At 35.3% G+C, this 219173-nt stretch overlaps 3 protein-coding genes and 1 pseudogene across 11 annotated transcripts; 3 read left to right on the forward strand and 1 right to left on the reverse strand.

The window, feature by feature from the left end:
- The first annotated feature begins 630 nt into the window (after positions 1-630).
- On the forward strand, positions 631-97615 carry LOC119257835 (A disintegrin and metallopeptidase domain 3-like). 2 transcript variants are annotated; one of them, XM_037526108.2, is made up of 21 exons: positions 632-754; positions 1282-1364; positions 7653-7708; positions 14805-14883; positions 20262-20338; positions 20859-21033; positions 26578-26643; positions 30002-30073; positions 31140-31306; positions 35309-35390; positions 45155-45291; positions 49554-49740; positions 54542-54640; positions 59350-59545; positions 60333-60426; positions 63102-63291; positions 70101-70178; positions 84888-85002; positions 93490-93655; positions 95511-95560; positions 97431-97615. In XM_037526108.2, exons 1-20 carry the CDS (start codon positions 697-699, stop codon positions 95548-95550), a joined length of 2217 nt encoding a protein of 738 aa, XP_037382005.1. In that variant the 5' UTR covers positions 632-696; the 3' UTR covers positions 95551-95560; positions 97431-97615. The 2 variants fall into 2 exon arrangements, with proteins under 2 accessions (XP_054556877.1, XP_037382005.1); XM_054700902.1 differs by lacking the exons at positions 84888-85002; positions 95511-95560; positions 97431-97615 and having other exon boundaries at positions 631-754; positions 93490-93545.
- Positions 97616-102502: 4887 nt separating this feature from the next.
- On the forward strand, positions 102503-149582 carry LOC119257836 (disintegrin and metalloproteinase domain-containing protein 18-like). 3 transcript variants are annotated; one of them, XM_037526109.2, is made up of 20 exons: positions 102503-102647; positions 103205-103281; positions 104705-104760; positions 107212-107290; positions 107906-107982; positions 110721-110898; positions 116505-116570; positions 117812-117883; positions 118071-118237; positions 118811-118892; positions 122439-122575; positions 130107-130290; positions 132890-132985; positions 135969-136167; positions 137416-137521; positions 141567-141756; positions 142980-143060; positions 144724-144838; positions 145958-146117; positions 149418-149582. In XM_037526109.2, exons 1-20 carry the CDS (start codon positions 102593-102595, stop codon positions 149437-149439), a joined length of 2199 nt encoding a protein of 732 aa, XP_037382006.1. In that variant the 5' UTR covers positions 102503-102592; the 3' UTR covers positions 149440-149582. The 3 variants fall into 3 exon arrangements, with proteins under 3 accessions (XP_037382006.1, XP_037382008.1, XP_037382007.1); XM_037526111.2 differs by lacking the exon at positions 132890-132985; XM_037526110.2 differs by lacking the exon at positions 117812-117883.
- A 3342-nt stretch (positions 149583-152924) lies between these two features.
- ADAM2 (ADAM metallopeptidase domain 2) lies at positions 152925-204051 on the reverse strand. Of its 6 annotated transcripts, XM_037526112.2 has the most exons (21): positions 203928-204051; positions 202721-202797; positions 201617-201672; positions 200243-200321; positions 196136-196212; positions 195557-195725; positions 192011-192061; positions 187482-187553; positions 186927-187093; positions 185563-185644; positions 180304-180440; positions 176965-177145; positions 174431-174529; positions 174127-174319; positions 169544-169649; positions 165404-165587; positions 164139-164216; positions 163793-163925; positions 155162-155321; positions 153862-153934; positions 152925-153276 (listed from the first exon to the last, which is right to left on the reverse strand). In XM_037526112.2, exons 1-20 carry the CDS (start codon positions 203980-203982, stop codon positions 153901-153903), a joined length of 2190 nt encoding a protein of 729 aa, XP_037382009.1. In that variant the 5' UTR covers positions 203983-204051; the 3' UTR covers positions 152925-153276; positions 153862-153900. The 6 variants fall into 6 exon arrangements, with proteins under 6 accessions (XP_037382009.1, XP_054556878.1, XP_037382012.1 ...); XM_054700903.1 differs by lacking the exon at positions 174431-174529; XM_037526115.2 differs by lacking the exons at positions 200243-200321; positions 202721-202797; positions 203928-204051 and adding an exon at positions 196528-196733 and having other exon boundaries at positions 201617-201656.
- Positions 204052-208847: 4796 nt separating this feature from the next.
- LOC119258226 (26S proteasome non-ATPase regulatory subunit 11-like) lies at positions 208848-210723 on the forward strand (annotated as a pseudogene).
- Positions 210724-219173: the final 8450 nt, after the last annotated feature.

A 219173-nucleotide genomic window follows, 5' to 3' on the forward strand; every position in this document is an offset into this window, starting at 1 on the left:
TTTTTTTTTTTGTTTTGCAATGTTTCTGTATGTGTGCATGTGTATTTGCTTTAACCTAAAAGTTAAAATAGGAAATCCAGAGTAGTATGGTTAAAAATAGGGAACTGCCTGCTACTAAACATATTGTGAATTCCTATTTCCTGATTTCCAATTCAGTCCTTGTACTTGAAAACTGTAACATGGACTACTATTACCACGAACTTCACCAGCAAATGGCCTATTTCCTGCGGAGAAAATGCACTTTATAACCATTATGTTGCCCCTGAATGCATTTAAAATGTTAAGCTTTTGAAAAACAGCGCTGATGCTGGCAAGCTTCCATGTGTTTTCTGTGTGCAGCGAGTCATGTAAGGGCGCCCCTGAACTTCAAACCTGGTCTGCATCCACGAAGTTACTGCCGTCCCCACAGCACCTTGCACCCAACACTGATGTCCAGCTCCCTCTGAGGCTCAGGCAGCTCACCCGGCCCTTTGCTCTCCCCTCCTTCTCGTCTCCCTGTTCCTTTCCCTCTTCTCTCCTTCCCCTCTCCCCCTTCTTCCCAACCTCCTCCCCCATCCCTCTCTCCACCCTTCGCCACCCCTCCGCTCAGCTCGCTCCCCCCAACCAGGACCTACAGGTAGGGCCGGAAGCACGAGCTCTAGCAGTTCCGCAGCCGTTCAGCAGTCAACCGAAATCACCTGGCCAGCCGCCCACACAATGCTGCCTCTCTTGCTGATCCTCTCAGTCCTGGGCCGGCTAACTTCTGCAAACTACAGTAAGTGAAACTCCCTTTTCCATAGGAGGTTTTCCTGTCACAGCGTCCCTGGGCGTGAGGCCATCACCTTTTTCAGACCAGAAATCCAGGACAAACTGGGAAGAGTGCAGAGGAGCAATGTCAAAACCTGCCTAGTTTCAGCAGCCAGCTGGACCTGCTGGTTGTTGGGCCGAGAAGGACGGGAGTTGCCCTGGCTTACCTGACCTGCGCCTAAGGAACAGGGAGCCCCCACCTGGGGAGGTGGGAAATGACAAAGTCTGGAGGAGGTCTGGGCACCAACACCCTTCTTCATTGCTCTGGGCTGAGGTCAAGTCCCAAATTGTCTAGATAGTGGTAAGGTCATGCTCCCACTTCTAGAGGAATCTCTTCCTAGAATCCTGATAAGTATGATTGTGTTGCTGTGTATCGTTGGGGTGGCGGCGCCTTGGAAGTTCAAAGAGTGACGAGCAGGAAAGGGCAAATAAGTTGTGAATGGGGATGCTGCTGTATAACCTGGGGAATGTTCACACCTATTTTCCTTGCTGCAGATTCTGAAACATCACTTCTACAAATAACAATACCACAGAAGATTCAGACCAACAGGACTGATGGCGATGAATCAGAAATGCATGTAATTATGAAATCAGGTTTCTAAAAATATTTTTTTATTTTTCTTGAACTATATCAATCAATTCATGCATATCCCTTGTGAAATTTTGTGTTCTAATTACTGTGTCTAAGAACCATTTGGTTTGAATGAGAGCGAGTGTATTGATTTTTTTTTCATTTCTCAAGTAATTTAAGAACACCATGAAAGTATTTAAAAACCTACACTAAGAAAAAAACACTGCAAATTACTACCACACAAAATGAATATAGTCCTTTGGACTTTTTTTCTAGAAAATAATTACCTTATACCATGATTTTATTTTTATTTATTTATTTTTTAAATAAATAAATCTTTATTTTTTTAATTTATTTTATTTTTTTTGTAGAGGCATGTTTTTATTTATTTATTTGTTTGTTTGTTTTGTTTATACATGCACTGGGTACAGTCAGAAGCGCGGGAGGGTGAGAGAATTCACCAGAGCCAGAACGGGGAGCAGAGCAGGCAGAAGGACCAAAGTACACTGCTGAGGGGAGCAGCGGGCGGCAGGAGAGGTCTGCGTGCCATGTGGGACCCTCCTCAGGTGGCCGGGGAGCAGCCGGGGATCAAACCTGCGCCGCGGAGGCTGCAGGCAGCTTCGCAACCCAGCGCTCAACCGCTGCGCCGCCAGGGAGGCCCAATAAATCTTTATTTTTTAAAATAAATTTTATTTTTATATTCCCCATACAATTGTAACCCCCTTATTTTGACCCTAAGCCCTCCCCTCCCCACCCCCCATAGAGTGTCTCTGGTTCATAGTTTTTTGTTGATTTTGATTTTCACTTTCTTATAGTTATTCATTTTCCTGGTCCCTTATTTAAGTTTTCTAGATTCCTGCTATGAGTGAGACCATCTGGTGTTTTTCTTTTTCTTTCTGGCTTATTTTGCTGAGCATGATCCCTTCCAGCGCCATCCATGTTGCTGCAAATTGCATGAGTTTATCTTTTTTGAATGCTGAGTAATATTCCATGGTGTATATGGACCACATCTTCTTGATCCAGTCATCTATTTTTGGGCATTTGGGTTGTTTCCAAAGCTTAGCTATTGTAAATAATGCTGCTATAAACATAGGGGTGCAGGTGCTCTTTGGAATTGATGTTTCTGTGTCCTTTGGGTAAATACCTAGGAGTGGAATTGCTGGATCATATGGAAGCTCTATGTTTAGTAGGTCCAGAAATCTCCACACAGCTCTCCATAGTTATACCATGATTTTTTAAATGATAATATATAAAAGATAATATGCAAAGAATCCCTTCATGCTTATATTTGCATACATGCATATGTAAATCTTTGTGAAAATGACAGTAATGATATTTTTAATCTGATTAAAACAGTACAGCAGGTACAGTAATCTCTCCTTGGTGATTTCACTTCCCATGGTTTCAGTAACAGTGAACCGTGATTCAAAAATATTGTATATAAGATGTTGTTTTCACAGAGAGAGAGCACATTTACATAACTTCTATTATATTTTGTTAGAATTCTTCTATTTTATTAGTAGTTGCTAATCTCTTAATCATGAATGTAACATCAAATGGTTTATCAAATTTTAGACATTTAGTTTAGTAATTCTTTTTTTTTTGTATAAAGGATTGTTAACCTAAAATCTCAGGAGGCCACTAAACGCAACACACATTTATTTGGTATGAAATAATTGCAATTCAGGGAAACCAGATATATACAGAAATACAAATAGTGTCCCATATTGGGGCAAAGTTTAAGGCTTTTTTTAGAGAGAGATAGTCAGGTGAAATAACCACAGGGCAAATTCATCAGATGGAAGAATCATAGGTAGGTAAAAAGTTCACTTTTATGAGTACTTTCAAACAAGATAATTCCATCTTGTTGGCTTCTTGGAATTATGGCAATGGAAGTGCCATTGTGAGTAAGGCAATTCCCCTAGTCAGGGTTACCCTGGCTTGATTTTATTTTCATTTATTTAAAAAAAATTTTTAAAAATATTTATGTATGCATACAAGAACTGGGGTATGGGCCAGAGGTGTGGGGGGTGAGAGGATTCACCAGAGACAGAGTGGGGAACAGAACAGGCAGACTGACTGAAATACACTGCTGAGGGGAACAGCAGGCGAGACAGGAGAGGTCTGCTGTGCCATGTGGGTCACATCCCTGGCTGGGGAATTGAACTTGTGCTGCAGTGGCTGCGGATAGCTTTATAGTGCTGTGTCTTAACATCTCCCACCCGCACCACTAGGGAGGCCCTGTCTTGATTTTAGAATGACTCCACTTATGTTAAGGTTGCACTTTTATTGAGATTTTTTCTCTGAAAGAATTGTTGGTCAATGAATGAAAAGTATTATTGATCAATTATTGGATTGAATTTCTTCATGTGTTCAGTTTTTGAGTAAGGAAATATCTCCAAGTAAGGAGATATCCTTACTTGGAAGGCTTATGGGTCATGTCCCATGTATGTGTGTTGGACTGAGTGGGGTGGGGCTTCTTCAACAAGAGCACCAGAGAATAGGAGGGTTTATTGTCAGATTCCTTTAAGGGCAAGCATCATCTGAGGTTTCTTAAAGTCTCTGATGTGAAGTCACAGAAGTGTTTAGTAATATGTCAAAATGCTAATCAATGATTATAAGAGTTGTGTGCTTATAAAATTGAGTTTTGCAAAGAAGACAAAGTTTTACAACAATGAAATTTCCTTAACAAACAAAAAATTCCAAATTCCAAATTGGAAAATAGACCTGGACCAACAGGCAACACCCAAAGGCAACAGCTAAAGAGATCAGAGATCCATGGGCTATCAGCATTTTTGTATGGTCTGTGCCCAAATTTTTTCTCCATTTCTATTTTGCCAGAAGTATTTTCCTGCCAAGTACAATAAAAGGTATTTACAAGAGAACAAGCTCCACCTTTTCAAGGTAGGATGTAGTCAACAATCAATTCTACTGTATAGTACAATATACATATAAGGGAGTCAAAGTGAAACCAGAACACCTGCGACCTCAGCAATGGTGGTCTCTCACCCTGCTCTTCTACTACTGGTAGACTCTGGCTGTGGCTCCTCAGAACCCAGCAGCTTCCTTTTTATACTTGGTGCCTAGATTGTAGAATGGACCAGTCAGGTGCAGGCTATAAGCTGACTGGTGCTAAATGGTCCAATTAGCTATAGGATTAAAAATGGTCCAATCAGATTTATAGCTGGGTTAGGGGCTGAAAGAGAATATAAGGCAGAACCAGAGGGAACTGAGAAACTTTGTTCTATCTTCTGAAGAAAGAAGAAAAAAGGACCAGCAACATCCAGCAGCTGACCTCCAAGGAAGGAAGAGAAGCTGAAGACCTTTACATGTAGAGACTGGACTGCAGTTTGCCTCTGACATTGCCTGAAAGGAACACCAAAGATCCCAGGTGTCTCAAAAAGCTGTTTGTTGTTGGCGTTGGCCAACAAGTCACAAAGAACTGTTAACACTTAGTGTCACTGACACTGCCTCTGGGTCACCAGTAGTGAACATCACTTCACTACAGGCTGGTACTGTCCAGTATAGACCTAAAGCCTTGAAAATCTTTCTTGAATCTAAAAGCCATTTCCTACTTCTAATTCTACTACTAGTGCTACACTTGATGTATGTGAATCATAAATAAAAATTAGACTAATTTCTAATTAGTTACCAATATTTAAAATAAATCAATAAAGTCATCATTCTTACTAATTACCTGATGTCTTTATCAGTGTTTTCTATGTTCATAAAATACCTTTTAAAATGTTCTAGGATAGTTTTCTGATAACTGTCAAGTCATAAACTGACTTGGGTTAGAATTTTCAGTTTACTGAAAAATTGTATTTAAATAGAGCAAAAATTATTACATGGGGTTAGATGAACTTATAAGAATGCTAAAATAATTTATTGATTTTTAAAATATACATAGAAACAGAAATTTAGTTTCATTTTAAATTTTTGTCATGAGTCACATACAAATACAGTCGTGGGATGATTTTGGGGTGAGTATGCCTTCATATATTCCTTTTTATATAAGACAAAAAACTACAGATTAAAACATGAAAAAAAATCAGAATAATTTTGGGAGATACCAAAATTTTCCAATTGCTGTAAAATTTTTCAATTGCTGAAAACTGAATTAAGAAGTAGATTCAATGGAATAGAAAATGAAGGTAAAATAACCAGAAATTGTACTGTCAAACGTTGATTGGAGAAGAACATTAAGCAGATATTTTGGTGAGATAGACAAGGCAAATGAACAAATTAGAAATATCTAATATTAAAAATGAGAAATAGATGAAGGTATAAATAAAAATATTAAAAAATATATGAGTACAAATTGTTGCTTAAAGTAAATTCATAAAAATATCACAAATCTGACATAAGATTAAATAAACAACTCTTTATGTAAGAGAAGGGAAAGAGGGCCTCCCTGGTGGCACAGGGGGTTAGGCACTGTACTATGGAACAATCCACAGCCTCTGCAGCATGAGTTCGATCCCCAGCCAGGGAGATACCCACATGGCTAAGCAGACCTCTCCTGACTTACCCCCTGCTCCCCTCAGCAGTGTATTTCAGTCAAATCCTCCTGTTCTGTTCCCCACTCTGTCTCTGGTGAATCCTCTCACCCCTCCACACCTCTGGCCTGTACCCCAGTTCTTGTGTTCATAAATAAATAAATCTTTTAAAAAAAGAGAGAATGGAAAGAAGCAGGACTATGAAGAAAGTGACTGCAGTCGGAATGATGAGGGACTTATTAAATGTGGACTGTCCCTGAAAATTGGTAACTTTGTGTGAGATGGCCTTTTGTAAGTAGAGCAGTGGATAAAGAGGATAAGGAGATGCAGAATGGAGGTAGTGCTTATGTCATTGAGGGGATACTGCCTTAAATCTTAAATGTGGAATTAGAGATAAATTTAAATTTATTTGTGCTAGTAACTGCATAGTACAAAAAGTTAAAATCAGTTTTCTTCAGAAATTACTCAACTTCTTTAATGTAATGATTTTAAATTAAAATTTCATTATGCTACTTAACAAACACTATTGAGTATGGCTTTTAGTTTTGAAATTGATTTAGACTTTTGATTTTACTTATATTTAATTGTGACTAACTCGGTCGTACAATCCAACACGGAAGAAATATAGTCGTCTACTTCTTTATGAATATGCAATTTTGAGACATTTGTAATGAAATCTATGTTTATATTAAAGAGCACATGGATTTTTTTTAAAAGATTTATTTATTCATGCATACAAAAACTGGGGTACAGCCAGAGGTGTGTGTGTGTGGGGGGAGCACGAGAGGATTCACCAGAGACAGAGTGGGAGAGTGGGGAACCGAGCAGGCAGATCTACTGAAATACGCTGCTCCGAGCAGCTGGCTTTAGGAGAGGTCTGCTGCGCCATGTGGGTAACTCCCTGGATCAAACTCGTGCTACAGTGGCTGCGGATAGAGTCACAGATTGCGTCTTGACCCCTTGTGCCACCAGGGAGGCCCAAGAGCACATAGATTTTTTAAAAATGTGAGGGAGTGTAGGGTCCACGGGCAAACAGAGTTTTCTCAGTTTCGCAGTATTTTTTGCAGTGATCTTCCAGCCAGTTGGTCTAATAAACAATAACATGTAGACTTGATATGCAGTCCCCATGTGTGGAGAGCAGTAAATAATGTAACTTTAATATATAGTTTGCATGATCGGTAACATGCTTGCCTAAAGTAGGCCAAAACTTCCCTCTGCTGGCTTTGTCTGTAAATCACATAAAAGCTAATAGGGCTCCTGGGGAGGGGCTACTCGCAGGCCATATGCAGCCAGTTCCTGGCCTCTCACTGGGCATGGGGCCACTGCTGTGTTTGGACGTTGCTGCTGTTGCTACTGCCATAGCGGGCCACCCGGGGGCACTGGGCAGGGCTGTTCCACCAGGTCAGCCGGACAGATATTGCTGTTGCTACCTGTGTATTTCCTGTACCTGTAAGAAAGACTTGTTCCGGTCTCCCCACACACGGGCTTTCTGACTTGGTTTCTTGTCTGCCACCGTGGAGACCCCCACAATCTTGTAGCTGAGGCTGGACAGAGAGGCTGGACAGAGAGGCTGGAGCAGGTAACAGTCATAACAGTGATAGAGCATGAGAACTTTGGTGGAGGGTGGGCAGGGCATGTGCAAATGTTGAGTTGTGAAGCTAAGTTGTATGCCCAAAAGTATATAGAATTGTAAACAAACCGTGAATCAATAAAATGTAATTCCAAAAAAATTATGATTGTCTTTTAAGAATTTGACATTTCTAATAATTTCTTTCTCTTTGAATATTTTGTTGCAGGTTACGTATGCCATCAAATTTGACAGAAAAATATATACTATCCATCTTGAAAAACAGTAAGTGACCTTTTTTTGGTACACTTATTTTTAGTTCTTAAACTTTTGCACTCACTGCTCTTAATTGAGCCAAAATAAAAGCATGAAGATCATATTTATTTAAAATATTATATCTTCCTTGTGAGGCAGACTACAATTTCAGTCTTCATCTTGAGATTTTAAATTTAGTATTTAAGCCAAATCCTAATTATGCAAATATTTTATATATGCCTGATAAATGAAATTATTCTATGTACCTTTTAAGAATAAAACACAATTATAACAAATAGGAAAATAATTTTATTTGTCCATGTTTAATTTTGTTTTTCCTGTCATTTTACGTATTTATATGATTTTAAGCATTTTACTAATTACACTAGCTGTTTCTTCTCATTTTGCTATAGTATATATTTTTAGTTTCTTAAATTTTGTTTCTTATTTTTACTCTGTAAGGAAACCAATGTTAATAACCACGTGATTACCTTTGTATCATATTTTATTCTAAATTTCATCTTTCCCTAAAAAATACAGAAATCTACCCCCCAAATTGACAGAAACAGAAATAGTGTTTTGTGACTGGCAGCTATTATTTAATAATGGTATTTATTTTTTGCTTTATGCCAATATATTTACTAATCCTATGACAGATATAACAACCCATAGGATGTAATATTGATAAGTAATATAGCTATTTCCAGAGATTGTCACTATAGTGCTTTATAATAAACATCCTCAAATATATATATATATATATATAATACATATTAGAATATTTTTAGAGTTGATAACAGTGTATGGAGCTCTGTATCAAAAGTATGAGTAATTATAATAATCATAGTCATAATAATAGTAAGTACATTTATTGAGTGCACACTATTTGCCCTGTGTATTTCTAAGCAATTTGCATGAACTAATTGATTTAATTTTGTAACAATCTCTAAGATAGACATTGTTTATTAACCACAATTATACTATGTTATGATTTTTGAGACATATTACCCATTACTTTGTAAAAAGACAATAGCAATTTAGATTTCTAAATGCTTCATGTACTAAATTATTTTTTCTCATTTGAAGGTCAGTTTCTTTTTCCCTAAACAATTTGTCTGAATGTTTACTGGCTATTTGCATTTTCCCATATGAGGTTTGTCTGTTCATATGGTTTCCCATATCTATTTATTATTCATCTAATGCACTTTGAAATTTTAGGTTCACAGCAAATTTGAATGGAAGGTGTAGAGATTTCCCACATTCTCCCTGTCCCCACAATGTACATGTCCTCCATTATCTACATATCCTACCAGAATCATGTATTTGTTAAAATTGATTATCACACATTGGCACATCATTGTCAATCACCTAAATAAAGTTCACAGTTTATATTAGCCCAATATTTTGATTGGCTTTTCTGAATGATTAAAAATATAAAAAGAAAATTCTGAGAATGATATTTACTATTAATTTCTTACCATGAATGACACATATGTAATAATTTTACCTACATATTTTAAGAATCGTGAAATCTGTTATCCCATGGCCATATCTATTCAATTCCCTCACTTACCAGTGCTAATCACAAATACAGTAACACATATTCCTTGGCCATATTTTTATTTTTATTCGTCTATAGGCCTAGAGATCAATAACAAATCATAACATTGTGTTATTTTATACAAACATCATGGTACATTATGCATATTCTGTTATATAGTTTATCTTAATATTATGGACCACATTGGCTCAAATTCTTTTCCATTTCCTCTATTTTATTTTCTTCCATATAATTCTGAGTTTCTGTCATTAAAAACTGAGCTGTAAATTATCCCTAAATTCCCCATGCCACAGTACTTTGATTTGAGTATGTAAGGTTACCTTTATGGGTGTGTGATCTCTCAGTAACACATGGTTAAAAGGATCTGTCCCTGGTTCAGTGCTTAGCTGTTGCTGTCCTCAGATTCTTAACAAGTTTGAACAAGAATGCTCACAATTTTTGGTTTATCTTGGGCTATGCAGTCTGTGGCTATGTGACTACTTTTAATCAATGAAATGTTAGCCCACCTGATTCAAAATGAGATTTAAAAAGCTTGTATATTTTTCTGTTCTCCTTGTTTTTCTGCCATCCTCATAAGGATTTGTTTAGCTAGCTTACAGGAAGACACTGACAGGTGTAGCACAGATAAGATGCCCAAATCATCGTTAGATCTGCCAAAATTCAGCTGTGCTCCAGAAAATTGAGCAAGCCTGGCCAGAAATAACACAACTACCATGCTTATCTAAATATGACCCAGGAGTGTGAATGATAGGAATTAATTATTATTTTATATGTGGTTTTGATTAAGTGGTAGTTTGCTATGCAGTGCTTGACATAATATTATTTTTAATAGTATTAATTTTTATTTAGGTAATGTTGGTCCACAACTCTGTGTATGGTTTAGGAGTATAGGTTCACATCTCTTCAAATGTATATTACCACCTCACATATACCACCATAGTATCAATAATCATGCACCATAGTACTTTGGATCCCTTAGCCGCTGTGAGGCTCAGGCCCCTCTGGTATTTGCCCCATGGTAGCCTCAACTGTGCCATGTTATTATTAAAGTTTGTTTAGACTTATTTTTGTCTGCTTTTTGCTTTATTTATTTATATTCCACATATGAGTGAAATCACCCAATATTTGGCTGTTTCTAATTTATTTCATTTAGCATAATCTCTAATCCATGTTGTCACAAATGACAAGAGTTCATCCTCTTTATAGCTGAATTGTATCTCATTGTGTGTACATATCAAATTGTCATTATCCACTCACCTGTCATTGGGCACTTAAATTGTTTCCATAAATGGGCTATTATAAATAATGCTGTAATGAACATAGGGTGCACATAACTTTTCAAATTAGTGTTTTTGTGTTCTTTAGATAGATATCTAGGAGGGAAATTGCTGGAGCATAAGGTAGATACATTTTTAATGTGTTGAGAACCAGCATATTGCTTTCAATAGTGTTTGGACCAATCTACATTCTCATGGCATTTTGCTTCGTGTAAAATACAATTTTAACAGTGTTTTGTCTTCAAATCCATGAGCAAGGAATATATTTTAATTTTTGTGTATCTATTATTTCTTTTAATAATGTCTTACAGTTTTTGTTTCACAGGTCTATAGTTTTTTTAAAGTTTACTCCTAGATATGTAATTCTTTGTAAATGACATATTTTTCCTGATTTCTTTCAAGTTAGTTATTTGCGTATAAGAATGCAACAGATTTTTGTTATTGATTTTGTAGCCTACCACTTCATTGTGCTGATATATTATTTCTAACAGTTTTTAGTGCAGTTTTTAGTGACTTTTGTGCATTTTATTAATAATTGGCAAATAGGGCTTCCCCGATGGTGCAGCAGTTGAGTGCTAGGCTGTGAAGCTGCCTACACCCTCTGTAGCACCGGTTTGATCCCCGGATGCCGGCGAGTGTCCCACATGGCACACAGACCTCTCCTGCCACACCCGCTGCTCCCCTCAGCAGTGTGTTTCATCAGTCTGTCTGTTCTGTTCCCCGCTCTGGCTCTGGTGAATTCTCTCACGCTCCCGAGCTTCTGACTGTCCCAATGCTTGTGTAAATAAATAAATAAATCTTTAGAAAAAAAAAATAATTGGCAAATAATGATAGTCTGACTTCTTTTTCAGTTTGGATTACTTTTATATTTTTCTTACCTAATTACTCTAGCTCAGATTTCCAATACAATGATGAATACTAGTGGTGAAAGTAATCATTATTTTTCTTACATCTGAGTTTTAGAAACAGAAAGGAAAATACTTCAGTTTCTCACAATTGATTATGCTTGGTCTTTATTGTGCTGAGGTATGTTCCTTCTCTTTCCTATATTTTGAAGGTATTTATCACAAATGGTTGTTGAAGTTATCAAATACTTTCCCTGCTTCATTGATATGATCATGACTTTTTTCTTTCCTTTTGTTGATGTGGTAAATTAACTTCATAGATCTGCAGATATTGAAGGATCCTTTATTCCGTGTATAAATCCCACCTGGTCATGATGTATGAATCTTTGAATGTATTGTTGAATTTGGTTGCTAAGATTTGGTTGAGAATTTTACAGCTATGTTCATCAGAGCTATTGGCTGGCAGTTTTACTAGTTTGTAATGTCCTTTTTTCCTTGTGATATCAGAGTAATGTTGGTCTAATATGTTTGGAATCATTTTCTGATGTTCAGTTTTTTCTAAGATTTTAAGCAGTGGAGGTATAATTCATATTTGAAGAATTGATAGTACTCACTTGTGAAATATTTAGTCTGGGTTTTGGTTTTTGGATAACTTTTGATTACGGTTTCAATTTCCTTGCTTGTAATTCATCTATTGAGATTTTTTATTTCCTTTTGATTCAGTCTTGGAAGGATGTGGGCTACTAAATGTTCTTTTATTCTAATTTATCTAATTAACTCACATGTAAATGTTAATACTAGTTTCTTGAATTATGCTCTGCATTTTTGAGATGTCAAAAATCTGCATTCCTAAATGCAAATAACTGGAAGAGAAGGAAATCAAGAAAGTGATCATATTTATAGTAACATCAAAAATTACAAATTCATAAAAATAAAACTAAAAAGGACATGAAAGACCTTTTCAATGAGAACTATAAGTCATTACTACAAGAAATAGAAGCATAAGGAAATGGAAAGATCTTCCATGCTCATGGTTTGGAAGAATAAAGAGTGTTGAAATGACCATCTTACCCAAAGCAATATATAGATTCAATGCAGTCCCTATCAAAGTTTCAATGGAATTCTTCAAAGAAATAGAGAAAATATTACTGAAACTTGTCTGGAACAACAAAAGACACCAAATAGTTAAAGCAATCTTGACAAAAATAAAAGTGGAATGAAGAGATCAGTCCCAGAGTCTAGACTCTAAACCAGATTATGTTTCCTGCATCCTAAATGTATGTTACATTGTTCTTACAAGTATTTGAAAATTTTCTTTTTATATCTAAGATGTAAATCCAAGTTTCACTTTCACTGTGAAACAACTATAATGCATTTTCTAAATGTTATCAGAGTTGGTTTTATTAGTTAACACTGCTGCATTTTTATTTTTCCTTTTCTTGCAATTTTATGTGGAATAAGGTATTGTATAGTTATAATAATTTTGGATTATTTTGTTAGATCAACTATGTACACTACATGCTTTCTGAATCTGGACATAGCTTCAAGTTGGTCTTTTGTCATATTGAATGACATATTGTCAGTGTGTACAATTTGTGCATCTTATTGTTTTTCCATAAATATTTGAGTTTATTATAGTCCATCTTCACTGAATTTTCTATATGTTTTGTGTGTGTTCATGCATGCATGCTTGTGTGTGTGTGTGTGTGTGTGTGTGTGATGTGATGTATTAATTTTCCCTGGTGCCATAAGTCTCTTTTAATTTTTCTTTATAGTTTAAAATTCTTATACATATATTTGTTCTATGGGAAATCTTTGTTTCATTCTGGGCTTTACTATTTTGCCCTCTATATCGTTTTTTTTTCCTATAATAATTTCCAAGTCTTTACTTTTGCTGTTTAGTTATCATTATATATTCTCTTTATAGACTACCATCTAATTTCTTTAGTAATCAAATTACCCTTGGCACATTTATCCAGTTATTTAATTTCAACATCATGTAATTCAGTTTGATAATATACTTTTTACTTTAAATTAGCTCCTTTGAAAGTTTAACTTTTCTTGAAATGATGATTATTTTCTTTAATCAGTATTACTCCATAGGGAACTAAATTTTAAGTGCTGCCTTCTCCCTTTTCGTTGTTCATTTTCTTTATATTGGATATTGTTTTTCTTTGACAGTCTATTGTATTTTTATGCTTACCTAGTTAAGCCAGACTGTTTTGTTGTTTCCTATAAAAGCAACAACATAGATAAACTTGAAAGCCCAGAGTAATAAACTTGCAAATTAAATTTTCTCATTTTAATTGTTCTTGATGTTTTTCTTTAATTTTTCAGTTTCTAATTTGTTTTTCTTGGGAACTGTGTCTGGATTCCCTATTCCACCATCTCCATTGACTTGCGTATGGTAATTAAAACATATCTCTGCCCTTGTGCTAGAATTCACTTTCCAGGCATTTGTACCTAAATCAGCCCATACCATTCAGTGCTTTTCCTTGAATATATGCAGATATGAACTTATGAATATCAGATTTTCTCTGGGAAGCTCTCCAATCTTGATTTTTGAATTTAAGAAAAAGATAAGTTATCCAGAAAAAGAGAAAATAAAGCAGATGTGTAAACAGATGTCATAGTTAAAGAGAGTGAATGATATATTTCCTCTTTGATTCTAACCTTGAAATGTCTTTGGTATTTGGAATCCTTGAGTTATTATAGCCTTCCTATAATAAATGATGGTGTCAAATATTCCATAAAAATCACTATCTCTTCCATAATAATTTTATGCTTTCATAACCTATTCATAACAGGTTTGTATATGAAAATCATTTAACTTATGAAATTTAAGTAAAACACTAATATCCTGTCCCCTCCCCACAAAAATACTTTAAGAAGTGTGGTATTCTTCTACAATATTTTCCTTTCTTTCTCTACAAGAAAGACACATTCTAGGGAGGGTTCATGCCTTTTCCCAACTCCACATGAAGGCTGAGTACAGCTGAACTTAGGGTAAACTTGTTAATAACATTCATTGTGTTTTATGGCACAACAGAAATTCATGAAAACTAATGAAAAACCATATATTTTCTTCTTGTTTCTATGAATCCAGGACTCCTTATTAGCCAATTTAACTAACATATTTGTGCATGAGATTAATGACTGAATCTCAAGGGAAATGTTTCTGTGAAAATCAGGAAATCTTGATTTGTACCAGATATAGGTCTGTATCATGACAGCATTCATACCAATATCTGGTTATACTGGCTATTTGTTCTTCTATACACAATATACTATCAGGAAACAAAGATAATGGAAGGATGACTCTATTTAATTTTGGGGTGTTTAAACTTGGAAAATTTAAAGTAAATTTTGCTTAATTTAATGATTATGGAAGTTAATTTTATTCATTATATTATTACAATAACATCTTTTTTTGGTTGAATTAGGTCATTTTTAGACTCTCATTTTCTTGTGTATTTATACAACAAATCAGGAATATTATATACACAGTCTCCATTTGTGAAGGTAAGTCTTGGAGATTTACATGTTTTTTAATGTGGCTAAGGTATTGGTGGGAAGAAAAAAATTCTTTATACTCTACAGAACTATCAAATACTAAGAACACATAGTGGATAGAACAGCTCTTTTTAAAATTTTTACACAGGAATCATTTATCAAAAAAAGTCATTTAAACTAACTAGAAGTATTAGTAGGATTTTGAGATGAAAGGAAAAATAGTTTTCAAAAGAAATAAGTTGTTAAACACACTGATAAGTTTTTTTTTAAGATTTATTTATTTATGCGTACAAGAACTGGGGTACAGGCCAGAGGGGTGTGTGTGTGTGTGTGTGTGTGTGTGTGTGTGTGTGTGGATTCACCAGAGACAGAGTGGGGAACAGAACAGGCAGAATGACTGAAATACACTTCTGAGGGGAGCAGTGGGTCAGTCAAGAGAGATCTGCTGTGCCATGTAGGTAGCTCCCCTGCCAGGGATCGGACTCGTGCTGCAGTGGCTGCAGACAGCCTTGTAGGTTGCGTCCCAATCCCCTGCACCATCAGGGAGGCCCCACACTGAGAAGTTTTAATATATCATGTGATATATTAAATATTATTTCTGTTACAGGTACTATTTTAACTCTAGCATCACTTTCAGGTTCACTCTTAAGATTTCCATTTTTCTGTTTACTTTATTACCCATCTGTTCTTCCTGAATGGTTTTTATTCCAGTCCTTAGAATAATTTATGGTGTTTTAAATGCCCAGTCTGGTAATTCTAAAATCTTCAGTATCTGGTTCTGATACTTGCTCTGTCTCTTCAACTTGTGTGTATGCCTTTTGAAATACCTAACACAATTTTTTTTTTCTTGATAACTAGACATAATGTACTGGGTAAATGGAACTGCTTTAAGCTTGCCTTTAGCAACACGGTAACAGTATATAGGATTGGGAGACGTGTTCTTTAGTGTTGTAATTCTCAGTTTTTAATTAAACTTATGCCTCTGGACTATGAACTTCACATGTACTTCTCAGCTTTTATTTAAATCCCGCCAAAGGGATGTGGGACAGAATGGACTAGAATGGGCTATAGTTAGTATTTTCCTCCTCTAGAGAGGTTCTGATCATAGTTTAGCAAGTTAGTTTCTAATCATGCAGCTTCCCGAAAGCCGAGGTGTCTTAGATTTTTCAAAATAGTTCTTTGCTCTCTACCCTGATGGGAGCTTGAGTAGATTCCCCCAGCCCCCAATATTTAATGTAGCCTCCTGGTCAAACTCCTGGAGGTAAATTTCACAAAATTGTGAGAACCCATGAAGTGTACCTTGGAGTTTTTAATTTTCAAATATATCCACTCTGTTCTTCTAATATTTTATTAGTTTATTAGTTAAAATCAAACTTTCCTACTCTGGCATGTTTTCTGCAACACTTTTCACTACTGATTCTCCACTCAGCTGTGCCTCCCTATGTCCCTCTTCTGCTGCTTCATTATTGGGGGTTGTGGTATGCCTATATGGTAGTTGTTTCCTTCTGCCATATTTCACGCATTGCATTTAGCATAATCCCCTCGAGTTCCATCCATGTTATTGCAAATGGCAAGAGTTAATCTATTTTTATAATTGTGTAATATTCATTTAAGTATATATACCATGCCTTAAAATACCCATTTGCTTATTTTCACTTAGGTTATTTTCATAATTTGGGTATTGTTAATAGTGCTGCAATGAACATAGGAGTGCATATATCACTTTGAATTAGAGTTTGTGCATTCTTTGGGTAGACCTATGCTAGATCTATTTTCAATACTTTGAGAATCACCTGTGCTATTTTCCATGGGGCTTGAAAAGTCAATATTCATACCGATAGTGTTGTGCAAGCTTCTGTTCTTCTCCACTTGCTTACCAACACTTGTTCTGGTCTTTTTGATATGGGTCATTCTTGCAGGTGTTTCATTGTAATTGTGACTTGCATTTCCCTGATGATAAGTGATGATGAACATTTTTTTCATGGGCTATCTATGTGTCTTCCTTGGAGAAATGTCTATTTAGATCTTCTGCCCATTTTTTTTTTTTTGGTGGGTTGTTACTTTTCGATGAGTTGTTTGTAGATGTGGGATATTATGCTCTTGTCAGATGTTATGATGTACAATATTTTCTTCCATCTGATAAGGTGTCTTTGTTTTACTGTAGTTTCTTTTGCTCTGTATAAGCTTTTTAGTCTGATGTAGTTTCATCTGTTTTGCTTGATTTTTTTTTTTGTTTGCTGTAGGAGTTAAGTCGCTAAATATATCACTAAAGTCATTGCCTATGTTTTCTTCTGTGTGTTCTATGGTGTTAACCCTTATATCCAAATTCTTTATTCATTTTCATCTGATTTTTGTAGGTAGTGTGAAATAGTGGTCTATTTTTATTCTTTTATATGTGGCTATTCAGTTTACCCAACATAGCTTTTTAAGAAACATATTTCTCCAGTGTATACTTCCACTCCTCTGTTGTAGATTAAATCTCTATGTATATTTTAATTGATTTATTAGCTCTTAATTATATTCCATTGGTCTCCCTATTTTTTTTAAATGTTTTGATTACAATAGCTGTATAGTAAAGTTTGAAGTCTGAGAGTGAGATACCAGTATTTCTTTTTTGTCATGATTACTTGGGCTATTCTGGGTATTGTTTCTCTAATTCATGTGAATCTCAATAATGTTTGTTCCATTTGATTGAAGGATGCCATTTAAACTTTGATAGAGTTGGCATTGAATCTGTATTTTTGGTAAGATGGTCATTTTAACAGTTTTAATTCTTCCAGTCCATGAGCTGGGAATATCTTTCTATTTCTTTGTGACTTCTAATTTAGTTCTTTCCAAGGTTTGGGAAATTTTCCTCTATTATTTCTTTGAGTAAAATCTCTGTTCCTTTCTCTTTATGGTCCCCTTCTGGAATAGCCATTATCCTTATGTTGCATTTCCTAATTGTTTCAAATGAAGATGTCTTCATTTTTCTTCTTCATATTTCTCTTTCTTCTTCCACCTGGGCCCTTTGTGAATTATTTTCAAGGTCACCATTTCAGTCCTCCGCTCAGTCTAGTCTCTTTCCGTAGCTTTCTTCATAATTTTTTATCTTCTCTATTGAGCTTTTAATATCCTGCAATTCCATTATTTTCCTCTTAAAACTTCATTTTCTATTTTCTTTTCATTAACTATATTTGTCATAATATTCATTTGCTTTATGAATATTTCTTATCTCTGTTTACCTTTTCAGCATTCCCCTGTATCCTTTGACTTGGTTGTTTTTTTTTTTTTTTTTGCATTTTTTTCTTTATTATGGCAATTTAGAACTCTGTGTCTTACAAGAAAATAAGCGCTATTCATCTCCAGCAACCTCCTGTTCAATGAAGCATGAATCCCCTCTGTGTCCCTTCTGGTGCATTCTCTCTGCTTTCTGATATCCCAGAGGTGATTCAGTATTGTGTCAAGTCACAGGATTCTCTATATGTGGCATTCCATTAGTTAACTTAGATGTTCCTCTGGGGAGCAAAGCAACATTGGGACTTTTGCTAGCTTCTGCTGTTAAGATAGACTCTTGGACAAAGATTACCTAGAAATTCTTGCCTTGCTTCAAAGGAAAACCTTAAAGGTGTTCCATTATATGTGATGAGTATCTTTAATTGCTGTTTTTAAAATTTTCTCCTTACATTTAAACTTTTAACAATTTGGTTATAATATGGGTCAGTATAAATTTTTTTGTTGTCTTTGGCTCTTTAAGTTTGGATATCAATTCTGTTGTTTTGGGTGTTTTCAACCACTGTTTATTTCAATTAATTTCTGGGATGTTTTAAATTGATATATAATTAACATACAACTGTATCAGTTTAAGGTGTATATAGACTTGATTTGATTCATTTATATATTACTATTTTAATACTCTATAGTTGTTCATTGAAGCAATTTTATCTCAGTTGCTTTAAATTCTCTTTTTTCTTTATTTTTTCTTTTTTTTTTCTCTTTTTTTGATTTTATTTTTGCTTTATATTTGCTGTTTGATGATTCAATATGTTGCTCATTTCAGTACTAGGATCACTTGGTTATCTTTTTTCACTCTTGTGATTTTCTTGATTCTTGGTACAGAGTGCAAATTTCAATTCTATCCTTGAAATTTATATCTTATTTTTGAAGGGAGTAACCAAGTTAAAGTTCAGGTTCAGGGTTATCTCTTGTTCCACTGACAGTTTAGCTATCTTGGAGTTTTAATACTACTCTTGTATGCTTAATTCTTGTGCAGGTAAAATGTACTTCCCTGGCCAACCTTGTATTGCTAGATCATTTGGGGTGATAAAGGATCCAGTGAATGGACACCATTTTCTCTCACTGTCATTCTGTCACTGGATGCCAGTGTGTTTCTCAGTCTCTCTTCTAGTGCCTCTAGATTAGGCAAGCTCCTACTGTGGAAGTTGGATTTTTGCTACTTGGACTTGGGAGTGTTGAGGGACATCTCATGATATCCCACTGGGTGGAAGTCTAGGAGTTGGAAAGTCTAAATTGATATCTGCTGCTGAGTAAAAGGTTGTGATCTGCTTTGCATCCTGCCTCTTTTGAGAAGGAATTGCTATAGTGTCAGTAGAGTAGGTACAAGCAGCTGTGATTATTTATGACATACAACAGAATATGCTCTGCACTGTCACGGGTGGGAGACAGGTTTTAAGTTTAGTTTTGAGAAATAGCAAGTGGTTACTGATGGAGATATATGTCTGAGAACTAATAATATATAAATAAATTTGGCAGAAAGTTTTGATATGGAGTTTTCATAGCACAGGATTATCAAAGGAATAGAACTGATTCTATATCTCACTAGAAAGAAAATATTAAGGGAGAACATGGGGAAACAAATGACAATAAAGTTCATGAACAGGGGAGTATTAACTAAAGGTGACTAATATAGTGAAATATTAAAGAGAAACAAACATGAGGAAATGTCATTTAAGATACTTCTGGGTAATTTAGCTTTAAGAAAATAAAATAATGTTTACAAAAAAGTTAATATACTTTTCGGTAACTTAGAAAACAAGTAGAATGTTCACAATTGAAGTTAAATTAATGATCTTGATTACATAAGTCAGTAGTAATAGACTATGCATTCAAAAATGTAGCTGAGAAAAGACGCAATGAAGAAAGTTGTCTGTCAAATATTTAGAATTATAGCAAGAGTTATTTGGAGCAGGGTAGGTATCATGATTATTCATATGCAGAAAAAGAGTTGAAAGGAAGAGATAGCATATATACAACAATGAAATAGAATATATGGTGAATAATATGATAATGGGTAAATCGGAATGTTTAATGATGTCTAGGAAGTAAGGATAAAATGGAAATTTTATTTATGAATTATTCATGAATATATCTTTATATACTTTTGTTAGGGTCACTGCTTTTATCAAGGATATGTTGCAGAGATTCGAGAATCAGTTGTGACCCTTAGCATCTGTTCGGGACTTAGGTAATGGCATAATCCATGACGTTAGACTGAAAATCTTAAATATCCATTTATTTTTTAGAAACTTTTTGAAGAGTAGAGTTAAAGCAAAGAGACTATACTTAGATGGTTTTTCTTGTCATATACTTTCTTTTCTACTTTTTCTTATCATTTTTCTGTTCTCTTTATCCCATGGTTGTAGTTATAATTTTTTGCAGAAAATAACCTCAGAAAATTTGCAGAATATTTGCAGAAAATACTTCAGAAGCTTCCCATTAACACAGCAAATATTTGTATTCATTCGCCCAGCTTCAACACTATGACTACTAAATGCCATATAGAAAGAGAATGCATAAAATTCAGCTGAAAGTTAATACAAGATGGGAAGCTTCTGAGGTATTATACCATAAAAATTACCCTTCAATTTTTATAGAACTCTTGAATTTCTATAAAATGGTTTTTATTTTTCTCAATTTACATTTCCTAGTGGGAATTCTACATTATTACTATTTAATTTCTCTTTTTTTGGTATTTATACATTCAGGGGATTATTGCAGTTGGAGAATGTCAGTTATGGAATTGAACCATTGGAATTTGCAACTACATATGAGCATATGCTTTATCAAATAAATAATAAAATTGATTTCCCTTACTTAAAAGAAAATTACCCTAGGGCTGAGTTGGCAGATGAGCCCTATAGAATTTTTGTAAAATCAGAAGTAAGTAATATATTTTATGACATCTTCATTTTGATACTTTTAATAAACTTGCTGACATTGACATTTATTGTATTTGGAAAACAAATTGAAACTACTTTCTATTATATTCAAGTTCTATTTTAAGAGATTAATGTTACATGCATTTTTATGTTTATTCATATCATATTTAGTAAATATAATAGAATCATGCATAATTCAAAAATCAAAATTCTCATAGTTCATTAATTGCAAGTATTTTATGTATATAAACAGAATAGTGTTGTTACTAAATGTGCATGTTACTAATATGATACCTGAAATGGCCAATTCTGTCCTTGTAAGCTTTGCCTTCCAATACATTTTTTTCTCTGTCAAAAGTATTGTGATAGCATCAAGAAACAACCTAATCTCAAAGCTCAAAGAACTAGAAAAAGAACAACAAAAAAACCCTAAAACCAGTAGAAGAAAAGAAATAATAAAAATCAAAGCAGAAATAAATGAAATCGAAACTAAAAAAACAACCCTAAAGATCAGTTAAATCAAAAGCTGGTCTTTGAAAAAATAAATAAAATAGATAAACCCCTAGCCAGGCTCACAAAGGAAAAACAGCAGAAAGCACAAATAAATCGGATCACAAATGACAGAGGAGAAATCACAATAGACACAGAGATCAAAAGAATAATCAGAAACTACTATGAACAGTTAGATGCAAACAAGTTCAACAATCAGAAGAGATGGACAAATTCCTACAACTCTACAATCACCCAAAGCTAGATAAAGAAGAAATAGAACACCTAAACAGACCAATTATAAGCAGCAAAATTGAAATGGTAATCAAAACCCTCCCCCCCCAAAAAAAAAAACCCAGGACCTGATGGATTTACAAGTGAATTCTACCAAACATTCAGAAACGAATCAGTGCCTATCCTTCACAAACTCTTTCAAAAAATTGAGAAGGAAGGGATAATACCAAACACGTTCTATGAAACCAACATTATACTAATACCAAAACCGAACAAGAACAACACAAAAAAAGAAAACTACAGGCCAGTCTCCCTAACGAACACTGATGCAAAAATCCTCAACAAAATCTTAGCTATCAGAATCCAGCAATGTATCCATAAGATAATTCACCACGACCAAGTAGGATTCATTCCAGGGACACAAGGATGGTTCAACATCCAAAAATCAATCAATGTTATCCAACACATCAACAAAAAGAAATATAAAAACCATATGATAATATCAATAGATGCCAAGAAAGCTTTCGACAAAGTGCAACACCCATTTATGATAAAGGTCCTTGAAATTCTTGGGATACAAGGAATATACCTCAGCATCATAAAGACTATATATGACAAGCCCATAGCCAGTATCATTGTCAGTGGTGAAAAGCTAAAAGCATTTCCATTAAGATCTGGAACAAGGCAAGGATGTCTACTCTCACTACTGCTTTTCAGTATATACACTGGAAGTCCTAGCCAGAGCAATAAGACAAGAGAAAGATATACAAAGAATGCAAATAGGGAAGGAAAAAGTCAAACTATCACTATTTGCAGGTGATATGATAATGTACATAGAGAACCCCAAAAACTCCACAGAAAAACTAATTAATGAATCAGTTTAGTAAAGTGGCAGGATACAAAATCAACATGCAAAAATCAGTAGCCTTCCTATACACAAACAATAAATCTGAAGAAGAAGAAATAAAAAAAATCCCTTTTATTATTGAAACAAAAAAAATCAAATAGTTGGGAATAAACCTAATAAAAGAGGTAAAGGACCTATACAAAGAAAACTATAAAACACCATTAAAAGAAATATAAGAAGGCACAAAGAAATGGAATGACATCCCCTGCTCATGGATTGGAAGAATTAACATTATCAAAATGGCCATCCTACCAAAAGCAATTTACAGATTCAATGCTGTTCCAATAAAAATTTCAATGACTTTCTTCAAAGAAATAGAACAATTATTGATGAAATTCATATGGAATCACCAAAAACCCCAAATAGCCAAAGCTCTCCTGAAAAAAAAAAAAGGAGGAATGGAGACATCACACTTCCAGACTTCAAACTATACTACAAAGCCATAATCATCAAAACTGCATGGTATTGGAACAAGAACAAATACACCAACCAATGCAACCAAATAGAAAATCTAGAAATAAACCTGTAGATTTATGTTCAACTAATCTTTGACAAAGGAGCAAAGAATATGCACAGGAGCAAAGAAAGTTTGCTCAATAAATGGTGCTGGGAAAACTGGGTTGCTACATGCAAAAAATGAAGCTTGACTACTAACTCACACCATGCACAGAAACCAACTCAAAATGGATTAAAGAACTAGACATAAGACCTGAAACCGTAAAATATATAGAAGGAAATATAGGCAAAACACTACATGACATGCACCTCAATAACATCTTTACAGGGCCTCCCCAATGGCACAGCGGTTGAGCGCTGGGTTGCGAAGCTGCCCGCAGCCTCTGCAACGCCGGTTCGATCCCCGGCTGGTCCCCAGCCACCAGAGGAGGGTCCCACATGCCGCGTAGACCTCTCCTGCCGCCCGCTCGCTGCTCCCCTCAGCAGTGTACTTCGGTCCTTTTGCCTGCTCTGCTCCCCGCTCTGGCTCTGGTGAATTCTCTTGCCCTCCCGTGCTTTTGACTGTACCCAGTGCTTGTATAAATAAATAAATAAATGAATAAATAAATAAATAAATAAATAAATCTTTAAAAAAAAAATCTTTACAGACTCATCACCCAAAGCAGTGATAGTAAAGGCAAAGATAAACAGCTGGGACTACATCAAATTAAAGAGCTTCTGCATAGCAAAAGAGACAAAAACTAAAACAAAGAGAAACCCCACTGATTGGGAGAAAATTTTTGCACACAACACTGATGATAAAGGACTGATCACAAAAATCTACAAAGAGCTGATGAGACTCAACAAAAACAAAGAAAATAATCCAGTCAAAAAATGGGCAGAAGAGCTAAAAAGAAACTTCTCCAAAGAGGAAATGCAAATGGCCAGCAGGCATATGAAAAAATGTTCAACATCACTTGTAATCAGGGAAATGCAAATCAAAACTACAATGAGATACCATCTTAACTACAATGAGATACCAGCGAGAATGGCACATATTAAAAAAACTAGTAACAACAAATGTTGGCGAGAATGGAGAGAAAAAGGAACTCTCCTGCACTGTTGGTGGGAGTGCAAATTGGTCCAACCACTATGGAGAGCTGTGTGGAGATTTCTGGACCTACTAAACATAGAGCTTCCATATGATCCAGCAATTCCACTCCTAGGTATTTACCCAAAGGACACAGAAACATCAATTCCAAAGGGCACCTGCTCCCCTATGTTTATAGCAGCACTATTTATGATAGCTAAACTATGGAAACAACCCAAATGCCCAAAAATAGATGACTGGATCAAGAAGATGTGGTACATATACACCATGGAATATTACTCAGCAATCAAAAAAGATAAACACATGCAGTTTGCAGCAACATGGATGGAGCTAGAAGGGATCATGCTCAGAGAAGTAAGTCAGAAAGAAAAAGAAAAATACCAGATGGTCTCACTTATAGAAGGAATTTAGAAAACCTAAATAAGGGGCCAGGAAAAAAGACTAATTAATACAAAGTAAAAATCAAAATCATCAAGCAACTATAAACCAGAGACACACTGTGGCGAGGTGGGAGAGGGAGGAAAGAGGAAGGATTAGGGTCAAAATAAGGGGGGAGGTGCAATTGTATGGGGAATATAACCAAAATGAAAATGCATACATTGTGCAAAAATAAAAAATGATGTAAGAATTATATAAAATAAAATATTAAAAAAGAAAGTATTGTGATAGAATATTTAAAAGTAGAAAAGATCAAGAAGTTGTCCAAAATAAAGTATAGAGATAACATAGTACTCTTAGAATTTTAAAGTATTTGTTCCAATTATTTTCTTATATCTAGTTATAAGTGTAACTAGATTGCAAATATCACAACCTTAGCCTGCAAATAGTAGCCTCTTTTATGACAAGACGCAGGTGATTTGACCTGACTTTGGCTCTCCCGACAGGTTTGGGCTCCAGCTATGCTATATTGGTAGCCTCAGACTCAAGCCAATAGCTGTTACTCTGCATCTCTATTCATCACGTTCTCTGGTCATGCGCCCTCTATCTTGCATGCCAACTCTGTGCACCTCCTTCCCCAATGCAGTGCCAAATCTCCAAAGTACTTGATATGGGTATGTGCCCCTGAGTCAACAACAGCAGAGGGGCTCTATATAGCAGCCACCCCCTGCTGCTTCTGGGTTTTCTCACCCAATGTGGCTGCAAGCACAGTTCAGTTACAGTTCTTCTTACCCTTTTCTGCTGAAACTTGCTCCTGATGTATGTGGTAGTCATGCCTTTGTCTTTCAGGAGTTGTTTTTTACTCTGCTACAGTTTAGTTGTGAATATATAGAGCTGGGGAGACTAGTGTTTTCTTTCTGCCACAATCTTACTTGACCCTCATTTTAAAGGGCTTTGAAAGGTTAAAGAATGATCTCTTCAACAAATGAAGCTAGAAAATTGCATATCAATTAGTAATGAAATGAATCTTGGCCCTTATTCAAAAAAAATTTTTATATTTACTTTTTACATAGTCTTTCATTCTCCTCTCAGGTGTAATCCTCATAAAATTACCACCCCTGAGACACCCTTGAACCGTCATCATAATCTCTTGTAGTCTTCCCTCCCATGTTTTGATCCCTCTCCTTCCCCCTCTCTATCTGTTATTCAAAAAATCTAATGACAGGTGTAAGCATAAAATTCCTAGTAGGGAGTTGGAGAAACCAAATTAAAGAGCTACAAGCATGTGAAAAGGTGTTCAACACCATTAATATTCAAGGAACTGCCATCTGCCTAAGATAGCAATACAGACCAACAAGAATGACAAGAATGTAGAGCGATTGACACTCATAATTTTGGTTGAAATTGCAGAATGATCACATTACCTTAGGGAGAGATTTGGCACATTCACATGACTTAACACACCCACAATTGACATGTAGCTCAATGTATTACACTTCTAAGTATTTTCCAAGAAAAATGAGACTATAGCTGCACACAGTCCTGAACATAGATACTCATATTTTCGTGTATAATACCTAACATCTAAATAATTCTATTGACCATCCCCAGGCAAATGTATGAATAAATTGTGATGTATTTCTAAAATGGCCAATGTTATAGCTATGAAAACTAATGAATTACTAAATAGAACAGCACAGATGAATTCTTAGCAATATTTTTGAGAATGCTAATGTTCAATGCTATAGGATAAAATCATTTATTTGTTCTTAATATTTTTATTTGGAATCTCAATCATTTATGCAGTGTCATCCGTCCTCTTCCCTGTTATGTCTGTATCTTTATGTATCTTCATCTTCCATCTATCATCTATTCACCTGTCATCTTTCTACCTAATCTATACTTCTATGTGTGTGTATGTGTGTAAGTACATGATAATTACAGTGTGAGAATATTTTAATGGTTTTTTGAATCCATGGCCTCTTTCACAGAAACATTCAGATGTTGCATTACTGAAAAGAATTCTGAAAATACAAGTCATTATGGATAAAGCCTTGGTATGTATTATTAAAACATCTTATCATGTCTTTGTTTTCTATTTCAATTCAAAGGTAATATGAAAAGTGAATGTCCATTGTTTGCAGTGCAGGTACATTTTACTGTATTCAAAATACATATCTCAATATAGCAGGACATAAGGAAATGTCAGTTGCCTCTGCATTGACAAAAGAATAACAAATATTTATGGTATTGATTTCCAAATTGGAATAAAATTCTAGCAATAATATATAACTTTGTATGAATGCATGTATTTTAGTGTATACTCTAATGTATTGGATTATAGCTATCTGAATCCATGTCAAATTGTGATGAAACTCTTTTCCTTGAATTGATTTCCATTTTAAAGCAAGTTATGAACTTATAACTCAAATGGAGATGCTTGTTATCAAATGTTTTCTTTTATAAGGTTATTTTATATGTTTTATATTTTAAAGTTTTTTTATAAAATGGGATGACTTATTCATGGGAAATTTTCATTTGGTTTTGGAAATTTTTGTTAATGCAATCAGCTTTAGCAACATCTTATGGGCAGCAAGTTTATAAAGCTCATTTGTCCATCATCACTGATATTTTTGCACAGTCTGTCAATGAACATCATAATGTCATAGAGTTTGTTCATAAATGAAAATATTTAGATCTTTGTACAATTTTTATTAAAACAGTAACAAAGAATGGATGGATAAAATAATAAAATATATATATTAAATATATGCATTCATTTCCTGTTTATATGTGTGTATATATAATCCCATGTACATAGAGTCATATATTTATATTAGTATCATGAAAGATATTACATACACATTTTATACCATTTTATGATGTTCCCTCATATTAATGGAATATATTATTTCAATTTACTTTTAATGCTTAATGTGTTCGATTAATATTTTAATGTAATTTAATCTACTAACTAATGACTTCTGGGGGCATTTAGATTTTCATTGTTGCTGTTGTTAGATGTGGAACAATACTATTTGTCAAAAAAACAAGGATCAAGGCCTCCCTTGGTGGCTCAGCAGTTGCGGTCTGGGCTGCGAGGCTACCCACAGGATCTGCAGTGCCGGTTCGATCCCTGGCCGCCAGTGAGGGTCCCACATAGCGCGACAGACCTCTCCTGCCACCTGCTGCTCCCCTCAGCAGTGTACTTCATCAGTCTGCCTGCTCTGCTCCCCACTGTGGCTCTGGTGAATTCTCTCACCCTCCCGTACTTCTTACTGTACCCAGTGCGTGTATAAATAAATAAATCAATAAATCAAAAAAAAAAAAACCAAGGATCACAAATATTGGATAGCATATTTGAAGTATATTTATATATACTATATGTATTTTTGTTTTATATAAACTTTTGTATGTGCATATTGTGTCTAAAGTTTACTTGATCTTTTAAGACTTGATTTATCTGTGTTGTCATTTTCTCTCTTCAGCTATTAGTGGTCAAGAGAACTGTGCAAAAAATCTCTTACTATGATAGGCAATTTCTATCATGGTTCAAATTAATTGTTTTATATATATTTTTAGTATTCTGTTAGTCATATACAAATTTAGAAAGTTTAGAATACTCTCCTGATGCATTTCCCTGATAATAAGTGATATTGACCATTTTTCATATGTCTGTTGGCCATTTGCATTTCTTCTTTAGAGAAGTGTTTTTTTTAGCTTTTCTGCCTATTTTTAATTTGGTTGTTTGCTTTATTCTGTTGATTTGTATGAGTTCTTTGTAGATCTTTGAGATCAGTCCCTTATCCATTGTATGGTGTGAAAATATTTTCTCCCATTTAGTAGGATGTTTCATTGTTTTGATTATTCTAGTGTATAGAATTTAGTTTGATGTAGTCTCAGCTATTTGTCTCCTCCTTTGTTTTCTTTGTTTCTGGATTTTTTATAGTATTTTTCATTTATCTAGTGTTTGGTTTATTGATTGTGATTATTGATATATATGGATTCACTTCCATAATCATATTTTTGCTCTTGACTTACTTTATATATATTCAGCCTTGCAAAGGAACACCTTGTAGAAAATATTTTTTTTTAAAGAGGCATGTATTATTTATTTGTTTGTTTGTTTTTTATACATGCACTGGGTACAGTCAGAAGCGCGGGAGGATGAGAGAATTCACCAGAGCCAGAGCGGGGAGCAGAGCAGGCAGAAGGACCGAAGCACACTGCTGAGGGGAGCAGCGGGCGGCAGGAGAGGTCTGTCGCACCATGTGGGACCCTCCTCAGGTGGCTGGGGAGCAGCCAGGGATCGAACCGGCACCGCAGAGGCCGCGGGCAGCTTCGCAACCCAGCGCTTAACCGCTGCGCCACCGGGGAGGCCCTAGAAAATAAAATTAATAGAGTTCTCTGATATAGATAAAAAAGATGTTATCCTTCCAGCTCTTTAGAGGCTGTAGTTTGCTATTTCTCTGTATGTAACTAATAAATCATATCACAATTTGCATAATGCAGCATGTTTGGTATGAGTGAGGGTGGTCCTTTGCAAGGCCAAATATATGAAAAGCAAATCAAGATTAAAAATATGAATATGGAAGTGAATCCATATGTATTATATGTATTCAGAAAAGCTGTATCAGAAAAGCCTTCAGCTAATTGGTTAAAAAAATGGCAAAGCATAGTGAAGATCTTATCAGAGGAACTATATAGGATAGGGGGCTCCTAGAAGGTCATTTTTTTTTTTTTAAGATTTTTATTTATTTATACAAGCACTGGGTAAGTCAGAAGCGCGGGAGGGTGAGAGAATTCACCAGAGCCAGAGCGGAGAGCAGAACAGGCAGACTGACGTACACTGCTGAGGGGAGCAGTGGGCACCACAGGAGAGGTCTGTTGCGCCATGTGGGACCCTCACTGGCAGCCAGGGATTGAACCAGCTCTCTACCGCTGCACCACCAGGGAGGCCTTCCTAGAAGGTTTTTGATAGTAAGTGGCATATAAGCCATTTAAAGATGAATATTCCAAGTAACTGGTTGTTTATTTTAACTGATCATAGCAGCATGAGAAAATGTAGCTTTTGTTATATTTAATGTAAGCAGGAACTAAGGCCTTTATCAAATATCATATGCAAGGGTCTGATGATATAGAAATATATCAGAAACAATCTTTTTCATTTAGGAATCAACAGTCTAGAGAGATAGAGGGATGAAACAGTCATTATGGTGAGGTAGAGAAGAGATGTTAAAAAAATAAATCTAAAGGTTCATGCCTAAACCTTAACAAGCACTTGATAAATTTTATTTCTTCCTTTTCCTTTCACTTGAGCACTACATTACTTTAACATTTTATATTTTCATTCATTTAAGATATAGTACTTGAATAATTTTCACCACTGATTATGAAATAAAATTTGTCTTTCAGTATGATTATATGGGTGCTGAAGTGGCAGTTGCAACTGAGAAAATTACTCATATCTTTAGTATTATCAACAGCGTAAGTATGTTAAATATTTAATTTTTACTAAATTATATATATTGACTTAATATTAGTTCACAATACTCTATATGTTTTAGGGGTATAGGTTCATATCTTTTTAGATATATATTACCATACCATGCCCACCAACAGCACCAATAATCTTCCACTATAGTTCATTGGATACCCTCCCTATTCTACCCTACCCTGTCAGCCTCAGTTCTGAAAATCAGATTTCAAGGATTGGTTTGGTTTGGTTTTATCTCTTCCTCTGTCTTCTATCTTTATATTTTACATATGAGTAAAATTATCTGGTATTTGACTTTCTTCTACTGATTTATTTCCCTTAGCATAATCACTTCTAGTCTTCAAACTACAAAACAACACAATAGTAATAAAAACAGTATGACATTGAAATCAAAATAGGCTTCCAGATCAATGAAATAGAATTGAGAGCCCAGAAATAAACCCACACTTTTATGGAGAGCTAATTTATGACAAAGGAACCAAGAATTTACTCAAGAGAAAGGAAAGTCTTTTCAACAAATGGTGTTGGAAAAACTGGATAGCCACATGCAAAAGGATGAAACTAGACCACTGTCTCACATCATACACAGAAATTAACTCAAAATGAAAAAGAGTTGGGTGTAAAGTCTGAAACCATAAAATACATAAGAAGAAAATAAATGCAAAATACTCCACAACATTGGGTTCAGAGATATCTTAGAGGAATAGACTGCAACTGAAAAGAAAACAAAAGCAGAAATAAACAAATGGAACTCCATCAAAGGAAAAATTATCATTAGTGATAATTTTATCATTAAAGTGCAAATATACCCTATCAAGCAGGAAAAAATATTTCTACAGTATGTTATGTATTTTAAAAATACTTTTCTTTTAATATAGTAATACCGCTCATATAAATCACATTTGCATTTTTATAAAAAGTACTACCAACTAGTTTCATCTACTAATAGAGTCCATCTCCACAAAATACAACTTGAATATATTGCATTATACATAAAGAGATGTAATGTTCCATTTGATTACATAAAACTGCATTTTATTTTTTCTTTGGTTTTAGATGTTTTCCCAGCTTAATGTGACTGTTATGCTGTCTTCCTTGGAGATCTGGTCTGATAAAAATAAGATTTCATCTGATGGGCCTGCTGATGAAGTGCTACAAAGATTTGTGTCATGGAAAGAAAAAGTTTTGTTTCAAAAGCCCAATCATATGGCATACTTATTAATGTAAGTCTTTTATGTACATTGATATAGAGTTTAACAATTTTTTAATATACTTGCCATCAAAATAATATATAAATTGTATTATATATAATAGCAAGACACCTGAATATGATAGTATGAATATTGAGTTGGTGAATTCAAAATATAAAAATCTGAATACAATGTAAGCTATTAAGTCATGGGAGATTGTTATTCTCAGAGTTGACTGTTTACCTATAGAAAATGTAATTATCTGGAATAGACAGAAAGTCTTGGGATATACATAGATGCTATGCTTTCAAAGATTTTCTGAGTTAAATAATTAAGCCGTTTTGACATTAAATAAAATGTAAATTATTTAATAGACACCAATGATTGAATTTAAAACTGGATGTATTAGAAAACAGTTTCTGCAGTCACCTTCTGGATTTTTGATACTGCGCTAAGATGTAACTATATAATTACTAGCATTATATATTTCAAGAGTTATATAGACTTATGTTTTAATATTTTGATTATTTTAGATGGAAAAGTAAGCAGACAGTTTTAAAGATATTCAGATATATGACATAACATTTATAAATCCATAGTGTCCCCAGTAGTTGGAATCTAAGGTCAGGTTTACAGATTCAGGAGCAACTTTTATAAAGGAGTGAAAGGTGTAAGGAAAATTTCTACACCCTGCCTGTCCTTTTCAATGAACCTAGTACATGTTCTATCACTTTATCTCTTGTTATTGTTCATGTATTGTATCTACACTTTTCATACATTTTAAGCACTCCTTACTATTTATAAATGATTGTAGTAAGCAATTCTAACTTTTCAGTGGTGTCAACAATGGTGATTATTTTTTTTCTGAAGAATTAGGTACTGCTGGTTTCTGTGCTATGTATCATATAAAGTAGCCTTTGGAACCAGATGGATTTACAAGTGAATTCTACCAAACATTCAGAAACAAATCAGTGCCCATCCTTCATAAACTCTTTCAAAAAATTGAGAAGGAAGGGTTACCAAACACGTTCTATGAAGCCAACATTACACTAATACCAAAACCAAACAAGGACAACAACAACAAAAAAGAAAACTACAGGCCAATCTCTCTAATGAACACTGATGCAGAAATCCTTAATAAAATTTGAGCTATCAGAATCCAACAATGTATCCATAAGATAATTCACTATGACCAAGTAGGATTTATTCCAGGGACACAAGGATGGTTCAACATCCAAAAATCAATCAATGCAATCCAGCACATCAATAAAAAGAAATATAACAACCATATGATCTTATCAATAGATGCTGAGAAAGCTTTTGACAAAGAATCAACACCCATTTGTGATAAAGGCCTTTGAAATTCTCGGGATACAAGGAACATACCTCAACATCATGAAGGACATATATGACAAGCCTATAGCTAATATCATTCTCAATGGTGAAAACTTGAAAGCATTTCCATTAAGATCTGGAACAAGACAAGGATGTCCACTCTCACCACTGCTTTTCAATATGATACTGGAAGTCATAGCCAGAGCAATAAGACAAGAGAAAGACATACAAGGAATGCAAATAGGGAAGGAAGAAGTCAAACTATCACTATTCGTAGATGATATAATAATATACATAGAGAACCCCAAAACTCCATAGAAAAACTACTCAAAATAATCAACCAGTTCAGTAAATTAGCAGGATAGAATACAAAATCACCACACAAAAATCAGTAGCCTTCCTATACACAATCAATTGGAAGAAGAATAAATAAAAAAAAAAATCCCTTTTATTATTGAAACAAAAATAATCAAATACTTGAGAATAAACCTAACAAAAGAGGTAAAGGACCTATACAAAGAAAACTATAAAACACTGTTAAAAGAAATAGAAGAAGACACAAAGAAATGGAAAGACATCTCCTGCTCATGAATTGGAAGAATTAACACTATCAAAATGGCCATCCTACCAAAAGCAAATTTACAGATTCAATGCTATTCCAATAAAAATCGCAATGAGGGCCTCCCTGGTGGTGCAGGCAGTTGAGCGCAGCACTGTGAAGCTGTCCGCAGCCTCTGCAGTGCTGGTTTGATCCCTGCCAGCCTCGGAGTAACCCACATGGCAAGAGGACCTCTCCTGTCTCACCCGCTGCTCCCCTCAGCAGTGTATTTCATCAGTCTGCCTGTTCTGTTCCCCGCTCTGTCTCTGGTCATTCCTCACACCCTCCTGTGCATCTGGCCTCTACTCCAGTTCTTGTATAAATAAAAATAAATCTTTAAAAAGTTTTTTTCAATGATATTCTTCAAAGAAATAGAACAAATACTGATAAAATTTGTATGGAGCCACCAAAAACCCCAAATAGCCAAAGCTCTCCTGAAAATAAAAAAAGGGAATGGAGGCATCACACGCCCAGACTTCAAACTATACTACAAAGCCATAATCATCAAAACTGCATGGTATTGGAACAAGAACAGATATACCAATCAATGGAACCAAATAGAAAATCCAGAAATAAACCCACAGATTTATGTTCAACTAATCTTTGACAAAGGAGCAAAGAATATGCACTGGAGCAAAGAAAGTTTGCTCAATAAATGGTGCTGGGAAAACAGGGTCACTACATGCAAAAGAATGAAGCTTGACTACTACCTCACACCATGCACAAAAACCAACTCAAAATGGATTAAAGAACTAGACATAAGACCTGAAACTGTAAAATATAGGCGAAGGAAATATAGGCGAAGCACTACATGACATGCACCTCAAAAACTTCTTTACAGACACATCACCCAAAGCAGTGATAGCAAAGGCAAAGATAAACAGCTGAGACTACATCAGATTAAAGAGCTTCTGTACAGCAAAAGAGACAGTAACCAAAACAAACAGACATCCCAGTGACTGGGAGAAAATTTTTGCACACAACACTAATGATAAAGGACTGATAAATCTATAAAGAGCTGAAGAGGCTCAACAAAAACAAAGTAAATATATCCAGTCAAAAAATGGGCAGAAGAGCTAAAAAAGGAACTTGTCCAAAGAGGAAATGCAAATGGCCAACAGGCATATGAAAAAATGTTTAGCATCACTTGTAATCAGGGAAATGCAAATCAAAACTACAAAGAGATACCATCTTACACCAGTAAGACTGGCACATATTAAAAAACTAGTAACAACAAATGTTGGTGAGGTTGTGAAGAAAAAGGAACTCTCCTGCATTGCTGGTGGAAGTGCAAACTGGTCCAACCACTATGGAAAGCTGTGTGGAGAGTCTTCAACCTGCTAAAGATGGAGCTTCCATATGATCCAGCAATTTCACTCCTAGGTATTTACCCAAAGGACACAGAAACATTAATTCCAAAGGGCACCTGCTCCCCTTTGTTTATAGCAGCATTATTTTCAATAGCTAAGCTATGGAAACAACCCAAATGCCCCAAAACAGATGACTGGATCAAGAAGATGTGGTACATATACACAATGGAATATTACTCAGAAATCAAAAAAGATAAACTCATGCAATTTGCAGCAACATGGAAGGAACTGGAAGGGATCATGCTCAGAGAAATAAGCCAGAAAGAAGAAGAAAATACTGGATGGTTGTACTTATAGCAGGAATTTAGAAAACCTAAAGAAGGGGCCAGGAAAAAGACTAATTAATACAAAGTAAAAATCAAAATCAACAAGCAACTATAAACCAGAGACACACTATGTGGGGTGGGGGTAGGAGGGATTACGGTCAAAATAAGGGGGGTTGGAATTGTGTGGGGACTATAACTAAGATGAAAATACATAAATTGTGCAAAAGTGAAAAATGATGTAAAAATATATAAAATAAAATTAAAAAAATAAATAAAATAGCTTTTGGAACTTAACATTGTAGGTATTGTGGGAGATTACACAAATGAAATCTGATTGAAAGCAGTACACATGAAATGTAATCATATTTTAAATAAAACATAAAATTATTGAGTTTAATTTTAAAAATTTATTGAGTTCTTAATAATTTAAAATGTACTTATTCACAAGAAAACAATTATTATTTAGTTATAGGGACCATCTTAATCATGTGGGAACAATTTATCATGGAAAAGTGTGTGATCCAAAGTTTGCAGCAGGAATTGCTCTGGTATGTATTTTTTCCCATCTTTCAAGTAATTTAATCATATTTTGAAAGCTAATGTCCACTTCAAGGAACAAAATTACATATATTGTATCTACCGTTCTATTTTGACAAATGTTTATAACGTGTTCTCTTTTCAGATTTTGAAACTTATTTATTTTAAGATTTATTTATTTATTTATACAAGCACTGGGTACAGTCAGAAGCACAGGAGGGTGAGAGAATCCACCAGAGCCAGAGGGGAGAGCAGAGCAGGCAGACTGACGAAGTACACTGCTGAGGGGAGCAGTGGGCAGCAGGAGAGGTCTACACGCCATGTGGAACCCTCACCCGATGGCTGGGGATCGAACTGGCACTGCCGAGGCTGCTGGCGGCTTCGCAATGCAGTGCTCAACCGCTGTGCCACCAGGGAGGCCCTAGATTTTGAAACTTAAATGTTACAAGCAGTTCAGTGTTGTTACTGCTTGTGTTTACGTTTTAAGTTTTTGGGTTTTTTTAGATAAGTTAGAAATGAAGCTTTATTATTGTAGGTGATAGTACATACTCCAAAATGAGTGTGGGCAGATCCCAGAGGAGAATCACCCCATTTGTTTATGTTTACTTACTTTCCTGTTCTTTTAGTATCCAAAAGTCATTATGAAATCCAAAGTTATGAAGCCTTTCTTTGTTTTAGTGTAGGGATTTTGTAGTTTTGGTACTTATGTTTATATCTTTAATATACTTTGAGTTAATTTTTCCATAGTTTATAGTATGAGGATATAATTTGATTATTTTGCATGTGGATAACCAATATTCCAATCACAATTTATCTTTTTTTTACTATAAGTAATGTTCTTTTCTTTTTTTTTTTTTTAATAAATTTTATTGTTATATTCCCCATACAATTGCAGCCCCCCCATTCTGACCCCAATCCCTCCCCTCCCACCCCCGCCCCCCTAAAAGGGTCTCTGGTTCATAGTTTTTTGTTGATTTTGATTTTCACTTTCTTATAGTTATTCATTTTCCTGGTCCCTTATTTAAGTTTTCTAGATTCCTGCTATGAGTGAGACCATCCGGTATTTTTCTTTTTCTTTTTGGCTTATTTCACTGAGCATGATCCCTTCCAGCGCCATCCATGTTGCTGCAAATTGCATGTGTTTATCTTTTTTGAATGCTGAGTAATATTCCATGGTATATATGTACCACATCTTCTTGATCCAGTCATCTATTTTTGGGCATTTGGGTTGTTTCCAAAGCTTAGCTATTGTAAACAGTGTTGCTATAAACATAGGGGTGCAGGTGTTCTTTGGAATTGATGTTTCTGTGTCCTTTGGGTAAATACCTAGGAGTGGAATTGCTGGATCATATGGAAGCTCTATGTTTAGTAGGTCCAGAAATCTCCATACAGCTTTCCACAGTGGTTGGACCAGTTTGCACTCCCACCAACAGTGCAGAAGAGTTCCTTTTTCTCCACACCCTCGCCAACATTTGTTGTTGCTAGTTTTTTTAATATGTGCCATTCTCACTGGTGTAAGATGGTATCTCATGGTAGTTTTGATTTGCATTTCCCTGATGACAAGTGATGTTGAACATTTTTTCATATGCCTGTTGGCCATTTGCATTTCCTCTTCAGAGAAGTGTCTTTTAAGCTCTTCTGCCCATTTTTTGACTGGATTATTTTCTTTGTTGTTGTTGAGTCTCATCAGCTCTTTGCAGATTTTTGTGATCAGTCCTTTATCATTAGTGTTGGGTGCAAAAATGTTCTCCCAGTTGGTGGGGTTTCTCTTTGTTTTTGTTATTGTCTCTTTTGCTGTGCAAAAGCTCTTTAATTTGATGTAGTCCCAGCTGTTTATCTTTGCCTTCACTATCACTGCTTTGGGTGATGTGTCTGTAAAGATGTCTTTGATGTGCAAATCACGTAGTGTTTCGCCTATATTTCCTTCTATATATTTTATGGTTTCAGGTCTTATGTCTAGTTCTTTAATCCATTCTGAGTTGATTTTTGTGTATGGTGTGAGGTGGTGGTCAAGCTTCATTCTTTTGCATGTAGCGACCCAGTTTTCCCAGCACCATTTATTGAACAAACTTTCTTTGCTCCAATGCAGAGTCTTTGCTCCTTTGTCAAAGATTAGTTGACCATAAATCTGTGGGTTTATTTCTGGATTTTCTATTCGATTCCATTGTTCTGTATGTCTGTTCTTGTTCCAATACCATGCAGTTTTGATGATTATGGCTTTGTAGTATAGTTTGAAGTCTGGGAGTCTGATGCCTCCATTCCCTTCTTTTTTTTTCAGGAGAGCTTTGGCTATTCGGGGTTTTTGGTGATTCCATATGAATTTCATCAATAATTGTTCTATTTCTTTGAAGAATGACATTGAAATTTTGATTGGAATATCATTGAATCTGTATATTGCTTTTGGTAGGATGGCCATTTTAATAATGTTTATTCTTCCAATCCATGAGCAGGGGACGTCTCTCCATTTCTTTGTGTCTTCTTCTATTTCTTTTAACAGTGTTTTATAGTTTTCTTTGTATAGGTCCTTTACCTCTTTTGTTAGATTTATTCCCAAATATTTGATTTTTTTTGTTTCAATAACAAAAGGGATGGTCTTTTTGATTTCTTCTTCTTCAGATTTATTGTTTGTGTATAGGAAGGCTACTGACTTTTGCGTGTTGATTTTGTATCCTGCCACTTTACTGAACTGATTGATGAGTTGAATTAGCTTTTCTGTGGAGTTTTTGGGGTTCTCTATGTATAATATCATATCGTCTGCAAATAGTGATAGTTTGACTTCTTCTTTTCCTATTTGGGTTCCTTGGATGTCTTTCTCTTGTCTTATTGCCCTGGCTAGGACTTCCAGTATTATATTGAAAAGCAATGGTGAGAGTGGACATCCTTGTCTTGTTCCAGATCTTAATGGAATTGCTTTCAGCTTTTCACCATTGAGAATGATACTGGCTGTTGGCTTGTCATAGATGGCCTTTATGATGTTGAGGTATGTTCCTTGTATCCCCAGAATTTCAAGGGCTTTTATCATGAATGGGTGTTGCACTTTGTCGAAAGCTTTCTCAGCATCTATTGATATTATCATATGGTTTTTATATTTCTTTTTGTTGATGTGTTGGATAACGTTGATTGATTTTCGGATGTTAAACCATCCTTGTGCCCCTGGAATGAATCCAACTTGGTCGTGGTGAATTATCTTATGGATACATTGTTGGATTCTGATAGCTAAAATTTTATTGAGGATTTTTGCATCAGTGTTCATTAGGGAGATTGGCCTGTAGTTTTCTTTTTTGTGTTGTCCTTGTTCGGTTTTGGTATTAGTGTAATGTTGGCTTCATAGAACGTGTTTGGTATTGTCCCTTCCTTCTCAATTTTTTGGAAGAGTTTGTGAAGGATAGGCACTAATTCGTCTCTGAATCTTTGGTAGAATTCATTTGTAAATCCATCAGGTCCTGGGCTTTTGTTTTTGGGGAGGTTTTTGATTACCATTTCAATTTCGCTAATTGTAATGGTCTGTTTAGGTGTTCTATTTCTTCTTTATCTAGCTTTGGGTGATTGTAGAGTTGTAGGAATTTGTCCATCTCCTCTAGATTGTTAAACTTGTTTCCATATAACTGTTCATAGTAGTTACTGATTATTCTTTTGATTTCTGCTGTGTCCGTTGTGATTTCTCCTCTTTCATTGATGATCCTGTTTATTTGTGCTTTCTCCTTTTTTCCTTTGTGAGCCTGGCTAGGGGTTTGTCTATTTTATTGATTTTTTCAAAAAACCAGCTCTTGGTTTCATTGATCTTTTGGATTGTTTTTTTAGTTTCAATTTCATTTATTTCTGCTTTGGTTTTTATTATTTCTTTTCTTCTACTGGTTTTGGGGTTTTTTTGTTGTTCTTTTTCTAGATCTTTGAGCTTCGAGATGAGGTTGTTTCTTTGCGTTCTTTCTTGTTTCTTGATGTGAGCTTCTATTGCTATATATTTTCCTCTTATTACTGCTTTTGCTGCATCCCATACATTTAGGATATTAGTGTCCTCCTTGTCGTTCAATTCAAAAAATTTTTTAATTTCTTCTTTGATCTCCTCATTAGTCCAATGGTCTTCCAGTAGTGTGGTTTTTAATCTCCATGAGGTAGGAAAGTTCCTTGCCTTCTTTTTATGGTTTATTTCTAGTTTGATGCCTTCATGGTCAGAAAAGATGGTTGATATGATTTCAATCTTGGTGTATCTGTTGATGTTTGTCTTGTGCCCCAGTATGTGATCGATCCTGGAGAATGATCCGTGTGCGCTTGAGAAAAATGTGTACTCCGTTTTTTTGGGGTTTAGTGTTCTATAGATGTCTGTTAAGCCTAATTGCTCTAGGTCCTTATTTAGAGCTTTGGTATCTTTACTTATTTTTTGTCTTGTTGATCTATCCATTGTTGATAGTGGTGTGTTGAAGTCTCCCACTACGTATGTGTTTTCTCTGATGTCTGTTTTCAGAGAGGACAACAGTTGTCTGATATATTTTGGTGCTCCTTCGTTTGGTGAGTATATGTTAATGAGTGTTATTTCTTCTTGAAGTATTGTCCCCTTGATCATAATGTAGTGACCATTGGGGTCTCTTTTTATCTTTTTGAGTTTGAAATCTGTTTTATCTGATATAAGTATAGCTGTTCCTGCTTTCTTTTTTGGTCCATTTGCTTGTAGGATTGTTTTCCATCCTTTAACTTTGAGCCTATTTTTATCTTTTGTAGCTAAATGTGTTTCCTGGAGACAGCAAAAGGTTGGGTTTTGTTTCTTAATCCAGGCTGCCACTCTGTGTCTTTTTATTGAAGAGTTTAGTCCATTTACATTTAGAGTTAATATTGATATGTTAACATCTGTATTTGCCATTGTGTTTGTCTTTCCTTTGATTTTATTTATTTATTCTTTTAATAACTTTTTTTTTTTTTTTTGGCCTTCTTTCATTGTTATTCGTCCCTCTGAGGTTCTGGCTTTAGGACTCCTTGTAGTATTTTTTGGAGTGGGGGTTTAGTTGCAATGAAATTCCGGAGTTTCTGTTTGTCTGGGAAGGTCCATATTCTTTCTTCAAAGAGGAAGGAGAGCTTTGCGGGATAGAGTATTCTTGGTTGGCATCTGTTTTCTTGGAGTCTGTTGACTATGTCCCTCCACTCTCTCCTTGCCCGTAGTGTTTCTTCGGAGAAGTCTGATGTCAGCCTGATTGGTTTTCCTTTGAATGTTATCTGTTTCTTCCCTCTTGCCAGCTTCATTATTTTTTCCTTGTCCTGGATTCTTGGGAGCTTTACTATTATGTGTCTTGCTGTATTTTTCCTTTCGTCGTGGAAGTTTGGTGTTCTTCTTGCTTCTTGTATATCAATTTTCAGCTCCTTCTTCACATTTGGGAAGTTCTCTTCAATTATCTCTTTGAATATTTCTCTGTTCCTACATCTCTCTCCTCTCCTTCTGGTATTCCTATAACTCTTATATTTCCTTTCCTCATGGAGTCAGATAGTTCCCGAAGTCTTTCTTCGTTCTTTTTCCTTCGTACTTCTCTTTCCTTTTCTGTTTTGGTTCTTTTTATTTCTGTGTCTTCAAGATTACTTATTCGTTCTTCCATTTCATCTATTCTGCTTTCATTGCTTTTCCCAGAATTCTTTAGTTCTTCCATTAATTCTTTGATCTCCTGCATTTCTTTTACTTCCCTCTTTAGGGACTCAATTTCTTTCTTCTGACCATTGTTTTCCCTCTCTAGGGACTCAATTGCATTCTTCTGATCGTTGATTATTTTTCCCTTATCATTGTTTTCCTTTATGACTTCTGTCAGTTTTTTAATCACGGCAATTTTAAATTCTCTTTCTGGAAGGCTCAGAAATTCTTCCAAGTTATTGTCTTTGCAATCTGGGGGCTGGCTTTCTTTTTGTGGTGTGCTTTTTCTCTGGAGAGTTGCTAGGTTGCGTGTGGTTCTTCTCCTCCCTACTGTCTGTTTTCTAATTTGCCGTATGCGTTGGGACACTGTGTTGTTGGGACTGGCCGGCATCTTGGGTGGGCTTCTCTGTTCCCCTCTGGTTCTTCCAGGAGTCTTCTGTCAGTTTCAAGCAGCCGGGCGGCCGGGGCTGTGTGCTGGTGCTGGTCTCCTCCTGGGGGGCGGGGCTCTCTTTAATGGCGCCTGGAGCTCACCTCCGCGGCGGATCCTGCAGGGTTCGCCTCAGCTCCCGTTCACGGGGTGTGGTGGCTGCAATAGTTCCTTTCCACTCACAGTCCCGCTTGCTGTGTCTGTTTTTCTTGTTGGCCGTTTTGGTTTGTTGTTTCCCTCCTCTCTGCTGGTCGGAGAGTGCCAACTTTGTGGGCGGGGGAGGGGAGCAGGGTTCTGCGCTTCCCTCCCTTCTCGTCCTCTTTTATGGCAACTTTCTTCTTCGGGCAGTTTGCTGGAGTCGTCCGTTTATCTTCCGTGTCCCAGTTCTCACTGGGACCTGCCGCTTTTCCTCCCTATTAACTTTTTTTAATGGGAGATCTTACTCGCAGCGTCTCCTCGCCGCCATGTTGCTCCGCCCTCTCACTATAAGTAATGTTCTTGAAGAGACTGTCCTTTTTCCATTGTGTGACCTTGGCACACTTATAGAACATTTTACTGCAGAGTTTATTTATATGAGAGTTTATTTCTAGGCTTCTACTCCACTGACTGATAGATTAGAGTTTACTACCACACTGTTTTTATCATGGTATCTTTGTAATGTGTTTTAAAACCAGCAAGTGAGAGACTTCCAATTTTGTTCTTTTTCAAAATTATTATGGTTCTTGAGGGCCCATTGAGATTCATTATTTATATTTAGATTTTTTTAAAAAATCTACTTCTGCCCCCAAATGATATTAGGGTTATGGTTGGATTTGCATTGAATCTACAGATCACTTTGTGTAGCAGTGGCATTTTAACAATATTAAATCTTTCAACCCAAGGACATGAAATGTTTTTCCATGTATTTGTTTTATGTAAATTCATTTCAGTAATACTTTTCAATGTTTGGACACATATTGTTAGTCTCATAGGTCACTTTACTTGTTTTGATGTTATTGTATCAGGATTGTGGAATTGTTTGTATAAAGAAACAAATTGATTGTATTGATTTTGTATTCTGCAGCTTTACTGAATTTGTTAATTGGTTCTAACTGTTTTTGTTATGTGAAATTTTTTAGTTTTCTCCATTTAGGTTCTGTCATCTGTGAATCAAGAAAACTTTCCTTATTTTCCAAGTTAGAAGCCCATTTACTTAATTTATTGTTTGAATCTCTTCTTAGTTCTTTTATTTTTTTTAAGATTTATTTATTTATGCATATGAGAACTAGGGTGCAGGCCACAGGTGCTGGGGGTGAGCGGATTCACCAGAGACAGAGTGAGGAGGAGAACAGGCAGATTGACTGAAATACACTGCTGACTGGAGCAGGGGGCATGACAGGAGAGGTCTGCTGCACCATGTGGGTCACCTCTCTGGCCAGTGAGTGAACTGGTGCTGCAGTAGTTTCGGATGGCTTTATAGTGCTGATGCTTAACCCCTTGCACCACCAGGGAGGCCCCAGTATTGAAAACATTTTAATAAACATTTAATACAGTTTGGCAAAGTGATAGCAGCTTAACCTCAATTGCATATGGCATCTTGACTCCTTTACAACTCTCCTTCTCCCTTGTTATTTTGGTTTTGTCCTTTATATTATGTACAAGAATAAAAGTGAATTTATGGATCAAAATCACTGTACTACAGGCTATTTTATCTATCCATATATATTTTCCTTATTGGGGAATGTTATAATCTCCTTTATATTTATACCATTATCTACCATCTTTTCCCTTGGAAGGCCCCCTTCCTTCCTTCCTTCTCTCCCTCCCTCCTTCCATTCCTCCCTCCTTCTTCCCTCCCTCCTCCCTCCCTCCCTTCTTCCCTCCTTGCCTCCTTCCCTCCTTCCTTTCTTCCTTCCTGTCTAGTGGTACTCAATTGCCTTAGCTTTTGTTTCTTTGAAAAATTCTTTATTTTTTCATCACTTTCTAATAGACAGTTTTGCTAAATATATTAGTCTTGTGGCAGTTTCTTTCAGCTCTTTGAATATATATCCCTATACCCTCTGGCATACAAGGTTTGCTGAGAACTCAACTAATAAAATAATCTATGAGAGTAGCCTTTGTTTTTAACTTACTATGGATTGATTGTAATGTGTCTCCATGTAGGCTGCTTCTTGAATCTGTATGTTCATTTTCATCTTCAGAGCTCTAAAGTTTTTGATATTATTTATTCAAATAAACTTTTGCCCCTGTCTTTTCTTTTTCTGAGATTTCCATAGTACATATATTAGGTACTTCTTAATGTCTATACATTTTAAAGATTTTCTTTTGATCCTCTGACAGTGATTTCAACCACCCTGTCTTTAGGTCTGATTCTTCTTCTGCCTCATCAAGTTTGTTTTTGAAACCATACATGGTATATTTACGTGCATTTATTGTATTTTCAGTTCCAGAGTTCCTCTTTCTAATATTTATATCTCCTTTCAGTAATTATACCTAGAATTTATTTCAGATATGTGTCTAGTTATTTATTAAAAAAGCAGTTAATTTAATCAACAAATCAAATAGTCTAGAGGGAAAAAATTGTAAGATACTAACAATAGGTGCAGAAGAAGGATTTGACAATATTCAATGCCATTTATGTTTACCAGTTTTAGCAATTTAGGAATAAAAGTTCTTTAACTTGAGAAAGAATATTTACTAAAAACCTCACACTAGAAGTGCAAAACATTGAAAATGCCAAATGATGTGAGATGTGGAGCAACAGGAATTTTTTTCATTGTTGGTGAGAATGTAAAATGGTATAGTAACTTTGGAATACAGTTTGGCAATTTGTTATAAAACTTATTTTCCTACCAGATGTCCAGTGTTTTCTTTGACATTTACCTAAATGAGTTGAAAAATTATATCTACTCAAAACATGCACATCAGTGCTTATATTATCTTTATTCACAATTCCCAAAGGTAAGAAGCAACCAAAATGTCCTCTAATAAGTGAAAGGATAAACAAACTGAAGTAAATTTCTGTAATGGGATATTATTCAGTAATTTAAGAAATGAAACTTCATGCCATGAAAGACATGGAAGAAACTTAAATGCATAATGGCTAGTGAAAAAAATCAATCTGAAAATGTTCCAAACTGCTTGATTCCAACTATGTAATTTTCTGGAAAAGATAAAACTATGGAGCTATTATAGTAAACAAGATAATTAACTGCAAGGATTTGTGTCTTGTTGACATCATCTTATCCCAAGTTTTTCTTTTGTAATCCAAAAGAAATGCTATTCACAAGGTATATAGTAATCAGCTTAGAAAAAAAAATTATGTCTCTCCTAAACTAATTCTGAAATTAAAACTAATTATCAATCAACCCTTTAACAATATGTGTATTTTTTCCAGGTGTTCACTTGAAAAGTGATACTTAAAGCAATACTTATTCTGCAAAAAGCAAAATTAAGTTTACTGGAATTTAAATAAGTATCATCATAAAACATGTGACATTAGTCCTATATTGTTACATGTCAATTCTTTTTGCATAAAAATACCCCAAAAGAATAACAAAATCTACCTAATTTTTCCATATTCATAGGAAAGTAATAAGGTTTAGTAGACCAGTTTCTTTAATTTGTATTTTCATTTAATAAATTCCCCATTTAATTTGTATTTTCATTTAATAAATTTATTATTTTCATATAATGTTTTTTAAAAAAAATCAAAGGAGTGACAAATAGCTTAAAATACAATTCTGTTTTTTTCTATTTAGTACCCAAAGATGGTAACTTCAGAGGCATTTTCGGTTGTTATGGCACAGTTGCTTGGAATCAGTTTGGGCTTAACATATGATGACATCTATAATTGTCACTGTCCAGGAAGTATATGCATAATGAATCCTGAGGCAATGTAAGGTGTTATTTTTATCAAATCTTAATCTTGTCTTGGTAATTACTTGTTGCATTCCTTGATGTATAAATTATTAATATATAACCTTGAGTAAGATGTTGTTACTTAATACATGCTTACTTAAAGCTTCTTAAAGTGAATCTTAATAGTTCTATATTCAGTCTATTGTTATAGATGAAATGAATGTTAATGATGATATTTTTTTTGTGTGTGTGTGATTTGCTAGCTTCTGGAGGTAAAATTCATTCATTCATCCTAAAAGCATGTAAAACATTTCTACTATATCTCAAAGTATTGTTTTATTTATTCTTACAAATTATTAACAAGATAGATATGTCCTGTATTTCTTACATTGGTATGTTGGAGATAGAAAATTTTAAAAAATTGACATAGGAATGCCAAAACATACAGGTTATGATAGCTGTCAAAAAGGGAAGAAATAGAAAATATATGGGGAGAATAAGCTTTCTGATGAATGGTCTAGGAAGATTTCTTTGAGATAACAATTATGCTCAGATCTAAAGAGAGGGAATGAAATTGGTCAAGTAAAGAGCCTCTCAAAACTTTTCAAGGTCAGCAAGTGAAGTGATCCTCAGATGGAAAGATGCTTGAGAGGCACAGCAGATTGGAATATTGTTGTGTCGGGCAAAACCACACTAATAAAGAAACAGAAGTCGTGGAGCAGACTACATAATGCAGGATGCTGCTGAAGAGCAAGATCCTGGCCGTTTTTATTGGTAGAATAATCATACAGCATCAGTTATGTGGGTTAGGAGGACAAGGAGAAAAGAATGGATGAAAATAAGGAATGTCATTGAGGGCTTTGGGGGGGGGACTTGAGTCTGCTGACCACATAGTTCTTCTCTGCTTGATGATCAAATGTTGTAATAGAAACCATGCCCCAGCCCCCTGGCCATGGTCCTAATCTTATCAACAAGGCATTCCACTGATCAGCTTCTAGGGTCTGTTGTCATCTGCCATCAGCCCTCTGGGCATTCCCCATCATACCTCATGATGTATGAGTCAGGAGTAAGTTTATGCATTTATCATCAGCCCCCTGGGTGTTCCCGGTCATACTTCTTGATGCATACCCTTCCCAGAGATCAAGCTGTCTGCTCATGGTTGATTTGAAAGGCACCTAGTGAGGTTTGGCTCCTATGACTGATTGACCGATTCTGAAGGACAGTTCTGACCTTGTATAGGAATGCAGAACTGCAGGTAACAATAATGGTGGCCAAACATGCTGCTCGAGTTTAGCAGGCCCACTGAATATAGAGAATGGGAGAAGAAAAATGAATAAAAAAGAAATAGCTGGGGCAATAAGGAAGAATATTTTAGTCATAGGTGGAAGGAAAAGTAAAATACAATGAGGCTAAATAAAAATGAGTCAAGGGAAGAAATCCTGGAAATGAAAATCAAGATGTGGACGTTAGGATTTTGTGATAAATGAGACATTTAAATTGATTATCTGTATGAATAATAAAATTATAATGCAAAATGAATGTAAGACATATCAAAAGGTATGATATCGTGATATTTGAGAGATGATACTTCTCACAGTAACTATAATATTTTATTGAGAATAAGAGAAAAAGAGATGTCAAGACTTACTTAAAGGTTTGTGGATATCACAAACTATGAAAAGGTAAATATTTTTGGAATGGAAAAAAATGAATGGTGAGTAAATCTTGAGGATAGATTAAATATGACATTCAGAGTTATTCTTTAGTGTTAAGTGCAAGTTGTATAAGTGTGGATCTCCAAGGGGAAGGGATCTTAAAATGTGTGTCCCATCAGCATATTGATGGAAATTAAAGCCATTAACAGATTATGTAGAAAAAAGCTAAAAGACCTTTTCAGAGGTTTGTATGTGCTCCTATTATTTGCAGACTGAATAATTGAAGGAAAAGGAATGACATGGAGTGAGAAGGAAGAGAAAGAAGAAAATATTAGGATAAGATAGGATGATGTATTAGATAAGGAAGAATGTGTATTAAGACTAAGGGAGAGGACAGAAATCAAAGCATGAAAGCAAAGCATGCTATTTTTTTTAAAAGATTTATTTATTTATACAAGCACTGGGTACAGCGTGGGAGGGTGAGAGAATTCACCAGAGCCGGAGCAGGGAACAGAACAGGCAGACTGATGAAATACACTGCTGAATGGAGCAGCGGGCGGCAGAAGAGGTCTGCGCACCATGTGGGACCCTCGCTGGTGGCCGGGGATCGAACCGGTGCTACAGAGGCTGCAGGCAGCTTCGCAGCCCAGCGCTCAACCACTGTGCCACCAGGGGAGGCCCAAAGCATGCTATTTTTATCTTCCTTCAATAATCTCACAAAGTAGAGAAAAACTAAGAAAATAAATGAAAAAACAAAAGAATATTCCAGAAGTTCCCAAACAGGGATATATCCAAAGTCCTAACAGGTGTGGCCAATACAATGACAAAATAAGACCTGCTTGAAGTAAGTTGTTGTATCACAGGTAATAAATGGGGTACAATGGGAGCTCTAGAAATCTTACATATCTTGGAACTCAGAAATCATTGACTAATCCAGTCAAGATTGGGACCGAACTGTCAATATGTCTAGGGCACTGCAGAAGCTAAAACTGTTGTGGACATAGCAACTTGCATGTGAGAGCAAAGGGACTGTGGATATTTCCTCAGATGCTGCTGTGGCTTTGGTTTCTGTCCTTAAAAGTAGCTAAATATTGTCAGCACATCTGTCACCCATATCATGGTTTTATAAATACTGTTCTTCATTAAAAGGAACTGCTGGAGTACCTTGAAGAGAAATGATTTAAAAAAAAAAAGATAAATGTTAAAAATAAAAAAGAGAAATGATTGATTACAGGGCTAAGTACAGCCTGGAACACCTTGTGTCAGAAAATAAAGATGTGTTCAAAGAATTGTGAAAATTTGTCCAAGGAATGCAAAACCAGATTAAAAATGCTCCCAAGAGCAATATCTGGGTCTATTTGAAAGTCATAAATAATAATGACAATAGTGTATTAAAACTACCATTAAGTGTAATAGAATAGTATGATTATATATAATAAAATACATGCATGAATAAATTGAAAACATAATCAACAATGAATATAGAAAGCTAAAGTAATTCTACCAAAAATGATTAGCTGGTTAAAAAAATAACTTTAGAGTGAAATCTGGCTTACATACCTTAGCTAGCTGACCAAAATGCCTTTTATTAGTACTATAGAAAACTGAAATTTTTAGCATTTATTAGGAGGCAATGACAGCAATAGTCCTAAGAAAATGTTGGCAAAATGTATAACTTAAGAATCACTATGAGGAAACATTTCATAATCCTCAAATGAGGCACATTTTGCCAAATAATCGGGTGTAATCATAAAGTATTAGAAGTCATGAAGTCCAACAGAAAAAACAGACAAAGGAGAACACAAGAACTTAAAATGGCTGATTCTAAACTGGATCATTTTTCCATAAACTGTCAATATTGTTATGATGGGGGAATTTGAATAAAATTTTAGGATTAGATATCAGTAATATGTCATTATTTCCTTACTTTGAAGGGTATAAGGAGAATTCATTTCTAAGTAGAATTATACATTACAATGTTTAGAATTACAAGGACATCTTCTTGGCAACTTAGTCTTGTTTGGGTAAACAAAATTTATTCTTTGAATTGTATTTGTTAGAGATTGTTACATAATGAAACAAAAACCCGTGAAACAGTGCATAGAAGTATCAAAATGTAAAAGCAAAAAGGTAAAAAATCAAAGTCTAGGCATTGTACCTTTTATCTAATCAATGCTGAATATTTCAATTGAATTATGTTGTTACAAAGAGCAAATAATCCTGATGTTTATGAACAAAATCAGCCATCTTTCATTGCTTCAGTTTTCCGCATAAATTTCTTAGAATGATTCATTTCCTTATAAATGATTGTTGCTTCTTATAATGATGATTATAAATATGAAGGCAACTATAATGAAAATAATAAATAATAGTACTCTTAGAGGTTTTTGTTTGCCAAGAATTGTTAAGTTTGAATGTATTATAACTCTTATCACCTTAACTTTCTCTACTTGCTAGGTGTCTATTATATCAAATTACAATGGACACAAATTTCCTGCTTTTTCTTATATCTTTTATTAGAAAGTTCTCTCCACTCCTTCTATAAGTGAACTTGAACAGAATTAAAAACACTTTATATAAGAATGCTTCTTTGATACTGATTTGATTTGATTCCGTTTATCTGAGGAATATAATTTAATTTTAGACATTCCCATGGAGTAAAGTTTTTTAGCAGTTGCAGCATGGATGAATTTAAACATGTAATTTCACAACCTGAATTTGAGTGTCTTCAGAAGCAAACTGTTTCAACAGCGGTTTTCCAAAGAAAAATAGCAGTTTGTGGAAATGGAGTTTTGGAACCACCAGAGGAATGTGACTGTGGCACAGCAGAGGTTAGTCACAAACACTTAATAGTTATGTAAAGAGATGGTTTTGTATTTCTCTTGTAGTTATAAATATAGCTTTGATATAAAAGGTTTGGACTTTTTCCCCCCAAATGCTTCAGTCTTTTATCAAATATCTAAGACAGGGAGACACAGGGCATGTAATAACCAAATCATCCTAATTGTGAAGCATTTGAAGGATTACGTGTGGGGTAAGTACAGTGTGAATTAAAGAAATAGATTTTTTTTCAATGTGTAACCATTGTATCAATGCCCACTTTCCATGTCATAAAACCAGTACTATCAAATGTACATCACCTAAATCATCTCTTGAATTCAGCTAAGTAACTGCAATTAGTTCACTAAGTTGTTAAGCAGCTGTGCTTGCTTACCTCTTCATCACCTAATTTTAGTTGCTGCATCTGATGGAACTTCATTTATTTAATTTGGTATCATGGAATGGAATCATCATCTTTGGTTTGTTATTATAGTATTTATCTTTTTGCTGTTATTTTTTTACTCAGTTACACTTGGTGTAAGGTAGCTTACCTTTGTATTTATTGTGACTGCCATTATATACTTAACGCAGGGGGATATTTTTGAATGGTTCTTATTTTCTTGGGAAGATAAAAATTCATTGTTAGAAACAAAATTCTGCAAAAAATGATTACATCATACTTTACGTGACTAATTCAAATCTTATGTATTTTTACTAATTTTTGTTTCCTGACCCTTTACTACTTAAATAATATTAATTAATTGTACAATTGAATTTCTCTAATTTTAGTATAATTTAATGAATTCATATTTAAAATATTTTTAAGCTAATTTATGTGGTGCTAACTTATTTACAATTATATCTTTCTGGAAATTTAGCTTTTTACTTTGAAATACTAAATATCTTTTTCTCTAATATTGATTTCTATTTCAGTATCTATTTGGTCTCACATATATATTGGTTTATTATTTATGTCTATATCTATGCACATACTAACTTCCTTTAATTAGCATCTTCCTAATATTTCTCTATTCTCATTCAGTAGTCCAGCTTTATTATGCAATAAATGTATATACCACAGCATACCCATAACCAAAGTTGTATCACCATTTTAAAATTTCAGTTTCAAGTGTTCTTTGCATACATTATGAAAAAGAAATAAATAATAAAAATTGTTGATTGTGCCATTAGCCAGTTTAACATTACTTTGAATGACTGACTCGTATTTTGAAAGATAACTGCAAAATGTCCAAGTCAAAATTACCAATCATTGCAAGGAATATGCGAAAACAGTCTTTTATTCTAGAATTCATTTCAGAAATAAACCACTCATTATTTTAAAATTTATTTTATTAAAGTAATAATGAGAGCATAATTACATGACATTAAATATTGCTAAACTTTTGGAGTAAAAATATTATTTGTGTTCTCTAATTTCTCAATGATAAATCATATTTCTATAGTTTACAGCATTTAGCTGTCAGTTCCATAAGAAGATTCCACTTCTCAACAAGTCATTAAAAGTCAGTTTCAACTGGGCATATAGTTTAGATTTTCATTTTACATGAATATTTTCAAATCATGCTCTCCTCTTCAGGTTCACTCTGATTACAGCCTTTGGAGAGTTCTCTTTAATGTCACTCATTTTTCTTTCATGCCAATATTAATATTCAGTGAGGGTTCAATCTTCTTTCTTCACTGTACTCTGCACAATTGTTCTTAAAATATTTTTATTATGAAGTATACACATTCTTCTAAAGTTCAAACATGAACATGAACCAATAAAGGTATCATCTGGCCCCTCTAACTATTAAAGCATTTTGATAGAATTTAATAATATGTAGTTAGTATAACTAAAAGCATCATATTTAAAGTAATATATTACATATTAATCCAGTTCATGTCTAAGATCAGGAATTAATTATTATTCTATGAATGCTACTGATAAATTTCACTACTATTTGGCAAAAAGAGCTCCCATTACAGCTTCTTTCATAATATATATTACTCAAAACATTGTATGTTTTCTATATATCTATATTTTTATATCTCTATATATCTATGCATCTATATACCTTTGTCTATATCATCTATGGTTACATATTGTCCTATATGACTCACACATATTATATACCCACTATACACTCTAATAGTTGCTTACTTGAGTAGAGAATAATCTTATACATAAAGTCAAAGAAGAAAACCACAAAATGATGACAGTTTTCAGATTTAAATTTTTTTTCACAATATTAAAATTGACTAAAAATAATTAAAAAATCTATGAAACAAAAAGTAAGCTGTCATGACAAAATGTAAAACATGCTAACATAGGTTACTGGACAAGAGTTAATAATATTAATACTGAAGTACTTACAAACCAAAGAATTAAACAATATCCCACAACAATATAGGCAAGGAGATATAAATTAAATACAGATATTAAAGATTTTTCAGCAAATTAGTAACACAGATAATAAAGTTGAAAAATATAAAAACATCACTCTTTTTAATCTACCCACTTTACTAATTTTAAAATATTTTATCAGTCTGTACAATATCACTCCTGCATTAAATAGATAAGTAAAATATGGTTATAATATAGAATCCTGAAAATTATAGTATAGAATCCTAAATATTTTTGTACTCTATAACCTAATAAATTATAATTTTGATTTTTACTATAAATCTTGGAGTTAAAGAAATAATGACAAAAATTTTCTTTAACGCATAATTTACAATAATAAAATTATTGTATGGTTATAATTTTAAAGTCTCTATTTTGTCAAACACACAGATATTTCCAAAATTATATATTGATAATGTTTGATAGGATGGAAAATACTTAAATGGAAAAATACCTTAATTTCTAAAATTAGAGTGCATATAATTGGGAATACAAAGTTGAAGGATAGATTTGGACTTCTGATATTGATTCTCTATGGTGAATACCTGAAACTAATACAGTGTTATAATACAAAGTTAATTCTATTTAAAAATTGTAATGGGAAAAAATTTAAAAAAGAAGACTGATTTAAATTGCATTAACTTTTAACAGTTCAATTTTATTTATTTTGACTACAGTTTTTTATTAGTTCCAGCAAAAACTCAATGATTTAGTTGCAGTTACAGAAAAAGAAACCGAGGCATGTAAAGATTAAGCAAAAATGCTTAACCAGTGTCATTCAGTACATAGTATAGTGAGGTTTCAAATGTAAGTCTTTTTTTTTTTTTTAATTCAGATCATGCCCCTTATTTTATGGCTCTTATTTTAGCAGTTCATTTTCTTTTATTTTTAATTCAGATAAGAGCTTATACAATTCAACAAAAACAAACAACCCAATCAAAAAATGTACAGAACTAAAAGACACGCCTTCAAAGAAGAAATGCAAATAGCCAAAAGACATGAAAAATGTTCAACATCACTTATTATCAGGGAAATGCAAATCAAAACCATAATGAGATACCACTTCATGCCAGTGAGAATGACCCACATTATAAAAACCAAACAAATGCTGGAGAGGATGTGGAGATAAAGGAACCCTCTTATACTGCTGGTGGGAATGTATATTGGTTCAGTCACTATGGAAAACTCTGTGAAGATTCCTTAGAGCACTAAAAAATGAACCTACCATATTATCCGGCAATTCTATTCCTAGGAATCTACACAAAGATCAGAAAAACACTAATTCAAAAAAAATCTGCACTCCAGTGTTTATTTCAGCACTATTTACAGTATCCAAGATATGGAAACAACCTAAATGCTCTGAAATAAGTGAATGATTCAAAAAGTTGTAGTGCATTTATATAATGGAATATTACTCAGCAATTAAAAAAGACAAATTCATGCCATTTGCAGTAACTTGGATGGACTAAAAGAGATTATGCTAGCCAGAACAAGTCAGAAGGAAAAAGATAAATATTGGATGGTCTCGCTTATATGTGGAATGTAGAGAAACCAAACAAAAATTCAAAAAATTAAAACTAGCAAGCTGACCACAGATATGATGGGTGGGGGAGGAATGCAAGGGAATATGGTCATAGTTCACAGTTGACATGGTCATGGGAGACCACAATGACATGGTCGTGGGGGACTACAATGATATAAGAAACAAATTTAATGAAAAAAATAAAAGAAGTAACAAATGAGGTAATATTTGGATACCCTTGTCAGGTATTTCCATTGTAGTGCACCCACAACCAACACACTTATAGTTCACCATAGTCCATCGTGTTTCTTTCCCTCTTCTTCTCACCCCTTCTTTGCTGTGATGCTTCAGTTTTTTAGTCAGCTATAAAGGATTCAATTTCTTGAACACCTTTTTTTCCTCTATGTAATATATATCTACTTTATTTATTTATTTATTTATTTATTTATTTTAAAGATTTATTTATTTATGCATACAAGAGCTGGGGTACAGGCCAGATATGCAGGGGGTGAGAGGATTCACCAGAGACAGAGTGAGAAACAAAACAGGCAGACTGACTGAAATACACTGCTGAGGGGAGCAGTGGGTGAGACAGGAGAGGTCTGCTGCGCCATGTGTGTTGCTCCCTAGTGGGCAGGGGATCGAACTGGTGCTGCAGAGGCTGCGTATTGCTTCATAGTGTTGTGCTTAACCCGTTGTGCCACCAGGGAGGCCCTGTAATATATATCTACTTTAAATGAAGTGATGTTAAAAATAAAGGCAGAAACAAAAATTATGTTGTGATTGTAATTAACTTAGAGACATACATTAGTATTTTTGACAATAAGTACAATTATTTATTTGATTGAAATTACCTATTATTTAACTTTATTATAATTGCTTGTAGAGTTGCAATCATAAAAAATGCTGTCAACCTGAGGATTGTAGTCTAATTAGGTCAGCAGAGTGTGGCAGTGGACCATGCTGTGATAACAAGACTTGTCTGGTAAGTTTTCAAACTAGGACATTATTTTCTTTCATGTGTCTTTTTGTTAACTGTGTATTCATTTTTTATATTTAAACAATTTTATACATCAGTTATTTTACTTTATGTCCCCTCTTCATGCACAGTTGATTTTAGAATTCAGAGAACATCCTTATGTCTTTTTTCAAACTCCTCCTGTATTGTTTCGCTTTCACTCAAGACTCATCCAGTTAGTGTATTCAGTACCAATTCCAGGTTATTTAAGCACTATAAATACATTTTGGTCATGCCTCAGTGTATTTCTACATAATTAACCAACTTATGTCTAAATTACAAATGAGGAACCCAAACACATTTGTCATACAATGTTTGAATAAACAGACAATAATGATTTTAAAATTTCATCACAACGTAGCAGAAAAGGAATCCATGTAGAATAGTCGGCAATGGGAAGCCTATCATACAATGTACCTTAGTTTTGGCAAAGTTTCCTGGTGCTGGAAGTGATTGAATTCTTGCAACTTGGCAATTTTCATTACCCAATTTAAAAGAAACCTGTGTAGTTGTCTTTTAGATTGCATCCTGCTTTGTGTGTGTGTGACTTTCAGGAGTTTATGGCAAGCATAAAAACTGATTAATTATAGATTTTCTTTGCCAGATTTGTTTTCTCTCTGTCAAAGTAATCTCTCCTAACATTATTCTGCGCTGTTCTTGTGTTTTCTTTTTCACTCTGTGGGCTAGCACTTAAAGCCAATGGTTAATTGACTTTAAGGTGCATGAATGTACAGTTCAGCCTAGAGTTTCTACTTAGCAGCAAACCTTTTCACTTTTCATCACCAAAGATAATTTTGCGCTTTATCTCTAAACCAATGGCATTTAAAAATAAAGCTTTTCGAAACAGTTCTTTGCTCTTACTTCCCAATTATCAAAGATAATTGTTAAATTTTTCAAGTAAAAATCCACAGTGAAAGTTGCTAGGGTGTTCTTCAGTGTAACAGGTAATTATACTATGTTGTTTCACATTAATTTTATTATATTATAGCATAGAATTTGGTCTTGACTGTCATTTAAAGGCTCACAGATATTTTACACTCTGCTATCTTTTATTATTGGTCAAAAGCATAAAAGTCTTCCATGTCTACTTTTAATTAGGTTAGTTTACACAAACACTAATTTGAAATTTAGCAATTTGACCCAACTATTTCTCATAAATTTTCAATTTAATACATTCAAGTTCAAGGGCAAAGATGGGAAAAAATACTAGTTTATACAACTAATTTATAGAATACTAGTTTATACAAAAAGTTTATAAAACTTTTTGCTAAGAACTGAGTGACTGACATGTTTCTAACAAGTACTCACACATTCCTAGATGTAATTATTAATTTTTTTCTTATTTTCACATGCTTCATTGCTACACTCTCATTATTCAAGATGAATTGCAAATGTGTCATTTTTAATGTCCTGAATAAAAGAGTATTTTAATTATAGTATCCATCTTTGCCCCAATTATCTTTTTTAGTTGAAAGTCTAGCTTATTGGATATGAGAATAGATGTTCCTGACTTACTCTCTGAGTTATGAACATGTATAATCTTATTCTAGCCTATTATCTTTAGTCCTTTTTTTTTTTTTTGATTTTGAATGGATTTCTTGTAAACAAAGTACTGATGGCTGGTATTTTTGTCCACCCACATTGTTAACCTATATATTTTTATTGGTGAATTTAGACCATTCTCATTTAGGTTGATTATAGATATGGACTGTTTATTTTCAGTCATTTTGGTTTTTGATTTTTCTTCCTGCTGTTTCTTTTCCCCTTTTTTTCTCTCCACTCTTTTTGTATGACTTTCCTTAGTAGTTCTGTGAATTTCCTTGCTTCTTTGTCTGCAGGTGTCTATTATGGATTTTGGGCTAGTGGTTACCATGAGGGTTTTACTTGAATTCCTGTATTTTAGGCCCTTTATGAGCTGGTGTCTGCCCTCCAGCATTTAACTATGTTATTTCTACACATTTCTTCCTCCTCTTTGGTATTTGGTGGTGTTAACTCATAGTATTCTTGATCTTGGTACTGATGTTATATTGCTAAGATGTTATATTGTGCTTCAGGTTTCTTTTTTTTTTTTTTTTGAATGCCTGCAATTTGTATTTTTTATAATTTATTTTTATTTATATCTTTTACATCATTGTGTATTCCCAGTAAAATTCCCACCACAGATTTTATTTTCTTGTAGAACTCTTGTTAGTATTACTTGAAGAACAAATCTTTTGATGGGAAAATGCATTGTCTGAGAAAACCTTTATTACCACTTGAAACTTAATTGATAATTTTGCAGGATAGAGAATTCTTGGCTGAGAGTTCTTGTCTTTTAGGATTGTGACTATTTCCTCCCACTCTCTTCTTGCCTGGAAATTGTCTGGACTGAAATCTGGGGAAATCCTGATTAGGGATCTCTTGTAAGATATTGTTTATTTTTTTCCTTGCTTCCTGCAAAATTTTTCTTTGTGATTTTTGAGAGTTTGACAATGATGTATCTGGGTATTTTTGCATCTAAAGAATTTAGATGTTCTCTCTGTTTGCTGGAATTCCATATTCATTCATTGTGTAGGTTTGGGAAGTTCTCATTTATTATTATTTTTGAACAGAATTTCTACTCCTATTTCTTTTTCTTCCCCTTCTGGGAGTCTGAGCATTGTTAGTTTTCCTCTTCTTATTGAGACTGAATTTCTTGTGGAGTTTTCTCATTTTTCCTTTGTCTTCATGCCCTCTCTTCTAAGTGTGTAATTTGTTTGTGTCATCTACAGCTGTAATTCTTTCTTCTGTTGTTTTGATTTAATTTAAGGTACTGTCTTAAGTTTATCTGCATTTAATTTAGAATCTCTTCTTGTGATCCTTTTGTATAGTCAGTCCCTTTAGTGAAGAACTATCTTTTTTCTTGGATCATTCATCTGCTTGTCTACCTTTGCCTGACCTTCCAGTATCTCATTTAGCATTTTAAATATTGTTTTGAAATCATTGTAGGATATTTTCTCTCTTTCTGTCTCCTTTTTGTTTATAATTGTTAAATTTTAATTGGCACTGGGTACTATTGTTGTTTATTGATGATTATTGACCTAGCAAGGAAATACAAATAAACACTTATAAAGCCTAGATAAAATATGAGTCTAACTTCATGGCCCTGTGAATATTTATTTCAAACAAGAACAGGATTCTTATTGTATGCATTTATTGGATATCCCAGAATTTTTGTTGACATTCCTCAAACTAGCTTTCTTCATGTATGAGATATATATATATAATATATATATAATATATATATATATAATATATATATATATAATCTTCTTATATCTCTGGCTTTTCTAGTCCAATAGATTTCAATATTATAGGAGAATAGAGGGATTTTCCCTCTGCTAATATACAAGTCAATCCTTAATATTGGAGGAACTCCTGACTGATCTTACTAAATTAAATTTACCACCATTTTCCAATCACTGTCAAGTAGAAGTAATCTGATGATCAACTTGAGTCATAAGGATATTCCTGTGTTTTTTAACTCCTTGGTAGAGGTGGAGCAGGTTCTGAGAGAAAAGTTACTTGAAATGAAAGAATGAAAAAAGATTTCTATTAAGCAATATTTTAGAAGATGGTAAAAACTGACATATAATTTAGTGTAACATTCTGGAGTACAATTGATTCCCAAAAATCCTGAATGTGAAAAATAAACATGCATAGCTTTATATCCATTATTTCCTATTTATTTTGAAGTAACACTCAGGATAATCATAAAATTTTGACCATTAGAATTTTCACTAGAGATTTTTTTTAAAAAATGAGATGAAATTTATGCAACATAAAGTTACTCATTTTATAGTCAACAAGTCAATGATACCTTGAATATACAAGGTACATGTATATTCACATTGGACTTTGTTTTACTTTTAGTTTTATTTATTTATTCATACAAGAACTGGGGTGTAGGCCAGAGGTTCTAGGGGACAAGTGAGAAAATTCACCATAGACAGAGTGGGGAGCAGAACAGGCAAATCTACTGAATACACTGCTGAGGGGATCAGCGGGTGAGACAGAAGAGGTCTCCTGCACCATGTGGGTCCACTCCCTTTCTGGGGATCGAACTCAGGCTGCAGTGGCTTGTGAGAGCTTCATAGCACTGAGACTTTAACAAACCCTGTGCCACCAGGGAGGCCCTCACAATGCACTTTGTAAACTACCACCTCTACCTAGTTGCAAAGCATGTTCATCACTAAGCAGGAAGCCCTCCTATCAGTTAAGTAGTTGCTCTCCTTTCTCCCTTCCTTTCAGTTTCTGATAACCACCAATCCGCATTATATCACTACGAATTTGCCTATTCTGTATTTTTCAATATATAGAACCATTCAATATGTGGACATTTGTGTCTGATTTTCTTCATTTAATGTAGTGTTTTCAAAATTTATTTACCTTGTAACACATATTAGTACTCCATTCCTTTTTATGGCTGAAAATATTTGATTGTATGCCCATCTTTGTTTGTATGTTCATCTATCTATGCATTCATTGATGGACCTTTGAGTTCTTTCCAATCTATTTCACTAGAATTTTTATATAAATTCATAATTTACCTTTAAATAATAAAAATGTAATAATAAGTGAAATAATTACAAATGGAATGTTTTTTAGATTTTTTACACTTCTATATTACTACTTTAATTTTTTTTTTTGTCTCACAGGTAGCCCCAAAAGGACGTGTATGTAGGAAAAGCACAAATCCATGTGATTTCACAGAATATTGCAATGGACAATCTGAGTTTTGTGTAGCTGATATGAAATCTTTAGATTTAGAACCATGTGGAAATGAAAGTGCCTATTGCTATGGTGGAGTATGCAGAGACCGAGATACACAATGTGTAGAGTTATTTGGAAAATGTAATTTATGTTTTCTGGGGTTGTTATTTAAACCATATTTTTCTAATGTCAGTAATCTATAGCCATAATAAAAAGTGTCATTTTTTAAAAATCAAATTTGAAAATGAAATTTTAAATCAAAACACTTTGAACTTTATCAAGAGGTAAAATAGATCTTATAACTACAGGAAAATAATATTAAGATGTAGTAAGTTTATGTGATTGGTGGAAAGAAAGCCCAATATTAGAATTATAAATAAAAAAGTAAATGGCTGTTTGATTTCTTAATCATTTCTCCTTGATGATGTCAATTTTTGTATCCTCAAGTGTGTAGTTTTTCTTATTATAAGGTAACTTGATGATACCAAGAATTTATAGTAGATATCATTGAGTGGGCATTCCTGTTGTTTAGATATCCTTTTCTTTTTTTTTGTTTTTAAAATTTTCTTTACTTTTTTTTTTTTAAGGATTTATTTATTTATTTATTTATTTAAGCACTGGGTACAGTCAGAAGCGTGGGAGGGTGAGAGAATTTACCAGAGCCAGAGTGGGGAGCAGAACAGGCAGACTGATGAAATACACTGCTGAGGGGAGCAGTGGGCACGGTAGGAGAGGTCTGAGCAATATGTGGGACCTTTGCCAGTGGCCGGGGATCGAACCCGCGCTGCAGAGGCTGCGGGCAGCTTCGCAACCCAGCGCTCAACCGCTGTTCCAGTGGGGAGGCCCTAGATACCTTTTTCTTATTTAAACACTCTTTTAGAGTTTAATAATTTTAATTCAGTGAGTAATTGGAATTTTATGTTTTCAGTTGCCAAGGAGTCTTCTGCTCTATGCACACAAGAGGTGAATTTTCTAAGTGATGGCTTTGGATATTGTATTCCAGAGAAAGCATGTGATTTTACGTATGTGTTTATAAAATTATACATTTTCCAAACACATGTTTCTGTGTGTGTGTGTGTGTGTGTGTGTGTGTGTGTGTGTGTGTGTACTGCAAGGTCATTTAATACAAATGTGATAGGACTATCTATTTTCTGAAATAGCTTCGTGGTTATGATCTGAGTGAAACTTTAAAAATACCTACTCATTCTCAATGGTGAAAAGCTGAAAGCAATTCCATTAAGATCTGGAACAAGACAGGGATGCCCACTCTCACCACTGCTTTTCAATATAATACTGGAAGTCCTAGCCAGAGCAATAAGACAAGAGAAAGACATCCAAGGAATCCAAATAGGAAAAGAAGAAGTCAAACTATCACTATTTGCAGATGATATGATAATATACATAGAGAACCCCAAAAACTCCACAGAAAAACTAATTCAACTCATCAATCAGTTCAGTAAAGTGGCAGGATACAAAATCAACACACAAAAGTCAGTAGCCTTCCTATACACAATAAATCTGAAGAAGAAGAAATCAAAAAAACCATCCCTTTTATTATTGAAACAAAAATAATCAAATACTTGAGAATAAACCTAACAAAAGAGGTAAAGGACCTATACAAAGAAAACTATAAAACACTGTTAAAAGAAATAGAAGAAGACACAAAGAAATGGAAAGACATCCCCTGCTCATGGATTGGAAGAATAAACATTATTAAAATGGCCATCCTACGAAAAGCAATATACAGATTCAATGCTATTCCAATCAAAATTTCAATGTCATTCTTCAAAGAAATAGAACAATTATTGATGAAATTCATATGGAATCACAAAAAACCCCGAATTGCCAAAGCTCTCCTGAAAAAGAAAGAAGGGAATGGAGGCATCACACTCCCAGACTTCAAACTCTACTACAAAGCCACAATCATCAAAACTGCATGGTATTGGAACAAGAACAGACATACAGACCAATGGAATCGAATAGAAAATCCATAAATAAACCCACAGATTTATGGTCAACTAATCTTTGACAAAGGAGCAAAGACTATGCATTGGAGCAAAGAAAGTTTGTTCAATAAATGGTGCTGGAAAAACTGGGTTGCTATATGCAAAAGAATGAAGCTTGACCACTACCTCACACCATACACAAAAATCAACTCAAAATGGATTAAAGAACTAGACATAAGACCTGAAACCATAAAATATATAGAAGGAAATATAGGCGAAACACTACGTGATTTGCACATCAAAGACATCTTTACAGATACATCACCCAAAGCAGTGATAGTGAAGGCAAAGATAAACAGCTGGGACTACATCAAATTAAAGAGCTTCTGCACAGCAAAAGAGACAATAACAAAAACAAAGAGAAACCCCACTGACTGGGAGAACATTTTTGCACCCAACACTAATGATAAAGGACTGATCACAAAAATCTGCAAAGAGCTGAAGAGACTCAACAATAACAAAGAAAATAACCCAGTCAAAAAATGGGCAGAAGAGCTAAAAAGAAACTTCTCTGAAGAGGAAATGCAAATGGCCAACAGGCATATGAGAAAATGTTCAACATCACTTGTCATCAGGGAAATGCAAATCAAAACTACCATGAGATACCATCTTACACCAGTGAGAATGGCACATATTAAAAAAACTAGCAACAACAAATGTTGGTGAGGTTGTGGAGAAAAAGGATCTCTCCTGCACTGTTGGTGGGAGTGCAAACTGGTCCAACCACTATGGAGAGCTGTGTGGAGATTTCTGGACCTACTAAACATAGAGCTTCCATATGATCCAGCAATTCCACTCCTAGGTATCTACCCAAAGGACACAGAAACATCAATTCCAAAGAGCACCTGCACCCCTATGTTTATAGCAGCACTGTTTACAATAGCTAAGCTTTGGAAACAGCCCAAATGCCCAAAAATAGATGACTGGATCAAGAAGATGTGGTACATATATACCATGGAATATTACTCAGCATTCAAAAAAGATAAACACATGCAATTTGCAGCAACATGGATGGCACTGGAAGGGATCATGCTCAGTGAAATAAGCCAAAAAGAAAAAGAAAAATACCGGATGGTCTCACTCATAGCAGGAATCTAGAAAACTTAAATAAGGGACCAGGAAAATGAATAACTATAAGAAAGTGAAAATCAAAATCAACAAAAAACTATGAACCAGAGACACTTTTTGGGGGGTGGGAGGCGGGAGAGGAGGGATTGGGATCAGAATGGGGGGGTTGCAATTGTATGGGGAATATAAAAATAAAATTTATTATAAAAAAAAAAACAAACATGATCAGCAAAGTCTAGATGGGAAAAAAAAACATGGAAAAGTCTATAAGACAAATGATACCATTTCTTTAAAATAAAAATCATTAAAAGAAGAAAGCTGGCAAAGGAATTTTGTCTATGCAAAGGACTTGAATAGACATTTCTCCAAAGAAAATATACAAATGACCAAAAAGTATATGAAAAGAAGCACAACATCAGAAGTAACTAATGAAATGTAAATCAGAACCACAATGAGATATCACTTCATACCCATTAGGATAGCTATTAAGAATTCTTTTATTTAAAAATAAAAAGTAACAAGTATTAAAAAAAAATACCTACTCATATTTTAAACTGTTACTTGCCTAATGTAGAATGTTCCTAAGTGACATACAGTCATTTATTTCTGCCTTACATCCCTAGGTCAATTTTATGTGGAAAATTAACTTGTCACTGGACACATGCTCAGATAACACAATCAGAACTTTATGATGTTCAGTATACTTACCTTGGTGGTCAGATATGTATGTCTGCAAGAACAAGAGAGAAAATCGCAGCTGGCAAGAGAGATAAAACCTTTCCAGCAGATGGCACTATGTGTGGGTATAATCGGGTAAGTAAAAATTCCTTGAATCTGTGTATAGGATATGTTTATGGTGTGTAAGCTATTTGCATGTCTGTACACATGTATGTATGAGAAAAACAAAGAGGAAAAAAGAGCAATTAAAATTTTTTATTTATAATTAATGTAAATTTTGGTTACTACGTCATGATCATAAGAGTCGGAAGTCAGAATTTCTGTTGATAAAGGGAACAGATTGCTTCACTTTTTGTTATGAATTATTTTATAGGTAACTAAATTTGTTATCTCACATGGGTATCTAAATCTTCAAGATCATTGGGCCAGGATCAGGGCTGTAATAATAATAATAATAATTATTATTATTATTAATATTAATAATAATAATTCTTATAATAATAAGAATCAAATGGGTTAAATAATACACTAAAAAATAAGTGAAAATGACATGAATAATAAGAAAAAAGTGACAAAAATGTATCTAGTCTTTAGTAGTGACAAGAAATATCTTCATTATAATGAAAAGAAAAATATAAGCTATCTCATTAATCTCAACCTTAATTCTCCCTTCAGTTATATACTATATTATAAAAAATGTGATCTCCCACCCTCCCCCAAAGACAGAGGACACAATAATAAAACAGAATTTAGATTTCCTTAAAAAAGGAATGAAGGATTTTTAACTAGGACCATTGTGGGGTCAGGGAGGGGTATGGAATTACTCAGGCTCCTTCACTGCAACCTTCACTTGGTACCTATAATCAGCAAGCATTCTGTAACCATGACATTCACTTGGCATGCACAGTTAACTGCACCCCATATGAAACTGTAAACACACACCTGGCTTTAGGCTGGTTTTGTGTATAAATCATGTAAAGGCTGTCAGGGCTGGGTGGAAAGGGAGTGAAGGGGATATCACTGCTTGTGTGCCTTGCTTCCTGTTTCATGAATAAAGGCATGTCAAATGTCCTACAACTCTGGGCTTTTCTCCAGTCTCCATGAATCCAAAATAACCTTGCTTGGTATTGAGCATTTCCAGGGACACCATTGAAAAATTGGTTGACTAATGAAAAAACTACACAACTTACTCTTTAATTAAAATAATTTACATTGAGATACATTATTTTAAGACATGAAAATAAGAGGAAACGGAAGGGGATAGTAAACTTAGCTCAGAACAGAAAAAGATAGTCTCATATAAAAAATAAAGAACTAATCACAAAGGTCAAAAAGGATACAGGTGCTGAAGTTTGAATTCTGTTTTTTTTTCTTTTTTTATTTCATATGTTTTTTATATCATTTTTCATTTTTGTACAATGTATGCATTTTCATCTTGATTTTAGTCCCCAAACAATTCCCATCCCATTATTTTGACCCTAATCCCTCCTCCTCCCCCCACCCCAGTATGTTTCTGGTTTATAGTTGCTTGTTGATTTTGATTTATCTGCTATAAGTATGGCTAGGCCTGCCTTCTTTTGGGGGTCGTTTGTTTGTAGAATTGTTTTCCAACCCTTTACTTTCAATCTATTGTTATCTTTAGAGCTTAAGTGTGTTTCTTAGAGGCAGCAGAAGGTTGGATTCTGTTTTGTAATCCAGTATGTTACTCTGTGTCTTTTTGTCGAAGAGTTTTGTCCATTAACATTTAGGGTGATTATTGTTTCATGGAACTCTGTTACTGCAATTTTGGTGATCATTTTGTGTTTTATTCACTGTCTTGTTCCATTCTTCCTGTTCATTCCTCTGGTGGTTTAGATTTTAAGGCTTATAATATTTCTTGGAGTGGAGGTTAGAAGGAGAGCTTTGCAAGATAAATTATTCTTGGCTGGTATATATATATATTTTTTTTTTTGTCTTAGAGTTTATTGAATTTGTTGCTCCATTCTCTTCTTACATGTAGTATTTCTGCAGAGAAGTCTATTATCAGCCTGACTGGTTTTCCTGTATAGGTTATCTGTTTCTTCGTCCTTGTCAGCTTCATTACTTTTTTCTTTGTCTTGGACTCTTGGACGCTGGTCTTGTTTCATGTTCTTCTAGCTTCCTGTATGTCTATTTTCATTTCCTTCTTCAAGTTTTAGAAGTTCTCCTCAATTATTTTCTTGAATAGCTTCTCAGTTCCCTCCTCTTTCTCCTTCTGGGATTCCTATAACTCTTTTATTTTCTTTCCTCATGTTGTCAGATAATTCTGAGTGTTTCTTCATTCTTTTTTCCTTTGCATCTCTTTCTTTTTCCTTCTTGGTTCTTTTTATATCTGTATCTTCAGGAGTACTGATTCATTCTTCTATTTCATCTATTCTATTTTTGTGGCTTTTCCAAAAAAAAGTTTAGCTCCTCCAGAGTTGATCTTTTAACCTACTCTAGTTCCTTTACTTTCTTAAGGATTCAGTCTCAGTCTTCTGTTTGTTGGTTTTGTTTCTCACAGCATTCTGTCCCTTTTGTGCTTCTTTTAGGTTTTTTAATTAAGATGATTCTGAATTCTTTATCTGTCAAGAAGAGAAATTTTTACATGTCAGTGTTGTTGGGTTCTGGAATCTGACTTTCTTTCTGTGGTGTATAACAAATTCCCAGGAGGACTTGTTTGACCACTTGCATTAATATATTTTTTCCTCCCCAATGTTTGCTTTTGTGTTTGTTCTTGGTACAGGATATGTGGCCACTGGTGCCTGCTGGTATGACTTTTGTGTGCTTTTACTGGGCTGTGTATAGATTTGCCTGGAGTTTGGACCACTATGGGTGGTGGGTGGAGGCGGGGGTGGATGCTCCTCTTGCTTTCCCCTCGGGTCCCACCACCATTGGACCTCTTCTGATGGCCAGTGGGTGGATCCTCACACTGCCCGGGCTACTGTGGCAGCTGGGCAGGTTCAGGGGCAAGGGTTCTTACTGCACCCATTGATCAGACTGCTGCTGCTGGCAGGCGGATGTCCCAGCACTCTTTACCTTGGCGTGTGTGGAGCTGTGCACTTTCTGGGATGATGTGGCAGTTGGGCAGAGGTGGGGTGAGGTGTTGCTTTCCTCGACCAGACTGCTTGGGGTATCCAAAGGGCCCTGATATAGGGCCTGGCACTGCAAGGCTCCAGCTGTGGCCCCTTCCACTGGTGGGTGCAGCAGACTGGGTGGAATGCACTTCTGGGTGTTGCTGGGGATAGCCGAGAGTCTCTGATGCAGGGCATTGGCTACTGCAAGGTTCCAGTTGTGGCCTGGGCTGCTTGGAGATGTGGGTTTGTTTGAATGGTGTGGCTGGTGCTTGGTCTTTCAAGATTGCAATTCAGTGCTCAACAGATGATGATGGCTGGTGTTTTGCCACTAGGTGACAGCAGAGGGCTGAGTGGGATGCGCCTCCCAGCAGGGATTACTACTCATGAGTTGCATCTCTTGGAAAAGGCAAAATAAAGTTTCTGCCACTCCTGTGGGGCTGGTGGCTGGTGCTGAGTTCTGGGTTTTGCATCTATGAGTATCTGGGGGTTCTCAGATGTAGCAGGGTGGGATACTGGGGTGTTCCAGGCTGGGACCCAGTCTGGGTTATATTAATAAGATGTTGGCTGACTTGGTGGGCTGGGCTTTCCTGTTCAGCCAGGTGCCCACTCTGAATGGAGTCTTTTTTGTGCCACTTTTTGGCTCTTGGGCATCGTGGAGAATTGTTGGTGCTGCATAGCAGATTTGAAGCATCTGAGTTTTGCTAAAATTTCCTTATCAGTCCTTTTTTTAGTTGTTTTAGGAGAGAGATTGATTCCAGCTTCTCTCTTCCTCCATGTTTTTGACATAATCCTAGTTTAATATTTTAGTTGAAAGTGTTTCCCTGATCCTTAGTGTACAAATTTATCATAAATTTTATTTTGAACAATTTTTTCACATTTTTATTTTTAACTCACGTGGAATTTTTTTCCAATAAATATTGAAATAGGCATCTAATTATATTCTCTTCTAAATGGCTACATTAAAATCCCATTTATACTTTAAAAAAGGTCAATTTTCTTCTACATGGAGTAGATATGAAAAATGCATCTCTTAAATTGACTCCCCAGTCCATGTTAGATACCTTTTGTCAGTATTGCCTTCCTTTTGGAAGTCTTCCACAATGTCAAGTCTATCAATTTGAATTGGAATTGTTCTGTGGTTTTTAACAAAAATTCATCAAAGATATACTGTATTTCCATTGCAGTACTATCTTGTTCAGTTGATATCATAGATGTTGAAAAGTAAAGACTTCTTTACCTCACTTTCATAATGTGGGTCCATTTGAAAAACTATTATCAATCTATCTGTCTTTCTATCTACTTATATGTATCTGCCTAACTAACTGTATACCTGCTTATTATCTATATAACAGGAGTTTTTGATTTATGAACATGAATAAAATTATGTCTCCCTTATTAATTATAATGCAAATCATTAATGAAACACACTTTTAACACAGTAATATACTAAGTGAAAAACATGCTACATGGAGATAGGCATTATCCCAGCATTAAAAGTTTGCTTAATATTGGGCCTCCCCTGGTGGCACAGGTGGTTAAGCGCCGCACTGTGAAGCTGTCTGCAGCCTCTGCAGCGCCAGTTCGATCCCGCTCGGCAAGGGTCCCACATGGTGTGGCAGACTTCTCCTGTCATGCCCGCTGCTCCCCTCAGCAGTGTATTTTGTCAGTCTGCCTGTTCTGTTCCCTGCTGTCTCTGGTGAATCCTCTCACCCTCCTGTGCATCTGGCCTGTACCCTGATTCCTGTATAAAATTAAAAAAAAAGTTTGCTTAATATTATTGGTAATAGAAAGTTTCTTTGAATTTTTTTATTTGTAAGATGCAGAACAAGTCTAGTCTACATAGGTAGTCTATGGGGGATAAGATCAATCCTAGTCTTCATAGGTAGTCTATGGAAGATAAGATCATCTCATACTATTCACTTCAAGCTTTGAATGGAATGTTTGTAGCATAAAACTGTCCGAAAGTTGATAAGCTGTGAATGAATGAATGAATGAATACATAAAATTATTTGCCTTTTCCTTACCCATTCTAATATACAGAACTATAAGAACATATGCTTACATTATTCAGACATTTCTCCTCAGTCAGTATATTTTTAGTTATGTAGTGATATATATATATACACATATATATTTCAATATATACATATATATTTATATTTTGATTTTTTTGGTTTTTTTAAAGATTTATTTTATTTATGCATACAAGAGGTGGGGTACAGGCCAGAGGTGTGGGGGGAGAGAAGATTCACCAGAGACAGAGTGGAGAACAGAACAGGCAGATTGACAAAGTACACTGCTGAGAGGAGCAGCGGGCAAGTCAGGAGAGGTCTGCTGCGCCATGTGGGTTACTCCCTTGCTGGCCAGGGGATCGAACTCATGCTGCAGAGGCTGCGGATAGCGTCATAGGTTGCCTCTTAACCCATTGCGCCACCAGGGAGGCCTTATATATATATTTTGGAATGTTCACATGACTGCTTCTGGGGCATTACTTGTGTGCCTTGTTCAAAGAAGGAAGTCCTTTATGTTTATATTCAAAAACATATTGTTAAGCAGGGCTAAATACTTTTATAGTGTCTCCAGCCTTTGCTGTTATCACAGGAAAGCCAGCCTTATGTTGAGTTATTTACTTGAAGAAAATTAAATCAGAAGCGTGAGACTTAACATTTTCTGGATTTCCCCACTAAATACAAGCCATTGAAGTGTGACTGGTTTATTATTACCTCAATGCCAATATTTAAGGAGCACTAGAGTGAAAATAGCTTTGTGGACAGGTAATGCTGACTGTTTCAACATTTTGTAAAACTTGTTGGCTTCATCAGCACACTTACTGTCAAACAAACTGATATTTATTAATTACTTATTTATCAGTGGTTATAGAAAATAGTGACTCTTAACATTATTCACCATATATTGGAAATTCTATCAGATCAAGTTGAGAAAACCAAGCTGCATCTTTTTTTTTTTTTAGAGGCATGTTTTATTTATTTATTTGTTTGTTTGTTTGTTTTGTTTATACATGCACTGGGTACAGTCAGAAGTGCAGGAGGGTGAGAGAATTCACCAGAGCCAGAGCGGGGAGCAGAGCAGGCAGAAGGACCGAAGTACACTGCTGAGGGGAGCAGTGGGCAGCAGGAGAGGTCTGTGTGCCTTGTGGGACCCTCCTCCGGTGGCCGGGGAGCAGCCGGGGATTGAACCGGCACCGCAGAGGCCGTGGGAAGCTTCGCAACCCAGCGCTCAACCGCTGCGCCACCGGGGAGGTCCCCAAGCTGCATCTTAATAGATGCTCCAAAAGAAATTCAAAGTAAATTCTGGCTAGATGAACATAAACAGAGTCTACATCAAAATCAGGTTAAAATGATATCTTGTGAAAAGGTAAGAGATATTTTATTAAAATTAGAAAAAAATCTAACGTGGCAAGAAAACTGATATTTAGCATTGTTCATAGACTATGAAAAAATAATTCTTGTACTAAATATTGACTCTCTCAATAACACATGGCATAATCTTAAAAGTACAAGTTAAATTCCTCTCCAATATGAAATGAGTATAAAATTCTTTCTTTCAAAAGGCCAACATTAGTATAAATCATAATACTTATAAGTACAAAGACAGATCCTTGCATACTATAAGCATTTAATACAAGTTAACTATTTTTGTTTTATATCAATGTCAATGGAAAAATGGTATATAATTTTAAAATCTGATATTTGATAAAGTATTAACATACCATTTGACTCCAAGTTATTTTAATACAATAAAGGTCATAAAATCAGATTGATTGAGTTCATGTATCTAATTTTTTTATAATTGCTTAACTCAACTCTACATTTAAAATTTTGGTTGATATTGGTTATTTTAATGTTTTAGTATTGTTTAAGAAGAGCATGTAAATCTGTCACTGCCAATGTACATTGTGACTCAAGGAAAAACTGCAGTGGACATGGGGTATGTAATAGTTACATTTTTATTTATAAGTAGTTATTTTGTTCATGTTGATAACATTTTTCAGGATAATTACAATATACAGAATTATTTTATGTGGAAATTTCTTTTTAAAAATTGCAGTTAAGGAAAGTGTATTTTATTATTTATACATCTATACATAAATTATGCGTTCAGATTGCTTTAGTCCTCAAGCTAATGAGCTTTGAACTTAGAACAAAAATATAATATGAAATAATCTATTAGTATAATATTAGATTAAGATTATGAAATTTTAGAAATGAGTTTAAGGATTACACATACAAATTAACACATACATGTACAAATAGATTATAATTGATTGTAAATGTATTTATATAAAATTAAACACAACCATAACATGTTTATATTGCACAGATTAATTATAATCTAATATTTTTATGGGATCAGAGTTTCTTATCCATTCATATCTACTTCATCCTTTAAAGGCTTTAATATATTTCTCTATATAACACTTATGTACGATGTTTGAAAAGTCATTCACCAATAACCTTTGAATAATGTTAAATATTTACTTAGTTATTGCATAGAGAAATACATTGGAGATAGTTTTACATTCAAACCATTGCATATTTATCTGATTTCTTAAACTGTGAGCAATGCATTCTGATGGGTCAAATATGTGCACCATTTAAATTTTCATAATTGTTATAATGTCTTCAAAAGCTATTGTACCAGTGTTTGCTCTTAGTTGGCTATCATGTATGAATAATTGTATCTTCTCATATTCTGGTCAGACCAGTTTCTCAGTCCTTTAAATTTCTTCTATCATCCTTAAATCCATTGGTATTTTTCATTTCTTTGTAATTAATGCTACCATTCTTAAGTATGTATGATCATTATTTGCATTTTATTGTTCAATCCATTTAAACTAAACTATTAAAAAATTTTTGTAAATTTTTTAAAGATTTATAATTATTTATTTATGCATACAAGAACTGGGGTGTAGGCCAGAGGTGCAGGGGGTGAGAGGATTCACTAGAGACAGAGGCGGATCTACTGAAATACACTGCTGAGGGGAGCAGTGGGCAAGACACAGAGGTCTGCTGCTCCATGTGGACTAGCTCCCTGGCCTGGAATCGAACTCATGGTGCAGTGGCCGGCAAGAGCTTGATAGTGCTGAGACTTAACCCCTTGCACCACCAGAGAGGTCCCCCAAAATTTTATAAGTTTTACCAAGCAGCTTTTGACTTTAAATTTGTAGCTAGTGCCTCCTGCCATATTGAGATTTCATATTTTATATAGCAATCCAGAAAAAGTGAACTGTCTGCCAAAATTTTCTCTTAAATCACTTATATGTCTGTAGGGGCAGGAATGGACACGGAGCAGATTTTCTGATCCAGCAGACCGGGTAAAGAAGGAGTCCTAGAGAGAGTCCTGGAGCCCTCAGTGGGTTTTGCAGGCTTTTATTGGGATTTACAAGGTACACAGCAGGCAGCGGTGCTAGGGGGCCGGGAGGCTGGCAGGCCTCCCAGCCCCCAGCAAGTCTTCACTCTATCAGGGCTCTCTGGCCTTCTCTTGCATTCTCTCTGCTTCTCTCATGGTTCTGCTTCTGCTTCTCTGCTGCTGCTTCTCTTTGCTTCTGCTGGCATCCCCACGATGCTGCCCCTAAAAGCCCAGTCTCAGCCCAGGTGAATCCCATCTATGCATGCCCACACCCTATTCCAGGTGCCCGCCATCAGGCATGCATTTTGGACCGCAGGGTTCCGTCATCTGTACTAATGGCAGGAGGGCAGAAAAGCCTGATACTTTTTCCTTACCCTACAATGTCCCTTTAGTTTTTTTTGATAATTACTTTCTTTTTTTCCCTAAAGATTTATCTATCTATGCATACAAGAAGTGGGGTGTAAGCCAGAGGTGTGGGGGCTGGGTGAGAGGATTCACCAGAGACAGAGTGGGAGCAGAACAAGCAGATCTACTGAAATACACTACTGAGGGGAGCAGGGGTGAGACAGGAGAGGTCTGCTGCACCATATGGGCAGCTCCCTGGCCGGTCCGGAATCGAATTTATGCTGTAGTGGCTGGTGATAGCTTAATGTGCTATCTTTAAACCCTGTGCCACCAGGGAAGCCCAAGATAATTACTTTCATGATAAATTTTTGTTATGATAACATTACTTGTAACATCACCTAACTTTTGATGTATAACATTAAAATTTGATTTCTGTATACACTACATAATTATATGAAAAGCCTAGTTTTTATCCATCACCATACAATTGATTCCCTTTACCCATTTTATACAATCCTCCAATCCCTTCCCTTCTGGTAATCACAAATCTGTTCTGTTTCAAAGAGGTTTTTGTTTGTTTCCTTTGTCTGCTCATTTGCTCTTTTTCTTTGTACATATACATGAAATCATATGCTTTTTGTCTTTCTCTGCTTGGCTTATTTCTCTTAGCATAATGCCCTCTAGCCTCATTAATGTTGTTGCAAATAACAAGATTTCAACTTTTAACTTTTTTTTATAGCTGAGCATTTTATGTGTCTGTATCTAAATACACATCTTTTTTTCATTCACTGTCAATAGACAAGTAGGTTCTTTTCATATCTTGGCTAATATAAATAATGTGATGAGCATAGGGATCTGTGATGAATACTCTGTGTAGCCCCATTTGTATATGTTTTCTTTTGTTTCTCTTGCCTTTGGAGTTAAATCCACTAAGATATTGCTGAGGCTCTTACTGTTTATGTTTCTTCTATGTATTTTATGGTTTCTTGTACTCAGATTTTTATTATTTATGATATAACTTTGTATTATAACATTTTCTTAGTTTCAGTTGTACATCACTAAAAAGCAACATCTGTATATGTATATAAAATCACCATTGGAAGTCTAATTCTATGCATTCAATTCTTGAATCCTTTTTGAATTAATTTTTGTGTATTATATAAAGTAATATAGGTTCATTCCTTTTCATGTTGTCCAGTAGTCCAACACCATTTACTGGAGAAACTTTTCTTTCTCCCTGCAAGAACTACTTTGTTGTATATTAGGTCCCTATTTGTGTGATTTTTTTTTTTCTGGGTTTTCAATTCTATTTGATATATTTGTCCAAGCAGTTTTAATTAGTATAGCTTTTTAGAATAGTTTGAAGTTAGGGAGAAGAATACCTCCATTTTTGTTTTGTTTTGTTTTCCTAAATATTGTTTTGGCTATTGTGGATTCTTGTGGTTCCATGTAAATATTGTGAAAAACAGTACTGGGGTTTTAAAAGGGATTACACTGAATATTTAGGTTGCTTTAAGTGAAACAGTCATTTAACAATGTTAAATCTTCCAATCCATAAGCAGAGAATATCTTTTCATTTATTTATGTCTTCTGCAATTTCTTTCAACAGTGTATTATACTTTTATTTATTTTTAAAAAATATTTATTTATTTTATGCAAGCACTGGGTATAGTCAGAAGCACAGGAGGGTGAGAGAATTCACCAGAGAGAGAGCAGGGAGCAGAACAGGCAGAGTGATGAAATACACTGCTGAGGGGAGCAGCGGGTGCGGCAGGAGAGATCTGTGCGCCATGTGGGATGCTCGCTTGTGACCGGGGATTGAACCAGCGCTGCAGAGGCTGTGGGCTGCTTTGCAGCCCAGCGCTCAACCGCTGCACCACTCGGGAGGCCCACTGTGTATTATACTTTTAAATGAGCAGGTTGTTTATCTCCTTGGTTAAATGTACTGCTGGGTACTTAATTTTTTTAATGTTATTGTAAATGGCATTGTTACTTAATTGCTCTTTCCAATAGTTTGCCATTTTTCCATTGAAACACAAGACTTTTTTTATTTTGTAATCTATATATCTGTTGTATTCATTATTTTTAATAATGCATTTATCTACAAGCTTTGAAAATTTTACTTACTCCTTTCCAGTTTGGATGAAGCTATTTATTTTTCTTGTCTCATTACTCTGGCTAGACATTTCAATAGTATGTTAAATAAGAGTGATGAGAGTCAGCATCCCTGTTTTGTTCTTGACTTCAAAGAAAAATTTTTCAGTTTTCCACATTGTGATGTTAGCTATGGATTTATCATATTTGGCATTGATTATTTTGAGGTATTTGATGAAACTCATCATTTTTTGAGAGATTTTATCATAAATAGATATTGATCATTTTTTTTTTCACATGGCAAGTTAGGGATAAATCTCACTTGATCATGGTATATGATACCTTTAATGTATTGTTGAATTCAGTTTGCTGGTACTTTGTTGATTATTTTTATATCTACACAGATATCATATATATCATCTATAATTATTTTTTGTGATATTTTTGTCTAGTTTCTGTTTGCATGCAGTATCTCCTTCATCTTCTTTCATTTGTTCACTTTTAGCCTTTTGGTCTTGTATAAGAACTGGATCTTTTGGAGATGACATATAGATGGGGTTTGTTTTAATCACCCAATCATCTTAGACTTTGGAGAATTTAGTCCATTAACTTTTGAGGTGCTCATGGATAGATATGTAGTTATTATCAGTTTCTTCATTATTTTCTGGATATTTTGTAGATTCACACTGTTCACTTGGTCCCTTGTAATTTGATAATTTTCTTTAGTGTTGCATATAGATTTCATTTGTAATTTCAGCTGTTCTGAGGTTGCCATGTGGTATATGCATAACTATCCTATATATTTAGCTTTCTGTACCAAATTTCTAGCAAGTTAATTTTAATGTATTCTAGCAGTCTATATCTTGAAGTAATTTATAATTCATTTTTTTGTTTCCCCAAACTGATTACAGTTTTAATTTACACTGCTCCTTTCATTTAATTCTTTATATGTGATTGATCCACTATCTTTACTACATATTTACTTTTATCGGTGAAAATTTCCCCATCTTTTCTTGTTACTTCTCAGTGCCATTTCTTTTTATTTTACAGGTATTCCTGTAACACTTCTTGAAAGCTGGTTTCTTGCTGAAGCAATCCCTTAACTATTGCTTGTCTGGAAAATTCTTTATCTCTCCTTCAATTCTGAAGGATAACTTCGTTGTGTAAAGGATTCTTGACTGGAAGATACTTTCTTTAACTCTTTGAAAATATTGTCTCACAATTCTGACTTACAGTTCCTTCTGTGAAGTCTGCTATTTTTATTAGGTTTCTTTTGTAATCACAAGTTTCTCTCCTGATATTTTGAAGATTTTACCTAACTTCTGGCATTTTAATAATAAAGTGTCTTGGTGATGAATGTTTTGGGTTAATTTTGATTGGAACTTTCTCTGCTTCCTACATTGGATACTTGTTTACCTTCCTAGGTTAAAGGATTTTTTTCAGATAGGTTTTCTGAAATATTTCTTCAAATAGGTTTTCTTCTCCTTTCACGTCACCTTCTGAAAATCCTATAATTCAGATGTTGTTCCACTTGATATTGATCCATAATATCCATAATAGTTTGTTGTTTGTGTATAGGAACACAACTGAATTTTTTTAATTATAAATTTTATTTTTATATTCCCCATACAATTGCGACCCCTTATTTTGACCCTAATCCCTCCTCTCTGCGCCACCCTCCTCCCATAGAGTGTCTCTGGTTCATAGTTGTTTGTTGATTTTGATTTTTACCTTTTAAACCATATTGCCTATTTTTGCATAAAATCACAGGGCAGAATAACTAAACAGCAATTTTAGCTGGCTTTGTTGGAATACTCCATATAGGATTCAGAGTGAACTCTTGACATCCGGTCCATGTAGGCTTCAAGAACAAAGTTGGTCTCATCAGACTCCACCTGGGCTTCCTCTTCTCAAGGGTACCAGGGCTTTTTCTTTTTGTGGTTGTCCAGTCCTGCCCAGCCCATGGAGGCAGCTTCCTTATCTCACTTGGAGGTCTCTGGAACCTACGGACAAAGCAACAGGTTCTTTTCTTAGTTCAGCTCTGTTTCAACTTCCTGGAAGAGTCCATTCAAAGACACACAATGACACTCATGTGCAATTGTTTTAGTTTAAGCAGACAAAATCCCTATGGAAGTTATGCAAAAATAGACTCTGGGATAAGTAGTAAAAAAATACTACAACTATTTTCATGCTGTGTTGATATAAAGCGGAGAGAAAATGTGAACACAAGTTAGCTTTGCTGGAAAAAATACAACATTGCTGCAGATCCTGGTCACTCAAAACAAGAAAACTTGATGAATTCAGAACAAAATGCAAAAAGAAAATTACCAGTATTATGTCAAAGAAAACAGTAAAAATCAGGTGTATTTCCAAATCTATTCAGTTCTTTGTTGGAAATTTTTACTCTCACCAGTTCCATCAATAGGAATCTGTTAAGGCCTTTTCTCCCTATTTTCTCCAGAATCAATTTCTGTACTATACAATATTGCAAGGCAACAATCACCATTAACAATTTACATACATATCAGGTATTGAGAGTTTGTATACATGTTTTAGAAAATCAATGTGAACATTTCTGTACATGTCAAAGTGTTACCCTTTTCCCAAGTGGCAATGCTTCCCTTCTGGTTTTACTTTACTAAGTAAGCCAAATAGGACAAATTCATCTAATGCCTTTCTCAAGAGGAAAGGGAGAAGTTTTGTGGAGTATGTCAGGAGCTCTGCTGAGGTTTCACAAAATTTCCTTCTATCAACCAAATGACAGACTACCAAATTTTTACTTGAATTTAGATTTCTGGGAAGCTTTGCCATAAATATCAGAAAACAGCAGAAACAACAACATGCAATCTCTAGGAAGGCACCAGCTTTGTTCAGTATTAAAATGCTGACAATCAAAACATAACCTTTCTTTTTTTTTCTTTTTTTTCCTTCTGGTTTGAATTTATTTTTTTTATCTGTCTTTTTATTTTTTACATCATTGTTCATTTTTAAACAATATTCACTTCCCCCACCCCCTCAGGTGTAGTCCCCATAGTTTCCTTCACCAATGCACCTGTGCACCATCACCTCAGTCCCCTGTGCTCCTCCCTCCCTCCCTCTGATCCCTCTCCCAGTTCTTTTATGCATTTTGAGTTGATTTTTGTGCATGGTGAAAGGTAGTGGTCTAGTTTCATTTTTTTTCATGTGGTGGTCCAGTTTTCCCAGCACCATTTATTGAACAAACTGTCCATGTTCCATTGCATATTCTTTGCTCCTTTGTCAAAATCAGGAGTCCATATATATATTTTTTAAATTCATCCATTTATTCATACAAGCAGTCAGAAGCATGGGAGGGTGAGAGAATTCACCAGAGCCAGAGGGGAGAGCAGAGAAGGCAGAAGGACCGAAGTACACTGGTGAGGGGAGCAGCGGGCAGCAGGAGAAGTCTGCGTGCCATGTGGGACCCTCACCCAGGGTCTGGGGATTGAACCGGGGCTGCAGAGGCTGCAGGCAGCCTTGCAACCCAGCGCTCAACTGCTGCGCCACCAGGGAGGCCCAATCAGGTGTCCATATAAGTGTGATTTTATTTCTGGGCTCTCTATTCAGTTCCATTGTGTCTGTGTGTCTGTTTTTGTTCCAATACCAAACTGTTTTAATTATTATGGCTTTGTAGTATAGCTTGAAGTTTGGAAGTGTGATACCTCCTTTCTCTTTTGTTTTCACCAGTAGGGCTTTGGCTATTCATGGTTTTTTGTGGTTCCATATGAATTTCATCAGTATTTGTTCTATTTCTTTGAAGAATGTCATTGAGATTTTTATTGGAATAACATCACATCTTTATATTGCTTTTGGTAGGATGGACATTTTAATAATGTTAATTCTTCCAATCCATGAGCAGGAGATATCTTTCTATTTCTTTGTGTCTTCTATTTCTTTTAACAGTGTTTTATTATTTTCTTTGTATAGGTCTTTCATTTCTTTTATTAGGTTTATTCCCAAGTATTTGATTTTTTTTTTTGTTTGTTTCAAAGGGTTGGTTTTCCTGATTTCTTCTTCAGATTGTTTGTGTATAGGAAGGCTACTGATTTTTGTGTGTTGATTTTGTATCCTGCTACTTTACTGAATTGGTTGATTATTTTGAGTAGTTTTTCTGTGGAGTTTTTAGGGTTCTCTATGTATATTATCATATTGTCTGCAAATAGTGATAGTTTTACTTCTTCTTTCCCTATCTGGATTCCTTGTATGTCTTTCTCTTATCTTATTGCCCTGGCTAGGACCTCCACTATTATATTGAAGAGCAGTGGTGAGAGAGGACATCCTTGTCTTGTTCTTGATCTTAAAAGAAAGGCCTTCAGCTTTTCACCATTGAGAATAATATTTGTGGTGGGTTTGTTGAATATGGCTTTTATCATGTTAAAGTATGTTCCTTCTATCCTGAGAATTTCAAGGGCCTTCATCATAAATGGATGTTGGACTTTGTCAAATGCTTTCTCAGCATCTATTGATATGATCATATGGTTTTTATTTTTCTTTTTATTGATGTGTTTGATTACACTTACCGATTTTTGTATGTTGAACCATCCTTGGGCCCCTGGGATGAATCCCACTTGATCATGGTGTATTATCCCTTTGATGCATTGTTGGATTCTGTTGGCAAGGATTTGTTGAGGATTTTTGCATCAGTGTTCATTGGCCTGTAATTTTCTTTTTCTGTGCTGTCTTTGCTTGGTTTTGGTATTAGTGTAATGTTGGCTTCGTAGAACATTTTTGGTAGTATTCCTTCTTTTTCAAGTTTTTGAAAGAGTTTGTGTAGGATATTCACTAATTCACTGCTGAACGTTTGGTAGAATTCATTTGTGAAACCATCTGTACCTGGGCTTTTGTTTTTGGGGAGTGCTTTGATTACTGCCTCAATTTCACTGCTTGTAATTTGTCTGTTTAGGTGTTCTATTTCTTCTTTGTCCAGCTTTGGATGATTATATCATTCTAGGAATTTGTCCATCTCTTTTAGGTTGTTGAATTTGTTTGCATGTAAGTGTTCATAGTAATCTCTGATTATTCTTTTTATTTCTACTGAGTGTGTTGTGATTTCTCCTCTTTCATTTATAATCCTATTTATGTTTTCTCCCGTTTTTTCTTTGTGAGCCTGGCTAGAGGGTTGTCTATTTTATTTTTTCAAAGAACCAACTTTTGGTTTCATTGATCTTTTGGATTTTTTAAATTTGTTTTTTTAATTTCCATTTTGTTTATTTCTGCTTTGATTTTTATTATTATTCCTTTCATCTGCTGGCTTTAGGTTTTTTTGTTGTTGTTCTTTTTCTAGTTCTTTGAGATGTGAGATTCTTTGAGTTCTTTCTTGGTTGTTGATGTGAGCCTGTATTGCTGTATATTTTCCTGTTTTTACTGCTTTTGCTGCATCCCATACATTCTGGAAAGTGTATGTCGTTCAACTCAAAGTATTTTTTAATTTCTTCTTGGATCTCCTCATTAGTCCAGTGGTCTTCCAGAAGTGTGGATTTCAATCTCCATGAAGTGGGAGGATCCCTTGTTTTCTTTTCATGATTTATTTCTAGAAGAAGATAGTTGGAATGATTTTGATCTTCATGTATCCATTGATGTTTGTCTTGTGGCCCAGTATGTGATCAAGTCTGGAGAAAGATCCATGCGCGCTTGAGAAAAATGCATACTCAGATTTTTTGGGGTGCAGTGTCCTTAACAGTGTCTGTTAAGTCCGTGAGCTCTGTGTCTTTATTTAGGGCTCTAGTGTTTTTATTTTTTTGTCTTATTTATCTGTCCATTGGTGAGAGTGGAGTGTTGAAATTTCTCACTATATATATGTATTTTTTTAATGTCCATTTTCAGAGCTGATAATAACTGTCTAATATATTTTGGTGCTCCTTCATTTGGTGAGTATATGTTGATGATTGTTATATCTACCTGATGTATTGTCCCCTTGATCATAATATAGCGTCTGTCTCTGTCTCCTTTAATTTTTTCTACTTTGAGTCTATTTCATCTGATATAAGTATAGCTATTCCTGCCTTCTTTTTTGGTCCATTTGCTTGTAGGATTGTTTTCCAACCTTTTACTTTCAGTCTATGTTTATCTTTTGTGGTTAAATGTGTTTCCTGGAGACAGCAGAAGGATGGATTTTGTTTTTTAATCCAGCGTGCTACTCTGTGTCATTTTATTGATGAGTTTAATCCATTTACATTTAGAGTTAATATTGATATGTTGGCATCTGTATTTGCCATTTTTGTCTTTTTTGTGATTTATTCCTTGCTTTATTCTGTTCGTCTTGATAATCCCTCTATTGGTTTTGGCTGTAGGACTTCTTGTAGAATTTTTTGGAGTGGGGGTTTAGTTGTAATGGATTTCTGGAGTTTCTGTTTGTCTGAGAAGGTACATATTTTTTCTTCATAGAGAAAGGAGAGCTTTGCAGGGTAAAGTATTCTTGGTTGGCATTTGCTGCCTTGAAGTTTGTTGAATATGTTACTCCATTCTCTTCTTGTCTGTAGTGTTTCTTTGGAGAAGTCTGAGGTTAACCTGATTGGTTTTCCCTTATAGGTTTTCTGTTTCTTCCGCCTTGCCAGTTTCATTAGTTTTTCTTTGTCTTGGACTCTTGCAAGCTTTACTATTATGTGTCTTCTTGTAGTTTTCTTTTCATTGTGGTAATTGGGTGTTCTTCTTGCTTCTTCTATGTCTATATTTGTCTCCTTTTTCATACTTGGGAAGTTTTCTTCAATTATCTCCTTGAATAATTTCTCAGATCCTTTGTCTTTCTCCTTACCTTCTGGAATATCTATAACTCTAATATTACCTCTCTTCATGGAGTCTGATAATTGCCTAAGGGTATTCTCATTCTTCTTCCTTTGCACTTCTCTCTCTTTTTCTTTTTTTTGCTTCTTTCTATTTTTGTATCATCAAAAGTCCGTTCTTCCATTTCCTCAGTTTTCAATGCTTTTCCTGTTTTCAGTGCTTTTCCAAGAGTTCTTTGTCTCCTCCAATAATCTTTTAGTCTCCTTTTCTTTTATTTCCTTTCTTAAGGTCTCATTTTTGTTCTTCAGTTCATTGATTGTCTCATCTCATTATACTTTTTAATCATGATGATTCTAAATATCTGACAGGCAGAGAAGTTCTTCCATCTCATTGAGCTCTGGGGACTGATTTTCTTTTTGTGGTGTGTCCTCCTCCTGCGGGCTTGCTTGATTATTTGTATTTTTTCCTTCTCCCTGTTGTTTGCTTTCTAATTTGTTCCATGTGTTGGGATGTTGTGGTGTTGGCAGGCATCTCTTTGGATTGCTCCTTCAGGGGTGTTGAAAACTGTTTACCAGACTGAGACCAGCACTGGTAGGACAAAACTCCACCAGGGTGTTGATGCTTTGGCTGTGTTGGCATTGTCTCTTACAGTTCACTCCCTCCATATTTACTCAGCTCCAGCAGGGAATCAGTTAGTTGGTGATTTTGCTCTGGTCACTAGGTGGCATAGAGATCTGTACTTGCGGAACCTGTGCTTTTCCCCTGTAGTTCTCTGAGAAACAGAGGGGGAGGGAAGCACCTTGACACACGGGCTATTGCTCACACTGGGTGCTGTGTCTGCCCCGTGTTCACCTGGTGCTGTGCCCGCAGCTGTGTGGATCCTGTGCTCTGAATTCTGTGCTTTAGTTTCCAATCTCAGAGTCTCAAATTCAAAATGACGGCTGTCACCCTGTGCAGTGCCCACTGTTAAGGTGTGTCCCACACTCCAAATCCTGTGCCTAGCTCTCTGTTCCAGAATGGGGTCTTGCTCCACACTTTGTTTCCCTTCTTACCACAGTACCTGGCTTCCAACTATTAGGAAGTTGGTGATTTTGTTCTGATCACTGGGTGGCACCAGAGATCTTTCCTAGTATCCTTCCAGAGCTGTGCTTTTTCCCCTGTGGGTCTCTGGGGAACTGAGTGGGGGTGGCGTGGAATGGCTCAACGGGGTATAGGGGTGCTGTGTCTGCCCTGTGCCACCTGTCATGGGGATTCCATGTCCCAGATTTTGTGCCCCTGGTCTCAGTTCCAAAGTCCTCAGATCTGGGACGTGGGTGGTAGCCCAGTTCAGTGTCCGCAGAAATGAAGCCTTTTGCACCCTGTTCCCGTGCCTGAGCGCCTGGTTTTTGATTACTCAGTGACAGTCATTCACCTCAGTAACGGTTCCCACATGTCTCCCCACGAACCTAGGTTGCAGGGTGCGGGAACCTGGACAGCCTCAAGCCGCTTATTCTTTTCGAGTGCATGAGGTTTTCTGCACAAGCTTATTGGCTGGCCGTGGGCTATTTGTAGGTCTCCACAGAGTCCTTGTTTTCCTCTAATGGCACCCGGAGCCATTCACTCACCTGCAGTAGTTCCTTTCCACTCACAGTCCCGCTTGATCTGTAGTTTGTTCTCGTTGTTGTTTTTTGTTTCTTTTTTTTTTCTTTCTGTTGGTTGGAGTGTGCGTGCTTTGTGGGTGGGGGAGGGTAGCAGGGTTCTGCACTTTCAAACTCTTTTCATTGTCCTCTTTTATGGCAACTTTGCTCTTTGGGCAGTTTGCCAGAGTCGCCCTTTTATCTTCTGTGTCCTGGCTTTCGCAGGGACCTGCCGCTTTTCCTCCCGTTAATTTTTTTTTTTTATGGGAGGACTTACTGGCAGTGTTTCCCTGCCGCCATGTTGATCCGGAAGAGGTTTTCTAAGTATATTATTATCATGCCATCTGCAAACAGTGATTGTGTTACTACTTCTTTATCAATTGGGATTCCTTTTATATCTTTCTCTTGCCTGATCTAACTAGGATTTCTAATTCTGTGTTGAATAGTGGTGAAAGTGTATCTCCTTGTTTTGTACCATATTGTATAGTTTTCAGGTTTTCACCACTGAAAATGAATTAAGCTGTGAGTTTGTCATATATGGTTTTTATTATGTTGAGGTATGTTTCATACCCCATTTTCTGAGGGTTTTTATCATAAATTGATGTATGTTAAATATTTTTTGTTTATCTAGTAATATGATAATATCCCATTTTAAGTTTTTCTGTTTTTGATGTGTCAAATTACATTGAATGATTTTCTGATATTGAACCACCCTTGTTGATGCAGATTACATTGGCATTATTTTCAGTTTGGTATTTCTTTGTTGGAGATCTCCTTGCATTTAAGTATAGTATCATCTTTGTGATCACTACTTTAAATTTTTTATCTGGTGCATTGTTTATCTCCATTTAATTATGGTATTTTTTCTGAGATTTTATCTTTTCTTTTTATTTGAAAAATACTCCTCTTCATTTTACTTGGCTCTCTTTGTTCCTACATATTAGGTGAAACAGCTGCCTTTCAAAATCTTAGAACTGTGGCTTGTGACTTACTATTCAACTTTGCCCTATGTTTTAATTGTTTCTAGATCCTTTGTGGTTTTCTAGGCAATTTGGTTTATTTTTGATTAGTCCTGTTTTTGAATATTTACTAAGACCTATCAGTGTTCTAAGAGGTTGGATCTCTTTTAGCACCTAGTTTCAAGTTGGAGTACAGATCCTCAGTCATAAGTTTTTATAGTATGCCAAAATGTCTGGCCTCTAATACTGGTGATGTGGCAATGACCTCTTGGGTATAGTTAAATAATTGAGGTTATAGTTGAATGTATAATCTTTCTGGGAAGTACCAACAAGCTGCAGTGTGGCAAGGGCAGGCAAAGATAACAACCCCCAGTCTATGTTCCTTGAGAGTTTCTCCAGGTTACCTCAGATAGGAAAGCAGGTATTGGGAATGGCTAGCCATTATGAGCATTGCTGTATTGAGCAATGTCAGCACAATTGACATTGCAAGCCTGGTGGTATTGCCAGCTTAGTCAGTTTGAGTGATGCTTAATTAGTGCAGTAGGCCTTCTGGGGGCTGGAGCTTGTTTGTTACACATCTTTAGCAAGATAGATATAGTGCTAAAATGATATTTTCCATCTCCATATCTACCAAGGAACAGTATAATCGCTAAAATGGCACCCACCAAGGCCTCTGTCCCAGAAGATCTTTGTCCCCCGGTAGATGCTTTAAGATTAACTTTCTGTACAACTTTAGGTTCTTCTCAAATTGCTTCTTTTGTGCTGAGTTATGGGGTGAGTTTATATCCTTTCCCCTTAGGAGTGGGTTATACATTCTTCAGAACCTCTTGGGTCTGCTGGTGATAAGCCATGTTAGTTTCAAAAGCTAGATGGTTCAGAGGAACTTCTCTCTTATGCAAGTTCCAAGTTCTGACAGAACCCCACATTCATCAAGCAAGAGGTTTGTATTGTGATTTCCCTTTGCTTGTTGGTCCTTCCTTGGGGGGTGAAGTTGCTTGGCAAGACTGATCTCTGCCTCTCCTAACCATTTTATTGTGGGTCTTTGGTCCTTTATGGAGAAGATTTCAGCTCATTCTCAGATCTTTTTCTGGGAGAATTATTCCATATATAGTTGTTTATTGGTGTGTCCATAGAGGAGGTGAACCCAGGGACTTCTTATGTGGCCATCTTGAACAGCCTCTCTCTCACATCAGTTTTTAAAGTGAGAACAATTCATGGTAAATTTCAACTCCGTCTATATTATAATTTCTACCTTCATAATTTCTACACCTTTCTAAATTAGGGCATTTGTTGTATCAAGAATGTTCTATAATTTTGTCTGAAATACCAGAGACAAATTCAAGAAAATCTCTATGATATTACATGGACTTTATTATATTTTAATTGAAAATTATTTCCCTCATTAAATGTAAAACTATTTATAATAGACTAAATTGAATAACTTCATAATTTAAATGATCTAGCCTATAAATAAAACATTTAATCTGTATATTATGTATAATATGTTCTTATCTTTTGTTTGGTTTTGGTATTAGATTTGTAATACTCTCCATAACTGTCACTGTGATGCTGGATATGCTCCTCCACAATGCAAACCATCACCAGGATCACCAGGAGGAAGTATCAATGATGGATTTTGGCTTATAGCATGTTAGTATCTAGATCAATGAACTTCAATAGAATTTTCTGCATTTATAGTAATGTTCTACAACTCCTCTGTCATGTGGCATTAAGCACTTGCAATGTGAATGGTCCAACTAAGGAACTAAAATTTCCATTTTATTTTTCTTTATTGCATTCATAATTAAATAACCATTTGTGGCTAGTGGTCTCTAGATTGGATAGTGAAGTTCTAGATCAAACTTTGGTATACATTTAAATTCTTATCTTTCATTTCTAATTCTGTTTATAAGTTTTTTTCCTTTTTTCTTTTGATCCTAGCCAGATATTAGTCTATTTTGTTTACTTTTTCAAAGAAGCAGATTTTATAGCTTTGATCTTTTTTATTTTATTTTTTATATAATTTTGTTTGTCCTTGCTCTGATTTCCAATTTCTAATTTTTCTTTCTTTATTTCATCTATTAGCTTTTTTGTTCTTTTACTTGTACTGTAAGTTGTAAGATAAGACAATTTTTGGAACTCTTTCTTGCTATTTGATGTGGTCATGTGTTCTCTATACTTACCTCTTTGTTCTGCTTTCTCTGTGTCTCATAGATTCTGGTAGGTTGTGTCTTCATTTTCATTTGTCTTTCTGTATTTTTAAATTTCTCCTTTGATGTTTCCCAACCCATTCAGTAGTATGTTGTTTAGTCTCTGCTTTTTATTGTTGATTTCCAGCTTGAAACAGTTGCGATCAGAGAAGATACTTGATATGTTTTCAGTCTTCATGAATCTATTGCCAATTATGTGATCTAACATATGACATATTATAGAGAATGAACCAAATGCACTTGAAAAGAATGTACACTCAGCTTTTTAAGGCTGCATTACCCTAAAATGTCTATTAAGTACATGTGGGATAATTCCTCATTTAATACTATTATTATATTTAATATATATAATAAATATAATGTTATATTTATTATTATTATATTTAATATTATTTAATAGTATATAATTTATTATTACTCTTGTTGATTGTCAGTTTAGTTGATATGTCCTTTGGTGAAAATAGGGTGTACAAACCCCCTTCTACTATTGTGTAGCTGCAAATGTTTATTTTTAGATTTGTTAAAGTTGATATATTTTGGCACTCCTTTGGAGCATATATATTGATGGGTGTTATATGTCTTTCTGATGTATTGTCACATTACTCTTTATGTAGTCTCCCTCCCTGTCCCTTGTGACATTCATTTGTTGGAAGTCCCTTAATTCCAGATCATTATAGCTGTCTCTATACTTTTCTGGGTTACATTTGCTTATAAGATTTTGTCCAACCTTTTACTTTGAGCTTAATATTTATCTTTGGAGTATAGGTACAAATTCAACAAATATTATTGGGACAAGTAAATATTCACATGCAAAAATAAAGGAGTTTTTGCTGTATCATAACACACAAAAAAAGTAACTAAAAATGAATATTAGATATAAAATACATTTACTCAGCAATCAAAAAAGATAAACTGGGCCTCCCTGGTGGCTCAGTGGTTGAGCACTGGGCTGCAAAGCTTCCCTAAGCCTCTGCAGCAATGGTTCCATCCCCAGCCACCCATGGCACGGCAGACCTCTCCTGCCGTGCCCGCTACTCCCTCAGCAGTGTGCTTCGTCAGTCTGCCTGTTCTGTTCCCTGCTCTGGCTCTGGTGAATTCTCTCACCCTCCTGCGCTTCTGACTGTATCCAGTGCTTGTATAAATAAATAAATCTTTAAACAAAAAAAGATAAACTAATGCCATTCATGGCAACATGGATAGAGCTAGAAGGGATTATGCTCAGTGAAATAAGTCAGAAGGAAAAAGAAAAATATCAGGTGATTTCATTTATAGGAGGAATATAGGAAACCAAACAAGGGATTAGGGGAAATAACATTAAAAAACACAACACAACTAAACAAATTTAAACAGGTAACTATAAATACAAGACATTCTGCAGGGGAGAGAGATCAAAATGAGAAGCAGGAAGAGCACACAGGACTATGATGATGGTGCACGGGTGAACTGCTGGTCAAAATTCTATGGGTCTGCACCTGAGAAAATAAGGCAAACATTGTAAAAAAAAATGAACAGTGATGAAAAATGTATGTAAATAAATAATTGAAAAAAAAGAAACTAGGATGCATACATAGGTGTGAAAGTGGATATTCAAATATACATATAAACATACATACATAAACACATATTCACTCCTTTCATATTTTCTACATGCATATGTATATGCTCAGAATTTTGATAGAATAAATGTTAATTCTCTCTTTACATAGGAATACTTTGAGGACCAAGAAAAATAAATGACTTCTCTGACATTATATAATCAGTACTAGAGACTATGACAAAATGCTGTCATTTATGTATTTTTTTAAGATTTATTTATTTATTTAATTTTTCCTTCTAAAAGATTTATTTATTTATTTATTTATACAAGCACTGGGTACAGTCAGAAGTACGGGAGGGTAAGAGAATTCACCAGAGCCAGGGCGGAGAGCAGAACAGGCAGACTGATGAAATACACTGCTGAGGGGAGCAGCGGGCACGGCAGGAGAGGTCTACAAGCCATATGGGACCCTCCCTGGCGGCTAGGTATTGAACTGGCGCTGCAGATGCTGCAGGCAGCTTCTCAGCCCAGCGCTCAACCTCTGTGCCACCAGGGGAGGCCCAAGATTTATTTATTTATACAAGAACCAGGCTACAGGCCAGATCTGGGGGAGGGTGAGAGGATTCACCAGAGCCAGAGTGGGGAACACAACAGGCAGACTGACGAAATACACTGATGAGGGGAGCAGCAGGCACAACAGGAGAGGTCCACTGCGCCATGTGGGACCCTCCCCGGCCGGCCAGGATAGAACCAGCACTGCAGAAGCTGCTGACAGTTTCACAGTGTGGTGCTCAACCTTCTGCGCCACCAGGGGAGGCCCCATTTATATTTTTATATTTTTATCTGTTCTTTTCACTAAATCTTTTTTAAATAATTAATTTGACACTTTAAAAAAATAAAATACATGAGTTATATCATAAAATATTTAGAAAGAATCTACATAAAAAGATCTTTGGGACTTTGGCACAAACTGTATTATGAAATATGCTAAAGCACATGTGAAGAAAGTAAAGATTGAACTTCATGAAAATTAATAAGTTTTGTGTTTCCATGATATAATCATGAGAGTCAAAGACTAAGTGTTATAGGGCAGCCCCGATAAAAACAGGGTGTCTGACTGTGGGTCCTCACCTGCGCACTTAAAAGGACTTATTAATGCTCTACTGCAGGCACACGTGAAAGGTTAATAAAAGGTTTATTTACAAGGGAAGGGGAAATGAGGAAATGTACAGTTCAGGGAGAAAAGTGGGAGACAAAGTTTTAAGTGAGTCCTACCCTATCCGATCAGGAATTTCAAAATGGCACTCTGAGAGCTGGCCGCATGCTAGGAGCCGTGAAGTCAGGAAGCAAGCAATAGCGAGCCAGCCCAAGGCCCATGTGTTTGGTTTTTATTTCCCCCAAACATAAGTACAAAGTGTGAAAAAATATTGTTAGTCTTATATTAATATGGGATTTCCATCCAGAATAGATAAACATCACTCACGACTACCTAATAAAAATGAAAATAACCCAATTAAAATAAGAGGGGATTTACATCCCTTTTATAATTGAAACCAAAAAATAAAATACTTGGGAATAAACCTAATAAAAGAGGTGAAAGACCTATACAAAGAAAATTATAAAACACTGTTAAAAGAAATAGAAGGAGACACAAAGAAATGGAAAGACATCTCCTGCTCATGTATTAGAAGAATTAACATTATTAAAATGTCCATCCTACCAAAAGCAATATACAGATTCAGTGCTATTCCAATAAAAATCTCAATGACATTCTTCAAAGAAATAGAACAAATACTGATAAAATTCGTGTGGAGCCACAAAAACACCACAAATAGCCAAAGCCCTACTGAAAACAAAGGAGAAAGGAGGTATCACATTTTCAAACTTCAAGCTATACTACAAAGCCATAATAATTAAAACAGTTTGGTATTGGACAAAAGCAGACACACAGACCAATGGAACCAAATAGAGAGCCCAGAAATAAAACCAGTTATATGACAACTGATCTTTGACGAAGGAGCAAAGCATATGCAGTGGAACATGGACAGTTTGTTCAATAAATGGTGCTGGGAAAACTGGACCACCACATGAAAAAAAATGAAATTAGAGCACCACCTCTCACAGTGCACAAAAATCAACTCAAAAAGGATAAGAGAACTGGACATAAGACCTGAAATCATAAAATATGTAGAAGAAAATATAGGTAAAACACTACAAGACATACAAATTGATAATGTCTGTAAAGACTCATCACCCAAAGCAAAGATAGTCAAGGAAAAGATAAACACTTGGGATTACATCAAACTGAAAAGCTTCTGTACAGCACAAGAGACATTAACCAAAACAGAGACACACCCCACTGATTGGGAAAAAAATCTTTGCCTCCAGTCAACTGATAAGGGACTAATCACAAAGATGTGCAAAGAACTCACAAGACTCAACAAAAACAATGTAACAATCCAGTCAAGAAATGGGCAGAAGAACTTAAAAGACATTTCTCCAAAGAGGAAATGCAAATGGCTAGCAGGCATATGAAAAAATGTTCAACATCCCTAATTATCAGGGAAATACAAATCAAAACCGCATTGAGATGCCACCTGACACCAACAAGAATGGCACATATCAAAAAAAACAAGCAGCAACATATGTTGGTGAGGATGTGGTGAAAAAGGAACTCTTCTGCATTGCTGGTGGGACTGCAAACTGGTCCAACCACTATGGAAAGCTGTCTGGAAATTCCTCAGTCTACAAAACATGGAGCTACCATATGACCTGGCAATTCCACTCCTAGGGATCTACCAAAAGGACACAAAAACATTGATTCAAAAGACCACCTGTACCCCTTTGTTTAGTGCAGCACTGTTTACAATAGGTAAAACCTGGAAACAACCCAGATGCCCAAAAATAGATGACTGGATCAAGAAGATGTGGTATATATACACAATGGAATGTTATTCAGCAATCAAAAATGATAAACTCATGCCATTCTCAGCAATGTGAATGGAAAAAGAAGGAATTATGCTCAGTGAAATAAGTCAGAAGGAAAAAGAAAAATATCAAATGGTTTTGTTGTTAGGGGGAAAGGATGTCCTGCGCTAATTCCATACAGGCTTTGCGGACCCCACCCCCACTCCAGACTAAAGCCATCAAGACATTGAGAAAGACAAATCCCATCACCACCAAAGGGAGGGTGGCTGGGACCTGAGGGTGGAGTTGGGCAGCCAGGTTGGATATAAAAACCAAACACGTGGGCCTTGGGGGGTCGCTATCGCTCGCCTCCCAGCTTCATGGCTCCTGGCTCGCCACCAGCTCTCAGGGTGCCATTTTGGGATTCCTGATCGGCGGATCGGGTAGGACTCATTTAAAACTTTGTCTCCCACTTTTCTCCCTGAGCTGTACATTTCCTCATTTCCCCTCCCCTTGTAAATAAACCTTTTATGAACCTTTCGCGTGTGCCTGCAGTAGAGCACTGATAAGTCCTTCTAAGCGCGCAGGTGAGGACCCACAGTCAGGCACCCCGTTTTGTATCGGGGTTGCTCTACAACAGTTTCAGTTATATCAGCAATATAGGGGAACCCAATAAGAGATCAGTGTAAAAAAATAATGACAGCACAAAACACAACAAAGCATAAACAGACAATTATAAATCAGAGACATGCTGCAGGGGAGGAGGAGGGAGGGGGATCAGAGGGAGGGAGGGAGGAGCACAGGGGACTGAGGTGATGGTGCACGGGTGCATTGGTGACAGAAACTCTATGGGGACTACACCTGGGGGGGTGGGGGGAAGGAAATATTGTTTAAAAATGAACAATGATGTAAAAAAATTTTTAAAAAATAATTAAAAAAAATAAAAGACGCCTCCCCAGTGGCGCAGCTGGTTGAGTGCCGTGCTGTGAAACTGTCAGCAGCCTCTGCAGTGCGGGTTCTATTCCTGGCCCGCCAGAGAGAAACCCACATGGCGCAGCAGACCTCTTCTGTCTCTCCTGCTACTCCCCTCAGCTGTTTCTTTGATCTGTCTGCCTGTTCTGCTCCCTGCTCTGTCTCCGGTGAATTCTCTCATGCTCCTGCACCTCTGACCTGCACCCCAGTGCTTGCATAAATAAATAAAAAGAAAAAAAAGAAAATAACAGCAACTGATATTAAGAAATTATTTTGGGCCTCCCCTGGTGGCGCAGCGGTTGAGCACTGGGTTGCATGGCTGCCCACAGCCTCTGCAATGCCAGTTCGATCCCCGGCCACCGGCGAGGGTCCCACAAAAAAAAAAAAAAAAAAACAAGGGAAAAAAAAAAGGAGTTTAAACAAACACATTTTCATAGAAGATAAACAAATGGCCAATATGCCCTTGAAAACGATCTTCAATTTTAGGAAAATAAAAATCAAAACTGTAATGAGAATCTGTTTCACTTAGGATGATTATAGTAAAAAATATAGGAAACGTGTTAGGGTGTGAAGATAATCTTTTTTTTTTTTTTTCCAGAACTGCTCAAATTCTTTTAGCTCTTTTCTATTCTGAAACAAGTAAGAGCAGTTTTCTAATTAACTTTAGGTTGTAGATTATTCTGTGTATGTGTCTTTGTATGTAGGAGGAGTATTTTTTTTTTATTTTATGTTTTTTAAATCATTTTTCATTTTGCACAATGTATGCATTTTCATCTTGGTTATAGTCCCCATACAATTCCCACCTCCCTTATTTTGACCATAATCCCTGGAGGGGGAGTAACTTTAAAAGTTGTGTGGGAGCGTCTCAGGTAGAGGGATAGAAAATATATGTACATATATTCTCTAATCTATAGAATAGTTTTCTTTAAGTGCTGTATCATGTAGATTTCAACTATTTCTGCTGCCGTTGCCATGAACTCTGTCCTCTGCCTCCTTAAGTCAGTGATAATGCTGCATTTGGTTAAGGCTCCTGTTCTCTGCTGAGAATTATCTACCTATTATCTATAACAAGGATCAGTTTTTACAAAATTGACATCATGAGGAGAAAGCCAAATACATGATGATTTCACTCATGGAATATAGTGAAAAACCACCAATAAATGCACTAAAAAACTTAAGTCAAATTAAACCCTAGAAATACAACTGCAGAATGGAGGCTGCCAGAGTGGGAGGGTGGATGGAGGAGGAAACACAGAAGTGAGGGGGCACAATGGTCTATGGTAAAGAATTATGGGTCCTTAGATGGTGTGGTGGGGTGGTAACAAACTGAGCAGGTGTGAACCTATTTCCCTAAATCATGTAAAGTTTGAAAACCAATGTTATCAGTATATACATTTATAGTTCTGCATTTCTTGTTGACTTCCAGAAACCATTTCATCATGTATTTTGTCACATTATATATATTTATTAGAAGAAGTCTAGTGTGATAACATTTAATGTTAAAGTTTTGTTGGCAAAAATGGGAACTCTGTCTTCTTTAAAGGGTATAATAATTAACCCAATGATGATTACATCCAATCTCTTTGATCAGTCTTTGGAGTAATCAAAATCATGAGAAGGAAGCTATACTCTGATATATTTTTAATAAAGATGGGCTAATGGAGATTTGACATTATCTGATGAATGGCGAAGGGAAAAGAGTACTTTAAAAGTGTTGAGTCTACCATCACATAAGACGACTGAGGCATATTTTTTAATTTCATATTTTAAATGTAAATGCCAACTTACTTTATAAAATGCACACATCTTTCAGATCACGTCTAGTTAACATGTAATTCGACAGTGTTTGTTTTAAAGTTACCAAATATTTGTCTGTTTTTAGACATTAAATTTATTTGCATCTCATACCATAATTGTTGTTTTGGTGATCATTCTAATTACTTATTTTAATTTTTCACATTGTAGTTGTCTGGTTTGTTACTTTTGTTTAAGACTCCACAGATTTTATTTTTCTTATTTCTTGTAATGTCTTTATAATTGAGGGAATACCTACTTTTTGATAATATAATTGAAATTAGAACATTATTACCTTACAGAGATAATATGGAAATTTAACTTTGTTGACTATCAAAAATGTCTCATTTATTTTTAAAACAGTCCATTTTTTGCTCTATTTTTTAAATGTAAGAATTTAGTATTAGGTATTATCAATTTAATGTGTTCTACAATGCTGTTCACAATGGAGAAAGTGAAAGAAAATGCAATAAAATATATAGCATATAAATGATGTCAAATATAAAATCATTAAAACAAATTTATATGACTTTTCTATATATATTGAATTAATTTATAATGATTTATGGGATATAGTCATAGAATGTTAGAAAGCAGTTTTAAATGTAAGTTATTCATTTTGACTGCATTATTTGAATCCCAAATATTTTATAATTCAAATTACTAATGTGCACTGAATATCATTAAAAAAATTAAAAGCTACTTTTATGTCTTCAGCTAAAAATACAGATTTGTTTGTAAAACAACGTGCTCCTCCTCAAAAACATGGACTCTTGATCAGTTTCTACATTTTTATACCTTTTCTCATTTTAACTGCTATTATAGTTCTAAAATGGCACAAAATAAAGAGATGTTGGAAAAGAGAGGGAACAGTAAGTGATGGGTAAGCAACTTTATTTTTTTGTATTTAACAGTAAATGCATTATGGGAAGAATTAAAATGTAATTCAAAATATTTTAAGTAGGAATTTTTGAATAAATGGGCTAGTGTTTAGAAATATTGAGATTTAATACATATCTTTTTTTTTTTTTCCCAGAAATCAAGATGTTAGGGATCCTTCTTGTTCTTATAGATCCAGGAACAACCAAAGCTACTAAATAAATCCTCAATACCTCTCAAATAGAAAGTCATGTTGGCTATAATTGCTTTAGGAAATTCTGGTTACTTTGCAAGAAACCCCATTCTCTTTACATTGATACTTAGTTGTGCTAAGGAGATTAGTAGAGATAGGGAAGCAAGTTTTGTAAATGGAATATGCAGAAGTAGGAAAGATTCAAGATGTCAAAGAATGAGGGAGAATAGAACAGATAGAGTATTTCCCATTTTACATATAACTGATACTGTTCATATATTTCTAAAATTAGAATTAAGGTACATGAACAGCTTTTTTCTTTACCATAATAATACAAGTCCCAATTTGCTTTGAGGATATTTAGGAAAATGAGAAGCGGAAGAATAAAACAGTGGGTCTAATTGTTTCATGATAAGGAAAATAGTTCTGTTTTCTTATGTAGCTGGAAATGAAATAATAATAGAAAATTTTCATCAACACTTTTGCCAAGTTAGTTAATTTTATTTATCAATAAGTTAACAGTTAAATTCAGGGTAGCATTATGTATGATTTATTTAGACATTTACATTATCATCAAAATGTTATAAGTTGACTTAGTTGAATGGTATCTGGCATTATTTTTCCTGAGTTCCTAAGAAATCTTGGAAAAATCTGAATAGTTGTAAAAGTTATCCTGATATTTGTAGGAAATGTTATAGCAAGGGATCATTGATCACAAATGACAAAATCTGTTCATGCCAACCTATGTTTTAGAGCAATAATAAGTGGTTTCAATGCTACAAAGGTAGGAAATGATATAGTGAGGTGAAGCACAAAAGAGTGGTAATGAACTGGGTGGTAAGGAACCAGGTCTTTATCACCTAAAAGCTTTGTAATTGACATTCTTGCTTCTTATCTGTCCATTCTCTTGATTTGCTTACATATGACCTAGCATACCTATCTCAACCTTTTTTCAAATGAAAGTTAATTTTCAAATAAAACTCCAGCAGTTTGTCCATAGTTAATGCCTCTTACATACAGGAAAAAGGAAATAGCTGCATAAGTGTACCTAAGTACCTAAGTTCAGAGGTACTTAGGTATACTCTCTCTGGATTCATAACCCTGAGTTAGGTAACCAAACCTGATATTAACCATCTGTAGTCAAGGAGCTGTAGTCATGTAGTAGGAGCCTGGACACCATACCATGATCCTTCTCTTCAACAGGAACTGTGTATTCACAGGAGTTATTATATAAAATATAGAGGCTATGTAAATAACTACATTTGTCTGAAAGACAGAGTGTTCATTAATGAAAGTGAAATAGATATTTATATAGTTATTTAGTAGAAATATTAGATAACTTAAGAATTTGATATTTGGAACTAAATTATGTTTTTTACTTTGGAAAAGCATTTTCATAGATATATTTTAATATCTTCCACATAAACAAGATAAGCTAAAAGGCTGATTTTTAATTTTAAAAACGCTTAACATATTTAAAAGTTATACAAATATTAGAATAAGACCAAACACTATATGATCACTGAATAGAATATAGGAAGCAAAGTGGATGTTGGTACATATTAATTGAATGAATAGCACAAATCCAGCTATTTTAAAAAAAAATGACTTTGTTAAAGTACAATGATTCCTAACCCTAAAATTAATGTTATTTTCTTTTGTACAGATCTATACCAGAAGATAGCAGTAGTAACAGTAGTCAATGATTGGATTAAGGTGAGCTGAAGGAATTAAATTATTAACAAAGGTGATAATTCATGACACAGTTTTAAAAAAAGTAGTATAAATCCCTGTAAGAGAGATTTTAGTCCCATATTTCATCATTCTGACTCCAGTTTGTCAGTATCGAAACAAAAACTCAAAAGCATTTGATGTTAATTTTGTTTTATGCTTATTTTTAAATATTTAATGTGAACTAATATTAGCCAACACTTCTGTAATAAGAGATGACTTTAAAAGAGATTTTTAATATATTCTTAAAATATTTATAAACAATCATGCACCCTGCTCTCTTATTTAAGGTACTAATTGATAGATTTCACAGATTGTGTAATTTACATTTGTTCTTCACTAAGATTCCATTGTTAATGTTATCCTTATTTTAGAAATGAGGAAGTAAACATAAATAATTTAAGTAATGTGTTACATGTATTGGATTTTAGTAAGTTTTGTAATTGGAGTTTATTTTGAGAAAACCAGACTTAAGAATTTTAAACTCTTAAGTGCTCCACAAATTTGGCACATATGGCCTGATATGAGTGAGCATAGGGAGTGGACTTTACATTTTTTGAGAAGCTATTGGATGCCTGGCCAAATGCTAAGAGTTTTGATTTTTTTTTTTTTTGGCAGTAAAATGATACAAAGTAGAGCACATAATTTATTTTCTTCAAATGTCTAAAGAATACATGGTATTTCATATGTTAGACCCATCACAGACCAATGGAAAAATTTAAAAATTCAACCAGAGTTTGAGATCTTCTAGTTACCCATGTTTAAAAGAGAAAGATAGGCTAAAATGTAAACCCAGATACCTCTATTTCTAAAGATTGTATTGTTAATGTATTTTAAAAATTCATCTAAAAATGTATGAATATATGGAAGAAAAGACTTGTGTAAGTAATCAAGAGTCAAGAGAAGGTCTGATATGTCATGAAAAATTGTTTAAATTTTCTCATATATGAATAGGAACACCAAGTATATTTATAGTAATCAGGTAGGGATTTAGCATGATACAGTTTGCATATTTCATATGATACAGTTTAAAAATATATATTGCTGTACTATAGTTTATATAGTACACCATACTATATATGCTCATAGACACAATATACGATAGAATAAATTCACATTGATATAGTTTAGAAATTTCATTTCAATAAAGTTAGGTAAAATTCAGATTCAGTCAAAAACAGTGACTAGTAAAACAGATAAAACACTATTGAATATATAAGAAAGGTGTGATGAAGGCAGGGTTGCATAAAAGGAAAATAAGAAGACAAATTTTGAGAGATATAACAGAAGAATTGGTTGAAGTGGTAACTGGATTGATGTATCTGTGCTGAAATAAAATAAAACTACAAAGACTTAAAACATTTCTGAACAATGGATAATGACATGTTTTGCTAATGATGTATTGTCTAGTAAGTTAAGAACCAGTCTGGTGTTGGAGTAATGAAGTGGAGAGGAGTGAAGAATGACTTTGGTTTTGAACATATGTATGTATCAATCCTGTGGGAAATGCAGAGGACTTTTGGAAAAGATACAAATTAATCATTTGTTCTTCATGTCTTTCTCATTCTTTTTCACTGTTTCCTTGTTGGTGATTGCCTTTTACCCATGTAAAATTTAGTAAATATGTAAATGAGCTTATAGTATTTATTTTTGATGTGCCTATCACAAAATATTTAGGAAAAAGAAATTTGGGTTCACAAATTTCATGAATTTGGGTTCATAAATTTCATGACGCAAAGTCATAGCATGTGAGAATAATTGTTATATCTGTAGTTGTATATTAAATTAGACAGCTGTAACCATTCAAATTAACATTACTGTTTTTTTTTTTTTTCCTGGATTTTTTTTACAACAGTTACTAAACAACAATATCGAAAAGCCTTAGCTTTTAGGAAGTGTGTTACCAGGAAACTCATCATTAACTGGCTGGCCTGATGAAGGAATGAAAAAATCCTGCTTTACTCTCCTTTTGCTAAGGTTTAAAGCTTTCAGTTTCACAAATCAAAATAAATCCTGTGAGTGAAAGTACGTAGGCTTATGTCTATTGAATTTTCTACCCACTGTGACCTTGGAAATAAATAGTCTGCCTCTTTTGAAACTGGGAAAATGTTATATCCCAAGCTGAAAACATTGTATTAGCTATAGCTGCTGCCTGTCCTCAGATGCCCATGGCCACTCTAACTGCTCCCATTTGTAGAGGTTTGAATCCATAATTCCCAGAGAAGATATAAACCTAATTTAACTCAATAAACATCATTTGGAGAAAAAAATAAAGAGAGCATACCTACAGTGCACCTCTCCAATAGCACACGATTCCCCTCTCCTGTCCATCCTAGACTTTGGACTATGATAGTAGGCGTTGCCAGGTAAGGACAGTCCAGAGCCACCAACATCATCACTAACATCCATTCTATGTTCAAAGGAAATTAATATTTATACTGTGTTCCTGGTCTTAGATACCTTTTTTTTAAGATTTATTTATTTATGCATACAAGAGCTGGGGTACAGGCCAGAGGTGTAGGGGGTGAAAGGACTCACCAGAAACAGAGTGGGGAACAGAACAAGCAGATTGAAATACACTGCTGAGGGGAGCAGCGGGCGAGTCAGGAAAGGTCTGCTGCACCATGTGGGTAGCTCCCTGGCCGGGGATCAAATTCATTCTGTAGTGGCTGCGGATAGATTCATAGGTTGCATCTTAACCCCTTGCGCCACCAGGAAGGCCAGACTATATCCCCCAGGTCCCTGGTACAGGTCCCAAGGCCAAGAAACAAGCATGGCTTCTTCACATGTCTCTGGTCCACATGTTCCTCAAGTTTTCTCTTCCTGCAGCCTTCTTTCTCAATCCCATTTTAGCTTCCGCTGGCTGCTTAGTTCCAGTCTTCTTAGGTAGGCCAGAGAACCCAGAAGCTCCTCTTTGGGGAATTACACTGTTATGACACTGTACCCATCACAAGACACCCATAGTGGTCCATCACAGTTCATTGTGAACTTAACCCTTTCCTGCTCCACCCTCCCTGTCTCCCTTGGGTAGCATCAGTTTTATGGTCAGATTCCTAGGGTTTGATTTTGGTTTGGTGCTCTCTGACTCTTTGTTTTGTTTCTCTATATTCTATATTTGAAAGAAACAATCAGATATTTATATCTATCCCCTCCAGTTCCATCCCCGTTGTTACAATTGGCAAGAGCTCATCTTGTTTTGTAGCTGAGTAGTGTTCTATTGTGTTGTGTGTGTGTGTATGTATGTATGTATGTGTGTATACCACATCTTTTTTTTTAAATTTATTTATTTATACAAGCACTGGGTACAGTCAGAAGCGTGGGAGGGTAAGAGAATTCACCAGAGCCAGAGTGGGGAACAGAACAGGCAGACTGATGAAATACACTGCTGAGGGGAGCAGCAGGCGCAGCAGGAGAGGTCTATTGCACTGTGTGGGAATCCTGCTGGCTGCTAGGGATCAAATCGGCACTGCAGAGGCTGCAGGCAGCCTCGCAGCCCAGTGCTCAACCACTGCGCCACCAGGGGAGGCCCTATACCACATCTTTTTAATGCACTCATCTGCCCTTACGCATTGAGGTTTCTTCCATAACTTGGCTATTGTAAGTAGTACTGCAGTGAACATAGGAGTGCATAGAAGAACACATAGTGCATATAGAGCAAAAATTAATGTTTTTTCATTCTTTGGGTACTTAGGTGTGATCTTGCTGGATCTTGTATTAGATCTATTTTTAATATTTTGAGAAATATCCCTATTTTCCATAGAGGCTGGACTTTTCTGGGTAAGATTTCCTTGCTTGAGTTCCCCCTCACCTTTTCTGTGATAAATGAAGTTCTGCATAATTTTAAGCAAATTTACCTGGGTTAGGGAATCATCAGCCTTATTGGAGTCTAATTAAGACCTATCGAGTCTCCATCAATAAACAAATATGCTCCTGGGTTAAGAGTGGGAGTGTCTCATCATGGAGGACAAGAGTTTCCAAATGTAGGGCCTCCCCAGTGGTGCAGCGGTTGAGCACTGGGCTGCGAAGCTGCCCGTAGCTTCTGCAGTGCCAGTCGATCCCTGGCTGCCTTACGAGGGTCCCACATGGTGCGCAGACCTCTCCTGCCGCCTGCTGCTCCCCTCAGCAGTGTACTTTGTCAGTCTGCCTGTTCTGCTCTCCCCTCTAGCTCTGGTGAATTCTCTCACCCTCCCACGCTTCAGACTATACCCAGTGCTTGTATAAATAAATAAATAAATAAATCTTTAAAAAAAAAAGTTTCCAAATGTCCAACAACTGATGAATAGATAAAAAAAGTGGTCTATCAATAAAAATGGAATATTATTCAGCCATAAAAAGGAATGAAACACTGATACTGCTAGGACATGAATGAACTTTGAAATTATTATGCTAAATAAATAGATCATCAGAAGATACCTGTATTATTAACTTGTGAGAATTATTCAGAATAAGGACATCTATAAAGACAAGTTTTAATTGTTACAAATCCACGAGACAAGAATGGATAACCACAGCACACACTAGGATCATCAATTTGGCAGAATAAGATAGGAAAAACTTCAAGTGAACTTTGTTTACAGTGATGATGGGGGAGTATAGCTTACAAAATACAACCAAGGGCCCCAACAACAGATAAACAGAAGCAATGGAGAGAACTAATGAATGAGAAAATACAATGTTGGTGAACACAAGAATAAAACAGAGGAAAAAAAATTAAAACAAACCAGTATAAGTGCCCTCTGCAACAACTTAAAAAGAAATAACATTACAGGCACGAAGGAACTAGAGAGAGATATCTAAAGTAACTGAGGAAAAATATTTCCAACCTAGAATCCTTTACCCAGCAAGAGTAACATTCAAAGACCGAAGAAAGAGTAGGAGCTTCACTGAAAAAAACTAAAAAGTCATTAATACCAAGTCATACAAAGAAATTCTAAAGGAAGTACATAATACAATTAATAACAACACGATATTACTAGAGGATGTTAATAGCTCACTTACAACAATGAACAGATTAACAGGACAAACATAACGATAGCTTTAAATGAGGATAGAGACCAGATAGGTCTAACAGACATCTACAGAACATGCCACAAACAAACAAACATATAAATAAAAAATGCTGCATACACTTCTTTTTTTAAAGTGTACATGAAACATTTTTAAGAATAGACCCTATCTTGGTGCACAAGTCAATTATCAATTAAACTGAAGATAGTGATTTTTCAGGTAGAACTAAATGCATTCTTTTTTGGGTATATACTATCTCGCAAAGTTTTATAAGAGTATTTATCATATTAAGGCTTTTTAATTTATCTCAACACCATGCAGTCACTGGTGTCTGGGATGGCTTTATTTACCTTACTAAACATGCCTGCACGTGCTCAAAAGTGTTAATGAATGAATGAGAAAAGTCTAGTTAAAAGAGAAGAGGGTGAGTGACAGATCTTGAGTGTTATAGTAGAGAAGGCCTAAAGAAGATGGGTGTGTAGATGGAGACATAGAGAAGTTACTGGTGGAGTGCTAGGGAGAGAGAATTTAAAAAGTAAAAGAAGTTGGTGGAAAGGGAAACTTAAAGAAAAAATCTTCACCATTAAACATACCTGAATGCTGAAAAAACATGCCTGCTAGGTTTTTGGTTTTTTGTGTTTTTTTTAAGATTTATTTATTTATTAATACAAGCAATAGGTACGGTCAGAAGCGCGGGAGGGTGAGAGGATTCACCAGAGCCAGAGCGGGGAACAGAACAGGGAGACCGACGAAATACACTGCTGAGGGGAGCAGCGGGCGGCAGGAGAAGTCTGCGTGCCATGTGGGACCCTCACCCAGGGTCTGGGGATTGAACCAGCGCTGCAGAGGCTGCAGGCAGCCTTGCAACCCAGTGCTCAACCGCTGTGCCACCAGGGAGGCCCCCTGCTAGGTTTTTTAGACATGAATTTCTTTTTCCTTACTAATAACTACTCACACTGTTTCTTTTTCTGTACCCTTGCCCCTTAGGGAACAGAATTTCTTCTAAGGGAATCTCCCTAAATAAGTAAATAAATAAATAGTGAACTGTGTGGTTTAAATGAAAAATACACATCAAGATGATTCTACAGTAATTTTGCCACACACTCTTTAAGGTCATGAGGATCATTTGCCTGCCATATTTTTAATAATTTCTGAGAAACAGTTTCCCAGCTGCATTACTACTTAGCAATTCCAAACATTAGGCCTACTGGAGTTTGTTTTTCCAACTGTAGATACAATTAATGCCTCCAAAACGGTGTACTGTGATAAAAAAATTTTTTTTGGGTGAGTGGTGGGATAAAATTGAGTTACAGTTTGAATTTGAGCAGTCTAAGATACCAGTCAGAAAATTCAAAGACAATGGCATATTCTACAGTAGTATCACTTTACCTCTCTCAGGTTTTCTTGATGACAGTTCCATCCTTACAACTTTCTTGTTAGTGCTGGCATTTATAGTTTACTTCCTCTTTCCTCAACCAAATAACCTAATATTACAAGAACAGGCATGCAAATGGAACACTTGTCCTAGGATCTAGTCCGAGGATCAAGTTCAATATTTTTGACTTTACCTGAGCTGGAAAGAATAAATAAGGTTGGTACTAACAAACATACTAACAGAAAATTTCTCGTAAAAATAATTACAATTTCTATTTTCCTCCCACGATAAATAAAACGCTAAAATATACAGTGATGTGGAGTAATAGAATTGCCAAGAAATTCACCAGAAAGGCAGAGCATGCCCATGTCACTAGTGCATGGCTTAACTATGTAAACCTTGTCATAAGAAACAAGTTGTGTATAAATACATACGCTTATTTCTGGTGCTAACTCTTCCTGTCTGTTGGAAGCTTCCCAGCCACTCAGGATTGCTAAGGCTGGGAATATCGAAACTGCAGCTCTCACTCCCACAGTAAAGCACGCTTTACGCTTGAGTAGTCCTGCCCGCGAGCCTCGGAGCTGCCCAACGGCCTCCAACTACCTTGACTTTGCTTCCTGTGCTCTGGCCCAGCCATGTTCCTTCTCTTTGCTCTGCTCACTGAGCTTGGAAGTTTGCAAGCCCACCTTGGTGAGTCCAGGGAACCTCCACTTCCTTCTCCTGGTGTCTCTCAGCTGAGCTCTTTCTAGAGAACAATTTCCTGTAGCTGTGGCACCCTCGGCTCACTTCTCGGATACCCCGCAGGTGCCTTCTGTTGTGTTGCCCCTATCCTAGACCAGGGTAGGTGTCTGAGGATGTTAGCCATGAAGTCCACTCTCAGCTTCAGGGGTCCAGGGACTCAACAGCTAAGACACAGCCCATCTTCCTGGGTCACCGCTCTTTGGCGTGGGGCATGGGGCGTAGTATCCTCATTCATTCCTCAAAGTTCTGAAGGAAACAGGACCCAACATGTTTCTAAAAAGGAACAGGATGGTCCTATGAAACTGAAACATCTATGGTTTGTTTGTATCTTAGCACTTCTCAATGTGCCCCTGAAACAAATCTAATGAAAGTTGTGGGTCGAGAAGGAGGCTGGGCTCACATAAATAAGTTTTCAAACAACTTTAGACACATGGACTCAGAATAATAAGTCATGCTATATTCAGGTGATTATTTTTGCAATCAAAACAAATATTTTCTTCCTGTAGATGCTGAGGGAATATTTCTGCATGTCACCATTCCACAGAAGATAAGGTCAAATGAGAGTGAAGATTCAGAGAAACAAGTAAATGATACAGATATTTGCTTTATTATTTAAAATTTTAATATACTTTTTATTTACTGTTGTACTCAGATCATACTGAATTGTAGTTGCTCTCAAAGCGAAATAATTTCACTGGGCTGTTTTGTCTTTTAATACATTTTGATTCTTTTTTGCTAACACATCTATTTACTTCCGTCCCCTTCCCTACATCTTTGCATTATCTTCTGAGATACTTGTTCACAGTTATCAGGAAATATTAAGCACTTTTCAGGAATCATAAGGGTACAAAATATTAATGTGATAAAAGTGTAACAATGAGGTAGACTTCAATTCATAAAAAATTATTGACAGCTAAGTGACAGAAACTGGTGTAGAAAAAAATTATACCTACAAATTTTGACTCTGATTATGTCTGATTATGATGAAAATTATGTCTGATTATGATGAAAAAGATCACAATAGGTAAATATTTACTGGGAAAACAACATTACTGACCATATAAAAAGAGATTAGATTGAAGTCATTCAAATTTGAATATTTTCTTGATTAAAATAATTCAAATAGCATAGTTATGTTTTTATATTATACACCTTAAGTCACAATACAGTGTTCCATGTCCTTAAAGTGGTGGTGGTCAATGTTTGATAATACTGAGGACATTTTTACATGGTGAAGGAATAATTTTGGAAATAACAATAAGTAAAAACATTAAGAATCCATTAACTCTGTTTTGCATACAGTATTGGAACCTACAATGATTATGTTCTATTTGTGAACAACTTTAATAAATTGTACTGTGAAATTAAGTAAATGTACTATAAATAGACTGTGAAATTGTACTTAAAAATCGCAATAAAATAATTTCCTTTAGAGAATTTGTAAAGGCTTTTCATCTACTAACCTGTATTTTTCATGGGGTTGATACATTTCGAAGTCTCTCTTAAACTTCTCCCTCCTGTAAAACCATGTTCTTCATGTATGAAATAATCAGTTATAAAGAATTTTATAGTTTTTGATACATAGCAGAAAATAAGTTTCTGGAAAGGTTCTAAAAATTTGTGCTGCCAGCAGTGAGATGAGAATGCTCATTTCATCCCAGTATTTAATATTATTAAAGTTTTTAAAATTCAGTTTGATTGGTGAACGATGGCACTATACTGCTGTTTATCTTGCATTTCAATTATTATGTGCATGAATAAATATTTTTGCACATGCATATTAATTGCCTATATTTCTTTTCTGAAAATAAAAATAGGGGAGGAGGCAAAGTTGAAAAGAGATAATCCACAAAAGAATATGTTCATTTTTTTAAAATGGATTTTTTTTGGCTTGAGTAAAATAATGCTGTTTTACTTTATATAGTTATGTATTTACTTATAAGCACCATGATAACTTAAATTACAATAAATATATATTTACTAAATCATATTTTGCTTTATTTTAGGTGACTTATAGCATCACAATTGATGAAAAACAATACATTCTGCATCTCAGAAAGCAGTAAGAGATTTTACTTTTTTAAATTTTAGAATTTACTTTTAAATGTTCTTTAATTCAAGAATTCAGTATATCAAAGACTACTCAATTCATTTTTCAATTTGGGATTCACTTGGTCTTGAATATTAGATCTCTTACATGATATATTATATCTGAATATTATATATATTCAGCTATATATTATAGCTGAATATTTATAATTATTCAGCTTATTTTCAAATTAAGAAATAAGATACAAATTTTCAAATCTCCAATTGAATATAAAGCAGACCCAAGATCTTCAAGTTATATATTTGGCTTATCTGATGTGAAAGCAAACATTTTTGTGTGTCAAGTTATTGGTAGGAAATTCAACTAGTGGCATATATTTTATTGATGTAATACATGTTTATATGTTTATTGATGTAATACTAATATATATATTTATTTTTAACAACTTTACTGGATGAATTTTATATATCATGAAACTCATTTTGTTGTATCAATCAATAATTTTTAATAACTTCATTCAATCTTGAAACCGTCAACCGTAAGTCAGTGTTAGACTATTTCACTTTGTATATGTACCACATCTTTTTGATCCATTCATCTGTTTTGAAACATCCAGTGTGAGATTGAAAATGGACCAGTATGGCTTGGAAAATGGACCAATTTGATTGGCACTTGACCAGCACTGATCAAATAGTGGGGATTGGAAACCTGTTGGCTCCTAGTAGCTCTGTACAAAAACATAAACTCATGCCATTTGCAGCAACATGGATGGAGCTGGGAGGGATTATGTTAAGTAAAATAAGTCAGAAGGAGAAAGATAAATATTGGATAGTTTCACTTATATACAGAATAGAATCAGAAACCAAAGGGTCAGGAAAAAGACAAAATTTGCAAACTGACTATAGATCTGAGGCATAAGGTAGGGGAAGGGGCAGGACAAGGGTCAAAACAAGGGAGGGAAGAACATAAGCAACCGTGGTGATAGTTGACGGGAACTACAGGGACTAAATCTGAAGGGAGAACTCAAATACTGTCCAAAAATTAATAATGATGTAAGAAAATAAATGTAAAAAATAAATATATTTAAAAAAATTAAACCTCACCAGTGTATCTGACCTGACCTATACTGTGGTCAGGCTTCAAAACTGAACACCAGGAGACCCCTAGGCATTTGTGTGAGCTTGAACCTGATCAGTCCATTTAGGATCCTGGCGCCAGGTATAAAATGGAAAAGCCCAGCCCCTGCCTGCATTGAGGTCAGGTCAAGGCTCCAAGGAACCATGGCCAAAGCTGGCCTCAGTGGGGTGGGAGGCAAACTGTATCTGGCACCCCTCAGAGAGGCTAGGTGTAACAATTTAGGGAACCCTGCTTCATTTGTAAACCCAAAGCATTTTTCTGGTCTTTGCATTTTCTGCTAACTTGGATAACATTTCCATGTAAATCTGGCTTTTTCTTCAGTTCTTTAATCATCTGTTCAGTGAAACTCTCTATGCACTCCTATAGACATTTTGCCATCAACCTCTCAGAACCTTATTTATTATCATTTAACACTCAAGCAGTATTTGTTCCTCACTGTTGTGAAGACCCGTGGTTTTGTCTTTTGTTTACTGCTATATGCTTAGAAGATGATCTGTCAGATAGAAATCAGTATGTATTTGTTGATTAAAGACATATATATATATATATATATATATATAGGAATACATATATCTGATATAGAACAATCAGAGTCTATTGCAGTATAAAGAAAGCCTGAATGCTGATATTTAAATTGTTATGTTACATTAAAATTACTCTAGATTGTATTATATAAATCCTATATATTTAGTATCTATTTTTATCACTTTCATGTTTGTATTTATATTAAATTTTTATTTTTTTAAGATTTATTTATTTATGCATACAAGCACTGGGGTACAGGCCAGAGGTGTGGGGGGGTGAGAGAATTCACCAGAAACAGAGTGGGGAACAGAACAGGCAGATTGACTGAAATACACTGCTGAGGGGAGCAGCAGGCGAGTCAGGAGAGGTCTGCTGCGCTATGTGGGTTGCTTCCTGGGCGGGGATCAAACTCGTGCTACAGTGTCTGCAGACAGCTTCATACATTGCATCTTAACCCCTTGCGCCACCAGGGAGGCCCTATATTAATTTTTTTAAAGATATATTTATTTATTTATGCATACAAGCACTGGGTATAGTCAGAAGTGCGGGAGGGTGAGAGTATTCACCAGAGCCAGAGCAGGGAACAGAACAGGCAAAGTGACAAGATACACTGCTTAGGGGAGCAGCGGGCGGGGCAGGAGAGGTCTGTCGCACCATGCGGGACCCTCGCTGGTGGCCGGGGATTGAACCGGGCTGCAGAGGCTGCGGGCAGCTTCACAGTCCAGCGCTCAACCACTGTGCCACCAGGAGAGGACCCCTATATTAAATTTTTAACAATTTTTTATTTTTTGTTTTTCTTAGCTCATTCTTATCCCAGAACTTTTTGGCTTATACATATAATGAAACTGGGTATTTGCATTCTGATTCTTCATACATTAAGGTAAGATTTAGATGCCTCAGTCATTTGTTATATATGTTTCTTTACTGAAGTGGACATATAAAATCTTTGGGATATTTAGTAAATTTATTTTACTTTCTGTAACTGTGACCTGTTATATGGTTGACTATTTTAAAATTGTGGTGTCTTTTTTTTTTTTTTTTTTTAATAGAGGCATGTTTATTTATTTATTTATTTATTTGGTTGGTTGGTTTTTGTTTATACATGCACTGGGTACAGTCAGAAGCGCGGGAGGGTGAGAGAATTCACCAGAGCCAGAGCGGGGAGCAGAGCAGGCAGAAGGACCGAAGTGCACTGCTGAGGGGAGCAGCGGGCGGCAGGAGAGGTCGCGCGCCATGTGGGACCCTCCTCCGGTGGCCGGGGAGCAGCCGGGGATCGAACCGGCGCCGCAGAAGCCGCGGGCAGCTTCGCAACCCAGCGCTCAACCGCTGCGCCACCGGGGAGGCCCTATGGTTGACTATTTTACATAGAAAAGTATGTGATAGAGATGAAACCCAGGCCAAAATAAGTTCATGGGCACCCAATGTTTTCTCTAATGTTTAACAATACATTTTTTATTTATAAATTATTTACTTGTCTTTCTATATTATGTTTTAGATGCATTGCCATTACCAAGGATCTGCTTCAGGTTTTCCAAATTCAGTTGCAACACTCAGCATCTGTTCTGGACTCAGGTAGCAGCTGAGGGCTACTTGTACATGGAAAACAGGACATACTTCAAAATGAATATGGGAAAGTTTAGTGAAACCTAAACATGAAAATTTATGATAACCTTAATTTTATTAATAATAGGTTTAGTAATTGGACCTACGTGCCAATTAAATGAAATCATTCCAGAAGATCCTGACCCGAGCCATATTTGAAAAGATTGTGCAGAGGGGGAAAGTTTCAGTAAAAGGAACTATGGAACATCTCCATAAATATTATGCTTGCATTATCTATCAGTTATCTCCAAAAAACTAGTTATGGAAAATGAAATTAATTACTTAAAGAATAGCCACATATTGTATGCTGTCAGTTTAGATGCACACAGTATCAGATATAAAATAAATACTAAAAAGTTTTCCATAAGGATGAAGGGCCAGGAATAATTGGTTTTCATCATCGATGTTGAATGGAAAAAATTGGTAAGTTTACTAGAGGTCAGGTGTGTCCAGAGGAGCAAAATGAGGCACTCCCTTGCTTCTGGTTACCTGATTTACAGAATTTTCTCATGTCAACTGAAAAATATCATGGTGTGTGAGTGTGGTTTTTATAGATATCAAACACTTTAGATGTCTGCTCTACATAGCTGCCTTCCTTTATTCTACTGTAGCAGGAACTCTATTCTTGGGATTCTCAACAACAAATATCTTGGTTCCCAGCAAATACATGGCCTTAATGAACATATTTTTAATGTATGTAAGTACTATACTAAAATGGCAAAATATTTTTCATTATGTCAATTCTTCAAAATGTTAGCAAAACTAAGGCAGAATTGGTGACTCAGTTACTGAAAAAGCAAATAGAAGACTTCTTCCCAAAGGACACCTTTTTTTATATGATATGGTAAAAAGAGTATAGGGTTTAAGAGTTAAGAACATGTGTTTTAAAATATTATTTAATTTTATACTAAGTATAATACTAAGTATACTAAGTATAATCTTATACTTAGTTTCTTATCTGCAAAGTGAGCATAAGTGAAAATAGCACTTGGGTTGTTGTGAAATCATGGAAGCAGGTAAGGTTTCTAGGACCTGGTTAAAGCCAGGCACTAAACACATGCCCTCTTTCTCCCCTTATCATTCTGCTCTGTAGTTAGATGACTATGCATTTGACTTATTTTCCCTTAAGGGCCCCCAGCTTTAATATCTACCTCGGACTTCTTATTCCCACAGCATATGCTGGATAAACATACACAGGCTGAAATGGTGTAACTTAATATATTGACTTATTTTTCTGCTTTTGCTAGGATATTTTGCATAGCATCTCTTTGGAGACTTTTAGAATCAACAAGTGGGCTATACGCTCTTGAAAGCACCTATCTGGCCACTATGATCCTATTCCACCAACTTTATTTGCTTGCTGTTTTTCCTATTTTAGTCTTTGTTTTTGAATATATTGCTTCTTATTGAGGTAATATGAGTTTATAACATTGTATGTGATGTAATGGAGTCGGTGCACACCTCTTCAGATGTTTGTTGCCATACTGCACACAGCACCAAAGCACCCAGAGTCCTCTACCACAGTCCATTGGGTCCCCTCCTTACATTTGCTCCTCAACCCCAGATATCTCTATTTAGTAGCCTCAGTTCTATAGTCAGGTAGCTGCTAGGGTTTGTTTTTTGCCTAGTTTTCTCTGTTCTTTGTTTTGTTTGTATCCATAGGCTGGATCTGTTTTTAAGTGGCATAGATTTATGGGTGTTCTAGAATTAAAAAATAGGAGGATTTTGTGTACTTCAAACTCCTGCATATGCAATGTTTTTTGTTTCAACTAGAGGCCCTTTACTCCAGGTCAAACCCTCCCTACCTCCACCTCAGCTCTACCCAGCTTACTCGAGACCCAAGAAGCATTACCTAGGTCCACGGTCACCAAAGAACAGTGTCACACGGTGCAGTGCCTGTAACTTCACAAACACTGCACAGTTAGTCACAAACTCAGGTCTTGCAAGAATGTAAAGCAGTTGGCACTCTAATGTTGGTGAGAATGTAAAATGGTGTCAGCACGTTGGAAAACAGTTTGACAGATTCTTAAAAAATAAATGTGTGTGTGTGTATGCATGAGAAGCAAAATGATGTCATGTGATCCAACCACTGCATTCCTAGGCATTTTCCCAGGAGAAATAAAGTGTATGTCCATACAAAGGCATGAATGTGAATGTTACATAATGGCTTAATTTGTGATCACCCCTAAATATAACCAAATGTCCACTAACAAGTAAATGGATAATTTGGTGTATAGAATCTATGGAATATTCTTTATCAGTGAAAAGGAGTGATCTGGATAAATTTCAAAATAGTTATGCCAGACCAAAAGAGGAGTCTATATTCTATTATTCTGTTTATATAAATTTGTAGGAGCTAGGCAGGAAAGACAGATTACAAAGAGCACCAGAAAATTTGGAGGAGCCTATTTTTTTCTAGTGTCCATAACACAATACCACAGACTGGCTGGCTTAACCAACAGTTTAACAGGGTAGTGATCAGTTTTGTTATGATAGTGAATTGATTGTGGTTCTAGTTACAGCACTTGTCAAATCGTATACTTTTAATATGTCTAAGCTTTTTGTATGTCAGTTTTAATAAAGCAATAGAAAGAGAAAATGAGTTTAAAATGTGTCCTTTCTCTGATACCTCATGTCTCAAAACATTTCATATTACAGCTTTGGAGGGATCATATGCAGGCATTTTCTATTATTTTCTAAACATTCAGGGGATTCCTTCAGTTTGAAAATATCAGCTATGGAATTGAGCCATTGCAATCCTCAGCAAGATTTGAACATATAGTTTATCAAGTGAAAAATGACAATGCAGATATACCAACATTAGCAGGAAATTACAGCAATATTTGGAAGAAAGATCAGCCCTCTAAAGATCTCTTAAGTTCACAGGTAACTATGGTGAACCTCATATTATGATTTATTGTGAAATTATTTCTGCAGAATTTTGTTAATCATGACAAAAGTAATGAGCTGTCAGTAGATATATATATCTTAAGTTCACAATTAACTGTGGTGAATCTCGTATTATGATTTAATGTGAAATTGCTTCTGCAGAATTTTGTTAATCATGACAAAAGTATTTAGCTGTCAGTAGATATATTTAAGTGGATATCCCTCTACATTTTTAAGTAACAAACATCCAAATCCACCTAAAATATATGCAAAATAATTATTTCAAGTTTATTTTTGCAGGGTGTAATGTAACATTTCTTATGTTCTACTTTATTCAAACAAAAATGTGTATTATTGAATATACTTTGCAAATACAAGCAGAACAGAGTCACATTAGTTAACACTCCACTGGGGAAATTACTTTTAATATTTTGATACATGGCTTTACATACTACTTAAATCTTTTTATTTTTTCAATTTTTTAAAAAGATTTATTTTTATTTATTTATTTATTTATTTATTTATTTATTTATTTATTTATTTATTTATACAAGCACTGGATACAGTCAGACGTGCGGGAGGGTGAGAGAATTCACCAGAGCCAGAGTGGGGAGCAGAACAGGCAGACTTGACAAAGTACACTGCTGAGGGGAGCAGCGGGTGGCAGGAGAGGTCTGCGCGCCATGTGGGACCCTCGCCCAGTGGCCGGGGATCAAACCAGCACTACAGAGGCTGCGGGCAGCTTTGCAACCCAGCGCTCAACTGCTGTGCCACTGGAGAGGCCCAAGAAATCTTTTTAAAATAGATAACATTTGTTTGTTTTTGTTGCGTCTCATCAGCTCTTTGTAGATTTTTGTGGTCAGTCCTTTATCATTAGTGTTGGATGCAAAAATTTTCTCCCAGTCGGTGGGGTTTCTCTTTGTTATTGTTATTGTCTCTTTTGCTGTGCAGAAGCTCTTTAATTTGATGTAGTCCCAGCTGTTGATCTTTGCCTTCACTATCACTGCTTTGGGTGATGTGTCTGTGAAGATGTCTTTGATGTGCATATTATGGAGTGTTTCGCCTATAATCCAGTCAAAAAATGGGCAGAAGATCTCAAAAGAAATTTCTCTGAAGAGGAAATGCAAATGGCCAACAGGCATATGAAAAAATGTTCAACATCACTTGTAATCAGGGAAATGCAAATCAAAACTACAGTGAGATACCATCTTACACCAGTGAGAATGGCACATATTAAAAAAACTAGCAACAACAAATGTTGGCGAGGGTGTGGAGAAAAAGGAACTCTTCTGCACTGTTGGTGGGAGTGCAAACTGGTCCAACCACTATGGAGAGCTGTGTGGAGATTTCTGGACCTACTAAACATAGAGCTTCCATATGATCCAGCAATTCCACTCCTAGGTATTTACCCAAAGGACACAGAAACATCAATTCCAAAGAGCACCTGCACCCCTATGTTTATAGCAGCACTGTTTACAATAGCTAAGCTTTGGAAACAGCCCAAATGCCCAAAAATAGATGACTGGATCAAGAAGATGTGGTACATATACACCATGGAATATTACTCAGCATTCAAAAAAGATAAACACATGCAATTTGCAGCAACATGGACGGCGCTGGAAGGGATCATGCTCAGCGAAATAAGCCAGAAAGAAAAAGAAAAATACCGGATGGTCTCACGCATAGCAGGAATTTAGAAAACTTAAATAAGAGACCAGGAAAAAGAATAATTATAAGAAAGAAAATATCAAAATCAACAAATAACTATGAACCAGAGACACTCTATGGGGGGTGGCGGGCGGGGAAAGGAAGGCTTGGGGTGAAAATAAGGGGGTTGTAATTGTATGGGGAATATAAAAATAAAATTTAAATTAAAAAAATAAAAATTAGATAACATTTATATATTATTAAACTCCCTTAATTTGCTTTTGGTACAATATAAAATTAAATCTTGCTTGACAGACTTTTTCTTTCATCATTATGAATATTTCAATATCTTCTGGCTATTGATAAAAATTAACTTCTTATTCTTATTGAGGATTCCATATACGTGAAGAGTCATTTGTCATTTGCTTCTTTCAAAATCCTCCCTTTGTCTTTTTTGGAATATCTTTTCTTATGCTCTTTTGAGGGATTCTCTTTAAGTTTATCCTACTTGGACTGCATTGAAATTCTTGGATGTGTAAATTAGTAGTATTCATCAAATTGCAGAAATTTTGACCGTTGCATCTCTGGATATTCTTTCTGCCCTTTTAACTGTCTCTTTACTTTCCAGTACACATTGTATACAGCCTCACAGGTTTAATAGATCCTGTTCATTTTTCTTCATTCTTTCTCTTCTTCCAAGTGTATAATCTCAGTTGATCTGTTACTAAATTACCGGGTTAATCCTGTCTACTCAGATCCATCACTGAACCTCTCTAATAGACATTGTCTTTCAGTTATTGTATTTTCCAATATCAGAAGCCCAAGTTACCTTTTGTAATTTCAATGCCTTTATAGATATCCTGTACTGAGTAAAGCAGAATTATAAAACTTTGTTATTTATTGATAATGGTGTTTTAAGATTTAAAAATTACTTAAAATACAATTTAAAATATGTATTTATCTAACATCGTGATTTTCTCAAAGGCAGTTTCTATAGATTGCCTTTTTTTCCACCTGTGTGTGGGTAATATTCTTGTGGTCCCTTTTATGTCACATAATTTTTTTTTGAACACTGAAACTGGTCACTGAAAATAATATAAAGTGATAACTTTGAAAATGAGCTTTTATTTCCCTTCCAAATATTAATGCTATATTTTTGTAGTTGTGTGTTTTGTGAATTTTTTGACTGATTCTCTGAAGTCCATGTGCTTTGTTGTATATAGTCACTGAAGGGTGTCTTGTGTTATCTTATTGGTGGGTTAATGGTTGGACAGAGAGTTCTTTAAATGCTTGGAAACAATAGGTCTCCCAGTCTTTGCTGAGGGTCTCTGTGTACATGTTGAGCCAGACTTATGTCACACAGTTGCCAGCGACTTAGCACCTCTGCCTCATGTTTCATCAGAACCTCATCCTGAGATGAGGAGTTAGGGCCCTTGAAGACTTTTCTGTGCATGTACACAGCCTTGGTCTTACACGTAAGCCTACATATGTCTACATTCTTCTTGATTCCTAGATATTTGTCATTATTTTTCAAAACTCCAAGTTGGCATCTCATTCTCAAGCGTTTCCTTTTTAGTTTCTTTGGTTGGTCCATCATTTGCCCTACTGTTCACTGTGACTGACAACTCAGTTAAAATAAATGCCTGTAATCATTTTCCACAAATGACTGTGTGGAGGGGAGGAAGGAAAGATTTCACAAGTGAGATCTTCAGATCACATACAGGCAAGCTTGAAAAGGGTCTTCTAGAAAAAACAAAATAGGTTAAATAATGACATTTTTCTGGAAATACGATTTTGAAGATCTGTAGCACAATTATTCTGATTTTTTTTGAGATTGCATTTTTGCTCAGCTTATCACAAAGACAGGGTAGTAGTTTTCAGCTAATGAAAAAAGGGGAAAACACAAATTCAGATCCCATAATGGTCACTATTAACTAGTTATTTTTCTTAAATAATTCCAGGATGCTGAAAGTACTTGTTTATATTATAGAACTCTAAAAAAGTTAACTCTAACAATTTTTTTGCTAGTTTCTCTATTGTTTTATGCAGAAGTGAATCTTTGAAGGTTCTCACTCTGAGTTTCATTGGCTTGATTCCACTAATTGAATTTTAAATAACATGTATTCACTTATAATTTTTTTTATATTGTAAAGGTTTTTATTATCTAAAAGTCTGCATGCCTTTTACCAAGTAAAATGGTTGACCTTTTCATCTTTTTTCTAGGTAAAAAATGAGATAAGGGCCTCCCCGGTGGCGCAGCGGTTGAGCGCTGGGTTGCGAAGCTGCCCGCAGCCTCTGCAGCGCCGGTTCAATCCCCGGCTGCTCCCCGGCCACCGGAGGAGGGTCCCACATGGCGCGCAGACCTCTCCTGCCGCCCGCTGCTCCCCTCAGCAGTGTACTTCAGTCCTTCTGCCTGCTCTGCTCCCCGCTCTGGCTCTGGTGAATTCTCTCACCCTCCCGCGCTTCTGACTGTACCCAGTGCATGTATAAACAAAACAAACAAACAAATAATAAATAAATAAAACATGCCTCTATAAAAAAAAAAAAAAAATGAGATAAGTTTGATTAGATAGTATCAATTAAGAAAGAACTTTTAAAGCAGGCAGCTAGTCTTTGAGACAAGTTTCTTCATTAGAACAATGGAGAATAAAGAGGACAGAAAAGAAAGCAGGGTACTATTGTAATTAATGGCCTAAGGAATAGAGATTAGGCCCAAGTATAGCACACCTCAACAAGGTATGGTTGTGACGTGGTAGAGTGTCTTGTTGATTTATGACGTGGCAACTCATGACTGTGATTTCCATCAGCTGCAGTCACTAAACTGAGCAGACCTAGGGGCTCATGAAATAGATCTTGACTTAAGGAGTTCAAAATCTAGCAGGAGAGGCAAATAAGGCACTGATTATGGTGGCATATTCAAAATACTTTAAAACACAAAGGAGCTTCTGCTTGAGTGACGGAAACAATGAGGAGCTCACTTTTGAGGTGACATGAATTGAGCCTTTGTATTCACTTATATTTTTATATAACATAGTTTTTAATTTCCCTTTTTTCAATCTTCCATTGACTCATGGGAAATTTAGAGATGTGCATTTAGGTGACTCTAAGTATCTTTTTCATGCTGATTTTTCATTGATTTTGTCATGATCTGGTGATATATTGGACTTCAGTGTGTATGTTTTTCTGTATAGCATGTAGTTATTTTGGATAGTGTTATTACATGTGTTTATCAGTTCAGTTTTTTTTTTTGTATTGTTCAAAATTTCATCTTTTTTTCTTGTAGGGAATTTTTAGTTTATATTGTTGTCACATTATTTGCCTGTGGAACATTTCAAAGTTTTATTCTACATTTTTTATTTTTATGCAATACATCATTACTCTTTTTAAATAAAATTTTATTAATTTACCATAAGTTTATATTATATAAATTTGGGAGTATAACTTCACACCTCTATATGTGTATTTTTTTTACCACAAACACTAAAAAAATTCTAAGGCATTTACTATATCAAATTAGTGTATCTCTACCCACTCTTAAAAACAAAAATGATGAATTGGATTGCCTCAAATTTAAGGTGTTTTTATTTGGGAAAAAAAAAACTTGTAAAAATGATGATAAGACAATCTACAAAGGGGGAGAACATGCACAGTAATTAATATATAAAATATACAAATGCTCCCTAAGTCAACATTAAAAAAACAAACAATCAAATTAGAAAATAGGCAAAACCCCGAACAGAAAGTTCTTGACTTCTTGATTTTGTTATGTTTTAACAACAACAACAACAACAAAAATATATATATACCAAAACAGATAAATATATGTGCATCATCAGTAGTCTTCTAAGTGCTTCTGAAAGTGTTACAAGCATTTTTCTCCTTTGTACACATCAATTTTTATGATTAACAAACTCAATATATGTTAACATTTGATAAATCCCTTTTTTTTTTTTCAGGAAAAAACCTTTTCAAAACTATTATCCCAATATCTAGAAATACACATTATAGTGGAAAAAGCTTTGGTAAGTCAAACTTTCTCCTTTCTTGCTTCTTTCTGTCTCTCTCTGTCTCTCTGTCTCTCATTCTCTGTCTTTTTTGAAAACTTTCCCATAGGGCCTCCCTGGTGGCCTAGGTGTTAAGTCTCAGTGCTATCACCCTATCAATGCTATGGCCTGAGTTCAATTCCCAGCCAGGGAACTAACCCATATATGGCGCAGCAGACCTCTCCTTTCTTGCCCACTGCTTCCCTCAGCAGTGTATTTCAGTAGATCTGCCTATTCTGCTCCCCACTCTGTCGTGAATTCTCTTACCCCCTGCACCTCTGGCCTATACCCCAGTTCTTTTATACAAAAATAAATTAAAAAATAATTTAAAAAAAGAAAAATTTCCCTTAAATGTAAAGGCATTAAAATTTTTAAAACACTATTTGCAAATACACATATTTTCAGTTACTCCATTATGACTGAAAAGCCAAACTAGCTACAGTCTCCTACACTCTCTACTTCAGGGTTCATTCCCTGAGTCTCCTTGACCTAACTCATAAACACCTCGCCTCTCCTTAACCTATTCAATTGTTGTATATTTAAAATATACCAGTTATTCATCATTTTATGAAGCCACTTAATATTTTTCCAACTTTATGATGCCAAAGAACAATGGTGTGTCTTAAGCTCCCAAATACGAGTCCACATCTTTCAAGAATTTACCAGTTTCTGAGAACACATTTTTCCCTTTCTCCTTTCTTTTATAGTATTTCATGTCATTCTTTATCAAATCTTTTTGAATTTGTTCCACAAAATTTCACTTTACATCACTGTGACTTTTTTTTAATGTAAATGTATTTGAACTTTTGCTATTTATATGTTTCTCTATTTGTTCTTTTCATTTATTAAACCTGCAGTGAGAAATACCTGGGTGTCATGGAGCTTTTCTAGATCAAGAAATTCTTTTATTATAGGGAGGAATCTGTGAAGTTATTTCAGAATATTTTGATGATTTCAGTTGTTTCTGTTCAATGCTATCTTTAAAATACAAGTGAGAATCTATTTTGAATGCCTAAATATGCTTTTTACCTTTTATTTCTTTGTTTTTAGTTACTGTAAATGTTGCAATCTTTATATTAGTATGTGCCCATACTAATTATTTGTCAATTATTTGACAAATGCTTGTTTTTCTCTGCCTGGTATAATCAAAATATATTCATGGTCACCCCCCAAAATACTATCAGCCACATTTTAACAATAATTATAAAAATGTTTTTCAGTATGATTATATGGGATCAGAAATGATAGCTGTAACACAGAAAATTATCCAGATTATTGGTCTTGTCAACACTGTAAGTTTTAAGTTTTTCATTATTACAAATTTTGAAAAATAATTGAAAGTAATTTGCATTGTTTCATGACAAATTAATGATTTAATGACTTTTTAGTGGTTTAATATACACATTTTTCAACTGAACTTTTAATTTTGCATGTACTATCTTAATGTAATTAAGTTACTTGGGTAAATATTACTTTTAGATGTTTACTCAGTTCAAATTGACTGTGAAACTGTCATCCTTGGAATTGTGGTCATATAAAAATCAAATATCCACCAATGGAAGTGCTGATGATTTATTGCAAAGATTTTTGGCATGGAAGGAGAACTCTTTTATCCCACGGCCCCATGATATAGCATTCCTACTCACGTAAGCATAATTTCTATGTTAATAAAGAAATATATATTTTTATATAAGTATCTTCATTATTTTGATAATTTAATGCATTTATTGTGGTCTTCAACTTTATAGGCCCTGTGTAATATTAAATAAGGAAAACTGTTGTCATAGGTGTTAATACTGGAGCTAGAAAATTGATGAAGATAAAGCAACATTAATCAGTTATATAACCACATATTTTGGAGTACGGTTTTGTGAAAAGATCTGCCTTTACACGAGCATTTATTGTATCAATGATACTACAAGATAGATGCAAATCTTAGCCTATTAATCATGTGGAAATTTACACTGTTCAGTTAACATTTCCTATAATATATTTTATGACTAATTTTTGACTAAGAGGGATTTTTTTTTGTATATACTTATGATTTAAAGTGAATTACAGTCCTCAATGATTTGGACAATTTATATAATAGATATTATCCAGACCAAAGATTTTTATGTTTGAAAAAAATTGAATTTTTTGAGAGATCTAATTTAATAAATAATTGAATAAGTTCTAAATAATTATGCTAACAAAAATAATTATACTATATGATGTAGTTACAGGAAACATCCTACATACATAGGAGCAACATTGCCTGCCACAATATGCAATAAAAGCTATAATGCAGGTGTTGCTATGGTATGTAATTTTTTGTATGTAATTTTTATCTTTACAATATTATAGTACTAACTTAATATTATATTTTGTAAGTATTATAAGTGGTTAAGTAGTTTATAACAACTTGATTTTTTACTTCATATACATATTTTTTTCTTTAGTTGGAACAAAATTACTTTAATCAAAAAAGTTTATTGAACCATAAGTTTAGAGCAGAAGGAAAATATATGACCCAACATTAATATATCCATTCACCAACTAGGTATAATGGATACTAATATTAGCATAATTTTAAGGGCATACAACATTAAATAAAAGTTAAAGCATCTTGTATGTCTTCTTCAAGTTAAAGAAATAATGAAAATCATGATTTGTGTTTGTTATTTTATGGATACGTTTGTACTATTATTATAAATGTCTGTGTACATAAACAATATGTTATTGTACAGCATTAATCTAATTTTATGTATCATTTTAGAACTATTTGAATATATTAAAATGTATACAGGTTGAATCATATCACTCTACAAATACTTTAAAATTTTTTGTTTTATCAAGTAATGCACATGTACTAGTTATAAATACAAGGTTAGTATTGTAAGAACTAAATCTTCCCCTTGCATAATTTATACCCAAGTCCACTTACTAATGTTTTTAACTTTTTCTTCTGACATTTAAATTATGTTCAGCATCTGTTTTTATTCCTTTAAAAGATTTTATTGAAATAATACTGGTTTATAAGTTAACATAGTATTCAGGTATGCATAATTATAAATCAACATATGTATATACTACTTTACATTCATCACTAAGAGTCTAATTCCATCCTCTATCATAAAATTGACCCCTTTACCAAAATTACCATCCCCTTACTTTTTCTCTTTGAAAAAACATTAATTTGGTTTTATAATCTAAAAGATTATTTTTGTATCTTTCATGGTTTTTTGTTTCTTTATGAACCACATATCCATGAAATCACATGATATTTAACTTATTTCATTAAACATAATACTCTCTAGATTTATTTATAGCAGGAGCTCATCTTTTTACATATGAGTAGTAGTCCACGGTGTGTATATTAATATAACACTTCTGCTTTATCTAATCATCTGTCAGTGGACCCTTAGGTTGTTTCCAAATCTTGGTCAATGTAAATAATGTTGCAATTCACATGAATGTACAATTATATCTTTGAATTAGTGTTTTCATATTCTTCTGGTAAATACCTAGAAGTGGGGATAACTGGATTGTTTGTTCTAATTTTTTGACGACTATCCATACTGTTTTTCATAATGGCTGAACAATTTTCCATTTATACCAACAGTGTTTAAGGTCTCTCTTGTCTTCATACACTTACCAACACATGCTGTTTCTTGTCTTTTGGAAAATAACCATTCTAACAGGTGTGAGATGATATCTCATTGTTGTCTTGACTTGCATTTCCCTGTTAAAAGATGCTGAACATAAATTCTGTGTGCCTCTTGGATATTTTTATATCTTCTTTGGAGAAGATCTATTCATATCCTCTGCCCATTTTTAATTTGGTTGTGTGTGTGTCGAGAAAGAGAGAGGATGTTAATGGCCTGTTTGATTTATGATTTGCAAATATTTTCTCTCATTCAGTAGACCATGTATTAGTTTTGATGAGAGACTTTCTTGATACAAAACCTTTTTAGTTATACATAGTCCTATTTGTTTATTTTTGTTTGCATTTTTCTGTTATTGAAGTAGAATTTATAAAGACATCTCTAACACTGAAGTTCAGAGGTTATCAGTTTTTTTCTTCTATGTATTTTTAGGTTTTAGGTCTTAGACCTAAGTCTTTAATCCATTTTAAATTACTTTTCTGTGCATGGTGGTAGGTAGTGGCCAAGATTACGAAGCAATTTAAATCACAAGGAGGAAATGAAAACTCCCTAGAAACTAAACTTAAAAGACTTTCCAAATCTGGCAAAGAAACTAAATATACAAGTCCATGAAGAAAACAATACCCTTTAATACATTTTTAGAGAACTCCACCCTAAACAGAATACATATTCTTCTCAAGTGTTCTTGGAACATTCTCAAGGATAAGCCATATCTTTGTGATATAAAAAAGTCTTAGTCAACTTATGAAGACTGAAATAATAGCCACTTTCTTTTCTGGTAACGATAGTATGGATAGAAACAAGAAATCAAATGAAATCACTTGTATTTTTAGAATAGTATTGGAAATTCTACATTGAGCAATTAGACAAAAAAAAAAGAAGGTATTCAAATTGGAGAGGAAGAAGTAAAGCTATCATTATTTGCAGGTAACATCATAGAATACATAGACAATTACAAATATTCTAAATAAAACTCTTAGGAATAATAAACAAATATAGTATAGCGCAGACTACAAAAGCAATATAAAAAAACTTGTTGCATTTCAATACACAAATAACAAACTAGCAAAAGAGATATCAGAAAGCAATACCGTTTTTACAAACAGAACCAAAAGGATTAAATACCTATGAATAAATTCATCTATTTCTTTTTAAAATATGCAGAACATCATATGCAGAGAACATTGTACAAGTCTTTAATGTATATCATAATTAATTTTGGACAAGCCAATACAAAGATAGAAATATTATAAAGATCAGGAAATGGAATATTTTCAAAACTGCAAAAGACCCCATACACCATGTCTCCTAGACTTACTACTCATCTCAAAGGAAACCACTATCCTGTATCATCATTCGTTAGTCTGATGTGTTTTTGAGTTTTAAGTACACCAGAAAATACAGTACACATTCTTGTATCTGCTAATTATTTGCTCAAAATTATGTTTGTGAAAACCATCCATGTTTATATGTGCAGGAAATGTGTATTCATTCATTTACTAATTTTCTACATAATTGCCCATGAAAGTTCTTGAGGATTCAAATTTAGATATTATCTACTGACTGCCAATTATTGGAGTCAGAATTAACATCTTAATAGTTCATTATATTTACATCTGCCTTTTCAACCCTTCCACTTTAATTATATAACATATTAGATTCATTTTTTTCATAATATTTCCCATGATTTCTTTATATTCAGAAAGCCTGTTGTGACTCTCCTATTGATTTCCATTCTACCTTTCTTTAAGTTTTAGGTATAGATAAAATTCACTTCTTTCATGCATGGCTCTATAGTCCCTTCTATCATGTGCTTGAAATGTATATACTGAATTAATATTTGCTAATTAGATACATTAACTTAATGAAAAAGCTAAATAAATATTATATATTGATTGCATCAGATATACTAAATACGTTTAAAACTGTAGAATTTGGACATGCCAAATTTTAAAACAGAAAACCTGAGTAGTTTGATTACTTTTTATATTATTTCATTTTTCTTATTTAACCACTATGAATATTTGTATCAGTGACATATCAAAATAAATTGTTATAAAATATGCTCAACCTAAAAAATATTAAAGTACAAAATGAAAATATATAAACTATACAGTCTTATAGAAAAACAATTTTAATTTGTTACTTGTTTTGCTTTCTTGTTATGTAATGATTTTGTCTTTAATCTTCTTTATTTTAGTATCCAGATACAATAACTTTGGAGGGATATTCTGTTATTATAGCTCAACTGCTTGGCCTTAAAATAGGATTAACATATGATGACATCCATAAATGTTATTGTCCAAGTGATATATGCATAATGAATCATGAAGCAGTGTAAGACATTTTTTCTTATATAACTTGCATATACTAAAATGTGATGACTTTTATGCTTTCATGTTCAAATTCCCATCAATAATTGGAAAGGTGTGCTGTGCATGAAAGGGTATCACACAAACAACTTTGTCTAAGTCATGCATGATTCCACAAAGTGATAAACCCTATGATTATGACATATTCAAGGGAATGGGAGGGAAATTTTTATGCAGAATTTATGCAGAATATAAAGATTTATGCAGAATGTATAAATGAAGGCTGCTATTGTTGTTTTGCCTTGATTTAAGATAAAAATGTGCAAAATCACCCTTAACAATATAACACAATACTCACAGTTTTTGCTCATATTTCTAGGAAAGGAAATAGCAGGAAGGGTTTGAAGAGGGAAAAAAAAATCCTTATTTGAAGATATGATTCTACCTATATAAACAGAATGATTATACAATCAGAACAACATAAAACATGCATTATGATAATCAATCTAGATCCAGTGTATATACCAATACCCAGAAAATAGATGTCTTATTCCAAAGTTGCTGTTTTTCTCAAAAGATGTTTATAAATTTAGTATTATTTTTTAAGAAACTTGATAAACTTGGGTTCTCCCTGGTGGTGCAGGTGTTAAAGACACAGCACTATCAAGCTATAGCCAACCACTGCAGCATGAGTTTGATCCCTGGCAGACCAGGGAGCAGCCCACATGGTGCCCCAGAACTCTCCTGTCTTGCCTGCTGCTCCCCTCAGCAGTGTGTTTCAGTAGATCTGCCTGTTCTGCTTCCCACTCTCTCTGGTGAATCTTTCACCCCCCACCCCCACCATATGTCTGGTCTACTCCTCAGTTCTTGTATGCATAAATAAATAAATCTTGGACATCCCTGGTGGTGCAAGGGGTTAAGCACTGCACTATGAAGCAATCCTCAGACTCTGCAGCACAAGTTCGAACCCCGGCCTGCCAAAGAGCAACCCATATGGCGCAGCAGGTCTCTCCTGTCTCGCCCACTGCTCCCCTCAGAAGTGTATTTCAGTCTATCTGCCTGTTTTGTTCCCCACTCTGTCTCTGGTGAATCCTCTCACCCCCAACACCTCTAGCCTGTACCCTAGATCTTGTATGCATAAATAAATCTTTTTTTTTTAATCTTTTTTAAAAAAGAAACTTGATAAACTTATGGGAGGTGATAAAATGGAGATGGTAAATATAGACAACATTTTAAGGAGTATGAGTTATAATTTATGATCAGAAGATGGATTTTTATTAATGGGAGACACTGCATATTATGAGAAGGGAAAATGATGTTGGATGTAATGAGATTTACAAGCAAAATTATAAGTAAATTAGAGAAAATTGGATCTAGTGCTTAAATATAGGGACTTTCATTAGAGTTGGTGATATAGATTATTGGGAGAGTCAATAAAAAAGTATGCAGTGTTGTTAATGGAGGCATTTTTACAAAAATTAGAGGACAATTTCTTCTAATAGAAAACTGAGAGCATAAAGTGTAAAAATTGTAATAGAAGATCTGATACATTTTTCTTGGATACTGGAAATCATAAATGACGTAGGAAATGAGATATTATTGTTATACTTTTAGAAGACATATTTAGAATTTGTAATTACAAATTTAAAATAAATTGAACCAACTTGCTTATAATGAGCCATTTAATTTCAACTTCCAAAGTACGTGTATAAAGGAAGTAAAGAGTTGAGATTTTGCCAAGTTAATGTCCATGGGACTTAGAAAGAATTGGGACTGCAGGAGGAATTGTGTTCTCCTGAAAAAATCATTTCAATTTCTCTTCCCCAAAACTTGGAGCTTTGAATAATAATTTAAATTACTTAGAAACAATTGTATTGCCTTACCTTATTTTATAGTTTTTGTCAAGCCTTGATGGTAATCTTCCCCACAAAAAGCCAATAATTCAGTATTCACTTGTTTTTTTTAAAGATTTATTTATTTATTAATTTTTTTTTTAAAATATAAACACGGGGTACAGTCAGAAGCGCGGGAGGGTGAGAGAATTCACCAGAGCCAGAGCGGGGAGCAGAGCAGGCAGAAGGACTGAAGCACATTGCTGAGGGGAGCAGCGGGCGGCAGGAGAGGTCTGCGCGCCATGTGGGACCCTCCTCAGGTGGCCAGGGAGCAGCCGGGGATCGAACCCGTGCAGCAGAGGCTGCGGGCAACTTCACAATCCGGCGCTCAAACAGTGCGCCAACTGGGAGGCCCAAGATTTATTTATTTATGCTTACAAGAACTGGGGTACAGGCCAGAGGGGTTGGGGGTGAGAGAATTCACCAGAGACAGAGTAGGGAACAGAACAGGCAGATAAACTGAAATACACTGTTGAGGGGAGCAGTGGGAGAGTCAGGAGAGGTCTGCTGCACCATGTGCATAGCTCCCTAGCCAGGGATTGAACATGTGCTGCAGTGGCTGCAGATAGCTTCATAGGTTGCATATTAACCTCTTGCACCACCAGGGAGGCCCCAGTATTTACTTTTAAATGCCATTTATATGTGAATATATATATAGTGTGTGTGTCTGTATCATATTCATTTCTTCTCTGCAATGGTCATCTTTTAAGCAGAGATTAAAATGAAATAATTATTTTGTACTCACCTAAAACAAAATTTAATAGTTCTAATTAGTACTTTTATTTTTCACCCAAAAAGCATATCACCCATGTAGAAAATAACCTCTCAGTCCCTGTCTATTTTCAAATGAATTTTGTAGATGTATCAGTGCTCAAAGTTTGTAGATTTTTGGATGAGTGGCTTGAAAAAGCTCCATGGAATGATACTTATTAAAACAAATTAATTAAAAATAATAAAGAAATTTGCTTCAATAACATCATTTCCTGACAGAGGAGAAAGGGAAGGTGGGTAAATTGGGTGAAAGGGGTCACCATTAAGGTGACATTTGTACATACAAATATTTATCTAGAATGATGTTTGCCTGAAACCTATATAATGTTAGAAAACAATTTTTCTGCAATCAAAAATTAATAAATATTATATCCTTTGTTATTCCTCCCACTTTCCCCTAATTATACCATTGCAAATGACAATAAAAGCTAAAGCATTTCTTTTTTCCCCTTACACTCTCCCAATTCTGAAATTTTTTCAGTTACACAATTCTTTCCTTGAGGCTCAGCACCAACCCACTGTCTCTGTCGTCTTAGATATAGTTAAGTGTCAGTATTTCAGAAATGATTGCTTAGAATGGGACAGTGCATTAGAAATAAAATGTGAGTCACATATGTAAATGTTTCTTTTCCTAGTAGGTATATTAAAAATTAAATTAATTTCAGTGGATGTTTTAATATATTTAATCCAGTATATCAAAATGTTATTTCAACATGTGATCCACATACAAAATTTTTTTTAAAGATTTATTTAGTTGGATATGCTTTACCTGTGTGTGGGGGGCAGGGGTATAGGGTATGAAAGAATGAAAGGAGTTCAAGATCACTCCAATGTTGATGATGTCGTTTTTTGGAGTTTATGGGTTTGGAAAGCAGGGTCTTTGGGTTCACTCTGGGAAAGGTTTCACCAGAGCTCCTCTGTCAGTGGCACGCAGCTAGTTTCTCAGGCAAGTTTCTCCACGAGACTGAGATGTTAGTTATATTTAAGGAGCAGGTTTATTAGGAAAAGGTACAGAAGAATAAAGGACACTTGCATAGACACCACCGGCAGGAAGAGCTGTCCTGAAAGGGACAGGTTTGCTGAGAGGCCTGCATTGTTACAGACGGGTGGCCTTGAGGAGAGCTGCCTCTGCTGAGGGAGGTCAGTGAAGAGAAGTCCCGGCATGTACAGGTTATGGGCAAACAGGAAGGCTGATGCCCTTCAGAGGGAAAGAATTGGTGAAAGAAGCACCTGCGTAGGCATAGGTGGGCAGAAGGACTGCTGCCCCATGCTAGGGCAGAGACCACACCGATATAGACTTCTCTTTGGGAGGGGCTCACTCCTTCCTGGAGTGGTTTGTTTGTTTTTGACTTTAAATCAGCTATGTTGAAATTAAATCAACGATGTAGAATTTAAATCTTCTTCTTCAGATCTGGGATCCTGATGTGCCCTACAGCAGTCAGATACCTGCTTGGGGCTTGTGCTTTGTGGTGTAGGCATTGGCGCCTAAGAATCTTAGTTCCTATAGCTGGGTGAATGGCTCTGTCAATCCCTTCTACCTCCACCTCTAGTTCTTGGCATCATGTCAGCCAGGTTTCTGATCTTGTGGCTCCTCCTTTCCAGTTTTTTTTATTCTCATCCTCCTTCATTATTAGCTAGAGCAACCAGAGGCATCGAGTTACCAGAAATGGAGAGTGATGGACTGTAGATAGATTACATTTGGTTGAGAAGAAAAGCAGTTTAATATTGTACATAGTATATTTGAAATGCATAAGGACATATTCTACTGGCAATGTAGTTGTGAACTAAAAATAAAGATCTATATGGAATTTGTATTTGAGCATAAAATTTGGATCACGTAAAAATAAATTTTAAAAATACAAATGAGACAACATGGTCAGATCACATAGAGGAGTAAACCACATCGGGGAAAATACCTCCATAAATACATCCAGAAAACAACTAATTATCTCATACAACTGGCATAATCTTATCACCAGAGGTCGCCTGATTGCCCATGTACCTGCATTATTGAATTTTGGTGTCCAAAAGTGAGTGGTGTTGAGAGAGGGTGGTTGGAGACACAGACACAGCAAAGGTCAAGTACATAGCCATGGTCTAGGGTAAGTGAAAAATTATCAGGCTTTTCCACCCCCTCCCCCCGCCATTAGCATTAATGATGGATCCCTGCAGTCCTATATGCATGCCTGATGGTGGACATCTGGAGAAGGGTGTGGGCATGGATAGGTGGGCACATCTGACTGGGCTTATAAGGGTGGCGTCACGGGGATGCCAGCGGAACCAGCAGAAAGAGAATAGCAGAATGAGTGAGAACGAGAACTCCAGAGGTCCCAGAAAGAGTGAAGATTCACGGGCCTCCCAGCCCTCCCCCCCCCCCCACACACACACTCCTGCCTGCATTGTACCTGGTAAAAGCTCAATAAAACCTGAAAAGCCACGGAGGGCTCCAGGACTCTCCTGGAGTGTGCTCAGATCATAGAGAACCTGCTCCGCCTTCCTGCCACTACGCATGGTCAGTTGTGTTGGAAGGAGTAATAATTGGATGGCCTGAATTTTGAAGCATCTAGAACTACTGCACAGAGATGGAGAAGACCTGACCCATCCAACCCCCTCTTCAAACTGAACACTTTGGTCAGGTTTTGAATTCCTGTGAATTTGTGAAGCCTAGTATGATTGGCAAAGTCCCCTCTGCCTGCCCCAACAAGGCACAGGGAACTTTGTTATTAGCAGGCCAAGCCTCAGCCTCCACCAGCTATAAAACCTGCTCTACAGAGCTTTCCAGCAGGGTGCTGTTGGGTAAGTGAAAGAGTCAGGCTTTTCTGCTTCCCGCCATTAGGATTGATGATGGATCCCTGTGGTCCTGAATGCATGCCTGATGGCGGATACCTGGAGTGGGGTGTGGGCATGCTTCAGTGGGTACACCTGGGCTGAGAGACTGGGCGTATAAGGGCAGCGTCACGGGGACGCCAGCAGAACAAACAGCATAGAGAGCAGAGAAGCAGAGACTACCAGAGAACGCTGGAGAGCCCAGATAGAGTGAAGACTTGCTGGGAGCCGGGAGGCCTGCCAACCTCCTGGCCCCCTGGCACCCCTGCCTGCTGTGTACCTGGTAAATCCCAATAAAAGCCTGCAATAGCCACTGAGGGCTCCAGGACGGACTCCTCCTTTTCCCCGTCTGCTCGGGTCATAGATCTTGCTCTGTGTCCATTTCTGCCACTACAGTGTTATGCTGAGGCAGCTCAGAGCAACTTGGGGTAATTCCTGATCTTTGGGCGAACACATCGTTAGGATGACTGAGAGCTCTTTCTCTTTTGGAAGAGCCACGCCTTCAAAACTGGCTGACACTAAAATTCATTGATTTCAGCAGGAACAACTTAACAGGCTGATTGCTCTCCCCTTACTCTTTGGAGATCCAGGGATGTCTATAAAAACCACTGGCTATGGATAATTGTAGCTAACCTGGAAGAGGGATTTGGCAAAAGTTTGTGCTCAGAAGGAGACTGTCCAGTCATAAGGGGAGAGAGTACAGGTAGGGCTGACCCTCCATGCCAATACTGTTGCTGAAGTAAATCCCTCCTAGGCAGGCCCACCTCGCCATACAAAATCAAGGGTCTGAAAAACAAAACTGCAAAATTAGAGTCACAGTGCCACCTACTGAACAACCAAATGGCAAATGTCAAAAATTGTTAAAACCCTGTGGCAGAATGAATGGGTAAGATAAATCTTGAGAATGTATTTTTAATGGGAAGTAATGGACAGTGAATTTAAAATCACATTGTGAAGAAAATGAAATTCATCAAATGCACTTTAACACAGAATGAAATAAGTTGTTGTGTTGCTTTGGGCAACACCACACTGATAAACGGGAGCAGATTACATAATGCAGGATGCTGCGGAAGAGCAAGATCATGTTCTTTTTATTGATATACAGCATAAGGGGGAGAAGATTAAAGAAAGGGGAAGAATGTAGAAGATCAAGGGTTGAGTCTGCCCTCCAGGCACTTCTCATTGCTTGATGACTCAGTATTGTCATTGAGATCATGCCCTAATTCCCCAGCCATGGTTTTAATCTTGTCAACTCCGGTGTTCCACTGATCAGTTTCTGGGGTCCCTTGTTATACATTGGTCATCAGCCCCCCCCCCCCAACCCGGGCATTCCCAGTCATACCTTGTGATGTATAAGTCTAGAGTAGTGTTATGGAGTAGTGTTATGCATCAGTCCTAAGCCCCCAGGGCATTCCCAGTCATACCTTGTGATGCATAGCCTTCCTAGTGTGATCCAGTTTTGTGCTCTTGTTTGATTTGAAAGGGACTTTGTGGGGTTGATCTCCTGTGCCTAACTGACCGAGTCATTCTGACCTTGTTTAGGATTTAACAAAATGGTGGCCAAACAGGCCACTTAGGAGTAGCAGACCCACATTGTTGCACTTTTAAAACTATAGTTTTATAAATTAATGGCAAATCAATGAAATGTATTAAAAAACAAAGTTTATTTGTATATGATGCGACATGCTAATTAGAATGAATTTATACAAAGAATGTGGAGGGAATACAACCTCAAATAAAGTTTAGAAAACATTAAAGGAAAAACCTCTTTAAAAGATGACATTTGAGCTAATAGCTCCATGAAGGAAACTTTAAATGTGTCACAGAAGAGCAAATCAGGTAGATGGAACAACAGACAGATGAGAGTTATCTAAGTTGATATGACTTCTTTTTAGAGAAGGCTCGAGATAAGCAATGATAAAAATTTAATCATGTTTCACTTCATGTCTACTAAGGTATAAGCTTTTTATTGGAGCCATCATGCAATCCATATCATATATGGAACATTATTTAGATGTGGTTTTATCAGCCAGGTTTATTTACCTGAGGAATATTATTTCATTTTAGGTATTCCAGTGGTATAAAGATTTTTAGCAACTGTAGTGTGAAAGACTACAGACATTTTGTTTCAAAACTTGAGGCTAAATGTCTTCAAAAACTTTCAAATATTCAACCATTTTATCAAAATCAACCAGTGTGTGGCAATGGGATTTTGGAACCTAAGGAAGAATGTGACTGTGGCCGTGAAGAGGTGAGTAATATTGACATTTCTTGTGTTTCTAGTAAGTACTTGTCATGGTATATATAGAGTAATTTATGCAATTATGTCTTTGACATAGAAGATGAGAAAATGAGGATAAAATATCTGAATCAGTTCCCACACCTCTTCAAGAAAAAACAAATGAATCATGATAACTTGGTTTGCATATGTTGCTCCCAATTATTCTGTTGAGAGATTTTTAATATATATGTTACAGGGCAACCCTGATAAAAAACGGGTTGCCTGACTGTGGGTCCTCACCCACACACTTAAAAGGGACTTATTAATACTCAACTGCAGGCACACACAAAAGGTTAATAAAATGTTTATTTACAAGGGAAGGGGAAATGAGGAAATGTACAACTCAGGGAGAAAAGTGGGAGATAAAGTCTTAAATGCGTCCTACCCGTTCTGCTGACCTGGAAACCCAATGGCACTCTGAGAGCTGGCAGAGAGCCAAGAGCCATGAAGCCAAGAGGAGCCCCCCAAGGCCCACGTGTCTGGTTTTATACCAAACCTGGCTGCCTAACTCCACCCTCAGGTCCCAGCAACCCTTTTGGTGATGATGGGATTTGTCTTTCCCAATGTCTTGATGGCTTTGGTCTGGAGTGGGGATGGAGTCCACACAGCCTGTATGGAATTAGCTCAGGACATCCTTTCCCCCTAACATAGAGGCTAAATGATTTCTCTCAATTCTACAACTTATTTCCTGTGGCTCAGAATACAGAAATATTACTCTGAATTTTTCTTATTCATTCCTGAACATTCCTGTACTTCTGAGTTTCTGGATAATCAAAATCTGTTGTTTGCTCACTTCTAAATATAGATATGCAATCTGTCAGTTTTACCAACCAAATGTTCAATGCACACTGGTCGGAATAGACAGGATCACATAGTTATTCAGTCTATTACAATATCACCATTGTCTATTTAATAATTCCCCATTATTTATAAAAATAGTATTTACTACATTTAATAACTGATATATCAATGTTATAAAATGATATATGCATTATAATACCTATATATGTACTGTATCTGTATACAGAGTACATGTGCACGTTTGTGTGTTGTTTGCCTAGTTTGTGCCTTTAGCGTAACATTTGTATACATGTATACAGAATTTCCAATTATCACAGATTTTCCAAGGTGATCTTAATTTTCTGATGAATGGCACTATGTCTACCTTGCATTCATCTACCTATATTTATGGTTTCAATTACTTACCCCAAAGTATTGATTATTTTTAATGAAGGATAAAATAAAGCAACATAATCTGTGACAATGCACATTTTGAGCTTCTGCAACTATAGGTTGTAGAGATAAAATAAACACAAAATTAGCATAAAAGTGCTGAAAGTGAAACAATTGAATTTGGCTAATATTTATAGATAAGAACATAAAGAACATTTTAGCAATGATGTGAATGATGTTAATCCCTAATATGTTAAAACATAGGCCAGGATAAGGCAGACTTTATTGATAGGGCCTGCTCTCTGGTGAATCAGGATTTAATATTTTGTCAAGGAAACCTGGAATCAATCTTGATATATTGCTGGATAGATCCTTGAAGATTGGAAATAATCTGGCCTGTAATAAATGAGGTGGAGAGGCCAGAAAGGACTTTACAGAATATTGCAGGAGAGATAAAAGTTTCAGAGTTGTGGTCATAGTATAATGGAATATTTGAATAAAAGAATCCTTTCACTAAATCAGGAAGATAATGCATAACTGAGGAAATGCTAACACTGTTGAAAAACTTGGTTAAAGCTTTTTTTTCCTTGTTTTGAATCTTTATTTTTAAATGAAGAACATTTTTCTTACATAGTCCAACACCATAATATCCTGATTAGAGTTGATGTTTGAAAGTACTATTATGGAGTTGTATTCCCTAGGGCCATTTGGAATTTCAAAAGAGCAGAGGTCAGTTGACATAACCATTATAGCCAAAGTGATATAATTAGCATCATAGGAAAAAGACATATCAATGGCGGCTGTTGGTTTTGAGTTTCATGGATTTGCAGTCAGATGTGTTGTCACTGGGCCATGAGGTCCTGGATGAGTTGCACATACTTGTACTGATGTCTAGGGGAGATCTGGTAAGCCAATGAATATTGCTTGATGTATGTAACAATAAATTAAGAGGTGAGCAGAGGTATGTTACCAATTGCTACAAGTGGAGAATCACAATCTACTAGTGGAGAATCACAATCAATTTCCAACCCAAAATATCTCGGAGTCAGAGATCATTGTTGAGAGGATATGACCTTAAGATATCCCAGCAAAGGTATAAAATAGCAGTTTCCTCTACTATTCCCTCCTTAATGTGATTTAAAACATTTACTAGAGTAGTTGTACCCTGGGGAATTGAGAAACCCCAGATCACAGTGGGAGAATTTAATTAAGAATCTGGTCACCAGGCTAACATAAGAGGACCCAAAACATCATCATGGGTTGAGTAGGGCTACAGAAAATCTAAGTGATAGCTGAAGTCCCTGAAAGAAAAATTTATAATAGGTACAATGGATTCATTATTGTAATCTTTGGTCTCATAATAAAACATAATACTATTTTTTTGGTACAATTTTAGGAATGTCAATTTAAAATGTGCTGTGATTATAATACATGTAAACTGATAGGCTCAGCAAAATGTGGCTCTGGACCATGCTGTACTTCAAAATGTGAGGTAAATTTCCAATATTTATGAGAAAAAATTGAAATGAGATAATAGAAGCTGGTATAAATTGAATTCATTTGGAATTGTTAAAAATAATATAGAAGTAATTCAGTGGAATAAAATAGAGAGTGTATGAGCAACCATAAGTATATAGAGGAAACTACTATGAGATAAAGAAAACATCTCAGATTTGTATTGGTTATCTTATTGTATTAGAACTATAATTTACTATCTTCTAAATTATGAGATAATGAGTAGAATACATATATATATTACTAAAGAATTAAATCTTGAGAAAACTGTAAAGGTAAATATATGGTAAAAGACAAATTGTGAAAAAAAAGTAACAGACAAAATGTAGCAGGCAAGATGTGTAGTATACAGAACATGAAACAGCTTTTACACATTTACACTGGTAAGTAAAAGGCAAGTTACACACACACACACAAACACACACACAAACACACGGGCAAAATAATGACCAGTCACTTTGCAATAAAGTAGAATTGTTCAATGTATACTGATCATCTATACCATGTAAGACAAATAAAAGTTTAAAAAATGCAATGTCATAGAACAGTCATCCAATCTGACAATCTTAAAAGCAACATGTCAAATAGATTAACTAAGGAGTGGGGATTGAGACTTTTTTTGTGATAGTGTTTGTTAGATTTTTCAATTGCTGTAATCCCTTGGGTGAACAATTTTTGCAACTCTTTGAGTATAAAATTTCATCAAATTCATTGTGTACTATCACCTTTTTATATCTATTGCCTATGAGCATGCACATGAACAGAAACTCAGGAAAGAATACTAATTACAGAATTGCTTGTAATAGTAAGTCATGGAAGTAAATAATGTTTCTTGGTATTGGAATGGTTATGTAAGTCATATTTGCACAAGGTTTAACAAATACAGACTGACTATACATGTAATATGTTATCTTTAAGACATGTTTGGATAAGTTTCATAGTACAAATATTTTATAACTCCAACTATGGTGAATCACTAGCACGAAAATATCCCATATATTCTTTTGCTAATTTTCAATTAATGTATAATGTAAAATAAAATTATTTTGATGAATATTACTGAGTATTATGACAAACATTCATTTTTATAATTAATACTACAGTCAAGGGATAAAAAAATCCTCCTCTAGCCTTTGTAGTCAGTTAACCTACTTCTTAAACCACAGACCTTGGTAACGGCAAGTCTATTAGCATTTACAAATTTACTTTTGCAAAAATATAACAAATGGCATCACAATATATGTAAATATTATAAGATATCAGCATAATACATTAATATTTATTAATGTTATAATGCTTTTTAGTATGTCATTGAGTCTTTGTTGCTGAAAAGTATTGCAAGTTAATATATTCACCATTTGAAGGACATTTGGGTGTTTTCAGTTCTGGATGATGAAAATACAGCTTCTGTAAATAAGTCACAAGTAGATTTTATATGAACCTAGAGTTTTATTTCACTTAGATACCTATACCTATATATGTATATGAGTAGGTATATATACCTATAGATTGCTGGATTATATGGTAAATGTATGTGGAACTTTATAGGAAACTGAAAATCTATTTTTTCAAAAACTATTTTGTATTCCTACCATGCTTTGTGAGACTTATAATTGTTCTATGAACTAAATGCAAACTGTAAAACTATAAACATATGGCTTATTTTATCTTCATTTCATTGCTTTATTATTTATACTTTAAATAGCACTTTACTAATTGTCCCAGAGTTTATAAATCTGTGATTAATTAGATTTTGATTTCATATTATATACCACTTCATGAATAGTGAATGGATCTTATAACACACCCACATACTACAAATACAAAATACATTGTTGCTCTTTTTGCTTTATATAGTCTAGCATCCTTTAGAGAAAATGAAGTGAAGAAAAAAATAGAATTTATAAAGATATCATATTAAATTTCCAGCTTTATTTCTTTCATTTTATATATGGTGCCTGAAGACTTCCCTTTATTGTTTTTAATAATTTTTATCTGCTGATAATGAACTCTCAGCTGTTATTTATCTAGGAGAGTATGCATTTCTCATTATTTTCTACATGTGTATTTCCTAATTGTGGTATTCAGGGTTGAAAGATTTTTATTTTATCCCTTTAAAAATGCTATTTCATTTACCTATGAATCTTTGTCTTAGTCTGGTAAGCATTAATTCAAACTGAATAGTTATGCGTGTGTGTGTGTGTGTGTGTGTGTGTTGCTTCAACATAGAAAGTGTTTGGATGTGGTGAACTTCACTATGGAAAATAATGGATGACCCATTAGGTTGGCAGGATGCAAGCACTGATAACTGTACTGTTTATCTGAGCTCTGCAAGATAGCCTTTTGACATTCAGATAATAATAAATATGCTTGTGATGATAATGATAGCTACTAAGTCCATTATTTGCCATGTTGCTTTAAGTGTTTTTCACATTAATTCAGTTTAACACTGACAAGTGCTATGAGAGGAAGATTATTTTTCCATGTTTACAAATGAAGAAACTGCCAAATAGAGGTATGTGTATTGCCCACATAAATAAGCTAGCAAAAGTCCGAGCAAAATATTGTTATCAGGCAATTTGGCTCCTGAAATTCTCCAAGAACAAAGAAGTGGAGGCAGTTTCTCAGGTTTCACGTAACAGATATGTTTATACTATCCTGCTTCATCTCTCTCCAAACGCTGATGGAGTCAGCAGGCCACCCACTGTAGAACACAAAATAAGCTGGCAGTAGCAAACCCTGTGGAAGGGATCCTTTCATATTTTGAAACTGTTACTTCAGGCTTCATAATGAAAAGTGTGCATGATTTTTTTTTTCCTTCACAGTACACACAGCTTGTGAATTCTGTGATATTCCCTTGAGTATCCCTAATCAGGCACATTTTACTTGATAAATCTCTTCATAACTACCTGAAGATAGTCATTCACAGAACATGATTTTCATTTTCTTTTCCCTTCAAGATATCAGTAGCAGGGACTCCATGTAGAAAGAGTATTGATGAAGAGTGTGATTTTACAGAGTATTGCAACGGAAATTCTAGCAATTGTGTTCCTGACACTTATGCGTTGAATGGCAAGTCATGCAGCTTGGGAACTGCATATTGTTATAACGGACAATGTCAAACTACTGATAACCAGTGTGCCAAGATATTTGGAAAAGGTATTGCTCTTTCTAATGTATTTCTTTTACTTTAAAATTTGGTAGTTTGTGGCATGTGTTTTTTAATCTCATAAATTATATTAAAAAATGGAATAACACCAGCAGTTTCTAGAGTTTTACTCAATTTTCTCTTCACATATTCATGCTCTAGTTGTGGTGAAATGAAACTTAAAAAGTTTAGAATGAACTGTGCGACAAGAAATAGTATGGATGTTGAGTGAGATGAAAATGAAAGGGCTCTGCAGCATATCCAAACAGACCCAGTGCGGTTTGTGAGGAAATGAAAGTCAGAATTATGTCAAGCATCTCTGGGAAAATGACAATGTAATTCTCTGGGGCTCTCCAACAAGGCTGTGCCATATAACTGGGCAATTATACCTCCTTGACAAAATAACTCTGGGTTCACTACTGACATACATAGAGATGGACAAGTTGATACCAGAAATGCAGGTTTTCAGGCCTACTCTCCCAGCCAGGAATGGAGCCCAGGCTGCAGCACTGAGTCCCAGACACTAGACCACCACCGCTGCAGGAACTTTGCTGATGCTCAGGCATGCAAGCCAAAAGAAGCAGATTTGTTTAGAGAAAGAAAAAGTTTATTAAGGAGAAAAGGAGCAGAAATAAGTGGGACTCCCAGGCTGGTGGAACCAAGCCAGGGAGGGGCAAGGAAGCTGCAGTGGAGTCAAGTCTCAGGGAATATAGACCTTCTTTCCCTAATTATTCTAAATTCCCATCCATCTCTCTGTGATTGGTTAGTTCTTGGTGGTCTCACTCACTGCCTAAATGTCTCTGGGCCCAGAACTAAGTCTCTGTGTCCAGCCCCTATCTTTTTTCTTCATTGTCCTCCATCTGGAATGTCCTGTTGCCCCTAGTCATGGGGTGTTTGATTAGTCCCCTTTGGAATCTGTTGCTCTTATCTCTGGAGCCTTCCTTAACTCTCCTAAAGTCCCTGCACTGTCCTCAAGCCTGCCTAATTATCCCTAACTTGTCCTAGACTCAAAGTCATCAGTGTTCATCATAAGCTCAGTTATGACAAATCCATTAAGTTATATTGCTAGGTGGATTCATTTATCTTGGTTCAAATACAAGCAAAAAGAGAGGGCAGAGAAAATCCATGAACTGGAAATGTAGAACAGTATGAATTTCTTCCATCAAGGTCTCTTGGTTATGAAATAAGAGTTCCATTAGCTTTTTATTGAAAAAATTTAATTTGGATTGAGAATATAACAAAAGTGCTTGCATTTTAAGGTGTGCAAGGTGCTCCACTTGCCTGTTTTGAAGAAATTAATTCTGTACGTGAAAGGTTTGGAAGCTGTGGTTTCAAAAATTCAGAACCGTTACCTTGTGAACAGAAGTATGTATATACATAATTATTTCATTTAGTCATGGAAATGATATATTTGTTATCAAGAGAGAATAAATAATGATGAGTAAATCATGCGCCAGGAGATTTTTAAATAGTATTATTGAATTTTCCTTATTCACAATTCAGTTTTCTTTCTTATTTTTTTTTGCCTGGTATTGGTCGCAGACTAAAATAAAACAAGGCTGATACTATCAGAAGTAGGAAGTAGCTACAAATTGCCAAAAATCAGAAACTTGTGCTATGTAATTAAGATTAAAATTGTGGGTTTTTAGCATATTTTAGCTCCTATCTTTATATTACTTCAGAGGTGTATTATCAGAGCCACTTGTTTGTTTTGGGGCTTGTCCTTGATGCACAACTGGGCTTTTCTCCTTGCCTTTTGTGTCTTTTTAACAACCTAGTAAATAACCAGGAAAATGAATAACTATAAGAAAGTGATAATCAAAATCAACAAAAAACTATGAACCAGAGACACTCTATGGGGGGTGGAGGGCGGGGAGGGGAGGGATTGGGGTCAAAATAAGGGGATTGTAATTGTATGGGGAATATAAAAATAAAATTTATTTAAAAAAAAAACAACCTAGTAAATAAGAGGTCACTTCTATTTTAAATGGTTAGCATAAGTGACTCTACTTCACTTACACCTATTTCCTGATCAATTAGGGTCATTATAATATCAATCCATGTAATACCAGTATGTCCTGGAAGGCACTTGTATTTCAGTCTCTGCCTCAACTTAATTGCCATTGCCTGAGGGACAGGCACCCAGCTCATCTGACTCTGATAATGTCAGGCACTATAGCAAACAGTGAGGGAGTGCTTAGGTGGCTAATCCCCAGAGCTCAGTGCACAGGGGAGCAGAAAAATCACACATGTTCTAGTCTTGCCCAGAAAGGAGTCCACATTCTTTCTTTAAAAGTTGGCTGAAGATCAGACTTACAGTTTAGAATCTGTTAAGGACTGGTGATGATCTTATCTAGGAATTAAGGAAGCCCCCTGACTCCATCTTGCTGTATCATCCTCCAAGTCCCTACTAGTGTTTCCTGGAAGGAACTTGTACACATGACTATATCACAGCTTTTTGAAGTGTCAGCCAAGAAACAGGCTCCCAAACTGACTAGCTCTGATAACCAATGGAACTCCACTGTCAGTCCCATAGTACTGTAGCAATCAAATAGTTCTTAATGGACACTAAGCTAATCCTCCACCTCCTGTCATCTTTTTAGCTATGTACATTGTAGTCTAGGGTATAAGAAGCAGGCTTAACTTAAATATTTTCCCATAACACTATGATATGGTGTTAGGAGTTGGCGCCTCAACTCCATCCAGGGTTCCCAAAGACCACACGGAGCCAGAGATGCAAAAGCAAAAAGGCTTTATTGCTAGCTTAACCTAGGACCCAACTCTGCCTGGTACACTGATACAGCAGTCCCATCAGGTTGAGAGAAGGGCCCCCTTGGAGGGCAAAAGGCTTTTTTTATACCATATTGTCGGGAAGTGGGACTTTCCATTCTTAGCACCGAGTCTATTCTGATTGATTGATCTGTTATTGGTGGTCAGTTTTGCCCGTTTTCTGTGGTCTCTGTGGTTTCTGCACAGAAACGATACACAGCTATGCCTTCCATAAAATAGCTGCTGTGTCTTCCCTAAAATGGCTGCTGTCTTGTTCATACTACAATGGTAATGATGGTAGCACAGTGTAATTAATTCCCTTAGAAAGGGAAGATTCCACATTCCTGCCATACCCAAGGAAGGGTGGAGCTGAGTGTCCAGAAGAAGATAGAGGATAGGGATAAGGAATTAGAAAGAGGAAGAAGACTGGAAGAGGACTTGGAGAAAACACATGGAGCAGAGAGACATGTAGAAAATAAACCACATTTTCTTCTTGATGTTGGACCTATATCAGGGACTTGGGGGATATGGAAAGACACTTGAAAGGGATGCAGGTGAAAGACCTGTGAGAGGCTGACGATGGCAGCCTTTGCATTGTATTTTGCTTTTGCTCTTTTCCTTCCAGACTTGCCTGACACTCCCATCTGCCCCTTTCCTCTGGGTCCCCACCAGAAGCTGCCTGAAACTTATGGCAAGCTTTTAGACCTCAGTGGCTTTCCTTTGGCCCAATCCTGTTTGGCTGGGAATTTACCCATGAGGGGATGGGTAATTTGGGGTGTTTCTTGGGGAAATATTTTAACTGTATTCTTTCTCTTCTCTCTGTTGCACAGTAATTCTATTAAAATTCTTTTTTATTGAAGGTTTTATGCACTAAGTGTATGTTTGTCTTTAAGCAGTAGATGGCAGAATCCATTTAGAGCAGGCATGTTTGGGGGCCCTGGAGTGCCCCTCATTCTGCCTACTAATACAGCCATACTTAATCTATTTCACCCTTGGCCAGAAGCATGTCATCTGCCCTTGGTCTAAGGTAGCTCATAAGAGAAGGGCACCTTGGAAAAGTAAAAGGAGTTGTGAAAATTAGCAAGGATGACTTATTTGTACTTTACCTGAGATGGTAATAGTTTCATAATATTTTTCTGAAGTCAAATCGCTAGGTGAGACTAGAATTCAATACTACAATATATACCTCAACATCCTGTGATTTCCTTTCAGAAAAGAAAGGTTTTTTCCAAGAAATCAAATTTTGAGAGAATGGAATTTGAAATAATTTGTATCCCACTGCGAGACTAGAAAGAGACCTACCCTGCAAAGATAGTTTAATAGAAAAATAGCAGAGCCCAAATCAAAAGATGTATCTAGGTATGAGAAACTAGAAAAATGATGCTGGAGGGAAGAAAAATTTGGAAAGAGCTTTAGGTTTTGCCTCCTAACCTCATTTTAATCTTAACTTCTTGATGCCATTATTCCAATCCTTGTGTTATTTAAGGAGTCCAAAAAGGTTTTTTAAGGCATATCCTTGAAATTTCCTAAGGAAAGACTTTTAAAGAATTAATGACAGGTGCAAAAGTTATACATCAACAACTAAGAATGGTTATTTTTATTAAGGATGAATTTTGTTAGATTTGAGTGATTTCAGGAACAAAAAGAAAAATCATTTATTTTCCAAGGGATAGTCCAGGAATATTTTAAGCCTCTTAGAGAAACCTGTATTCTACTTAATAATAGATTATAAATGGCTAAATAAGTCTCTGAGAAAACCTTTGGTATGCTTGTAGCATAGGGGAGATCTAAAATTTCCCAAATCCTCAAGCTAGGAATGTAGACAGAACTATTGGAAGTATCAGCATGTTGGAAGAATATTAAGATCAAAATGAAAAGTCTGTATGTTACAAAGATGTACTGACTAGAGAACCTGTCCAGGATATTAGGCATAATCAGAAATGACTCAAAAGCAGCACAAAAATAGACACATGCATCAGCCACTCTCAGCAAATACTAGATAACAAGTGCCCATGCTGTCTGAGCTATAGCACAGTGGTGGCAAATTTTCCCAAAGAATGTGGAATATGTATATAAAATGCATGTTCTAAGACAACTGAAGGCTAAGCAACAAATTGAGTTCTTTAATAGAAAATGAAGTCATGTCTGCACATCTGACTTCAGTGTTAACTTATAAATTATGTTATGGTGTTAATTTAATTTGGCTACTACACTTAACTGTTGTTCACCATGTTATTTTGGCCTTTTCTGGTTTTGTGTTTTTTTTTTTTAAAGATTTATTTATTTATGCATACAGAGCTGGGGCACAGGTCAGAGGTACGGGGGTGAGAGAATTCACCAGAGACAGAGCGGGGAACAGAACAGGCAGATGGACTGAAATACACTGCTGAGAGGAGCAGTGGGTGAGACAGGAGAGGTCTGCCTCACCATGTGGGTTTCTCCCCGGCAGGCCAGGGATCCAACTCATGCTGCAAAGGCTGTGGATAGCTTTATAGTGCAGTGTTTAACCCCTTGTGCCACCAGGGAGGCCCTGGTTTTGTGTTTTCAATTAAATAATTTTTATGTTATCATCCATGTAATATTTGGAACTTTATATCATTAAAAGTTAAAATGATAAGAAATGTTTGCTTTCCATTTTCAGGGATGTTCTCTGTGGAAAATTAGCCTGTGTTTGGCCACATAATAATACTTATAAAAGTGATGTTCAATCTGCAGTTTATTCAAATATTCAAGGTCACTTGTGTCTATCCATAACTACTGGGTCTTCCGTGAGATCAGAGGAAAGAGATTATGTCTATGTGGCTGATGGCACTGTGTGTGGTCCACAAATGGTAATTAAACATGTTAATTTATTTTGAAGATGATATCTAGCCAGTTGAGGAAGTTTCCCTCTATTCTTTATTTGCTGATATTTTTCTTTTAATCATAAATAGGTGTTGAATCTTGTCAAATATATTTTCTTTGTCAATTGTTATGATTATGAATTTTTTCTTCATTGTAATTATAGTTCTATTTTATTCCAATTATCTGAGAAAACAATACATGGGATTTCATTGTTGGTATTTGAGTAGCTTAGGTTCATAAGAAAAACTAGGATTTATGAAGATAATAAATTTGCCCCTATTCTATATTAACTAGCTTATCTTGTTAGAAATTGGAAGGCCCAAATGATTAAAGTTACTGGAGAATTTCTTAAAATTATTAAAAATTGCCAGAGACTGGGCCTCCCCGGTGGCGCAGCGGTTGAGAGCCGCGCTGCAAAGCTGTCTGGGGTCTCTGCAGAGCCAGTTCAATTCCCCGCTGGCCAGGAAGAACCCCACATGGCTTGGCAGACCTCTTCTGCCTCACCCGCTGCTCCCATGAGCAGTGTCCTCGGTCCGTCTGCCTGTTCTGCTCCCTGCTCTGGCTCTGGTGAATTCTCTCACCCTCCTGTGCTTCTGATGTGTACCCCGGTTCTTGCATAAATAAATAAAAATCTTTAAAAAAAAAAAATTGCCAGAGACCCATCATAACCGTTTAGGAGTGCTCAGTACCTCTGATATTTCCAGAGTCCACTATTAACTGGGTCTTTTTATTAACTAAGTAGGAAGAAAATGTTACGGTGGTAGCAATGTGTAGGAAAATTACATTTACATGTGAAAAGTATTGATATTTTGGGTCAAGTATTTTTTTTACTATTTTTAAATGATTATAGCTGATTTTTTGTTGTTATTAAATGACTATAATTCCTCTCATACAAATAATATAACAGAACATTAGCAAAATATAGAAATTTCCCTGAAGGAGAGTCTCAATTCATTTCCCAATTGTAGGTATAAAAAACAAAATTATATGACATTGTTATATATTGATAAATTGTCAAAGCAAATACACTTTTTCCCCTTAAATACATTATTGCTTATCTTTGTATCAAATTGTCAAAATCTTTGAACCAGAATCAGTACTATGGTTAAAAAGTCTCAACTTGAACATCACTTATGTATATACAACAATTACTTTCTCATATTATGTCAAATTTCTGAATGATTATGAATTATTGCTTGTTTTATTTTAGTACTGTGTAAATAAAACCTGCAAAAAAGCTCGCTTTATGGGAAATAGCTGTAATGCCACTGCAAAATGCAAAGACAATGGGGTAAGTAACTTCTGTGTAGTTCTAAATTACATTTTACTTTGCAGCCAGATCCCCTCCATTCTTCAACAAAAATATCTCCCCTAGACTAAAAAAAAGGAATAAGTGGAATTAAATTCTAATCACCCTTTGTTCTTTCTTCCCTGCCAAAAGTTTGGGATTAACCTTTAACTGCACCACCTGTGTTCCTGGGAACTTGAAAAATTGATTATATTACACCCTAATAAAATTCTCTCTCCCTCTGGGGGTTGATAGTGGTGTTAGGAACTAACATCTGCTGATCGCTGAGAAAATACATTGCTGAGAAAGTCAAACACCTTAACTCATGTCACCTAGACATCCCAGCAGCTCTGCAGACCTGAAAATGTGAAGCCCTGTAGTTCCCTCACATTCCTTCACCCCTTATATAATATCAGCACTCTCACATTTAGTGAGTTGGTTTTTGGGGATGGCCATCCCTCTGACTCCCTTGATGACCATCTTGAATAAACTCCTCTGTATAAAGACATTCCTTGTGGCTCAGAGTTTGAATTTCTGGGTGCAAGTAAAAGACCCATTTTGATCTTTTACAATTCAGTGGATAATCCAAAATTAAAATATATTCTTTTTGAATAATGGAGAATCTAGGTTACTTTTAAGCTGTACTTACCTAGGAAGAGTTGACTAATAAAAAAATTAGCTGAACTAATTCAAACACTAGTAAATGAATATACTATATATGTGTATTGAATTTATTGTAAGAATTCACAACTTATGAATTTGTGTCACGTGTAAATGAAAAACATTCATTTTTCCCTTACATGAATAAATGTATGCATTAAATGTATTTGTTTATGGGAATATGTAGAATATGTATGTTTATATATGAATAAAACACAGAAAATGCTTAGCACTGGGGAGTGGGACTTAATTAGTGAAAACTCTTTTAGTTCAATACATTTTAATTGCTTGAATTTTACAAAATATGAACTTATTTGTTTTATTTTAAAATAAAAATAATACAAAACTATTGAAATATTAAAGCTCAAATAACATGGAAACGATACAGGGTATAAACAGTTAGCAATGCAAGCTTATCATAAAATTTTATTCCATTGTCCATTTTAATGTATTTTTGCATCTATTTTAGGAAATGCACTTAAAATGAAATATAAATTGTCACTCAATAGTGTCAAATATTGAAAAGGAGCTAGTCCAAAATGAAAGTGACTATGTGAATTGATGATAACTTTATCAAAATATTTTATGTAGAAATGAAAGTAGATGATTAGGAAATGTAGAAATGGTGCTGTCAAACATTTCCAAAATAGCTGAATGATATATTTGTGGAAAATTCCAAATTCACACAAAGACGCATTTTCCTCTGTGACTATCATTTTATTGAAATTCACTTATTAAAAATATTGTGGAAGATAAAAGTACTTAATTAAAATCAATCAATTAATCAAAGAAATTTGCTGTCACATATATTGTGATTTTGCCATTAAGCTATTATGTTGCCAAAATTTTCACCACTGTTCTTAAACAATTTCTCATATAGTTTTAATAATCTTAACAAAAAGTGGTTTTATTCTTTTGAATTTAAATATTTATATTTAAATTATAAAGGCTTATGAGGTTTATAGTGACTTATGAGGTTTAGTGATTATATGTTTTTCTGTTTCAGATCTGCAATAATTTGGGTAATTGTCATTGCTTCCCTGGCTATCAGCCTCCAGATTGTATACTCCATGATGGTTCACCAGGGGGAAGTATTGATGATGGAAGTGTTCAGAAATCAGGTAAGTAAACACAAAACATTCAAAACAAAAAAGAATTTTTTTTATGAAATGACAAAGAGATATATTGCTGAGCCAATTCTTCTATGATCTCCTGAATAATTATGAGTTATTGTGAATAGTGGCTTTAATTTATTGAATTTTGAGTGATGGGATACATGTTAATACTTTCTCTTGCTCTCATGAATGAAGGCAAGTATCATGAAGTTTCATTGATTCATCATTCATTCATTAATTAATACTTCTCCTTCACAAACATCTTACTAAGTATCTGGTATTTTAATGAAATTTAACCCTACATTTCAAAGCATCCACTCAAATGGTAATGTGGAGAATGATTTTGATAATGTGAGAACAAAAATGAATTACTTGGAAAGGAATATTCTTAATTATTAGGGCCTTAAAGTAGATAATGAAATATAAGTTGCTACATGATATTTGAACTGATACTTCATTAAGGGAGATATATGGATGGCAAATAAGTTCATGTTCAAATCATTGTTCATAGGGTAAATGCAAATTAAAAATCACACTTAAATACCACTACATTCTTTTAAAATTGCTTAAATTTAAAAGCTTGTCCGCATTAAGTTAAATTAAAATGTGAAGATCTCATAAAATGCAGTTTGTGTGTAAACTTGCACAAATACTTTCTTAAAATGTGAACATTCATTTATGATATCATCTAACCTTTCCATTATTTACTCAAGAGAATAGAATGTTTGTGCACATACAAAGCTTTGTAATCAAATATTCAAAATAGCTTTATTTATTAATAGGAAAAATTTGTAGGCAACCCAAATATAAATCAACAGGTGATGATAAACATAGTGTGATATATTCAAACAATAGAATACTATTATAGTATATAAATGACCAAGGTATTAAGTTATGTAGAAAAAGCAAGACTAAAAAAAATACATACTGTCTAATTTTATTTGTATTAAATTGTGGAATATGCAAACTAATTTCTAGTGACAGAAGTGCTTTTACTTTCCCCTTTAAGAGTTTGAAATACATTTAAGTTCAATTATCATCTACATGTATACCTATTTATACAGGATTAAACTGAGAAATAGATTTTTTTTTAATATTCTGTGAATATCTGATGATTTTTTCTAGACACGATTTATGTTAAAAAAGGCTACCCTGGACATCTGAACAACTGGCTTATTTTAAGTTTCTACATTGTTCTGCCCTTTTTCATAATTTTCATCGTTGTGATCATGAAAAGAAATGAAATGAAGATATCTTGCAAAAGAGAGAATACAGAATGTGAAGGGTAAGTATGATTTATACAAATAATTATTAGATTACATTATTCATGCTAATTCATAGTTATATATAACATGCTATATTTATTCCTAAGTATGTTTGTTTTTTAACCTAATATAAATGGTTAATGACAATTTTATAACTTTGTAGTACTTTGTTGTTAGCATATTGCCTGTTTTTCTCCCTATGTGTGGTAAGGGTAAATACAATCTATAAAATAAAAGATTAATTCTCCCTGGTACAGGAAGTGAAGGAGTACTCTCATCCCCCTTTCCTTTTCCTTAGATTATTTTCTTTTTTTTCTTTTTTTTTAAGATTTATTTATTTATTTATACAAGCACTGGGTACAGTCAGAAGCGGGGAAGGGTGAGAGAATTCACCAGAGCCAGAGCAGGGAGCAGAGCAGGCAGAAGGACCGAAGTACACTGCTGAGGGGAGCAGCGGGAGGCAGGAGAGGTCTGCGCGCCATGTGGGACCCTCCTCTGGTGGCCGGGGAGCAGCCGGGGATCGAACTGGTGCTGCAGAGGCTGCGGGCAGCTTTGCAACCCAGCGCTCAACAGCCGCGCCACCAGGGAGGCCCTCCTTTTCTTTACAAAACTTGTAATTGTTCATTCTTCTTTGTCTCTTTGAGATTTATGTAAATCTTTGTGAAAATGAAATAAAATTTTTGCCAGTTTTACATTCCAAGTATATTTTTTCTTAAGGGCCTTGTAATTATCTACTTCAGACAAACATTTAGGTGGATAGCTCCTTATCTCTTGGTTCCCTGGTTGGTTAACATTGTGTCTCAGGTTCCATTGCAACTTCCAGGTTATCCTAAGAAAATAAGAAATTTTATTTGGATTTTGCATAGAGGACTTATTAAACATGTGTGAAATGGATCGCATCTCCCTGGTATATATAATAGGGTGCGATTTTATTTTCTCTGTATAATCTCTTTAATGTTATGCAGTCAGGTTTAATGTTTACTCAACAACAAAGATGTTTTGTTCCTTTCGATGTTTAAGTTAAGGATTGCTGGGGAATTAGTAGGAGATCCTACTGTTAATTACTTCTCTAGTATATCATATCTATGGCTATATCTAACTTAACACTACTAATAGATAGATATTACACTACTAATATATAGATATTAGTAGGACTAGGGACTGCCATTTGTTTTTAATGACTGACATTTCTCCATGTCCCCACTTCTGGTTTCCATCTTAACTTTCAGATCTTTCATTGAGGTTTTGGAGTTTTCTCTATGTTCCAGATATTAATTCCCTCATTAGATAAAATTATTTACAAGTCTTTCCTCCCTTTTCTTGGATTGTCTTTTTACTCTGTTAATATTCTGGGAATAGATCCAAAATAAGTGAAGGCAGGATCTGGAAAAGATACTCATTCACCAATGTTTTTAACAGTATTTTCACAACAGTTGAAAAGTAAAACAATCCATGTGTCTATTGATATATGAATAGATAAGCAAAATGTAGTGAAAGGGTAACCAAAGGACCTCCCTTTGGTTCCTTTGACTGGTCTAATAATAAATTAACACATAGAGATCAGTAAGTAAAAGGACAAGTTTAATTGTATGTGCGCAAACACCCACAGAATATAGAACTAATAACGTTCAGTGAGAGGGGTTTTGAGTTTCCGCTGATAAGGATTTTGGCAGATTTTCCCATTCAGTGGCAGATGGCAGTTTATCAAGGTTTGGCAAGTTCATTAAAGAAAAAAAGACATCTTCACAGACAACATTAGGCAAAATCTGCATCTGAAAGGAACAGATTAACAAAAAGAGAGGTCTGCATAGACCCAGGTGGGCAGTCTTAGGATAAGATCTGCATTTTGTCAGGGCAAAAGTTATCCTTATATAGTGTACTTTGGGGGATTCATTTCTTTGTGGAATTTTACCTATTGTGGAATCTTATCACTTCTAAGGTCTGGTCGGGATAAGCTGTAGGACCCGTGTTTATTTGTAATGACCAACATTTCTCTGTGTTCCCACCTCTGGTTTCTACATTTACTGGCTGATCTCCCATAGCAGGTTTAACGATTTGTTAATCATTTCTACCTTCACCTCTACTTTCTGGCCTTGTGAAGCATCCGTCCTAAATTTTCTACTCTAAGCTTTCATCAGAACCTGTGTTTTGTTCAATAAAATTAGGTTAGTTATCAGAAAAGGGGTTAATAACTTTCAGAGGGAAAAACAGAATGAAGAAATTATATGCAATTTAAAAATAAATTTTGTAGGATTTATTTTACATATGAAAGCAAACCTTAGCCTGAAGCAAGGAAGGAAAGCATAAAAAGACTTATTTCCTATTTTTTAGGGAGATAAACAATTGAACAATGCATCATTCTTGAATCAGCTGCTACTTAGTTTCCTTCAATTGAAAATGCCTCTTTGGTATATCCTATGGCATTCTGTCCCTGGCCCCTGCAGAGGTATAGGCATACAAAGGTTTATTAGACAGCCTTATAAAAGATGGAAACTATGACATATGCTATGACCTGGATGAAACTTTTAGGATATTATGCTAAGTTTACCTAAACCAGTCATAAAAGGCAAATACTGTATGAGTCCACTTAAAAAAGGTGCTTGGGAATAGTCAAATTCCTAGAGATAGAAAGGAGAATAGTGGTTACTGACAAGAGACAAATGATGAGTAATTCAACGAGCATAGAGTTTCAGTTTTGCCAGACAAAAAGAATTCTGGAGATGACTGGTGGTGATGTTTTACAACCTTGTGAAGATACTTAATGGGGTAATGATCTGGACCCTTAAAAATGTTTTAAGATGATAAATTTTGTGTTAGGCTCATTTTATCACAATAAAAATGTTATACAAAATTTTGGGAACAAAATGTAATTATACAAGTCACCAATCTATTAAGTTCTTCCCAAGAAAACTCTATTGCCTTTCAATGTGGGAACTCTATGTTAATTTATTTTTTATTATCATTTCTTAGTCTTCCATGTTGTCTTTATAAACCACATAGTTTCTATACATCGAGAGTACAAAACTGAATAAAATGGTCATAACTGTTTTTCAGAGTGCTTTCATAGTTATAATTTTTGCCTCATGCTTTATAATCAGTACTAAAATAATAAAACATGCATATTAGTAATTAGCTTTTTTTATTTGAACTCAGTTGTCTAAGAAACAAACATCTGTAAAACGGAAGAATTAATTTTTCAAGTGTGTGTGTGTGTGCATTTTGACTCGAGATTTGAAGCAGAAATTTGGCAATAGAAACAATTATAATAGGTCTGTTACTAAAGATATTGTGAATTTCAATTTTGTTTTCTTTCACTTCAGCCATTGTACCAGAAAGCTATGACGTACATTATTAATATCATTGAAGAACTTCACCACCAAACGTCTTATTTCCAGAAGAGAAAGTGAACTTTCTAACCTTTATTTTACCCTTGAATGCATTTGAAATGTAGATTTAAAAAAAAAAAAATAAAGCTCATATGTGTTGAAGAGAAGTTAACCTGTGTGCTCCCATGTGAGCAGGTTGTAGATAGGTGTCCCTGACATTGCAAACTGGGCATCTGGGTCCACTGAGCTGGGGCCAGCCCAGCAGCATCACCCTGGTGACCCATGAAAGCATGTTTTCTAATAGATCATATCCAAGTTCTTAAGGGTAAACTTGCTGAAGTCATGTAGATGGCTGCCTGATTTTGTCTACATGGGATTCAAACTTTAAGGAGGCATTGATGTAAAAACAAGAAAATTTATTAGCCACAACATAAAGACATCTATGATTGGCCAAAATATAATTGAGGGCTATTCTCTTCTAGCTAAAGAGGTTTTTGTTGTTGTTGTGTTGGGCCACTATGCTATTTAATTGGCAAAAACAGTTAAAGTTATGGAAATTTTACTAATCATGTGTTCATTTGCCACTACAGCACATTTGCCACTACACCACATGGGTTCATTTGCAAGTTTCATCCAAAGAAGTAGAGTCTAGTATGCCTTTAGGCAAGCCTCATAAAGTAATCATCATAATGTAATTCTCTAATGTTATTTTGGTCCTAGAGAAGAATTTTAGAGAACTGGTCCAGTATTGGTTTCTCTAGACAAAATATGTATGAGAAAAGGAGTAATTAAGTGACCCAAAAGGCTGGTGCCTCCATTATATCAGTTGTTGAGACATTATGTGTCCAGGAAAAATTGTATCAAAGGATCAAAATATGTCCTGGGGGTACAAAAGGAGCTCCAGAAAAGTTTTTAGAATTAAGGCTTTCATTTTGGAGAAAAGTAGCAAGAATGGTTGTGAATTAGGGATCAGTGGAATGAAGAGAGCAATTTGTCAAATTTAGTTCACACACAGGCAAAGGAATGAAGACTTCTTATGTCCAGGTCAAAGATTGCTTGAATTTGGTTAACAGAGGGATATGGTGAAATGATTAGAACTGTTATAACAAGTTATCTGTAGGGAGACCATGGAAAGTGGTGGTGAAACATAGCTGGAATTTCCATATAATAATATTTCTTGTCTTGCTCTCAGGAGAAATCAAAATTATTGCCTCAGGGTTGTGAGCACCCCTTCCCTCACACAACTGTATGAGGCATTGGGAGGTTAGGAACAAATGGAATCGGAGAAGCAGCATTTGTAATAAGCACTCTGATATTACAGTCTACATTCTTCGACTTTTGGTATGGGTAACAATGAAGTCAGGTACAGGTACAGTTATATACCTATAATTAAAGAAAGTAGTTGTAAGTATAATCAGAGGGTCAGTTTGATCATGAACAGAAAAGGGTTTTGGATGACACACAACAATTATAAATGTTTCCTGACTTATTTATTGGATAAATGAATTCAAAAGAGAACAGCACTTAAAAAAATGCCTTGCCACCATCATGGTATTTCATTAAGCATTGCTTTCAATTTAGGTGCTCACTCACTTCACAGCAAAAGAAATACAACAATGGCCCTGTGCTCATGGAATTCAGTGGTTCCACTATCCTGAAGAAGCTGGCTTGAAAAAATGGTGGAAAGTTCTTTTGAACACTAAATTGCAAGCCAGCTAGGTGGCAATACCTTTCAGCCTGTATATGCTGTGAATCAGTGTCCAAAAATAATGCTATTTCTCCCTTAGCCAGGATTCATGGGTCCAGAAATTGAAGGGTGGAAATTTGAATGGCACCACTCACTATTATCCCTTCTTCCCTTGATTTTACGCTATGCTACCCTAGAGGTTTTGTCCCAGAGGGATGAGTGCTTTCATCAGGAGACACATTTATTCCTTGACCTGGAAGTTAAGACCATCACCCAGTTACTTTGTGATTCTCATGCCTCTGAATTAACAGGCTTCTGAATTAACAGGAAAAGAAGAGAGTTAGTTTGGCTGAGGTGACTGATCCTCACTACCAAGGGGAATTGGGCTACTACTCAGCAATGAAGGTAAAGAAGTGTGTGTCAGGAACACATGAGATTGCTTAAGGTTTTCCTTAGCATTACCATGTCTTGTGATTAAGGTCAATGGAAAACTGCAACAACTCAATCCAGATGGAACTATTAATGGCTAGACACTTCAGAAATGAAGGTTTGGATCACCACACCAGTTCAGGTGTTTACTTTAAATCAAATGGAATACAGAATTTGTAGCCTAAGTCTATAAGTATCAGCTACAACCACATTATCAGTTAAAGAAAAGAGAACTGCAATGTCATGAGAATTTTCTTCTCTTATTTTCTTATGAATACATTTGTACACGTTTATTAAGCAAATATCTTTGTTTTCTTTTATTCTCATACATAGCACAATGTGTTGACATTATAGCATAGTATTAATTATGAAATTTTCAGGAGAAAACAAAAACATTACTCAAGGACTTTATCTACTTTTTGAGGGAAGGAATTAGTATATTTTTAGTGATAAGCAGGATAATTGTATCATGTTAGACAGAATTATCACCCTGTTATTGTCTGTATTTGGAAAATAAGTATGGCTTAAGGAGATGCTTATGAGTAACAAGTTAACAACGGATAAACTTGTGATCATTAATTTTATGGGTCAATGTAGGGTTGTCCAGGTAGCTGATAAAATGTTGCTCTTGGGTGTGTCAATGAGCCCAACTCTGAGTTTAGGACTTGAATTATTAGAAAGTAAAAATTACTAACACCAAGGCAAATGGGCATCATCAATCTGTTAAAGCTCTATTGAATAGAACAGAAAATTAAAGGAAGGGTAAGTCTGCTTTCTGCTTGAGCTGAGACATTCATCTTCTCTTGCACATGGATATCCATTAGCACTTCTGGTTCTTGTACTTTTGAACTTTGCCCAGGACTTACACCACTGGCTCCACAATTTTCAAGCCTTCAGACTTAAACTGAATTATACTACCAGGTTCTCCGGTTCTCCAACTTGCAGACTATAGATTATGGGACTTCTTGACCTCCATGACCATGTTAACCAATTCTTATCATCATTCTATCTATCTATCTATCTATCTATCTATCTATCTATCTATCTATCTATCTATCTCTCTCTCTCTACATCATCATCCTTGTTGTCATCATCATCATCATCATCATCTATCATCAATTATCATCATCTAATTATATCCTATTGGTTTTAGTTCTCGGTAGAACCCTGACTATGCATTTTATTACTATAGCTTCCTTTTAGATTGACCCTTTGCATTGACCCTTTTTTATCTCTACTAATAATATTTCTGGCGTGAAAGTATATCATCCTCGTATGTAGTTTGACATTAAGCCCATATAATTTATTTTTATCCTTTACTTGGAACCTTAATATAACTGATATTATGTGTTTAGTAAGCATTACACAGTAGACTTTTTCCAAATCTTAGGATCATTGTAATTTTATTGCTATGAGATTATAACATAACTACACACAATTGCAATTAAAAACAAAGCAGTGGTCTTTAATCATATATTGCATTTATTATAACCTTTCATATTTCATGCCTACTAATAGAATTAGTGTGAGAGAACTTTAAAAATAGGAAATATGTAATATCTTTTGTTCAAAGAAGTTGTCTGTTGCTTTATATATCTTTTATATTGCATTATATATAAATTTTGATTATTTTCTTATCAGTTTTAAACCATAAAATTCATATTTAGTATCTCAAGCAATAAGACACTACATGTACTTTTTCTTTTTCATTTTTCTTATCCATTGAAGATAATTACTCTGGAAAAATAAGCAAAGGGGAAAAGTTACCCATATGACAAATCAAGTTAAAAATAATGGTTAATTTACAAGTAGAAGGAGGTTATACTTATTATGAAGTAGAGCTCTATCATGAAATTTATTTGTAACCAAATAAACTTTGAATTTTGTATATGCAAGTTATAAGTGATTAAACATTATTACAAAAAGAATTAAAAAGATAACATTGCAAAAAATTAAATGCAAATTGAAATATCATTTATAGCTTGTGTCTATGATATAGTTTATAATATTGAAATATATTCTCTAATATTTTCTAATTTTTCTTATATGCAGTTATACAATATATAGTTAATATATAGTTAATATATATTATCAATATATAGTTAATATATATCAATATATAGTTAATATATAAACTGTGTATTTTTATTGTTTATGTTTATCTTATACATTAAATTTGTCCTGCTCTCTTTCTCATTCTGAAAGCATTTATTTTTTTTTATATTTAAAGAGCAGGTTTATTAGAAAAGGGATAGGACAGTGAAAGACACTTGCATAGACACAAACAGGCAGAAAGAGCTCCTTAAAATATTTAATACTCACTGTGATGTCATGTAATTCAAGAATTCTCTCTTCTCCAGGTTATTCTTTGGGTTCACTCTCACTTTCAAGTTGCCTATATATTTAAAAATGAAAATAAATACTTAAAATTTTTTCTTCAAGATTGTTTTACAAGTCTCAGTACTATCTGTCAGTATTCGAACAGTATTGAATCCCTCTCTGAGATCTGGGAGCACCCACTACTTGATAATGCCTTACCAATGAGAACACCTCTCAACAGTTAGGCCAGACTAACATGAGAAAAAGCACAGTAATATAAATTTACTTGAAAATGAACTCATATCACTTTCCTATTGATAACATAATTAGCTAAATAGTTTTAAGCATGATTTGTCATTTGTAGCCTGCCATATTTATTTCTATTAATTTTACTAGCTTCTTTATCCCCAAATACCTTCAATAATAATTTTTCCAGAGTAAAGTTATCCAACATAAGACAATTCCTTTAATGTGTTGGAGTAACTGAATTATGTTAAGTATTTCATGTGCTACATATTATTTTAGCAAATTTACATACTTTTCATATTTTTTATCTATAAAGTATATTTTCTTTAAAGTTTTCTTATCTAATCAATTTTAAATCTTTGACTAAAATTCAATTAATTTAGTAAAATGTAGGATACAAGTATAAAACTCAAAGCAGAAATAATTTCATAGCAATTCACCTGAAGAGAAGTAAACCAATTTTTATTACTTTTCATTTCTGAAGCACATTTTCAGACCTCCTAAGATTTTTAATCAAAGATTATTTGTTATTTTTCTCCCCTGTACCCTAGCTATAGCTATAATCTAAATTTTTAGGTATTACTGTTTATATTGTATACCTTATCTACAACTGAGTGCTTGTCTGCAAGTATATTTATCAATTTATTTAACTGTATAAAAGGATAGTTACTCTCCTGTATTTCCTTACTGCCTTTTAACAAATAGTGTAGGCAAATTTTATAAATATATAAAAATTAAAAAGTAATAAAATGATGTTTAATACATAGTTATTAAGATCAAACAAAAAAGGAGGCATATAAAGATTAGCTAAAAATTAGTTCTACTTATTTTTACCCCTAACAAGTGTTCAATTTGTTATAGACTAAAATCACTTATATATTTAAAAATTATGTTAATTATTAATCATTAGTATATTAAGTATTAAATATCGATATAAGGATGAAAATCAAATCTGAAGTATTTCCAGTTACATCATCATAGTATTGTTTATTTATGAGTTACTGTATATTCCAACAAATTCTAAAAGGAATGGATCTGAAATATGAAATCAATGTACTCATCGCTTGTGTACTCCTCAGTTCTCCATTTCTTTCGTTGGAAATAAACTTTTACCAATTTAGCAATCAGTAAGCAGAGAACAATAAAAAAAGGAATGAGTAAGTAATATGGCCATCTTGGGCGTCTAGAATGGTAAACATTCTCAATGTATCGATCAGCTAGGAGACAAAAACAAACAAGCAGTGATTTGAAAGTAACATATTAAAGATATCTCTGTATTTTAATATGACTCTTAGAATAAAAAAAATAAGTATTAAATAATTGTATAACTAACTTTATAAGAAGTAGAATTTGAGAAGCAATGAGGGAGAGAGAGAGAACCACTGTGGTACAAGAAACGACCCCCAAATTTAGTAACTTAAAACAATCATTTATTTTGTTTTCATTTTTTGTGTGTCATGAATTTAGGGAACAGGGGAGGACTTTGTTGCATTGTGTGTGTGTGACAGAGAGAATGTAGTTAAATTTCTTATAGAACAGATAACTTCCAATACAATGAATATTCCAATAATGAGAGTTACAAGAATTAGTATTCTAAAATACCCAATTGGAATTACAGAATCTCACTTGTGACTTTTATAGACCAACCATGTCATAAGTAACAACTGAATTGTAGGAAAGGAGTAAATCTCTTCAGCTTTGCTCATTTTGGAAATTGCAATTGCAATTATATGCATAGACAGGAATGGTTAATTGCAGTCAACTTGAAGATAAACTACTGGAAGCTAACTGCTACTATGACAATGGAAATAACCAGATAATAAGTCAATACTTGTTATAGTGTTTTTTCTTAACTAATCTTGTCATCTGACCTTAAATATAATGTTTCCAACACTGGATGGAAGGTGGGAATGTTAAATGTTAAAATATGGGGGAAAAAAACTTTAATTTCCTGTAAATATAAATTTTCATATAAAGGATATCTAGTCCTAAGCAATGTTAATACTGACTTGTTCTAAAATCCTTCCTTGCTTTGAACAAAAAGAAAAAATGTCAAGACCCACCCCCTCACCCCTAAGCTCCTTGACCTGTCTTTTAGAAAGATATGGTCAATGGGAGTCAATGGATACAATTTGGATTGTCAGAAGAGAGCATGAAATAGCATGATAAATTTTTATAAAGATTTATTTATTTATGCATTTAAGAACTGGGGTGTGTCAGAGGTGTGTGTGGGGGGTGGCTATGGGGGTGAGTGGATTCACCAGAGAGAGTGGGGAATAGAACAGGCAGATATACTGAAATACACTGCTGAGGGGAGCAGCAGACAGAAGAGGTCTGCCGGGTTAGCTCCCTTGCTGGCGGGGAATTGAACACATGCTGCAGTGGCTGGTGAGAGCTTGATAGCACTGTGTCTTTAACCTCTGTGCCAACAAGGAGGTCCCGAAATAGCATCCTATTTATAACCTTCCTCTTCAGTATCGCAAACAGTGGTTGTGTATGATCTATAACTCTATTGATGCTGCACAGTACCTCTACTTAAGAGTTCTAGATCCTGCTAAATCGGCATGATTATAGTAATGTGTCATTCTGCATGACTCAGAGTCCGATTCTAGTAATACTATCTCCTTTTATTGTTCCTCTAGTGCTAAGAAGACTAAGAATTAGTAGTTCTAAGATTCCTATTGTTACTAATCTCTTGATTGCTTCCCCACTATCTGATCGACTTTCATCTCTGTGTAACCTGATGCCTGATAATTCACAAAGGATTAAAGTGATATCTGTTTTCCTGCTGTATCTTATTTATAGTAAAGTAATTACTGACGTATTTATAGTAATTCCTCATTTAATGTCATCATATACAGACCCAGAAGCTGTGGACTTCAATGAAAATGACATTTAAAGAAACCAGGTCCACAAATTATGTTGTTTTCTATAATGACGGTCAGGAGCATTTGCACTCATTAACATTATAGCAACATGGAGGAGGGGGCGGAGCAACATGGCGGCGAGGAGACGCTGCGAGTAAGATCTCCCATTAAAAAAAGTGAATAGGGAGGAAAAGCGGCAGGTCCCAGTGAGAACTGGGACACGGAAGATAAACGGGTGACTCCAGCAAACTGCCCAAAGAAGAAAGTTGCCATAAAAGAGGACCAGAAGGGAGGGAAGCGCAGAACCCTGCTCCCCTCCCCCGCCCACAGAGGCGGCACTCTCCGACCGGCAGAGAGGAGGAAACAACAAACCAAAACAACCAACAAGAACAAACGACGCAGCAAGCGGGACTGTGAGCGGAAAGGAACTATTGCAGCCACCACACCCCGTGAACGGGAGCTGTGGAGAACCCTGCAGGATTCGCCGAGGCGGTGAGCGAACGGCTCCGGGCGCCATTAGAGAAGAACAAAGACCCCGGGAGACGCGCACTCAGCCCGGGCTGCCGGTAAGCTGGCGCGGATAGCGGCGCGCTCGGCGCGCTTGAAAAGCAAGTGCAGACCAGGATCGCGGCTGCCCAGGTCCCCGCGCCTGCGACCTAGGCTTGGGAGACGACCTAGGCTTGCGGGGAGACGCGCGGAGGTCCTCACTGAGGTGAAGGTCCCTCCCTGAGTGAGCAGGAACCAGGCGCCCAGGCACGGGAGCGGTGCAAAAGGCGCCCTTCCCGCGCCACTGAACTGGGCTACAGCCCGCGTCCTGGAACTGAGGGCTTTGGAACTGAGACCCGGGGCACGAAATTAGGGGCGTGGGTTCCCCACGACGGTGGGTCACAAGGCAGACACAGCACCCCAAAGCCGTTGAGGTGTACCCTACCATCCCCGCTTTGCTCCCTGTCCCACGGTGTGGAAAATCAGCTCCCCAAGGGCTCTAGGAGAGATCTTTGGCGCCACCTAGCGACTTGTAGACAGCACAGGCTCCTGAAGGAACTAGTGGCCAGCTGGGGAGTTAGCCCACACCTGGCCCCTTCCGAACAAGTAGTCTGAGCCCACAGGGAGAGCGAGCACCCACAGCCAGGGCAGACCAGGCACGCAGAAGAGTGTGCCTGACACCGGACGCGCAGGGAGTGTGTCCCACATCACCATTTTAGAACAGGGACATTTCTTCAGTAAAGACTACCTGCAGAAGGCTTCCTCAGGAGCCAGAGGTGAGCGGGGGAAGTTCGCCCACGCCAGACCCCCTCTGGCCTGCAGTCCAAGCCCAGAGGGGGAGCAGGAACCCACCGTCGGGGCAGACCAGGCGCACAGGGGAGTGTGTCCCCACATCGACATTTTAGGACAGGGACCTTTCTCCAATAAAGACTGCTTGAAACTGACAGATGACTCCAGGAGGAACCAGAGGGGAGAAGAGAAGCCCACCCAAGATGCCGGCCAGTCCCAACAACACAGTGTCCCAACGCATACGGCAAATTAGAAAACAGACAGTAGGGAGGAGAAGAACCACACGCAACCTAGCAACTCTCCAGAGAAAAAGCACACCACAAAAAGAAAACCAGCCCCCAGATGGCAACGACAGTAACTTGGAAGAACTTCTGAGCCTTCCAGAAAGAGAATTTAAAATTGCCGTGATTAAAAAACTGACAGAAGTCATAAAGGAAAACAATGATAAGGGAAAAATAATCAACGATCAGAAGAATGAAATTGAGTCCCTAAAGAGGGAAGTAAAAGAAATGCAGGAGATCAAAGAATTAGTGGAAGAACTAAAGAATTCTGGGAAAAGCAATGAAAGCAGAATTGATGAAATGGAAGAACGAATAAGTGCTCTTGAAGACACAGAAATAAAAAGAACCAAAACAGAAAAGGAAAGAGAAGTACGAAGGAAAAAGAATGAAGAAAGACTTCGGAACTATCTGACTCCATGAGGAAAGGAAATATAAGAGTTATAGGAATACCAGAAGGAGAGGAGAGAGAAGTAGGAACAGAGAAAATATTCAAAGAGATAATTGAAGAGAACTTCCCAAATGTGAAGAAGGAGCTGAAAATTGATATACAAGAAGCAAGAAGAACACCAAACTTCCACGACGAAAGAAAAAAATACAGCAAGACACATAATAGTAAAGCTCCCAAGAATCCAGGACAAGGAAAAAATAATGAAGCTGGCAAGAGGGAAGAAACAGATAACATTCAAAGGAAAGCCAATCAGGCTGACATCAGACTTCTCCGAAGAAACACTACGGGCAAGGAGAGAGTGGAGGACATAGTCAACAGACTCCAAGAAAACAGATGCCAACCAAGAATACTCTATCCCGCAAAGCTCTCCTTCCTCTTTGAAGAAAGAATATGGACCTTCCCAGACAAACAGAAACTCCGGAATTTCATTGCAAATAAACCCCCACTCCAAAAAATACTACAAGGAGTCCTAAAGCCAGAACCTCAGAGGGACGAATAACAATGAAAGAAGGCCAAAAAAAAAAAAAAAGTTATTAAAAGAATAAATAAATAAAATCAAAGGAAAGACAAACACAATGGCAAATACAGATGTTAACATATCAATATTAACTCTAAATGTAAATGGACTAAACTCTTCAATAAAAAGACACAGAGTTGCAGCCTGGATTAAGAAACAAAACCCAACCTTTTGCTGTCTCCAGGAAACACATTTAGCTACAAAAGATAAAAATAGGCTCAAAGTCAAAGGATGGAAAACAATCCTACAAGCAAATGGGCCAAAAAAGAAAGCAGGAACAGCTATACTTATATCAGATAAAACAGATTTCAAACTCAAAAAGATAAAAAGAGACCCCAATGGTCACTACATTATGATCAAGGGGACAATACTTCAAGAAGAAATAACACTCATTAACATATACTCACCAAACGAAGGAGCACCAAAATATATCAGACAACTGTTGTCTTCTCTGAAAACAGACATCAGAGAAAACACATACGTAGTGGGAGACTTCAACACACCACTATCAACAATGGATAGATCAACAAGACAAAAAATAAGTAAAGAAACCAAAGCTCTAAATAAGGACCTAGAGCAATTGGGCTTAACAGACATCTATAGAACACTAAACCCCAAAAAAACGGAGTACACATTTTTCTCAAGCGCACACGGATCATTCTCCAGGATCGATCACATACTGGGGCACAAGACAAACATCAACAGATACACCAAGATTGAAATCATACCAACCATCTTTTCTGACCATGAAGGCATCAAACTAGAACTAAACCATAAAAAGAAGGCAAGGAACTTTCCTACCTCATGGAGATTAAAAACCACACTACTGGAAGACCACTGGACTAATGAGGAGATCAAAGAAGAAATTAAAAAATTTTTTGAATTGAACGACAAGGAGGACACCAATATCCTAAATGTATGGGATGCAGCAAAAGCAGTAATAAGAGGAAAATATATAGCAATAGAAGCTCACATCAAGAAACAAGAAAGAACTCAAAGAAACAACCTAATCTCGAAGCTCAAAGATCTAGAAAAAGAACAACAAAAAAACCCCAAAACCAGTAGAAGAAAAGAAATAATAAAAACCAAAGCAGAAATAAATGAAATTGAAACTAAAAAAACAATCCAAAAGATCAATGAAACCAAGAGCTGGTTCTTTGAAAAAATCAATAAAATAGACAAACCCCTAGCCAGGCTCACAAAGGAAAAAAGGGAGAAAGCACAAATAAACAGGATCATCAATGAAAGAGGAGAAATCACAACGGACACAGCAGAAATAAAAATAATCAGTAACTACTATGAACAGTTATATGGAAATAAGTTTAATAATCTAGAGGAGATGGACAAATTCCTACAACTCTACAATCACCCAAAGCTAGATAAAGAAGAAATAGAACACCTAAACAGACCAATTACAATTAGCGAAATTGAAATGGTAATCAAAAACCTCCCCAAAAACAAAAGCCCAGGACCTGATGGATTTACAAATGAATTCTACCAAACATTCAGAGACGAATTAGTGCCTATCCTTCACAAACTCTTCCAAAAAATTGAGAAGGAAGGGACAATACCAAACACGTTCTATGAAGCCAACATTACACTAATACCAAAACCGAACAAGGACAACACAAAAAGGAAAACTACAGGCCAATCTCCCTAATGAACACTGATGCAAAAATCCTCAATAAAATTTTAGCCATCAGAATCCAACAATGTATCCATAAGATAATTCACCACGACCAAGTAGGATTCATTCCAGGGGCACAAGGATGGTTTAACATCCGAAAATCAATCAACGTTATCCAACACATCAACAAAAAGAAATATAAAACCATATGATAATATCAATAGATGCTGAGAAAGCTTTCGACAAAGTGCAACACCCATTCATGATAAAAGCCCTTGAAATTCTTGGGATACAAGGAACATACCTCAACATCATAAAGGCCATCTATGACAAGCCAACAGCCAGCATCATTCTCAATGGTGAAAAGCTGAAAGCAATTCCATTAAGATCTGGAACAAGACAAGGATGTCCACTCTCACCACTGCTTTTCAATATAATACTGGAAGTCCTAGCCAGGGCAATAAGACAAGAGAAAGACATCCAAGGAATCCAAATAGGAAAAGAAGAAGTCAAACTATCACTATTTGCAGACGATATGATATTATACATAGAGAACCCCAAAAACTCCACAGAAAAGCTAATTCAACTCATCAATCAGTTCAGTAAAGTGGCAGGATACAAAATCAACATGCAAAAGTCAGTAGCCTTCCTATACACAAACAATAAATCTGAAGAAGAAGAAATCAAAAAAAACCATCCCTTTTGTTATTGAAACAAAAAAATCAAATATTTGGGAATAAATCTAACAAAAGAGATAAAGGACCTATACAAAGAAAACTATAAAACACTGTTAAAAGAAATAGAAGAAGACACAAAGAAATGGAGAGACATCCCCTGCTCATGGATTGGAAGAATAAACATTATTAAAATGGCCATCCTTCCAAAAGCAATATACAGATTCAATGCTATTCCAATCAAAATTTCAATGTCATTCTTCAAAGAAATAGAACAATTATTGGTGAAATTCATATGGAATCACAAAAAACCCCGAATAGCCAAAGCTCTCCTGAAAAAAAAAGAAGGGAATGGAGGCATTACACTCCCAGACTTCAAACTATACTACAAAGCCATAATCATCAAAACTGCATGGTATTGGAACAAGAACAGACATACAGACCAATGGAATCGAATAGAAAATCCAGAAATAAATCCACAGATTTATGGTCAACTAATCTTTGACAAAGGAGCAAAGACTATGCATTGGAGCAAAGAAAGTTTGTTCAATAAATGGTGCTGGGAAAACTGGGTCGCTACATGCAAAAGAATGAAGCTTGACCACTACCTCACACCATACACAAAAATCAACTCAAAATGGATTAAAGAACTAGACATAAGACCTGAAACCATAAAATATATAGAAGGAAATATAGGCGAAACACTACGTGATCTGCACATCAAAGACATCTTTACAGACACATCACCCAAAGCAGGGATAGTGAAGGCAAAGATAAACAGCTGGGACTACATCAAATTAAAGAGCTTCTGCACAGCAAAAGAGACAATAACAAAAACAAAGAGAAACCCCACCAACTGGGAGAACATTTTTGCACCCAACACTAATGATAAAGGACTGATCACAAAAATCTGCAAAGAGCTGATGAGACTCAGCAACAACAAAGAAAATAATCCAGTCAAAAAATGGGCAGAAGAGCTAAAAAGAAACTTCTCTGAAGAGGAAATGCAAATGGCCAACAGGCATATGAAAAAATGTTCAACATCACTTGCCATCAGGGAAATGCAAATCAAAACTACCATGAGATACCATCTTACACCAGTGAGAATGGCACATATTAAAAAAACTAGCAACAACAAATGCTGGCGAGGGTGTGGAGAAAAAGGAACTCTTCTGCACTGTTGGTGGGAGTGCAAACTGGTCCAACCACTGTGGAGAGCTGTGTGGAGATTTCTGGACCTACTAAACATAGAGCTTCCATATGATCCAGCAATTCCACTCCTAGGTATTTACCCAAAGGACACAGAAACATCAATTCCAAAGAACACCTGCACCCCTATGTTTATAGCAGCACTGTTTACAATAGCTAAGCTTTGGAAACAACCCAAATGCCCAAAAATAGATGACTGGATCAAGAAGATGTGGTACATATATACCATGGAATATTACTCAGCATTCAAAAAAGATAAACACATGCAATTTGCAGCAACATGGATGGCGCTGGAAGGGATCATGCTCAGCGAAATAAGCCAAAAAGAAAAAGAAAAATACCGGATGGTCTCGCTCATAGCAGGAATCTAGAAAACTTAAATAAGGGACCAGGAAAATGAATAACTATAAGAAAGTGAAAATCAAAATCAACAAAAAACTATGAACCAGAGACACTTTTAGGGGGGCGGGGCGGGAGGGGAGGGATTGGGGTCAGAATGGGGGGGCTGCAATTGTATGGGGAATATAACAATAAAATTTATAAAAAAAAAAAAAAAAAAACTTACTAAAAAAAAAAAAAAAACATTATAGCAACATGGTGTTAAAACATCATTATTCAAGGGCCTACTGTATATGTCACATTCTCTCTGGAAGTAAAACATAGTCATATATGGTTTATTGCTTAATGTTCAAACATAAATATAAATTGATAGGAAAAATATTATTTATTTTATTATATGTAATAAATTTAAATACTTTGATTATGTTTTCAAATTGTAATTGATACATACTGATTGACTGGTCTTTAGTTTGCGGAAAATTTCCACTGTCAACACTTCCACCAGGATATGAAGCATCTTCTTTTTCGCAATCTGGAGGTAAATATGTGGACTCGCAGTGACAGTTGTTATTGTTATTGCAGACCTAAAACCAAAACCAGGAGAAAGACCCGGTAAAATACTTAGAAGAAGTTAGAATTAATTGTGTTCAAGTAAAATTTTGAAATGACTCTTAGGTAAGATAAGGCCAAGGTTTATGGTGTATCAGTGTGTGTGTGTGTGTGTGTGTGTGTGTGTGTTTTTCCCTTTGTAGAATCATTCTCAGTGATTTCTATTTTGTCGTATGACTGGTACTTACACCATGACCTTTACATTTATCTGCAGGACACAGTTGTGACAAGTATTCATTATCTACACATTCCTTATTCTTACAAATCTAAAAAGGAAAGAATCAGAATTAATTTCACTGAAATGCCATTTATAGTTGATATATAATTAAAAGTATCCCACATTATGCTGACTTAGGAGGCATTCATTTAATAATAGGCATTACTGTACTTGCAATAAGCAGTAAACTTATATATGTTTGCAACTGTGGATGAAATTGATTTCCTGAGAATAAACAAAATACAAACAAAATAATACAAACAAAATATACAAGCAAAATATATAACTTCTGCTTATCCTGGAACAGGGGGTATAGGCATGAAATAAACAGAAAGATAAATATATGATAAATACTACAATGAAGCAATAGTTTTATGAAAGTGTGAAATACAGGGAATTTACCTAAATAGTGAAAATAGTAAAAACTTCTTTTTTGAGTCCTCTTTTTGAATAGAACTTAATCAAGCAGAGAAATGCAGATAAAGTACTAATAGGAAAAAATATAATATTTGAAATTGCCCTATATTTTCGAGATAATAAGGAGCTTTTGAGAAATATTAAGGACAGCATAATTGTTACACAGAGAACCATCCAATCTTAAATGAAATAGTTTTGCCATACTGTGGGCCTGACCCTGAGAATACAGCAGTGAATAAAAGAAATCTCATATTGAGGGGGCCTTCCTAGTGGCTCAAGGGGTTGAGCGTGAGCATTATGAAGCTATCCACAACTATTGCAGTTCAATCCGTGGCCAGGGAGGTGACCCACATGGTGCAGCAGACCTCTCCTGTCTCACCCTCTGCTACCCCTCAGCAGTGTATTTCAGTCAATCCGCCTGTTCTGCTCCCCACTCTGTTTCTAGTGTATCCTTTCACCTCCCCGCATCTCTGGCCTGCACCTCAGTTCTTGTATGCATAAATAAATAAATCTTAAAAAAAAAGAAATCTCATATTGCAATAAAAGAGACAGACATATATAAACAAGCCAAAGAATTAAATGGGATGTGAAGAGTAGTTGTAGGATTGTGTCGGGTCAGTCAGTTTTATTCAGAATGTTAGTCTAATACCAAGTAATGTATTTATAGACTCAATAGGGAGAGAGAAAGTTAATAAAAGTATGCTTTGGAAAAGGACAAGAGAAAATTTGCACATTTAATTATGAGATGAAAAAAGTAGCAGATAAACAATTAAAAGCAAAGTATAAAATAAGAAATTATTTGGAAAAAAACCTACATACCTTATTTTCACCACAAACAGTTCCATCTTTTACCCACATATTATTATAATCTTCTGTATCATATTTATAATCCATCGTAATGCAGATGTGGTTATTTATGTTGGCATAGATAGTAGTCACATCTTTAATACTTAATATAATTTCTTTATCATATATACAGATTAATTTTCCACACATCACGTTCCTGTGTTTCCAATAAAATTAGAATTATTAGTTTTCAAAATATTAGGATATATTTCTAAAGCAAGAGATTTATATAAAGCATTGAAGACGTGCAAAAAGACAAGCAATTAATTGGAAGACACATAAAAGTGGGCAAAACATACATTGTTAGTAATAACTGAACATTTAATAATTAGCAACTACTTCCTAGTTAGCAACTACTTCCTAATCACTTTTTTGTAATAATTTATTCACTCCCTTTTAATGATTAAATGTAATTCCAAGCTAATTCTACTCTAGAAAGTGGTAAATTTATATAATAACCAGTCATTGAATTTCTTTTTCAGTGTTTCAAGCTAATACTTACTCTCACTGTGTGATGGTCTCAACTGACAAGGAATTGAGAATCACATTCAAGAAACACTATTTGCAATTAATATTAAAAATGAAACCAATAAAGACATAATAGTGATATAAGCCATAGAAAAAAATCATGAAAGCAACCAGAAAATTAAAAGGTCATATTAACAATAGGACAATAATACAATTCAATATTAACTTTCCAACAGTAACATTGGAAACCAGAGACTATTGAATGATAACTTCTAAAAGGAAAATGCAGCTCTATACTGCATACAAAGAAAATGTTTTTTAAGGTGATATGAGGCATTTTCATTCAATAATTAAAAAAAATTAGTATTAGCATCTTGGACTGAAAAAAACAACTGAGTTCTTCATCAAAGAAGATTTATTTAATTTAATTTTTTTAAAGATTTATTTACTTATGCATACAAGAGCTGAAGCTAGAGGTGTGGGTGGGGTGGTGAGAGGATTCACCAGAGACAGAGTGGGGAGCAGAACAGGCAGATCTACTGAAATACACTGCTGAGGGGAGCAGCGGGCAAGTCAGGAGAGGTCTGCTGCATCATGTGGGTCACCTCCCTGGCCGGGAATCAAACTTGTGCTGCAGTGGCTGCAGATTGCTTCATAATGCTTCCGCTTAACCCGTTGTGCAGGAAGGCCCAAAGAAGATTTATTATCAAATGGAAGCTAAATACGCATGGATTTATCAGATTTGGGATTTTTTTTCTATTTCTAGTTAGATGACAGTTTGTATCATGGATAATTGTTAGAGGTTTGTATTAAATCAGCCACACAATAAAGAAAATCATATAAAGTAAAAACTTGTATGGGTGTTCAGTAAGATGGTGAAGGAATGAAGATTGCTGGACTCACCTCATTGACATGATCACAGCTAAATTAGAGTAGGAAAAAGTCACCAACCTTTGGAAGATGAATAGATGATTACTTCATACATTGGGAGCAGTGGTGTGGCAGAAAGTATATGAAAAACTGTAATTAAACTGTTTTCAGAGAACACTGGAGCAGTACAGCTCTTTAGGGGGAAGGGTGACTACTTAAAGAGCCTCTACATTGTTAGTTGAAGGACACATTGCCTACACTGGGAACTTCGAAAAGTAGGCACCACACCAGAAAAGGGGGCACAGAGTCAAGGTGAGAGATAGTTATAAGATAATGATCCAGAGTGGTGATGAAAGCCTTGAATCTGTGGCGCCTGAATGAAAATAGCTGGAGCTTAAAGAGGTGGGAAGTGTCAGTTAGGACCACCAATGTTTCCCTCATAGAAAGGTTATTATTTGTAGCCTGTGACTCTCATACGAGAAACTTCTTCCTTTTTCCTACCCAGAGCTAAAACCAAAAAACAATGTAATGTTTTTCACTTACCAGAGTTTAAACACCTGTATGGAGGAGCAAGAGCCCAGAGCAAAGCTTTGTATTTAGAGAAACAAACAGAATTCCTAGCTTGACGCTCTGTCTCAACTATATCCATACCTATGCTATACAGAGTGCTCCACCACAATCTAGAACTTGAGACTGGCATGAGATTATATGAGACATTTTGGCTGAGGAGTTGGCCTGAAGGAATCATAATGGATCTTAACTTATAGCACAGTAGTAGTAAGTTTAAACACTTGATGCTCCCTGCAGTCGAATTCCCTCTATCGGGTTCTTTCTTATCTATTAATCTTTTCCAGGAACCAATGTCCTAACCATTTCGTTAAACTAAAAGGCAACAATCTGTGAAATAATAAACACCTAAATATCTTGGGTAAAAAAAATCTATGTAAAAATACATGTTTTTCCTTTTTTACCAATTTTTTATAAGAGAACACAATTTTTGAAGATATGAAAAGAAACTCCCTATAACAATTCATTAAAACAAAAACTGAAGAGAGATAGGAGAACATATCATTATTTTTCAAGCCCTCCCCCCAAAAAAAAACCCAACAAAACAAAACAACTCAACCCTAGCTTAGACAGCAAAACTTATTCCAGCAAAACTGCAGAATATGAAAAACAGTTTATATAATAGGTTGATGTAAAATAGAAACACAACAAAGATTGAGAAGATATGAGACTGCTACAACTAGAACTAATGTATCTAAGAACGCTAGCTGATTAAAACAAATTTTATATATATATATATATATATATATATATATATATAAAAGAGGGCTAGATAAAAAAAGGGCTTCAAGAGTAGACACACTCAAGTAATGGAGAGATTGAGTGAAACTGAAAGCACAGTGGCAGAGAACACACAAATAGAACAACAAGGAAAAAAATAATTAAAAAATGAAAACTGATTAAGAGCTCATAGGGATAATCCAAAGAGAAATAACATCACCATCAGGGGATATTAGAAGGAGAAGAGAAAGAGAAAGGCATACTATACATAAAGAAAAAATTGTTGAGAATTAGCTCTATCTGTGAATTTAACAAGATGTTCTGACCCAAAAGACTCAGAGAGTTCCAAACAAAATAATACCAGAGCCACACCAAAATACATTATAATAAAACCACTGAGAGTCAAAGACAAGGGAAAAATTAAAAACACTGAGAGAAAAACAGTAAGAGAACACCAGTTAGACAATTCATGAATGTTTCAGTAGAAAACCAATCCACAGGAAATATTTAAATTACTCAATGAAAAAGATTTCCCACCTAGAATACTTTATCCTGCAAGATTATCATTCAAGACAGGATAAGAAACTTCACTGAAAAATAGGGATAAATATTTACATAGACCGAAAGGATAGGGAGGAAAAAATATTCCAAACAAATAGAGTTGAAAGGAAACTTGTAAGACTTTAAAATATAGAATGTAATAAAAAAAGTACTAAAAGTCAATCTATAAAGAAGATATGATTGAATTATATATAAACCCTCAGCATAGAGCATCAAAGTAATAAATCAATTATTAACTGCCATCTTATGGTATGAAATTGGGTGTGTGTTTTACTTTTCAGATAGGTAAAATGTGAATATCCGTACCACTAACATCAGATTGGTGCCAGTGTGGCATTTTAATTTCTGAATGAGGACTCCCTGGTGGTGCAAGGGGTTAAAACACAACCTATGCTCCTGTTTGCAGCCACTGCAGCACGAGTTCGATCCCCCACCAGCCAGGGAGCAACCCACATGGAGCAGCAGACCTCTCCTGTCTCGCCCGCTGCTCCCCTCAGCAGTGTATTTCAGTCAGTCTGCCTGTTCTGCTCCCCACTATGTCTCTGGTGAATTCTCTCACCCCCCACACCTCTGGCCTGTACCCCAGCTCTTGTATGCATATATAAATAAATCATTTAAAAAAATAAATAAATTTCTGAATGAACTGACACACAAAATATGCTCTTTAGGAATGTTAATGGAAAATATTACAACTAACCACTGAATAATTAATATACACATTAAAATTAAACACTGTGGGAAAGTACAGGAGATAATTTGAATACTAAGGAAGAGAAGAGCAGACATTTTATATTAAACACATTTGCATTTTGATTAAACACTTCATGATCAGGTGACATTTTGTGTATAATAAATGTAATTATCTGGTGGTATTTTCAAATTTAAAGCAATACATAGTTCCTCAGGTAGATTTCATAAAGTACATACGCAGGGTCACACTTCTTGTATCCTGAGGCGTCTGAGCCACAGTGCCCAGATACATCTGCCTTAGAATTAAGGAAAGTAAAACATTCTGGAGTACCAAACTGTGCATCTGCAAAAAAAAAAAAAAAAAAATGTGTTTACTCATATTAAACTTATGTTAATTCAGAATTAATGAATACATGTTTTTCTAGTTCCCTAAGGTGAGAGGTAAAATTATTTATTTGAGTTATTTCTTATTTCTTGTTGTGGGCCTACATTGCTATATACTTCACTGTTAGTATTATTTTTACTGTGTCCTATAGTTTCTGGTAGATTTTGTTCTCATTTTAATTTGTCTGGACTTATTTTTTAAATTCCTTCTTTGATTTCCTTATTAACCCAATATTCGTTTAGTAGTGTGTTGTGCAGGCCCCACGGTAGAAGTTATTCTTGTTTACTTTTTGTGGTTGATTTCTAGTTTGATACCATTGTAATTAAAGGAGATACTTTAGGGCCTCCCTCATGGCACAGGAGGTTGAGCGCAGCATTGTGAAGCTGTCCACAGCCTCTGCAGTGCCGGTTCGATCCCCTCCGGCCTCGGAGCAACCTACATGACCCAGAAGACCTTTCCTGTCTCGTCTGCTGCTCCCCTCAGCAGTGTATTTCGTCGGTCTGCCTGTTCTGTTCCCGCTCTGTCTCTGGTGAAACCCTCTCACCCTCCCGTGCATCTGGCCTGTAACCCAGTTTTTGTATAAATAAAATAAATCTTTTTTAAAAAAGATACTTTATGTGATTTCAATCTTTATGAATTTATTGATACCTGTTTTGTGACCGAATATGTGCTCTACCCTGAAGAATACTCCATCTACACTTGAGAAGAATGTATTTAAGCTTTTGGGGTCTATTAAGCACAAGTGGTCTAGTTTCTTGTTTAATGTTATTATTTCCCTGCTTTTATTCTATCTGATCTGTCCATTGGTGAAAGTGGGATGTTGAACTCCTCAACCTCTATTATGTTGCTGCCAGTGTCTGTTTTTATATTTGATAATAATTGCCTTATATATTGATGCTTCTTCATTTGGTGAATATATATTGAGTAGTGTTATGTCTTACTGTATTTTTCTCTTAATTATTATACAATGTCCATCCTTGTCTTTTGCTACCAAAGGCCAGTAGAAGGAATAATAAATATGACAGCAGAAATAGTGAAATAAAAATATAGTGCAAAAGATTAATGAAACCAAAACCTGAATCATACACACACACACACACAAATGTCTAGTTAAAATTACAAAGAAAAAGGGTAGAAAATGCAAATAAATAGAATCAGAAATGAAAGAGGTAAATTTACGTAGAAATTCAGAAATTTCAGGCTTTCAGAGGATCATAAGATTACTATGAACATTTGTATGTTTGTAAGTTGAATCACTTAGAAGAAATGGGAAAATTCTTAGAAATGTACTACCATCTAGTCAGGAATAGAAAACCTGAACAGATTAAGTGCAAGCAAAAACATGGAAGCATTAATCTAAAGTCTCCAAGAAGCAAAATTCCAGGATCAGATGCTTTTACTAGTGAGTTGCATCAAACCTTCAAAGATGAATTGATACTTAAATTTCTCAAGGTTCTCCAAAAAACTGAGAAAGAGTGAGTACTTTCAAACATATTTGATAAGATCAGTATTACTCTAATATATGTCAAACATTAAGAGGTAATATTGTTTAAAACATCGAATAAATATAGGTTTAAACTTCTTCAGATATATGTTATCATACCACACCCACCACAAAAACTCGCATAATCCTCCACCGTATTCCATTAGACACCTCCAATTTGCTCCCCATTCTCTTCCTACCCTCTCCGGTAACCTCAATTATGCAATTAGAGTTCCTGGATTTGTTTTTATTCTGTCCCTTTGCTTTATTTCTTTATATTTCCCATTCAAGCAAAATCACATTTGCCTTTCTCCTTCTGGCTTATTTCACTTAGCATAGTCTAATTTCATCCATGTTGTTGCAAATGGCAAGATCTTGTCTATTTTTATAGCTAAGTAGTACTCCATTGAGTATATATACTGCATTAGGGAAGGGGGTAATACCCAAGGTTTACAAAATGTGTACAAAGAACTCATACATCTCAAGAAAAGGAAAATAAATAGAACCAAAAACAAAAAATGGACAGAAAACCTAAATAGATATATCGCCAAAGAAGACATACAGATAGACAACAGGCTCATCATTATCATCAGGGAAATTCAAATCAAAACCACAATATGATACCACCTCACATCTGTGAGAATTTCCCACATCCAACAGACCAGAAACATGTATTGGTAAGGAAGTAGCAGTAAAAGTAACACTTGTAAACTGTTGGTGAGAATATAACCTGGTCCAGCCACTTTGGAAAACAGTATGATGGTTTCTCAAAATAATTTAAGTGCATCTACCATATGATCTAGCAATTTCTCTCCTAAGTATCTACCCAAAGAAAGCAAAAACACTAATTTGAACAGATGTATGCACTCTATGTTCATTGCAGCATTATTTACGCAATAGCCAAGTTATGGAAATAGCTAAGAGCTTCAGAGCTCCAAGAATAAGTCATGGATAAAATGGGCTATGGTTTTACACCTTAAATTCCAACTGCTAAAATGTTGCTATTTTACTTTTTTCTAGTAGAATATCTCTGCTTAAGCCAAGGGTGATCATCAACATCGCCAATGTTCCTGAGAACATATATGACAGACAGTTATCTTCTTCAATATGCAAAGTTTCTTTACTACAGAAATTTAAAGCATTGGTTGTCTTTGGTTTCACTGTACTCTAATATTTTTAAATATACCATCAGTAACATATCTGATTTTTCTTGTCATTTTCTTGTAGTTACATTTGTCATTACCTGCTACACCCTTTCTTTGCTAATATTTAAAATAGGTTTTATATTTCTGCAATTACTATTTAAATATAAGTAACTGCCCTAGTATTTGTTTTCTGTTGTGTTCTTTTTCTAATCTGTGCTTGCCATCTTTTTTTGTCAAGTAATTTTTTTATAACTTTTTTTTAAAGATTTATTTATTAATACAAGAACCAGGGTACAGGCCAGATGCACGGGAGGGTGAAAGGATTCACCAGAGACAGAGCAGGGAACAGAACAGGCAGAATGACGAAATACACTGCTGAGGGGAGCAGCGGGCGAGACAGGAGAGGTCTACTTTAGCCATGTGGGACCCTCGCCAGCTAGCCGGGATCAAACCGGCGCTGCACAGGCTGCGGACAGCTTCAGAGCACGGCGCTCATCCGCCTGCGCCACCAGGGGAGGCCCTTGTCAAGTAATCTTTATCACATTTTTATGTATGTGAATATACACACACATTCCCTTAATTAGATCTTCAAATTTTCTTCATCATGGTTTCTTATCACCTGCTTCCTCAGTATTTTGCTATTTTGTTTCTTGTGTTGCCCTTCTTCAGAACAAGTCATTCTAATCATATGCTCATTTTGAGAATTCATAATCACTTTGCAATTCCTTTGTACACAGAAATAAGAGTAAGCACTACTATCTGTTCCAGTTGAGAGAAGGCTGACCCACATGGCTGTTTTTATGACTATCCTAAATAATTTTTCTGTCAGTTATTCTTGATTCTTTGGATATAAGCATGAAATATTGTTGCTATTGCTGCTGCTTCCATCTTATTCAAAAAATTATCCTATATATATGTATGTATATATACATACACACACATATACATATATATATAGAGAGAGAGAGCACTATGGTTTTGCCTTTTGTTTTCTTTTTTTTTTTTTTAAATCTTTTTATTTATTTATTTATACAAGCACTGGGTACAGTCAGAAGCGCGGGAGGGTGAGAGAATTCACCAGAGCCAGAGCGGGGAGCAGAGCAGGCAGAAGGACCGAAGTACACTGCTGAGGGGAGCAGCGGGCGGCAGGAGGGGTCTGCGCGCCATGCGGGACCCTCCTCTGGTGGCCGGGGAGCAGCCGGGGATCGAACCAGCGCTGCAGAGGCTGCAGGCCGCTTCGCAACCCAACGCTCAACCACTGTGCCACCGGGGAGGCCCCTTTGCCTTTTGTTTTCAATCACAGTGTATGTCCTTTTTTAATGACTTCATTGTTCCTGGTTTTCTGTTAGTCCACTTTAAGATTTTCATGAGTCATCTTTGCAATTTCCAGCAATGAAGGTGTGTATCTATCTGTGTTTATCTCTATGTGTGGTTTAATTTGTATTCATGTGACAACTGATAATTGTCCTTCTAATGCCCATAGCCATGTGTATTTATTCTGTATTTACAATAAAAACTTTTGATATACAGAAAAAGAGGAAAGTATAGCTTGTGTTTAGTCTACCTTTTTCCTTTGGAACGCAGATCCCATAGGTTTTTGACTATTTTCCCTATTATTTTAGGGAAATAATTAACAATTTTAATACTAGACAACTTATATGACTTTTTCCTCACCTATATGACTTCATTCTCTTTTCTATAATCCTTTAAAATATTTATACAAAAATCACATTATTTACAAACACACAATTACATGTTCAGTTTCCCCCCAAAATTTTATAGACAGTAAATAAAATTATATAAATACCTTCACCATATAAATCCGTACATTGTTTTAGCCCATCTATACATCTTCCATTCATACAGAGCCACTGATTTTTGCATGAAACGCCGTTCTGAATATAATAGTTAGTTTGGCATACCGCGGATGTTCCATTGCAATATTCAGGAAGGTCACAATCATCGAGGATAGCTCGACACATTTTTTTTGAATTTGCAAACTGATGAAATACAGTAATTGACATTAAATGAAGCAGAGTGTGTACACATATAATCTAAAAAGCAGTAATTTTACTTATGTAGGTAACATCAACATTTTGAAGGTCTTTTACTTTACAATCATCACAGCATATTCCAGCATCACAATCTGTTCCACTCTTAAGTGTACATGATGCAGCTTCACAACACTTGTTTCCCTCCTTCTGACAATTCTGAAAGGCAAACCACATGCTCTGTATTGTCTTCCAACAGCAAGCTATGTTGGATAGAAATTTTAATAATGACAACATATTATGTAATATGCAGATAGATATTTAACTTACACGTTAGCAAACAAAAAGTAAAGTCAATTTATGATGTATCTGTTTAACAGACATTTATTACGAGTGTTAGTCTATGTGTTCTTTTTGTCCCTAGAGTAGTTAAACAATACTGGTAGTAGAATTTTCTGAAACCCCAGAGTCTCTAAAGCCAATCTATCAAGATCTCTGGTTTTTATAGACAAAGATATGTCTAAATTTAAGCATTAAACAGAAGCTATGATTTAAAAATTTCATTATAAGGATTAGTTTTAAACCATTATAAATCTATTTTATTTTAATGTCTGCAAAGTTTATGGGCTTTATTTTTTTGTTTTTAAGTATATAATTCAGTACTTTTTACTTAATTTTTAAATTAATTTATTTTGTTTTTAATTGGTACTAGTGCACACCCCTATCAGGTGTTACCACTTTTGTGTGCCCACCACTAATTCACTCATATTATACCACCATAGACAGCTGTGTTCCTACATCTTTGTTCTTATCCTTCCTCCACCCCCTCTCCCACATGGTGCTTCAGTTCGATAGTCAGCTATCAAAGGTTAGTTTTTCAGCTTATCTTTATCTGAATATTAGTTATTTTATATTCCACATATTAGTGACACCATCTGGTATTTATCTTTTTCCTCCTGATTTCAGTTAGCATTATCCCTTCAAGCTCCATCCATATTGCTGCAAATGACATGAATTTATCTTTTTTGATCACTGAGTGTATTCTATTATGTGTGTATGCCACATCTTCTTGAGCCACTCATCTGTTCTGGGGCATTTAGGTTGTTTCCATCATTTAGCTATAGAAAATGGTGCTTCAATAAAGATGGGTGTGCAAGTTTCCTTTTGAATTAGTGTTCTTGAATTTATTGGGTAGATGCCTAGGAGTGTAATTACTGGAATGAATGGTAAATCCATATTTAATATGATGAGGCACCTCCATACAGCTTTCCTTAAGGGCTGAACCAGTTTGCATTCCTAACAGCAGTGTAAGGGGGTTGCCTTTTCTCCTCACCAGCACTGGTGTTTCTGGTCTTTTTGATATAGGCCATTCTCACAGGTATGAAGTGGTATCTCATTGTGGTATTGGTTTGCATTTCTCTAATAATAAGTGATATTAAATTTTACTTTTATTCTCTAATGATGAAGAGCCAGAAAATACTTTTGAACATGACTGAAATTATTACCTTCACATTACTTGCCCATATCTTACTATAGCTTATTTTATGCTATAATTCATCTTTCCAGTGATTCTGTTGTTTTCAAAATTCACTACTAGGCTTAATAAAACAATACACAGGGGAGGACTAGAGAGTTAATGCATTCACACACACACACACACACACACACACACCTTTATTTACCTTTTATTTTTAATTTCTAGGGATTTTAAATAGAGTTGGGCAAAACTTTCAATAAATTACACAAAAATTCATGTAAATCAGTAGTTTTAATACAAATTACAGCATGATACTTACTAGGACACAGTAATTTGACTTATTTTCTACAACTATTCTGCCTAACAATGTCATTGCTATTGTTATCTGTATGGAATCCTAGGTGGTAAAGTTGTAACACAGGGGTTTGGGACTGAATTATATGAAATTAAAAAAAAAATTAGCAGTATTTCTATTGAATGAAACAAAATTTAAAGTAAAAACAATTGGGTGCTGGAGAATGATTCATTAAAAACACATTATCCTCTAGGTATCTAAAAACACACTTCATGTTGAGGAGGGTTTTCATGAATGACTTTGCAATATTGAACATTGAACTCCATTTGGGTCTTCTTAATTGTCTCAGGTTCATGCCACCGACTATGTGTCCACAGTCTCTTTTCCTAGTTACATTCCCGTTATCTCTATTTTTCCATCTCCCACTAATCAAGCAGAGTTATCTAAGGAGTCTCTGGATTGGAACAACCTACTTTATTTATGGTTCAAATCTTTTTGTATTAAATATTGACCTGGATTAAAATATTCAAAGCCACAAATTTGCAACACTTTTTTACAAATTTCAGTTGTGAAAGCTTTATATCTATCTTTCTAAATCGCAATGGATCTTAGGTTATGAAAAAATACAAGGGAAGAATATACCCAAGAGAGAAGGCGTAAACCTGGGTGAACTCACCTATAGGATTAAAGATCATAAAAATCATGTGAGTGGATAATCTACAAACCACACGCTCATTAGCTTATTCTTATCCATTTATACTTTAAGATCTTTGCAAAAAAGCTAGCTTGATAAATTATGGAACATGGCAATGGTAACACTATAAAAAACTATTAATAATTTTGATGTAATTCTGGTATATATTCTTCCAAATTAGTACCAACCTCCTGACTCCCACAGTCACACTGTTCTCCTTCTTCAACTTCTCCATTGCCACAAACTGAGCTTTTGTATGATGGATCTAAGCGTGGATGATTTTGAAGACACTGGGACTTTGACTTTGAAATAAAATGTGCAAAATCTTCCATGCTGCAGTTACTAAAGCTCTTCACACCACTGGAATGACTAAAACACACCAAACTTCAAATTTTTATGTAAGCATTGCCTCCATCATCTGCCTAACCTTAGAATAAGCTATTCAGTAATGTTCCACAACAGATCAAATGCTCTTATTTTGTTATTGCCCAGCTTTCATTTTCTGGGCATGGAGAATCAAGTGTGCAAGAATTTATATAAAATATCTTAGTAGAAATAACTAGTTAATAGTTGGTTCTTATGTTTTACATATTTATAAAACAGCTGTTTCTTATAGATTCTGTCTCTCAAAGTGCTATATCTCTGGCCCATTGTTGCTTTCTTTTCTTTTGTGATTCTAAGTGTTATCATACCCTCATATTAGCAAATCAGATTGGCTTTTCCCTTCTTTACATTTCTTCATAGGTAGTCATATCCAGCACTATATTTTAAATAACACCTGTATCTCCTTTGCTGCATGCTTACACAGAAATAACATTTTAAGGCACATATCTAAAATATCACTCCTTACTGAATTTTATTGCCCTCTGATATTTATTTTTCTTCAAATTATTTATCAATAACTGGAATATTATTTATTATCTTCTGCTATTACACTTCTTTTAGCTGCAGAAAGAAAGACATTTCAAATATTATATTCCCTAGCACAGAGTTAAAAGCTTAATGATTATTATATTTTTAATGATTGTGTAGTTTGAAACTATTATAAGTAATAATAAATAAACTTTTATAAATAATTATAAATAATCATGTTTTTCTTTATGATTTTTATTATTATGAGTACTAGTGAGATAAAAATTATAATCATGAAGGTCTGTAATTATAATGTGATTAGATATAACTAATATTAAGCCATTGAATTTTAAGCAGTAGACTCAAATCCTAGTCATCTGAATTAGTACAGGGAAATGTTACTCATGAAGGCCATAAAAAAATTACAGATTTTTGATTATTTTTCTCTGTAGTTACATCTTAGTTGAACATACACTTTCGCTATATTATAAAAAGAATGATGGATTTATCATTACATTGTTAATAATTCAATGATTTATATCTAAATACCAAAAACTTGATGTAGAAAAAGCAATAGAACTTTAATATTATTACTGAACATCAAGCAATGTATGATACATTAGAGGGGATAGTTTTTCCAGTAGTGAAATTAATGTTGGATTATATGCAATTGTGGAATGTATTTGTGAATTTAGTCTTTGCACAGATTTGTTAGATAATCTTGTTCTACAAACTTTTGTTTTGTCCTTGTTAATAGAGCCTCTGACTTTTTAGTTGAATACATGAATTCCTTGTATAATGTCTAGATTTTTCAACCTTTTATAAAATTAGGAATGGACATATAGAAAGATAGGTCATATAACTGGCCTAAAATAAAATCATAAATTTTGTTGCCAGGAAATAACGTGACAGTTGCACTTTTATGTGTCTCTTTGTTCTGTTGGTGACTATAAATTTTGTTAACTTTTTAGTTAAAGCTTGCATCATAGGCTAGAAAGTGATCTGTATAGAAATCACGAAATTATGCTGTGAAAACCACACAATTCATTTAATGCTACATTGCCAAGGTTAAAAAGAAGTTGCTCTTTGCTATAAGTCATTACTACTTTGGATTTTCTGTAACTTGGAGCCAAATTTAAATACAAAGTCTGTCCCAATCAATGAGTATTTCAAACAAAATGGTTACTACTTTAACCATTTTTCAAACATCCATTTCCTGATAACAAAATTACAAAACATTGCTAACAGAATGCAGTGTTCTTACAGTTATAGAAAATTAGTAGAATGGAATATCTTCTTTTAATCCATAATCAAAATACATGTATACTACTTTTTATATTTTAGAAGCAGCAATACACATTAAAAACAGAATGTGTAAAACTTATATTCACATATAACCTTGAAGGAATTATTAGAGGTATCCTAATTACTAATTCAAAATTATCTCAGCAAATATTCCTATTTTTACTGTGAATCACATACAGCAGGGGGACAATCCAGCAAAAGTGAAAAACAAAAGACATAATAAATACTAGTATTAAATATATATTAACTCACAAATTTTATGTTCATGTAAAAATTATATTTTTAGACCACAACAGATTTTAAACCAGAAATCAATAACAAAACCATCAAGATTATCCACAAGTATTTGAAAATCAACTGAACCACTGACTTAATTATAAAATAACCCACTAAGAAAATCAATATAATCAAAATGACGATCTTGCCTAAAATTATATACAAATTTAACACAATCTCCATCAAAATTCTAGCAATATTTTTCAAAGAAACTGAACAAAATTTTACAACCCACAGTCAATTCATAAAGGTTTTCTACAGACAGTTCTGCAATTATTATCATCATATGGATTCCTCCTACATCAAAGCCTGAGATAAGAATTAAAGTGCAAATATTTTTAGGAAATAATTGTGGAAGTAGGAGTGAAGAAATAAGAGAGTAAGGTATTATCAATTTTGCTGCTATAGACAATGGGGCTTGATTTAGACCATAAATTTTGAATTTTTAGCCATTTGAAAAGGAAAAAAATGGCCTCAAGATTTATTCATCAGAAAGACAAGAGGTTGATTCCAATCACTCAGTAGATTATGGTTTTACTAAATCCCCTGACTATTTGGGGATTTATAATTCTGTAAAATTTCATCAGGTACTCTAAGAATAATGATGAAATAGAGAATAAAATCACTAGGCCTTTGAGGCATAATGATATTGCAAAAGGAAAAACAGAACAACAGCCTCTTTGAAAAGTGGCAAGTGCAACCAGTATCTGTAAGATGTCAAGACCTCATGCCAAGCCCAGATAGAATAGAGATTTATGCAGACAAGACCAACAGATCATTCTCGTATAATGATTACAATTCTGCATTTGGCTTATCAAATCATCTAATAAATTACAGAATCATACAAGTAAGCAGTATAAATGTAGAGTTAGATCAGATATAAAGCATGTGTGACTCTGATTGCAAGAGATATTTGAGATAAATACACAGCAAGGGCACTGGAATATATCTATTTTTCTGGGTTCATTGATCACAACTTATATTTGGCCATTATTAATTATTTTAAGAGATTAGATTTTCTTAACCTGAGTAAACAAGAGTTATTGCAATATAAACTATATTTGTAAAGCATGTAAAAATATAAGTTATCTTACATTGCTTCTGGGTTCATTATGCAGACAGTTCCTGAGCATTGACATTTGTTAATGTCATCATAAGCTATTCCCATACTTAAACTCAATAATTGAGCTAGAATAACTGCAAGTGCTTCCAGACTTATGGTTTTGGGGTGCTGGAAAAAAAATAACATAGATGTACATACATTTAAGGAGAAAATTCATTTTCTTTACAGGAAGAATAAGGCAATCATTAAAAGTAGTCACATGATAAAATGTAATAGAAGCATCTCATATTTAACCACAGAAATGCCATTCCATAAGTCTGATGTTACAGGTACCATTATCATAAGAAAAATATGACAAGTGAAATTTAAAAAGTTACAATTTGTGTTTCAGTGGTATCATCAGGCTAAGAAATAAATCACTCTAATCACTTGCTAATTATCTGTAATGTAATAGTCACATTTGTATTCACAAAGAAAAATTGTTTAATATACACATTAAACACAGTGTTAATTTACTAACACATTGTGTTTATTCATAATTTAAATTTTAGTAATACTATTTTTTTGAAGCAACTGGTTTACAATACTACATATGATGTAGGAGTAGTACAAGTTCACACCTCTTCAGATATATGTTGCATGCCACACCCATCAGCAAAGTACACTTATACCTCTACAATAGTGCCTCCTGTACCCACCCCTTTTGCTTGTCACCCCCTATGATTGCCCTTGGTAGTCTTAATTTTGCAGTCAAGCTTTTGGGCTTATTTTGGTTTATTTTTGTCTGTTACTTTGGTGTCTTCATTACATTCCATATAGGAGAGAAGTCATCCAATATTTTTCTCCGTTTGAATTATTTTGGTGGGCAAAACTCCCTCCAATTTCACCCATGCTGTCACAAATGGAATGGCTTCATCATTTTTTATGGTATTTTTTTTTGTGTGTGTTTAAAAAAAAAATTTCCCCGCCACCATCCCTTGTGTCCCCTTATACCTTTCCTTCTCCCCTCCCCTTCAATTGCAAGGCTCTTAGGAGATTTATTAATATCCATCTACTACATAAATGTTCATTATTTATTTTTATTGCTTTGACTTACATTCTGCACTCAATTCTCTCTCAAATTTCCTCCATTTTGTTGACAGTAACTGTATTTTATCCTTTCTTATGGCTACATAATACTGCATGGTATGTATATACATCTTCTTAATCCAGCCATTTGTAGTAGATATTTAGGTAGCTACTTTTGTGTCCTAGATATTGTTAATAATGCAGCTGTGAACACTGTGTAATATATATGAGATTTTTCACTGATAGCTTCATAGTCTGTGGATATATGCTCAAGAGCAGGACTGCTGGGTTGTATGGCATCAAACATTTTTAATTTTTTGAGGTAAATCCAGATTACTTTCCACAGTGGTTGTACAAGTTCACTTTCCCTCTAAGAGTGGTGTTATAGGGTTCTACTTCCCCCCAATCCTTCCCACACTTGTTGGGGGTCTTCTTAATATGTGCCATTCTCATTGGTATGAGAGGGTATTTCACTGTAGTGCTAACCTGCATCTTTCTTATTAGAAATGACAATGATTATTTTTTCATAAGGTTTTTTGCCTTCTGTACATCAAACCTTCCTTTAAATTATTGGAAAAAGCCCTGTTCCAGCTATTTTTATCCTAAAACAGCAATAAAATTCAGCTATATTTGTTCATTTTTACTTAAATAATTCATGGATATAAGTATTACAAATGTGTTCTGAATGTCTGTAATTTATATGTACATATACAATTATATACATGTATACTTAAAAATTATATTTTGGACCATGTAGTTATTGAATCAGAAATCAATAATGAAAATGATGATAATGATAATCCACATATATCTGAAAATACACTGATTTTCTTCCCAATAGCCTACTAGATAAATAAAGGAATCTAAAAGAAAATTTGAAAATATTTCAACTAAATATGGAAAGAAAATACAAAATATCAAATGAAGGATTAACACAAAAAACAAAGATTTAAAATGAATTACTTGATCTTTTACATTTAAAACCTAGGGAAAAAAGGAAACCTTCATACACTGTTGGTGGGTAGAGGGCAAAACAGCGGGCACCCAGTGTACTATGGTGGAAGATGATGCGTGCTTTTGGTGCTGGGTGTAATGTGGTCATACACATCTGAGAGAGTGTGAAACAATACTCTTATTTCCGTTAGGATGGTGATAAAATTCAGCAGTATTTGTTCGTTTTTAGTAGTATACCATGAACTTGAAAGTTACCATGAACTTTTCACGTACTTGCTGCAGATTTGTTCTGAATGTCCTGTTTAGCAAGTTATTTGAGCAGTTACATACATACCTAAGAGTATTTTTATTGTGTCTTTTATTAGAACGGATTTTTTAAAGATACGGATTGTAACTTCATATAGTGTCACTTTACTGTTTTAAAAAGTGTTTTTTGCATGTGGTGTGGCTTTTCCAGCTATGGAACTTTTTTTTTTTAAAACATGATTTTCTTCTAGCTGGAAACACAAGTTTTCTTTGCATTTGATATTTTTATTTTATTGTTGGTGCTTACTTTTATTGCTTTTTGACTCCCTATGTGCCCTTTTCATCTGACAATCACCTTCCTTCCCTCTTTCCAGATGGTGTAGCTTAAGATGTGCAGACTCCAGGAGGGATTTCCTGGTATAGACAGATTTTGTTCTGGTAGTGGTTCTGTGAGTGTAATTCTGTGAAATTTATTTCCATTTCCCCTCCAAAGGTTTTCATGTGACTTTTAAAATTAACATTTAGACATGACGCTTCTTCAATAATCCATTTCTCTTAACTTCAGTATTTTCTATAGCTCTTCTGATATCTTCTGGGAGAAGTCCTAATTGTGCTTTTTAAAATTTGACAATTTATTCTTTATATATGTCAATCCTATTCTTTGTGTACTTCTTTATAACTATTATATTGTTCATAGCCGATGTTTCTAACTAGTCCTTTTCTATATCTTACAATTTTTTTTTATATCTTGGTGTATAACTACTAACACTTCTGTTTCAAGTTGTAAATATTATTTAACGTTTTCTTTTGAGGGTTAATACTCAGACTCTACCTAGTACATGAAAAAAGGTCAACAGATAATGTGCCTATCACACATCTTGAGTACGAACTTCTGTCAGTCCTTGTGAGTAAATGAACTTCCCCAGTCCCAGGGTAAAGGGCTATAGACTTAAAAAATTCCTGTTTATTTTCTTACTTGCTTCCATTAGTTCCAAACTACTGAGTTGTGGTTTCACTTGCAAACTTTTTGGAATGAAGAGTATTGGAAGGAATTTATTCCATAGTTTTAGGAGATTAGGTAGAGAGAGTGGTGAGTCTTTAGACATCAGAAGGCAAATTTTCAACTGTTTTCTTCAACATCTCACTCCTATGAGCACTGGTTGCTGCTGATTTTTCCAGCAAAATGTCCAGCAATGCTTATCCCAATAAAGGATGGAGAATAAAAAAGAGAATACTAGAAAAACTTATTCTCTAATTGTTCCTTTCACTATAGAAACCACTAGCCGTAATTGACACAATTTTCAGTAAGCAACAGCTTTTCCTTCCTCTTTGTAGCTAGCTTGCCTTTAGCGAAAATGAGCTCTGCTTTCCTTCTTGTTCGTTAGTTGAAGTCCTGATCCATGTGAGAGTCTAGTGATTTTTCATTGTTGCTTTTGTGAATGGGTAAATCTGTCAAAGTTCAACTTTTGAAATTAAGTAAATGACTTGTCCATAAATACAATTCATGCTTCCCAAACTCTGATTTATAAATTTCAAAGCTGAAATTTGTGTCTCCATTTGATTGTTTAGTTTTTTATATCATCATTTAGCTTCACTCAACTAGTTCACTGAAACAAGAGTAGTATGTTGGGGCTTCCCAACATAATAGGGGTTAAGCCTCAGCACTACCATTAGGAAGGCTAACCACTATGGCCTGCATGTAATCCCTGGCCAGGGAGCTAACCCACATGGCACAGCAGACCTCTCCTGTTTCCCCCGCTGCTCCCCTCAGCAGTGTACTTCAGTATGTCTGCCTGTTGTGCTCTCCACTCTGCCTCTGGTGAATCCTCCCACCAACCCTCCTCCCACCACCTTATACGTCTGGTTTGCACCCCAGTTCCTCTATACAAAAATAAATAAATATTTTTTTTTTTTAAAGAGTATCACGCATAGTCTCCCTCAACTCTAGCAGAAATTGTAAAAACACACAAAAATTTCTAAAAGGGCAAATTCTATATGTCAGAATAACCATAGTATTATGAGATAGAGACAACAAAAGACTGATTTTAAACACTCCAAGATTATCTACTAAGGTCAAAATTTCCAATGAGTGTGTTTGTGTTATTCTTTGCCTCTGCCTCATGAAACATTTTTTTTAAAGATTTATTTATTTATTTATGCAAGTACTGGGTACAGTCAAAAGCGCGGGAGGGTAAGAGAATTCACCAGAGCCAGAGCAGGGATGAGAACAGGCAGACTGATGAAATTCACTGCTGAGGGGAGCAGCGGGCGCGGCAGAAGAGGTCTGTTGCCCGGTGGCCGGGCATAGAACCGGCGCTGCAGAGGCCGCTGGCAGCTTTGCAGCCCAGTGCTCAATAGCTGCGCCACCAGGGAGGCCCCTCATGAAACTTTCTTTTTTTTTAAATAATAGATTTTATTTTTATATTCCCCATACAATTGCAACCCCCCCATTTTGACCCCAATCCCTCCCCTCCCACCCCCCACCCCCAAAAAGTGTCTCTGGTTCATAGTTTTTTGTTGATTTTGATTTTCACTTTCTATAGTTATTCATTTTCCTGGTCCCTTATTTAAGTTTTCTAGATTCCTGCTATGAGTGAGACCATCCGGTGTTTTTCTTTTTCTTTCTGGCACAGATAGTTTCAAAATTTGTATGGTTTATAATTATGCTATCTACCCAGTTAAGAAAATGTACAAAATCTAAGCTTGGAATTGAAATTAATAAATGATTAAGTATTGAATATATAGCCTCTTATGAGCATTTTACAAAACTAAAATACAATACAACTTTCTTTAAAGGATATTTTTGGGCTCATTAGAGGAAAATAGAAAAAGTTGAATTTGTAATTAAATTCAATGAAGACTTCTTGTAGTTTAAACATTTCTATCAGCAATAGGGGAAAAGATGCTTAAAATCATTATGCATGCTTTAAAAGATTTAGAAATAAGAAAATCTTTAATTGTGTATTAATCTAGACAGATAATATTTCTACATCTTAATGAAACAAATTATGCTATACTATACCAGAGCAACACCTCCTCCATACTGTCCATCACACATCTTCCCTTGAAAGGTTGCACCAACATAATCTGGTTTTTCTCTGTAACTTAAGTTTGTAAAATGATAATAAATATGTAAGTTTGTAAAATGAAGCATACTTTAATGTTTAATTTTCCTCAAATAATTCTTGAGGTATATATTTTTATATTACCTTCCTAGATATTTCCAACTATCATTATTAGTGTAACTAAGATAAGAAGTAACTAAATTTCTCTGATTTTTTGGAAAACAATAGAAAGATTTTAAAAACAAATATAAAGTATATTCTAGCAAAATTGTAGAAAGTGTGAAGATTATTTTATCTAGTATTTTTTAAATTAAAAAATAATTCTTAAAATATCAATATAATTGAATCCCTTAAAATTAAAACATTAAGGCAATGGAGTTAATAAATGAGCAGACTAACCTTATGGATAGAAGTTCCCTTTAATCAAATATAATTAGCCTGCCTGAATCATGCAAAGTTATGACATAATTGGGAAAGAGAAAATAATTTAAAATATTATAATTGTAATTATAAATTACTTTAATAAAAATAAAATATGGATAAGTTCTGCATATTGAAATGAGATGGCTTATTAAATAGAACAGAGGCATATATGTGGTTTAAATTCAGCACAATATGATTGTAGTATATTAGAGATATTAGTGTGTAAAATTCAGTTTCCACTTTCCTGTTATTTTTGTTTTTTCTTATTAACATACAGAATAAGAACACTAAATTAGCTATTCATATAATTCAGATATGTTTATTTCTTCAGACATCAATATTGCATATATTGTTAGGGGCATTTTATGTTTTATACACTAATGTAAGAATGCATATGGTAAGATTGGAGTGAATATTAATTACAAACTATAAATAGGATAAATATTCAATAATTCTTGTATGAAGCCTATACTATGAAAAATAATATTGAGACATGATATTGTGTATGAGAAAAAATGATCCTAAATATTTTCTTTTTTAAAAAAAGATTTATTTATGCATACAAGAATTGGGGTGTAGGCCAGAGGTGTACAGGGTGAGAGGATTCGCCAGAGACAGACTGGGGAGCAGAACAAGAAGATCTACTGAAGTACACTGCTGACGGGAGCAGCTGGCGAGACAGGAGAGGTCTGCAGTGCCCTATGGGTTGCTCCCTGGCCGCCAGGGTATCGAACTCATGCTGCAGTGGCTGGCAATAGCTTGATAGTGCTGTCGTTAACCCCTGCGCCACAAGGGAGGTCCCCTAAATATTTTCTTTATCAACCTTTAAGTACTTAGAAATAGGTCAAATTAGGAGACAGTTTCTTTTATAACCTTTATAATGCCAAGATATACTTACACAAATAAAAATGCCATATCATGTGGACGTAAAACAAGATAAGATCTTTTCCATTTTAAAAATCGGTGTAATAATTCATTAGCATCTCCAGTTACTGGAATTTTATTTGCATCTATCCAAAGTTCTAATGAAGATAGAATTATTGTAATATTAAATGAAGTAAAAATCTAAAAAAAAAACACATACAGAAAATATATTTGAATATGGTTTAAAATATTTAGGAATTCATCTGTGTATATGAACAATATGTACTAATGAAAAATATTAAACAAATAATCTATATGTCAGGATTGTATGTCATAAAACATGTTAGAAATAAAAACTACTAATAAAACAAGTAGTCATTAATATTTTTAAATGTTTATCTTTCAGTAAATCCCTGATAAATTCTTTATTTAATTCTTAGAATAAACTAAGTATGTAAAATTATTTTTTATTCCTATTTTCTTTTCTGTATTTCACACAACATGTATATTTAGTCAATGTCATAAGATATTATAGGATTTTTTCAGTAAACCAAACAAAATGTGAAAGTACTAAAAAGCAAACACTTACAGCATTGGTCAATCCAATCAACTGGAAAATTTTCTGACTGACAGTATCTGTATCAGAGCCCATATGATTATACTGAAAAATATAATTACCATTTAGATCTAAACATGTAATGCCTAATAGTAAATTAGTGTTCTGTTTAAAACTGAATATAGTAAAGTAAGAACTTATTTAAATTATCAGATGATTAGTTTTAAAACATTGTTACTTATCATATAAATTACATGATATATATTCAGCACACAAATTTTACGTATCAGTATTGGCCTGATATCAAAATCAGACAGAGAAACAATAAGAAAAGAAAATTACAGGCTAATATTTCTGATGCGTATAGATATAAAAATCCTGAACAAAATACTAGCAAACTGAATTTAACAATACATTGAAAGAGTCATACACCATGAGCGAATGGATTTAATCTAGAGTTTAAGGATGATTCAAATTATGTAAATTAATGAACATAATATACCACATCAAAAAAATGGAAAGACAAAAATAATAAAATGGAATGAATAAATGCTATACACAACAAATCCACACCCAACATCTTGCTCAGTGATGAAAAACTGAAATAATTTCTTCCAAGGTCAGGAATAGAACAAGGATGTTGACACTCACCATTGTTATTTAATATAGAATTGATATTCTGAGGCACAGTAATTGCACACAAAAAAGACATAAAAGGTATCCAAATTGGAAAGGAAAAAGTAAAATTATCTCCATTTGCAGAGAACATGAAAATATTCATAGAAAACCCCACAGACTGCAGTAAAAAATTATTAGAAATGAATACAAAAAAACTGGCAGCCTAAAAACTTGATATACAAAAATTTCTTTAACTACTATACACAAATAACACACTACCAGAAAGAGAAATCAGGAAAACAATCCCATTATCTTTTCAAAAAAGAATTAAATGCCTAGGAATAGATTTACTCAAAGATAAAGACCTGTACACTGAAAAACATAAGACAGGATTGAAAGAAATAGAAGATAAAAGCAATGGAAAGATGTTCTTTTTTTTTTTCCAAAAGATTTATTTATTTATTTATTTATTTATTTATACAAGCACTGGGTACAGTCAGAAGCGCGGGAGGGTGAGAGAATTCACCAGAGCCAGAGCGGGGAGCAGAGCAGGCAAAAGGACCGAAGTACACTGCTGAGGGGGGCAGCAGGAGAGGTCTGCGCGCCATGTGGGACCCTCCTCCGTAGGCCGGGGAGCAGCCAGGGATTGAACCAGTGCTGCAGAGCTGTGGGCAGCTTCGCAACCCAGCTCTCAACTGCTGCGCCACCGGGGAGGCCCGGAAAGATGTTCTTGTTCTCATGGAATGGACAAATTAATATTGATAAAATGGCTATATTACACAAAATAATATATACAAAACAAGGCAATTTTTTAAAAAAGAAAACAAATGGGCATGTCATGTTGCCTGATTTTAAATTACATTTTAAAGCAATGGTAATTAAAACACAATGGTATTAAAACAAAAATAGACACATGGATCAAATATCCAGAAATAAATCACATATTTCAACACCTAACTTATGACTAAGAAACCAAAATCATGTAATGAAGAAAGGAAAATCTCTTCAGCAAATGATTTTGGGAAAACTGGTCAGCCATATATGAAAGAATTAACTGGATCACTCCATACACATAGTAAATTCAAAATAGATTTTAGACTTGGATGTAAGACTCAAACCACAAAGAGCAAAGAAGAACATGTAGACAATACATTCCATGAAGTTAATAATAAGAGTGTCTATGGTGACTCAACCCCTATGCAAGGAAAATTAAAGCAAAATAACAATTGGAATTAAATCAAATTTCAGGCAGCAAAAAGCAGTGGTCATTGCATTTGAAAACTTTAGGGATATGAAAGACCTGCAGGTGCCTGTGGCAAGAGATTTACAGGTGGACAACAGGACATCAAAGGGTATGAGGAAATGCTGGGGTGATACAATTCTGAAATTGAGATAATGAAATGAAGATTTATGTAGAGTGGAATTCACAAAGTGACACACAGGCCCAGGCAAGACATATGCTCATAAAAAACCTGAGAACATCCTGAAATTTCACCTTGTCTGAACCCTAGATTGAGAGCAAGCCCAACTAATCAAGGAAGGACTTCCCTGGAACAGAGACAATCTGAAAAAAGTAAAATAAAATAAAAACACAACACCAACAAAAAATATGAGCAGTAATTTTTTTCAAATGCTAAATTTTCAACAAAAATCACTAGGTATATTGTATAGGTTGGGCTGCTATAACAAAAAATACTATAGATTTATTATACATTTATTATGTATTTATTTCTCACAATTTTGGAGTCTGGGAAATCTAAGATCAATGTGCCAGGAGATTTGGTGTCTGAAGAGTTCTCTCTTCCTTTTTCACAGATGACAATCTTCTAGGTGTGTCTACACATGGCAAAGGTGGCTCCCTGGTGTCTGCATTATAAGTGCACTAATCCTATTCATGAAAGCTCCAACTTCACAACCTAAGCAACTCCCAAAGGCTCCACTCTTTAAATACTATCACATTATATATTGTATGTATTTTGATATATGAATTTTAGAATGACAAAAATCATTAAGTATGTCATAAGGTAAGCACACAACAAAGTGTGATTCAAAGGGAGAGAATAAATTGAGGGAAACCATCCCTAAGAAAATGCTGACTTAACTAGACAAACTTATTAAAATAATAACTGTTTAAAATATCTTCAAAGAACAAAAGGAAAACACAGACAAAGAACTGAGGGAAATTAGGAAAATTATATCTGAACAAAGTTAGAATAAGAGCAAAATTAAATAAACTATAAAAAGGAACCAAACAGAAATGCTAGGACTGAAAATACAGTAACAAAATTGAAATTTTACTTGAAGCAGGTTTAAAGAAGCAGAAGAAAGATCAATGAAATTGAAGACAGGACAATTTAAATCATATAGTCGTAACATCAGGAAGGGAAAAAGAAGGTCTTACGGGATACCATTATGCAGAACAATATATGAACTTTGGTTGTCAAAGGAGAAAAAGAGATAATTTGAAGAAACAATAACCAAAAGACTTTGCAAATTTGAGGAAATATATGAACCTATAAATCCTGAAAGCAGAACAAATTCCAAGAAAGATAAATCAAAGAGACCCACTCTAACACGTTACATCAAGCATTTTGTAACCAAAAATGTCAAAAGCTAGAAAGAGAACATGGAACACAGGAAGAGAAAAGCAAATATTTACATACAAAGAAGATTATCAACCAATTTTTTGGCAGAAACTTCAGAGAATAGAAAACAATGGAGTACTGAATGCAAAGTTGCAGTCATTCTGGATGGCATTTTGGCTTATAAAATGAAGCGTGCTGTTGTCATATGAATGTACTACCTGATATTGCCCAAAGGAATTAAAACCAATTTCCACACATAAAACTTTGTAAGGGGGCCTCCCTGGTGGCACAGGGGTTAAAGTCTCAGCACTATCAAGGTATCATCAGCCACTGTGGCCTGAGTTCAATCCCCTGCCAGTTTGCTAACCCACTTGGCTCAGCAGACCTCTCCTGTCTTACCCACTGCTTCCCTCAGCAGTGTATTTCAGTAGATCTGCTTGTTCTGCTCCCCAGTTTGTGTCTGGTGAATCCTCTCACCCCACACACCTCTGGCTTATACCCCATTTCTTGTACACATAAATAAATAAAAATAAATCTTAAAAAAACTGTAAAGACATTTATGGCAGTTTTATTCATAATTTTCAAAATTAGAAATAACTAAAATGGCTTTCAGTAGTTAAATGATCAATAAACTGTAACTCATCCATACAAAAGAACATTATTCAGTGAGAAAACAAATGAACTATCAGACCATGAAATAAATGAAGGACAGTTAAATGCCCATTACACCAAGTTAAAAAAACCAATTTGAAATTACTACATACTATATATCTCAACCTCTTCACATACTGAAAAACAAAACTAATGAGACAGTAAACAGTTGAGTGGCTGCCAAGCTTAGGGGGATGAAGGATGAATAAAAATTAAGAAACTAATCTAAAGGTAACAATTGCTTTAATTTTCATGATTTGTGTAAAATTAATAAACTTAGGGGGCCTCCCTGGTGGGGCAGGCGGTTGAGCGCAGGGCTGTAAAGCTGTCCGCAGCCTCTGCAGTGCTGGTTTGATCCCCACAGGCCTTGGAACAACCCACATGGTGAGCAGACCTCTTCTGTCTCACCCGCTGCTCCCCTCAGCAGTGTATTTCAGTCAGTCTGCCTGTTCTATTCTCAGCTCTGTCTCTGGTGAATCCTCTCACCCTCCCACGCATCTGGCCTGTACCCCAGTTCTTGTATAAATAAAATAAATCTTTAAAAAAAATAGACTTGGTTTCCAAGTAATGACTGATAGTAGTCAGTTAAAATGAATCAAGGAAGAAAAAATGTATCATTTAATTGTCCTGTGTTAGTATTCCAACTTACTGTTTAGCCCCCATTATTATGTAAATTGACTTAAGACAAATAAATCAGAATATACTTACCAAATTTTTTTCAACTACAATATGCATTTCTATGTACTGAGAGAACTGTGTCTGAAAAAAAATTGACATAGAACATTTGACATAAAACCTTTAAAACTTGACACAAAACACACTTCATGTAAAAATTGAAAAATTATTTAATACCTTAGTTGTATTATTACTTTGTGATACAGTTTGAAAAATCTACATTTTATAGTGTAGATAACTCACAATACTTATATGCTAAAACACAAAATGCTTTAGTTATGTTACTAAAATAATATACCAGGGCCTCCCTGGTGGCACAAGGGGTTAAGTCTCAGCACTAAGAAGCTATCAAAGCTATTGGCAGCCACTGCAGCACCTGTTCTACTCACCACATGGTGCAACAGACCTCTCCTATCTCCCTGTCTCACCGTTGCTCCCCTCAGCAATGTATTTCAGTAGATCTGCCTGTTCTGCTCCCCACTCTGTCTCTGGTGAATCCTCTTACCCCTCACCCCCCCGCCAACATCTCTGGCCTACACCCCAGCTCTTGTATGCATAAATAAATAAAAATAAATCTTTAATAAAATAATACACCATCTATAAACACTAAACAAATAGAGAAGCAGAGAAAGAGGATCAAATTTCAGAAATAGAGAAAACTTGTATTATTGTTATTACAGTGCTCGTGTATTTCTCCTTTTTATATTGGTATTTAATTTCTTGAAAATCCAAGTTAATCCCATTTCAGTTAAACTGTTTTCCTTAACATAAAAAGAGGTAGCAAGAAATCTGGTATTTAGTAGATATATCCTAAAAATAATAATCCTAGTAATTAAAAAAAGTAAAAGTGAAAATGAACATGCAGTCCCCTTATTGACCAACTGACTTATTATGTATATGCAAAATTAAGCATCAAATGCTTCATGATTTTAATTTCCATCCAAAATAAGCAATAAATGTTTCAGGATAGTTTTGCCTATAGAAATCCATCCTTTCATCAAAGTCACTTTCATCAAAATCCATCCTTTCATCAAGCCAAGGAAATAATGTATTTTAGTGGAAGATCAGAGAACATTTAAATTAAGAGAAGCACTATATTAATATGTAGACAGATTCAAAGCTATTTCCTTGTTTTATCAGCAGACTAAAAGTTAGTTGCCTAGGGCCTCCCCGGTGGCGCAGCGGTTGAGCGCTGGGTTGCGAAGCTGCCCGCGGCCTCTGCGGCTGCGGTTCGATCCCCGGCTGCTCCCCGGCCACCAGAGGAGGGTCCCACATGGCGCGCAGACCTCTCCTGCCGCCCGCTGCTCCCCTCAGCAGTGTACTTCAGTCCTTCTGCCTGCTCTGCTCCCCGCTCTGGCCCTGGTGAATTCTCTCACCCTCCCGCGCTTCTGACTGTACCCAGTGCTTATATGTATAAACAAATAAATAAATAAATCTTTAAAAAAAAAAAAAAAAAAAGTTAGTTGCCTAATATTTTCTGAAGCAATCCTTTTTTTGAGGTTGGGAATGGCAATACTTAGTTTATATTATTTTATTTTTCTCATATACTGAAAAATAAGCTTTTTTGAGAAAAGATGTATCATCCATTTTAGCCAAATAAAAATTTAAGACAACTTAAGACAAATGTGCATAAATAATGCCAGGGATTGTGTATGATTACAAGGTGGACAGGTGTTGGGCATCAAAAGAATTAAAAAAAAACCATATATGGTGACAAGACTTATTTATATGCAAAATAAAGATCATTTGAAAGTGATTTATCCAAGAAGACACTAAAGATTTTGATCTAGGAAAGAAAGTTGTAAGACCCTGGTGGGTGAACCAAGTGCAATATAATTAAAAAGTTAAACCTTTAAAAGATGCCAAATGTCATTGGTAAGAGCATTTGCAGCAAAATGGATGGAGCTGGAAGGGATTATGCTCAGTGAAATAAGTCAGAAGGAGGAATATAGGGGTACTAAATAAGGGATCAGGAAAAAAAATGACAAAACTAGCAGGCAACTATAAATCAGAGACATTCAGTCTGGGAGGGAAAAGGAGAGGAATTAACACAGGGGCAGGAAGAGCACAAGAGACTACGGTTATGGGTCACTGATGACTTGGTGGTGGGAATTTTACAGGGACTATACCTGAGAGGAGAAATCAAACATTGTACAAAAATGAACCACATTGTAAATATATATATATATATATATATATATATATACACACACACACACACACACATATATAAAAGAAATAAACTATGATTTCTCTCAGATTAAACTAAAAAAATAAGAACATTCAGGGAGTGAGGAGGTTCTTGACAATGATAAATGATAGCTAGGAGATAACTAAGAGAGAGAGAGAGTGAGAGAGAGAGAGAGAGAAAGATGATTTGTAAATTTTGTTTAACTTGGGCCAGGATTTTGTTCACTATGGGATAAGTAACTCAGGAAAATATTTGAAAGGAGAGAGGGACATCAAAACATAGCAAGACAAACAATAACCTGAAACACAACAAATATATCAATATTTAAATTGTATTTAAGGGAAAGTGAGAAAAAATTAAATAGGATGAGGGTCTCCCTGGCCTAAGGGTTAAATCGCAGGCTATTACCCCTGTGGCCTGAGTTCCCTGCCAGGGAGCTAATCCACATAGCACAGCAGACCTCTCTTGTCTCTCAGCCCCTCTGTTCCCCTCAGCAGTGTATTTCAGTAAATTTGCCTGTTCTGCTCCCCACTCTGTCTCTGTGAATCCTCTCACCTTCCTACCTCTGGCCTACACCCCAGTTCTCCTACTAAAAAAAAAAAAAAAGGAGAAAAATTAATGAGAAATGAAAATGTTTTATCAGAGTATAAAGTTAAGCCAAAGGTTACAGAAAGTTTTTATTTTTGTTATATCATTAACATATTTAATAGAGATGGACTGACTCCCTCCTAAAATTGAGACAGGACAAGAAATTCTTTATTTGGTAATAAAAGAAATGAAAGTTACTCTAATTGAAAAGGAATATAAAAAACTGTCTTTTGCAGGATGGCCTCACTTGTACGTAGAAAATTATAGACTCCAAAAGAAAGAGCTATATAATAAACAATTTCAATAACTTTGCAGGATAAAAAAGCCATATACAAACCCAACAAATAATGAGAAATCCATAAGAATAAATTTTGTAATCGTGGTGTTATCTGACAACTTGACTGGGCAACAAATGTCAGATTTTTGATCAAACACTTTTCTGGATGTGTCTTTGAAGGTTTTATTTTCTGTCTTTATTATTGTTTATTGATAAGATCAACATTTAAATTGAGGGACATTTAGTAAAGCAGATCCACCCTTCAGGAAGAGCTGCAACTAACAGTGTTGCCACTTGGAATTCTGTAAAATCGAAAGAGTAACTTCAAGGCTTACAATATAAATTAAGAAAATTTTGGCACATTTTACTATCTGTCTATCTATCTATCTATCTATCTATCTATCTATCTATCTATCTATCTATCTATCTATCTGCCTGTCATCTATCTAAAGAATAATTTATAAGAAAAACATTGCTTAAATTTCTGTGTAGTAATAACTATATAGTTTACTCATTTACCTACCTCTACACTTTGTATTTTATAGGGCATATCTCTTGGCTCAAAATCTTCCTCAGTATATAAAGAAATACCTTCACTCTTATGTTTTATTTGATAAATCACATGTTCAAAACCGATTGAAGGTTCCAAGGGCTCAATTCCATAACTTACATTTTCAAACTGCAGTAAGCCCCTATAAATTTTAAAAAGGTGAATAAATCAAATAATGCAACTTGGAAAAATTCACAAGATACCACCTAATGAATATTTTTAAAATAGTATGGAGATTACTTCTGGTCTTAGTCTTCAGTGGCAAGATGGGAAAGAGTTACTGAGACTCCACAAACTTACTGAGTAGCACAGAATGGTGCTACTATTACTATTTGCCCAGCAATTAATATGTCATGAACTCGAAAGATATCAAAAAATCTTAGCTAGGGTTAAATAGAAAACTGTGCAAGATCCCAATACTGAGATTTGCCAGTGACAGTTTCCCACAATAAATTCAGCCTAACTTTAGAACCCCTATTATGATTTTAAAATTTTAAAAATCATTTCTAAAAATATATTTTATTCTATTATAATAAAATTATATATCACAACCTGAGTCCAGTACATGTGCTAATGATGACCATAGAATTTGGGTAACCTTCAATATAACCTTGGTAATGGCAAAAATTCTGAAAAACAAAAATAAAATATATATTAGAATAATCCATGTTAAAGATAACCTCTTTAAATATATACAATATATATGCATTAGTATGTATGTGTCAAATACTCGTAAACTGTAGTAAATTGTCCTGGAAATCAACCCCCCTTATTGACAATGACAATAAATAGCCCAGAAAATTATCTTGTTCGAAGTCAGACTTTGTATGCAGCAATATTGCCATCTAAGCAATGAGCCAGGAATCTGTATAACAATTCATATAACAATATATAATAATTTATGTAACAAACGGCTATAACTTGATTAAAAACTGTGAGCTTACCTAATTTTTGCCCCTGCTTCTAAATTAGGATCAACCAGAGAAAGCACTCCTAATATTTACTCCTAAATAATGACAGAATATTTCACTTCCAGTTAGCCCACATAAAGCTTTCTTATGCCAACAAGCGCCAATCAAGGCAAACCCGAAAGTCTTCTCTTTTTTCTTCTATATACAACTTTCGTACTCTTCTGTCTGCCTTTGACTATCTGCAAAAATGCAAGTGATAGTGACTGTCTCCTTTTGCTATGGCAAGATCTGAATAGCCTTTACTTATTCTCATTATTACTTTTTTGCTTGTTGCACAGAATATTAGATACTCACCATGAAGATACTCATCATACTTCATGTCTCGATGAAAACCAGACATGAAGAGAAAATCTTCACCTAGAGCAATGCATGCATAACAATCATAACATTCAGAGGAATAATGATACTTTTCATCATACACATATTAAGTATCATTGCCCATTATATACATATGTGTGTATACATGCACATATATAAACATATATACCTATCTGTGTACATGCATGTATACATGTGCATAATAGGTATACATGTATACACATATATGTGTGTCAGGAGACTAGGAAACAATGACATAAAAGAAAAGAAAAGGCTGAGAAGAAAAATGTCCTGGTATGCAGTATTATATATTGAGGGAAATTATTTTTCAAAAATTAAGATATCTAAAATTGACTTCTGATATAACAGCATGAGGAGTTCCACAGATCTGCTCCCAAATGAAATGGATGAAAATTTCAGGTGAACAACTATTAAATTCCTCTGGAAATGGTCTTAAGGATAAATGAGTCAAAGAGAAAATGAATAAATAGCTATTCAAGAAAAATTATGAAAATAGGCAAAAAATGAGAGTTATGATATTTTAAGTAAAAACTACACTTTTGTCCCTTCCCTCCACCCCTACAAGCTTAGTGAAATATTCTAGACTTGGTGCAGCCAGGAATTCTCATTGGGAGGAGCAAGATGTTCACATTTCTCATCCTGCTTCCTCCAGATACTTCTTGTTGTGGCTGAGTTCCAAGTCAATGCAGTCAAGAGATAAGGGCTCCTTGCTTTTCTGCCCAGGGAAACAACAGAGGCTTTAACTAAAGTAAATGTAGATTATACATTTAATCATCCAGGAAATCTAATCATTCAGATTCATAGTCAGTCAGTGATCCCATGCTGTGTGACGCAGGAATCTCTTTGTCAGCAAATGAAGTACAGCAATGGATTTATGTGTTTGAAATGAACAGTTTTTATCACATCCATTATTGTCCAGTAGCAGTTGGCCTAATTGAAAAGAATAGTAGGCTACTAAATACTTACCATGGTATTTGAAAGACATTAAGCTGCAAGTCTGGGATGATATTTTAATGAGATTATTTGTAAGGTATGGTTTCCATATAGCCAACGAACACATATAGAAATGTAAGGTGATCTTGTTGTTTTACCGTAGTTTAAACGTGGATAGGAGAGTGCTAAGTAGTCAAACGAAACTGAGTAGTCAAAGTTGTAAAATGTTAGTTATTGATGCTACTCAGTTTCAAATTAACCACATGCCTGCTTTGTGCAAATTAATCTGGGCCACTTAATTATTTTTCCCTTGCCAGATAGTACTGATGTGTTACCAGTAAGGAGTGGAGACCATGAGAAGACGGAATGGTTTACAACACAGTATTTGATGTGGTACAGGTTCATGCCTCTTCATGGATATGTTACCTTACCACACTCGTCAAAGCATCCATAATCCTCCACCATAGTCTGCTATGTTCTCCTCTCACACCCTCTCCCTCTAGACTGTCTTTGTTATCCTAGTTCTGTGTCACTGGTTGTTTCTTATATCTGGAACTCCTATGTTCTTCAGATTTCACTTTACTTCATATTATTTATTCAAATTTCTATTATAGCCTAAAATTCTTTATATTAAACTTCCTCTATTCAAATAATGGATTTATTTCTTTATGTTAATTAGACACAGACCAAAACAGTCTCTTAACTTATTAAAAAATGTCACTGACATATCATCATATTGGATTATTTCATATTTTTCCCCTCAAATACTCAAACAGCTCTTCATCTGTATTAATCACACTTTATAAGATCAAAGTAAAATACCTTTACTTTTCTGCAAGGCTTATTATACTTCCTTCTAAATGTGAATTTTATTATCTGGAAGATAATGTTTTTGATTATTTGGAAAAATTTATAAGTTGTATTTACATCATAAATAGGTTGATTGGAAAAACTGGGAATCAATAAACTATTTTTAGGTCAGCATAGGATAAAATTTTCATAAGGGATAAAAGTATGTTATTATTGTTTTATAATTTCCTTCTCTCATCATTTATCTTATTTTTATCATTATCATTTCTTGCACAGCTTTACTTTATCATATCTTATTTAAAGCTTTATTTGTACTGGAAAAGAAAATGTATGTTGTGACTATTATGTACAGTCTTCTACAAATAATTGTAAAATTGATAGTTCCATCTAAGTTTGTAAAATCTTTGCTAAGTGACCATCTCCTCTACCAATTATTGAGAAGAATTTTTTTTAATTTTTAATTTTGGTATTTTTAAATGATATTTTCTTTCCCCCACCCCCTCAGATTGAGTCCCCATAGAATTTCCTTCCCCAAGGCACCCATGCACCATCACCACAGTCTCCTGTTCTCCTTCCTTACTCCCTCTGATCCCTCTCCTCCTCCTCCCCTGTAGTATGTCTGATTTGTAATTGTCTGTTTTTGCTTTGTTGTGTTTTGTACTGTTACTATTTTTTTTTTACACTGATGTCTTATTTGGTTCCCCTATATTCTTGTTATAAGTGAAACCATCTTATATTTTTCTTTTTCCTTCTGGCTTATTTCACTGAGCATAATTCCTTCTAGCTCCATCCATGTTGCTGTGAATGACATGAGTTTATCTTTTTTGATTGCTGAATAATATTCCATTGTGTATATATACCACATCTTCTTGATCCAGTCATCTATTTTCTGGCATTTGGGTTGTTTCCAGGTTTTACCTATTGTAAATAGTGCTGCAATAAACATAGGTGTACAGGTGCTCTTTTGAATCAATGTTTTTGTGTCCTTAAGTTGTCCTGTGTATTTCTGTCTCTCCAATTCTAACTCTGTCTCTGTCTCTTTCTCACTCTCTCACATACACATTCACAAGTACATGTCACATGTACACATATATAAATGATAACACTGATTGACAGTATATATTATTTATATATTTATGGAGATGACTCCCATATATTTGCCTACTCTATTGGGCAAAATTTAAAGTATCGCAACATATCTATTTCTTCTGTTAAAAGCTTAGTTTGTATAAAAGTACTTTAATTTCAAAGTATTGTTTGATTTACTACATGAAAATCAGAAATGTAAATGAAAAAAAATAACAATATGCAAAGGGTAGGGTAAAGATAAATGGGAAAACATTATCTCAGGCTTGGTGGGATCCCTGCAAATCTATGCGTACTTCATTATTTTAACAATTATAGGCATTATGAAAGTTCCAGATGTTTCAAATTTAAAAACATTTAATATAATCCTAAATATGCATGAAATTGTTGAATTGTGCTAAAAAAAAAAATCAACACAAACACACAACTCTGATTCTTTGTGCTTTAGTAATGTGTGGACCCTAAGTTAAGGTGATCACAGAAATTCATGTGACAAAGGTAAAACAGGCAAAATCTATACCTGAAACTGTTGTTCAAAAGGTTTCTTACTTCCTGAGCCATTATAAGCATAAACTCTAAAATTGTGAGGTAAAAATGTTCTGCAAAACAAAGGGGAAAAAGTACTTAATGGAAAATATTTTCCTAAGCTCTTTTTTGAATATATATATATATATATACACTTTACTACAAGTAAGGAGGCAGAGTAAAAGAGTAAGGGAATAATAGAGGGATAGAGCCTCTCAACAGGTAAATCCTGTTCTAATTTCACTTTAAAAAAAATCTAGTTGCTAAACCTCTCTTCACTTACTTCACTGTCAGACTGTTCTCCTAGCTGTTTTGTAAGCATTGCTGGAAAGCTTTTGCCTCAGGGTGTTTGCACAAGTTGTTCCCACAGCCTAGTATTTCTTTAAAATGATTCAATTTCTCAACTTTTTCAAGTCTTTACTTATAAACTAACTTCTCAGTGAGATGTCATCACAACTTTATACAAATGTGCAACTTTCCCAATTATCAAAGTACAGGCATTCCAAACATTAATTCTTGCTTTGTTTTATTTCTTTGCTTAAGCATATATTACCATCTAACATTTTATAATCTACTTATTTATTATACTATTATTAGTCTTGTATGAAAACAATATAACTGAGATTTTTTTTTCTTCTTTTATTGAGGTAACACTGGTTTTCAATGCCACATATAATATAAAGATATAATTTCACACCTCTTCAGATTTGTTACCACATCACAATCACCACCAAGTCCTTCACCATTGTCCATGGGGTTCCCTTTCCCTGTTAACTGTCCACCTTTTTCCTCCTTTGGTATTCTCAATTTTATAGTCTCATATCTAAGATTTGGTTTTGTTTTTTTTTTCTCTAACCCTTTGTTTTGTATCTCTAAATTCCAGATGTAAGTGAAGCCATCTGATATTTACCTTTCTCTTTTGGACTTATTTCTGCTTAGCATAATCCCTGACATTTCCCTCTATGTTATTAAGAATGGTGAGTTCATACTTTTTTAATGGTTGGGTAGCATTTTCCTAATCCACTCATCTGTCCTTAGGCACTTAGATATTGTGCTAACTTGGCTAATTGTAAATAGTGCTGGCTATTAGAAGTGTCTCTTTAAAAAGTATAAATGTCTTATATAGTTACTTCATAGAGAAAAAACAGTTGGCCTACCTGTGCATTAAGAGGGGTTTTAAAGCATAAAATATGAGACAAATAAACCACAAATATGCCTAGAAACATTTACACATACAAAATAATTTCATTCTGGATAATTATAAATAATAATTATAAACTATATATTAAAAATGCATACTATAATAATAGTCATAGCCAATAATTGTAAATTATTGTAACAAAGAAATGTAAAAATGTAGATCACCTACTTTTGCATTAAGTTCAGGGTGTATATTTTCCCATCAATTGTAATGTTGTAGGATAGCTGGCAGGAGAGTATATTAAAAAGGAAAAGTGAGAAGAATGTTAGGAAAACTATTATCTTAGGTACTCTATTATTGTAAAACATAGAAAACTTATTCAGTGTTGGTTCATTTCTATGAAATTTGATATTAAAATATTTTATAAGAAAATATTTAAGATTAATAAATATTATCTAGCAAATGAATAATTTTGTATATAAAGATTGGGTGAGTCAATATCTTTATATTATTGGGTCTTCCAATCCATTTCTGACTGTACCCAGTGCTTGTATAAACAAACAAACAAAAACAAACAAACAAATGAATAAATAAATAAATCTTTAAAAAAAAATCTCTTATACTGTTAAAATTTCACATATTTTTTACTATTTAGATTGAATTTGAAGTTTATATAAATAAGCACTCCTTTCAAAATATGCATTCTATTTAAGCTTGTAATCCCTGTATTAAATTGAGGGTTGCTAATGAGATATTTGTATATAAATTACCAGAATATCTACTGAGCCAAAAAAAAATTAAGGTAGGTATGGTGTTTAAAAAAATACATTTCACTTCTTTAGAAATATTCCTAAGAATTAATGAAAAAAGATTAAATTTTTAAATTAATTTCAAGAACAATATCATGAACCAAAATAACATGGAGACTTAATGAATATCATACTAGCAATGAAGATACAAAAGAAATTCATACAGCATTTCATTAAATCAAATGAGTGTCATTCCATGTAAAGAAGCCATAGCTTACGACAAAAAACAGCAAAAAATTTTCCATATGTAGGTGAGTGAGAAGAAAATCTCTAGATGGATCTGGTCAATATTTGAAGACACTTAAGAAGGAAACATTTAGAAGATGGAATTTTGGATTTTGATAATAAACATCATAACATCATTGCACCATACTCCTATGAAACATTTTTAATTTTGGTTCATTTTCAAAGGGCTTTTCCATTGGGTATAAATATAAAATGTAGCAAGTGTACATGGATATAACTTCTTAGATACAAAACTGTAATGTGATTTTAGAGTGTGAAAATGTTAGGGTTTAATTACATGTGATTCAACTCCTCCAGTTGTCATAGACCTTATTTTCTTTGGAATCATAATTTGCACACGTAGTCTTTCAGAATCTGCAAGGTGCAAAATATTTTATTATAGCAACTCTTAACACCTCATAACCTCCTTCAATATTTTCTCTTCTAATACCACAGTATTCTACATACCACTTCTTTATTTATATCTTTTTAAAGTAACTTTGATCCCCAGTTCTTTCTAAAACTACAAAATAGGTATTCTGCTTTAGGAATATTGTTCAATAAGCAGATTGTAGTTACCCTGAGGCAAGAGGCCAAAGGATTTTTGCACAAAAATTCAGGTTTTTTTGACCGTCCTACTACAAAGTCCAGAAGGTCAAAACTTGCAGAGCAGGATAAAATAAACTCTAATTTTTTTTAAAGGAGTTGGAATCCTTGTATTTATTATGCAATGTTTCAGTTAAAGAATATCATTTGACCCTCGATTATGAATATACAAGCAGTTTTAATTTTTTTCTTTATAAATTCTACTTTTAAAATAACTGTAACATTTGCATTCGATTCTATAGACAAAGTTCCCATATTGTGAACTGGACTTTTGCATGATTAACTTAATGTAGTATATACAAATGTTGATTTTCAATGATACACACCAATAACTTACTTTGCTAAAATGCAAAGTTACTACAATTTAAAAAAAGTATTAAAAAAAGATTGAATAATCATTACTGGAACTGTTATCATAAATGGTTCTTTTATTCCTGAGTTTTTTATTAATATGGGGAAAACCTAGCTGGGTAATCAAATTTTATTTTCAAACATTTTTTAAAAATGGTATCATCTTTACAGAATTAACATTGGTTAACAACACAACACTACATATGACTTTGGGGTTTATAGGTTTACACCTCTTCAGATATATGCAACCAGAATGAAGCTACAAAAACCATGGCATTTTCCTTCTTTCTCATGGCTGCAAGACCAACAGGAAAGCCCGCTTCCCCTCCCTACCCCCCCCCACCCTCCACCCCTCACCCCCCACCCCCACCATGCATCCGATGTTGCTTTTAACTTGGGAAGGTGACAACGTAGGGGTGGGCTCAGGCTTTTATAGTTGGAGTCTCCACAAGAAAGCACTGCCCCAGGAGTAATCCAGCCCTTCAAGAGGGAAACCGAGAGGAAAGCTGACGTCCCCCAAATGACATAAGAGGGTTTTCTCTACGTACTGTAGTCTGTCTGGATCCCGACGAGCCCTGTGAGCAGAAGCAGAAAGCACAGCATGGCTAGGTGTCCTGGATGGTCGCCCAAATAATGACAGTTGGCTTGGCTAGGAGACAGTTGGGAGCGCGAGGAGACGCCTTGGGACCACCCACCCCGCGAACTGAGAGCAGAGCTGGGTCAGCGGGGTGGGTTCAGTGCGCTGTGCACTGTGAACTTTCTTGGTCCCTAAAACTGAAGGAGGTTTTGTTTGTTTTGAGGGCTGCTTTGAGGCTAAAAAGAAGCAAAAATATCTCCACAGGCAAACCTGAAAGAACATCAAGGGAACAAACGTGTACTTTTCTGAAGTGAACTTTAATGGATAATTGAACTTTTAATTGTGTTTTAATTTATATATATCAGTACACTTGCATAATTTAATAGTCTATATCATATACATGTGTATATACATGATATATAGCTCATACATGTGTACATGTGTACAGCCATGACTATAGATATTATATATATGAACAAAGTAGGATAATTAACTCTTAATGCCAAATGGAGAAACAGGAGTCACAAAACTCCCCCAGATTATACTGACAGTGAATCCCCTTTAACACCATTAGTCAGTTTTCATTGTGTTTGAGATTTATGTGAATGAAATCAATCACTGTGTACCCTTTTATGTTTGAGTTGTTTTAATATGATAATCATAATATCCACCCATATTGTCAGTAGCAATAATTTTCCTCCTTGGTTACTATTACACATTAGAAAATATAATACCGTCTGTTTTTCTGTTGATCAGCATTTGATTTATTTACAGTTGCAACTATTAAGAAAATATTTGGTTATTTTATTTCTTGTACATGCTATTTGATGAACATACATAGTGGTTTTTATTGGGTATATTTCTATAATGAAATTGCTGGGTCACAGAGTATTCTTTATTAGACAATTCCAAAAGACACTTCCAAAACTTCCAAAGAATTTTCCAAGATTGTTGTATGAATTTGTGTTCTCACCAGAAGTATATAAATAGTCCACTTTATATTAATGTAATTTTTTTAAACATTTATTTCAACTTAGTCATTTTGGTGGACATGTAGAGGTGCCACATTTTGGTTTTCATTTGCATTTCTGTGTTAATGAAGTTTAACAAATACATTTTTTACTGGTCATTTATATATAACTTCTTTGGTAATATCTTTGAAAATTTTGGTACATTTTCTGGTTGAGTGACTTTGTTTCTTTCTAGTATATGCAGAATCCTTTTGCCTATTGTAGATATGATTCCTTTGTTAGATATAATGTGTGCAAATATCTTTCCATACTGGGACTCCTAGTTGATGGATTTTTGCATATAACCATTCATATTCAGAAATTTACTTTTTTCCCAATTTATTGGGATTTTCTTGAGATACATCTGTTCATATATGCTGAATTGGCGTGGGTCATGCTACTCATGCTGTCTGACAAGGTCTGGGCATGGGGGAAATTTCTGAAAAGTCAGAAAACTTCATAGCTGGCTCCTGCTACTTCCTTTCATTTGTTTGTGGCAGTTATTGAAACCATGGGAATTTTCTCTAAGCTTTAGAATAACACAATGAGTGCTGGCACCAATGCCAGTTTCGGTATGCACACTTCAGTAGTTTGAGAAAAGTACTTTCTAACATGATTAATGATGAAATGATTCCCGATAATTCTCCACGTCCTCCAATTTTTAATTCAGTTACCATGAGTAACATTGAGTTCTTTAACAAGCCATGCTTGAGCCTGGTAAAATTACCCACAAGAGAAGTCCCTGAGGAGCCCCTGGAGGCAAAATGATCAGAGAGAAACACACCACATACTGTTCCCAAGGTACCGGGACACCTTGGTTCTATATAGAAAATAGGAAGCCGCCCTCGATCTTACAATGCCTGCTTCATCTTTTAGCTTGACCATAAATCACACTGTGTATAGCACCTGTTTTTATTTTCTGAATAACATACATCACCTAGGGAAATTATGTAACCAAGTTAATGTAACCAAGCAACCAAGTTAATCATAGACTGGGAAAATTAAGAAAGGGCTGTGCACTGATTGATGATCAAGCATAAGTTCTGAAACAATGACAATGTAAAAGTAAAATCACATGATTGCATGATGTAATGATCAAATAAAAAATTTCTGATGTATAAATAAAGACCCGCTGAGACCCTCAGCGGGAGATGTCTGCACCCTGATCAAGTGTCAGTGTCTCCTCACTACCTCATCTACCTCATCTCCCCTCTCCCTTCATCCCTCCACTTTGCTGACGCCCTCTTGTCCTGTGGGGACCCTACCCCGGTTGGAGCTGGACTCCAGCACTGATTTTTGTCAAAAGCTTTTTTCTGTATAATTTAAGTTGATCATATAATTTTCTCCATTTTCCATTAAATGTTGTGAATTGAAATGATTGTATTTCCAACAAACTGGTATTCCTAAAACGAAATATATTTAGTTATGATATATTATATTTTACAACTTTTGCTGGAGTTATTTGCCAGCATGTTGTTTAGGAATATTTGTCTGTAACTTTTTTAGATTGTAATGAAATTACAATCTATATATCATATCAGATATATAGTAGTCTTATAAAAGAAAATGAGAAATATTATCTCTTCCTGCTGTAAATATTCCTGCAATGTTTCTTAGAATTTAGAATTTTTCAGTTTTTTATAGGTTTTCTTTTTACTTACGAATTAGTTACAAAACTTACATAAGTATTTTTCTATGACTAATTGATTTAAAATTATGTATTCACCCTTTCCTTGTTATTTTAAGAAAGTTGTGTTCCTGGGTGGCTTCCTGGTGGTGCAAGGGGTTAAGTCTCAGCACTATCAAGCTATCAGTAGCCACTGCACCATTAGTTTGATCAGAGGCCAGGGAGTTACCCACATGGCACAGCAGACCTCTCCTGTCTTGCCTGCTGCTCCCCTCATCAGTGTATTTCAGTAGCTCTGCCTGTTCTGTTCCCCAGGCTGTCTCTGGTGAATCCTCTAAACCCCCTGCACCTCTGGCCTACAGAAAAGTTCTTCTATGCATAAATAAATCTTTAAATAAACAAAAGAAAGTTGTTTTTCTGATGAAATTTGTCCAATTCTTCTGAGTAACACTGGCCAAAGTTGTTCATAATATTCTTCCCTCCTTTTTTAGACTTTTGAACTTGTAGATATATCCTTTTTTCAATCTCAATATTGATAATTTTATGATTTTTCTCTTTTTTTCATGATAAGTCATCCTTGGAGTTCATTATTTCTATTAACTTTTTAAATAAATAGTTTTGGGCTTTGATTTTTTCTATATATATTTGCATTTTGTTTCTTTATTTTGCTTTTGTGTTCATTTATTTTTTCTACAGTATAAGTGTAACTTGTTATTTTTCTTGCCTCTAAGAATAGAATTTTATATTATTTATCTAAAAAATTTTTTAGTATATGCATTTAAAACTATAAATTCCCATCTATATACTGCTTCAAATTTACATGTATTATATTTATTTTCACATCTTTCATTTGCCTAATATGTTCAAAATATTTTCTAATTTTCTTTTTTTTTTTAAAGATTGATTTATTTATATAAGAACTGAGGTACAGGCAAGATGTGCAGAAGGGTGAGAGGATTCACCAGAGACAGAGTGAGAAGCAGAACAGGCAGACTGTCTGAAATACACTGCTGAGGGGTGCAGGGGGAAGACAGAAGAGGTCTGCTGCGCCATGTGGGTATCTCACCTGCTGGCCAGTAGTGATCTGCATGCAGAGGCTGTGGACAGCTTCACAGCACTGTGCTCAACCCCCTGTGCCACCAGGGAGGCTCTATTTTCCAATTTTCATTATGACTTTTCCTCATGTGTTATTTAAATTCTATGTATTTGAGGTGTTTCAATTATATTTTTCTTATCCAATTTAATTCTGCTGTTGTCATATATCATACTTCAAATAATTAAGCCATTGCATTTTACTAAAACAAGATTATCAATTAGATTTTCCTTTATATTTAGTAAATACTCCTTGAAAACTACAATAGAATGTGGATTATTCATTTGTGAATTATATTATTATATAAACAATAAATCAAGGTGGATAATAGGTACCAATATTTTATATTTTTGCCAATTCTTTTGTTTGCTTGTTCTTGAATATATTTAACAATATACTAGCAATTTTGGATTACTGTATTCTGAAGATACTCATTTACGATGTTGCTTTCTTGATAAATTGACCTATTGACCTAAAGAATATCATTCTTTACCTGTTGCAATACTTCTTGTCATTGCCTATTTTTTCATATATTTCCTTAGTCAGATTTGCATTAAAATTAGCTTTCGCGTGGATTATTTTTAAATACTATTTTACTTTAAAAGAGTAAAATAAATATATATTCCTTATATTTAAAAATGTTTGTATGTATTTGTAAACAATATGTAACTTTTAAAAAATCTAGTCCAATAAGATTTAATTTTACTGAAAGTAACAGGTCTTTGCTAAGTTTACTTATCTTACCAATAGCTTCCTAGTTTTTCCTATCTTTTTTTGGTCTTTTTTTTTTTCTTTACTTAATTGAATACTGGAAACCAATTTAATTCTTCATTTCATCTATTCTTTTTGATTTTTAAATATACCATTGTTCTGGGGTTTTAGTGATTAAGAATTATATATATTCAACACACTATATTTAACATATTACATCAAGAACATTTTAAGATTATTACCAACAATTCTATTTAAGACCTTTCATTCTGTTATTGCCATCTTTTACATATTAGTGTGCATGTATATGTGTGTTTGTACATATACTAAACAGACTTTGTTTTTTATAGCAGTTCAAGGTTCACAGAAGAATTGACAGGAAAATACAAAGCTATAGTAATCAAAATAGTATGGTGTTGGAATAAACATAGACAGTTTGAAAGTAGTAAGATGGTTGTGGCAGTAATGGTGATGGAGTTCCAGAGAGTCTAATTTCTATTCAGCACCCCTTGGGAGACCTCCATCGATATCTTCCACTCTTTCATAAAGCTTGATATTCATGAGAACCATGAGGAAGTAGAGAAACTTGGAATTGGGGTCTCTCCTGACAAAGACTGGGCAAGCTGCAGGCATAATTGTAGTACCAGTCTTTTGTGAGCAGCTCTGATGTAGTTAAGGTAGAAAGTGACTTTAAGATCCTTATGACTTAAAATGACTAAGGACTTTGTATCCAGAGCTTGGAGGACTCTTGAAATATCTACAAACTTTAAATTTCATCAGTAAGTAGTTCACTTAGTATGATCTCTGTTTGATGTTTTTTGATATGGAAGAAGTTACAGAGAAAGAGGTCAAGTTGTGTTTAAGAGTACATCACATAGGCCAAATCACAAAAGAGATCTTTCTTATTCCAATCTTTGGAGGCAGAACTGGTGCCTTTCTACTTTAATAGAAAGAAATAACATTTGGGTTCTTATCTGATGTGGGTTTTGAAAAACAAGAATGACAAAGCTCTTTCAGTGAAAGCAGAGATTTTAGATAGCTTGTCATACCACACCTGAGCAACTTGATGGAAGCCCGAACTGCCTTAACCTCTGCTTACACCACAGCAAATGCCACCTACTGCTCCCCCTAAATTACAGGCCACTTTGACTATACAGTCAGATATCATTGACAGAGCAAAGGAGGATTAGAAAACTGCATATTCATATTTCTATGAGGCATTTAAGGATTATAACTCCATTAATAGCCCAAGGTCATCACATCTCTGAAGTACATGATGTTTTGCAGAATTATGTTCAACACCCCAGAAGATAGCCAGATTTTGGTGAAGTGAAGCTTACACTTTGGTATGCAAGGAGGCAGATAGAAACATTAGGTTGGCTCAGTCTCCAAGAACAGATAACTGGCAGATTTTGAAAAAGTCCTGACAGATTATTGGGCAGAGCTCTGGGATGACACAATCATCAGCACACAGTTGGCCAATTTATATGATAATTTGCTAGAACAGAATTTAATCTGTTACAGGGCAGCCCCGATATCGAACGGGTTGCCTGGCTGTGGGTCCTCACCCGCGCGCTTAAAAGGGACTTATTAATACTCCATTACAGGCACACACAAAAGGTTAATAAAAGGTTTATTTACAAGGGAAAAGGAAATAATGAAAATGTACAACTCAGGGAGAAAATAGGGAAATAAAGTCTTTAATGCGTCCTACCCGATCCGCTGACCTGGAAACCCAAAGGCACTCTCAGAGCTGGCCAGACGCTGCGAGCTGGCGGAGAGCCAAAATGGGGGAACCCCTCCAAAGCCCACATGTCTGGCTTTATACCAACCTGGCTGCTTAACCCCACCCTCAGATCTCAGCCACCTTCCCTTTGGTGGTGATGGGATTTGGAGTTCCCAGTGTCTTTGGCTTTGGCCTGGGGTGGGGGTGGAGTCCACAAAGCCTGTATGGAATTAGCTTTAGGACATCCTTTTCTCCCTAACAAATCCAAAACATTAAGCCTTTTTCCCTGCATACAGATCAAACACATATCTAGCCTCATCACAGTCCCCATGGCCAAAGTGGAAAGAAAATTATCCTAGGTGATTCTTGAGAAGGAGTGTCATGGGATTTTGGACCAACAAGAGGGTGTCCTGATTATTTTCCATGCAATCCCAGTAGATAACACTTATAAAGCTGCTCTGGAAAGAATCCAGAACATGAATAGTGATTCCCTTCTATAACACAGCCAAGAAACTGACATGGGTGAATGCTGACTATGGACACAAGCCAGGGAAATACTATCTTTTGCCTCTCAAGACCAAAAGCCTCCTGGTGGCCTAGCAGCTCCCCAGATTGAGCTCCTGTCATCACTGAAGAGTTGGATCTGCTGCTGTACTGAAGAGAGTTAGGTGTGGTGGGAAAATACTAGGACTTTCTATCTTCTCTTTGTTCTGCATTCAGTCGGAAAATTTTTAAATCCTCATTTAATGTCTGCATTGAAACTGATAAGTGCACCAGTTGTCATGTAATCCTTACTGGTTTGGGAGTGGAGACACTGCTTAAAGAAAAACAAACAAAAAAAAGATTATTCCAAGTTAAAGGAAAAAGTCTTCCACTACCTAAAGCTGTGCTCTATTCCTCTTGGGAGAGGCTGCAAAACCAGGGGTTGTGCAATTGTTAGGGGGAAAGGATGTCCTGCGCTAATCCCATACAGGCTTTGTGGACTCCACCCCCACTCCAGACTAAAGCCATCAGGACATTGGAAAAGACAAATCCCATCACCACCAAAGGGAAGGTGGCTGGGACCTGAGGGTGGAGTTGGGCAGCCAGGTTGGATATAAAAACCAAACACGTGGGCCTTGGGGGGCTGGCTATCGCTCGCCTCCTGGCTACACAACTCCTGGCTTGCAGCCAGCTCTCAGAGTGCCATTTTGGGATTCCTGATCAACGGATCGGGTAGGACTCATTTAAAACTTTGTCTCCCACTTTTCTCCCTGAGCTGTACATTTCCTCATTTCCCCTTCCCTTGTAAATAAACCTTTATTAACCTTTCGCGTGTGCCTGCAGTAGAGCATTGATAAGTCCTTTTAAGCCCGCGGGTGAGGACCCACAGTCAGGCACCCCGTTTTGTATCAGGGTTGCTCTATAACAGTTTGGTGCCCAGCGTGGTTTCCAAGTTACACCCGTGGTTGACCAGCCCAAAGTAACATTCCTGGTGTTGGTCACCATAAGCGCACTAGTTCTGCAGGACTCGCAGTATAATATTTGTCTCAAGTCCTGAAAAGTCTGCTTTTTCCCTGTGTGTACAGCCCTTGTGGGTGTGTTTTTGACTCAAATATGGCCTCAACCAAGAGCCTATACAGTTTCATCCCTAGCCTGAGTTCTTTCAGTTTCCTTCCGGCCTTCAATTTGAGTAGCCTTCTTCCATTAAATATCACCACCAGTTTCATTAATATAAATAATTTGATGAAGCCGGGTGTATGGCACGTGATTTTACTATTGTGTACATACATGGGTGGTTTACAAGCCATCTCTTTACAGTCTGTGCTTCTGGGTGTTTTTTTGGTAATATGTGTAAGCGCCATGTGCTACATTCTTGTTTCTGTGAGAGGTAGATGTTCTACTTCACATACTGAGAATGTGCAACAACACATTCAGGCTCTTAACTTAGCCATGCAACAACAAATCCAGGCTTTTAACGTGGCCATACAACAACAAAATCAGGCCTTTGATTTAACTATTAAGTGCATGAGGGATGAGAACCGTAACCTCTTTGAGTCAGTTTATAAAAGCATACAAGATCAAGCTTTTAAAAGTATGCAGGACCGGATAGAGGTCGCCCTCCATAAATTGGATATGGCAGAGGCTCCGCTTATGGCACAGAGAAAGGATAAACCTTCCCCTTTCCATGAGGACTGCCAGAGGGCAGAGTTAGAAGAGGAGGAGCATCATATTTTAAATACTTTAAATACATCAGGACAAAATCCTCTTCCACTTGACAAGGCCTCTCCCGTGCAGACCCCTGAGGCTACACAGCCTCCACTGCCCCCTGGGGAGGAAACTAAAATGGCGTCTCCTCCCCACATTAGACTCAGCACCCATTTTGGCAGGAAGGATCACCCTGAGGCAGGACAGTTTCCCCTTCACCAGATGCCAGTGGGTGCCTTAAATGAACATGGGAGACCTGCTGGGTACTTTTGGTCGCACCATCCTTTCAGTACCGCGGACCTCCTAAATTGGAGGAGCTCTGTTCCCTCGTACCGGCAGGCTCCTCAGAGGATGGCGAACTTGTTTGCCTCTATCTTCGTCTCCCACCGCCCTAACTGGGCAGATATACAGTCCATGCGCCATACTTTATTAACTCTGGATGAGCAGAGGATGGTATCCAGGAAAGCCAGGGAGGAGGCTGACCATCTCCACCAACAGGATAGGCAGTCCCCAGAGCCAGAGGTTGTTGTCCCAGAGAAAGATCCTGGATGGGACCCTAACAATAGAGGAACGGCAATGTTGGAGCTGTATAAAAAATGTTTATTGGTAGGACTGCAGCAGGGAATCCCCAAACAAAAAACTTTAACAAAATATTGCAACTCGAACAAGTAGCTAATGAGGTCCTGTCAGAGTTCCTTGAGAGGATTAGTCAAACGTACACTAACCACACGGATATAAACCCAGATGCCCCAGAAAATGCTCGTCTGATCACTATGGCTTTCATTACCCATAGTGCCCCAGACATAAAGAAAAAGTTAGCTAAGGTGGACGGCGTCACTGAGATGAGTCCATCCCAGGTAGTGGACTTGGCATTTAGGGTTTATAATAATAGAGAGGACAGGAGACCGAAACCTGGGACTGTTTTCTTACAAAGAGAACACAGAACAGGGTTTCAGGGAAACAGTAATGGACAGAGACGTGAACCCCTAGGAAGAGATCAGTGTGCTTTCTGTAGGGAAGAGGAACATTGGAAGTACAGTTGTCCCAGGTTACAGGGAAGCGGCAGACGCAATAATTATAGAAGGCAGGATAGAAGACTGAGAACACCAAGATATGATGATTCACGTAGGGGTTACAGGAGGGAATATAGAAGGAGTACACAGAACCAGGAACCAAGGAGAGAGGAAAGAAGACAAATGTTAGCACAGAGTAGAAGCTCAGATGATGATAGGGAATACGGACAGAGAAGGAATCGAGAGCCCAGTACAGAGGAAAGGAGACAAATGACAGCACAGGGTAGAGCCTCAGGTGAAGATAGGAGGGAATATAGACAGAGTAGAAGGAATCTAGAGCCAAGTACAGAGGAAAGGAGACAAATGATAGTTCATGGAGAAGGTTCAGATGCAGAATAGAGGTGCCCAAGGGCTCCACTAGATCTAAAGAAAGCCCCAGGAGGAACTGACCCACAGACAAAGTCCCATTGGACTTGTGAACCCATTGAGGACTTGAGATATTTAAGAAACAGACAAAAACTTGAATATTACTGACTTCTTTTCCAGTTATTGTTGCAGAATAACCAAGGATTCACTTTTTCTGAAGAAACTCTAAGAAAACTAACATGCTCTAACCAATCTTCTTCCTTTCAAAGTTTAGGAGACGCGAAATAACATCTAGGATCACGCATATGCTGCCAGTATTTTTTTTACACAGAAAGGCATTCAATCTTGATTTTGGTATTTCTTTTTAACTTTTGTTTTTAACTTTGAAATTTTTTTTCTCTGCTTGTTTTTGTTGTTACTTTGGCCTATCAGTGAAACTGCAGTTGTATGAGATATCCCACGCGTGATAAATGGTAACTAAAGAGCTCTTTGTGTCTATATGTTGTGTGTCTGTATGTCCTTTCCTTGTGTCCTTGTCTTGACCTCCAGTGATTGACAAATTGGTATACATGGTGCCCATAGACGTTGGAAAAAAAAAAAAGTCTCCAGTTATGAGAAAAACTAAAGGTTATGGTTTGATTGTCAACATTGTGCTACTGAACTAAGCCAGTGCCTTCATAGAGATTGAATATTGTTGTTTCTGTTATTTTTCTTATACTTATGGCAAAGCTTCGCAGAAATCTAAATTCAAGTACAAATTTGGTAGCCTGTCATTTGGCTGATGCAAGGAAATTTTGTGGAACCTCAGTAGAGCTCCTGAGACATTCCACAAAGTTTCTCCCTTTCCTCCTGGGAAAGGCATTAGATGAATTTGTTCTATTTGGCTCAGCTAGTAGAGTAAAACTAGAAGGGAAGCATTGTCACTTGGGAAAACGGGTAACACCATGACCTGATATGGATGTAAATTGTCAATGATGATTGTCACCTTGTAATATTGTATACTTCAATTGTTTAATATCTACAGGAATTGTTTCTGGAAATATAGGGAGAAAAGGTCTCAACAGATTCCTATTGATGGAACTGTTGAGAGTAAAACTTTCCTACTAAGGACTGAATAGACTTGGAAATACACCTGATATTTACTGTTTTCTTTGACATAATACTGATGATTTTTTTTGCATTTTGTTCTAAATCCACAAAGTTTTCTTGTTTTGGTGACCAGGATCTGCAGCAAGGTTACAATTTTTTTTTCCAACAAAGCTAAATTGTGTTTGCATTTTCTCTCCCCTTGATACCAACACAGCATAAAAATAGTGGTAGTAATCTTTTTTTTTTTTAAAGATTTATTTATTTATTTACACAAGCACTGGGTACAATCAGAAGTGCGGGAGGGTGAGAGAATTCACCAGGGCCAGAGAGGGAGCAGAGCAGGCAGAAGCACCGAAGTACACTGCTGAGGGGAGCAGTGGGCGGCAGGAGAGGTCTGCGCGCCATGTGGGACCCTCCTCTGGTGGCCGGGGAGCAGCTGGGGATTGAACCGGCGCTGCAGAGGCTGCGGGCAGCTTCACAGTCCAGCTCTCAACCACTGCGCCACCAGGGAGGCCCAGTGGTAGTAATATTTTACTACTTATCTCAGAGTCTGTTTTTGCATAACTTCCATAGGGATTTTGTCTTCTTAAACTAAAAAAAATTGGACATAAGTTTCATTGTCTGGCTTTGTGTGGAGCTCTTCCAGAAAGTTGAAACAGAGCTGAACCAAGAAGAGGAGAACCTGTTTGCTTTGTTCATAGGGTTCCAGAGACCTCCAAAGAAGGTGAGGAAGCTTGCCTCCATTGGCAGGACTGGACAACCCGGCCAATGAAAAGTCCCTGGTACCCTCAAGAAGAGGAAAGCCCAGATGGAGTCTGATGAGACCAACTTGTTCCAGAAGCCTACACAGACCGGATGTCAACAGTTCGCTCTGAATCCTATATGGAGTATTCCAACGAAGCAAGCTAAAAATTGCTGCTTAGTTATTCTGCCCTGTGATTTTATGCAAAAATAGGCAATATGGTTTAAAAGTTGATTTAGTTTGCAAACTTTTGCTATGCTGTTCAAAAAAATTTGGAATCAAGGTTGAGAGAATTTGTTTTTACATAAGTTGAACCATTTTAAGATTTTTTTCCTGTGATTTTGATATATTTGCTGTCTTGTTCTGGCAAATGCCTCCAGATGTTTCCTTTCGGCTTGGACTGATGAACTGTTTTTCCAGGACTGGAGGACTTTTGCTTTCCACAATGGACAATACCTGGAGGGACTGGTTTTCTTTCACACTGGAACCCTGGAAAATTTTCATCTGAGACTATATCCCAGCTTCCATATGTTTGATCTTCATCACCATGGAAATGGTGGCAAAAAGTGAAAGTGGGGAATTGTTAGGGGGAAAGGATGTCCTGTGCTAATCCCATACAGGCTTTGTGGACTCCACCCCCACTCCAGACCAAAGTCATCAAGACATTGGGAAAGACAAATCCCGTCACCACCAAAGGGAAGGTGGCTGGGACCTGAGGGTGGAGTTGGGCAGCCAGGTTGGATATAAAAATCAACACGTGGGCCTTGGGGGGCTCACTGTGGCTCGCCTCCTGGCTACACAACTCCTGGCTCGCGGCCAGCTCTCAGAGCGCCATTTTGGGATTCCTGATCGGCGGATCGGGTAGGACTCATTTAAAACTTTGTCTCCCACTTTTCTCCCAGAGCTGTACATTTCCTCATTTCCCCTTCCCTTGTAAATAAACCTTTTATTAACCTTTCGCGTGTGCCTGCAGTAGAGCATTGATAAGTCCTTTTAAGTGCGCGGGTGAGGACCCACAGTCAGGCACCCCATTTTGTGTCGGGGTTGCTCTACAACACAATCACTGGGGTTCCTAATCCACCCTCAGGGGTCATCTCTCCTCTGCTTCAGAATTGGGTGTTTGCTTGACTATCAAAGCATTGACTTTTTATTCGGTTTGTATTACCCCAAAGAAACAACTGCGTATAGACTGCTGCTTTCTTATTTATTTGAAATGAGATATTTCAGTGTTCTTTCTCCTGCCATGCAGTCTCTCCTCCTCCATTTCCGTGACAACTCGGGCAGAGAGGCAGGAGTTGCAGCCACCAAGATGGTTGCAGTGGACAACGCCTCAGCTCCTGCGTGACTCCACATGGACTTGTGAAGGAAGGGGGATGGGGCAGGGAGCTAATGTCTGCCTGGCTGTGCTGGGAGTCATGTGGCCACACTGGGGATCTAGGGATCTGCCGCGCAGGTGGTTCTTTTCAGCACAGTAAATAGATTTGATGTCAGAGTTTTCATTACCTCTCTTCTCTGCTGTTTCTCCTTTCTCTTTCCAGTCTCTCAATCAGGAAACCATGATCACTTGTCTCCCTTCCTGCCGTTTTCCCCTCCCTAGGGGAGTGAGGTTGTCTGATATCCAGCTTCTCTCCCTGTCTAATTCCTGTCTGCTGTCAGATGAATCCATTCCTTTTTTAAACAGAAGTGAGACTGAGGAGTGTATTTTTTTTTTTTTAACTGGGTTTTGGAACGACCTCCTGTCTTTATTTACTTCTGAGGAAGCCTTATTTACCTCTTTATCTTTATGTACCTTTTAGAAATCAAAAGGAGGGGAGGTGGATCACTGTATTTCAGCACGTACAACTTAATTACAAGGATTTCAGGCCCATTTGGGCAAGTAAGTTTCTGCACCTCTGTTGTGTGCTACTATATTTTTTTTTCTTGCTCTCAGTTTCTTTTTGTCTTTTCTCCTTTCCTTTTCATTTCCTCTTGTCTCTCTACTGCTGGTCTTCTTTAATCTTTCCTTTTCTCGGAGTACCCTTCCAGACTTTTGTAATAAATTTATATTTTGCAAAAGAATTTTCTTGTGTCAGTTTTTGCATCCTCACTGAGTCTGATAGCTTTTATTTTTCTGTCCCAAATCAGATTTTATTCTCAAATTCTTCCAGTCACTGTTTTGGCACTATCAATGTCAAATGTGCAAATGATTCTTGCTAACCAACACCAGACATATCTGATGTTCAGATGATTTCTCATAAAAACTTTTTTTTTCAAAATAAATGAATAAACATAGCAATGAAATAGAATTTAGAACTTAGAGGCCAGAAATAAACTGACACTGAGACAGATAATCTATGATAAAGGAGTCAAGAATATAAAATGGAGAAAGGAAAGTCTCTTTGCCACATGCAAACAAGTAAAACTAAACCATTCTCTCACATCTAACACAAAAATTAACTCAAAATGGAGCAAAGTAGTACCTGAAACCATAAAATATATAGAAAGAAATATTGGTAAGACACTCTACAATACTGGCTTCAGGAATGTCTTTGGGGACTTGACTCCAACAGTGAAGAAAATAAAAGCAAATATTCAAATGGGACTACAACAAACCTGAAAGCTTCTGCACAGCAAAAGAAACTCTCATTAAAGTGAAAAGACACCCAATCAGGTGAGAGAAGATATTTTCACATCATACATTTGAAAGGAGCTAATATCCAAAAATCTACAAAAAATTTTACCCAAGGAAAAAGAATACACAAATCCCAATTAAAAAAAAAAATGAACAAAAATGCTAAGCAGATACCCCTCCAAAGAAAACATATGTTCATCATCACTGGTCATCAGGAAAGTGCAAATCAAAACCATAATGAGATACCAATTCACACCTGTTGTTAGAGGGAAAGGATGTCCTGAGTTAATCCCATACAGGCTTTGTGGACCCCACCCCCACTCCAGACTAAAGTCATCAGGACATTGGAAAAGACAAATCCCATCACCACCAAAGGGAAGGTGGCTGGGACCTGAAGGTGGAGTTGGGCAGCCAGGATATAAAAACAAAACACGTGGGCCTTGGGGGGCTCACTGTGGCTCGCCTCCTGGCTTCACCGCTCCTGGCTGGCGGCCAGCTCTCAGAGTGCCATTTGGGATTCCTGATTGGCGGATCGGGTAGGACTCATTTAAAACTTTGTCTCCTACTTTTCTCCCTGAGCTGTACATTTCCTCATTTCCCCTTCCCTTGTAAATAAACCTTTTATTAACCTTTCGCGCGTGCCTGCAGTAGAGCATTGATAAGTCCTTTTAAGCCCGCGGGTGAGGACCCACAGTCAGGCACCCCGTTTTGTATCAGGGTTGCTCTACAACACTGTGACAATGGCTCATATCAAAAAGATCAGAACAAAAACACATGTTGTGGAGAAAAAGGAACATTCACATATTGTTAGTTGAAATGTAGACTGACCCAACCCATATGCAAAAGAGCATGGAGGTTTCTCAAAATACAAAAATTGTTCTACCATGTGTTCTAGCAATTCCACTTCTAGATATCTACCCAAAGAATTATGAAAACTGAAGTTATATATGCAGCATTATGTTCATTTCAGTACTATTTATAGTAGCTAAGGTATAGAGTCAACTTAAGTACTAAGGTATAGAGTCAACCTAAGTACTCAAGG

This window comes from Talpa occidentalis, unplaced genomic scaffold, assembly GCF_014898055.3.
Source record: "Talpa occidentalis isolate TD23 unplaced genomic scaffold, MPIMG_talOcc4v2.1 talOcc4.4, whole genome shotgun sequence".
Lineage (NCBI taxonomy): Eukaryota > Metazoa > Chordata > Mammalia > Eulipotyphla > Talpidae > Talpa > Talpa occidentalis.

Coding starts and splice junctions, on each gene's coding strand:
- LOC119257835 (XM_037526108.2), top strand. CDS start 697: ATGCTGCCTCTCTTGCTGATCCTCTCAGTCCTGGGCCGGCTAACTTCT. Junction 14,884..20,261: donor CACAGTCTCCATTTGTGAAG/GTAAGTCTTGGA, acceptor TACTTTTGTTAG/GGTCACTGCTTTTATCAAGG. Junction 63,292..70,100: donor CTATGTGTGGGTATAATCGG/GTAAGTAAAAAT, acceptor TTAATGTTTTAG/TATTGTTTAAGAAGAGCATG.
- LOC119257836 (XM_037526109.2), top strand. CDS start 102,593: ATGTTCCTTCTCTTTGCTCTGCTCACTGAGCTTGGAAGTTTGCAAGCC. Junction 116,571..117,811: donor TTATAGTGGAAAAAGCTTTG/GTAAGTCAAACT, acceptor AATGTTTTTCAG/TATGATTATATGGGATCAGA. Junction 136,168..137,415: donor TGCCAAGATATTTGGAAAAG/GTATTGCTCTTT, acceptor TTGCATTTTAAG/GTGTGCAAGGTGCTCCACTT.
- ADAM2 (XM_037526112.2), bottom strand. CDS start 203,982: ATGCTGTGCTTTCTGCTTCTGCTCACAGGGCTCGTCGGGATCCAGACA. Junction 200,322..201,616: donor ACCCTGAACTTAATGCAAAA/GTAGGTGATCTA, acceptor TTTGTTTTGCAG/AACATTTTTACCTCACAATT. Junction 174,530..176,964: donor GTGACTGTGGGAGTCAGGAG/GTTGGTACTAAT, acceptor TTTGCCTTTCAG/AATTGTCAGAAGGAGGGAAA.